Source organism: Orcinus orca, chromosome 11 (genome assembly GCF_937001465.1).
Source record: "Orcinus orca chromosome 11, mOrcOrc1.1, whole genome shotgun sequence".
Taxonomy (NCBI): domain Eukaryota; kingdom Metazoa; phylum Chordata; class Mammalia; order Artiodactyla; family Delphinidae; genus Orcinus; species Orcinus orca.
This window is the reverse complement of record NC_064569.1, coordinates 82767809-83005905: the sequence shown is the minus strand read 5'-3', so window position 1 is coordinate 83005905 and position 238097 is coordinate 82767809. Positions and strand designations below refer to the sequence as shown.

Below are 238097 nucleotides of genomic sequence, written 5' to 3'. Positions count from 1 at the left end.
TGTGTGTTAATCTTGTACCCCACTACTTGTCTGGATTCATTTATTAGCTATAGTGTGTGTGTGTGTGTGTGTTTTCTTTGGAATTTTCTATATACATGATTATGTCATCTGCAAAGAGAGATGGATTTTTGTTTTTAAATTAATTAATTTATTGATTGATTTTTTGCTGTGTTGGGTCTTCGTTGCTGCATGCGGGCTTTCTCTAGTTGCAGTGAGCAGGGGTTACTCTTCGTTGTAGTGCATGGGCTTCCCATTGCGGTGGCTTCTCTTGCTGCGGAGCACAGGCTCTAGGCCCACGGGCTTCAGTAAATATGGCTTGCGGGCTCTAGAGAGCAGGCTCAGTAGTTGTGGCACACGGGCTTATGTGCTCTGCGGCAGGTGGGATCTTCCCAGACCAGGGCTTGAACCCATGTCCCCTGTGTTGGCAGGCGGACTCCCAACCACTGCGCCACAAGGAAAGCCTCATTTTGGGGGTTTGTTTTGTTTTGCTTTGCCACACTGCTTGTGGGATCTTAGTTCCCTGACCAGGGGTCGAATCCAGGCCCTCAGCAGTGAAAGCACAGAGTCTTAACCACTGGACTGCCAGGGAATTCCCAAGAGATGTTTTTACTTCCTACTTTCCAACTTGGATGCCTTTTATTAGCTTTTCTTGCCTAATTGCTCTGGCTAGAACTCACAGTATAATGTTGAATAGCAGTACTGAGTGGGTATTCTTGTCTTATTCCTGATTTTAAGGGAAAAGCTTTTCCACTGAGTACGATGTAGCTGTGGGTTTTTCATGAATGCCCTTTATCATGCTGAGGAAGTTCCCTTCTATTCTTAGTTTTCTGAGAGTTTTTATCATGAAAGGGTGTTGGATTTTGCCAAATGCATTATCTACATCAATTAAGATGATCTTGTGAATTTTTTCCCTTCATTCTATTAATGTGTTATAACATTGATTAATTTTCTTATGTTGAGCCACCCTTGCATTGCTGGGACAAATCCCACTTGGTCATGGTGTACAGTCCTTTTAATATGCTGTTGGATTCAGTTTGCAACTATTCTGTGGGGATTTTGCACCTATATTCATGAGGGATATTGTTATGTAGTATTCTTGTGGTATCTTTGGCTTTGGTTTCAGGATAATACTGGCCTCAAAAAACTAGTTAAGAAGTGTTTCCTCTTCTATTTTTTGGAAGAGTTTGAGAAGGATTAGTGTTCATTTTTCATTGGATGTTTTGTAGAATTTACCAGAGAAGCCATCAGGTTCTGGTTCTAGGCTTTTCTTTGTTGAGAAGTTTTTATTATTTGTTTGTTTTTGCGGTACGTGGGCCTCTCACTGTTGTGGCCTCTCCCGTTGTGGAGCACAGGCTCCGGACGCGCAGGCTCAGCGGCCATGGCTCACGGGCCCAGCCGCTCCGCGGCATGTGGGATCCTCCCGGACCGGGGCACGAACCCGTGTCCCCTGCATCGGCAGGCGGACTCCCAACCACTGCGCCACTAGGGAAGCCCCTATGATCTAAATTTTAAAAAAATTATTGAGACTTATTTTCTGACCTAACGTTTGGTATACCCTGGAGAGTGCTCCATGTATACTTAAAAAGAACGTGGGGCTTCCCTGGTGGCGCAGTGGTTGAGAGTCCGCCTGCCGATGCAGGGGACACGGGTTCGTGCCCCGGTCCGGGAGGATCCCACATGCCGCGGAGCGGCTGGGCCCGTGAGCCATGGCCGCTGAGCCTGCGCGTCCGGAGCCTGTGCTCCACAACGAAAAAAAAAAAAGAACGTGCATTCTGCTATTGTTTAGTGGAGTGTTCTATAGATGTTTATTAGGTCTCGTTGGTTTATAGTGTTGTTAAAGTCCTCTATTTCTTTACTGCTCATCTGTCCAGATGTTCTATCCATTATTAAAAATGAGATATTGAAGTCCCCAACTATTGTTGTAGAACTGTATATTTCTCCCTTCAATCTGTCAATGTTTGCTTCAGATGTTTTGGGCCTCTGTTGTTTGGTGTGTGTATGTTTATACTTGTTGTCTCTTCTTAATGAATTGACCCTTTTATCAATATATAATGGACTTTGTCTTTTGTGACAATTTTTGAATTAAAATCTATTCTGTCTGATATAATCTTATTTATATGTCTTTAATGTATTATGGTGGGTACCCTATTACTATGACATTTTTATTCTATGGGAGATATTTAAAATAATGAGGTTACAGTTTTATTTTTAATGTCATCTTTTACAGAAGGCTGGGAATTACATTCTTTGAAATGATTTAAACTTATGATAGAAAATTTAAAATTTCAAGTTGAAAATGTGTAAAGATTAGTCAAAAAAATTTTTTGAAGGTGCATTAGTCAGCTCAGCCTGCCATAACAAAATGCCACAGACTGGGTGTCTTAACGGTAATTTATTTCTCACAGTTCTGAGGCTGGAAGTCTGAGATCAGAGTGCCAGCATGGTCAGGTTCTGGTGACAGCTCCTTTCCTGGTTTGTAGATGGCTGCTTTCTCATTATGTCCTCACATGACAGAGAGAGACAGAGAAAACTCTCTGGTGACTCTTCTTATAAGGGCACCAATCTCATTGTGAGCGTCCCACCCTCATGACCTCATCAAACCTAATTACATCCAAAAGGCCTCATCTCCAAATACTATCACATTGTGGGGTAGGGTTCAACACATGTATTGGGGGGAAGGGGTCACAATTCAGTCCATAGCAAAAGATATGTGAATAGCTAACGGGCTCTGTTTAGATGATCAATAAGTGATCAGGAGGAAGGGGCTTACGGATCTAAATGGCAGTAGATAGACCCTGCCTCTCCCCCTGCTTTCCCTGTTTTCCTTTGCCTGGGCCCTTGGCCAGAGGTGGAGGTGGGGGAACTTTGCCCAAGATTCTGCTCCTGGACCTCTCCCTCTCTGTATACATTCTCTCCCTGGGTGAGCTAGTCCCCTCTCACACCCTCAGATATTACTGTGTGAACAACTTTCAGAATCCACCTCTGACCTTGATCCTGAGCTCTACTTCTGAACCTACAATGTATAGTAAATATTAAAAATTTAAACAGTTAGAGATAAAAAATTGTTAAAATTGTAGTATTCTCTCCCAGTTTTTTCCTATGCATATTTTGTGAAGATTTCTGAGCTTAAACTAAGTCGTGAAGAGCAGAAGTCCAGGATCCACAATGAAATGAGTCAAAATACAAAAGGAAGCAGGTTACCAAGTGATTTAAAATTTGAAGCCTGATCCCACAGAATTGTTACTGACATTCTTAGGTCTACCAGTTCTCCCTGCCATAAACTGCCTCATTATATGTGAAACAAGAAGGAACAAGTGGCGAGGGTGGTGCAGGTTTTGTGAATTTGTAAAATTTTAGCAGAGCTTTACTAAGTGATTGCTAAGTAAATTCCCTCTCCCTCTCTCTTTCTCTCTCATTTCTCTATCTCTGCCTCTATCTCTGTGTGTGTCTCAAGTTTATTCTATGTGCACTTGCAGCTACCAGGACAGTGACGTTTCTACTCACAACATTATAAATTGATATCACGAATAACTGACATTTAAATTTAGCCCTTCAGTGAATGGGTGGTGATAAAATTGAAGCTGTTCTCCCAAATACTTATGGAAATCCATTCCATTTTTAAAAACTTTCTTGCACAAAATGTTCCTGGACTCACCATTCTTAAAATGAAAAAGAAAGAAACCCGCCTTCTTGACATTCCTTAGTGTGACTTTGAATTTTATCTCACACCAAGTACAAGTTCATACTGGAAGCTTTGCAGGCTATCAATAGAACTCTGCTCACCCGCCTTATTTTAAAGCTGAAGCATGTTAAGCCCTTTAAGCCTCTCCTCATAAGACATACCCTTCATCTCCCAAATTAGTCCTGGTGCCTTTGCTGGATCCTCTCCAAGATTCGGATATTCTTTTAAGCTTCATGTCCCTGTCATACACCATGCAGTAGTTTACAATCACTGAGAGTTCCATTGCCTTAAAATTTCATTTAATTTATGGACCCTAACAATTTTCAGCCTCCATGTCTTCTCCATGCTTACAGTGTTTATAGGAAAAACACATTTTCCTAATTCTGATGACTATAGGTTACATGTGCAATAAAGTTATTTTTCGTAAGAAACGAAAAAACAAACCAAAATGAAACAAATTAAAAAAACCAAAGTACAGTGTAACTCAGAGGTCCCCGACCCTGACCTATGATTTCCCATCTGCAGGTGTTGGCTCCTACTATCTCCTGCAGCTGAAACAGCATTCCTTCCCACCATAGTGTTTCCAAAGGTGATGCATTTTGGAAGGATAAACTCTAAGGTGACTTCCTTCCTCCACACAGTCTTCTCTAATGCCCCAGCTAGAAGGTATCTCTGACTTCACTGAATACTTTACATATATTCCTTGTATGGTAATTACAGTCTAACTCCTATTGTTCTTACTTATGTGTCTTATTGTTTAAACCAGAGAGCTTGACCTGGTAGCCTGTGAGCTAAACCCAGTCTGCAAGTGAATTTTGCCTGGCCGGCACACTTGTTTCATGTAAAAAATGTAAAAATCATTTAAATCATGAATTTCTGGCTTCTCTTGGAAATACTGGGTCCAGACAGAAACAATAGGCTGGGGCTGAGGAGGGGTCACCCCAGTTTGCTTCTTGGGCCACTTCACTCATTCGTGTTAAGTATGGAGCCCAAGTGGGCATTTGAATTTGCAATACTTAGTCAAAACTTTGGTATTCTTGAGGCAGCATCTTGTCTTAATTGTCTTTATAGCTTGCAACAGGCATGTAGTAATTTGTAGCTGAAAAAAATAAATGCCTATGGATAGACAGGTAAGTCTTTCTTCTTTTTTTATTTTTATTTTTTAGTAACTTTGAGGTAATGTCAATGGGATCCGACCAATTTCTCCCATTCCCCTATTTCATCATAACATCTTATCTATCAATAAGTATTTATTCACCTTCTACTAGGCATTGAAAGCTTGGAGATACAAAACAAGCAAGTGTGGCACCTTGCCCTGCCCCATGGGGGTACCGTTTGAGGCAACAAGAAATAAGCACATGAAATAATTTGTGAGCAAGATATCATTGTCATTTCAAGGCAGCACAGCAAAGTTTTAACAGATGAGACAGTGGAGTCAGACAGAGTTGGGTTTATATCTCGGCTCTGTACTTACAATCCTGCAATGTATGGTAAAGTATTTAACTTTCCGAGCATTAGTTTCCTCATCTGTTGCTGGTCCCCCATTTCAAGATTTAGACGGGGACAACAATCACATCTGCCCCGTAGAGATGCAGGAGGGTTAAATGAGCTGACACGTGTGAAGTCCTTGGCACAATGTCTGGACATGGTAAATGTCCTACAGATGGAAGGAGTTACTACTGGCAGCTAAACAGTCCAGAATCCTCTATAGAACGTATAAGAACATCTAATCAGTATGCAAAATTCACCGATCCCTATTTCCCATATACATAATCTGTATTATCAGTTAGTCTGCTATACTCTACTAAAAAGTGGCTGCTAAATATTCAGTTTACTCCTATGTGCGATTGCTGGCTTTGTGTGGGTGTGATGGAAAAGATCAGTTTGTCACCATGAGTCTTTTCACACTGTGGACATGTAAATACCAGCCCTCGGTCTGCAGCTGCAGCTGCTATTTGCAGCGCTGGGGCCTCTGAGATGGGATTCTGCAGCTCAGATTTATTTTCTGCCCGGTGCCTTTGTTTGAAAAGACTCTGGTCCTGCTCAGCTGCCCGGACCATTGCTGCTGTCACACAGCGCCCTCATTTTCCTCCCTGGTTGAAGGTGTGCTTCTTCCCTCATCTCACTCCCAGAAAACTCAGGGAAGTGACCATCATCATTTAGTAAACATTTCCAGTGTCCCAGGCATTCTGCTAAGCATTTTACATGCATTATCTCCTTTCATAGTGATAAAATGCTGCATTTCTATCTTCATTTTAAGATGAGGAAATTGAGGTACAAGGAGGTTAGATAATTTTCCATAGCTCACAGTTAGGAAGCGGTGGAGCCAGTATTTGAAAGAAGGTATGTTTACCAGAATCCAAGGTCTTAACCATTAACCTATATTTCCTCAAATAAATTTAGGTTGGGCTTCCCTGGTGGCGCAGTGGTTGAGAGTCCACCTGCCGATGCAGGGGACACGGGTTCATGCCCCGGTCTGGGAAGATCCCACATGCCGCAGAGCGGCTGGGCCCGTGAGCCATGGCCGCTGAGCCTGCGCGTCTGGAGCCTGTGCTCCACAACAGGAGAGACCACAGCAGTGAGAGGCCCGCGTACTGCAAAAAAAAAAAAAAAAAAAAAAAAAAAAATTTAGGTGAATATCTTCCCTTTGAAAACACATGTCTCCCAATCCTAAGATGTTCATTGATCCCTTAGCATGACAAGGAAGGTGGCAAAGATGTGTCCTGTCTAGGCTCAGTTCATAGATCTCCGTAGTGCCACCTGCAATGCTACTTTTTAAGGGCTCTGGGAAAATGAGGAAAATGCAGTGATCTGCAAAGGACCTTCAGTATGTCTATCTATTGATTATGAAGGGGAAAGTTCCAGAAAAAGGAGTTTCAGTGTCTTCATTTTGAGGGATGTATCAATAGAATGATTTCATGACTTAGGACCACAAGTCAGACAAAGTCATAAGCATCATATAAAATATTCCTGAAAGTTAGATTGGCCTTAGTTTCCATCAAGAAAAATAGAGAAACATTTTCATATCTTAGTATTTAGTCAAGTTCGAAGTCTTTTAAGTTAAAGGGAAAAAACATTTATGTATCTTCAAATCCTGTTAAGCCCAAAAATCTTTAGATATAACTGAGAAACCCAGGAGCATATCTTAAAAGCGGAAGAAACACAAAATGAAAGGAAGTGATCAGCTGGGTGTGGAGTTGGTCCAGAGTTTCAGATACTTGACAACAGACAGACAACTGGGTAATGCAGGTTAGAGGGCAACCGCCTTTCAAGTTTCAAGACCCAAAACACAATGACTGTAAGAAGAAGCTCAGGTTGACAGTGGAGTCAGGAGAAGAATCGCTAACTATCTCTGGGGTTCCAAGTCTCAAGTCTGGACCAAATCTCCAGTCCTAAAAGACCACCACTAACTGGAAGGTATCTATCTTTACTGTGAAAGGGCAACCTCAGTTAACGAGCACAGTAATCATCTTCATTAAGTGAGAATAATGAATTTTTTTTAAAACTGCAGGAAGATTTAGAACTAAGTGTAGCAAAGGTTGAGAGAATCAAAACCATGGTATTCTGTTAGGATGGCCATCAAGAAACAACAAGTGCCGGCACTTACTGGTGAAAAGGGAATCCTTATACACTATTGGTGGGACGTAAATTAGTCCAAACGCTATGGAAAATATGGAGGTTCCTCAAAAAATTAAAAATAGATCTACCATACCATCCAGCAATTCTGCTTCTGGGAATATACCCAAAGGCAAGTAAACAGGAATTTTTTTTTTTTTTTTTGCGGTACGCGGGCCTCTCACTGTTGTGGCCTCTCCCATTGCGGAGCACAGGCTCCGGACGCGCAGGCTCAGCGGCCATGGCTCACGGGCCCAGCCGCTCCGCTGCATGTGGGATCTTCCCGGACCAGGGGCACGAACCCGTGTCCCCTGCATCGGCAGGCGGACTCTCAACCACTGCGCCACCAGGGAAGCCCATAAACAGGAATTTGATGAAACATATATGCTCATTATTGTAAATACACTTATTGCAGCACTATTCACAATAGCCAAGAATGCCCATCAGTGGATGAACGAATAAAAAAGATGTAGAAAAGACTATATACACAATAAAATACTATTCAGCCATGAGAAAGGAGGATATCCTGCCATTTTCAACAACATGTAAGGACCTTGAGCACTTTATATCAAGTGAGATAAGCCAGCCAAAGACAAGTACTGTATGACATCACTTAAATGTGGAATCTAAAAAAATAAAACATATAAAAACAACAACAACAGAGAGCAAAATGATGGTTACCAGGGGATAGGGGGTGGCGGGATAAGATTAATAGTGTTTAAGGGTACAAACTTGTAACAAGTACTAAAACAGTGATAGGGATTTAATGTACAGTTTACTGAACATAGACAATAATACTGCACTATAAGTATGTAGTGTGATAAATAGCATAACAATGGCAACCATATTAAAAATATAATGTACCAAAGTAACATGATGTAAACCTTAAATTTATACAATGTTACATGTCAAATTTATCCAATAAAAAAGTTTTAAAAACCATGGTAATAATATCTTTATTTAGCACTTGGCATTTGTACTGTGCTATTCAGGAGACAGTCTTGTAATTCCAATTTAAATATGTAATTGAATAAATGATTTAGATTTGTGGTTTTAAGTTGAAATCTCACTGAGTTCATTAGCAGATCTCAGAGAATTTTATTTTACACATACACCCAGGGTTACTTAAGTATTTAAAGTTTTATTAAATTCATAAAAGTAAAATATTTAAAAATAAAACCAAATATAGTAAATTTACAAAATCTAGCCTATTAGAGTAATGTGCTGTTTAGAGAGATAATTTAGCGAACCAGATGTGTAAGTGGAACAATCTGATTATGCTATCTCCTTAAAAGTGATGGCTAAATTTTGCCAGAGGTAAAAATATAATCACTAGATTTGTAAGCTCAATTTAAAAGCTTAAAAAAAAAACCCCTAGGTTTATGAATGTGTGATTATAATCAATTTCATGCTGATTTTTTATTCCAAAGTCAACTCTGAATGATCTTTTCTGCATACAAAAGCTTCCAGCTCCACCCTAAACCTTCCATGCACAGGAAGCATCCTTTACCTGTCATTTAATTCAATTACAGTCTGGAAATAAACAAGACTCCTATGCCCAATCCTTAAAAGAGACCTGAATTCAATTTAGCTCAACGCCCATTTATGGAGCATGTCCTCTGGGCCTAGCACAGTGTTAGCACTGGGTATTCAACAATGAAAGGACCTAGCGTCTGCCCTCAAAGAGCCTATAGTTTGCTGGGGAGACAGACACCTTGCAGGTCACCACATTATCACACTCAAAGTAGTGCATGGGTTGAACATCTTTTCAATACCACCCAGTGGACTACAGCTCACTGTTGCTGATGCCATCTTGCCATTGTTGGTTAAGTATGGTTTGCTGGTAAAACTAAGAAACTATTTAAAAAGCTAGATATGACTTCTTTCACTGGTTACAGAATACGTTCCCAACATAAAGACTTCTTGGAGTCAGAGTTGCATTAGACACACAGCATGACTTGCTTCTCCTATATTCTTTATCAGGGTTAATAACTCCACCATTAACCCAATCATCTGAGCCAGAAAATTTAACTCCTCATTGACCCCACCATTCTCCAAGATCTACTAAGTCTATTTCCACCGTAACACCGTGGTCATTTCCCTTCTCAGCGACAAAGAGAGATTACCATAATTGCACACATAGATCAAGTCACCTGTTACATTCAAGTGTCTTTGCTTCTGTATAACTTGCCTCCTGGGACATACTCCCAAGTAGAAGATCAACAGAGTCACATCTCAAACTTATTTTACAAAAATAAATAAAATAAAAAGTGCTCCCGTAGCACTTTTTTTTTTAACATCTTTATTGGAGTATAACTGCTTTACAATAGTTTCTGCTGTATAACAAAGTTAATCAGTTATACATATACATATGTTTCCATATCTCTTCCCTCTTGCGTCTCCCTCCCTCCCACCCTCCCTGTCCCACCCCTCTAGGTGGTCACAAAGCACCAAGCTGATCTCCCTGTGCTATGCGGCTGCTTCCCACCGGCTATCTATTTTACATTTGGTAGTGTATATATGTCCATGCCACTCTCTCACTTCATCCCAGCTTACCCTTCCCCCTACCCATATCCTCAAGTCCATTCTCTAGTAGGTCTGCATCTTTATTCCCGTCTTACCCCTAGGTTCTTCATGACCTTTTTTTTTTCCTTAGATTCCATATATATGTGTTAGCATACGGTATTTGTTTTTCTCTTTCTGACTTACTTCACTCTGTATGACAGACTCTATCCAGTAGCACTTTTAAAATCCTACGGTTTGCATGTCATCCTGGGCCCTCCACAGAGTACACTGGCCATCTCCCATGAAGTTTGGATCTATTCTATAATCCCAATTAGGAAATTTAAAATTTTCTCCAGAAAGGTCTTAAAGAAGGAGGAGGTTCGATTATGCTATCCAAGAGCCTCTTAGATTAAGAACGTCACCACAAAATTTCTTCTGATCCTCATGTGCTGTCTGAATCCCCCAGGCTAACACCACGAAGCAAATATTTAAAAACTGAAACTAGGACAACCAACTTGGAAAAAATGCTTGGCACCATTTACAAAAGCTGAACATGACCTGGTAATTCCACTGCTAGCCACCCAATAGGAATATATTCTTATGCACACAAGATAACAGCAATATTCATAATATCAAAAAACTGGAAATAGTCCAATTGTTCACCAAGACTATAATGGATAAATTGTGATCTATTCACACAAAGGAATATTAGATAGGAATGAGAATAAATGATATGGATGAATCTCACAAACTAATGCTAAACAAAAGCTACTGGACACAGAAGATAACACACTATACACTTCCATCTTATGAAGAACAAAATAGGTAAAGCTAATAATCTATGCAGTTAAAAGTCGTAATATTCTGCTTTTCAGTCTAGATGCTGCCTACACAATCTAGTTGCTATTGAATCTAGATGACGGATCATTATACCTATAGAATGGGGGTACATTATAATACTCTTATGTTTAAAAATTTGGGTAGTAAAAACACAAAAACAGGAGAAAAAAAGCTTATCATCTATCTCATGCTAATTTTAACTGGCAAGAGGCTGCCCTGAAGGAACAAAATCACCTTTCCCACCTTTCTCCTATTGTGAAATCTTTGGAAAATTATTCAGTAAAAGCCCCTTTATCTGATATGACAAGATGGTGGGTTAATCAAAAGATCTGATAATTTTAAAAATGATAGGTACTAATATTTTAATGTAAATTCTATAAGTGTGCATTCAATCATCAACCTTTTGATGTAAGACCAAGTTGTTTTCCTTATTAGATACGCTGATTAGAGATTCTTATCATTATTACATAAAACATTCATATGACTGCCAATATTTGTTTTTCAAAAACAGAGCCAAAAGTTAAGGTCGTTTAAAAATCAAACTATGCCTTAAACTCTTCTAGATTTGTACCATTTTCTAAGTCTGTTATATTTAGTTATTTTACCACTCCTACTTTTTTTTTGGCAATTTGCATTTATTTATGCATTCAACCTAGTTTTCATAGAAACAACTCTCCACATTTGTATTTCATCAGTTTACTTAATATTTAATTAAATTCCAACAACAAGAATAACTGGCATTAACAAGTTTGGGAACAAATAATACTCTTGATAAGGCTATAATTCAACTGGTAGGAGAAGTAAGCCTACGTGCTTAAGAGTATTCCGGGGTGCTAGAGGCATCAGTCAGTATGTTTTTTAGAGGGAGTAAAGAGAGCTGGTTAATTCTGCCAGTCAGCTAAGTGGAGGTGGATAAAGACAATTGAGATAATAATATCTATTATTTCTTGACTACTAACTCTGAGTCAAACGCTATGTTGAATATTTTGCATCCATGATTTCATTTAATTCTTATATTCTGCATTCATTAATCCATTTAATTCTTATGATACCCCTGAAAATTAGTATCACCATCTCACAGATGAGGAAAACAAACTTCAGAGAAATTGAGTAATTTGTCCAAATATATAAATATTTAGCAAGTACAAGAGTCAGAATTTGAGGGCTTCCCTGGTGGCGCAGTGGTTAAGAATCCGTCTGCCAACGCAGGGGACACGGGTTTGAGCCCTGGTCTGGGAAGATCCCACATGCCACGGAGCAACTAAACCCGTGCACCCTGAGCCTGCACTCTAGAGCCCGCGAGCCACAACTACTGAGCCCACGTGCCACAACTACTGAAGCCCGAGCGCCTAGAGCCCGTGCTCTGCAACAAGAGAAGCCACTGCAATGAGAAGCCTGCGCACCGCGACGAAGAGGAGCCCCCGCTCGCCGCAACTAGAGAAAGCCCGCACACAGCAATGAAGACCCAACGCAGCCAAAAATAATAAATAAATAAAATAAATAAATTTATTTTTAAAAAAAGTCAGAATTTGAACCTGGGTGGGCTGTCTCCAATGCCCACCTTAACTCCCATGGTGCACTGCTTCTCATGCACACAAAAAGCTAGGAAGAAATGATAAGACGCTTTCCCATTACCTAAACTAGGAGGACTCCATTTGACCAGAAACGTCCTCCACTTGAAAGTTTCACAGGCTCAAGTCATCTTTAGGGCTTACTAAATGGGAGCTAGGACAAGATACTGGAGGAAGCCAACTAAACTGTCCAGCTTCATCCTTTCTTAGGAAACTGTCTCCGAAAGGAGAAAAAGATCTTGGCAAGCACGATATCATAAATAGTAGCCATGAGGCACCCTGAGCAAGAAAAGCTTACTTTCTTTAAACAATTTCTGTGGGTATCTTTGGACCTTTCCATAAGTCACATTCTGTTCTCTCCTCAACTGTCTTGGCTATATCATTAGCACAGTCCAGTTGCCCCCTTCTAAGGAAGAGAGGAAGAAACTTCAAATTCTAACCAGATGCTTGTAAGTTGCTCCAGGAATTTGCAATGGAGAATTTCTTTTAGGTTTAGATCGATAGTTTGCAACCCTTATACAGGTCAAATTCTCCTGGGGGACTTTGAAAGAGTACCCATACTAGGGCTTTCACTGCCTTATCCAGACCCACATTCAGATTTAATTGGGGTGGGTAGGACAGGGCTCAGCATAAGTATTTTTTTTTATGAATGTCCCCCCCCCCACCCAGGTGATTAAAATGTGCAGCCAGGTTTGTAACCACAGGTCTCAACAGTTTTAAGGACCAAATGGTGTAGTTGATTTGTCCAGAGGAAGGATTCCTACAGGCATAGCTGACTTTATACAATGGAAGTATTTTCGAAAGGTCACTGTATTAGAGCACCCCTTACTGACTAACTTTATAATTTCAAAAGGCCTATTTTTTCATTTGTGGTTGTTCATTGACACTTCAGCTTCTTTGTCATGTAGCTAATGACCTAGTAACTATCACTAAATCCACCAAGAAAGAGGATATAAAAGGAATCTTGTAGTGAACAGTTTTGTGATTATTTTTAGAAAGCTTAATACTGAGCTGAGTATAAAAGGTTATATTCTGCTCATAAGTCACATTAAAAAAAAAAAGTTTTCTTCCCCATTTCCTACCAAAGTTATCACTTACCTTTCCTTTAAAATCTCAAGTTAGGGGCTTCCCTGGTGGTGCAGTGGTTAAGAATCCGCCTGCCGGGCTTCCCTGGTGGTGCAGTGGTTGAGAGTCCGCCTGCCGATGCAGGGGACACGGGCTCGTGCCCCGGTCCGGGAAGATCCCACATGCCGCGGAGCGGCTGGGCCCGTGAGCCATGGCCGCTGAGCCTGCGCGTCCGCGGGAGAGGCCACAACAGTGAGAGGCCCGTGTACCGCAAAAAAAAGGATCTGCCTGCCGATGCAGGGGACACGGGCTCGTGCCCCGGTCCGGGAAGATCCCACATGCCACGGAGCAACTAAGCCCAAGTGCCACAACTACTGAAGCCCCCGTGCCTATAGCCCGTGCTCTGCAACGAGAAGCCACCGCAGTGAGCAGCCCGTGCACCACAACGAAGAGTGGCTCCTGCTTGCCGCAACTAGAGAAAGCCCACGCGCAGCACTGAAGACCCAATGCAGCCATAAATTAATTAGTTAATTAATTAAAAATTAAAAAAAAATAAAATCTCAAGTTAGGCTAAGATGGGATTTTGATGTATCAGACTTAAGCTGGACAAGAAGATTTAAAAACACAATGTTATAGCCAAAAAAGAATGTTGCATAAATATGGGAGCCAATAATTTTACATTTTATAACTTTTTAAGTTGAAAATTCCCCACTTATTTTTTTCCTCAATGTCGATATCATGATATTCTGGGGGGAGGGGTATCAACCTAATAATGTGTTCAGCTAACTTAGAACAAAACATGTTTTTGTATTTTACAGGGCCATATCGCCTAATCATTTATGAAATATTCTGTTAGAAAAGACACTAGCCTTACATTCTCTATCTGGATTTGAAAGGGAAAAGGGAGGAAGGGAGGAAGAAGATCTCGGTATTTTTTAAGGACTATACTTTTGCAAGTTATGGTGACGATAAGCAGATTCTGTGCATGACAGTGTAAAATGGTCCCCAGAGGGCCCAAAGTGGAATTTTCACAGCGCTCATGGCACAATTAGCCAAATGTATCATAATTGCTCTTTGTCTTCTCCTACCAAACCCAAAGCTCATCCTTCTTATCTATTCTGAGAAAAACCCAAGTGTTTGAATCATTATTTTAGGAGAGACAGGACCTGTGTCGAGACATTTCCATATTTATAGAAAAGGCAAATCATGAATTTCCAATTCTCTCCTGTATTTCTCTTAAAGGTTTATTCAAGGTCATACTGGGTGGGAGAAAATTTACAGTCACTCTGATGAAAACGTTTAAGAAGTAAAATTTTAAACATTTAGCCTGAGCTTTTCAGATATATTTATTTTAAAGAAAACTGACACCTACACAAAACAAAATGATGTGTCATCACATTTTTAAAAATTACAGTTTGTTCTTCCTTCCTCCCTGGCCGTTTTAAACATGTATATTTATAGGTTTGATGAAATGGATACTTTGTGTATATTTGAACCATCAACTCTATGTACTTAAGGAGATTTATAGGGTCATTTTCCTAAGCGTAATGGACTGAAATCGCTCTCAGCATGACCCCTCAACCTCTCTGCAACTCTGTGTTCCCCTCTATAGACTGAGAAAATCAGACCAACACATGAGTCTGATATTTTCTGAGAGAAAGACGCAATGCTGCAGATTTAGAAAATGTTTTCTCCTCCAGCATTTCCCAGTTTTTAAAGACGAAGAAATAGACGCTGGTTGAGAGGCCCTCCTATGGGGGAAGATTCTTCATCCCAAAATAAACACTTCCTGCTCAAGTTAGAGCCTCTGGCTTAAAGTCTCAGCGTCCTGGAACCAGAACAATACAAACATGGGATAAGTGGAATGAGACTGGGGCATTTGTATGTGATGCGATCATCGCTTTGTTAGTGCAGGTGTACTGACACGCCGGGAATGCACTAAATTTAGGGGGGATTTTAGTCAAGATAAAAGAAGACTAGGTGCCATCTACTGGTGAAGAAACTGAAAACTTTTCCATTTTTCCAACAAAATTGAGTGTCTTTTCGGACAATGCAGTGTGCAGGATACACAAGTCATCATCCCGTGGTCATGATAAGCTGACTGTCTAACCCATTCCCCAGCCTGATTTAGACACTTCCATTTCTATAAATTTAGTCTACAAAACTTTGTGTACAAGGATGGTAAAGATGACGTAAAAGGATGTTTACTGTGGCATTGTTTGCAATTACTAAGAAAATGAGCCAAGTGCCCAGTAATTGGAGTCTGATTAAATATATTATGAATATATATATATATATATATATATATATATATCTGCTACACAATGAAAAGGTACATACAAAGGAGCTTACAGCCATCAAAAAGAAAGGAGTGGCCCGTGAGCCATGGCCGCGGAGCCTGCATGTCCGGAGCCTGTGCTCTGCAACGGGAGAGGCCACAGCAGTGAGAGGCCCGCGTACCGAAAAAAAAAAAAAAAAAGGAGTTATATATATATTGACATGGACTGATATGTTAGAGACATGTCAGGAGAAATAAGCAAGTTGCAGAACAGTATTATAATATGATCCTGTTTTGTAAATAATAATAATATTGAGGACTGTTCACCAAAATAGTAACAGTTTTCAATTACTGTTACTGTTAACTGTTATAGTAATGTAGTAACACATGCCATTTGCAACCAGGATAAAAGGAAACCAACACAAATGATTTTTAAAGGAAAATGAAAAATTTGTAGGGTTTTAGCTTATGTAATGTTTTATTATTTAGATTTTATACATTTATAAATTAAAAATGGTTTATACCCTATTTTAAAAACTTTGGTTTGGGCTTCCCTGGTGGTGCAGTGGTTGAGAGTCCACCTGCCGATGCAGGGGACACAGGTTCGTGCCCCGGTCCGGGAAGATCCCGCATGCCGCAGAGCGGCTGGGCCCGTGAGCCGTGGCCGCCGAGCTTGCGCGTCCGGAGCCTGCGCTCCGCAACGGGAGAGGCCACAGCAGTGAGAGGCCCGCGTACCACACAAAAAAACAAAAAACAACAAAAAAGAACACTTTGGTTTATATATACACTTCCTTTCTTAGGAATTTATTCTACAAAAAACACCTGCACAAAATATCAAAGATTGTGTAAACTCATGTAGATATAGAGAAGATATAGAAAAGCTATAGAAATGAAGAGGGGAAAGATCCCATACTATATACAAAAGAAAAAAATAAATCACCTGCGATTCCATTTTCCAAGTATCTGATGTTAACTGGTATATTTCCTTCCTTTTGGTGTCAATTTCACACTGTTCTGTTCACATGTATATTTTATGCACGGCTTTTCTGCCGTCACATGACAAAAACTCTAGAAACTCCTAGTTTTAAAGACACTCTTTTTTTCATTTCCCAGCTGCAACTTGAGGTAATTTAAAACAAAATATTTGTAGCTTGACCCTCCCATCTCAACCCCTTCTTTTTGTCAATCTACTTAAGTATTGTTTTCATGCTGTCACCAAGGCTAAAACTCCAGCATCTTCCAAAATAGAGAGCAAAGAAATAAATGATCAGATTTCTTTAATGTCCAACTCAGCACAGCAACTTGCCTGATGGAATAAATACATGCTGAACAGTGACAAACACGGCCCCATGAATAAAGGGCTGGTTGAAAAGGTCACAATCCTTGCAAAATCTGACAAATTCAGAAAGTAAGATCTTTGGTAAAACGAAAGCAACTGGGAAGATGGACTTAACCTGATTCAAATCTGAGCGAAGAACAGTAATAAGCCACTAGGAAAACTTATTAGAAGAGAAGTGCTTGATAAGTCCAGCTTATGTACTCTTCTCTTTAACTGACAGGGAGACTCCTAGTGGATTTGGAAAAGCAAAAAGAGGGGGTTTATGCAACTCTGAGTGTTGACAGAAAATTTTATTCAAGTGCCTGGCTTGCCTAAGAAAGGAGCAAAGAACGATTGGGGTAACAAGCATGACAGGTCAAAGGCTTGAGGGTTTAGCTACGTGAGGCCCTGCTGTATTACACTCAAGTTATTTTGAGATGGTCGCAAGAGTACTTGAACCCTGAACAAAGAACTTCTCCTTGCCTTATCCTGTTGCAGACGGGAGCAAAGTGTTTTAAGTGCCCAGAATCTGAAGCAACTGTGAAACCCCAATCAAAAGGCTAGTGAATGGGAATCGTTTCCATTCTCTTGGTCTGCCTTTCGCCTAAAAAGCCATAGCATTCCCACACCTATGTTTAGCCCTGTTTTCCCCATAGCATTTATAACAGTCTGCTTAAAGGAACATTTGATAGGACTGATGAAACACAGAGTGGGCATCTGATATAGCTAGTGACAGGTACAGTAAAAAAAATCTTAGTAACTCTAGTTACACTTGGTTTTAGCCAACTTTGTCCTCATAGCACTGCACTGGGTGCTGGTGGAAGTTGAATTAGAAAAGGAAGACTAGCAAAACCAAGAATGTATGTTCAAAGTCAGTTTCCCTTGCAGATAAGCAGTTCAGGAATATTCAAGCCTTTAAGCCTCTCCCATGTCAGATACAGGAGAGTAAGTTTTAAATAATAATACAGACAAAAACACTTTAAAAAGAATAAACAAGTCACACTATGGTTAGTTGGATAATACTAACTTCCCTCCAAGTTCAGCTTCCCTCAGTATCTGCTCTGGAAAACAGCTCTGTGACAAGTGAAGGCATCGATCCCAAGCCCTGCGTTAGATTAGCACCAGCTAACTGAAGTCGTTCACCCCTTGCTTCCATTAGCCTGAACTTGACAAAGATGCCAAATGAGTCAGGATCTTTCATCTCAGCAACAGACTTCTAGGACAGTAATAAATATAGGCTCAAACTGCCTCACTCATGGGGTTAGGTTTTAACTTCTGATGTACAAAGTGTTAATGGTTTCCGTGAACACCTGGCCAAAACTCTGCAGTACTCTATTTGCTTGTGATATATTACAACTGTATTATCCAAGCTAATAACTACTCAGCCAAGAGAAAGTTTCTCCTAGCCTCTTTGCTTTCTTTCCTTATCCCATTTAGATTTAATTATAATGCTCAAGTTCTAGTTCATCAAAAGGTTTGATATAAGAAGAAAACTGGACTTCCCCGGTGGCACAGTGGTTGAGAATCCACCTATAAATTCAGGAGACATAGGTTTGTGCCCTGGTCCAGGAAGAGTCCCACATGCCAAGGAGCAACTAAGCCTGTGCACCACAACTACTGAGCCTGTGCTCTAGAGCCTGCATGCCACAACTACTGAAGCCCGCGCACCTAGAGCCTGTGCTCCGCTCCACAACAAGAGAGGCCACCGCGACGAGAAGCCTGCGCACCACAACAAAGAGTAGCCCCCACTCACCGCAACTAAAGAAAGCCTGAGTGCAGCAATGAAGACCCAATGCAGCCAAAACTAAAATCAATCAATCAATAAATTTATATTTAAAAAAAAGATGAAGAAAACCATTCACAACTCTCCATCTCAAGCGGGCTAGTGTAATATTACTGGTTACTATTCATCACAAACAACAATTGTATGTGGTAGGTAGTATTATTATCCTCATTTTATAGATGAAGACACTCACGAATAAAGGTTTCAATATTTTGCCCAAGGTTACACAGCTAGGAAGTGGTGGAGATGAGATCCGACTCTAGATTTTCAGGCTCCCAGCCCATATTCTGAAAACACAAGCTAAATGACACCCTCAGTCTCTCATTTTATCTTCCCCACTTAAAAATAAGCTTGTTCATATGTTTTGAGCAAAATCCAATGATGTGTTTGTTCTTGATTTGATCCTTCAATAATTCTCTGTCACACATGGCACGTAAAATTTAAGGAATAACATTTTCTCCAAAGACATCACATTACCTTATATCCATGGATAGAATCCATTCATCAACAGTCCAAATTCTACCACATTATTAACATCCAATATCAATAGAGTCAAAAGATATTTTAAGTTACAATCAGATGGTTGGGTCACTCCATCTGTCCATCCTGGCAAACCCACCTGTTGTTACTCCTGTCATGTGCCTTTCCACTCTCCTCTGACATTTGACTCTGACACATTCTTTCCTGCAGGTTGCCAAACATCCTAGTGATGAGACCAAAAAAAAAAAAAACCACATGTAAGAGTATCCACAACTTTCCTTTCCTCCCTCCCCTGCCAAAGAGAATTCTCCCTCTTCCCAAAGCGAGAGAATTCTTGCTTTGTGGAAGAAAAGCTAGGTCAATTCAAAGAGGAGGAAACTGTGGGTCAGAGAGATTGTTTTCCCCAAAGTTTATTCTACTCTTAAGTGACAGTACCAAGATTCTAAGTCTAAAAACTGCAGGAATTACATCTTATTAATGCTTGTACACCCGTATCATGATGCTAAGCAAACACTAGGTGCTTGGTCAAAATTTGTTGTATGAATGAAATGGATAGGAGAAGGAAAAAAGGAAGAGAGAAAGAAAAAAGGAAATTAACATCTAGTGGTATATATTACTATGTTTGATTTCACGGAAGGCAGAGATAAAATTAGGTGAAATTATTTTCATAGTTCTTTTCGCGCTTCCTGTAACTAGGACCCTCTGGGTGACATCTGAACATGACCCAGGTTTATACTTAATTCTGTGTTAGAGTTGGTTGTGTAATAGTAAGGTGCTGAATTAAATTGTCCTTGGATATCAGTGAATAAGCAATCTTCTTCCTGTGTTTTCATTCCCCATGTATTTTGTCAGCCAACAGGCTTGGATGCCTGTTATTTACCAGTGACAGTGCAGGGTGAAAGAGGAACAAAAAATGGGTAGGGATGCTTCTCTAGTTGAGGGTGTCACATGATAGAACCAAATAGTTAACAGTACAGGATGGTAGGTGCTCTGGTGGAGAAATGTATCCACTGCTGGGAACAGTGGATAGGGATTCCATCTTCTGCAGAAAAGGTGAAGAGGATGATCAGGAAATTTTTACAGAGGGAACCTGGAGGGTGTGAAGGACATTCCCAGCAGAAGAAATAGCTCAGACGAGGGCATGGAGGCATGCACGTCATGCCACGCTCAGGGACTGGCCAGAGGGCTGGTGGTACTGGAGCAAGGGCCCTGCCCAGTGCCAGGAGTGGAGACTAACAAGGAGGCTAAGCCAGATTCAGAGGGGCCTTATCTGCCCTGCTAAGGAACTTGGGCTGCTGCTTCTATTTAATTTTAATTTTTTTTTTTTTTTGGTGGCACTACACGGCGTGCGGGATCTTAGTTCCCCTACCAGGGATCAAACCTGCGCCCCCTGCAGAAGAACCACTGGACAGCTAGGAAAGTCCCTCTTCTTCTATTATTTTAAACCAGGCTTATATACTTTTCCTGACTAAGTACACAAAACCTGTGTGTTCCTTGCTCTCCAATCTCCGTCTGAGTGAATCTGCTCCAAATGTCTCTGCCAGCCTGGACCTTGGTCTTTCTGGTAAGACATCCTAGAAGACTCCATAGTTTGGTAAGACAGCAACGCCAGACACAAGTTCGATGAGCAGCCCAGGGACTCTGGGGATACCCTGGAATGTGTGTGTGTGAAGTAGTGTGGGGAGAGACGTAACAAACATTGGTCCCAAGCGCATTATTCTTATTGTCCAACAATAGCCTGCTAAGTAATTTTGTGTCTCAGATTTGCTTTCAGTATCATATACGTATTTAAGCTACTGCATAATTAACCAACTTTCAAGTTAGAGGTCAATACAATTAAAGAGGCAGATAATTCCACATTAAAATACCAACTACTGGGCTTCCCTGGTGGCGCAGTGGTTGAGAGTCCGCCTGCCGATGCAGGGGACACGGGTTCGTGCCCCGGTCCGGGAGGATCCCACATGCCGCGGAGCGGCTGGGCCCGTGAGCCATGGCCGCTGAGCCTGCGCGTCCGGAGCCTGTGCTCCGCAACGGGAGAGGCCACAGCAGTGAGAGGCCCGCGTACCGAAAAAAAAAAACAACCAACTACTAACATTTACAGATTTTTTGATGTTTTGATTTTAATCACTGTGTAAATAATTTTTACATAACATAAAGCACCCATGTCCCGTTCTACTTTCTCACTTAGCAGTGTCTCATATAGAGTTCTTCATTCATCTATTTACTCACTCATTCACTTTAGAAGTCATTAAGTAGTATTAGTAATCATATGTCATGCATATCTCATCTAATCTTCGAGGCAAACCTGAATTAGATACTATTGTTACCCCCATTTCAAGATGAAGGAACTAAAGCTCAAGGATGTTACGTGACATGCTTGAAGTCATACACCCAGCGAGCAACAGAGCCAGAACTCAAGCACAGGCCCAACAGATACTTAGTTCTGGCCTTTACCTCTTTATTAGTGCTTCCTTTAGGAAGATCTACTTTAAGCCAGTTATGCTGTGAACTGCTGGATATACTCTGGTGAACAAGACGCCTAGAGTCCCTCCCCACGTGAGCTTAGTCATATGGTTTTCCATTTTGCTTCTGTATTGGTTGACGAGTGTCAGCAAGTGCAGCCTGCAGAAAACAAATGCTGCAGAACTCAGCATCATCTATAAGGAGGTCTAATATCCAGACGGTGTTGGAATGAACTCAGAGGAACAAAACACTTGGAAGCTGCTCCTTTTCCTTTTCTTTGTTAGGAGTCTGGCATGAATGTGTCTAAACTGACATTTCCATAATCAATCCCAAGTGTTTACATTCCCTACCCCAGCCCTACCCCATTCCCTTCTCCCAGTTAGGAACCCAACCCTACTGATGTATAATTCTGAGTCACAGGAGATCTCAGAGTACAACGTTGATCTTGACGTCACATCCTGTTTGATGGATTGTAAGACCTCTCCTCTAAACACACACACACACACACACACACACACACACACACACACACACACACACTACCTCAATGGAGAGACAGAGTGCAAGCTTCAGAAAACTTCCCTTTGGATATGTGGGTTGCTATGGTGATGAGAGAGCCATGGAATCGAGAGGCACTTATAGAAATGACTGTAAATGACGCTTAAATAATATTCGAGAACATTTTCCTCTCGAAGTCAGTCTTGGACAAGAGCATTGCTGGGCTCCCTTGGCTTGTGGCAAACACGTTTCTATGCTCATTCACTGAGTGGCTTCAATGTGCCAGGTGACTGGTGTACATACAGTGGGGAACACAGACGCAGAATCTGCCTGCCAGGAGGTGATGGTGAAACAATGCACCTTCACTAGAAAGTAAACACATAAGTAGAAAAATGGTATCAAGAAAAGAACAGGGGCTATGAGAAGAATTATATTTTGTACTTGTTATTTATTTACATATTATATTTGTGATAACTTAAAAGGGGAAAACAGGGAACACCTACTTTGTTTTGGGGGCAGGAGGCTCTTTAAGCAAGTATTAGTAACCTGAGGTCAGAAGAACAAGTAAGAGTCTGAGCCATGCCTGAGCGTGGCAACGGAGAAGTGTTCCAGGCAGACCAACAGCACTGCAAAGGTCGTGGCACGGGAGAGACTGTGCTACATCCCAGTACTGAAAGCACAGTGAGAGTGGGGTGATGGGGGTGGAACTAGAAGTGGTGCCTGGTGGCTTCACACCTCATGTATTAACAGGTCTGTCCCTAGAAGGTCATTTTCTCACTCCTAGAAGAAGAGTCTCTTCCACTTGGCTTCTCTATGCCTCAACTTGCCTCTCTGAACTATGCAAGATTCAGAACTGAGTCACCTGTTTGGGTAAAGGTGCACCAACTTTTGGGTAGAGACAATTAATTACCAGGAAGGAATAAAAATGATGTGTATTTCAGGAATCCCATTAAACCTTGGGGAGTGTTTCCCTGTGTTGATACAAGACCGTCACTTGCCAGGGTCACCCACATAGATTTTCTGTGCTTCCTGAAACACTTCCCTCCTTTGGCTCCCATGACTCAAGCCTCTTCCATTTTCCTCCTACGTTTACATGGTCTCCTCTTTCTCCTTTGCAGGCTCATAACTGTCCACCAGGCTTTGGAATGATGGAGTCCCTCAAAGATCAGGTCTCATTTTTGCTAGTTAATGCTTAGTCATCCTTCAAATCTTATCTTAAGCATCACTTCCTTGGGGAAGTCTTTCCTGGTCTCCTTGACTAATCAAACCCCCTCGATAGGTACAAATGTTTGCATCCCCCCAGAATTCATATCTTGAAGCCCTCCCCTCCAATGCGATGGTATTTGGAGATGGGACCTTTGGGAGACAATTAGGTTTAGGTGAGGTCATGAGAGTGGAGCCCCCATGATGGGATTAGTGCCCTTATAAGAAGAGGAAGAGACACCAGAGCTCTCTCTGTCTGCCATGTGAGGACATGAAGAAGGAGGCCATCTGCAAACCAGGAGGAGAGCTCTCGCCAGAACCCGACCATGCTGACACCCTGATTTTGGCCTTCTAACCTCCAAACTGTGAGGAAATAAATCTGTTGTTGAAGCCACTCCTTCTACGGTGTTTTACTGTAGCAGTCTGAACTAAGATACTTGCTCTGACAGGCATTCATAGAACCATGCTCTTGTTCTTCAACAGTCCTTACAGAGCCATAATTTTAGATTAATTGGTGTGATTAAAGAATTTCTCCCCAGAAATTCAGCTCCATGAGCACAAAGTCTCTTGTTTCCTAAGGCTTTTTTCATGAGAACCAGCTTCATGTAGAGCAGTTGCACAGGGCCCCATGCACAGAAGGGCCCCATCCTTGCTTTAACACTCTGGTGTTGCCATGCTGAATCTTAATAATCTTTGAACAAGGGGCCCTGCATTTTTTTTTTATTTGCACAGGCCCCACAAATTATGTAGTCAGTCCTGCTTATCATTATATCCCAGCATATAGCACAGTTTCTGGCACATAGTAGAGCCTCAATAACTGTCAGTTGAATGACTGACTGACTGAATATAAAGTGCCCAGAGCTAAGAATGGTGGCTGGGTCTATCTGACCCCAAAGCTCACGCATTTACCGCCTCTCCATAGACCACTGTTTGCACTCAGATATGAGGCTGGGTTTGACTAAATCTGCTTAGGGACCTTCCTCTCTCACTCATTGCTCCAAATTATTCTGTCCTGGGGCATCTCTGGGGTAGTGTTGCAGGGGCAGCATTCTCTGGCATAAACAGCCCTCTGAGTCATAGAGCAATGCCATCGAGAGGGGCCTGGACAGCTGCAGCTGTCAGGCATCTGTGAGTTACTTTGAGATGGCATGAAAAATATCTCCCGATTGGTTAAATCTACCTTACGTCCTGCCCCCCAGAACTGTAGGATTGACATTTGTACAGAATACTTTTATACAACATATGAAAATATAACACCAGCTGCTGAAAAGAATGGGCCTCCTCAAATTCAGTTGCGATAATCTTGCACTTCAAAATTAAACTGAATTTTATCTGAAGCTCTTTGACCTTTCTCTAGTATAGTTAATTTACAGAAGTAATATGAAAGATTTGCCCTTGGAATCAGGAAGCTGGGACAGGAGTGGAGAATTGATTCAGTTTAGGTCAAGGGAATTGTGAATTTACATGCCTTCCTTAAGGCGAGAATCTATCTCTCTGGTTAAGGGGGCTGCAAGATAGATTTGCAAACTCCTGCCTTGAATCCACCATCATGGCTATAAAGCTGGGGCCGCCTTTGGTGCAGAGCCCACTGGGCAAACCTTTAGCTCTTTCAGCATTCCAGACAAGAGCTCTGTGCCCGTAAACCATCTTCAAATGGCAAGCTGGGGAAAGAGTCAGGCTCAAAGAGAATTAGCTGGTGTGCTTTCAGCCAGGCGTAAATCACACCCTGTGTGAGGGGTAAGGGGCAGGGGTTGCTGTGCAAATAGATCAGCCCTAGGAATAGAATGGCCCAACACTCTTTAAATAAAAAGCTGAGCAGGGCCTGTTTCGTGAAGACAGTACTTTGCCACACCAACCATTATCACAGTCACGGCACCTTTGCTTTAGTTTGTGTTATGGTTCTGGGGTGGATAAAAAATCCTGTCTCCTTTGGGCTCCTCATAAGGGTGAAGGGTATTATCTTCTGGATCTATAGGTTTAAATAACAAGTGGTTAGAATCTCAAGGAACCTTCTGCCTGCCTGGCAGCTCTAGATACCCTAGAAAATCTCAAGGGCAAAGTTTAAGGTCCACATGAGTCTCAGGTGGGTAAAGAAAGACACTGTAACACATTCATCCATCCTGGACAGTTCAAGACCCCTCAAGTACCACTTCATTCTCTTTCTGATATCATCCCAAGAGAATGCTGGGCCAGGAATATCTCCTACCAGCCACTCAGTTCTCATATAATTATAACATTGATAATAATAACAAAGTATCACTAACACTTTTTGAAACTATTCTAAGCATATAGACACTTTCCGTGTATAGACTGATTTTCTCCCTGCAACAACCCTCTGAAGTAGGTACTATTGTTACTCTCCTTTGAGAGATGAGGAAACTAAGACAGAGTTATTTAGGGTCACTCCATCTGGAGACAGGACTGCCTTTCTTATCCTAGTAACATTTTCAGGACTCTGTTTTAGGAGTTTGCAAAGGTGACTTGAAAAATATTTTTTAGTGAACTCAAAATGCTGGAGCTTAGAGGATGGGGATTTAAATAAAAGGAAGAAATCAATATGGTGGTGGTGGTGTTTTTTTAAGTGGGGGAGGGGCATGTATATTTTGAAAAAAGTCAGCTTGAAGCCTAGGGCCACTTTGGGAAATCATATTCCAGGAAGTTAACTTGACTTTTCACTTGGCATTATTGATGCCCCTGATAGAGATTCTCTTCTCTTTCAGGGGTATCAGGTTAGGGTGCAGGTCAACCTAAGTATATGTTAAATGTCAATTCAAGCCTCCTTTTCAAAAAATATGGACCAATGCACCATCTAACATTGTCCCTCATGGGACTTCCCTGGTGGCACAGTGGTTAAGAATCTATCTGCCAATGCAGGGGACATGGGTTCGATCCCTGGTCCGGGAAGATCCCACATGCCGTGGAGCAACTAAGCCCATGCACCACAACTACTGAGCCCATGTGCCACAGCTACTGAAGCCCGTGCACCTAGAGCCTGTGCTCTGCAACAAAAGAAGCCACCGCAATGAGAAGCCCACGCACCACAATGAAGAGTAGCCCCCGCTTGCTGCAAATAAGAAAGCCCGCACGCAGCAATGAAGACCAAATGCAGCCAAAAAAAAAAAAAACAAAAACATTGTCCCTCATGGAATCTCCCATTGAAGCAATAGCTGCAACTTTTACTTTTAAGCCATGAAGACACTTTCTTCAAAGTCATTTTCTGAGTTTGGTTAGCCTGGACTGCTTTGAAATCATGACCTTTTAGATGGAACTAGCATCTTTTTTCCCCCTCCAAATTATGACGACAGAATAATTAAGAGAAAAATTAATTAATCAAAGATATGCAGCGATAGAGGCTATCCAAATTCCCATCTCAAACTATTCTCCCTTTTATCTCTTCTTTTCATTTTCTGAACCTCTGTTAGATTCTTCCTCTCTTGAGTATAAGATTTTCCAGTAATACCCATGGACACTGCATAGGTGCATGGCAGAACTCAACCTTAATATAATATGAATGAGCAGAAGAAGGGAGGAGGAGTCATCATAGCAAGAGAGGCAACAATTGACAGATTTTAGAAAAGTATCTGTCTTAGTTCAGGCTGCTATAACAAAAATACCATAGACTGGGTTGCCTTAAACAACAAACATTTGGGACTTCCCTCGTGGTCCAGTGGTTAAGACTCTGTGCTCCCAATGCAGGGGGCCTGGGTTTGATCCCTGGTCAGGGAACTAAGATCCCACGTGCTGCAACTAAGATCCCGCATACTGCAACTAAACGATCTCACGTACCACAACTAAAGATACTGCACACCACAATGAAGATCTCGCATGCTGCAACTAAGACCTGGAGCAGCCAAACAAATAAATAAATATTTAAAACAAACAAACAAACAACAGCAACAAACTTTTATTTCTCACAGTTCTGGATGCTGAAAGTCCAAGATTAAGGCATCCACAGATTCAGTGTCTGATGAGAGATGGCATTTTGGTTCACAGACGGCTGCCTTCTCACTGTATCCTCATATGGTGGAAGGGACAAGGGAGCTCTCCAGGATCTCTTTTATAAGGACACTAATACTGTTCATGAGCCCCCTCCCCATGACCTAATCACCTCCCAAAGGCCCCACCCCCTAATACCACTGGGGATTAGGTTTTAGCCTATGAACCTTGGTGGGGACACAAACATTTAGCCTATAGCAGCACCAATCACCACTCAGGTTTGTGTGATCATTTTTATTTTATTTTTTTAATTAATTAATTAATTTTATTTATTTATTTTTGGCTGCATTGGTTCTTTGCTGCTGTGTGGGCTTTCTCTAGTTGTGGCCAGTGGGGGCTACTCTTCGCTGCGGTGCGCGGGCTTCTCATCGCGGTGGCTTCTCGTGTTGTGGAGCATGGGCTCCAGTCATGCAGGCTTCAGTAGTTGTGGCTCGCAGGATCTAGAGCGTAGGCTCAGCAGTTGTGGCGCCTGGGTTCGTTGCTCCCCAGCATGTGGGATCTTCCCAGACCAGGGCTTGAACCTGTGTCCCCTGCATTGGCAGGCGGACTCCCAACCACTGTTCGTGCCCCCGTCCGGGAAGATCCCACATGCCGCGGAGCGGCTGGGCCCGTGAGCTATGGCCGCTGAGCCTGCGCGTCCGGAGCCTGTGCTCCGCAACGGGAGAGGCCACAACAGTGAGAGGCCCGCGTACCGCAAAAAACAAAAAACAAAAAATTCCTCTATTGTCTGTTCTTCCAAACACCAAGAGAGAAACACAAAGATCGAGGCCCAGAATTGGTTGGCAAACTGAAGAAAAGCAGCTTAAAGGAGGACCAGAGGCAGGAGTTAATGTGGCTGTTGTTTTGGGTTGCACTTGGTAAGGAATAAGGGTCATGTGTAGCCCTTTGCCTGGTCTCTACGTCTTGGTGTCCTGAGATTTTAATTTCATCATAATTACAAAGAATCAGAGTGAGATTTGACCCAGCAAAGAAAAGCATCCCCGAGTTTTGGGGTCCCAATGACAACTGCCCAATGCTCTTCACATAAATAAAATCCTTAAAGATGTGGTATGTATGTGTGTGTGTACACACACACACAATTGACTATTACTCAGTCATAAAAAAGAACAAAACAATGTCATTTGCAGCAATATGGATAGAACTAGAGATTATCATACTAAGTGAAGTAACTCAGAGAAAGACAAATACCGTATGATACCACTTATAGGTGGAATCTGAAATACAACACAAATGAACCTATCTCTGAAACAGAAACAGACTCATAGACATAGAGAACAGACTTGTGGTTGCCAAGGAAGGGGGGGCGGGGGGGAGGGATGGATTGGGAGTTTGGGATTAGCAGGTGCAAACTATTATATACAGGATGGATAAACAACAAGGTCCTACTGTATAGCACAGGGAACTATGTTCAATATCCTGTGACAAACCATAATGGAAAAGAATATGAAAAAGAACGTATATATATATATATATATGTATATATGTATAAATGAATCACTTTGCTGTACAGCAGAAATTAACACAACATTGTAAATCAACTATACTTCAATAAAATTAAAAATATAAAATCCTTAATGTGGCCATAGGAACCTGCAATGTTTGGTTCTACCTACTTTTCCAGCTCAATCTCAGCCAGGCTACCCTCACTCTGTTTCAGGCTCACAGTCCTCTTTCCATTTCTCCCCTCACCACGTCCCTGCCACCTCAGGACTGCTGTTCATGCTGTTCCCTCCACCTGGAATGCAGTTCCCTCCCACCTCCACCTGGTTAACTCCCCCTACTCCTCCAGCTCTCAGCCCCATCAGCACCTCCTTGGGGAAGACTTCTCTGACCGAATCAAATTCCTTCCTAATAGACTCTCAAAGCAACTTTTCCTCTTCTTAATAGCAATCATGCCAGTTGGCAATTATATGTGCGTGATTATCTGATTAACATCTTTCTCGCCCCCGGATTGTAATTTTGCGGGGGCAGGGACTATATGTTCTGCTTACTGTCGACTCCTCAGTAACTAGCAAAACTTCTGGCCCATAGTAAGCCTTCAATGCATATTTGTTGAATAAACAAATAGTTGAACGAATGAATGAATGAGTGAATATATAAATAAATGAAAGAATTAGAGATCTGGAAACTTCTAAGATATATAGATGGCCCTCAACTTACGATGGCTAGATTTAGGATTTTTCTACTTTATGATGGTGCAAAAGCAATAGACGTTCAGTAGAAACTGTACTTTGAATTTTAAATTTTGATCTTTTCCCTGGTTAGCTTATGCAGTAGGATACTCTCTCACATACTCTTTCATGATGCTGGGCAGTGGGAGCCGGTGCAGCGGCCAGTCGGCCTGGCGATCACGTAGTTACTAATACATTTACAGCCATCCTGTACCCAGACAACCGTTCTGTTTTTCACTGCCAGTATGGTATTCAATGAATTACTTGAGATATTCAATACCTTATTATAACATAGGCTTTATGTTAGATAATTTTGCCCAACTGTAGGTCAATGTAAGTGTTCTTGAGCACTTACACTAAGGTAGGCTAGGCTAAGTGATGATATTCCCCAAGTCAGGTGTATTAAATGCATTTCTGACTTAAATATTTTCAACTTAATGCTGGGTGTATGGGGACGTAACCCCATCGTAAGTCGAGGAAGATCTGATTTTGAAAGTGGTCCAAAACAACTTCTGTAAAATTTCTCCATTGTTTATTCAAAAGCTGTCATAAAAGCGCCTCAGGTAACAATTTCTATATCATGGTGCTTAGGCCCTGAAATACATCCTGAGATATTAATAAGGATTTGTGGCTGTAAGCCATAGTTTCAAGAAGACAAGTACTGTCTTCTTACTGTAGTGAAACATGGTTTCAGTCTCTTAAGAGATCATCAAGGGACTTCCCTAGTGGTCCAGTGGTAAAGAATCCGCCTTGCAATGAAAGAGACGTGGGTTCGATCCCTGGTCACGGAACTAAGATCCCACATGCCGCAGGGCAACTAAGCCCGCGTGCCACAACTACTGAGCTCGAGCGCCTCAACTAGAGCCCACGTGCCGCAAACTACAGAGCCCACGTGCCCTGGAATCCTGCACGCCACAACTAGAGAAGAGAAGCCAGCGCGCCACAGTGAAGATCCTGCATGCCTCAACAAAGATCTCGCGTGCCACAACTAAGACCTGACGCAGCCAAAAATAAATTAACTAAATAAGTAAATAATAAATAAACCTTTAAAAAAATTAAAACGGCCCATCAGAGTGCTAAGCACAATGGATGAAAAAAATTTTTTAAAAAAAAGATCATCAAAAAGCAAGCTGGGTAACTTTATAGCTGTCAACCTAATTTTACCTCCTAATAAAAATATGATACTGCTTATTTGGAAAATTCAAAAGGACTCTAATTGCAGACGTTAATAGTATTAAAGAAGTTTGTTAAATTACAGGCTATCCAGCTTTGTGAAAGCACAGCTCAGGACCCAACTCTCCCTGAAAATCTTTGAAGTGAGACAGGAATTCTGAAGTGGCACATAATTTCATCATTGCAAGATATCAGACATACAGTCCCAATTTAGAAAGCCCAGAGTAAGACCATACTGAAAGACAGCTTTGATCATCATAAGGATGGTGGCAACACCATACATCTGAAGATCGTAAGAGCTAACATTTACTAATCACCAACTTTGTGTCAGGCAATGTTCTAAGTGTTCATTTAATCCTCATAAAATCTAATTCTAAATGAGGTAGGGACTAACACTTCCTCCAGTTTACAGATGAGGAAACTGAACACAGAGATTACGTTACTTTCCTAGGATTATACCCCTAGTATAATCCTAGTATAGGGTGCAGAGCCCACACTTGCACTGTCCAGTACGGTGTCCACTAGCCCACATGGCTGTTGAGCTGATGAAACGTCGCCAGTGGGAACTGAAATGCACTGTAAGTGTAAAATACACGATAGATTTTGAAGGCGCGTATACAAAATGTCTCTTTAACAATTTTTCTCATGATTACACATTAAAATGTTATTTTGGATACGCAGCGTTCAGTAAGACATGATCAAAATTAGTTTCATCTATTTTTTTCTTTTTTCATGTGGCTATGAGAAAATTTTCAAATATATCCATGGCTTTTATTCTATTTCTATTGGACAGCTCTGCTCCACACTCTTATACTACGTTATACGGTCTCTTCCTCTGGTAGCAAAGCCTTTCACTGCTAATGGTTGCATTTTTATGACTATCAGCAATGTAAATGAACTGTCAGCCTGAATGATGCAGTGAAGAATGTGGAAAGGAACAAAAGAAGAGAAGCAGAGATGTCATCTGAAATTACCAGCAGTGAAAGTCCAAAGCAGCAAGACCTGTTGGCTATTGTCTTCAGCACATATGGCTCTGTGATGCTATTCACTGTGTAGAATGTCTTCATTTCTCTGTCTTGGCTGAAACCTTTGATGGGCAGACACCAGCAACCAACGGACATCTTCCTTATTGCCTTCTAGACAATAGAAAAAAACACCCCTCTTGATGAGTTACCTTGGGGCCCATCAGCAGAACACACTTGCTGCCCATCAAAGGCTACCCTAGTGAATTTCATTCACTCATGGATTTGTTCTTTTATTCTCAAGTCAGACAAGATCCCTGCCCTTGATGTTCTGAGGAAATATGGGTTCCTTTTGCAGACCCTAAGGGGCAACGTCTGTGGGGCATGGGAGAGAGGAGGAAGGGAAGAAATAAGAAGAAAGAGTCTCCGTATGAAAAGGAGGGGACCATGGTTGTCAAGGCCCAGGGCACAGAAGAGGACGAACTCTTCTTGCTCTCTCTCCGTCCACTGGCTACTACCCTCCCCTTATCATAGTATGAGCTTTGCTCTCCCCACCCATGCTCCTCACTACTCTGATTCAGAAGCCTCTTTCAGGATTTAAGTTTTAGTTGTTTTCACCTGAACCTACAAAGGAGTAGAATAATTCGCCACGTTAGTCGTGCAGGAATAGAAGAGGGTGGACCACAAACAATATGGGTCCTGAGGACGCCAGAAAACTTTTTTTAAAACCTAAAGAAATGTGTCAGAGTCACAGATGAAATGGTGATGCCTGAAGACTCAGTAAAATCCGAGACGTGAACCTTGACTCCTGGACTTCGGATTCTCTGGTTTTGCACAGGATATTCCAAGGGACACAGTACTGGACAGTCCAGTTGATCCCCTAAGAGCATCACACCCCAGGCTATCAAGATCCTAAACACATAACTTAAGTATTTATTTTTCCTTTTGCCCCAGCAAGCCCCGTGTATTGGCTCAGCAGACAATGGGTATAAGGACAGACCTGCTTAAAAAAACAAAAATTAGGGCTTCCCTGGTGGCGCAGTGGTTGAGAGTCCGCCTGCCGATGCAGGGGACACGGGTTCGTGCCCCAGTCCAGGAAGATCCCACATGCCGTGGAGCGGCTGGGCCCGTGAGCCATGGCCGCTGATCCTGCGCGTCCGGAGCCTGTGCTCCGCAATGGGAGAGGCCACAACGGTGAGAGGCCCGCGTACCGCAAAAAAAAAAAAAAAAAAAAAAAAAAATTAGAAAATTCTCCCAACATAATGCAAAGGGGAAAACACAATAAGCAGCATATATAATGGTGTAAACAATATTAGCCTAATTATGTTTTTAAATTTGTATATATATTTTACTGAGTTTTCAAATATCATCCACTAGAATGTAAGCTCCATGACGGCAACTTTTTTTTTTTGGTCTATTTTGTTCACTGCTGTATTACCATCACCTAGAAAAGTGCCTGGCCCATAGCAGGCATTCATAAAATACTTATTAAATGAATGAATGAATACACACCCATACTCATAATTGGAAAGAAATGCCTCAAAATGTTAATGAGGGTGGGAATTCCCTGGCAGTCCAGTGGTTAAGACTCTGCACTTCCACTGCACGGGGCATGGGTTCAATCCCTGGTCAGAGAATTAAGATCCCACATGCTGTGCGGCATGGCCAAAGTTAAAAAAAAAAAAAAAAAGGTTAATGAGGGTTATCTCAGGTGGAGGGGTTGTGGGAGAATTAAATATTTTTTATATAATACCCTCCATTTTCCAATTTTTAAAATAAGTATGTGTTGTTCATAATTGTGACAAAATAAACATTATTTTTGGACAATAACTTTTTTATGCTCTAGGGGCTCCCCCTAAGAGGGCTGCACGGGTCCTTCATGGGCTAACCACGTGGGTGCGCATGTAGGCCCCGAGTCTGGTTGATCGCCAGGCCCTGCCTTGAGCGGAGGCTGCTTACCAGGGCCCGGTCACCAGGTGGCTGCTTGTGGAATCCTAGGGGGCCCCCGGGGCTAGTGCTGGCTCGCAGGTGGGCAGAGTCAGTGTTTCGCCTGCCCTCTTCCAGCCAGTCCTCTCCGTGGGCCCTGAAGCCTGCGCTGGTCCATCTTCTCCCTTGGTTCCTAAAACGTGCTTCCCCCTTCAGTGCCAACGCTAGGCAAAACATTTCAGAATGGGGAGAGCGGCCAAGATGGCAGAGTAGAAGGACCCTGAGCTCACCTCCTCTCACGAGCACACCAAAATCACAACGGTCTGCAGAACAACTGAAACCGAGAAGGACCCTGTGGGGCTCTTGGGCATGGAAGCCTTCTTTTTTTTTTGCGGCACGTGGGCCTCTCACTGTTGTGGCCTCTCCCGTTGCGGAGCATAGGCTCCGGACGCGCAGGCTCAGCGGCCATGGCTCACGGGCCCAGCCGCTCCGCGGCATGTGGGATCTTCCCAGACCGGGGCACGAGCCCGTGTCCCCTGCATCGGCAGGCGGACTCCCAACCACTGCGCCACCAGGGAAGCCCTGGAAGCCTTTTTTTGTCCGCCATTTCTTGTAGGCAAGACTCCAGCCTCCACGACCTTCCGTGAGTTCCAAAGCGCAGATTCCAACAGTTGCTAATCAAGGGAGGAACAGGCAAGAAACCACCTGAGGCGAGATTAAAGGCGCCAGACGCTGGTCCAGTGGTTAAGACTCCGCGTTTCTAGTGAAGGGGGTGGTGGTTCGATCCCTGGTTGGGGAACTAAGATCCCACATGCCATGCAGCACAGCCAAAAATTAAAAAAAAAAGGCGGTGGGGGGGGGCACCAGAGAAGCTCATCAAGATTGGGAGACTGACCATCTGAGATCCTGCACACACCCTAATCTTGTCACCAAGCCCACACTTGAACTATCACTATAAAACTCTTCATCAAATCCTCCTGGGTTGGGACACATAGTTTTCAAGGGCAGGACCCCACTGTGTCCCCCTTTTGCCTGGCAAAGCAATAAAGCTATTCTTTTCTACTTCACCCAAAACTCTGTCTCTCAGATTCAGTTCGGCATTGGGTGCAGAGAGGCCGAGCTTTCAGCATCACCACCATCGATGAAAAGACTGGAAACTACCAGGAAAGATCTTCTACAGCTAAAAACATAAGGAAGGAACCACAAGACGTGTAGGAGGCGCAGACTCACAACGTAACTAAATCCCATACACCCTGGGTTGGTGACCGACATACTGGAGAATAATTACATTGCAGAGGTTCTCCCACAGGCTCCCCAGGGCTCTGGAACCAGGAAGACAAGCCCCCAGGGCATTTGGCTTTGAAGGCCAGCAGGGCTTATTGGCAGGAGCCCCTAGGTACTGGGGGAAATAGAGACTTCACTCCTAAAGGGCGTGCATAAAATCTCACGTGCACCAGGACCCAGGGCAAAAGCAGTAATTTGATAGAAGCCTGAGCCAGACCTACCTGCTGGTCTTGGAAAGTCTCCTGGAGATGCCGGGGTGGCAGTGGTTCACCCTGGGAACACTGACACCGGTGTCAGACACACCGGGGAACATTCAGCCGCACGAACACGGTTGATTACAGGCGGCTGACATCTTGGCTTATTAGCTCTAAGACCCGGGCCCTCCCAGCAGCCTGCAGGGACGCCTCAGGCCAAACAACTAACTGGGCTGGGACACAGCCCCACCCATCAGCAGACAGGCTTTCTAAAGATTAAAGGGCCCACGCCTCCTCTGGGCTCACCCAGCCCACCGAAGGGCCGAGGCACGGGCCCCTCCCACCAGGAATCCTGCATAAGCGTCTAGACCAGCCGCATCCACCAGGGGGCAGACACCAGAAGCAAGAAACTACGATTCCCGGAACGCAGGCCAGATCCTATCCTGGGACCATCTGAGCCCTGGCCCTGCCCACTAGCAGAACAGAGCAACCTTCAGGACACTCAAGAACACATACCCAACTGTGTCAGGAACCAGCCCTCCCTCAACGATCTGAAACGAGCTCTGGGATCGCTGGGCCCTGAAGCCAGACTCCAGGAACCAGCTCTGCCTGCTCATAGACCGGCACTAAACCAACCCCAGGACCTGGCTTCACCTGCCAGGGGTGGGCATCAGCCTCAGAGTCTTCTCAGTCACTTTTCTTTTTGGCTGTGTTGTGTGCCTTGCAGGATCTTAGATCAGGATCAGGGATCGAACCCACACTCTCGGCAGTGAAGATGTGGAGTTTTTTTGTTTTGTTTTGTTTGGGTTTTTTGCGGTACGCGGGCTTCTCACTGTTGTGGCCTCTCCCGTTGCAGACCACAGGCTCCGGACGCGCAGGCTCAGCGGCCATGGCTCACGGCCCCAGCCGCTCCGCGGCATGTGGGATCCTCCCGGACCGGGGCACTAACCCGCGTCCCCTGCATCGGCAGGTGGACTCTCAACCACTGCGCCACCAGGGAAGCCCCAAGACGTGGAGTTTTAACCACTGGACTGCCAGGGAATTCCCTCAGTAAAATTTTAAAAGGAATATTGGTGTATTTAAAATAACATAGATATTTCCTCCTTTTTTACTACATGTCCTAGAGCCCTGATATACGCAGGCCAACTGAGAAGACGTTCTGTGTGGAGGCTGCATTTTAACTCAGGACCTACTGTGTGTTGGACACTGTGGACACAAAAGGCTGAAGAATCATAACCCTTAAAACAGGTCCTAGGGAAGAAAATCTGAAGAAGTGATATAAATCTTTAAGGAAATCCTTGCAGTTGTACTGCATTTATGGTTTTACATTAATGACCCCTCTAAAACACGCAGAGAATTCCTGAGGAATCAGGACAGGTGTTACTGTTCCCATTTTACAGATGGGATTGAGTTACTGGGAAGTTGAGCTGCCTGCTTAAGGGCAGCTGTCAGAAAGTGGCAGATCCGCGCACACCCAGGTCTTCACGCCACCCTGCCTTGTCAGCTTTCCAAAGAGCTGCCGCCACGATGGCTCTGCCCGGGTCTCGGGGAGGAATGCTAACTGGACATTTGTGCTTCTCTAGTCACGTGTGGCTACTTAAATTCAAATTAATTGAACTTGACATTAAACATTCAGCTCTTCAGCTGTGCTAGCCACATTTCCAGTGCTCTGTAGCCACGTGCAGCTAATGGCTGCCTAATTGGACAGCACCGAGGACACGTCCATAATCCCAGAAAGTTCTACTGGATAGCACTGGTATAAATTCATTTGAATTGGCTTTTATTTTCAAATAACAGTCAATGTGTATTGAACAATTACAAGGTGAAAGGCGTCATTTAAACCTCATAAAAACTTCTGGAGGTTGGGCTTCCCTGGTGGCGCAGTGGTTGAGAGCCCGCCTGCCGATGCAGGGGACACGGGTTCGTGCTCCCGTCCGGGAAGATCCCACATGCCGCGGAGCGGCTAAGGCCCGTGAGCCATGGCCGCTGAGCCTGCGCGTCCGGGGCCTATGTTCCGCAACGGGAGAGGCCACAACAGTGAGAGGCCCGCGTACCGCAAAAAAAAAAAAAAACTTCTAGAGGAAGGCTCTATTTTATCTCTATTTGCAGATGAAGGAACTGAGGCCAGAGAGATTAAGCAACTTGCTGGAGATCACATACCTAGTGAGGAGATGTACTTAGGACTTGAATGCAACCAGTCTGGCACCCAGAGTTGGTTGGTGTATTTAACCCCTGTCAGTCATTCTAAAAGTGTGGTCCCTGTATCAGCAGCATCAGCATCTCCTGGAAACTTGTTAGAAATGCAAATTCTCAGGCCCCACCAGACCTACTGAATCAGAAACTCATGGAGGGGCCCAGCTCTCTGTGGTTTAACCGGCCCTCGAGCTAACTCTAATGCACACTCAAGTATGAGAACCACTGCACCCTTATGTTGCACTCCCACTTTTTTTCTTGATGCTAGTGCCTCTCTCACCAGTGCATTCTTTTTTTTTTAATTCAAGTATAGTTGTGAACAATATTATATGTTACAGGTATACAGTATAGTGATACACAATTTTGAAAGGTTATGCTCCATTTATAGTTATTATAAAATATTGACTATATTCCTTGTGTCATACAATATATTCTGTAGCTTATTTTATACATAATAATGTGTACCTCCTAATCCCCTACACCTATACTGCCCCTCCCCCCTTTCTTCTCCCCACTGGTAACCACTAGTTTGTTCTCTGTATCTGTGAGTCTGCGTCTTTTATGTTATACTCACTAGTTTGTTGTATTTTTTAGATTCCACACATAAGTGATATCTTATAGCATTTGTCTTTCTCTGTCTGACTTATTTCACTTAGCATAATGCCCTCCAAGTCCATTCATGTTGCTGCAAATGGCAAAAATTTTCTTCTTTTTTATTGCTGAGTAGTATTCCATTGCGTGTGTGTGTGTGTGTGTGTGTGTGTGTGTGTGTACATACCACAACTTCTTTATCCATTCATCTGTTTATGGACACTTAGGTTGCTTCCATATCTTGGCAATTGTAAATAATGCTATGAACATTGGGGTACATGTATCTTTTCAAACTGTGTTTTCATTTTTGGGGGATATATACCAAGGAGTGGAATTGCTGGGTCAAATGGTAGTTCTATTTGTAGTTTTTTGAGAAACCTCCATACTGTTTTCCACAGTGACTGCACCAACTTACATCCCCACCAGTGAACTCCCACTTTTTAAGCATCTATGACACACCCAGCACTGTGCTAGGTCTTGGCTATTGGTGTCTTTTAAACTTGCAACGGTAAGCCTAAAAAAATCTTTTGGGTGGAATAAAAAGGATATTTAATTAACATGAACTGAGTGCTTACTCCGTAGAGGACTCAGGGGTCCATTTCTCACTCAAATGGACTCAGAGCCATTATCTAACTTGCCCGCGGTCACACAGCTAATAAATGGTAGGGCAGAGATGTGAATCCAGGCTCTTGGCGCCAAAGCCCATCCTCTTCACCATGAAGCCTTAACCTTACTTAGAGGACAGTGGAGAAGGAAGTCATTGTGTCCCTAAATACAAATGAGTTTTAAAATTCTTTGCTGCTGCAGTGTGTTCCACTCTTCTGTTCTCCTAGAGGAGACTGACTTTCCCTTCTCCTCTCCAGGTCACATTCTATCCATTTTTTAAACTTAGTCCAACATAAAAATAACTTTTCACATCAGAAGATATGAATCCTAGAATGTACCGACCTGAAGTTCAGAATTTCTATTCCTGGGAATTCCCTGGCAGTCCAGTGGTTAGGACTCTGTGCTTTCACTGCCGAGGGCATAGTTTCAATCCCTGGTTGGGGAACTAAGATCGTGCAAGCCGCATGGCGTGGCCAAAAAAATATTGTTTTTTTAATATTAAAAATTAAAATAAAAGAATTCCTATTCCTGGAGGTTATTGAGCAATAGAAATTCACTCATTCATTCTTTCGTACCCCATACTCTGTGGCAGGCACAGCCCTAGGCAAAGCTCCTGCCCTCATGGGGCTTATGGTCTAGTGGGAGAGAAAGACAATAAAAAGGTAAGCAAATAAATAAAAACAATAAATGAAGATTGCAAAAAGCAGTAAGAAGGAAATATACAAGATGCTGTGTGAAGGAATAAATAATGGTCATCAGGGACGACCTTCTCTGAAAAGGTGACCTTTGACTGAAACATGAAGCCTGTCAGCCAAAGAGCCGAGGAGATGGCATTTCAGACAGAAAGAACAGCATGGGCAAAGGCCTTGAGGGTGAAAAAAGCTTGACTGGTTCTAGGAACTGAGGCTGTGAAACATAGGGGCAGGGAGAGAGTGATGTGAGTGAGCTAAGCTGAGGCTGGAGATGTAGGAAGGGACCAGGTCATGCAGGGCCATGTGGGCCAAGGTAACACATTTGTATCTTATTCTAAATGGATGTGCTTTAACAAAGGGAAGGCACATTCTGGTTTATAGTCTTAAAAGATCACCTTGGATGTGAAGTGGTTTTAAAAAGTCAAGAATGGAAGCAGGGAGAAGAGTAAGGAACCTGTGGCTCTGGTCCATAGGATGATGACGATGGTGATGGAAGCAAGTAGATAGATACAAAAACAATATTTTGGAGGTAGATTGTGTGCTCTGTACCTGACTAACAAGTGGTGAATAAATAAGTGTTCAATGAATGAATGAATGAATGAATGAATGGATATTTCTAGGTTGCAGTCCTGGACAGTGTGTTATTCAACATGTTTTCCCCATACTTATCATGGTGCCTATTTGATAACTACTTGTTGAACAAATAAATCTGGTGAGAGGACTATAAAAAGGATTCTGGGGGGCTTCCCTGGTGGCGCAGTGGTTGAGAGTCCACCTGCCAATTCAGGGGACACCGGTTCGTGCCCCAGTCTGGGAAGATCCTACATGCCGTGGAGCGGCTGGGCCCGTGAGCCATGGCCGCTGGGCCTGTGCATCCGGAGCCGGTGCTCCGCAACGGGAGAGGCCACAGCAGTGAGAGGCCCGGGTACTGCAAAAAAAAAAAAAAAAGGATTCTGGGAAGAAAAGTTCTAATTTTTCTTCTGAGAATAATGAAGTACCAGCTGTAATTTATGGAGCATCTTTTATATGCCAATTGTGCATTCATCAAATTGTCCTCACAACAGCCCCATGAATTCGTACGATTATCATCCTCATTTTACAGCTGGGGAAACTGTTATTCACAGACATACATTCAACACGTTTATTTAATAAGTAATTGTTGAGTGCCTGAAGTATTGGTTCTCATGAACAATAAGTGGCAAATCTAGCCTTGAACTTAAGACTGTCTGATTTTGAAGCCCATGTTCTTTGACCAAGTTTTACTAGTGGAAATTAAAGAATTAAAGACTTGAAAAATCTATAATCCCCCTAAACCTGGTCTGTCATTTATAGGTAATAGCATGTACAAAGTGTGAGCTGCTTAGGCTGGGTTTTGGGCACACCATAAGCCTGTACCCCTTGACCTTTATCCCCAGCTCAGAATATTTCTATGCATAACGCCGGGATCTCTTGCCACGGGTGGAGACAGGGGACTGGCTGGCTCCACGCGTCTGCATTCCCACTTGCTCTCCCGAAGTTCCAACTGCCCACAGTTCCCCTGACATTATGCCCTGATTGCTAAGTCTGGTCTGTCACAAGGACTTGGAGACTCCAAGGCTGAGGAGTTGAGAATTCTTGCTGGCCGCTTTGGGAGGGCCAGATAACACAAGTAAGACCCTGGCATGCTAAACAGAGGGAGGGCTATTTTGAGACTCTGCTCAAGTAATGTTTCACAGTGGAAAAACGGTAGCACTCTGCACAGGATGTGACTTGACAGGAGTTTTGGCTCAGGTGTCAGTGCCCTGGGTTTCTATTTTTATTGTGAAAACTTGTAGTTTGAATCTAAAAAGGCCAGCCCCTAACGGTAGTTTGAACCTTAAAAGGCTGGCCCCTAACAAAGAGGTAAAAATTGGTGTGAAATCTGGAAACTTTTCTAACAAAATGTCATAGCTCAAGATTGAAGGGTCAGTCTATTAAATGCATCATGACATAGCTACATAAGGAATATCATGTAGCTATTAAAATGATAATATGAAGCTCCCTTTGGCCACAAAGAAATATGTTCATGCAGCATTTTTCTGTGCAGAAAGATTATTACAAGCAGAGTGTACACATATAGCACCATTTTGTAAAATGTGTGCATGGCTATAAATGTATAGAAAAAGTTTGGAAGGAGATATAAAAATAATAAAAGGTTGTTACTGTGCCTTTATATTGTTATCTTTTGAACTTATTACAAGAAGTATGGATTGTGTGTGTAAAACCAGAAAAAAAAAATGAAGCAATTTCCATTTTGAAGGGAAAAGACGGTGATCAAATTGGTCCTTGACCAAGTGGTTAAGGGAAATCCTGTACAATAAGGGTCCTTAGCTCAAACATTATTTCTAATATTCTCATGAAAGAAAGTTCTATTTCTAAAATTATCCCCCACTTGCTTATATATTGTGTTGAGTAGATGTGTAGATTTGGGTTCGAAGAACATCTGAAAAGTCAATGGAGGAAAAAGAAGAAATACTAACTAATCGGCATCATAGCCACACGTTTATAGTCAGTTCATAGGAACTAATTAACATTGAAATCTTTGGGGCAAGGACAGTTGTTTACATAGGAGTCTAGGAAAGGCATAGAACACTGGGAGAGGAGAAGATGAAACCTGCAAGGTAGGAGATGAAAGAGCTTCAGGCACCTTGACCATGAGAGTTAACATGGAGGACACATGGCGGAGGGGAAACAGAAAGCTTAGTGCTCCATGTGTCAGTGTCAAATTCAACCTCCATATTCAGTTTTCTTACCTCTTCAATTTAGAGAGAGGGTTTTTTCCCCTCAACTTTTTCCTCGACTGGATATTCTGCCCAAACGTTGATTCATTTAAACTGCATAACATTTTGAGCAAATATTTAATCTGAAAGAGGTTGTCTTTTTCATGAATACTTTGGAAGGTATAAGAACATATTCAACATTACACAATTGTGATATGTAGCACAGAGTTCTATGTGGGCATGCTATGGGTTGAATCATGTCTCTCCAAAATTCGTATGTTGAAGTTTTAACCCCCACTATCTCAGAATGTGACCTTTTGGAAATAGAATCTATGCAGATGTAATTCATTAGGATGAGGTCATACTGGAGTAGGGTGGCCTTTAATCCAATATGACTAGTGTCCTTATGAAAAGGGGAAATTTGGACACAGAGAGATGCATACAGAGAAGATAATGTGAAGAGATATGGGGAGAAGATGGCCATCTACAAGCCAAAAAAGAGAAGCCAAGAACACATCCTTCCCTCACAGCCCTCAGAGGAACCAACCCTGACAACATCTTTTCTTTTTTTTATTATTATTATTTTTTTAATTTTTATTGGAGTATAGTTGATTTACAATGTTGTGCAGATGAGCTTTTTTTAAAAATTTTATTTTATTTATTTTTTTATACAGCAGGTTCTTATTAGTTATCCATTTTATACATATTAGTGTATATATGTCAATCCCAATCTCCCAATTCATCACACCACCACCACCACCCCTGCCACTTTCCCCCCCTTGGTGTCCATATGTTTGTTCTCTACATCTGTGAACCCTGACAACATCTTGATTTCCAACTTTTAGTCTCCAGAACGGTAGGACAATGATTTTCTGTTGCTTAAGCCACCCAATTTGTTATACTTTGTTACAGCAGCTTTAGCAAACTAATACAAAGTGCAATATATCCTAAGGATATGTGTATGTTGAATTCTACCAATAGACATTTGAGTTGGGTCAGCATATTTTCCTCCGTTATGGGGGAATGTCACCAAAGGTCATAGGTAAATAGTTTGCCCAAGGTCAGTCAAGCCAGAAGTCATAACAAAATTACTATACTTAACATAGTCATTTAACTAATGTACACTCTAGAAGTTTATGTTTTCAAGTCACTTAAAACATTTTTTGAACATTGCATTGAGAAAATGAGAGATTAAGTTATATTGGGGCCACTTTTATTTATTTATTTATTTTTTGTGGTACGCGGGCCTTTCACTGTTGTGGCCTCTCCCATTGCGGAGCACAGGCTCCGGACGCGCAGGCCCAGCGGCCATGGCTCACGGGACCAGCCGCTCCGCGGCATGTGGGATCCTCCCGGATCAGGGCACGAACCCGTGTCCCCTGCATCGGCAGGCAGACTCTCAACCACTGCGCCACCAGGGAAGCCTGGGGCCACTCTTAAGTGGAGTGATTATCAGTATGTCATTTAGCCCTCAGGACAGCCTTGAGAGAGAGTAATATCTACATTATGACAATGAATAAATTGTGTCAAAAATTTTAAGTCACTGTCCAAACCTGAAGATTCAAACACAATCATTTCTACTCTAAGTCTGGTATACACTCACACTTATTTTTAAAAAGCATAACACTCCTATACCTTGTTATGTGAATGATATTTTCTATGCCATAAGCCTCATTGTAATGCTCTTTCACCTATTTAATTTATTTGTCATTTCCTTTCTCCTACAACTTCCCCCCCAGGTAGTCACAATTCCCCTATCAAAAGTCACATGCCAATCTAAGAAATAATTTTAAAAGTTCTCTCATTTACTGCAACCAAAATGAGTCGCTTTGTACTCCACAAAGTCAAATGATCTGATTAAGTTATTCAGTATGGAGGTAATAAGATAGCAAAAATATTTTTATGGGTTGGAATGACATATTCCTTCTGCCACTCAGGGGACATGATAGGATATTCCTGCTCTACAAAAATGTTTTTACATCATCATGATATCATGTGGCCCCTACATATAAATGCTTCTAAAAATACCCATTTAAAATGTTGGGTTGTTTTTGCCTCTGAAAAAAATTGCATAGGAAAACCTAGGAGAAATACAAATTTCTTGTGCTCAAATGCATAGAACTGATGGTTTTTCTTGTATTTTAAAGTGCCTTACGTATTTTAAAGTACAGCAATATAATTATTCCTTTTAGATAGCCTAAGGAATACTAATGTCTCTTATGTTGATTACCTAACCTCCTTGTATTAGATTAGGTTAATTTCCTAGTGATTTTAATAAAAGTGCGATACAAAATTAGTAAGTCATGTCACTGTCTTTGAAGAAAAACTCAAAATAAACTTACCCAAAAAAGACAATGACTAACATAATGGGATAGGTAGATAAAAATAGATATAGTTTATGCCTCCATCTACTTCCCAAAAAGTCTATAAAGCAGCAGATAATGAATACACATAAAGATGTATCTGATAAATAAAGATAAGGAAAAAAAACAGAAAGCAAATACAAATGAGAGTGATAATTAAATCAGAAATCATGAATGAGTGTTTAAATAAATGGATAACAAAATTAATGGGATTGCATATTACTGAATGTCTGGGATATGATGTTCTGAATTTCCTAGCCATTAGAGCAATAAAGAAGGAGGAAGAAGAAGATGAGATATAATCAGTGCTTCTCAAACATCCCCCCCTAAATTTCAAGGAGAATGACTCCTGGGATACATAAACTAAAACAATCCACCAGAAGTGAAAAATCATTTTATGATTTAGCATAAGAATTCATGGAAATACTGTATTCTACCATTAATACAATGAAATGTTTTCATGAAAAAATAATGACTTTTATTATTTCTATCTGTGAGTAAAATTTATTCTCCACAATTAAGTAGCATGTTAATCCTATACCTTAACACCAATTTCCAACATGTTACATTTCCTATTATTCCTAGAAAGTAAATATATAGGTTTGAAAAGTATATGTTTACAAAACTCTCATCTTATTTTTTAAAATCACACAACAGACTTTACTTTTTTTTTTTTTTTTTTTTTTTATTTTTGGCTATGTTGGGTCTTCATTGCTGACGCGAGCTTTCTGTAGTTGCAGTGAGCGGGAGCTACTCTTCGTTGCGGTGTGTGGGCTGATCATTGAGGTGGCTTCTCATTGAGGTAGCTTCTCTTGTTGCAGAGCATGGGCTCTAGGTGTGCAGGCTTCAGTAGTTGTGGCATGGGAGCTCAGTAGTTGTGGCTCGTGGGCTCTAGAGTGCAGGCTCTATAGTTGTGGCCCATGGGCTCAGTTGCTCCACGGCATGTGGGATCTTCCTGGACCAGCTCTTGAACCCGTGTCCCCTGCATTGGCAGGCGGATTCTTAACCACTAACCACAGGGAAGCCCCACACAACAGACTTTTTAACGTGAAATTTTTTTTTAATGTTTGAATTTTATTTTATTTACTTTTTTATACAGCAGGTTCTTACTGGTCATCAATTTTATACACATCAGTGTATACATGTCAATCCCAATTGCCCAATCCATCACACCACCACTACCACCCCCCGCCACTTTCCCCGCTTGGTGTCCATACGTTTGTTCTGTACATCGGTGTCTCAATTTCTGCCCTGCAAACCAGTTCATCTGTACCATTTTCCTAAGTTCCACATATAGGTGTTACTATACGATATTTGTTTTTCTCTTTCTGACTCACTTCACTCTGTATGACAGTCTCTAGATCTATCCACGTCTCAACAAATGACTCAATTTTGTTCCTTTTTTATGGCTGAGTAATATTCCATTGTATATATGTACCACCTCTTCTTTATCCATTCATCTGTCGATGGGCATTTAGGTTGCTTAAACCTGGCTATTGTAAATAGTGCTGCAATGTACACTGGGGTGCATGTGTCTTTTGGAATTATGGTTTTCTCTGTGTATATGCCCAGTAGTGGGATTGCTGAGTCATATGGTAATTCTATTTTTAATTTTTTAAGGAACCTCCATACTGGGTTCCCTTTTCTTCACACCCACTCCAGCATTTGTTGTTTGTAGATTTTCTGATGATGCCCATTCTAACTGGTGTCAGGTGATACCTCATTGTAGTTTTGATTTGCATTTCTCTAATAATTAGTGATGTTGAGCAGCTTTTCATGTGCTTCTTGGCCATCTGTATGTCTTCTTCGGAGAAATGTCTATTTAGGTCTTCTGCCCATTTTTTCATTGGGTTATTGGTTTCTTTAATATTGAGCTGCATGAGCTGTTTATATATTTTGGAGATTAATCCTTTTTCCGTTGATTCATTTGCAAATATTTTCTCCCATTCTGAGGGTTGTCTTTTTGTCTTGTTTATGGTTTCCTTTGCTGTGCAAAAGCTTTTAAGTTTCATTAGGTCCCATTTGTTTATTTTTGTTTCTATTTTCATTACTCTAGGAGGTGGATCAAAAAAGATCTTGCTGTGACTTATGTCAAAGAGTGTTCTTCCTATGTTTTTGTCTAAGAGTTTTATACTGTCTGGTCTTACATTTAGGTCTCTAATCCATTTTGAGTTTATTTTTGTGTATGGTGTTAGGGAGTGTTCTAATTTCATTCTTTTACATGTAGCTGTCCAGTTTTCCTAGCACCACTTATTGAAGAGACTGTGTTCTCTCCATTGTATATCCCTGCCTCCTTTGTGATAGATTAGTTGACCATAGGTGAGTGGGTTTATCTCTGGGCTTTCTATCTTGTTCCATTGATCTATGTTTCTGTTTTTGTGTCAGTACTATATTGTCTTAATTACTATAGCTTTGTAGTATAGTCTGAAGTCAGGGAGTCTGATTCCTCCAGCTCCGTTTTTTCCCCTCAAGACTGCTTTGGTTATTTGGGGTCTTTTGTGTCTCCATACAAATTTTAAGATTTTTTGTTCTAGTTCTGTAAAAAATGCCATTGGTAATTTGATAGGGATTGCATTGAATCTGTAGATTGCTTTCGGTAGTATAATCATTTTCACAATATTGATTCTTCCAGTCCAAGAACATGGTATATCTCTCCATCTGTTGGTATCATCTTTAATTTCTTTCATCAGTGTCATAGGTTTCTGCATACAGGTCTTTTCTCTCCCTAGGTAGGTTTATTCCTAGATATTTTATTCTTTCTCTTGCAGTGGCAAATGGAGTGTTTCCTTAATTTCTCTTTCAGATTTCTCCTCATTACTGTATAGGAATGCAAGAGATTTCTGTGCATTAATTTTGTAACCTGCAACTTTACCAAATTCATTGATTAGCTCTAGTAGTTTTCTGGTGGCATCTTTAGGATTCTCTATGTATAGTACCATGTCATCTGCAAACAGTGACAATTTTACTTATTCTTTTCCAATTTGTATTCCTTTTATTTCTTTTTCTTCTCTGATTGCTGTGGCTAGGACTTCCAAAACTGTGTTGAATAATAGTGGTGAGAGTGGACATCTTGTCTTGTTCCTGACCTTAGACAAAATGTATTCAGTTTTTCACCATTGAGAATAATGTTAGCTGTGGGTTTGTCGTGTATGGCCTTTATTATGTTTAGGTAGGTTCCCTCTATGCCCACTTTCTGGAGAGTTTTTATCATAAATTGGTGTTGAATTTTGTCAAGATGATCATATGGTTTTTATTCTTCAATTTGTTTATATGGTGTATCACATTGATTGATTTGTGTATATTGAAGAATCCTTGCATTCCTGGGATAAATCCCACTTGTTCTTGGTATATGATCCTTTTAATGTGTTGTTGGATTCTGTTTGCTAGTATTTTGTTGAGGATTTTTGCATCAATATTCATCAGTGATATTGGTCTGTAATTTTCTTTTTTTGTAGTATCTTTGTCTGGTTTTGGTATCAGGGTGATGGTTGCCTCATAGAATGAGTTTGGGAGTGTTCCTTCTTCTGCAATTTTTTGGAAGAGTTTGAGAAGGATGTGTGTTAGCTCTTCTCTAAATGTTTGATAGAATTCACCTGTGAAGACTTCTGGTCCTGGACTTTTGTTTGTTGGAAGATTTTTAATCACAGTTTCAATTCCATTACTTGTGATTGGTCTGTTCATATTTTCTATTTCTTCCTGGTTCAGTCTTGGAATGTTATATCTTTCTAAAAATTTGTCCATTTCTTCCAGGTTGTCCACTTAATTGGCATAGAGTTCCTTGTAGTAGTCTCTTAGGATGCTTTGTATTTCTGCGGTGTCTGTTGTAACTTCTCCTTTTTCATTTCTAATTTTATTCATTTGAGTCCTCTCCCTCTTTTTCTTGATGAGTCTGGATAATGTTTTACCAATTTTGTTTATCTTCTCAAAGAAACAGCTTTTAGTTTTATTGATCTTTGCTATTGTTTCCTTCATTTCTATTTCATTTATTTCTGCTCTGATCTTTATGACTTCTTTCCTTCTGCTAATTTTGGGTTTTGTTTGTTCTTCTTTCTCTAGTTCCTTTAGGTGTAAGGTTAGATTGTTTATTTGAGATTTTTCTTGTTTCTTGAGGTAGGCTTGTATAGCTATAAACTTCCCTCTTAGAACTGCTTTTGATGCATCCCATAGGTTTTGGATCGACATGTTTTCATTGTCATTTGTCTCTAGGTATTTTTTGATTTCCTCTTTGATTTCTTCAGTGATCTCTTGGTTATTTAGTAATGTATTGTTTAGCCTCCATATGTTTGTGTTTTTTACATTTTTTTCCCTGTAATTCATTTCTAATCTCATAGCATTGTGGTCAGAAAAGATGCTTGATATGATTTCAATTTTCTTAAATTTACTGAGGCTTGATTTGTGACCCCAGATGTGATCTAGCCTGGAGAATGTTCCGTGCACACTTGAGAAGAAAGTGTAACCTGCTGTTTTTGGATGGAATGCCCTATAAATATCAGTTAAAATATTGTGTCATTTAAAGCTTCTGTTTCTTTATTTATTTTCATTTTGGATGATCTGTCCATTGGTGTAAGTGAGGTGTTAAAGTTCCCCACTATTATTGTGTTACTGTCGATTTCCTCTTTTATAGCTGTTAGCAGTTGCCTTATGTATTGAGGTGCTCCTATGTTGGGTGCATTTATAATTGTTATATCTTCTACTTGAATTGATCCCTTGATCATTATGTACTTTCCTTCCTTGTCTCTTGTAACATTCTTTATTTTAAAGTCTATTTTATCTGATATGAGTATTGCTACTCCAGCTTTCTTTTTATTTCCATTTGCATGGAATATCTTTTTTCCATCCCCTCAGTTTCAGTTTGTATGTGTCCCTAGGTCTGAAGTGGGTCTCTTGTAGACAGCATATAGATGGGTCTTGTTTTTGTATCCATTCTGCAAGCCTGCGTCTTTTGGTTGGAGCATTTAATCCATTCACGCTTAAGGTAATTATTGATATGTATGTTCCTATGACCATTTTCTTAATTGTTATGGGTATGTTTTTGTAGGTCCTTTTCTTCTCTTGTGTTTCCCACTTAGAGAAGTTCCTTTAGCATTTGTTGTAGAGGTGGTTTGGTGGTGCTGAATTCTCTTAGCTTTTGTTTGTCTGTAAAGCTTTTGATTTCTCCATTGAATCTGAATGAGATCCTTGCCGGGTAGAGTAATCTTGGTTGTAGGTCCTTCCCTTTCATTACTTTAAGTATATCATTCCACTCCCTTCTGGCTTGTAGAGTTTCTGCTGAGAAATCAGCTGTTAACCTTATGGGAGTTCCCTTGTATGTTATTTGTCTTTTTTCCCTTGCTGCTTTCAATAATTTTTCTTTGTCTTCAATTATTGTCAATTTGATTACTATGTGTCTTGGCATATTTCTCCTTGGGTTTATCCTGTATGGGACTTGCTGTGCTTCCTGGACTTGGGTGGCTATTTCCTTTCTCATTTTAGGGAATTTTTAGACTACAATCTCCTCAAATATTTTCTCGGGTCGTGTCTCTCTGTCTTCTCCTTCTGGGACCCCTGTAATGTGAATGTTGTTGCGTTTAATGTTGTCCCATAGGTCTCTTAGGCTGTCTTCATTTCTTTTTATTCTTTTTTCTTTATTTTGTTCTGCAGCAGTGAATTCCACCATTTTGTCTTCCAGGTCACTTATTGGTTCTTCTGCCTCAGTTATTCTGCTATTGATTCATTCTAGTGTAGTTTTCACTTCAGTTATTGTATTGTTCATCTCTGTTTGTTTGCTCTTTAATTCTTCTAGGTCTTTGCTAAACATTTCTTGCAACTTCTCGATCTTTGCCTCCATTGTTTTTCCGAGGTCCTGGATCATCTTCACTATCATTATTCTGAATTCTTTTTCTGGAAGGTTGCCTATCTCCACTTCATTTAGTTGTTTTTCTGGGGTTTTATCTTGTTCCTTCATCTGGTACATAGCCCTCTGCCTTTTCAGCTTGTCTATCTTTCTGTGAATGTGGTTTTTGTTCCACAGGCTGCAGGATTGTAGTTCTTTTTGCTTCTGCTGTCTGCCCTCTGGTGGATGAGGCTATCTAAGAGGCTTGTGCAAGCTTCCTGTTGAGAGGGACTGGTGGTGGGTAGAGCTGGCTGTTGCTCTTGTGGGCAGAGCTCAGTAAAACTGTAATCTGCTTGACTGCTGTTGGGTGGGGCTGGGTTCTCTCACTGTTGGTTGTTTGGCCTGAGGCAACCCAACACTGGAGACTACCTGGGCTCTTTGATGGGGCTAATGACAGACTCTTGGAGGGCTCATTCCAAGGAATACTTCCCAGAACTTCTGCTGCCAGTGTCTTTGTCCCCACGGTGAGCCATAGCCACCCCCCGCCTCTGCAGGAGACCCTCCAACACTAGCAGGTAGGTCTGGTTCTCTCTCCCCTGGGGTCACTGCTCTTTGCCCTGGGTCCCGATGTGCACACTACTTTGTGTGTGCCCTCCAAGAGTGGAGTCTCTGTTTCCCCCAGTCCTGTCAAAGTCCTGCAATCAAATCCCACTAGACTTCAAAGTCTGATTTTCTAGGAATTCTTCCTCCTGTTCCTGGACTTCCAGGTGGGGAAGCCTGATGTGAGGCTCAGAAACTTCACTCCAGTGGGTGGACTTCTGTGGTGTAAGTGTTTTCCAGTCTGTGAGTCACCCTCCCAGCAGTTATGGGATTTGATTTTACTGTGATTGTGCCCCTCCTACCATCTCATTTTGGCTTCTCCTTTGTCTTTGGATGTGGGATATCTTTTTTAGTGAGATCCAGTGTCTTCCTGTCAATGATTGTCCAGCAACTAGTTGTGATTCTGGTGTTCTTGCAAGAGGGAGTGAGAGCACATCATTCTACTCCGCCATCTTGGTTCAGGGCCCTTAAAGTGAAATTTTAAGATTTAGGTATAACATATATGCAAGGCTATAATTTAGGAGATTGTATAAAAAATGTTATACCTTATAAAGACTGAAACCCAGTCTTGTATTAGTTCAGTCCCTGACTGAATTAAGGTGATCTGCTCCTAATCTATCTTCTAATCAAAGCTAACATAAATCCTTTCTGGTGGGAAATAATATCATGTAGAGTTTATAATTTTTCATATTCAGTGTCTGGCATTCAACTTAAAATTAGCAGACATACCGAGAAATGGAACCAACAGCAAAAACAGACGGTAGATACAGACTCACAAATGATCCAGTGGAGGGTTATTAACTGCCTTGGCCAAGAAGAGAAAGCTTCAATCCACATGTACACAGAAGAAGAAAGTTAAGAACCAAGTTGGTTTGCCTCTGCCTGAGAAGTTCAAAACTTGGAAGCACCAGGTATCATGGAAAGCAGTGAGCAACACTGAGTTGAAAATAGAGTGATTAGTTGAAAGTTTTTAAATGGGGAAGTTGCATCCCCAGGTCCTTTATCCAGAAAATAATTCTTCTATCTAATAGGAGGTAACAGATTTATTATGTAGAGAAATTGTATCAGAGTGGCTCCAACTTAGGTTGGAAAGTAGAGTTAAGTATGAAGCTGAAAACACTAATATTAAATGAACATCAGCTTACTGAATGGTGGGATCTCTAGACCCTTATTCAACCTGCTCTGAGAACCCCAGGAACTGGTTTTATGCCTTTTCAGTCTCCCTAGTAATATTCGTCTCAGAAAGAATCATTTGCTGGTGGTGATATTTGGGACCCCCAAAGAAATAGCCAGCTCCCAACCATAACATCTTGAAGTGAAGCCCACAGCCAGCAAGTTCCGTCCAAAAATGCTTTTTAGTGCCTTACACATTAGTGGAGAGATAAGAATCAACCATACATTTGCAGAAAGTCACAAACATAAAAAGCAAAGGGAAGCAAAGAACAAAAAGCAAATAGGAAAAATAAAGCGTGGGGGGGGTGCTTGGAAAGAAAGGAGATTATACTGGAAATGGAGAAAAACTTAAAGCTACATACATATATTTAATAACTTGAGAGAGAGAGGATAATGTGCCCATAGAATAAAAACAAGACGTAATGAAAATGAAAAGTCTGAAAACAAGATAAAACTTTTGATATTTAAAATATAATATCTAGGGCTTCCCTGGTGGCGCAGTGGTTGAGAGTCCGCCTGCCGATACAGGGGACACAGGTTCGTGCCCCGATCTGGGAAGATCCCACATGCTGCGGAGCAGCTGGGCCTGTGAGCCATGGCCGCTGAGCCTGCACGTCCAGACCCTGTGCTCCGCAACGGGAGAGGCCACAACGGTGAGAGGCCCGCGTACCGCAAAAAAAATTAAAAAAAAAAAAATATCTAAAATGAAATTTAGTTGAGGAGTTGGAATATGAAGTTAAGGAAGTTTCCCAGAAACTTGAAAAGAAATGAAAAATAGAAGAGAGAGAGAGAGAAAAAAAAAAAGAAAAATAGAAGAGAAACAAATGGGACCTAATCAAACTTAAAAGCTTTTGGACAGCAAAGAAAACCATCAACAAAATGAAAAGACAACTTACAGAATGGGAGAAAATATTTGTAAATGATGTAACTGACAAGGGGTTAATATCCAAAATATATAAACAGCTCATAAAACTCAGTATCAAAAAACAGCTCAATTAAAAAGTGGGCAGAAAAACTAAATAGACATTTTTCCAAAGAAGATATACAGATGGCCAACAGACACATGAAAAGATGCTCAGTATAGCTAATTATTAGAGAAATGCAAATCAAAACCACAATGAGGTATTGCCTCACACCGGTCAGAATGGATGTCATCAAAAAGTCTACAAATAAATACTGGAGAGGGTGTGGAGAAAAGGGAACTCTTGTACACTGTTGGTGGGAATGTAAATTGGTGTAGCCACTGTGGAAAATAGTATGGAGGTTCCTTAACAAAAAACTACAAATAAAGCTACCATATGATCCAGCAATCCTATTCCTGGGTATATATACAGGAAAAAAGAAAACTCTAATTTGAAAAGATACATGCACCCTGATGTACACAGCAGCATATTTACAATAGTAAAGACATGGAAACAATCCAAGTGCTCATCAACAGACAATTGGCTTAAGACACTGGAATATTATTCAGCCATAAAAAGGAATGAAATATTGCCATTTGCAGCAACATGGATGGATCTAGAGAATATTATGTTTAGTGAAATAAGTCAGAAAAAGAGAGACAATACTGTATGATATCACTTATATGTGGAATCTAAAAAATAATTCAAATGAATCTATATATAAAACAGACTCACAGACATAGAAAAAAAAATTATGGTTACCAGAGCAGGGGGAGGGACTAATTAGGAGGATGGGATTAACAAATACAAACTACTATACATAAAATAGGTAAGCAACAAGGGTTTACTGTACAGCACAGGGAATTATATCCAATATCTTATAGCAACCTATAATGGAATATAATCTGCAAAAAAAAAAAAAAACTGAATCACTATGCCATACACCTGAAAGGGAACTCTTTCAATATTGTAAATCAACTCTACTTCAATTAAAACAAGAAAGGAAAATTTATATTCTTACAATCTATAGGACCGATGTCCAAAAAGTGGGTCTCAGTGGGCTGAAATCAAGGTGTTGGCAGGAGTGCATTCCCTTCTGGAGGATCTAGAGGAGAATATTTTTTCTTGCATTTTCCAGCTTCTAGAGGCTGCCTACATTCATTTGCTCTTGGGCCCCTTCCATCTTCAAAGCGAGCAACCGCTGGTTGAGTCTTTCTCACATCTCATCACTCTAACATTGACTCTTCTGTCTCCCTCTTCTACCTTTAAGGATGCTTGTGAATGATTCCATTGGACCCACCTGGGTAATCAGGATAATCTCCCTATTTTAAGGTCAGCTAATCAACAACATTAATTGCATCTGCACCCTAAGTACTCCTTTGCCATGTAACAGAAGTTATTCACAGGTTCTGGAGATTAGGACATGGCCATCTCTGGCAGTTACTATACTACCTATATCACCATTCTAAGGTGATGTATTCTCTTAACCACAGTAGCTGCAGTAGAAATGTGTTGGGGGTGCCCACCCTAAGCATACCCTTTCTCAAATAATGTTTGCCCATCTTCACCAGTCACAGTTACATGGAACTAGGGTGAGCACCTAGCTGAAGAAGGAGCCCTTTTACAGATGAGCCAATAATTAATGACATCTGAAAACTAGTACCAAAGACAGGTTGCTCAAGTCAATTATATGTTTGGGGATTTGAATTTAGAGATAAAGGCAGAAGATACCAGCTATTTGTGGATTCAGGAGCTACAAGGTGATGCAGACTTGGAAGCTACAAGTCAGCAGCATTTTTTAGGATTTAATTTAATTAAGCTAAGGAAACATTGAGAAAGGGTGGTGGGTAATAGAAAAGGAGGTACTAAAAAACAAACAAAGCGGACTTCCCTGGTAGCGCAGTGGTTGAGAGTCCGCCTGCCGATGCAGGGGACACGGGTTCGTGCCCCGGTCCCGGAAGATCCCACGTGCCGCGGAGCGGCTGGGCCTGTGAGCCATGGCCGCTGAGCCTGTGCGTCCAGAGCTTGTGCTCCGCAACGAGAGAGGCCACAACAGTGAGAGGCCCGCGAACCGCAAAAAATAAAAAACCAAAAAAAAAACCCACCCCATGCCAGGGCAAAATCAAGAAATTTTAGAGCACCCAGGTTAAAAAGGAGATCCAAAAGCTTTCAGAGAAGGAAAGAAAAGGAACCACCATCTGAAGGGCATCTGATGTCTCGAAAAACAGTGAATGTGAGAAGGTGATGGAAAAAAATGCCTCCCAAATTCAGGGCACCTGATACCCAGTCAAACTAAAAATCAATATGAGAATAAAATGACGGTATTTTTACACCTACAGATGCTAAAAACATTAACCTGCTATGAAGTTATATTAAGAAGCTCTTTGGGACTTCCCCGGTGGCACAGCGGTTAAGAATCCGCCTGCCAATGTAGGCGACACGGGTTCGAGCCCTGGTCTGGGAAGATCCCACATGCCGCGGAGCAACTAAGCCCTTGCACCACAACTACTGAGCCTGCGCTCTGGAGTCCACGAGCCACAACTACTGAAGCCTGCGTGCCACAACTACTGAAGCCCGCACACCTAGAGCCCATGCTCCGCAACAAGAGAAGTCACCGCGATGAGAAGCCCGCACACCGCCACGAAGAGTAGCCCCCGCTCGCCGCAAGCAGAGAAAGCCCGCGCGCAGCAACGAAGATCCAAGGCAGCCAAAAATAAATAAATTAAATAAATAAACTTAAGAAAAAAAAAGAAGCTCTTTGAAGATGTGCCTTAGCAAAATGAGAGGAAGCCTGATATCCTATAAGTGGGGGCAGGTTGATAATGTCAATTGATAATATATAAAGTTGGGAAACCAAAAAAAAAAAAGCAGAAATGACATTTATTTAGACATGTGTCATAAATACAGAAGAAACAGCTAAAAGAAGAGGAAAGGGTTGGAGGAGGGTTCTGTTGTTTCCCATTATAAGCCTTTCAGAACTATTTGAAGTTTAAATTCTGTACATCAGAACCCTGATATAAATTAAAAATACTGTAATGTTTAGCTATGTGTTTTAAAACTCTGATTAATATCGTCACATTGTCCTCCAAAGATTGTACTAATATACACCCCCATCAACAGTGATGGAGGGCAGGTGGTGATTTTATATATGATTTTTGTTAATGGCATTTAATAAATTTAGCAAAGGCTTTTCTGCAAAATGATAGTGTTATGAAGATCTAGCACTGGCACAGGAGAGAACTTATATTCATGCATACTTAAGATGGTCTTGACATCAGCAGATGGTACGGCATAGTAGAAAGAATTAGATGGACCTGAGTTCAAATTCACAGTGGGACACTCATTAGCAGGGTGGCTTTAGAAAAGATACTTAAATTCTTCCAGCATCAGTTTTCCAATCTATCAAATGGGGCCGTTAACACCCAGTATGACTCATGGCATAGCCTGCCTGGAAGAGAGAGAGAGGAGACAGCAAACATACTAGTATTCCAGTAAGTTCTAACTGCTGGCCCACTGTTCTCATCCATAATTGATAAAACTGAGTGTCCTAAGTAATTTGATTCACTTAATGGATTGGGTTGGGTCCTCCCCTTCCTCCAGAGGCCAAAACTGAGACAAGAAGATGAATGTTAGTGGTTTGAGAGGTGGTTCCAGGAAACAGCATTAGGGGAATAGGAAAGTGTAAGAACACGTCTCAGCATTAGTCTAACTAAGAGGTCAAGAAACAGAGGTAAGTATCTACCAACCCCCAACCTTCATTGGTTGAGAGCTGGTCCCGAGACACCACTGAACTCTTAGCACTTTCAGTGTACTCCTCACATCCTCAAGGCCAGCTCTGGCAATCAGAAAAATGCTCTTGGGAAAAGAATATCAGTTAACTTTCATACTTGTAACTGGATTATATTAGTTTTAGCTTTTCGAACAATCTCAGTGAAACTAAATCATGAAACTGGAACATTATAAGAATTCCCTGAACAAAGGAAAATAGATATGAGTAAAGACTCCATAGTGTGAAAATTACCAATTATGGGATTTAATTTCTTCGATTAGCTTCAGTTCTAGAAATATGTTACAAGTTTACTTGATATCTAGAGAACTTAAATACTATGCTGAAATTGCCTTCTCAGAAAGATAAGGAAAATTTGTTTAGAAACTGTTTAAATTCCTGTGACCACAGAAGTACTAAGAACAAAGAGTATTTTTGGAGATTAGCCAGGTAGGGCAAAGGTCTTTAAAATTAAACTATACATGCTCTGATCCTTGTTATTGTAGTTTAAAATTCTAATGAACTTTTGTCATTCTTTTGGCTGCCCAGCATCTGAACCCCTTTCTATGTTTGGGGAATTCTTGAACTTATGAGTCTTGATAGGATGCAGAAACAGTCTCCCAGTATAAGAATTGAAAGTTCTAGATAGTCACTTTTCTAGCCTTCTTTGCAGCCAAGCATAAGCACATGACCAAGCCTCAGCCAATAAGAAATTGCCAGGGCTTCCCTGGTGGCACAGTGGTTGAGAATCCGCCTGCCAATGCAGGGGCCACGGGTTCAAGCCCTGGTCTGGGAAGATCCCACATGCCATGGAGCAACTAAGCCTGTGCACCACAGCTACTGAGCCTGTGCTCTAGAGCCCGCGAGCCACAACTACTGAGCCCGTGAGCCACAACTACTGTAGCCCGTGCCCCTAGAGCCTGTGCTCCACAACAAGAGAAGCCATGACAATGAGAAGCCCACGCACCACAACGAAGAGTGGCAACTGCTCACTGCAACTAGAGAAAGCCCACGTGCAGCAACAGAGACCCAATGTAGCCAAAAATAAATAAATTTATTTTTTTTTAAAAATGAAATTCCCTTCCCAGAATTTGAATGAGGATCTAGTGATGTACAGAAGCAAGGAGGGTAAAAAACCATCTCTGAATGCCATGGCAGTTGCAGCTAGATAGTTTCTGGGGCAGCAGTGATGCTATGCTAGCTCTGTTCAGTGACATGCAAGATGATGTAAAGTTGCGGCACTTAGTGACTGGTAACAATGATAGTGATGTCTTCACTTGGCCAGATCTTTGATGTGGTTTGGGGCTTTATGTCTGGCTGCTTGTTCTCCAGCCTTCTCAGAAATTCTGTAAGCAGTCTAATACCTTTCAATAAATCCCAGTGAATACTTCAGTGAGTCAAAGCTGATTTCAGTTAGCTACAACCAAGAAAGTTTACTGCTTCAAAATTCAGTACCAGCAAGTAGGGTGTTGTCAGTAGCAAATGTTTAAACCGGTTTGAGTCAGGATTTTTTGTTATTTGAAACCCAGAGCATCCCAACTGATCTCCCTGATTTTACTAAGAGTTAATGAGAAGAAACAAAGTGTTCCAAAAGATATCAGTCTGACTAAAATTTGTAAATGCGATATTTCATCACATGAACTTGTTATAATTTAATTGCTTATGTAAAACATACTTGTTAGGTAAAATTTTATTTGTTCACACAGATCATAAAAATGTTTATTCAGTTTGTTAACTTAAGCTGTTTATGAACTCACTGGCCTTTTGTTGGTTAATCCACCACTACAAATCCTGGATGGGTTTGCTTATCAAAGAGAATCTTCAGGGCTTCCCTGGTGGCGCAGTGGTTGAGAATCCGCCTGCCGATGCAGGGGACACGGGTTCATGCCCTGGTCCGGGAAGATCCCACATGCGGCTGGGCCCGTGAGCCATGGCCGCTAAGCCTGTGCGTCCCGAGCCTGTGCTCTGCAACGGGAGAGGCCACAACAGTGAGCGGCCCGCGTACCGCAAAAAAAAAAAAAAAAAAATGTTTTCATTAACATTCATCAACGTATGAAAAAGGAGTAAATTTTTAAAGCCTATTTTACATTAAAATCTTTGCTATCAGAATCCACACCATCAAAATACAAAATCAAATTCCACTTAGATTATATGAGTTGGAAAAAATATATGAACCAAAATATCTAAATATAAACTAAAGTGGTGGCTATATGAGTGTATAAAAGTCATTCCAGATCTTTGAAGGACAGGTATGGATGATGTTTGATAGTAAAGCGACACTATCCATGTGAGTATAGGAATAATCAGGGTCTATTTTATATTTATAAAGTCTGGAAATTAAAAGAAGTTTCAGGGCTGTAAAAAAAAAAATTGGTACTGTCCTTTAAAAGTCAGCAGTTGAAAAGCAATGAAAAAGAATAAACTTCTGATATACCCAGCAACATTGATAAACTCTGTAAATATTATATTGAGGAAAATAAAACCAGATGCAAAAGAGTATATGTTGTATAATTCGATTTATATGATGTTCAGAAGGTAAGCATAGATTGGGAAGAGAAGTGAGATAAACTTATGCGGTGCTAGAAATGTTTCTGTACCTTAATCTGGATGATGGTGATATAGGTATATGCATTAATCTGTACAGTTAAGTTTAGATATAATTAATGCTGTCATATTAATACACTTTACATACTTTACTACATATGTGTACCCAATTAATCAAGAAATTGCTCATCAGTCAGCCATTAAGTACATGTTGGTTATATAATAATAGAATTTATAAATCTTTGATTAAATATTGATAGAACTGAAGCTTCATAACAGAGGAAAAATATCTGTTTCACTTAGCACTGGATACCCAGAGCACAACATATTCTACCAGGCACAGGGTGATGGAAAGGAGGGAACAGAGAGAGAGAGAAAGAAAGGACTTTATTTTAGCTATTTTTCAGTTTATGTATTGTAATTAATGCTGCCATCCACTTTGTGTATTTGGTTTTTTCCTTAATTTAGTAAAGGAGATGGCTTTGAGCAAGGCTGCCCCATAGAATGTGTCCATAGAATGGCTGGGATGAGGAAAAAGAAAATATTCTCAGCCCTTACTTATGCCTTATGAATAGGAATAACTGAAGAGAGAAAAGAGGATAAACTAACCAGAACCATAAGCTCCAGGACCAGAGCCCAGAGGAGGATCCTGTGATTTAAAGGAAGGAAAGATTTCATGCTTAATACCTGGGCCAAAAGACCAAATAACGGGAAGCTGCCCATGGGATGCACTGTAACTGGATAGAGTTTGCTTCTTGGAACTCCTGCTCTCTAGAGAAGAGTTTAACTGATCTGTTCAACCGGATGAAAGTGACAAGACGGAGGATGGGATTTCATATACCAGAAAATGAGGGGCCATGAATAAAGGCTAAGAAGTCTCTCTTCCTTGTCCTTGGGTGGTGGCAGGGAGTAACATTTCCCATAATATATGGAGAGGGTTAGTCTTTGAGCAGCTAGTATGAGCATCTTTATAAGAACTTGCTTGTGAAAATGGGCTTTGATCAATGTATTTTAGGTAAAAGGCAGAGCCCAGATTTTTGCCCAAGAGGAAGCAACTCTGTAGAAAAGAGAGTTGATGCTGACTGGGGGCTTTGGGGAAAATTGTCAAGATGAACCCCTCAGGCTTGCATTGGGTATAGGAGGGACTATGGCATGAGGAAAAATGTTGATAGAATTTTATTAATTTGTTGGCTGAATGATTTCTGTTGTAAACCCTCTTCACCATTTCCTCTTTCAAATCTTTGGTAAAATTTATGTGCTTGATTAATATTCTATCAAGCCTATTTTCTTTGTGGGAGAATGAGTATAAAAGCTGAGTCTTACTTTGATTTTAGCACTGATTGAAACTTTCTTTGTCTGTCCGGGCTGGTCTAACAGAATACCATGGACCAAGTGGCTTATAAACAACAGAAATGTATTTCTCACGGTTTGGGAAGCTGGGAAGTCCAAGATCAAGGTGCTGGCAGATTCAGTGTCTGCTGAGGGCCCACTTCCTGGTTCATACAACCGTCTTCTTGTACCCTTACATGGTGGAAGGGGAAAGGGAGCTCTCTGTGATCTCTTATATGAGGACACTAAACCCATTCATTAGGGATCTACCTTCATGACTTAATCACCTCTCCAAAACCCCACCACCAAATAACATCACACTGGGGACTAGGTTTCAACATGAATTTTGGGAGGACACAAAGATTGCCTATAACAAACTCAGACTACGTGTGGATATGGCCAATATTGAGTTAGCCTCCATTTAGTCACTCTGGGTCTACCATGCTCTTTCTTAAGAGTCCCTGGGGAAGGAAGGGCACCAGGAGGGGACAAAAGAAAAGGGGAGACTGGGAATGCTGGACACAATGCAGAGTACTAACCATTATACGATCATGGCAGTGCTGCAAATCTTTTTTTAATTAATTAATTTTATTTTTGGCTGTGTTGGGTCTTTGTTGTTGCGCTTGGGCTTTCCCTAGTTGTGGCGAACAGGGGCTATACTTCATTGAGGTACATGGGCTCCTCCTTGCGGTGGCTTCTGTGGTTGCGGAGCATGGGCTCTAGGCACACAGGCTTCAGTAGTTTTGGCTCGCAAGCTCAGTAGTTGCAGCACAGGGGCTTAGTTGCTCCACGGCATGTGGGATCTTCCTGGACCAGGTCTTGAACCTGTGTCCCCTGCATTGGCAGGTGGATTCTTAACCACTACACCACTCAGCGAAGTCCCAGTGCTGAAAATCTAATAGGGCAAGCTCCAAGGAGCTCTTGACCTGCTGGCCAGGCCCACTTGGTCTGGACTGAAGATGGCCCATATAGTCCATGAAGCTCTCTTGTTTCATGGTATTACAGATGGCATATGCATAAACCTGCCAAGCAGCAAGTAAGAGACAAAGGGTTTCTTCCCAGGGTTTCTTATGGAATGTTAAGGATAAACCATAGCTCCCAAGAAAGACTGCCTAAATCCTGGCTCCTCTCTAGGGTTTATTATTTGCTAGCCTCCATCTTTTATCAAAGTCTTTCTTTTCTTTTTTTTTTTTTGCCTCCAACTGTTCCAATCTGGTTTAGCTGGGCTAGTTCAAGAAAAGAAGAGATCATGGCCGAAGTTTGGGCAGAGACGTAACAGTGCAGGAGCACCTCCCTGTGGCTGAGTGGCAGGAGAGCAAGAAACTTTAGCTCCTGGATCTACCCAAAGCAAGAGAGAAATGCAAGCAAATGATTTGTGGGAAGTGTAACTTTGGAGTTTATAAGTGGCATTTTCCCTAGACCATCGTGTCTTTAGCACCGCAGGGTTACAGACCATGAGGTCTGAAGTGCAGAAAAAAGATAGGTTCAGAATAGCCACTAAAGTATTTACTTTTTGATTTTTATGTATTTATTTTATAGAAATACAGTTGATTTACAATACCAGTTTCCGATGTACAATATTATATTAGTTTTAGGTGTACTACATAGTGATTCAATATTTTTCTAGATTATGCTCTATTCAAAGCTATTATAAAATATTGGCTATATTCCCTGTGCTGTACATTACATCCTTGTTATCTTATTTATTTTATACATAGTAGTCTGTACCTTTTAAAACTCCACCCCTATCTTGCCCCCTCCCTCCTTCCTTCCTGCCACTGATAACTAATTTGTTCTCTATATCTTTAAGTCTGTTTCTATTTTGTTATATTCGTTTCAATTTTTAGATTCCACATATAAATGACAACACACAGTATTTGTCTTTCTCTCCCTGACTTATTTCACTAAGCATAATACCCTCCAGGTCCATCCATGTTGTTGCAAATGACAAAATTTCACTCTTTTTTTATGGCTGTGTAGTACTCAATTGTGTTTATATACCACGTCTTCTTTATCCATTCATCTGTGGTGGACACTTAGGTTGCCTTCCATATCTTGGCTATTATAAACAATGCTGCTATGGGAGTTCCCTGGTAGTCTAGTGGTTAGGATTCTGCGCTTTCACTGCAGAGGCCTGGGTTCAATCCCTGGTCGGGGAACTGAGATCCCGCAAGCTGTGCAGTGTGGCCAAAAAAAAATGCAGCTGTGAACACTGGGGTGCATATATCTTTTCAAATTAGTGTTTTCATTTTCTTTGGATGTATACCCAGGAGTGGAATTGCTGGATCATACGGTAGTTCTAGTTTTAGTCACTGAAATTTTTAAAGCCATGAATGTAATTTAGCAGGAACACTATCACAGGCAATCATTTTTTGTTTTGTTGTAAAGCTGTTGGATACATGTTAGAATGATTTTTTTTTTTGTCTGAGTGTATGACAGGAAAATAATGTTTAAATCAATATGTAAATCAAAGCATCTCCACTAGCATTATTAATCTAGAAGGAAGTATTACATAGACAATAGTAAAAGGAAGGACATTTAGTCTATATTTTCAAATGGGACTTGATCTTTAAAGTTGTTCACTGGCAGAATTTTTCACCAAGTTAGTATAGATTATATGCTACTTCATAAAAGATAGCAATAATGAAGTTTGGGTTTTTTGTTTTGTTTTTCAGTATCTGTTTTCAGAGAAAAATCCTAAAACTTGTAGGGATTTCTGATGCCAGAAAATTTTGATATATAAGAGTATATTTAGCAATCAGGGTGACTTAGATCATGGTAAGTGGCATATGTATAATTATAATTTGCATTCCAGTTATTTAAACTGAGATATCCTTGATCAGGTTGAACACACTGTGAGTAGAAGATCTCTTCTTCCAAGAAATAAGATGGAGACAGTCTTTGGAGAATGGCCTCACTGAACTGGTAAGTTAACTTTCTCCGGATTTTGATGACTTCCCCAGTCCTTCCATAATTCCTTAGTGCTCTGGCCATTTTCTGGTAAGTCATGGTCTTCCGATTGCCTTTTCTTTTCCCCCAAAGTTGGGCAAGTTTTTCTTTGTTTTTTGATACAAACTGAAAGATGCCTTTGGTTTGATCTATCCATTGAATACAAGATGCCATCTCGGGATTACACAGGGATTCATGAAGGTATTCAAACAGTCGGAGCTTCTTCCTGCCTAAAATAGAGGAAAACAATGTCATACTTTACCATGGCTCTACACAAGGAACATCCTCGGGAAGGGTTTGTTGAGTGACTACAGAATTCAAAGTTGCATTGGGACTGGTTTTCTTCCTACTCACCCCTTAGAATGCATTTATGGTATCATTTTATGGGACTTGAAAATCAAGGGTCTATTTGGCCTACTGCGGTTTCAACTGAACCTTTCCTTGTTAGGGAAGTTGTCCAAAATTTTGTACCGTCCTTCACTGGAGAAGGGAAGCATGGCATCTCTCTACTCGAGTCTCCCATTTGTCACGTGGTCTTTTGTCACAGCTACATCTTGACTTCTAATTTTATGTTGTATGTTAAACCGTCTACAGAATAACAAGACTGAGCAAAATGGACTGCAAAGTTTAGTGGTTTTAAAGAGAAGTCTCAAAAGCCATTTGCAAAAGACAACTCATTTGAAGGGGCTTTATTCAAATAAGTTAAGTCAATGAGGTAAGGAAGGTGAATGTATTTTGCAAAATGTAAAACAGTGTGCAAATACAAATGAAATCAGTAACAGACATGTAAAAATGCTAACTCCGGTTCTGCATAACTACTCGAAAAAATAAAGAAGAGAAAAAAACCAGAGTCGAAATGCCAAAATATCTTCATGACATTTTGACATTATTAGTGAGCAATGACAGTGAGCGTTGTGGTATTTTTTCATTGCAGTGAAATAAGATGGTACTGCCAGAGTTTTTAATCTCTTTTAGGAGCACAGCCCTTTATATTTCAGAATAACTAGAAAGGAAACTTTGGGAAGATTTGTTGCTATGGTTTTTGCTTGTTTGGTGGATTGGAGAACAAAGGTGACAACCGGTTTTGTGACTTCTGAATTGGCCTGTAAACACCATGTCCCACCAGATCTGTCAGTAGCTAACAGCTCCACAGCCAAATTCCATTTTCCCCTTGAGAAAGTAGAATAGTGGATTCTCAAACTGCTTTAAACAGTCTCTGGGGTGTAATACTCATGCATCTGTCATCATTCATCCAAAAACCTCAAAGGTTTTTACAAAGATTATCTTTTGTGTTATATTATCTTGAGTTTATGAATTGGGAAATGAAAGGGACTTACCAAAAAATACATCATGAATTAAAGTCACAGCCTTAAAGAAGTTCTCTGGCTCTCACCCAGTGGTCAAATTAATTATAATGCATTCTCATCTTTAAAAGTTTGTTTTTCAATTTTGAAAAAAATGTTTAAGTTTTTACTTTTTGAAACTAAAAGTATTATATGATAAAAAATTCAAACAGAAGCACAAACGGAAAGTAAAAACTCCAATCTATCCTACATATTTCTAGAAAATAATTTGTTTTGCCTATATAAACATACGTGTATCCTTTAAAAATTAAAAATGGGGGCTTCCCTGGTGGCGCAGTGGTTGAGAGTCCGCCTGCCGATGCAGGGTACACGGGTTCGTGCCCCGGTCCGGGAAGATCCCACATGCCGCGGAGCGGCTGGGCCCGTGAGCCATGGCCGCTGAGCCTGCGCGTCCGGAGCCTGTGCTCCGCAACGGGAGAGGCCACAACAGTGAGAGGCCCGCGTATCGCAAAAAAAAAAAAAAACCAAAAAAAAAAATTAAAAATGGTATCACAGTATTTTGTACTTTTTCCAGTGAATAATATATCTTAAATAAAATCATAGAACAATACAGAGATTAGCTATAGATAGAGGAAATACTAAACTGTTGACAAAGGTTACTTGTGGGGCATAGCATGGGAAGAAAGAACATTTTTTCACTTGTTCTTTACATACTTCTGAATCAGTTGAATTCTTAATAATGAGCATTATTACTTTTGAATTATGGGATTAAAAAGGATTAAAACAAAAACCAAAATGTATTTAGAGCTCTTTCTGTTTCAATACTTAAAGTATGCCTTTTGCTCTTTAATAACTATATATGTTCTATTTTTATGCATGTACTATTTTTCTCTCAATAATGAATTCCCGAATTATTTTGAAATTTCATTGTTTTAAATGTATCACTATTTCAGGTGGTAAGTGGTAAATGATACATTCCCTAATGGCGAGATCCACAGCCGAAAACATCAGTGAAAAGATACAGGCGCCACACCCTGGATTTAGTAACTGGTTGGTTTGTTTGTTTAAAAAAAAAATAGGTGACAGAGGTAGAAGTGTTATTGGCCTCATATTAAATTACTACCATTATTTAATATTCAATAGTAATATTCAGTAGATTTACTTTACTTATGTGATTTTATACATTATTCCTTGCTGGATTAGAATATTACTGCACAGTTAGACTTTTACAATTCTAGGATACAGTATACTGTTTTATAAGAACAAAACTAGTTATCTCAAAAAATATTCAATTTAAAATAATTTTAAGTATGGACAGCTACATGTAAAAGAATGAAATTAGAAGATTTTTCCACACATTTACAAAAATAAACTCAAAATGGACTAAAGACCTAAATGTAAGACCAAAAACCATAAAACTCCTAGAAGGAAACAAAGCACTAGGCAGAACCTCTTTGACAAAAATTGTAGCAATATTTTTTTTGATCTGTCTCCTAAGGCAAAGGAAACAAGAGCAAAAATAAACAAATGGGACCTAATTAAACTTAAAAGCTTTTGCACAGCAAAGGAAACCATCAACAAGACAAAAGGGCAACCTACTGAATGGGAGAAAATATTTGCAAATGATATGACCAAAAAATGGTTAATATCAAAAATATGTAAATAGCTCGTGCAACTCAATATCAAAAAACAAACAACCCAATTAAAAAATTGGCAGAAGACCTGAATAGACATTTTCCCAAAGACATACAGATGACCAACAGGCACATGCAAATCTGTGCGATGTTTATGCTCAACATCGCTAAAGATTCAGAAATGCAAATTAAAACCACAATGAGATATCACCTCACACCTGTCAGAATGGCTATAATTTTTAAAAAAATCACAAATAACAAATGTTGGCAAGGATGTGGAGAAAAAGGAGCCCTTGTACACTGTTGATAGGAATATAAATTGATAGAGCCACTGTGGAAAACAGTGGGGAGATTCCTCAAAAACTAAAAATAGAGCTACCAGGGACCTCCCTGGCGGTCCAGTGGTTAAGACTCCGCGTTTCCAATGCAGGGGGCTTGGGTTCAATCCCTTGTTGGGGAGCTAAGATCCCACGTGCCGCATGGCACGGCCAAAAAAAACAAAAAAGAACTACCCTATGACCCAGCAATTCCACTCTTGGGTATATATCCAAAGAAAATGAAAACACTAATTTGAAAAGTTACATGCTTTCCAATGTTCATAGCAGCATTATTTATAATAGCCAAGATATGGATGCAACCTAAGTGTCCATAAACAGATGAATGGATAAAGAAGATGTATATATACATACAATGGAATATTATCCATTAAAAAAAGAATAAAATCTTGCCACTTACAACAAAGTGGATGGGCCTAGAAGGTATTATGCTAAGTGAAGTAAGTCAGAGAAAGACAAATACTGTATGTTATCTCTTATATGTGGAATCTAAAAAATAAACAAAAAAAAATTTAAAAATTAACAAATGAATGTAACAGAATAGAAACAGACCCACAGATATAGAGAACAAAGTAGTGGTTACCAGTGGGGAGAGGGAAGGAGGGAGGAGCAAGATTGGGGTACAAACTACTACGTATAAAAGAAATAAGTTACAAGGATATACTATGCAGCACAGGAAATATAGTCAATATTTTATAACAAAAATGCAGTACAAGCTATAAAAATTTTGAATCACTATGTTATAAACCTGGAACTAATAATATAAATCAACTATACCTCAATTAAAAAATAAAATAAAAATTAAAAAAAAATAATTTTAAGTAGCTATGATAAGGGATCATTTTTTAAATTACACTATAAAATTGGGATGCATCTTATATGTCTTTGTATATCGGAGGTAATTTACTATCACAAACAACATTGCAAGGAACATCCTAATACATATATATGCACACACATGCATCTAAGGTATTTGGGGAAATATCCATAGTGCCAGACTATGAGCCTAATGCTTTACATGGATCTTCTCACTTAATTTTTATAGCAACCTTACAATGTCTGTACAATTATTACTATTTGTTTGGTTGTTTTTGAATAAGGAGACTGTGGTACAGAAGGTTAAGTAAGTGATTTGGCCAGGGTCACATAATCAACCCAGAGTTCACACTCAACCACTAAGTGAGTTATATAGTCACTAAGAGTCAAAAGGTATGAACATTTAAAATTTTGGTAGGTATTGCTAAATTGCCTTCCAAAACTTTGTAAAAATTTATACTCTCTTTAATAATGCACGTGAATGTGTGTGGCCCACATCTTAGCCAACAGAGGCTATTATCCTACTTTAACACTTTTGCCTACCTGTTAGATGAGATCATCTTCATTTATGAAATCAAGATTTCAAATTTATGAAATAAAGTTATGATGGAACTTGGAAAACTTAATAGAGATGATTAAGTTTGTGGAGAACTTAATAGAGATGATTTCTATCCTGAGGGCTTCACAGTTGAAATAAGACTGCTAAAATAATTTACGGAAAAGTTCCCCCTTCTATACCTAAAATGTATATACCTTATTCCTTTTTTATTGAAGTATAGTTGATGTACAATATTATATAAGTTACAGGTTTACAAGAGAATGATTCACAATTTTTAAAGGTTATATGCCATTTAAAGCTATTCTAAAATAATGGCTATATTCTCTGTGTTGTAGAATACAGCCTTGTAGCTTATTTTATACATAATACCTCTTAATCCCCTACTCCTATACTGCCCCTCCCCGCAATGGTAATCACTCGTTTGTTCTCCATATCTTACACCTTATTCTTGAATACAGATTTATTTGACTGAAGTGACACTTTGCACCTTTACAACATCTCTATGAAGCTATAGGAAAGCTCACCCAAGATAAACAGCTTGGAGTAGTTTGTCTGTCAGAGTTAAATTACTCTCAACTGTGAGAAGAGAATATTTTGCAAATCAATTCCAAACTCAGATATGAAATTCCCTTAAAGCTGCTTTGATGAAGATTTGACTCTTTTACCTATGCGAGGAGTAATGGATCCACATACCTTTTCCTCCCTTTTGCTGGAGAAGAGTAGGTTGCACCAGCTGGTTTTCAGGGATGTTCTGCAGAGACTGATGAATATTTCCTTCAAAATAGAGGTCCGCAGCACTGTTCTATATAAATAATGTATCAGGATGTTAAGTGGGACTTCCCGTGTGGCCCCCAATTGGTGGCCAAAGTCAAAAGCTGAGGGCAAAAAGAGTGTTCAGCATCTCTCGAATTCTGAAAATCCCTACCTTCAACTGCTGTCTCCCAGGGCAGAGCTAGCATCAAACCCATATATGGAGAGGGCCAAGGGACAGAGGGTAATCTGAGGCTTTGTGAGGAGTTCTGTATCTTCCCCTCCCTATGAGAAAGGAGAGTGGGTTGCTTCCTCCTTTCCCCTAAAAATGCCCAGCAAGAAAGATCCAAAAGAATCATTAGTAGAAACTGAGGCGCCAGCAAAAAGGGAAGATGGGCTTCCATTCCTGAGCTGGATGCCCATCTGGCAAGAGAAGATAAGAGGAGAAAGATGGCAGCTGAGGGAGGACAGAGGCAAGAGAGGCAGGAAGAAGCAGCCTGAGTTCCTACCATTACATATGGCAAGGAAATGTGGGCCTCCATGGGTTAACTAGACATGGTGGTGGAAGGGGGTGGACTTGAGCCCTCCTTATACAGGAGGGCTGCCCAGCAGGTAAGGAGTCCCCACCACAAGAGGCTGTGCAGTGTATGCTGGGGATGGAAGCTGAAGTGGAAATAGGGTAGCCAGATCTAGCAAATAAAAATATTAGGCATCCTATATTTTATAGGTTGCCAGGTTACCTGGCAACCCTAAGGGGAGGTGAGAGAGGTTAAAGTAAAACCCAAACTCCCTCTTTAAAGAAATGTCTTGTTGGAGAGGCCCTGATAGTATAATTTACAGGGACAGAAAAAGGACATTTGACATACTATGGTTGAGGGTAATAACTGAAAAAAAAACTTTAATATTTATACTCTACCACATTAAGACTGCTTGATAAAAGGGACACATCAAGGAAACAATGCAGGTAATTTCCTGGCAGTCAAGTGGTTAGAACTCGGCACATCCACTGCAGGGGGCATGGGTTCCATCCCTGGTCAGGGAACTAAGATCCCACATGCCGCAACATGGCCAAAATAAATAAATAGATAAATAAGAAGAAGAAGAAAGAAAGAACGTAAACAATGTAAAAGAACACATGGAAGGAGAGGTAGATGGTGGGGACACTCCCGTTTGCAGAAGGCTACTAAAATAGAAATGAATTGGTCCAATACACATAGCTAGCTCTGAGCTTGGGAGGGGAAATAGAGCAGGTTAATACAAGATTGTGGGTAAAGCCAGTGCAGGGAACGTTTTAGGGGATCCATAACTTTCCTGCAGCTTTTCGGATGGACTGAGGAGAAGCATTGATGTGAGAACCCTAAAATACCTCCTCTATAGAAATCATTCAAACCCATCTGAAGTCAGATGAAGGACAATGATAAAGCGCAGTTTCCTTCTTGACAGCATTGATGGTCCCCCACACTGACCATCAAATTCACCAAGGGGAAGGCTGGGACAAATAGGAAATTTGCCTGTTACTGAGGGATGCTGGTCCCCTGGTAAAAGTACTCACTATTACTGTTCTCCAATTGTAGACAGGTTCCTCTGTGGGCAGCACACCATAGCTGTTGGAATTTCCTCTGACATGAGAACAGTGGTTGATGAAAGCCAGGTAATTTCTGTAATCTATTTAAAAACAGGGAAAGAAACTGACAAAGTCAAAGTTTATATTTGTGTGTGTGTGTGATGCTTATACATGTTTATATGCTTATATACGTGATTGCTCTTGGCATTTTTATATTGAGATGTTAAATTTATTTAGGATAAAGAACATAGGCAGATCTGTCTCCTAATGCAAAAGAAATAAAAGCAAATTAAACAAATGGGACCTAATTAAACTTAAAAGCTTTTGCACAGCAAAGGAAACCATTGACAAAACAAAGACAACCTATACAATGGGAGAAAATATTTGCAAATGATGTGACTCACAAGGGGGTTAATATCCAAAATATATAAAGAGCTCATATAACTCAATATCAAAAAAATAAACAACCCAATCAAAAAATGGGCAGAAGACCTGAATAGACATTTCTCCAAAGAAGACATACAGATGGCTAATAAGCACATGAAAAGATCCTCAACATTACTAATTATTAGAGAAATGCAAATCAAAACAACAATGAGAAATATCCTCACACAAGTCAAAATGGCTATCATCAAAAAGTCTACAAATAATAAATTCTGGAGAGGATGTGGAGAAAAGGGAACCCTTGTATGCTATTAGTGGGAATGTAAATCGGTGCAGCCACTATGGAAAACAGTATGAAGGGCCCTCAAAAACACAACTACCATATGATTCAGCAATTCCACTCCTGGATATATTCAATATACCTGAAGAAAATGAAAACTAATTCAAAAAGATACATGCATCCCAATGTTCATAGTAGCACTATTTACAGTAGCCAAGACATGGAAGCAACCCAAGTGCCCAATCAACAGACAAATGGATAAAGAGGATGTGGTATATATATACACAATGGAATATTACTCGGCTATATAAAAGAAATGAAATTCTGCAATTTGTGGCAACATGGATGTACTGAGAGAATGTTATGCTTAGCGAAGTAAGTCAGACAAAGACAAGTGCTGTATGATATCACTTATATGTGGAATCTAAAAAATAATACAAACAGAAACAGACTCTCAGATATAGATAACAAACTTGGGGGCGCTTCCCTGGTGGCGCAGTGGTTGAGAGTCCGCCTGCCGATGCAGGGGACACGGGTTCGTGCCCCAGTCCGGGAAGATCCCACATGCCACGGAGCGGCTGGGCCCGTGAGCCATGGTCGCTGAGCCTGCGCGTCCAGAGCCTGTGCTCCGCAATGGGAGAGGCCACAGCGGTGAGAGGCCCGCGTACCGCAAACAAACAAACAAACAAAAAAAGAGTCTGCCTGCCAACGGGTTCGAGCCCTGGTCTGGGAAGATCCCACATGCCTCAGAGCAACTAAGCCTGTGTGCCACAATTACTGAGCCTGTGCTCTAGAGCCCGCGAGCCACAACTAATGAGCCTGTGTGCTGCAACTACTGAAGCCCGCGTGCCTAGAGCCCGTGCTCCACAAGAAGAGAAGCCACCGCAATGAGAAGCCTGTGCACCACAACCGAGAGTAGCCCCTGCTCGACGCAATTAGAGAAAGCCCATGCACAGCAACAAAGACCCAAGGCAGCCAAAAAATATAAATAAATAAATTTAAACAAAACAAAAACAAACTTGGGGCTACAAAAGGGGAGAGGAAAGCAGAGAGGGACAATTTAGCAGTGTGGGATAAACAAATACAAACTACCAGCAGAAGGGGACTGACATCTTTACCTGAGGAGTACTGAAGATCACCAGTTGAATGTTGCCTCAGTACTTCAAAAGCATCTTCAAATGCTTGACCCAGCTTGTCTTGTTCAACACAAGCCTGTTAGAACAATTGCAGAACTCTGGAGTTAGGAAATTACCAGTAGAACTTAATTTTCCTGATATAAAGGAGGGTTTGTTTCTCAACCACAGCACTATTGACATTTTAGATTGATGAAGACTGTTGCAAAGGGGTTGCCCTGTGCATTGCACGGTGCTAAACGGCATCGCTGGTCTCTACCCACTAGATGCCAGTAGCACTCCCACAGTTGTGACAAACAAAAAATGTCTCAGACATAGCCAAATATACCCTGGGGAACAACATCAACCCTGGCTGAGATCCATTGCTCTGTAACATAGTATTTAGAGAGCAACCTCATTCTATAGTATAGTATTCAACATTTTATAAATTTTTAGCAAGGAGTTATATAGCAGGAGACTGATTTGGAAAAAGGGATCAGGGAAATATCTTTAATCAAACAGAATCTGAATCATTATTTAAAAATGAAATGCTCTTAATTTCAAAAGCATGCCTCCAAGACCTAAAATTGAACTGTTTTGCAAACCATTTCATACCCTTATTAATCTAGCCCATATATCTTGTTTTCAAAATGGAGGAAGAGTAAAGATTTTTAAATGCCAACTTACCATGCTTCATTAATAAATTGACAATTCTGAAAAAGATTAATATTTAAAAAACAAAATTAAATAGTGTTTCTATTTAATTTGCCTCTGAATTAAAAGACTTTACTTAAAATATTTTCTGAATATACCTTATATAAACCAAAAGTACCGTCTGAATTCTCTTTGATGAGTACAAATTTTCTTTCTACAGAAATTTCCTACAAAAATTTATTTTTGCTTTTCTGTCATCACAAAACTTTTTTTTTTAAATTAATTAATTTATTTATTTTGGCTGCATTGGGTCTTCGCTGCTGTGCGTGGGCTTTCTCTAGTTGCAGAGCACGGGCTCTAGGAGCACAGGCTTCGGTAGTTGTGGCTCGTGGGCTCTAGAGCGCAGGCTCAGTAGTTGTGGCACCATGTGCTTAGTTGCTCCATGGCATGTGGGATCTTCCTGGACCAGGGCTCGGACTCGTGTCCCCTGCATTGGCAGGCGGATTCTTAACCACTGTGCCACCAGGGATGTCCTACAAAACTTCTTAAATGTTAAATAGCTACATATGTATAACTGAATCATTTTGCTATACATTTGAAACTAACGCAACATTGTAAATTAACTATACTTCAATAAAAAGAGATTAAAAAATAAATAAAATAGCTAGAGTTAATTACACAAACTATTTATATTGATATGAAAATATAGAAATAATTCGAGTATGTTTAAATATTTTTAAATTCTTTTAAATATTAAAGTATTAAAAAGTTCTGGAAATCAAAATCTTTTTTACCTTAGCATGGCTCTCCATTTATAACAGTGATTTTTTTTTTTTTTTGTAAGTTTCTGGTGTCATATGGACTTCTGAGAATCTGGTGAAAGACATGCTTTTTCTCTCATGAAATGTGAATTTACATTACAAATAAAACGTACTCTATGAAAACTGTCGGTGGACTTTCTAAAATCCTAGATTAAGAACTCTGGTCTATAATTTTACATTATTTACATTCTTATCTCTGTAAGTAATGTAGATTTTGTTTTAAATAAACAATTATCATACTGACCCACATTAAATGTTTTCAAACTTTATGTTCTATAGAACTACACAAAACAAACAAATCCACGTAACAAGAAAGAGCGGGTGGTGGGTCCACATTGCTTACCATTTCATTTAGCACATGAAGCAACTCTGTTTATACAAGTTTTTAGCATTTATCCTGCAAACACAATGAGCTTACTCTTTAATATTTAATACTGCATAATATGATTAGATGATATAATCTAATGCTATTATTATACATATCCATAATGTAGCAATACAATATGTCAAACATCGAAATTCTATTCTGCTCTTTGAAATCACTATGTCATTTAAAAGAGAATATGAGAAGAAAAACCATAAAAAAAGGTAACTATGGGAGGTGATGAATGTGTTAACTAATTTTACTGTGGTAATCCTTTCTCAGTGTATATGTATGTCAAATCATCATGTTGTACACCTTAAACTTACACAATATGTCAATTATATCTCAAGAAAGCTGAAAAAAAATACAGCTTCTCAATGTGGGAGATGTTGAAGAATTTAGCAAAAACTTTAAAAAAAAGAAGAAAATCCATAAATCACATTTTGGGCTATAGTCCCTAATGAATATTATCAGTACATATGTTTTTAAAAGGCCATGTCAGTAACTTTCAATTAATTATGCCTCAGCTCATAAGCACTGAAGCAAATACATACTCAGGTGAGTGTTGTACTTTGAATTAAATACTTAAATGAGACTACTCCCTTTGACTAAAATACCCCACAAAACTATCATGACTCTTAAAAGTAGCAAACCCAAAGGGAAGAAAAAAGCTTGAAAACATTATTGATCACTTCAATTGCTTAATATTTCTAGTATTGGAACAGGCAGTCAATGAGAAACACTCATTAGGCCAGAGAAGAAAATTAACACTTATTACAAAGAGTTTTGAAAAGCATAAACTAAACACTTACCAGGAAGACACTTCAGCCCTTTACCAAGTTGTTTCATTAATATCAGAAATAAGACAGAACTGTCAAGAGCTCACTGGCAGAGTTTCATTAAGTAGCTGTTTTTAAGGAAGTGCTACAAAAGGGGATTTTTTTTAAAAGATACAGTGCCTTCATTATTTCTATTTCATGATATGGCCAGTGGACACCAGAGGCTATTATTTTGAAGAGGCACAGAATATTTGTATCCTATGGGCCAAAAGCATTAGAACAAATCCCATGAAACCCGCCTGCCACCGAGCATAATTTATGGCTCCTCCGGCCTACACAGCCCCACTGGGCACCTCTGACCTGTACAACCCTTGTCCACCTTTCTTTTTCTGTTACTCCTATTATTTCTCCCCTGATTCTGGAGCCTACATTGCTTTTCTTGCCTGAACTATTAACAGCCTTCACTCTGGTCTCTTTCCTCTCAAACCACTTTACTTCTAATGTCGTTCACTGATCGCCCTACTTAGAGATCTTAAAGGCGCAGACCCTTGCCCTGGCATTCGAGGCTCCTCATTCCAGCCTTAATCTTACTTACCACCATGCATTTAAGAGAAGGAAATGAATCCATGCTATGGTCTTCCCTTCTTACCTGGATCCAGTAACAACTCCAAAACAGGAGAAGCTTCTGGGTAGTGATCTGATTGGACATGCTTGAAGCTGCTGCACTTATAGACCAGGTCCAGTTCTCTTATTTAGCTTGAAGGTTGGGATGGTTTTTGCTGGCCCTGATGGAAATTATTGGGGACTTCCTCCACCTATAATGCTTCCTTCCCAGCCCATCCATCTGCCCATTTACCTATTTTATCTTACCTGTCCATCAGAGGCCAATCTAACATTTAGGTATAGTCCAGGTGGAAATAACTTTCCTCTCTGAAGCGCAGGTAGGCAACACCCTTAAGTAACTGTAACCTTCTGTCATTTTAATAGATGTCACATTTAGCCAGGGGGAAAACCACCTAAGAATTTTTTGTAAATGTTATGGGTGGGGAGAGAGATTTTCTGTTTTGCATAGTTGGAATCTGAGCTCACCTTTGATATGGGACTATTGTTCTACACCAATTACTTTTTTGACCGAGTTTTATTATGCAAATGTAAACACACATCCCCTCTTCTGAAATGTAGATGTTTAAGTAAAAAGTGTATAAAACCAAATCGCTAATGTTGATGAGTTTTTAATCTGTACCATCGCCAGTCTACGCCCTTTTCGTGCCACTTTATTTTGTTTGGTTCATTTAGTCAACAAATATATATAAATGAGCTCTTTGCCAGACACTGTCCTGAGTCCAGGGACCACAGCCCTGAACAAGTTCTGGTGAGGAAAAATGATTTTTTTTTTTACAGCAAACTAGAGAAGTGTTATTAACAATAAGTACTGAGAAAACAGTAAGAGAACAGTCATAGTAAGTGTATACTGTCATGGTGAATGGTCACGAAAATTCTAAGGGAGTGTGTGTGAGCTGAAATCCAAGGATAAGAAAGAGTGAGCAAAAGAAAAGCAGAAATGCAGCGAAGCACCTCTAGTCAGAAGAAACAACAGACGCCAAGAGCCTTAGGTGGAAATGAGTTTGGTTTATTCAAGGCACAAACAAGAAAGCCAGTGCAGCTGGAGCAAAATGAGTGTGGGGTCCAAGAGGCAAAGTTAGAGAGGAAGGAGGAAGGATCCAGATCAATCCACACATCAAGCCAAAAAATAATATAAAACTTTTTCAAAAGAATCTAAACATCACATATGATAGTAGTTACCTCCTTAGCTCCATTTCACAGATGAAGAATCTAAACCGAGGATCAAAGACATTTCATGATTTTTTTTCTAAGGTCCAATTGCTAGTGAGAAATGGGCTGGGCTGGGTCCAGATTTAGGCCCAAATGACTTCATGCACACGCTCTCAACCACGTTGGAGCCCTATGTCCGCAGATTAGGTTCCACTGGACTAGGGTTCTTAGTCCCGACGGCAGACTTCATAGCACCCGGCAGATTCTCATAGTAGTACAGGCTTGTTATGTATTTGAAATCAATGGAAAAAAGTCAATTTTCTAAGCCAACATTTTCCCCAACAGGTGTCTCCAAAGTTTTATTCTGCAAGATATAAATAAATGGACCCTGAAAAAGAGTTGAGCAAAACCAATGAGCACATGATGTTTTGGGGGCACAATTCTATATTACAGATGAAAAATAAAAATGCAGTTTTGAGTCCTTTGTAAAGATAAAGTATGAAAATGCTTTCAGCAACTTAAAAAAGAAATGATACACTGTCCTTTTAGCATTCTAGAGAGTAAGGCTCCTATTCCTTGAGAACCTGATGAAAGCTACGATGAGCTCTTTCTCCAGGAAAATGCCATCAGCACATTTTCAGGCAAACTCTCTCAGTCAGGCCAATAGAGCCCACTTTAGGAACTCCTACTGTATTGTAAATATTTTCAAAGCCTTCTTATCTAAGGACTGCTTCTTGAGACACTTGTACCCAATACACACACAAAGCATGTTTTTAGGGGTGGTCATTAGTGTTTCTGTTCACTCTAGAAATGAGCTGAGTAACAAGAGCTCTACAGAGAGGATCCCTGATCAACAGATTCTTTTTTGCAGAAGTTCATTGTCCTCAGTGGCAACTGATATTATTTTAGAAAATTGTAAGCAACAGATGTGGTGGAGTCTAAATCCTATGGTGCCAAGCTTCAGGTGGAAAATTGCTTTTTCTGAGGATAGAGAACTTCAGAACCCAAGAAAAGGAGACTAAATTCAAGCTCTTATCTTTCTTTGCAGTTTCTATTTAAATAATTCGATTCCGGGCTTCCCTGGTGGCGCAGTGGTTGGGAGTCTGCCTGCCAATGCAGGGGACGCGGGTTCGTGCCCCGGTCCGGGAAGATCCCACATGCCGCGGAGCGGCTGCGCCCGTGAGCCATGGCCGCTGAGACTGCGCGTCCGGAGCCTGTGCTCCGCAACGGGAGAGGGCACAGCAGTGAGAGGCCCGCGTACCGCAAAAAAAAAAAAAAAAAAAAAAAAAAAAAAAAAAAAAAAAAATTCGATTCCTTAGGGGACTTAAGAAGTGGGTCTTAATCTTAGTAAGACCTCTGAAAACCTAATAAACAAATAATTTTGCAAGACCGGGAAGAAGGTGCTAGAAAATTTGTTATGTCTCAGTAGAATTCATAGAACCGTAGGTTATGAGACAAATAGCTAATCTTCACCCTCATTTTAATAATAACTTCTACTAGATTACTCTTTGAAATTTATTGAGACTTGTTTTGTGGCCCAATATAGGGCCTATCTTGTTCCATTTGCACTTGAAAGAATATGTGTTTTATAGTTATTATATGTAGTGCTGGATAAATGTCAATTCGATCAAGTTGGTTGATAACATTATTCAAATCATCCATATCCTTACCGATTTTTTTCTCTGCATTTTCTTTTTTTTTTTTTTTTTTTTTTGGTACACGGGCCTCTCACTGTTGTGGAGCACAGGCTCCGGATGCGCAGGCTCAGCGGCCACGGCTCACGGGCTTAGCCGCTCCGCGGCATGTGGAATCTTCCCGGATCGGGGCACGAACACGTGTCCCCTGCATCGGCAGGTGGACTCTAAACCACTGCGCCACCAGGGAAGCCCTTCTCTGCATTTTCTATCGATTACAGAGATTACAAAGAGGAATGTCAAACTATAGTTGTGGATTTGTCTATTTCTCCCTTTAATTCTGTCAATTTTTGATTTCATGTATTTTGAAGCTCTATTATTAAATGCAGACTCATTTAGAACTGTTATGTGTTCCTGATGAATTGAGCCTTTTATCATTATAAAATTTCTCTTTCTTTTTTGCAATCCTTTCTGGTAGTCCTTGAAGTCTGCTTTGATAGTAACCACACTAGCTTTCTTATCCTTTTCACTTTCAACATGTTCTCTTTATCTGTCTTTATATTTAAAGTATGTCTCTTTAAAGCAGCATAGAGTTGGGTGCTGCTTTTTACCTAGTTTGATGATCTCTGCCTTTTTAGTGTTCAGTCCAATTTAGTAATTACTGATATAGTTAGGATTAAATCTACCATCTTGCTATTTGTTTTCTATTTGTTCTGTTTATTTTTTGTTCCTTTGTTCTTCCTTCCCTGCTTTCTTTTGGATTAAATAAGTATTTTATTATTTCATTATATTTCCTTCATTAGCTCTTTATAATGTCATGGTAAAATAACGGTATGACATACTTCTGTAATTTATCTTTAGCGGTTACAATATGCATTTTTCATTTATCAAGTCTACCACTATTATACCACGTCATGTATAAGAAACTGTTATACCACTTCATAAGGTAAGAAACTTACCACAGTATAATTCCATTTACATCCCCTCCTATCCTTTGTGCTACTCCTGTCACATATTTACTTCTACATAGGCCAGCATAATAGATTATTTAACCCTCACAATAATGCCCTGGGTTCCAACTGTGGCTCCATTGCACCTATCTGTGTAAACTTGGACAAGTTATTTAACCTCCCAGTTTCCTCTATAAAGTGTAGATAATGATTTTACTTACCACATAGAGTTATTGTGAAAATCTGAGTGAATTTATGTCATGTACTTTGGACAGTCCAAGCATTTAATAAATGTTGAACGAACGTTAGGTCCTGCTTTATAAGTATTGCAGATGAAGTAACAAAGCCTCAAGGGAAGTTAAATGACTTAAGATCACACAGTGAGTGATAGAAATGAAGGCTTTCAAACCAGTTCTATCTGACTCCAACCAAAGCCTTTTAACCATTCAACCAGAATTTGCTTCCTTATCTATGGAGTAAGACTGAGAACAAGCATGAGAACAAGAATTCGCTAATGGCCTTATGTCAAAGGGCTCTTGAGAGGTTTTACTGAGATAGCATAGGAACAGAGTAGTAAACACACCCGATGGTAGCTATTAATCACAAAACTGCTCCTATTTACCACACCTGGGACCCTCACCACACCTGGGACCTTCACCACACCTGAGACCTGCAGCCACCTGGCAAGTGGCAGAGCCAGGACTCAAACCCAGGTCTTTCCTGCCATGTCTGGTGCCTCTTCCCAACAACCAGGTTGTGTAAAAATTCTCCATAACAACATGGTAAATCAACTATACTCCAATAAAATTTTTTTTCAATAAAACTTCTTTAAAAATTAAAAAAAAATAGGCAAAGGCAAGAAAATGAATTCTCCATAGGCTCTAGTATTTACTGTAATTACTGTAATAGCTCCCACCACTGCTCACACCAATGGAGGAAACTCCTCTGACACAGGACTGGTAAAAAAAGCCACCCAGCTCCACAGAGAGGCGGGGAGCCAGCAGATTTACTCTCCTGCTTTCTGTGGAGGCGCAGAAGGAGTGCTGGTTTGTTAGTCCTGTGTTCAGAGCCATGACAGAGCCTGTGCAAGGGCTGTCTCTAGTCCTAAAACAGCTAAGTTCTGACAACCTACTGGTGTACCTGCTGCATTCTAGGCAGGCAGCGGTGAGCTAACCCATTGTGAAATTTGTATACATCTTTATCTGGAACCCCAAGAGCAAGAATGCCTCTCCACTTCAGCCCTTCCAGCCTCAGAAGCTTCTGAACCTAAACCATTCACTGGCCTGGGAAAGGGAAGAGGAATGTCTCCTCCCTCTTACTGGGGTCATCATGCATATTTTCACTTTCTAGTTCACTAAGAAGACAGGCTTGCAAGTGATTCTGCTTCATCTCCAGGCCCTTTTGGCTAGGATTTTTTTTTTTCCTAGCGATTTGTGAGTGGCAATTCCCTATGTTTTAACAAAATCGGTTAGCTGGGCAGATATCTTTCATTATGGAGAAGCGGCCTCCCATTCCCACAGAAGTTAACTGGGTAGGGAACTGATAGGGACGGGGTGGGGAGGGGATTCTCTGAGCTCAGAATAGTTTGGGAAACTGACACATTAATGGGATCCCAAGTTACAGCTGTGTGCCTATAACAGCCTAGACGTTTCTGGTTCCAGTTACTAATCGTCATGATATTTACAGCTTCTCTGTATTTAACTTTTATCAGATAACTACAATTAGCAATGAAAAGACTCACTAAAAGAGAAATCTGTAGAGTGCCTTTGGTATGGTTAGAAAAGAGAGAAACCTTTCAAAGACTTTCTTCAAGGGGTTCTCAGTACTGTTTTGCTCCAGTTTTTTACAACTTTCCTATAATCTTCATTATAACAACCACGATAATATAACCTTACACTTTCATAAGATTCTGTCATTTCCAGCATTATCTCTGCTATAGTACCGTGCCAACTTTGGGGGGCAGGTGGAGGGAGCAAATCTTACATGTCTTTTGCTTTCCCAAAGCAGGTGATAAAACACTATAACACAACATAGGGCTTCAGTGGAGGTTGGATGGGTGAATGAGTACATTGTATCACTGAACTCTCACAACCGCCCATAACGCTGGCAGGGCAGGTGTTATTCCCATTTTGCCGGTGAGGAAACTGATGCCCAGGGAGATCAGAGGTCACTCAGTGAGTGAGTGTTAGGTTTGGAATTGGGATTTCCTTGTTCTCAATTCAGCTTTTCAGATATCGTCTCTGGGGAACATTGGCAGATACCAACTAACTTTTTTTTTTTTTTTTTTTTCCCGGTACGCGGGCCTCTCACTGTTGTGGCCTCTCCCGTTGCGGAGCACAGGCTCCGGACGCGCAGGGTCAGCGGCCATGGCTCACGGGCCCAGCCGCTCCGCGGCATGTGGGATCTTCCCGGACCGGGGCACGAACCCGCGTCCCCTGCATCGGCAGGCGGACTCTCAACCACTGCGCCACCAGGGAAGCCCTGTGGTGGCTTCTCTTGTTGCGGAGCACGAGCTCTAGGCGTGCGGGCTTCAGTAGTTGTGGCTCGCAGGCTTAGTCGCTCCGTGGCATGTGGAATCTTCCTAGACCAGGGCTCGAACCCGTGTCCCCTGCACTGGCGGGCGGATTCTTAACCATTGCACCACCAGGGAAGCCCCACAAATCCATCAACTTTGACAGAAGGTTTTGTTCTGTTTTTAATGCTGTGGTTGAGATTAACAAAAATTAAGAAGTCTGACAATACTAACTAAATGAAGAAGATGTGAATCAGTGGGAATTCTTCACATTACTGGTAGGAGTCTAAATTGGGACAATCATTTAGGAAAATAACTAGTTATTAGGAGTATACACAAGAGATACTTTTGTACATGAATGCCAGGATATATGTAGAAAGATGTTAGCAGCCGTGTTAATAATGGAAAAGCTCTGCAAACAACTCATCTCTCTCTCTTTCTCTTTCTCTCTCTCTCTATATATATATACACACACACACAGGATAGATAAATAATACATAGATATATACATATATACACACTACAAGAGAATGAATAAATTGAGGTGTGTTCACATAATGGAATAATATACAAAAGTGAAAATGCAATAACACAGAAGAATCTTGAACACATAAAGTTCAGTGAAAAAATAAAACCCAGAAAAGCACTTAGAATATGACAGGATTTTTACAAGTTTCAAAAATAAACAACTAAACGATATATTTTTAATCAGCTTTTCTTTTCTTTGTTTCTATTTATCACCTATGTATCTATGTATCTTTCTATCTATCTTTATATGGTGTGTGTGTAAACCAAGTGAATAATAAACACAAACTTAAAGACAGTGAATACTCCCGGGAATAATAAACACAAACTTAAAGACAGTGAATACTCCCGGGACGGGGCAAGCAGGGAGATGGTCTAGGGAGTAACACACCATTTATTTAAAATGTTTTAGTTTTTGGACCAGGGGATGGTTCATTAAAGTAAAAGCATACATATGCTTTTATGTGTTTCAAATAACATACTAAAATAGTAAACAATAGACAAAGAGAACAAGGGATTACAGAAAGGTTATCTAACAAAGCAAATGAAATTCCAAAAAAGAAAATTCTAAGGAAACAATTTTGCTTCGGGCAATGAAAACACTCATCAGTCAGTGTTATAAAACTACATTTTTATTTTTTTAATTAAAAAATGTTTTTTAATTTTTAAAGTTTTTTGGCTGTGCTGCGTGGCTTCTGAGAGCTTAGTTCCCTAACCAGGGATCGAATTTGTGCCCCCTGCTTTGGAAGCGTGGAGTCTTAACCACTGGACCACCAGGGAATTTCCCCAAATTACATTTTTAATTCTATTAAAACTCCTGCATGATTTAAATATAATCTATAAATTTATGACAGAAATAAAGACGTATGGCAGTAATAAAGATGTATAAAATTTAGAAAACCAGTTCTGTCCTTTTCACCTCAGCCTCCAATCAATTCCTAGCGTTATTTCTTACTTGAAGCCCTAAACACAAATGGGAATAATTTTGCCATCAGATAACACAATACCTCACATATGAACCCCAGATTCATGTTTCTTGGCATGCTACTTTGGAAAAATATAAAAGCAGACCCACCTGGTTTTAAATACATTTAGTAAGGCATCTTATTTTGTTTAATGAGAAACCAAAGAGTTCGGTTATTTTTCTTTTGCGTTCATGGTGTGAATTCCCAAGGTTTCTGTGGAAAAGAGGAAGTTAAGATTCAGATTCTAGTTGTCAGATCTGCAGTACTAGATGCTACTGTGCCAGAATGTTCATGAATCTGAGAGGATCATTATCAGTTGAGGTCCAAGTGAGAGTCTCCAGGAACTTGGAAAAGGGAAAATCTTGCGCCCATTAGGTGAAAGAGCAAGAAGAATAAAACCAACCTCAAAGTCTCCTGAAAGAGAAGGGCAAGGAGGAATATCCAAAAGGAGAATGAGTCATTCAGACGGGAGGGCTGCTACTGAAGGAACAGCCTATTCTAGAACAATCCAAGACGTATCCAGAAGGAGAAGTAATCCGCTTCTGGGCAAAAGAATCGATATTGTGGTGATAGATGCAGGGCGTGGTAGCACATGAGTATTAGAATACTGCAGGAATCTCTAAGACCATCTTTATCGTGAGTGCAGAGCCAGATTAAGGGTGGGCCAGGCAGAACGACAACCTACAATATCTAAGTCTAAAATAAGACCACAAATATACAGAGGTAAGGGAAATGTTTTTGGTTTTATTTGTTTTTCTGGTTTTCAGCAAAATCTTTTATTTACCTCCTGTTCCCCAACTACGTCACATGAACACAGGTAGCCAGGTGCCTTTGTAAACGTAGAGCACTCAGTATGAATAGAAATCATGCACCTCAGTGATTTTTTAACAAGAAACTTAATGAGTAAAAAGACTTCAGGTGTGTTTGAAATGTCTGCCCTTTACTGTATTCCAATCACTGAATATTATCTGTGTCGAAATTTTACTCAAATGTAGACATGTTTTTTGTTTTTGGCCTCGCTGCGCAGCTTGCAGGATCTCAGTTCCTCAACCAGAGATTGAACCCGGGCCCCCAGCAATGAAAGCACACAGTCCTAACCACTGGACCACCAGGGAACTCCCTAGACACTTTTTCTTTGCACACTTGCTAGTAACTACCTAGTGTGTTTCAGATCGTGTTTACTTCTGACAGTTGTTCTTCCCAGAAGCTGCTGGTCTTCTTGAGGACGGGATTGTAAGTAGTTGGGAAAAAAGGTTTAATAAACTGTGGGCTAGAGGTGAGAAGTGAGACCTCTGAGACACACCCTCTTGTATCCATGGAGGTCTCAGAGCTGCCTTGATTTATTCCTTCAAATAGATGCTGTTCTAGATGCCAGGATACATCAGTGGACAAAGAAAAAATTCCTGTCTTTGTAGCATTTCTGCAGGGGGAGACAGATAATAAACATGGGCATGATGACTAAGTAAATTACATAGCATAGTAGACAATAAGTAGTTTATGAAAAAAGGAAAGCTGAGTAGAGTAAGGAGAAGCAGGAAGGGGAGAGGTTCCCCTTTTAAATAGGCTCATCAGCCATGCCATATTACGATGGTAGCATTTGTGTCAAGACTGGAGGGAGATGAGGAAGTGAACCGCTCAGCAGCCAGTGAGACAGCAGGTCAAGGGCTGAAAGACAGGTTAGGACCAAGGGCTTCTTGAAGGAGGGAGAGTCACACTTCATTACTGGGATTATATTGGTTGCTTGGGGACACTGAAGAAAGTCATCTTTATTCCACCTTTCTTGCACTCAGAACTCACTCCTAAATGTCACATTACTATTTCAGGCATATCGATTTGAGTGTGCACAAAATTGATATGCCTACTCAGGCTGCCCACATGTTTCTCTCTCTTCTGATGCCATTAAACATTCAGAGTGGCTTGCTGTGGTGGCGGAGGCATAAGTTTTCCCTCTAGCTTTGGATTGAGAGCTCGTAAGCTTCTACACTGCAATTGAGTCAAAATTGGAAGTGAAATTACACTGCTTGGAATTTTAGCCCAGTGTGTAGCTATCATTTTAATCCCCAAAATTGGATTTAGGGAATCTAAGTTGCAAATGCCCTGTGGCACTTTTAGATAGAAGATAACACAATGGCTTCTACATGGTTACTTCTACAGTGTTTCAAATATCATGCCCACAGGTATTAAAAAATCATTAAGCCCCTAAGGAGATTAGGCAATTTGAAGGGAAATAAGTAGTAACAACAGAAAATAGAGGTAGCCACACCCCGGGGCTTCTGATATTGGGGTTGTCAGCCACAGGCTTTAAAATAATTATGTTTGATAGTGTTTAAGGGGATAAAACACAAGACTGAAAATCTCAGCAGAGAACTGGAAATTATTATTTTTGTTAATAGCAGACGTTAGGGGCATGACAGATGTGAAGAAAAACCAAATAGAAATTCTAGAACTGAAAAATGCAATAACCTAAAATAAGAACTCAGTACATCCATTCATGTCTTCTATATTCTATAAAATACAACAAACCAAAATAATTTTGTTGACCTTTTCAAAAAAGTTTGACTTTGTTGATTCTATTGTATGCTGCTTTTCTTCTATTCATCCTCACCTTTATTATCTCCTTCCTTTCATTCTCTTTGGATTTATTCCACGTTCCTTTTCTAATCTCTTATTTGAGATACATGTCTTTAATGTTTGTTTGTTTGTGTTTGTTTTTTTAACTAATGTGAGCATATAAGGCTAAAAGTAGCATTTTTGCTCTATCCCACAAGTATTCTTTTTTCTTTTTTTTTTTGTTTTTGTTTCATTTTTTTTCTATTCTACAAGTTTTGATGCAGAGGGCTTTTACTATCATTCTGTTCCAATTATTTATTAACTTTTCATTATTATTTCTTTTTTACCCTGGAGTTAATGTTTTTGATTTCTAAATACAATATCTCAAGGGCTTTTAATTTTTTTTAAAAATAAATTTATTTATTTTTGGCTGTGTTGGGTCTTCATTGCTGCACGTGGCCTTTCTCTAGTTGCAGTGAACGGGGGCTACTCTTTGTTGTGGTCTGCTGGCTTCTCATTGTGGTGGCCTTTCTTGTTGCAGAGCATGGACTTTAGGCACATGGGCTTCAGTAGTTGTGGCACATGGGCTCAGTAGTTGCAGCACGCGGACTTAGTTGCTCCACGGCATGTAGGATCTTCCCAGACTGGGGGTCAAACCCACGTTCCCTGCATTGGCAGGTGGATTGTTAAACACTGCGCTACCAGGGAAGTCCTTTTAATATGTTTTTTGTTATTAATTTTTAACCCTGAGACCATGTTCTCTAATCATTCACTATTGAGTTAAAAATTAGTAACAAAAACAGAACCCGACAAACTTTCTCTGTAAAAGGCCAGGTAGTAAATATTTTAGGCTTTGCAAAACAATGTATAGTTTCTGTGGCATACCCTTTTTTTTTATTTTTTTTTGGCCACACTGAGCGGCTTGTGGGAATCTTAGTTCCCTGACCAAGGATCTAACCCCGGGCCTAACCACGGGATCACCAGGGAATTCCCTTCTGTGGTATATTTTTTTAATGGAATGTTATGTACCCATTACAATGACTCATTTTTAAAATATCAATATGGAACTCTAAGCTACATTATAAAATAAGAAATGCAAGATGCTAGTGTATATATGATAATTCAATTTATATTTTAAAGGCTATATTAAATATTATACGTACTTACATATGCATGGAATATCCTAGAAGGATACATAGGAAATTGTTAAAAATGAGCATCTCTGGGGAAAACTAGGGTTTGGGTACCAAAGATGGGAGACTTACTTTTCACTATATACTTTTTGGTATTCTGAATTTCTTTTTTACAATTTGTATTACCTAGTTAAAAAAGTATAAAACCTTTTAAAAATTATAGGCTGGCATTTTATCATACAACACTTTTTTTTTTTTTTTTTTTTTTTTGCGGTACGCTGGCCTCTCATCATTGTGGCCTCTCCCGTTGCAGAGCACAGGCTCCGGACGCGCAGGCTCAGCGGCCATGGCTCACGGGCCCAGCCGCTCCGCGGCATGTGGGATCTTCCCGTACCGGGGCACGAACCCGTGTCCCCTGCATCGGCAGGCGGATTCTCAACCACTGTGCCACCAGGGAAGCCCCTAGAACTTGAACTTTTAATATAGCAACTAGGATTGCTATTGTTCTTAGTTCATAGCTCAAGCTAGCCAGCTTTATTTATTTTTGCTCCTACATGCTATAGACTAGAAATATATTACCAGAAAGAAAAAAGAAAATTGTGTGCCAAAGTGGTTTAGAAGCCAAAAGTTAGAATTTAATCTCTACATTAAGCTGAATATTGGGGAGGTATACACTCAGAAATTAAATTGTGAAAACATTAAAACACACACACACACACACACACACACGCACATGATATTGACAATTTTCTAAAAAGATAAAAATTGCCTATACTGATAAAAAAAGTTTTTTAACCATTCTTAATAATTTCCCCTTATTTATTGTTCTATCCCTGTTATAGACAGCATCTTCAAACATTTCCTAAAGTTTATCACAAGTTAAATATTACGTTGACATTTTTAATATTAGTCTTCCTGTTCCACCATTATAATATTTTTGAAAATCTTCAATATTTTTATTTCACTTTTTCAATCATTTTCACACATCCCAATAACTTTCTTAATTTCAGTCATCACTGTTTCCATTTCTTTTATTATTTTTTTTCAGATCAAGATCTGTAATTCTTTTGCATCTGTGATTCAATGCCCATCCTACCATAAAAGGCCTCTTTAACTGTTCACTTCTGTGTTATATTCAGTTCAGTTTTTTAAAAAAATCAGTGTTATTGAGGTACACTAAAAGATAAACTGAGGCACATTAAAATTTACAAGAGTTTATTTGAGCAAACATCAATTTCCAACATGAAAGTGGTTAGAAAATTGTTAGGAGCACCCTACCAACAGGAGCTAAGGAAAGGTTCTTGTGGAGCAGACAAGGAAGCAAAGCAAGAAAGTTATTTGATTGGCTGTAGCTTAAGCATTTGCTTGTTTTGGGGGAGGCTAGTTGCCTGTTTGTGATTGGTTGTTCTTAAATCTTGTCTTCTTGGATATGAGAGCATTTCCAACTGATTCTGGCTTAAGTTTTGGTTTGCTTATGGAGGCTACCAAGGCATTAGAGCCACCTCAGCATAAAATAGTCTTTTTGTTTAGCTACTTTAACAGATATAATTTACGGTCAATAAAATTTACCCATTTCAATATATAGCTCTATTTAATATTGTACTAGAGGTCCTAACAATTGTAATAAGGCAAGAAAGAGGAATAAAAAAATGTATAGACTGAAAAGGAAGAAGTAAAATTGTCTTTATTTGAAGATGATATGATCAGGGAATTCCCTGGCAGTCCAGTGGTTAGGACTACTAGGTTAGCTTTTACTGCCTAGGGCCTGGGTTCAATCCCTGGTCAGAGAACTAAGATCCTGCAAGTTGTGCATCTCGGCCAAAAAAAAAATGAAGATGATATGATCAGCTATTTATACAATTCTAAGAAATCCACTAAAAAACTGCTGGTTCTAGGAAATGAATTTAGCAAGGTTGCAGAATATGAGATTAATATACAAAAATCAATTGTATTTCTATATATTGACAAGAAACTATTGGACATTAAAATTTTTTAAATATCATTAATAGGGACTTCCCTGGTGGCGCAGCGGTTAAGAATCCACCTGCCAGTGCAGGGGACACAGGTTCGAGCCCTGGTCCACAAAGATCCCACATGCCATGGAGCAACTAAGCCCGTGCACCGCAACTACTGAGCCTGTGCTCTAGAGCCTTGCTCCACAACAAGAGAAGCTACTGCAATGAGAAGCCCGCACACCAGAACAAAGAGTAGTCCCCACTCGCCTCAACTAGAGAAAGCTCGTGCGTGGCATCAAAGACCCAATGCAGCCAAAGTAAATAAATAAGTAGATTTATAATAAAAAATATCATTTATAATAGCATTTTAAAAACATAAAATACTTAAGGGTAAATATGTGTTAAGACCTAAATACTGAAGACATTCTTGAGAGAAATTAAAGAGGACCTAAATAAGTGGAGAGTTATACAACGTTCATCGATTAGAAGACAATATTGTTAAGGTATCAAATCTCTCAAATTTAATTATAGAGTCTAGACAATGCTAATCAAAATTTCAGCACATGACTTGTAGAAATTGACAAGCTGATTATAAAATTTATACGGAAGTCCAAAAAATCTAAAAGAAAACAATTTTTCAACAGAAGAACTTTTGTTAGAGGCATCATAAAACTACAGTAATCAATATCATAGTGTGATATTGGCATAAGAATAGGCACAGATCAATGGAACAGAATAGAGAGTCCAAAAACAGACTTACACTTGTATGGTTGATTATTTCTTTAAAAATGAAGCTGGGGGCTTCACTGGTGGCACACTGGTTGAGAGTCCGCCTGCCGATGCAGGGACACGGGTTCGTGTCCCGATCCGGGAAGATCCCACATGTCGCAGAGCCGCTGGGCCCGTGAGCCATGGCCGCTGAGCCTGCGCGTCCGGAGCCTTAAAAAAAAAAAAAAGTAAAAATGAAGCTGGAATAATTTGATATCCAGATGGGAAAAAAGTGAACCCTGATCTTTGCCTCATAACATATACAGAAATTAGTTGATTAGTTGATTCAAAGATTTTAAGAGGTAAAACTATAAAACTTCAATAAGAAAGCATAAGAGAAAAATTTAATGCCCTTGTGTTAGGCAAAACAAAAAAAAATTTTTTTTTGGCTGTGCCGTGTGGCATGCGGGATCTTCCCTAACCAGGGATCAAACCCACACCCCCTGCAGTGGAAGCACGGAGTCTTAACCACTGAACCACCAGGGAAGCCCCAAAATTTCTAAAATAGGACACAAAACACACAAAACCTAAAAGAATAAGAATTGATAAGTTGAACTTCATCAAAATTTAAACCTTGGCTCTTCAACACCCATGAATAAAATTAAAAGCCAAGCCACAAACTGGGAGAATACATATGCAAAACTTATTTCTGATAAAAGTCTTATAGCTAGAACATTAAAAAATTCTAAAACTCAATAATAAGACTAAAATCCAAGTTAAAAAGGGGACAAAATAAAATAAAATAAAATAAGGGGACAAAATTTTTGAACACACATTTCACTAAAGAAAATATATGAACGATAAACATGAAATGATGCTCACCAGCATCCTTGTCGTTGGAGAAATGCAAATTAAAACCACAATGAGCTACATCTACGTGTATACTAGAATGGCTATAATTAAAAGGATTGAAAATTACCAAATGTTAGCAATGATATGCAGCAATCGGAACTCTCATATATTGCTGGTGGGAATGTAAAATGGTATAGCCATTTGGAAAGTAATTTGTTAGTTTCTTATAAAGTTGAACATGCACCTCCTGTTATGACCCAACCATTCCACTCCTAGATATTTGCCTGAGAGAAATGAAAACATGTTCACACAAACACTTGTAAGAAAATGATCACTGCAGCTTTATTCATAATAGCCCCAAATCGGAAATAACCCAAATTTCTGTCACTCATGAATGAATAAACAAATTGCCGTAGAGCCATGCAATGGAATTTTACTCAGGAGAAAAAGGAACAAATTATTGATATACACACGTTCAACATGGATAAATCTCAAAAGCTTTATGCTAAGTGAAAGAATCCAGGCACAAAAGACTACAAACTTTAAGATTCAATTTATATGAAATTCCAGAACAGGCAAAACGATAGCGTCAGAGTCCAGATCAACAACTGTCTAGGGTTGGGGAGACTGGGAGAAGGGACTGGCTGCAAAGGAGCACAAGGAAAATTTGAGGGGAGGGGGGTTATGGAAATGTTCTATATTGTGATTGTGGTGATGGTTACATAACTGTATACATTTGAACCAATAATAATCAGAAGATATAATGAACTTTATGTCCATAATTTAAAATTTATATGAAATGGGCAAATTCTTTGAAAAACACAACTTACTGAGGTGACATCAATAGGAGGGTTTTTCTAAACTAAGTACCTTTGTGAAAAAGAAGTTAATGCTGGCAAACAAACCAGCGTCATACATGTCAGAAGTGTGAAGAGGGTACAATTAGGACTTTTTTTGTTGTTGCTGTTTTGTTTGTTTTGTTTTGAGCTAATATGTTGAAACCATATTTATCCCTGCATTTTTTTTCGTTTTTTGTTTTTTGGCCACACCGCACAGCTTGTGGGATCTCAGTTCCCTGACCAGGGATTGAACCCAGGCCATGGCAGTGAAAGTGCCGTATCCTAACCACTAGACCACTAGGGAACTCCCTATCCCTCCTTTTCTTAGGAACTTTATCAATGAATACTATATCGTTTTCAGAAAAAATTCAGCTATATTTCTATATTTGTTTACCAGAAACCGGGAGACATGTATTGTTCAAATTAATTATAAAAGCCCCCCAAAATTAATTATAAAAGCACAAAAGAAAAACAAATGATTAAATATATTAAGGACATATATAACTCAGTATGAAAATAAGTATATACCCAAGATATTAAAAAATTATGATAGAAAGAACAGTCTCAAAGAATTTTTTTTCTTTCATCCTGTCTTTGCAATTCCCAGTTTGGCTTTGGTAGAAAATCAAATCTTACTTAATATGTCTTTATGAACATCTGGTAGTGGGTAAGAGAGAAAGACAGGTCTCTGGACTGAATTTTTGGTTCCTTTAAACAGAAAACTATTAAAGAAATTATACCCCCCCTATTTTTCTTACACTTAAAAAAAGATAAAGCTAAAATTGAATCTGTGAATTATTGACCTTGCTTCTGTGTATCTGCACTCATTCAAACTCATTAACATACTATATTTCCTTCTGTAAGTCTTCTCATCTATTTTTGCTCTTTCTTTTTTCTCAACTTAAGAAATCAAGAAAAATCGTTAAGAGCTCAGACTCTTTTTATTTTTAAATTTTATTTAGTTTTGGCTGCATTGGGTCTTTGTTGCTCCACATGGGCTTTCTCTAGTTGTGGTGAGCGGGAGCTACTCTTCGTTGAGGTGCACGTGCTTCTCATTGCGGTGGCTTCTCTTGTTGCAGAGCAGGGCTCTAGGCGCACGGGTTTCAGTAGTTGTGGCATGCAGGCTCAGTAGTTGTGGCTTGCAGGCTCTAGAGCACAGGCTCAGTAGTTATGGCACATGGGCTTAGTTGCTCCGTGGCCTGTGGGATCTTTGCAGACCAGGGCTTGAACCCGTGTCCCCTGCATTGGCAGGCAGATTCTCATCCACTGAGCCACCAGGGAAGTCCAGAGCTCAGACTCTTAAGGTTGGGGACAGACTCCTTGGGTTGAAATCCTCGCTCTGCCATTTTCCAAAGTCAATTTTTCCTATGCCTAATATGAATAACAATAACAACATCACTGACATTATTTATTATATGGCCCAGAGGGGTTAAGTAACTTGGCCAAGGTCACATAGCACTATCTACCTGGAAAAAGCCTCACCTCTATGGAAATACTTTGCAGAGGCAAATTAATCCAGACCCTCCCTTTCAAATCCGGGAAAGCAAAACTACATTCAACCCACCAGTGTTGATTGCATGTGTAGAAACAGGACAAGACTTCTGCCCTTTGGACCTTGATAGTCTCAAGAGGAGGTGAATGAGGAAACAGTTCAACTAGTTACGCATGAGAAATGACATGGGAAAAAAGTTCGGGGAGCTTAGTTTTAAGCATGGATGTGGGGTGAGGGCCTGGAGTGAATCAGGAAAAGCCACAAAGAGGAGGAATATTGGAAAGGGAGCCTTAAAACACACTCTTCAGAATCATCTTGAACCAATGGACTCTGCCAATGTCTGCTAACACAATTTTTGTAGTAGCCCTTCCAAAGTGGATTGGCAAAGCTAGTCTGGTGTACATAGGGTGACCAGCTGTCCCTGTTTGCCTGGGACTGAAGCATCTCCCAGGATGTGGGACTTTCAGTTTTGAAACTGAAGAGTCAAAGCAACCCTGGGCAAACTGGAAGAGTTAGTCGCTGCTGCAGAAGTAAACTATAACAATGCTTGCTAACATCTGTTGATTACCCGTAATGCATTAGATGCACACTGTTCTAGGAATTTTCCACGTTTGCTCATTTAATTCTCCCAATAACCTCACCCCCATTTGAATACTATCATTAGCTCCATTATGCAATGAAGGAAATCAAGGCACACAAATTCTCAAGGTCATGCTTCTGGGAAGTGTTGGGACCAAACCCAGACATTGTCCTGCTACGGTTGACCTTTTTCACTATTGTTCTATCCTGGGCAAACATCAAAATAGCCAGCTGCTGAGGATCTTGGATCCCCCAGGAAAATGGGAAAGGTCAGACCTGAGAACCAAAGCATTAAAAATGTCTTTTAGTTTGATCCCAGCATCTCTAGACTCCCAAATCCATGACTCTCTAGGGCAAAATTCCTCCTGCATTGGATGAAGTTCTAGGTCCTTAGGACAGTTTGCAATGGGTTCTTACTTGTTCCCAGGCAACTATGGTTTAAATGGGACTCAATCTCAACACTGCTTAGCTAATATTTTTATCTCTTTAAAAAAATAATTATCATTAGTTGAGAATGTACTATGCACCTGGCATTGCTCTGAACGCCTTGCCTATATTAAATCATTTAATCCTTATTTCTTGCATTAGTCATATACATGCCTGCAGAAGAAGAGAAATTTGAAAGTTAGCTTTTCATCTTCTTTCAAAATTGGTGATGGCTAGTTGGATAAAATAAGTCCATGGGGAATGGAACATATATTGATGCTTCAATGAGTATTTCTCCTAGTATATAAGTGATTTTGTTTTCTCAGAACTAATCTCTGCTTTTGCAATATTCTGATTTATAACCTATTTGTGTCCCTTTTAAACACAACTTCATTCTCCCAGTCAAAGGTCTTCTATGGAAGTGTTCTTGGTGATTTAGAAACTCGTGATCTTGGTGTAAAGGAGCTTTGGAAATGTTGTTGATTGCTTGCTTGTTCTTAAAGTTTTTATCAGGCAGTTTATATGCCCTCCATGCTTTAGGGGAGAATGAGAAACCACCAGCATCTGTGGTCTTTGTTGAAAGATTGACTTAGAGCACTAATGCTTTGAGGGAGAATGGATTTGAATGGAAGGGGCATTTTTTCCTAATTCTCACCCATCCATCAGATCCTTGGATTTCTGTTGCCAGAATGCCCTTACTTTCAAATGGGATTTCCATTTCTCCTCAATTTTTATGTTGCCATAGGACAAACAGTCATAAAAATTCACGTCCCCTGCCAACCACCCCACTCAGAAACTTCATTATTTTCCTCCTTCAAAACTTCTAAGGAGGGAGAAACCATAACTTTCCTTTGAAAATCAAGCCCAGTGAATCAAAAACCTTTATGGTAAGGGAAGGCAATCGCAGCTTGGATTCTTCCAGTCAATCTCATCAACAGTAAATTATATTTATAGCATTCTGTACACATCATTGCCGAAAATGTACTGTTCTGTGTCCAGAGCAGTGCCTGGCACCAACCAATAAATGCTTCTTTTTGAAACCTTTGTATTTTAAAATAATTTTAAACTTTAAAGAGCTTCAAGAACAGTACAGCTTCAGCAATTGTTAATGATTTGCTACATTTGCTTATCTCACTTTCTATTTTTTATCCATACATAAATTTTTAATGAATCAACAAACATCATGCTCCTTTATGTCTAAATAGTTCAGTATCTATGTCCTTTAAACAAGGACATTCTCTGATATAGCTGTGAAATAACAGAAGACATATATTGGTCTCTGCCCCCAGTTCCTGATACAGAGCTACTGAAACCTTTGTAAATTCCTAAGTGATAAGACAGAGCACTAGGCACATCTTTTGTTCTATTGAGGTGACTCTGGGTGAGCTCCTGGATGGCTCCTAGAGGCAGGCTGGTCACGAGAAAGACCAAGCCACGATTAGAAGCTTGGAATTTTCAGCCGCACTCTCCATCCTGCAGGAAGAGGAGAGGGATTAGAAACGAAGTTAATAATTGATCATGCCTACGGGAGGAAGCCTCCATAAAATCCCAATAGCGGGACTTCCCTGGTGGTCCAGTGGTTAAGAATCCGCCTTCCAAGGCAGGGTATGCAAGTTCGATCCCTGGGGGACCTAAGATCCCACATGCCGCAGGGCAACTAAGTCCATGTGCTGCAACTACTGAGCCGTGCCACAGCTAGAGAGAAGCCTGCACACCACAATGAAAGATCCCGTGTGCTGCAGCTAAGACCCAACACAGACAAAAATAAATAAATAATAAATATATATTTTTTTAAGTTAAAAAAAAAATCCCGATAGTGTGGGATTTGGAGAGCATCCACGTAGGTGAACTCATCCACACTGGGAGGGTGACGCACCCCAACTCCATGGGGCCAGTAGCTCCCGCACTCAGGATCCTCCCGGACCTTGTTCTATGTTCTTCATTTGGCTGTTCATCTGTATCCATTATCATATCCTTTAATAAACTAATAAACACAAGTGTTTCCTTGAGTTCTATGAGCCACTCTTGCAAATTAATTGAACCCAAGGAGGGGGTCATTGGAACCTCCCATCTACAGCCAGTTGGTCAGAAGCACAGGTGATAAGCTGGGCTTGCAACTGGTGTCCGAAGTCAGTATGTCAGGTGAGGGCGTGGGGGGCAGTCTTGTGGAACTGAGCCCTTAAGCTGTGGAATCTGATGTTATCTTCAGATAAACAGTCTCAGAATTGAGTTAAATTACAGGACACCCGGCTGGTGTCACAGAGAATTGCTTGGTGTGGGGAAAAAAATCTCTTGGTGACCAGAAGCATCAGAAGTGAAGTGTTTTGTGTGAGTAGTAAAGGAGACTCACAGGGAAGAAACACACAGATGGAAAACTGAGTTTTTTCCTTTTTAATAACCATGGTGTAATTATAAGGTTTGGGAAATGTATTTCAGTTATAAGACTCACCTAACATATTGTTTATATTTGAATTTCATCAATTGCCCCCAGAATATCCTTTATAGCAATTTTGACCCCTCTTCCAGGATCCAATTCAAGATCACACATTGCACTTTGTGGCTGTTCTCTTTAGTCCCCTGTTAACTTAAAACAATAAAACGGCCATTATTTCACCAGCAAAATGAGTTTATTCAGGAGCAACAAGGACTGGCAATTCTGGAAATGCATCTGTGGTGAACCCACATACAAGTTCGGTAATGCAAAGAAGGGGAAACTATTTTGTAGAGGAGAAGGGGAAGTTGGGAGGGACTTTTATAAACAAAATGTTCACTGGAAGAAACTGGGAGTTAGAAGTATAGTGGCTTTTCATTGGCTGACTTATGATAGTCTCTCATTGGCTGAGCTCTTGCCAGACAACGACAAAATCTTTCTTCCTTCTGCTGGTGGTAGTAAAGTAGTCACTTCCTGACAGAGATGTAAGTTGTGTCTCTTCCTGTTGGAATCTGTATTGATGTGGAGTGGTACATGCAAGAGACGTCCCCCTTCTGGTCGCCTGACTCCATTTTAGTGAAATTTCTTCTTAGTTTTCATAGCTTTTATTAATTAATTTATTTAAATTTATTTTATTTATTTATTTGGCTGCATTGGGTCTTCGTTGCTGTGTGCGGGCTTTCCCTAGCTGTGGCGAGCGGGGGCTACTCTTCGTTGCAGTGCACACGTTTCTCATTGTGGTGGCTTCTCTCGTTGCAGAGCACGGGCTCTAGGCGTGTAGTTGTGGTACGTGGGCTCAGAAGTTGTGGCTTGCGGGCTCTAGAGCACAGGCTCAGTAGTTGTAGCACACGGGCTTAGTTGCTCTGCGGCATGTGGGATCTTCCCGGACCAGGGCTCGAACCCGTGTCCCCTGCATTGGCAGGCGGATTCTTAACCACTGTGCCACCAGGGAAGTCCCCTTTCATAGCTTTTAAATCTGCAGAAATTCCTCAGCTTTTCTTTGTCCTTCATGGCATTGACATTTTGAAGGCCAATTGTTTCATAGACTGTCCTTTCATTTGGTTTCCTCACAATTAGATTCAGATCATGCACTTTGGGCAGAAATGCTACACATATTGTGTTCTCAGTGTGTCCTATCAGGATGCAAATGACCTCAGTTTTCTCCACTATTGGCAGTATTAACAATACATGCTTCTTGAACTGAGTAGGTAACTTGAGGACACATAATCATATACATGGATTTTATAATTCTTTCTTATCCTCCATTTGTATTATTAAAAACCAATCTGTTCTTCAAAATCTTACTCTGATGAATCCCATAGGTGGGATTTAGTCAGAACGGCTGAGAGCACAGGCTTCAGCACCTGACACAGTGGTTCAAATCCCTGATTCCACTTAGCAATTGTGACCTTGAACAAATTGACCCCTTAGTTTCCTCATTTGGAAACTGATCATAATGAGAGTGTCTGCAGTTTGTTCATCTGTAATGAGGATTCAAGGAAGCAGTAAATGTAATAAGGCACTTAGCTCTTGGCTGGGCACAAAATAAGTGCTCAAAAAAATTAGTGATTGTTATTATTATAATTAACCCATACAATGGCAAGCAGAGACAGCTGGTTCTCCCTAAAAACTTCTTGACTTCTTTTGCCATTGGGAAGGGGCCATGTGATCAATTCAGGCCACAGGACTGTAGGTGAAGTGCCATGTGCCACTTCTGGGCTGAGGACCTTACAAGCTGGTGCTCTTCCCCTGCCACAGTGACCTTGAAGCCTGCATGTTCCAGATGGAGTAGCTACAAGGTGGAGATAGTTGCCTATTTAAACTGGTGTGGGAAAAAAATCTCTTGGTGACCAGAAGTGTCCTAAGTGTTCTGTGTGAATAGTAAAGGAGACTCACAGGGAAGAAACACATAGGTGGAAAACTGAATTTAAATAAGTAAGAAGTAAACCTTTTTGTCTTAAGCCATGGATATTATATTTTACTACAGTAGAATCTAACATTTCCTTGATTAATTTGAGTAGCATGTCCACATAATGTGTAAACAACGATTTGATAATTACGCAAAAGACTAAAATATACTGTTGATTCTATCCTTAATGACAGTTAACTCTGTGTTTTTACTGATACTTATTCAACAAATATTTCTTGAGCACTAACTGCATGCCTGATTGTCCTGGCAAGTGGCAGGAAAACCAGGCAGAGTTCCTGTAATCATGAGGGTGATAGTCTAGTCAGGGAGACAGGCCTTAATCAAACAATGGCATAGGCAAATGCATAAGTGTAACCAGTCTTAGGCTATGAAGAAGGGAGAGGACCACAGTGCTATGAGAGGCTGAAAGTGAGAAACAGATCTACCACTAGCAATGGGATCTTGGAACACTAGGCTTAATAGCCTAGTAGTTTCCCTGTAAAATGGGTACATTGGCCTAGCTGGTCCTGAAGGTCCCTTCCAGCTCGCATAGTCTATATTTTTGTGTGGATTCCTCTTTTTTCCTTGTGTGAGCATTTTTTAATTGAAAAAAAAAAAAAACTAATTTAGCAGAAACATTGGCTAGCACATGAGGCAATGTGACTTCTTTTCTTACTGCTAATTTAAATCCAGTAGTGTTAGGCAGCCTCCCTCAATGTTTTTGCTGAAACTTTGGAATAATGATTACTAATCATCTTCAGGGGAACTTTGTGAGCTATGAGTAAGCAAGTTTCATTGAGTGACAAAGGCAGGAGGCTTACATCCATTTAGCAAAGATGACCCTCTCCGGGGGTAGAATTTGAAAAGCCCCTGAAGAAATCTGAGGGTGGGGGAAATATTTCCCCCTCTAGCTACCTGAATTCCCATATTATTTGTAACTTCAGAAAATCCTGGAACAACAATGAAAGTTTTTACTTGGGAACAACACTGTTCTTTTTTTCTGATGCTTCAGTGTGAATGTCTTATGGTAGCTGGAAGTCACTGAGGGATAAGGAAGGGAAAGAACTCAGAAAGATCTGGAGCTTGAGGGACTTGGCCAGAAAACACAGATATGAGTCTGTGTGCAGAGGTCTTGTGCTCTAGGAAGGCCCTGGCTACCAGGCTGAAGAGACCACCCACAGTGAAGGATCCAGGGATAACAACTCTACCTCACAATGTTGCCAAGGGGCAACAATGAGTACCTGGCATGTTTATTACCAAGGAAGTTCACTACCTTGTACCAAGCACCATAATAATGTGAAATAGTAGTCTTATATAATCTAAAGAAAGAAACAAAGTACTTTTAAGTCAGAAAAATAAGGGGTATGATTTTTCCCCCCTGTAATGACTGGAGGTCTTTGCTATGAGTTTCATAACACTTGTATACCCTAGATAGGTGTCAAAGAGGCAAACGACAAAAAAATTAGCACAAGCTTCAATTCATGTGACTTTGATTCCCACGTTGATGCCAGCGAAAAAGCCAATACATAACTGCAAAATAACTTTAAGAAAAATTACATGACTAAGCAAAGCTGGTATTAAAAGGCCAGTTCTTCTTTTTGTAAAGGACTCGAAACTTGCTAACATAATAGGAGCAGTTTTCTCATGCCCATAGAACCATTTTCACATCCCACATCTTGCCAGTTTGGTATTTCCTTCCTTTATTGCTGAAAAGATTGTCAGACATTTTGAAAGGAGAGAAGTCAATTAAAATGCATTTAGACGGTTCTTTAAAAATGCTGATAGGACAAGGCAAATTTAAGATATCAGATACAATAAAATATGAGGGTTTTTTTTTTTTTTTTTTTTGAGAAGGCAAGGAATCTTAGTGTTCTGTATCCTTGAGGGAAAATGCTATATTTTGTTAAAAGTAAATATGTTGTTTTCATTCATTCAAGCAAAGTAATTTACTTTACTTCATATTATTGTTGAGTTGTCTCAAACATTATGTCCACATATAGCTTGTAAGTAACTCTTCAAGGAAAAAAGAAAAAAAAACCCACATTTCTCCATGATAATACACATATCTAGGATTCTGAGGGGACTTTGGGGACCCAGTGATTTTCACAGCTTTTTCTTTTTTAATCAGTGGAACTAGTTTCTATGTTACGACTCTCACGAGGAATGTCAATATATAAAACACATGAAAGTCGCCCTGGTGGGAGAGGGGATTGAGGACCCCAACCCAAACTCAATCCAGTATTCATTTCAAATAAACTTTGCTTCACTACTTTATCACCAGAGTCCATCGAAGTATCTGGCAGAAAGATTTGTTGAAGAAATATGTTATGCTGCCTCAGTCAATATCAAATAGAGATCATCACTTATAATACATATTAGAACATTTATAAAAATAAATAAAACCTAAGTATCCATCAACAGATAAATGGATAAAAAAGCTCTGGTATACATAAATACAATGGAATACTACTCAGCCATAAAAAAGATGGAATTTTGTCACTTGCAGCAACATGGATGGATTGGAGGGCATTATGCTAAGTGAAATAAGTCAGACAGAGAAAGACAAATACTTTGTCACTTATATCACTTATATGTGGAATCTAAAAAATACAATAAACTAGTGAATATAACAAAAAAGAAGCAGACTCGCAGATATAGAGAACAAAGTAGTGGTTTCCAGTGGGGAGAGGGAAGAGGGGAGGGGCAACATAGGGCTAGGGGCTTAAGAGATACAAACTATTAGGTATAAAATAAGCTACAAGGATATATTATACAACACGGGAAATATAGCCAATATTTTATAACTATAAATGGAGTATAACCTTTAAAAATTGTGGATCACTATATTGTACACCTGTAATTTATATAATATTGTACACCAAGTATACGTCACTAAAAGAAAAAAATAAATTAAAAAATAATGTAATAATGGAAACTATTTAGTGTATTATTTTCAATAATAGTAATTGGCCAGGTAACAGCCTTAAGACACATTTTAGTACTTGGCAAAGCAAAGTGAATTCGTTTTCATTTGAGAAGTATATTTTGAGTTGGAGGGACGGAAGACTTTAGTATCAATTAATATCAGTCCGCTGTTTGAACACCCCAGACCCGCTTCTTTCCATCTGTGGTACTTAACCTCACTTTCCTCAGCTGTAAAGGAGAACAATAACATCAATTTTGATGTCCATTAATAAAACCCCCTTTTTTCCATGCATACCAGTAGGGTTCACATGAGGTTAAGGGGACTCTATAGCAGTGCCTCATCGTGTGTGCTTACGGGATGGGAGGTACGGAGGGGGTGGGATGACCCATCTTGAGCCAATGAATAGAGTGTTATTAAATGGATTGAGACCCAACTGGGAATATTTGGACTTTAGCTGCAGAGGGTCTACCAGTTTGCATGAAAGACTCTGGAGCTTCCTAAAAAGGCTCTTATTCCAAGGGAATTATTTACTGGAGGAGAGAGCCAATTTCGAGTGTTGTGTGTTGTCTATCACTCAGATTTGAAGAATTTGTGCATCGTGTCAAAACCAAGAACTGGACAAGCTGTTTTGACACAAAAGTTTTAGTAGGACATCGTAGGGGAAGGAATGTCCTGTTGTTCTCTGTAGTGCAGTGATAGTGTTACCGAATCAGGTCCGGCTGCTCGCTGCTCAAAAATCAATACAGAGAGAGAGGGACAAATGTAGGTAGAAATGAAAGTTGCTTTTAAGCAGAATGCTGGCAATCTGGAGAGATGGTGGACTCAGTGTTCCCCAAAAACCATTTCCAAAGATTCTGCTCAGCCATGAAAGTTGTTAAAGGGAAAAAGGGAAGTAATCTCAGTTAAGCTTTGAGATAGGGGGTCAGAGTCGTCGCCATCCCCCACTGTGTGCAGGCTTGTGTGCGGGCTCGTCAGCCTGTGATTTTTCTTCAGATGCTATCTTGTTCACACAGTTTGTTTATGAGGTTACTGAAGGGGGAGCTAGGGAAGAGATCTGGTCATCTGTTAATCACTTGTTCTTCATTTCTACTTCTTTGATCTACAGAAAGAATCAACAGATTAAGCAAGGTACTGTGTGGATGAAAGATCTGAAAGGTGTGCTAGGGCTGGAGATGAGTAGAGCATAGGGTGCCTGGTTTAAGGTTAGTGACAGCACTAAACGTCCTCCTGCACCTCTTCCTGCCAAAACTAGCACAGTGTGAGCCTCCCTGTGTGATGGCACCAAAATGTCCACCTGTATCTGTCCCCATTACTTGGAGGCTGAGATGACATATCTGTGGGCTTTGTAGGGGGGCTAAGGATCTTCTAGTCACATCTAGAAGACAGAACCTAAGAAACGCTCTTTATTAGTGTTAATAAATTTCCACCTTTTCATTTCACTTTCTTCCCCCATGCCTCCCCAGCAGAACATTTTGCCAACGTTAAAAAGAATGAGGTAAATCTATGTGTATTGATATAGAATATCAATATTCTATATCAATATCAATATATAGATATCTATATCAATATATCAATATCAATATATAGATATCTATATCTATATCAATATCAATATATAGATATATTATTGTTAATTGTAAAAAGATACAGAACAATGTAAATATTATGCTTCCATTGATAATAAAGGAATTATACAGGTATATGCATGGAAGACATTGGAAGGATACACAAGACCATTTATAGTGATTAATTCTGAGAAGGTGATGGTGTGGAAATCTGGGGCAAGAGAGACTTCATTATTTACTCTTTTTGCATTATTTGAATTTCTTTTTTTGGACATATCTACATATATATGTTATTACATATCACATATATGTAACTTTTTAAAAACTATGCATTGCAAAAAATAAAATTTAAATTGACTAAGTTAGTCTGAACTTTCTCATATTGACTATTACTATCTATCCCAAATAAAAGGAAAAGAAGGACATACCATTTAGAAACTATGTAAATATTTTCAGTTTTCATATATATGAAAAATATTTTCATACATATATGAAATATATATATATATTAATAAGGAAGTTCCTTATTTTGGGTAGGCTGCTTTCTTTCCCAGAAGCAGAACACAGCAATAGTGCTTAAGAGGTCTGGTTCTGATGTCAAACAGCTTGGGATCCGATCTTAGCTCTGCCACTTACTAGCTATATGTCTTGGGTAACTTAACCTGTCTAAGCTTCAATTTCATTGCCTTTAAAATGTGGGAGAATAATAGTATCTACTTTTTAGGGTTATTTATGAAGAGTGAATTAAGTAGTGCAGTTGAAGCGATTACCATACTGGCTGACCCACGGTAAGCACTTGATAAATATTAGAAAATGCATTATGGTGAAAATAAAGGGCACACAACAGTGAGGATTCGTGGGAAGCCAATATTTGTTTCCCTTTTTGAAAAATGTGGACAGCCAGTGACAAATATGGATAATAAAACACATTTAGAGACGTTCCATTTGTGTAATTAACAATCTAGTAATTTCCAATCACTGGTTGAAGTTTAGGTCTCTCAGTGATGGCAGACCTTTGAGTGTTGAATGGGGTGTGGATAAAACGGCAGAGTTTCCCAGTCAGTTTAGAAGAGACTGTGTTACCTATGTTATCTACTTGTCTTTCTGGATGCTCTTACTGTTCTTAGTTTCCCCATGTGTCACTTAACAAGGTGGAAAGAACCATGGACTGAAGAGAAAGAGAATAATTTAAGCCTGATTCTATAACTAATGAGCTGGGTGACCTCAGGGCCATATTGCCCCTACTTGCAAAACAGGGAGACTGGCCCAGATGATCACCAAGTTTTTTCCAGATCTAACAATTCTACAAAAATGCCACGCCTGCTTAGCCCTTCTGGTCTCTACTGAGTCTATATCCTGTGTTGCTCCATTCTGATGAACTCAGGCTGCGAGGTGACAAGAGAGCTTTGCAAAGCCTGAACTAAAAATAACCTCCTCCATAAATATTTTATCAGAAGCTAGAGAGCTAAATAAAATAAAAGATAATTAAAATTCAGTATTAATGTCTGTATTCTGAGAATTTCACTTTGTTATTCATTTTGTGAACAGAAGTAAACAAAATTAAGAATGAAAATCCTTCGGAGTGTAAATGAAAGAAACAGATTTAAATTACTAAAATTTACTAAGAATAAGATTCATTTTGCTTTATGTCTCCCATTCAATTGATACGGTACTGTTAACAGGTGTACTCATTTAGCACATACTTTCCAGCATTTTGCAGAGATGTTATACCTTATGTGTAATAACGATTAAAGTGCTTTCCATTTGTGGAGCTGGTGTTTCATAGTTTACCAAGAGATTTTGTAGTTTAATAATTTACAACCAAAACGTCTATCTGGTCAGGAATTTGATAATATACAATACAGCTCTTTTCTCTTGTTAAAATGATAAATTGATATTTGAGTTAGAGTTTATTTTATAAAGCAAATATTGCAAGTTGGTAAAAAAATAAAAAACTGTTCAATGGAAATGCAAAATAGGGTGGTATGTTCTGGAATGCTTCTAACTTTTTTCCCACAATAGTGAGTTAGGCAATATTCAAAGAACTTCCTTATTTTAACTTTAAAACAACTTCTCTATATCAATAATAAAGATTGTTTTTCACCAGGCAGGGAAGTCACTTCAATATTTGATATGCAACATGGTATTTGGTATAAGGCGTGTTGTTTAACCAGGCTATTGAAATCGCACTATAATACCAGTTCATATGCTATAGGACCAACCTTTTATTCTCTATAATGTCAAAGTTCTCATGCAAACTATATTATTTGTTTTTGGTTTTGGAAGCTGGGGCAGAAACAGCAGTAGCAAATTTCATTGTTTCAGATACTGAAGAGAAAATTTTGAATTTTAATATAAACTCATTTTAGGTATTTTAATATCATTAATTTTTGAATAGATTGTTTAGATTGGACTGCCTCATTTGAGTAGACTGGGGAAATTCCATATTGCCTCTTCCCTCCATGTTCTGGGAAACGACAGTACAGAACAGTAAAGCATTTGATTTCTCTTTAGAATAATAATGCTGAAGTGAGTCATTCATTTATTAATTTATTCAACAACAATTTATTGAGTATTTACTATTGTGCTAAGCCTCACAGGAAAGAAAAAGAAGTATATAACTGGGTACTTGCATATACACAATGATAACCAATAATTGTAGATGGGTCAAACTCTAAGCACCAACAGTGGATACTTTAATAGCATAAAAAAAAAAACATTCTGGAGTAGGAGCACTAGAATAGCTAGGGAAGGCTTTGCGTGGGAGAAAGAGCCTGAAAAGATGGGTTGGATTCGAATAGGGGGAAATAAATGGAGAAAACATCCCAGGGAGGAGAAGCCATATATAAAACGTTACAGTATTAGTCAGGCAGAAGGCATGTCCTGAAGATAATATTGAAGAAATAGGGCACAGAGCATAGAACTCTAATTACTGAAGGGGTCTGTGGACAAGTAGCATTAGCATCCCCTGGGAACTTGTAGATATGCAGAACCAGAAACTAATTCCACATATTCAAGGTCTTTGGGTGCTTTGAAGATTGGATGTCTTCCCTGATGAAAATGCAAACTTCACTCTAGAACCAAAAGCTAGACATTCCTGGAAACAGTCAGTTTCCCCCCCAATTCCACAATGTTTGCCTAATCTGGAGAGAGGTAGTTAGGTAGATATGATTGTGGAAGTATTCGACTGCTGAGTTAAGTAGCTCAGGCCTCATCCACTCATGAATTCAATAAACATTTATTGAACTCCATTGTGGTAGCACTGGGGATGCAGAGAAAAATAAGCCCTCCTTAAGCCCTGCCCTTAAGGAGCTCACAGTCTTATGGAAAAGTAAGTAACCAACAATTATAAATATCTTTGTGCAAATGAGTTTTAAAGCGTTATAATTGAGAAATAAACATGACTTATTCTGTTAACATTTATTGAATATTTAGTACATGCAAAATGGTGGTGTTCAAGGGTATTTGGGGTTGGGGAGAAGCAGAGATGGATCAGTTAAGTGGCTACCATCTAAGAGTAGGAAGTAAAGGAAGAATAAATAGGGGTTGGTCATTGTGAATTCAACAGAAGGCCAGAGAAAGAAGCAAGTCTGCATTAACCCATAAGTGGTAAGGTAAAGTAGAATTTGGATCACTGAGCAGAGAAATAGGAAGTTGAGAGAGTGAACCATATTTGGGGAGTTTTGTTTGTTTTACTTTTTAGTTGGGGGAGAGATATGTTCAATTCTAGATATGTGGATCTTGAATGCATGTTCATAGAGAACGCTCTAGTAAGGAGGAGGAGGTTCAGGACTGCAGCTTAAGAGAAAAGCAGAGCTGAGGCAATGATTGATCAGATGCTTTTTCCTCCTAACAACCCATTTGAATCACCGGAAAGTAAATAGAATTGATTGTGCAGCTTGAAGTTGTCCATTGATAGTTAATTACATTTTGTTTATTTTTAAATAAAGCTCCAAACCTTTGCTTTCTTAGCTGCGAACAACACAAGCAATTTTAGTGATCTCAATCATGACTATTATGTTCACTAATATGACTTTATTTCCTTTTCCTGTTAGTGCAACAGTAACAGCAAAAAATGACAATAACAAAGTTTTTTTTTTTTTAATTCCATTTTCAAAGTCCTACTCTAGTACATTTTGTCTGTGTGTTCATTTTTTAAATATATTGGCTGGGACCTCTCTGGTGGCACAGTGGTTAAGAATCCACCTGCCAATGCAGGGGACACGCGTTCGAGCCCTGGTCCAGGAAGGTCCCACATGCCGCGGAGCAACTAAGCCCGTGCGCCACAGCTACTGAGCCTGAGCTCTAGAGCCCACGAGCCACAACTACTGAAGCCTGCACGCCTAGGGCCTGTGCTCCGCAACAACAGAAGCCACCGCAATGAGAAGCCCACACATCACAACAAAGAGTAGCCCCCGCTTGCCGCAGCTAGAGAAAGCCTGTGCACAACAACGAAGACCCAACGCAGACATAAATAAATAAATAAATGTATTGGTTAACTTCAAAAGCCACAGCTATCTTGTATCATACAAGATTTGAAAACTGTATAAATGGTCATTATAGTCAATGCATAGCTGAGTGGTTTAAATTCCTCAAAAGTTAATTGTGTAATTTAATTTTAACATGTAGACTTTGTGCTATATTTACCTATTATGCTCTTGCTCTCCCCCAGCTCCTGGCAAGATTTATTGACTATTCAAACTACCAGCTTCTGTAAGCTCCTCTATCTGGCATATCCACGTGTGGCATTATCTCTCATCTGGTAGGGACTGGATGAATCCTGCTGTGGTAGACTTGGTGGATGGAGTGTCCAGGGGTGATACCTGGGCACTAATGCCATTTCTCAGTGGTAGATCTCTCCTACATATCTGCGGTGTTGGCTCAGTTTATATAACAGGGCTTCATGTCGGTCTCCAAAGAGACCCTTGCAATCTAGACAAATACATTCACTTTCTAGGAGAGAAAACAGAGACTCCACAAGGAAAATTCAGAGTTATGGTTGATGGTGTGGGCTTTGGTGTTAGACTAGGGCTCAAATCCAGGCTCTGTCCCTTTTAACCAGATGACCTTGGGTAAGTAGAAACAAATAAGCAAAAAAAGCCAACTAGTTTACTTTTATTAAAAGAGTAATCCATGGTATAAAATTCAAACAGCACAAAGGGTATACAAGAAAAAGTGTCTCCCTGCACTTCAGATCTGCAGTCTACTCTGCAGAGTAACCATTCCTAAGGGTTTCTTGTACAAACGTTCAGAATTTCACGCATATGCATAGCATAATACAAATGTGGCTGTGTAAATGTGCAAGCACATCTATGTCAATTCCCGTAAGCGAAATTTTTGTCAGGGGTATATGTGCATTTAAAATTTTGTATGTAGATGCTGCCTAATGGTCATCCAAAAGATCGCACAGTGGATGAGAGCGACAATTTTCCCACGTGCCACTTCTTAAAAAATTTACCAGTTAGATAGGTGGAAATGTCATCCTAATGTGGTTTCTTCAAATGTTTTAAAAAATATAACACATAGAAAAACACACAAAATATAAATGTACTATTCAATGAATTATCAAAGAAGCAAAGAAGTCAGGTCAAAAAACAGAATATCAGAACATTCCAGAAACTTTCCTCATGCTTCCACCTACCCACTTTCTCCTTTCCAAAAATTTACATTATAGTTCAGTTTTGCCTGGTTTTGAACTTATATGCACGGAATCATACATAGTATGCTTTCTTTGGTGTCTGCTTCTTCTGTTCAATTATGTATTTATATTTCTCCAGTATACAACTGTACTTCTTTCATTTGCCTTGTTATATAGATGTCCATAATGTAAATACATTGCAATTTATGAATCCATTCTACTATGGACAGATATTTGGGTTGTTTACAGTTTTTTATTTTTATGAATAATGCTATGTAAACATTTTTAGACATGTCTCTTGGTACACAGGTGCATGCATTTCTGTTACGTCTATACCTAGGAGTATGGCACTGCCACAGCCATGTCAAGATCAGTCTAGCTTTTGTGAGGATGAAAGACCACATGGAGAGAGAGGCCAACCAAGTCAGCCAATGTACCAGCTGAATATAGCTGTGTGAATAACCTCCAGCAAGATCAGAAGAACTGCCTGGCCAATCCATATGATTGTGATAAATAATAATTACTGCTGGTTTAAGTCCCTACATTTTGAAGCAGTTTGTTACGCGGCAATAAACAACTGACATATAGAAATTGGTACTAGAGATGGGGTACACAGAAATTTAAAATACATGGCATTGACTTTGGAACCATACTGTGGGTGGAGGCTGGGAAAATGAAGAGGCTGTTAGTGAGAGCTGAAGGACTGGCGAAAATCTTTTAGGGTAAACAGCTGTGCAACAGTGGATAAAAATGTTCCCTGTAGTAACTTGAAATATAGATAACACAGTGAATGAACATGCCTAGCTGGCTGAGATATTTCCAGGCAGAATATTCAGCGTGTCATTTGGCTTCTCAGAGCTGAGTATAAGCAATGGGAAGAGAGAAAGACACTAGAGAACTGTTCAGTTTGTAAGAATAATTTGGAGGAGATACAGAGAGCCCAGGCTTCCTGGGTTAGAAAATAAAATGGTTCCTTATCCCAGGTTTCTCCAGCTGGCAAGAATTTCAAAATAAGAAATGCCCCCACCTTTCTATAATGAGATTTGAGAGGAAATAAAGCAATGAGAGAGAAACTCTCACTTCTGGTATAATAACTTCGATAGAGAGACAAGGCAGTCTTGCCCTCAGGAAAAAGAGGAAGGTGGGAGGAAGGGGCTGGGTTGGTCAAGAGGGTGGTTTATGAAAGATCTGAGACCATAGGCATTGGGCTACTGTGGTGTGTGTTATGTCCTCCCTAGTGAATGAGGTCCTGCTTCCTCAGCTCTCCAGGGCAGAAGACAATCACAGCAAGACATAGTTTAGGAAGAGCCATTAATACTGTACTTAATGCCAGCCACATCCACTCCAAGGGGACAAATACTGGTATTAGAAAATAACTGTGAATACCTAGTGTGTCCAGCTACTATAACTTCCCCCTTCCTGCACCCTTATTCATGCATATGGTACATATGAAAGCAAATATGATCCTCCAGTGGACACTGTTCCCCTAGCCACAGCTGACTGGTACAAGTGTGGACACCTGATTACAAAGAATTTAGTGAGTGGGTGCAAATGGTAGGGATGATTTTGGAACAAGAGTGGCTATGAAATATGGCCATAAACTGATGATTATTACAGATGGGTGTTAGGTACATGGGTGCTCATTGTTAACTATTCTCTCAAAAGAATATTATGAAATTTTGAAATTGTACCTCAAATGAGAATACGATGGAAGTGCCGACTAAGGGTTAAGAACCCTTAGTCTCAAAAAACTCAAAATATTCAGGAATTAGTTTAACCAAAGGTACAAGACCTGTACACTGAAAACTATAAAATGTTGTTGAAAACAAGTAAAGATGACCGTAATAAATGGAAAAACATCCCACATTCATGAATGGGGAAGACTCACTATTACAATGGCAATACTCCTCAAATTAATCTATGAAGTCAGTACAATCCTTATCAAAATTCCAACTGCCTTTCTTTGCATAAACAAACAAGCTGATCCTAAAATTCAATATGGAAATGCAAGGGATCCAGGATAGCCAAGACAATTTTTTTTAAATAAATTTATTTATTTTAATTTTGGCTGCATTGAGTCTTCGTTGCTGCATGCGGGCTTTCTCTAGTTGTGGAGATACCATATGACCCAGCGATTCCACTCCTAGGCATATAACTAAGAGAACTGAAGACGTGTATTTCCACAAAAACATGTACACAAATGTTTGTAGCATCATTATTCAAAGAGCCAAAAAATGGGAACTCAAATATCCATCAACTGATGAATGGATAAACAAAACATGGTATATCCATACAACAGAATATTACTCAGCAGTAAAAAGGAATGAAGTATTTCATACATGCCACAACATGGATTAACCTTGAAAACATTATGGTAAGTGAAATAAGCCAGACGCAAAAGGACAAATAGTGTATGATTTCACTTATATGAAATATCTAAAATAGGCAAATTCGTAGCTACAGAAAGGTTATCAGCAGCTAGGAGGGGAGCAATAGGGAGTTATTGCTTAATGGGTATAGAGTTTTTGTTTGGGGTGATGAAAACATTCTGGAATTAGACAGTGGTGACTGTTGCAAACCTTGCGGATATACTAAAAACCACTGAATTGGACACTTAAAAATGATATTATTGTATGTGAATTATTTCTCAATTAAAAGAAGACCCCTTAGTCTAAAGAGAAATTCTTTGACAAAGTACATGTTATTGAAAGGAAACATTTGAAATACAATACATAATTTGTGAAAATCACACACCTCGTAGTGAGAGAGTAGCATTGACATATATACACTACCAAATGTAAAATAGATAGCTAGTGGGAAGCAGCCGCATAGCACATGGAGATGTGCTCTGTGACCACCTGGAGGGGTGGGATAGGGAGGGTGGGAGGGACATACAAGAGGGAGGGGCTATGGGGATATATGTATGCATACGGCTGATTCACTTTGTTGTACAGCAGAAACTAAAACAACATTGTAAAGCAATTATACTCCAATAAAGATGTATGAAAAAAAATCACACACCTAGTTACGATTTCAAAACATTCCTTAGTTTAAAAAACAATTATAAATACACAGCATTAAGTCCTTCTGAAGCTTATATTTATTATACTTATCTATTTATACTTATTATATTTCATAGGTTTCTGCTTCATGGAATAAAATCTGAGCAAAAGAAAGTAACTTCCACTAGGTAATGTAACGCACAGAAATGTTTAAGTTTCTAACTTAGGAAACTACAGTATGGTCATGTGTTTGCAAATCCATTTACCAAATGTATAGATCACGGCTCAGTTACAGAAGGCATCATAATGCAGTTACTTCAGGCCTGGAAGTCAAATGATCAGAGTTGCTGTCCTGGCTCTATCACTTAGCTTGTTTCTACTTCTTCATGTGCAATTGAGATGTTTGGAATTGAGGTTCCTTCCAGCTTTAAAATTTTAAACTTATTTGATCGTATTGTGGCTTTATAGTCAAAAGAATTTTGAAATTGTTTTACTTGCTTGGACTGCATTTAAACATTCACGTTTTAAAATTTAATAAATTATTACTGGACCGTAAGATTTGAAAAGGATTGTCTACTCCACTTTTAATCAGTTAGACCAACTGATCTCATTCTGCTGAGAATTAGCCTGAAGCAATACCACCATCTGGTGGTTCCTCTTCAAATATAACAACTTTCTTGAAGAAGAGAGCTTGGCCTCTCCTATCAAATAGGACAGGTGGTTCAGATATGCCTAGTTTAGGAAACAAGTTTAATAATATTGCATAATATATGTTTAAGTTAACTGATGTTTATGTTATTGGCCTTAAAAACGTATAATTCAACACATTCTCTCAAATATTTGTTTAGTGCCCAACTACAAGAACAAAACAGTGAACAAAATAAACAAAAATACTTGCATTCATAGATGTTACATTCTAGTGAGAGGCAGTAAACAATAAATAAGCATAATAAGTAAATTATGTTTAGTGGTACCTTCTACTAAAAAATCAGGATAAGGGGGATGTAGAGTAGGTTGAAATTTTAAATATTAATAACATTTGAGCAAAGACTTTAAAGAGGTGAGGTCAATTCCAAATGTTTGTCTGAAGAATAAAATTCCAGACTTATAAACTAAATGTTTACCTTTAATTCTAGCACGCTGCTATACTTGTTTCCTCAAACGTTTCTTTTTGGTAAGCAGGAACTGTAAAACCAGATCAATAGTCACAGGAATGACCGCATTTTGAAAAACGATGTTGCCTTCAAAATACATACCTTTTCTATAGAGTAATGGCTGCCTTTAGCTAGCATCGGAGAAGGTACAGGTAGAAGAAAGGAGGGAGGGACGCTAACGCTGACCCTGCAGGCCACTGCGACGCCAAAAATCTCTTTGGCGGCCTCAGTTTAAGCGGCTCCGCATTGGTGGCGCGGGGCTCTTCCTATTATTATAAGGTAGCCCTCTTTCCTAGTCGGAGGAAGGAGCCAGTGGAAAATCGGATCAACGCCCGCAGGGCGCTTCAGGACAAGTCATTTCTGCGACGCCGCAAGCTGCGCCCGCTTCCAGTCAGGCTGCCGCATCGAGGCCCGACGCGCATTCCCGGTTGCGGATTCACCACTTCTTGGTGTCAGAATTTAAAATGAAAATTCGAACTTCCCTATTTCGGAAGCCTTTCCTGTCCAAGAAAACAGAAGCAGGGGAGACTTGGAGTCCTTGAATTTTTTTTTTTTTTTCCTTGCGGCTTCCGCAGTATCTACACCCTGCGCGCCGGGGACTTGCGTCGAAAGTGACGGCGCGGACGCTCAGCCGCCGTTCCCGGCGCGCAGTCGCGGCGGCCTCGCTCCCGCCCCCGCCGGGAGGTCCGACGTGGAAGTTGCTGGCTGACCAGGCTTCCAAGGAAACCCACTGGGAACCAGAGCCCGAGGCCGAGCCGGAGCCGGAGCCGGAGCGCAGGCCCAGGCGAGGGGAGGTGGCGGCGCCGAGGCTCGATTAGGAGTCGCTGCCGAGGCCGGGCCCAGTCTCCGCCGGTCGACGAGGGAGGACAGACAGTTCATCATGGGTGAGGGATCTGAGAAGGGAGCCTGGGCGCGCTGGGAGGCCGAGGCCGAGGGCTGGGGTCTGGAGGAGGAGGAGAGGGGCCGGCCTGGAAAGCCCACAGTAGCCAGCGTCTTAGGGCGCTGACTGCTGAGGACGTAACTCACCTTAGATTTTCACCTGTGTGCGTGGACCCTGCCTCGAACCTTCGCCCCCGTCTTATCCCGTTCTCCTTTCTCCCGGCGGGGTCAGAGGTGAGGGCAGCGCGGGTCGGTGAACTTTTCCGTCATCCCCTCGGACCCAGCGCCACTTGCTGGATGGAGCTGGTCTTGCGAAGCTTGGCAGCGTGTCAGTCGCAGGTTCGCTCAGGTTTCTTGGGTGAAGGATGAGCTTCTGGATTCTCTCTCCCTGGTCGCTGGGACTGCGTCAGTTTAAACCCCGAAAGAGGGTGGTGCTCGTAATGTTTTACGGCCAACTTGGCGTTTGTCTGCTTACCTGTATCTTTTCCTGTAGAGAAGGTGGAGAAGGAAATGGGCAGGGAGTGTATTACTAGTCAGCGATGACATTTTAATCTCAATTTTTGGAGTGCTGATTGAGGGAACTACATTGTCATCGCAAGCATCAGGTAGAGCTTCCCTCCCCGCTAGAGCCCAAATGAAGGTGCAGATTTCTTAACTTGTTTACAACCCTCCAAATGATGCAAATTCTTTGCCTTATTTAAATACCTCAGCGATTTTCTGGAGAGTTTACTTCTTGGTCTGGAACGTCAGAAGCGCTTTCTTGTCTTTTTGCATAACCTCTTCAGTTTTATTTTCTGTTTCTTTTTAACCTGTGAAAGGTAGAAAGGATTTTGTCACGTCTCACCCCTTGTGTTACAGATGTTCAAGGTTCTCTAACCCATAGTGGATTCATTTTTCCAGACTTGCAGCTCTTAATTTTGCCATTTCTTGGTAAAATAACCAGGTATTGTGTGTGGCATCAGTGATTGAAGGTACTTACTGTACAACAGCAATTGCTTTTCATGTTCAAGGACCTCATTGTCCCACTGTCATTCTGGTTTGCCCTTTGGTTTCTGGGGGTAGTGAGGAGATCATGCTAAGATATCCATATTCTCTCGATTAGAAAGTGAGCTCCATGAGGGCAGTGGTCCTGTTTCTCTTATTTTTGAGTGTATCTTCTGTGCCTGCCTGACACAGTATCCAGGACATGGTAACAATCAGTAATTACTAGTTTGATGTTGAATAATGTATTTCATTGGAAGCAAAAATAGGCACCTATGAATCGAGGAAAAGATTACAGTATTATTTAATTTGCTGTAGCTTTCAAAGGGTAAGATTAAATGTTTTGTGGGCCTAGTTCATGAAATGATTTTGAAATACATCTTTGTTATTTTTTAAGGTGGCTTTTTCTCAAGCATTTTTTCCAGTCTGTTTGGAACCCGGGAAATGAGGATTTTAATTTTGGGATTAGATGGAGCAGGAAAAACTACAATTTTGTACAGATTACAGGTTGGAGAAGTCGTTACTACTATTCCTAGTAAGTGTTGGTATGATAAACTAATTATAGGGGCTTTCTCTTTCCATCAAACATAACTTTATTTCTGAATAAATATATAATGTAATTGATAAGGTTCGTAAACTTCTACTATGAGCATAATATTTATAACACTTTTTTTCATAAATTTACAGACAGTTTGGTGTAATTTATGAACCCCTGTGCATTGCTGGGTTCTGCTGTTTAGGGCTGTTTTAAAAGTTGGGTAGAGTTAAGCCACCTAATCTCATTGAGAGCCAGTATCTTTGTTGATAAAATGAAGATAATAAATATACATTGGCTTTGAGGGGAAAATAAATCTAGTATATAAAATACTTTGTTAACCTGTGTAAAGAATTATATAGATATGAAGTGATATTATTACATGTGAAGTGGTTTTTTTTCTGTATTTGTTACTATTTGATTAAGATTAGTTTCTCTTTAGTAATTCTATTGATTATTTTTAAAGATCTGAGTTGAAGAGACTGAGTGTTGAATCTGGTACTTAAAAATATCAAGAAAAGAAACACCTTGACTTTAAATCAATTGATATCTTAGAAGAATATTCTCCAACAGTCTTAATTTACTACATAAGAAGACTGTTCTGTTACTTATGCTATTTTCATTTGATGCCCTGAATTTACTTAGATTAGTAAGATTAGTACATTTAAACTAATAGTTTGTAGAGTTTGCTCAAGAATATTTAAATTATGCCTTTAAAGTTACTCTGTCACTCAAGGTATTTCTATATTTAGTACTATTTAAATTTCCAGATTAAAAAAAAAGTGTAGCTTTTATGAAAGAAGAACTTTTCAAACCCTGTGTCATCTGTTACTTCTTTATGCCACCTTCAGTAAATTTCAGTTTCCTTGGTTTTTGCTTCTCAAAATCACCCAACTCAATCTGCTACAGTTGAGTCACCGTGGCCCCTGCAATACACATAGCCCAGTGGATTGCATTTCAGCAAATGTGGTTCATACCACGCCCTTGTCCTTTGCAAATAAACAACATTCCTAACTGAGGCTGAAGACAGTGATTACCCTGCTGCTTAATTCTAAGGGAGACATCATGAACTTGCTTTTCAGTTTTTCACTCAGGTTTGTTATAGTAATTTTTTTATACTTGCCATATACTCATAATCGTCATTTGCCAGTATAAACTTAAATCTAAAAAATTGTCCAGTTATAGCTGTTAAGTCATTTTTTACTTTGATTTTTTTTAAGTTTGTGAAATCTTAGTAATATTTGTATATGTAGCTCCTAAGTTTTTTTCAGTAACCTCTCCACCTCCTTCAGATTCCTTTCAATGGAAGATAGTAATATCTTGCCTTAGGCATGTGATGCGAGAGCTCCAACTAAGAAGGATGGCTGGGAAAAGGGATGGGACTCCTCCCCTTTGACCATCTCGCTATGACCTTATTACAAATGAGCTCTTGAGGAAGTCTTCAGAGGGTCTGTGAGATTGCCAGCCTTAGAGAACTCAGCTGCCATAAAGAGGTATACAGCCATTGCTGTGCCCTTACCTACTGAAGTTTAGAGTCTATCTAGGCTTTCTTGGTTTTGTTCCCTGTTTATTTGCAACCTACCAAAATTCCGTTTTTTGTAATACATCTGCAATTGTCCTTTCTAAATATAACTTTCTGAACACTTTTGTATGCCAGTACTGTATTTTGAAGGGAGTTTAACATAATAGGGTTTCCATTGAGCTAAGAATTATATAATTGCAGAGGTAGCTGGGGGTTCTTATATACCCTGAAAGTGGTGTTGATCTTGCTGATTGGTGTGCATATGTGTGCATGTGTAGCACAGCATACTGTCTTATCTTCAGTGGGATGATATTTGAACTAACAGTGTGATTCAGCAATTACCATTAATTGCTGAAAGTCAGATTGGATACTTTGAAGGCGGAATGTATTAGTCTACATACACTGCTAATTTGATTTCTTTTCCAGCCATTGGATTTAATGTTGAGACGGTAACATACAAGAACCTAAAATTCCAAGTCTGGGATTTAGGAGGACAGACAAGTATCAGGTATGATGCAAAGGGCAGATCATTTTGTAGTATTGAATCTTTCTTTATTGGCTCCTTTAGGGTTAACAGGAGTAAACCAAAATATGTCTTCTTTTGTAATTTAATGGGAGACACCTAGTTTAAAATGAGGTAAAACGGCCTTATTCTCTCAATTAAAATCTGAGAATTAAAAATTTTAACTGAAGAATTAAAATCTAAGGAAGCCAGTTTTTCAGATATCACTTCAATGAAAAATCTTTTCATGAAAATCTCAAGACCTAATTACTTCATTAGTTTTTTAAATAAAAAGGGTCCTCTAGTTAGTTCTTGTCAGTCCCTTCCTCTGTGAGACAGACTGTTTTGGATTTCATAAAAATACCTTTTGGGCCCACCATTTAGGACTAATGTGAACATAAATGCCCTCTGGAATTCAAGTCTCCTGCCCAGCATCCTGTGCTTGACATGGCAACTGCGAATGTTTAGTGACTGTCACTGCTCACTCACTAGGGTACTTACCATCTTAAAAGATCAGTAGTGCATTCCCCAGACATCCTGCTGCCCGGTAACTCATTTTATTTCTTGAACCACTTTTGAGTCAATTTCTTATTTTAGCCATTTCTACTTCGTGTCTTCAGTGATCAGTTTAATGTCTGTTACATAAAATCATATTAAAAATTTTTTTTAAAGAACTCATTCCTCTTAAGGAGTTTCTAGTTAAGATGTAACAATCAGGTCTGTGTGGAACTTTTTTTATTGGTACATTTAGTGATTTTATAGATTATAAATATATTCTCTCAGCCTAAAGTCTGAACTCATTCTGAAGCTCCTTGGTCCTGTGATTTATGTTCATCAATATTCTTTCCACCCCATCCCATCTGAGGGATATGATATATGTCCATCAGAAACAATGAATCATTATGGCATTGATTCTGGCATGGATGGGGAAGGATTGGCAAGTAATACCCCCCACCCCATCACTGCCAAGTCCTAGCATATGAATTAACATACCAGTTTCTTCTTCTTTCAAATAATAATGTATTCTCCCTTTCTGAATTTTCTTCAGGCCATACTGGAGATGTTATTATTCAAACACAGATGCAGTCATTTATGTAGTAGACAGTTGTGACCGAGACCGAATTGGCATTTCCAAATCAGAGTTAGTTGCCATGTTGGAGGTAAGAAAACTTTATTAAAATGTGGGTAAATCATTTGTATTTGCTTGCTGTTGGTTTTTTTTTTGTTTGTTTGTTTGTTTTTTTGCAGTACGCAGGCCTTTCACTGCTGTGGCCTCTCCTGTTGCGGAGCACAGACTCCGGACGCGCAGGCCCAGCAGCCATGGCTCACGGGCCCAGCCGCTCCGCGGCATGTGGGATCCTCCCAGACCGGGGCACGAACCCACATCCCCTGCATCGGCAGGCGGACTTCCAACCACTGCGCCACCAGGGAAGCCCCAGAAGTAACTTTTAATTGATGCAGTCAATTAATATTTATGTATTAGTGATATAAAGTACATGTGGAATATGAGTCAGGACTATTATATTAAAACTTACAGACACAAAATCAATTTGTTTTACTTTTGTACACAAAAATTCTAAACGGAGTAAAGAATTATGTAAAATGGAAGTCATTATAAGGGAATATGTTTAAAATTTCTGGATTAAGAAGGTCCTTCTAAATCCAAGAATTGGAAGGAATTACAAAAGAAAAGATAGATTTAATTATATTGATATTATACAAACAAACAAAAAAATCCACAAAGCTCAGATGCCAAACAATACAAGTTAGGGTAAAATGGGGAACCAAGACACAGTTTTACAGCCAGTGACTAAGGATTAGTGATCTTAATCGTATCAATACCTTTTGCAAATCAATAGAAAAGTGAGCAAAAGGCATGAACCTACAATTATAGGAGAAGAATTTATTGCTAATAACATTTGTATTTTTAATACCCTAATAATAAATAAGCATATAATGAAATGCTATGTTTGGAAAAATATATAGTTTCAGTTCTACCAAAGCTGCATTGGAGATGGGCACTGTCATACACTGTTCGTGGAGTTGAAATTGTTACAGGCTCTCTGGACAGCAGTTTATTAATACATGTAACAAGAACCTGAAAAAAATTTCATACTTTGATTCCATTTTTAGTGAATTGTGTTAAAGAAATAGAGATTCACACAAAGATTTCTGTATTATGATTCTGTCACTTTGGTTTCTCTAATAGTCGAGTGAAAAGAATCTAGGAAGAATCTAATACTGGAAAACAGTTATATAGTTTATGGTGCATGAATTCTTAGTGTAGAGTATAACCATTAAATTTTTTTTTTTACATCTTTATTGGAGTATAATTGCTTTACAATGGTGTGTTAGTTTCTGCTTTATAACAAAGTGAATCAGCTGTACATATAAATATGTTCCCAAATCTCTTCCCTCTTGCGTCTCCCTCCCTCCCACCCTCCCTATCCCACCCCTCCAGGCGGCCACAAAGCTCCGAGCTGATCTCCCTTTGCTATGTGGCTGCTTCCCACTAGCTATCTACCTTACGTTTGGTAGTGTATACATGTCCATGCCTCTCTCCCGCTTTGTCACAGCTTACCCTTCCCCCTCCCCATATCCTCAAGTCCATTCTCTAGTAGGTCTGTGTCTTTATTCCCGTCTTACCCCTAGGTTCTTCATGACATTTTTTTTTTCTTAAATTCCATATATATGTGTTAGCATATGGTATTTGTCTTTATCTTTCTGACTTACTTCACTCTGTATGACAGACTCTAGGTCTATCCACCTCATTACAAATAGCTCAATTTCGTTTCTTTTTATGGCTGAGTAATATTCCATTGTATATGTGTGCCACATCTTCTTTATCCATTCATCCAATGATGGACACTTAGGTTGTTTCCATCTCCGGGCTATTGTAAATAGAGCTGCAATGAACATTTTGGTACATGACTCTTTTTGAATTATGGTTTTCTCAGGGTATATGCCCAGTAGTGGGATTGCTGGGTCATATGGTAGCTCTATTTGTAGTTTTTTAAGGACCCTCCATACTGTTCGCCATAGTGGCTGTACCATTAATGTTTTAAAATTTTTTTTTGAGGGACTTCCGTGGTGGTGCAGTGGTTAAGAATCTGCCTGCTAATGTAGGGGACGTGGGTTCAAGCCCTGGTCCAGGTAGATCCCACATGCCACAGAGCAGCTAAGCCCGTGCACCACAAATACCGAGCCTGTGCTCTACAGCCTGTGAGCCACAACTACTGAGCCCGTGTGCCACAACTACTGAAGCCTGTGTGCCTAGGGCCCATGCTCCACAACAAGAGAAGCCACTGCAATGAGAAGCCCGGGCACCACAGTGAAGAGTAGCCCCTGCTCGGTACAACTAGAGAAAGGCCGCGCACAGCAATGAAGCCACAATGCAGCCAAAAATAAATAAATAAAATAAATTAATTAAAAAAATTTTTTTTTGATAGTTTGGAAAAACATCCACAATTTAATGTTTAGTTTATTTTTTAAAGCAGGGTATGGAACTGTATTTAAATGTGATCTTAAATGTATATATATACTAAATAAACTATAAGTATCTGAATTACAAAGCAGTAGAAAATACCCAAAATGTTAAACAGTGATCATGTTTAGGAGATAGGATTATGGGTGAAGTTTCTTTTCTTCATACTTCTCTATAATTTCAAATAATTTATAATGAACATTGTATATTAATAATTAGGAAATACGCTTTTAAAATAATGGATTCTTTTTTGGCATTTCTTCCCAAACTCAAGGGAGCAAATTGATTAGAAGAAATCAAACCTTTTCTATGTTATTTAGGAAGAAGAGCTGAGAAAAGCCATTTTAGTGGTGTTTGCAAATAAGCAGGACATGGAACAGGCCATGACTCCCTCGGAGATGGCAAATTCACTTGGGTTACCTGCCTTGAAGGACCGAAAATGGCAAATATTCAAAACTTCAGCAACCAAAGGCACTGGGCTTGATGAGGCAATGGAATGGTAAGTATGTTTCCAGAAGCCATCTGTGCATTTGTGTGTACATGCGCTGGGTACATACATGTGTCATTTCCCTTTGGTCTTAAGGATGAAATTCAGATTATTTATCAGTTTACCATATTGTTCCTCCACCCTTTTCTTCCACTGGTCTTCATGTACATCTGCTTTTATTTCAACCACACCTAATTATAGTTAGATAAGCCACCAGCTCTCTGCTGTATTTCTAGCTTTTTCCCCTACCTCACCGCACCCTCCAGTTCCTTATCCTTCAGGACTTAGGTTAAGGCTCTGTGTTTCTCAAGAGCCTTCCCTGACATAACTTCATGCCCACTGCCTTACCACACACATAGAGGTCCTTGTCACAGGTCAGTGATACAGTAGTACTTGTTACACTGTCTTGTAGTTGGTTTGTGCATCTGCTCATTAAATTGTCATCTCCTTGAAGACTGAGACTAGTTTTCATCTCTGAATTATCCACATCTGGCCTGGCTGTAGTAGTAGCAGCCTGGAAAGTGGATATCTGGTGTTTTTTGATTATTTGTTTATTATTTTTAAAAATATTTATTTATTTATTTTTGGCTGCATTGTATCTTCGTTGCTGCATGCAGGCTTTCTCTAGTTGTGGTGAGCGGGGGCTACTGTTTGTTGTAGTGCATGGGCTTCTCATTTGCAGTGGCTTCCCGTGGAGCACAGGCTCTAGGCGCATGGGCTTCAGTAGTTGCAGCACGCAGGCTCAGTAGTTGCGGTGCATGGGTTCAGTTGTTGCGGCGTGTGGGCTCTAGAGCGCAGGCTCAGTAGTTGTGGCTCACGGGCTTAGTTGCTCTGTGGCATGTGGGATCTTCCTGGACCAGGGATTGAACCTGTGTCCCCTGCACTGACAGGCACATTCTTAACCACTGCCCCACCAGGGAAGTCCCTGGTCTTTTTTGATTATTCATTCAAAGCATAGAGAAAGTGAAAGCTAAAAGACCCTCATGGCAATTGAGTCCATAACCTCATTCTTTTAATATAACTGTCTTAGCCTTCATCATTTAAAGTGCTTTGGAATCCACCTCCAGTATAAAATTTATATAATAAATGATCTATACCTGAAAGTTTGAAGTTAATCTTATGAAACTGTTCATTTTCTCTTCACAGGTTAGTTGAAACACTAAAGAGCAGACAGTAATTCAGTCACTTCTGCTCCTCTAAAACGAAGACCACATCACATATCCCTTTGGAAATAGTTAAAGTGTGCTTCACACTACTAAATGTTAAAACTGTATGATTGTCAGCATATACCAAACTGACTGCAACATTTGTAATAAGTATTAAAAATAAGTATTTGGTTGGAAGGGTAACTCATTGTGATTGAATCAACTGAATGTGTGTTCTGTATAATGTAAAATATTCCTTCCTTGTTATCTTGTGTTAAGGTATATATTCTATTTGTATGGAATTCTTATTCAGATACAGTCCTATTAAAGAATGTACTCTTATTGAGGAAAAAGCCCTCCAATTTTAAATTAGTGGTTGCAGCTTGTTTGTATTAACACTAAAAAATATCTTAACTCAGATTTTTTTCCCCCTAAAATGAATTAAGTTTTTCCAAAGATTAGGCTCAGTAGAGTAGGCTAGGAACCTAGCGTGGGTTAATTATAGTCTTCATTTGCTTAATGACCACTTTAAGCTGTTTCATTTAAAAGCTTTTGGTTATAGGTGTGAAGTTGAAGTAATTATTTTGGTGGCTATCTTCACTGACTTATCTGTAATTATCATTTTATAGTATTTATGGTTGTTGGGAAATTTTTACAGATTTGGGCCCTCCTAGTTAGTTTGTACAGGAACCCTGTGAGGTAGCTAGGACATCATTTTTACATCTTCATTTTTATGGACATGGACCCAAAATTCTGATAGACTGGCTTGACCAGCGTCACCTGCTAGGGAGGTGGGAAGAGGGCTTAAAGTGAGACTTCACAGGGTCAGAAGCTTGTCCCATAAACTATACCATAAATTCCTGAAAATGCCAACATTGACAACACAGCTTAACTCCTTATATAAAATTAAGCTAATTGAAGTAGACACATTACAATCAAAATAATGTCTATAAATTTATTTGTCCTTACTAGTAGAGGTAGTAAAAACAATCCCAAATGGTTATATTTGTTGGAGTTCACAACACATTAAAGAAAATTTCACATGAAAGGAAATTTTTTAAAAAGATCTATTTTAAGAAGCATTGTAAAAGATGTTTTTGCTGCCTTTGATTCCTTTTATCTACCTGTAATTGAACATGTAAATTTGATTGGTGAAAAGTCAAAATCTTATTGATTCTACAGGGAGAATTAAGTATTCGTTTAAAAATTAGGCTTACAGCTGCTAGGCTGTCAAAAACAATTATATTCTAAGGGACTTCTTAAAGGAACTTTTCAAACAACCCAGTCTACAGTATGACAGAAGTAAATAAGAGTCCTTAGTAGTTACTAAAATTGGGAGCAATTTTTTCATTTTTTTAGTTGGACAAGCAGCATTTAAAAAATTAGATGCCAGTAAAGAGAACTTAATACCATTGTGCCCCTCAGGTCTCAGGAAAGCTAGTGGTCATTCAGCTCACATGAATGTGACTTTCTTTTCTAATCTGTGGGACTTTTCTTGTTCTCTAGCACCCATTCCTAATTTGATTTCTTGGAAAGCTTTTGGAGACCTTCTTCCCAGGACAGGTGTTCCCAGTGCACCTAATATTACTAACTGAGCATATAACTAACATTGTTTCATAGTTTGCAAGGCACTCCTGATGGGCAGACTGTCTTTTTCATGTCTGTATCCCTAGCATCCAGTATGGTGCTTGGCACATTATGGCACCTCAGAATATGTTCATGGTTCAAATAGTAATGCTTTTATATTTGTCAGCTGGGAAATAGTACATCTGCAGTTCATACTTGGGTCTGGTCAGTGGCACATATCTACTGCTGGGCTTGTACCCAAGTGGCTAAATACTCCCCAGTGGTTCAGGAACACTGTGAAAGTAGAAGTCAGTGGAGGGGCGGCCCTGGCAGGCAAGTGCTGCCTGATGTGTAGCCCTGGTAGCAAAGGCCAGCACTTGGATGATCTTGAGCCCTCTGGTTTGTCACAAAGAATGGGATGGGGTAAATAGAGCATACACTTATTTTAATATGGTATGAATTATAAGGTCCTTATCTAGCAGGAAACAACTGTACAGGTATGTTACAGGAGTTCGAAAGTTCTCATTTATAAAAATCTACTGAGTATTGTTTTGTGAGAAGACTGAAAATGAAAAAAACACCAAACTTGAAATCAGAACACATGAGTTCTAGGCACAAAGGGCCACACTCCATCAGTTTTTGTTTGTTTGGTTTTTCTTTTTGAACAAATAACGTCAAAGTTTTCTTTTAGCTCTAACGTTCTATTTTATAATTCTGGTTGGTAGTTGTGCTGTGTCATGTGATTAAATTTTCAAAAATGAGAAATTGAGGTGGAATTCTATTACCAGAATACCTGAGATGCACTTTAAATTGTGGAAATGTAAGCTCCTTGAGGGCAGGGACCATACATCATCTACTGTTAGAATCCCTTGCATCTAGTATGGTGCACTTGGCACATACTAGGCACTCAATAAATATTTACTGATTAAAACAAAGCTGTGCTCAATATACTTGAGATACTTATTCTTCCTGATTTTTGCTTTAGTATTTTGTTTTCTGATTTAAAAATTTTTATAAAAGCAGTACATGCACTTTAAATCACTTAGAATTGAGTCTGCCTTCCAAGATGCCCTATGTTTATCCTTTTGGCGCATTACAAACACCTTAGAAGTGTGAGAACTCGTTTGATATATAAACTACATCAAAACACAAATTCTGAAGTTCATGAATGTTTGAACATTTGATTCCTATGCCTTATGCTATAATATTTCTAATCCCATAATTACAAATTACAAAGAGCATGGGCTTTCAATCCTGGGTTTGAATCTTAACTCTTGCCACCTACAACCTGTGTCACCCTTAGGTAGATTATTTAATCCGAGATGAGATTCCTCATCTGTAAAATAATGAGTTTTAGGAAGCTCTCAGGAAGACTATGAGAATTAAATAAAATGTAAAGCGTAGGATAGATTCTTTCTCCCCCCTCCCTTCCAAATATATTGGGCAGTAAAGAATATTGCTTCTACATCAAGTGTATAGAGAGGCAAAAGATATGGTTGAACAAGATAATGCCAAATTGTTTTCCAAAGTGGTTTATAAGAGTGCCCTTTCCTCCACCATGCTTGCCAACATTTGGTATTGTCAGCTTTATAAATCTGAAGGGTTCAAAATGGAATTTCATTCTGATGTTAATCTGCATTTTCCTAATTATTAATGAGGCTAAATACAGGAGGAGTGACTCAAAAAAAAATATTTAACAACTAGACATAGCTGATGCAGGAGGACCCCTACTAGTCCAGGTATTAGTCCTTTAATTTCTGGTATGGGGAGACATGGAGTCTAGGGACTCATATAGCCAGGGTGGCACTTGGGGTCTCAAGATAGTGACTACTTACTAACCGGTACATAAGTAATATTGGCATAGCCATATTTGCTAAATGTTGAGGTTTAAGGGCCATTTATATTTCCTCTGCAATGCCTATTTCTCTCTTTTGCCACTTTTCCTACTGTAGTATCTTTGTTGATTCATAGGTATTCATCATATAGCCTGGGTGCTACTAATCCTTTATCAGTATATGGTACATACTATGTCCAAGTTGTATCTTTTTGTAAGTAGACGGTCTTAATTTTAATGAAGTAGAATTTATCACATCGTCCCTCCACAGACAGCACTTTTGATCTTATTTTTCATATCTGAGAGGGCAAGCCCCTCACCCTACTCTCCTTTTTTAAAAGCATCATGGCTATTCTTGATTTACTATCTTCCATGTAAATTTTAGAATCAGCTTGTTGGGATAATATGAAGAACTCCTTTGGGATTTTGCTCAGATACACATTTACCCAGTGGGATCCAACTGGGGATGAACTAGCAACTTATGATACTGAATCTTCCTACTCATGAACATGGTTATACTTCTCCATTTGTGCAGATCTTTCTTAATGCCTTTTGATGAAGTTTTATAATTTCCTCCATACAGGTATTGCAAATCATTTGTTTGATTTATTCCTAACTTCTACATGTTGTCTTGCTATTTTAATGTGTATTTTTAAAAAGAAAAATACATTTTAAGTTCTTTATCACTAGTGTCAAATGCTTTTTAGACAGTGAAGATACAGTAGTGGTATGAAATATTTTAATTGAAAATAAGCATGAATTATATTAAACTGTATAATATACAACCTGTGCCAAAGTTTAAATTAAATAATAAAACCTATGATTTTGGACCAGCAGATACACTAGAAAGTTCATGTTTCGGGGTAAGCTGGGACACTGTATTAACACAGGGAGCACTTTACTCCACCATTGCTAAATCTTTCAGGCTGTGGCTCTTTTGTCTCTTGGCCTTATAGCCTGGACGCAGGAACTCGATCTTTCTCTTCTTTGCTTCCTTTTTATTTTTGTGTTTCTTCAGCTTTTTCTTGGCAGCGATATCAGGATTAGTTACAAACTTGAAAAAAGAATAGAAATGTTATACTACTTTTAAAGTGACTGTTAAACCAATAAAAATCAAATGCAGAAATGGACCATTTTGTTCACCTTAAAAACATCACAAATGCAATACATGCCCATTGAAGAAAATCTGGAGCCCCAGTTATAAAGTCCCACTTCTCAAATACATCCAACTCCTCTTTCCTCCCTGGGTAAGTCTGACACACATGCATGCACACACCCCTGGTTAAAAATAGTTAAGCCTAATGAACATGCCATTTCTTCAAAGAGCAGGCCTACCTCCAAAGCCTTCCTCTTTTTCCGGAGTGCCCTTTTCTCAGTAGCCTGTTTCTGTACAGAGGCAAACACTAAGGAGAAGCTCTCGAGCCCAACCAGCTTTTTCAGTAATTCTATGATTTCCTGGGATAGATTCTTCAGCGAAGGATCTAATCACGCACACAATAATAATCAGAAACACGTAGGAAAGGACACATTTGAATATGTAGAAAATTAACAACACACAAAATTTAAACTCCTGAGGCTTTATCACTTTTATCATTTCAACATTAAACACTGATCTGAAACTAGCCTCTTTGTTGCTGAGATGGGAGAACAAGCAGAAGTGCTGGACACAGCACTCTGAGCCACACCTCATCCAGGATGCAGCAAGAGATCAGAGACCATGAAGCAACTTCCCAAGGGAATCCGGGCTCAGAAGACATCAAAGTAATTTGAGAACTTGACAAATGTTTTGGGTTACCTTTATTAACCTGCTCAGCTCTCTGCAGATGGGGGCAAAGAAAGGTAATTGTGTTTCTCTAATTCCCGGGTCATAGAGGCTTGGCGCTGGCTGTAACCTCTTTTTGGATCAAAGACTCCTTTGAGAAGCTGACAAAAAGCCATATTCTCCCACCCTTCCCTGCCTCCTCTCTCCCAAATGCAAAGAGTCGAGGATTTCTGCATTCAATTTCAGGAAAGCTCATGACACCTACTGTAGATTGCAAGTTTCTTGAAGATGAGGATTGGGCCTTTTCCACCGCTGAACCCTTATTTAGGTGCTCAATAAATGTTGGCTGGGAACCACAGTCAACCTGACCTCTAAGAAGGAAACTCTCTCTCCAGGCTGTAGGACTAAAACAGCTTCTATTCTGACATTCACTTCATTTTTGTTTTTAAAATTCTTAACATCCACTTTACCGCCTCTCTTTCCAACCCCTAATTCCCACTTTTCCTAATATCATGTACCAAAGGTACCAAATGTACCAAATGTACCAGGCAAGAAAAAAAAATTGGAAAATTTAAAATATTTGAACTAAAAACTATTTCATATTTTTGCCTTGTAATTTTTGAGAATATAATGACATTTGTTCATTATTTTTCACAGCACTATGAGGTTTAGAACCACCCCAAGTTATTTTTCTTTGAATATCTAATCTATGCTTAGGAGTAAAACATCTTTTAGGAGAGAAACGTTCACTCTTAGACACAAGAAAGCATATAGGAGAGAAGACAGTTAAAAATAACACAAATATGCCTTATTTGCTTGCTGTTAATTGTCTTGATACCTAGCAAGTTTTCTTTCTTAAACTGTGGCAGAGAGGGAGGACAAAAAGGAAGAAGGAAGCATTCAGGAAAGAAGACAGGAATCCTAACATGCAAGTATTCAGAAGAGAGGCCGCAGAATTACCCTGGTCCGAATAGGTGCTGTTCAGTTCTCGGAACAAAGGAGCTATGATCACTGGGAGGTACGGCTTCACCTTGTCTATTCCAAGATCCATTGCTACAGCTCCGAGAAACTTAAAGATGCATGTTCTCTGAAAGTACAGATCATTTTTCTTTTATACTTGCAGCTACACAGAGTTAATTTAGAAAACAAGGTCTATTTCAGGGCAGATGTTATTGCTGCAGTTCTGGGTTCAAAAGTTCCTAGGGACTTAGGAGGATAACTAAAACCATTAAAATACTTTAAAAAAAAAAGACTACTTTCAGTCATTTTGCACATGCATCGCACCTTTAACGGGTTTCTAGGTGAATAAGCAGCTTCCAGTTTTGCGATCCGGGACAACTTCCGTATCAACCACAGCAGCGTGGCTGGCTCGCTCCGCTCTTCATTCTTGTCTGCACACACCTTGTGTTCTTCCACATCCTCTCTGGCCAGGCCATCACCTAAAACTTCCTGTTCTTCCATGTCTTCTTTTATGTTACCTTGCTTATCCCCAGAATCAGGTTCCAGTAAATATAAGACTTTGGCTACGAACAACAAATTCTTAACAACCTTAAAAAAAGGGGCAGAGGGGAAGGGTAAGAATTGGATTCTGATTGTGTAGAAGCTAAAATAGGTATCCTACAATTAGAAAACAGAAAACTGGGTATTGCACTGTCAAACTGACGATCAAGCCTTTTTTTGGATTATTCTTCAGTTTACCTCTTACAGTGTGTCCAAACCTATTTCCATGTAACTTTTATCCATTTGGCCTACTTCTATTCTTTAAGGTTCCACTGAGTAAATAATTTCATTCTGGATCATCCATTTACATTTTTCAAGAGAGCTTTGATCCTCATTCCATTAAATTCCTTCATCCATCCATTCTTCACCAAAATAACAGTTTCCCTTTACTGATCCATTTACTGAGCACTGACTAGTTACCTTGTATACAGCATTCCAATTCAACTTTAAAACATCCCTGTTAGGTACTATTATCAGGAGAGAAAACCAAGGCTCAGAGTTGGTAAATCTCAGCCAAAGACCAAGTGAGTGGTCAGTCAGGATTCAAAGGTCTTTAGAATTCCAGCCCAAGTTCTTAAACACTGAGCTCCTCTTTCCCGCATATACCATCTGGTCCAATTGCCCAGGGGTGATTTTTTAGTCTTATAATAATGGACCCATTTATTGAGTCCTAACTCTACAACATGCATGAAATCTCTGACGTGGGTATTTCACACCTGTTATGTGAAGGAGGAAACCAAGTTGAATTTTATTTCCTTCACCATCCGGGCAACTCTGCTAGAGGAGCTGTGTACCCAGAGTTCCCCCAAATGTGGTACTCAGAACACCACACTGTCCAAGGCTAGCCTGGCCATCAAGAGTTAATGCCAAGATTATCATTTCCTTCTGGAAGCTGGGCCTGCATGAGGACAGCACCAGATTTGGAGGCCTTTCCTCCTTGTGGCAGCCACTTCACACTGTTAACTCACTCTAAGATTAAGGTGAAGTAAAATCCATCATTTCTTTCAACCTGGGCTGGTACTAGTAAATCTCTTCCTACCTGTCCCAAGTTTGTATGGTTTGTCATCCTCTATTAAAACTCATATTGTGTAAGGCCCCACCCACTGTCCACCCTGGCATGATTTCTTTGGCCTCACTTTGCTGTCCATTGAATAGCTATCCATTCCCTCCCCAACCCTGCCACGTAAAAAAGTGAGAGAAGTATCAGTGTTCATGGCATGCCACCTGAGATCACTCTTCAGATACAACATTCACCTAGTTTCTACTGCCCCGTCCCTTAATCTGCATTGCTCCGTTGTTCATAATGGCTCACAAGAGACGTGGTCAAGTGCTTTGCTTATATCTAGATACCACATCCATGTCACTTCATCATCTACCAGCCCAACTGCTCTATCAAGAGGAAAAAATAAAATGGAGCAGTAGACCAACTATTCAAAAGCAATTCACATTTACTTAGAATTAAATTTTATATGAAACTACATAAAGCTTTTTAGTGATAGAATCATTTATCTGCCTTCTGTTAAGGACAGACAATTCTCAGACCACACTGCAGCATGAACATTATTGGTTTCTCTTTCACTTCCAGGGATAAGGGAAGGAAATTCAATATTACAGTTTAATATAAAAACAATCAATCAGGGACTTCCCTGGCGGCGCAGTGGTTAAGACCCCCCTGCCAATGCAGGGGACACAGGTTCGAGCCCTGGTCTGGGAAGATCCCACATGCTGCAGAGCAACTAAGCCCACAACTACTGAGCCTATGCTCTAGAGCCCGCGCGTCACAACTACTGAGCCCGCGTGCCTAGAGCCTGTGCTCTGCAACAAAGACAAGACACCACAATGAGAAGCCCGCGCACCACAATGAAGAGTAGCCCCCACTCGCCTCAACTAGAGAAAGCCCGCGCACAGCAAGAAGACCCAACGCAGGCAAAAATAAAATAAATAAATAAAAATAAATTAATTAATTAAAAGAACCACAAAAATCAATCATTGTCCTTCAAAGCTTCAGTTGCAACGTGGAGTAGATATGTTAAAACTGACGATGAAAAAGATAAACAGCCAGCTTCCCACTGTATCATCTTTATTGGGAATTCTAAACGGAGCCAGGAGTAATCCCAGTATGGACACCAGAGTCAATTAGATACATGTGCCTAACTGAACAGGTATTTAAGTGTTTGTTTATATTTCATTTAATTCCCCAAGCTTTAACTAGGGAAAACCAAACCAAACCAAACCAAAAACCAAACCTAAGCTTATTCCTATACTGTTGGTAGAATAGGTCCCTTCTATTTAACTGGGAGGATCACAATACTTACCTGCTCTCCTAGAGACTGATCCAAGAATTTGGAGTGCAACTGATGGCAAGAGGCTAGGGAGATACTTTTCATCTGTGAAAAGAAAATGGACATTGGCAGACACAATGCAGGGTATTTCTGACTGTTTTTAAAAACTCCAAGTAACTATAATGATACAACTAAGGTAGGAGATTTTGCTCTGAATGACCACCTGTGTAGATCTGGAGAGGGAAGGTTCATGACCAGAAATTGTGTAAATGTTCCCTTCTATTTGCCATAAGAATTTTAGCTCCAGGACATCGGGAGATATAGATCATAATCCTTTAGATTACTGGCAGACAACTTTACAACATTCAAATACTTTTCCCCCCCTGTTTTCTTCCCTTCCACTCTCTGCTCATTCAATGTTTATGGAGATCCCACTATAAGCCAGGCATTGTGCTAGGCACTACGAAATCGGAGACAGATAACACACGGTCCCTACCTAACATTTTCAGGAACATGATCTCATTAAGTCATCAACAAGGTTATGGAGGCAGGACAGACAGTATCTTATTTGCCAGTATTGATAAAGAACTTAAATATATAATGGAAGATAAATATGCTAAATAAGCAAATCAAAAGTCTGACTAGACCAACGGTCTAAAAATTATCTTTGAAAAGTCTTGGACTTGAGGGTGACCCCTCTCTAGTTACTAGCACTCCTATGGATCCACATGTGCATCAAGTTGTTGACTGTAAGAGTTTATCCCAAGGCCAAGCCCAAGACAGTTACAGGAACCAGAATGAACATCTCATGTAGATGAGGGAAGGAAAGAGTCTTAGAGAAAACTTACCTTTTGGTCAAGGTCACTTGTTAGGAAGCTGATTGCTACAGGTTCTGAGAGTTTCTTTTTAGTTTTTTTGACATTCCGTTTTCTGATAAGTTCCTCCGGTTGGCAAGAGGCAAAGAGCAATCCAAAAATCTGGGCTGCAGTGAGCCACACCCAGTTGTGCGGATGTCTCAGATGAGAGTGCACGTGACCTAAGGGAGCCAAAGCGCATCCTCAGACGTCAAGGTTTTCCTGACTCTGTGGTGGTGAGCATGACTAATTCAGGCATTTCTTATCTATTATGTGCTTGGATTTAGGAATCAAAGATGAACAAAATAGCCCCTGCTTCCCGGAAGTGACGTGGAGAGACTAGAAGCAACTAGAGAACCAATTCTACCATGGTAAATGATATGAGAGAGCTTTGAGTCAGCCTGAAAACAGACCAGTTTCATAAGAACTAGCTGAAGACTCAAGGAGATAAGGTAGCATTAACAACTACAATTTCTAAACTAAAATTAAGGTAAATATATACATGGGTACATATTCTTTTCTCATAACTATTGAAATCAGTGGCTCCAAGTAGCTGACTGGAAAGGTATCATTTATTGAGGTGTTCTATGTGCCAGGCATAGGCTAAACGTGTTACACATATTACCTGATTTAGACCTCACAACAGTTCTGTGAGGTTGGAACTGTCATTCCCATTTTATAGTTCCAGAGGGAGCTAAGTAACGTGCCAAGCTGTAACAGGCAGAACCAAGCCTGGGCCCCAGCTTAATCTGGCCCCAGAGCTCATATCCTTAAACATGACCCCTTAAACTATCTTAAGGATGAGCCGTTAAAGATCATACCCTTGGGGCTTCCCTGGTGGCGCAGTGGTTGGGAGTCCGCCTGCCGATGCAGGGGACATGGGTTCGTGGCCCGGTCCGGGAAGATCCCACATGCCATGGAGCGGCTAGGCCCGTGAGCCATGGCCGCTGAGCCTGCGCGTCTGGAGCCTGTGCTCCGCAATGGGAGAGGCCACAACAGCGAGAGGCCCGCGTACCACACAAAAAAAAAAAGATCATACTCTTATGCTACAGGGCCATTCTTCACATACCACACTTGGAAAGTACAGTAGAAAAGCCTTGTGGTAACAGACTGAAATTCTAAATGAGCCACCTCATATCTGAATTTTAGTCTCTGCTGCTTTATTCCATGAAGATGGTTTTACTTTGTTTTCTATATGAACCTTCGTAATTATCTCAGTGGAGCCATACCAGAGTAGGCCATATAGTAACTTAGTGACTGGATTATTTCTCATAAAATCATATGAGTTCTCTTAAAACAAGTGGGTATTTAAAACATTCATTGCAATGTCTATTTCCTACTGATTAATCAAAACTAAAACGTTAAATTAAAAATTCCAGGATCTTATTTTTCATTTAAAGAAATGAATTTTATTTTATTTTATTTCATTTAAATAATATATAACTTAAATATTCCCACAGAAGTGAAACGGTTTAGTAAATTATGGCACATTTATACTATGGATTATTTATAGCCATTTAAAAGGATATCTACTAAGTATGTTACAGTACTATAATATGCCTACTTAGGTATAAACAGGATATAAAAGTTTATATGGAATTATGCAACCTCAAAAAAAAACACCTATGGTTATTTGACAAAAGGAAGACTGGATGGAAATGTATAACAAATAATTATCAAGTAGCAAGGAGGACTTTGGGAAAATTTTTCCTTTCTTTTACTCGTCCATAATTAATATTCTTTCTTATTTATAAATGAAATATATTATTTATGAGGATACATATATACATGCATATATTATTTGTTTGTTTTTTCCCCCAGAAAAAAATATTTTCACTGTAATCAATCTGCAAGGGCCTTTTAAATCTTTTTATCATGGACTTTTCACCTGACATTATATATTTCTAAAGTGTTTAATTTTAGATTTAAATAAAAAGGAAATACTTGGGCTTCCCTGGTGGCGCAGTGGTTGAGAGTCTGCCTGCCGATGCAGGGGACACGGGTTCGTGCCCCAGTCCAGGAAGATCCCACGTGCCGCGGAGCGGCTGGGCCCGTGAGCCATGGCCGCTGAGCCTGCGCGTCCGGAGCCTGTGCTCCGCAATGGGAAAGGCCACAACAGTGAGAGGCCCGTGTAACGCAAAAAAAAAAAAAAAAGATTCAAAAAAAAAAAGGAAATACTTACTCCAGATTTTACTCAGAGTCTCAGAGGGCTTGATAAGCTGAATAATATTACATCCCTTGATGAGTTTACTTATCAGTGTAAGAAAACTAAACAGAAGGCGATCTGCAGCTTTTTCTTCAGTCTCTTCCATGATCTAAAATTAGGAGGGATGTTAAATCAATTAAGACAATAATTTCAAAGTATTTGATGGACATTTTTACTCCAGGATGTACATCTATACCTGGGTTTCTCAACCTAAACACTGCTGACATTTTGGGTCAAATAATTCTTTGCTTTGGCAGGCTACCCTGTGCACTAGAGGATGTTTAGCAACATTCCTGGCCTCTACACACTAGATGACAGTAGCATCCCTCTACCCTCCAGTTGTGACAACCAAAAATGCCTCCAGACATTGCTGTCTCCTGGGGGGCTTAAGAAACTTTGATCGACATATACTATGGAAGATAACTTACTTTAATCTTCACTTTAAAAAGAAGATAGAACTACACTGAGTTCTTGCTTTTATTAATAAAAAAATTTTTGAACTCAAATATTTAATCTATTAGCTATACCACCTCAAGTAAAACTATTAAAATAAGCAAGAGTTTTACTCCCTAGCAAATAACTTACATTTGTAAAGTTTTCAGGATCAATTTCCTTTTCAATCACACGGAGAACAGTTCCAAGTCTTCTCTCAAAAGTGACTCCTTCACTTTCCACAAACAAGCCACAGATCAGGGCAGCTAGCTGTCTATTTAAGCTCTATCGAAAATAAAACCATCACAAGACAGTATCAGCACAACTTGGGGAGCTGTTTCCAAAACTGTAAAATGAAGGTGGGCATGACTCTGTCCTCAGTAGTTCTTTATGATACCAGAAATCAACACAATGTGGATTTTTGGTTGCTAACATGAAAAATATAGAGAAATCTTCACCACCCAGAACAACATTAAAAAAAGTGGTATCCACTGAATAATACATTTTTTCTCGTTTTTAAATTAAAAAAAAAAAAGGAAGAAGTTTCAGCCCCCCGACCCCATTCTGATTTTAATACTTAAAGCCAATATTAAGTTATGACATGTGTTGTTTATATTCCACAAAGATGGGCCAGTGATGATGAGGGTAGAGTCAGCAAGTGGTTATAATTATTGGCAAAAGTTACATCCTATAAATTGTATAAGCAAAATTGGAAACAAAGATATTCATCAATGGGGATTGGTTAAGTAAATTATAATACATTCATGTAGAGTAACTGGGTGACATTGACCTTGTAGTGGGAATACAGGTGATTTCTGTTACTCTCTGTAACTTCTTATATTTTCTGAAATTTTACTGTAAGAATATATTATTAACATAATCCAGTAAAAACAATAAAGCTATTTGGGAAAAATTAACTCAACAATGTATAATATGTATTCTTATTTAAAGTATGAACACCAAAAGCTCAGACTCTTCTTTGCCATATGACTAAAAGCAACCCTAACCTTCTTTGCCCCAAACCAGGTGGTAACCATGTCGAAGAGCCAATCTTTTTTCTCAAGGCTGATTTTACTGAGTAAGGATTTGATTGCCATGGATGCCATCTTTTTACACATGGCAGAGTCATCGTTCACCATCATTAGACAAAGAGGAATAAAGAACATTCCACAGTTCTCGTGGAGCAGTCCCTGAAAGAAAACAGACACTTATGAGCACACTCAGACTGGAATTCTCACAGATGTCTCACAAACAGAGGACCCTGGGCTCCTGGGAGCCACAGCCTGTTAACAAACACAGAGTTTGTCTTTGTGATTCACGGTACCTGAGGGAATGTGTCAAAGAGATAAGCGATCATTTCCAAGGCGGACTCTCTCCCGGTCTCATGTTCATAACTAGGGTAAGAACATTAGAAGGACTTGTTAGTAACTTTAAAATTTACCAATAATTATTTTTAAGAATTTAAAATGTTGTCTCAAGGTGCCAGTCTATTTCTTACTAAGTGGAAAAAACCTCCATTTTCCCAATTTTAATACATGTACTTACCATGCTACTATGCAGTTGTAAATGTAATTTTGTTAGATTTTTACTGTTCTCCTAAGTGGACTCTAATGACAATCGATGGTCAGAGTGAACTGAAAAGCAGCTTGCAGAACTGCTATATGAAGCCATGCATAATGCTTGTCAGTCAAGTCAGTGATTCATAGGATAGCATCTCAAAGAATGTGCTATTACATTTCGGCTTTGTCCTTTTCAAGACAGTCCACACACTGAAAGGAGAGAAGAACCTACCCCACTGCCTTGTGTAGTTTATGGCTTCAACTTACTTCAGTTGAGCGAGCATGAATTCCAAGTTTGGTCGCAATTTGTCCCCCAGGGGATAGTCAAGAATATATTTCAGAAAAACCTAGGAACAGAAGTCACACAAGAGATTACTTGGATCCTGTCCCTCCAGGATTCCTCTTTCCTAAGCTGCTTTCTGGGACACACTGGTAGGCTACAAAGACCTTTCAGAAGGGTGATCAGTTACGTGAAGTCCATCTCTTGAGTCAATAACTGTGCCCCTCCTCTCTCCTCCCACTTCACTTCCTCAGGTCTTGCCTGATTAAGCGTCAAGTCCTGGCCCATCATTAGCATGGTTGTTCAGGGCTCCAAATCTCAGCTCACACACTGGCAGCTCATCTCTCTGATAGGAGGCTGTGGTGAACTGAGTATGGACTGTGGTTCAACCCTGTATTTCCCCTGAAATAAGAATAACAATAATAGTGATAATACTACTAACTTTTTTTTTTTTTTTTTTTTTTTGAGGTACGCTGGTCTCTCACTATTGTGGCCTCTCCCGTTGTGGAGCACAGGCTCCAGACGCACAGGCTCAGCAGCCATGGCTCATGGGCCCAGCCGCTCCGCGGCATGTGGGATCTTCCTGGACCAGGGCACGAACCTGTGTCCCCTGCATTGGCAGGCGGACGCTCAACCACTGCGCCACCAGGGAAGCCCCATGAGTTAACTTTTTCTAAAGATGGCCTCCGCAGCCCAAGCCCTCCTTTAACTCCGAGTTCATATTTCCAATTCAGACCCTTCCATTTCCCGGGTTGATATGCACTCATAAGGTCAGGACAAATGTATGAACACAAATCTGCTAGTGTCACTCCTCTGTCTACTGATTTCACTGGCTCTTTGTTATTCTTAGAACAAAGCCCTAAATCTTTAACAAGACCACAAGGCCTTGCCTGATCTGGCCCCCTCCCCTGTCATTCACCTTCAACAAGCTAAGCTCTTACCCACTTCAAGCCTTATCTTCCTTAGCCTGCAAGGCTAAGCCTTATTCTTCCTCCAAACTTTGCTTATATGCCAATCCCCAGGAAAGCTTTCCCCCACTATCACATTAGGGTGGTCCTCCACCATGTCATATGCTCTTATCATATGCTCTTCCATACTTTGTCAATTTTAAGAAGCACAGTTTTCCACATTTTAACATATCTGAAATTGGGATGTCTTACAATTGATGCCATCTTATCACTGTCATAGTTTTTTCCCCTTCCTTTGAGGTATGTAAGTAATGGTGTGTCTTGTAAGTGATGAAATACAACACTACTTTCTTCCTCCTGGCACTCAGGATGTCTGTAATTTAATAACTACTTGTGGGATTTCTGCTTTGTGCATCTCTGCTATAGGACAGACAGGGACTATAAAACTTGTTAACCACTCTTCCAGCAATACCAGGTACACAGTGATACACATTAAGTAGTCAGTGACTGGACCACTGGCTGGAAATCTTTGCTGCAGGTTATCATGCTGCAGAAGGAAAATGTGTTTCTTCATCCATCTGAAACATGCCACATGTGGGCTATATTCAAAATGCTCTTTATACTGAAAAATGGCCTTACACTTGGTATGTGAATGGGCTCCTGAGTCTTAGAATAAAGCAACAGTATGACACAAAGTCTTCAGAATTCAGTGTTGACATCTCTCTACCTAAAAACCGAACAGAGAAGGTAGGGCCCAGCCCTTGCCATGGGAATAAGCTCTCTCTACAAACCTGTCTGCACTGGACTCTGACAGGTTCGTTTTGTGCAGAAATCGCCAGCTTGGACACTTTGCGCATGACATCATTGATTTCTGGAACCAACAACTTTCTTGATAAAATGGCCTGAGATACAGAAGGAAAAGACATACTTATTTCATGTTTTACTGCAGATGGCCTGTTGTTTACTAAGCTGACCTGATGTTAAAAGCAGTCACAGGCAGTTTTCAAACATAATGAAAGTACCTCCACAAGAAAAAGAACATAAACTTAAAATGGTTAAAATGGTCAATTTTATGATACATACAAGGAGACTACATGCATTTGTACAGAATTCCCTGGAAGTTTAATAGAGAGCTCACGTTTAAACATTTTAATAAGCAGATGTGTTAGCTTATAATTAATCAACCAAATCATAATAATCTTTATAAATTAATTTCAGAACTATGTACAGCTAGTCAGAACACTATGTTCCATGTTATTCTAAATACCTGACATGAGGCTCATTCACTGCACAATCCAACATTCTGGTGACACCATACCTTCAGAAGACCAAATGCGGTGGCTTGTCTTGTAATATCATAAATGTCCTCCTCAGCATATGCTAGCAGAACTTGAAGCTGCTTTTCAGTTATCTGGTAAGACTTCACTTTCTTCACAAGTATGGTCACACACTGCAAGTTATAACACTGAGGTTAACAGCCAGGACATCCCACAAATCAGCATACGGTGGAATGATAAGGACTCAATACAACAGCAATGTTTTTTCACACAGGATACCAACACTCTGGCCTTAGCAAATTAATCTGGAAGAAATTTTGACCACGACCACAAAAGATGATGAGGAAAAGTAACTTTGATGTTAATCCCGGTCCTGGCTTTTCTAAGTGCAAGTGAAAACACCTCACCTTGAAACAATTTACCACCAGGTGGAAATTCTGGCCCCTGGCAGCCCCAAGTTTTGCATAGTCCTTCAGCAGAAGGAAAAGGTGCTTCATTAGCTGTTCCGCTTTTGTTTCTGTGGAAGGCAGGGGGAACCTCAAGATCCAGATCAGGCATTGTAAAGCGCCTGTGATCACCTGAAAAACAGACAAAGCCAATCAAGTGATGAAGTGACCGAACTCAACAATCCAGCACCTAAGGCTGTGTAGACACTGAGCGACCGAGGTGAAGGAACGAAGCGCTCTGCCAGGCCACTCAGGGAGAACTGTGCTAAAAGTGTAAGGAAATAGGGACGTTGCCTCTTCCCTGTTGTAGAACTTACTGCTTCTCCATAGCAAGTGAAGGTACATCCCAAGCAAGTGAGAAGAGGTGCTCATATTCTTAACCTATTATGGGTAAATGATTAGATGGGCTGGCTAATTTTAGCATTTTTTTTCCTGAAAAACACATTATAAATGCCTTTCCAATTTTCTAGAATGGTACTTCAATTTAATCCATTCTTATTAAGCTTGTATTATGTACACAAGGCACTCTACAGAGTGTTAGAAATACGATGATAAAAAGGATGCCTTTCCACATTTAAGGAGCAGATAGCTGAAATTAAGCATGGGAACTATGACCCATAATTTAATATAGTTAAGTGCAGTGCCAAAGGTATGAAAAAATGTGTTGGGACCAAGTGACTACAAAAGAATCCCTGAACCTCCAGGCCAAACGTTCTAGATTACCTAGACCAGCTTGTTCACCTCTACCTAATACACCCCTACACCCTGGGTGCTGGGATGGCCTTATCGGGCTGGATTAGACGAAGATAAAGCAAAGAGCTCAGGAGTCAAAAAGACCAGGGCTTAAAACCCAGCTCTGCAGCTTATTACCTGTTTGACCACAGAGCTGTTAAATACTTAACCTCTTGGCACCTTTCCTGTAAAACAGGCAATCTGAGAAAGTGGGAAAGGTGTGGGCTTCGGAGTCTGACAGACTGAGGCTTACATCCTAGATCTGTGATATGGGGCAAGTCACTTAGCCTAAGGCCTGGATTTCTCATCTATGAAAGAGACACATTAATAATATATGCTTCATGGGTTGTTATGAGGATTCACAGCAGCGAGCAGTAGCAACAAGGATGATGATGATGAGATGATGATTACTGCCATGGGGATAGCACCACTCACCCTTCATGAAGTTGTCGTGAGGATCAAATGAAGGGCTTTTACAACTGTTGAGCGCTACCTATTATTATTAAATTGCTGTTAAGGGAGCAATTTAATACAGAGAACAGAGGTGGTTCATGATGTTGTAAATCTCTTTAAAAACTCAACCATCTTGTGAAGCATGAGCCTAGAAACAAGTTCTAGGTATACGCACAACACAGCTCCCGTGAAGGAACAGGTGCTCACCTTCACGTCCATGGAACCCAGGCAGTCTATGAGGAGAGACATAAAAGGATCCAACATTTCCAGAACATGTTCACTTGAAGACTTGATCTTGGAAGTCTTCAGACTAAGATGCAACAGCTAGAAGATTTAAAAAGATACTTCACATCAGTTGCCCCTAAGACCAAATGAGTGAGGTAAAGGTGAAATGATTTTAAGAGACCAATGTGAAATGTTACGATGCTTCTATTTGAAATTATAAAAAGTGTGAAGAAAGGGGAACAACCTGGGAGACTCTCAGTATGTGAAGAAGGTGGGAGCTCACTGTGCAGCTGAGATTCGAAGTTCATTTACCAAATGGTTATTCCTCAGCGTCTGCTTTGATTCCAGGTACTGGTTTGGCATGAAGGACATGGCAGTAACCAAGATCAGCAGGGTCACTGCCCTCGTGGATCTTAGCCAGGATGACAGACTCTAGGGAACAATTCACTAGAAATGCAGGGTGCTTTGAGAGTTCTGGGGGGACCTGAGCAGAGGGAGGAGTAGATGGTGAGGTTCTGGGGTGGGAAAAGTGTGGTGACTTTAGAGAACTGAAGGGAAGCCACGTGTACAGGATGAGGCTATGCCCTTGTGGCCCAAATGAAGGACAGGGCTCTCTCCTGGGAACAAAGGGAGCCAATGAAGGATTAAAAAAATATATACAATAAAATGATCAAATTTGTGTTTTCAAAAAATTTAGAGTAGTTCAGAGTTGCACACTCATGGGCAAAGCAACAGTGAAAGCACTGTAAATATCAGGCCAGAATCATTAATTCTGAGAAAGTTATATCATGAAAGTACCAGCATTTCCAGCGGAAATAAGCAGTACTGGAAATTCAGTAGAGGATTAAAAGGCACAGACTCACTGTGTGCAGCAAGTCTCACTTTAAGGTTAATTCTTACCCGAAGTCCAGACTCAATAAATATGTGCATGTTGGTTTTCTTGCTTACAACAGCTTTCTGCCCGCCTCGAACTGGAGTTGGGGGGAGCAGAAGACAACTCTGGGGTGGCAGACGTGGATCTGGTGCAGGGGCTGCTGGATTTCTGTCAATCAAGTGGAATGAAAACTAGTAGAAAGCACACTGTATGCTGCATCCCTGGAAGCTACTATGGCCCCTTCTGGTGAGGTGAGTCCAGTACCAAATAATGTGCTCTTTGCTGTGGGTTTTTTTCCCCCTTAACCACAAGACACCAAAGAGATGATTAGGTTGTTGATCAAAGTTTCTAGAACCCCAGAAACAGAGGTCAGAGGGATGAACACACATTTAAATGAAGATGAACAGCAAGGGGACACTCCCTTCCTTTGATTTCTGAAAACAAATGCCAAGGAGTCTCTTTCAGACTACAGAAGCAAAATTCAAAGGAAGTCTACAAATAAGGTATTTAAAATCTTTGGAGGTCTAAATCTCTGATCAGAACAAGAAGTATATATTTTAAGTCTATCCCAACTTTGATTCAATAAATATCTAAAACAAAAGTGGTATTAAGTAAATGTCAAAATAATCGGTTGCCTTCACAGCTACCGCATTCAGCAGAAACAATCTTGTGTTGACATGTATTACCTGGAAGGACCTCAGCCCAAACACCACAAAGTAGTACCACCTTACAACTCAGATAAACATACCTTTTTTTCCCTACTAAAGCAAATTATTAAATGAACCCACTTAAGAGTAATTGAGTAATGAATGGCTTATTAGAAGTATGAACCTAAAAGATAGTTGTGTTTTTTTTTCCAAACTTACTTTTCCTTCTCTGTTAACAGGGGTAGATTTTCGCTGACCAAACCGTAACTAAGCAACAGAATGGATTCTGCCGTCATTTCCTGGTTTACAAGTAATCCTGCTATGATTCGACGTAAGGTTTCATGAACTTTCCGGGCCAGTTTTAAACTCGTGGTATTTTGCAAGATCTAAAGGCAGACATAAATGCACGCTGAGGTAACACAGAACTGCAGTTTGATTTGTTATAATAGTAGTTTTCTTTTATATATTTACTTTTTAAAATATGCTTTTTGCTAATTAAAAAAGAAACACATTCTTAATAAAATTTCAAACATAGATATAACATATAAAGTCAAATATACCCATGACCTCAGCCCCAGAGATAACCACTGCCAGCTGTGTATGCCACTGGATTTCTTGTGCCTCCGTGGCACTCTCTTTGTTGATGAGGTCTGGGCACAGGGCTGGAGATAGGATGTGACGCTTGGAAGATGTCAGCCTTCCAAGTGCATTAAATGGGGTGGTTTATAGGCAAGCACATACACATAACACAACATCAACAAAATGCAGTCACCGCTCACAGGAAACCATGCTAAGGAAGTGGTGTGACGGCCAGGCCTCAGGGTTGTACATTAGTTATTGGGCCAAATCAGAGGAACTTAATGGGACCCCAGCACCATCAACCCCAGTACAACCCTCAGCATGTCATAGCTATTCCCCTGCACAGGACATGGATTAGTAACTTTGATTACCTTGGAGGGACTTGATAATTTACATGGAAAATAAGTGTGCTTTGTCAACTCTTTTTCATCCTCAAAACATATCTAACATTCTTAGATCAGGCTCAGATACGCTAAATGCATTCTAGGAACAATTAGGGAGTTAATCTAGCACCAAACATGTGGAATTAGCACAGAGAACACTATGAAGGTAGGTAAATGACAGTCCCTGCCCAATAGGAAAGGCAGAATGAAAATGGTGGAAAGAATGTGAGATTTGGATCAGAAAGATCTGGAATTAAATCCTGACTTTTCTCCTTAGCCATGTTCCTTTCTTTCTTTCTAAGCCTGAATTTTCTCATCTGTAAGACGGAGGTACTGTCAATCTCAGGGGACGGTTGTGCAGATTAGAAGAGATAATGAAGCACAGTGCTAAGAACATGGGTATCTGTTCAATAAATGCCAATTCTCTTCCTCCTGGCAATCTGGGAGCAGCAGTCTGACTCCAAAGGCTATGTTCTTAGCTGCTGACGGGACCCAGCTCAATAATTCACCTGTAGTTCAATTCTTGTCGCCTTTCCTTTTGCATCTCATGGTTTATATCAGGGACTCTGATTCTTGGATCAGAATCCAAGAATCAGAATCAGCGGAACCAGAATCCACTGAGCTGCCAGCCACATGGTACTGGTGCCCTTAGCACCAAAGCAAATCATGATGCTCAAGGCTCTTTTCAAGAACTCATGATACTGTAAGGTGGGGATCCCCTTTAGTACATTCAAGTCCTTACCTCTTTTAGTGGAAGGATAAGTTTTGTAACCTGATCTTTTCCTACAAACTTGCCCAAGATTTCATAAGACTCATAACTCTTGCTTCTTCGTGCCTCCATGACCTTGGAGAGGATCTGCTTTACTTCCTTTTCTTCAGCAATGGCACCAAACAACTCATGGTTAAAAATCTTTAAAAGAAAAAAAGCCAAATGGCAATTATGTGCACTCAGCAACTTACGCCAACATAAGCAGTCTCTGAAAATGCGTGGTATGTCCAAGTCAAGGATTAAAATTAGACAATAGGAATTTCTATTAGATTTCACTTTTTTCAATGTAGTTTAGGGACCAATTACTAAAAAACAAATACAGAAACACTTCAAGGTTTACACCAATGGAAAACAAAAGAAAAATACCAGGTAGATTTACATATATAATTGTATAATATATAAACAGGCACTTCTTTGATATTATCAAAGAGTAGCTTAATTTCTCTTTAAGAAATTCTCATATTTGTAACTTAATTATCAAAATAATGCATTTAATTAAAAATGTAGTGTCTACATTTTTAATGAATAAACAAACGATTGTGTGCCACATTTAATGTCTTTCTAATCCTACCCCCCAAATTATATTATCTGATTTTAAATTGTTATTAATTTTTCACTATTCTAAATAAAGCTCTAATGAATATACTTTTATACAAACTCCAGACCACACCTCTGATTTTACCAGCTTGAGACCTACTAGCAACAGCAGAGTGCCCATCTCACATCACTTAAGTCTCAACTTTTTAAACCTCTGCTAGCCTAAGAGATGAGATAGTACATTATTTTCATATTTATAGGCTATTATTTCTTATTTTGTGAACTGATTTGTGTTCTTTGACCTCTTAAAAAAAAATTTAGAATTCCTTTCTCTAAATCTTACCTCAATCATTATATCCAAACAAGAGTCCAAATTCCCAACTTGCAGCTTGTTGGTGAGGCCTTGCAGCAACATGTAAACAGTGAAAGTTAGCACATGGACCTAAAACGAAATGTATAATAAGAATATGGATGGCCAAGAGCACCACAGTAGAAAAAACAAGATTTAGAAGTACGGCAGGTGCGCACTCAGATTATATATCTGTAATTATTGCAGGGAGAAGCTTTGACAAATGATACATACTTATATCACTGCCTAAAATCCTTTAACCAGATGGTCCCTTTGTAGAAAAGATGCTCAGAAACACATCACCATGCTTAGGTTCTATTATTGTGACTAAATCAGGCCAATGATTTATCAAGAAGAGCACAAGTCTTGAACTTTTAAAAACCAACCTGTGAATTACGGAGCCTGCCAACGCTGAATGCAGTCAAACCCGGTACAAAAAGTGTTATGAAGGAAACAAGTTTTTGCCCTTCACAGTGATCACAGCTAACATTCCTTAGAGCTTACTATGGGCTAGGCACTGTATTAATACCCCACATGTACTGAATCATTTAATCCTCATCCACTCTATCTATGGCATAGATGCTACATTATCAGCATTTTCAGATGAAGAAGCTGAGGCACAAAAAGGTCAATCAAACTTGCCCAAGGTTACATGAATAGGAAATGGTGGAGTCAGGATTTGAAACGAGATGATGCCAGAGTATACAGAGTCCACAAAAGGGTGTATTCGGCATACTGCTTCTGGTGCTGTAAACTATCAAGGTAAACATCAGATAATGATCATACACTAAGAAAATACACCTGGCTGTCAATATACAGATTGGATTTTAAAGGCATAATTTCATATGTACCTACTTATGATCTTTAAATACTTTTACATATATAAAATATTTGCTGAGGACTTTATATAATTTTTAAAAATCCTTTTGGGGGGGTGAAGAATGAAACTCGAAGAGTACAATTTTGGTTCTGTCTACATGATTAATACTAATACCCAAACTGCTGTTCTCTCATCCTTATTTTACTTACTTTAACGAATAATCAGACAGACTGGAAGAACAGGTGGTTAAAGAAAAATGGGCTACTTGTTTAAATACCTCAGGCACTCAATTAAATGTGTGAATGAATCCTCAAAGACAGCTGTACTGTATTCATCGTGGTATGCTCAGTGCCCAAGAGCACCTCACACAAAGTAGCCAAGAATTACAGGCTGGTTGAAAGAATAAACATGGAGACTGACAGGGGCTCCGGTTCCAGGTGAGATGGAGAAAGCACACTCTATCCTGTCTCTCCCACTGAGTGCAGCTATAAGCCCCAGACAGGATGCACAGAGCTGCAACTGGGGAAGAACACCAGAGTGCAAGTACCACCAAACTCCCAGTGCATTTACCCCCGTTTTCTATACAGTTATAGACTGCAGCAGCCACAACTCTGCTGGGAGACCTTCCTTTCCCATTGGGACTGCAGTTCTGAGAGGATGGGCCAGCTTTTCTCCTTCTCTGTCTTGCCACCACTTAGCCTCTGTGTGGGTACAGCTGTGGGAAGTACATGGCAAAGTGGGAGAAATAAAGCCCCAGCTTTCCAGCTGGAGGTGTGAAATAAGTGGAAAAATAATGTGTTAGCAAAGAATCAGAAGATATTAGGGACTAAATGGAAACTTTACAACTGAAAAAAACCAAACAGACCAATAATTGAAATAAGGAAATTTACTAGATGGGTCCAATAGCTGGATGGAGATTAAAGAGGAAGGGGTCAGTGAACTTGAAGATGAATCAATAGAAATCATGCTATCTAAACAGAAAGGAAGGAGACTGAAAAAGAAAATAAAAATGGAGCCTCAGGGATGGATGGGACCCCCCAAAAAAGTCGAACAGGAGTCCCAGGAGAGGAGAAAGAGTGCAGTGCAGAAAAAGTATTTGAGGAAATAATGGCTGAAAACTCCCCAATGTGCTTGAGAAGCTCAACAAACCTCAAACAGGGTAAACCCAAAGAAATCCACATTCATAATCTAACTGCTGAAAAATAAAGACAAAGTCTTTAAAGCTGCCAGAGAAAAATAATGCATTACTTAGAGGGGAAGAATAATTTAATTATTCATCAGAAAGGCCAGAGGAAGTCGCATGACAATTTTACAGTGCTGAAAGAAAAGAAATAACTGTCAATGCAAAAGTATATATCCAGTGACAACATCCTTCAGGAATGAAGGTGAAACAAAGACATTCACAGGGGGAGGAAAACGAAGAGCATCCATTGCCACCACACTTGCTCTATGAGCTTGCCTAGACCAAAGGGAAATGACACCAGGAAGAAATTCAGAAATGAAGGAAGAGCAGTAGAAATGATAAATATCTGGGCATATTTGAGGATTAAAAGCAAAAACTCTAACGCCGCTTGATAAGTTTTCAACATATAAGTTTTCAGCAAAGTAATACATAAACAACTTTTAAACAAAGGAAGGGTGAAGGGATCTATAGGGTAATAAGGTTTTTACATTCTACTTGAAGTGGTAAAATACTGATTCTAAATAGATTATTAAAAATTAAGTATGGATATGGTAACCTGGAGCAACCACTAAAACACTATACAAAGAGAGACAGTGACAATGAATACTGATATTTTTAGTGTGTTACTTATAACCTATAGAATAGGAACCTACCTATGAACAAATTAGGACTTGGAAGGTCAAGCTAACTACCAGAAGTCTTGGCTGGGTACTTGAGAAAAACAAGTTGCAGTGTTCCTCAAACTTTAGATCACTCAGGGATCTTATTAAGATGCAGATTCTGTAGGCCAGGTGCTGCTGATGCCACCTGTCCAGGGCCCACACTTGGAGTAGCAAGACCGCCAGGTAACTATTCAAACAGCTTTGTATTCCACCTGGTGTTCTTATTAATTTTATGACATGTCATACATTTCAACTCAAACAAATGTCTATGTTCTTTATTGTTCACATGTGTGGCTATACGTTCAATATACATTCAGTAAGAATTTTATTAAGAACTCAGAGAATACAAAACTTGATATCAAGTGATTTGAGAGAAAAACACAGGTTATGAAATGCAGGTCTATAAGGATCTTTTAAGAAATTAAATATAAGGGCTTCTTAAAAAACAGATTTTTAAAAATACTGATTAAAAATTTTTAAATATGCTTGCTTGCTCTCTCAGTAGATCAACTTTACAAAAGATAGACCCAAAGTATCATGACTTAGTGTTTAAAGTGCAACTATTTGAACCCCAACGCAATTTGAATATAAAGTACATGATGCAATTTACCTGATAGCCACGCACAAGGGTAGTCTGTAATTCTTTTAAAATATATTGTAGGTAATGCACACCCAGATCCTCTATTATTTTTGCCAGAGTGCTGCGAGCAATGTCTCTGATTTCCTGTGCTCTGTTCTTGAGGAGGGCACACACTTTCAGCAAAATACTAGAACGTGAGAAATTAATTGACTAATTAAAATAACAGAACCAAATAAAAATATAAATATCCTTTAGTTTCTGAATCACTCATAACCCAAATTATGCCGATTAGGATTCTAAATTACAGCAAATTGTGCCAGTGCTTCTCTTCCTGACAAAAGAGAAGAGAGAACCAATTTTTGAGTTTCACTGAACTTTTCTGATTTGTCACACAACATACCTAGGCAGATTGGCTTCCATAACTTCCTGTGGAAGGGACTGCATTAGTTTAACCATGGCAAAAGCTAAAGGAACTCGAACTACTTCCTCATCATTCACAACCTTTGATTTTATGAGTTTGTGTTCTTCTTCTCTTTTAGTCTGTAAGAAAAATTTAGGTTAAACTAAAACAAAAATAAATGGATTAGGGACCTACCAACACTACAACCTTGCAGTTGAAAGATAAGCTCTTTTGCTATATCTTATATCCATTTCTAAGTTTAATGTCTTAAAAAACAAACTCAATTATGCAATTTGATAACCCTCCAAAAATTATAAAAATAATATGAATAAGAATATTCTTTCCAAAGGAGCAATCAACCAATCAATCAATAAATAAAACCAAGTATTCACTGATGTGGGGTTAAGACTGTTGTGTAATATTTAAAAAGTCACATAAAATTTGTGTTAATTGGGACTTTCCGGTGTTTAACTGACATCGTTGGTACATAAAAAATATGGCACCTCAAATAAACTTTATTTACAAATATACAAAATGATGAAATCGGTATTTTACATCAGGGGTTGGAAAACTTTCTGTAAAGGGTCAGATAGTAAGTAATTTTGACTTTATGGCCGCTATTGAAGCTACTCACTTTTGCTATTGTAAGGCAAAAGCAGAATTAGACAATATGTAAATGAATGGGGTGTAACTGTGTTCCAAAAAAACTTTATTTACAAAAACAGGCTGCAAGCTAGATTCAGCCCATGGGCCACAGTTTGCCAGCTCAAGTTTTACACTGAGAAGGAAAGGCTCTGGCTTCATGAGAATGCACTCCTAAAATGTTACCCCTATTAAACAAGAAAAAGATGTACTTTTGTTTTCTTCCTTTTTTTTTAAAATTTTTTGGTCACACTGCGTGGCATGCGGGAATCTTAGTTCCCCGACCAGGGATCGAACCCACGCCCCCTGCACTGGAAGCATGGAGTCTTAACCACTGGAATGCCAGGGGAGTACTGAAAAAGATGTATTTTTGAATAGCAGAGAAGTGGCCAAGAAGTAGAAAAGGGAAACATACTCTAATTTTTAATAACCTTTTTTGGAAATGGGAGTCATCTTAATATCTACTTTGGAGATAGAAAAGCATATATCTACCAGTATCAGAATCATAATGAAGAAGAAACATTACTACCTTAGCTGTACGAGATGAACCTGAAGATGATGAGATAAGAGAAGGGAGGTGAACTGTGAAATGTAGAGATAAAAGAAAATCCAAAAGCTGACGTCAATCCACATAGTTAGGAGCCTCAGTCTGACAGGGCCCCACGGACACCCCACAGGGTCACACAGACCTGCTGGGCCCCAAACAGAATGATTACCGTAGATGCCAGACATTTATGGAGCCTGGGTAGGATGTCCCCAGTTATGGTTCCGTGGATATTTTTAATTGTTTTCTCCAATTCTTCCTTATTCCAAGGAAGGAAAGAGATGGACTTTGTGATACACTCGGATTCCTTAGCTGCTGTCCCTTCACAATCATCTGGGTCAGGGTTTTCTAGCTCTTCATTCTTGTCTGACAAAGTCTTAAATCCATCTTCCTTATCATCATCATCCGTATGCTCTAATTCCATGGCTTCATGCTCTGGCAACTCAATCTCTTCTATGGTGTCTATGTTTAGTAAACAACAAAAATCACCTTAAATTAAATAAGGAAACAACAGAGTTGTGTTAAGTAGTCTTTTCTACTAACATCTAATAAAAAATATCGCTGACTATAAGGGCAAGATAAGGGCTGAGGAAACAGCAGTAAATGAGAGTGTTACGGTCCTTCATTTTCTTACAGTTAGCCTAATGAGGAATAGAGACAAGTAAACTGATAATTATTAAAAAAAAAAGTGTGGAATAGTAAGCAAGTCCAGGGTACTTTGGGATCACATGGAGAGGCTGGGGGGAGGAGGGCTCTTAACCAAAAGAAAGCTTCCAAAGTACTGTGGTTGGAGGTTTCCAAAAGCAAAAACCTACATTCATGAACATGAAAATCCTAATGGCAGCCAACAAATCTCATGCAGAAACGTACCTTATTATAGGATTCAATTTATTAAAGAAACCTGGGCAGTATCGTAGAGAAAAGTCCAGACTTGGCTCTGCTAACAAGCCATGTGACTACAGTCAATTACCTTAACCCTCATGGGCTTTGGATTCTCACCAGTAAACTGCAGACGGCACCTACTTGCAAGGCTACTGTTAGGATTAAATGTGACAAAGCCTATACTGTGCCTAAAATATATTTCTGACACTTCATTGACTTTCAAAAAATGATAGCTATTAGTCTTCATTTTTTTTTACTGGCTGTGTAGCTTGGGGAAAGTTACTTTACTCTTGAATCTCAATTTCTCGTATCAAAAAAATGCAGTAACTAACACCTAAGGTTCTTGTAAGGTTCTTACGAGGACAAATGAGATAATGTCTATAAAAGCACATTTCACAGTAGATGCTCACTAACTGTTTCAAACTCCATTCACACCTAAGAAGAAAACAGTGAAGTGAATTAATATTTTAATTTTTTAATGTTTCTGTTTATGCAAAATTTCAAAATGCAGATTCAATTGACTGAAGATAAACTAAGGGGCTTTAGTACATTAATTATTTAAAACACAAATGGTTTCTACAAATTCAAAACAGTTTTTCTCTTCATCAGTGTGGCTCTTGAGTGATTTGATAATGAATCAAAGAATTAGAAAATTTTGAGTAGGAACACTGCAGTAATGCAAACTAAGGGCCAAGATATTTCAATGTCTTTAGCCAAAACAATTAGAATAAATACCTTGGCCTACTTAAGTGTTTATTCTTTTCCTTATTTTCCTGTGATGGCTAAATCCTGTAGAGTCTGGTGTTCAATAAAAGCAGTAGTAGTAGGTATCTTTACCTCATTCTGGTTTTAAAGCAAAGGCTTTTAATGTTTTACCATTGAGTATGATGTTTCATTAGGTTTTTGTTTTTTTTTTCTGGCCATGCCACACGGCATGCAAGATCTTAGTTCCCTGACCAGGGATGGAACTAGCGCCCCCTTAACCACTGGACCACCCGGGAAGTCCTATCATTTATTTGGTTGGTTGGTTATCTATCTATCTATCTATCTATCTATCTATCTATCTATCTATCTAGGGCTGCATCAGGTCTTAGTTGTGGCACGCGGGATCTTTAGTTGCGGCGTGCAGGCTTCTCTCTAGTTGTGGTGTGCAGGTTTTTTCCTCTCTCTAGTTGTGGTGTGGACTTCTCTCTAGTGTGGTGCACGGGTTTTTTCTCTCTCTAGTTGTGACGTGGGCTCCAGAGCGCGTGGGCTCTGCAGTTTGTGGCACACGGGCTCTCTTGTTGAGGCACACAAGCTCAGTAGGTGTGGCATGTGGGCTTAGTTGCCCCGTGGCATGTGAGATCCTAGTTCCCCAACCAGGGATCAAACCTGTGCAACCTGCATTGGAAGGTGGATTCTTTACCACTGGACCACCAGGGAAGTCCCCCATCATTAGGTTTTTAAAACACATCTTTTAACAGGTTAAGGAAATTTCTATCTATTCCTTGTTTGATAATTGCTTTTATTATGAATGGATATCGAATTTAATCAAATGTTCCCCCGTGTCTATATAGATGATCACATTTTTTTGTTTGCTAATGTGTTAAGTTCCATTAACCAATCACCAACTTCATGAGTTAGTGGGGGCTTCCTCTTTTTCAGTCACCTGAAATAGCTGATATAAGGTTGAAATGATCTATTCCTTGAGTGTTTGTAAAACTTGCCTATAAAACAGTCTGGACCTGGCATTTTCATCAGAAGAAAATTTTTAACTACAGATTCAATTTCTTTAATCATTAGAGATCTATTCAGATTTTCTATTTCTTCTAAAGTCAGTTTTTGTATTTTATTTTTCTAAGAATTTGAACATTTCACCCAAGTATTCAAATTTATAAGTGCAAAGATCACAATGTTATTTTACCTTTTTCATTTAATTGTGATCTTTTAAAATTCCCAGTATTTATTATGCCTTCTATTGTCATTGGTCAATCTTGTCAGAGGTTTGCCAATTTATGATCTTTTCAAAGACTGATTTTTATTTTTGATGATCCTTTCTGTTGTATCTACTTTATATTTCATTAACTGTTGCTCTAAGTTTTAATTCTTAGACTTTCTTTGCATTCACTGCTTAACATTCTTTCTACACATTAAGGTGATAGAATTGAATTTCTGTGTGAATAATCTACAGGTCAGATTTTTTTCACCCATACAATTTAGTCTGGACTTCTCTACTGTTAAATAAGTTTTTTACAAAAATACTCAAACCATTCATTTTAACTTCCTCCTGACTCATTCACTGGTCACTGCTACAAGAGCAGAAAAAGGGAGTAAATTGAATTTTGCTATCTTTAATTCATGATCATGAAGTATCCAAGGATAGGAAGGAAATCTAGTTTAAGAAAGTTTAAAAAACTTACTCTCTTCCCTCTGAAGTTTTCTCATTTGTTCTTCCAGAGTTTTGTGGTCAAAGTGGAATGCTTCTAACACTATCACTAGCAAACTGTTAAAAAAATTTTCACAGAAATGTTCATTTGATTAATAATATCACTTGACTATTAAAAAGAGAGGAAAGTTAAAGACTTATAAACATTAAATTATTTTTACCAGTCTTAGGTATTTTTTCAGTTTAACAAGTCTTAGTATCACCTCACTGATACAAGGTAAAAGTAAACTGAGATTGTACAAAGGTTGTTTCAGAAAATAATCCAAAATTTACATTTTAACAACAAAACAAAAATAAGCAGTTTGACCATACCTGACACCCAACTTTTGATTGATCTGTCCCGCCTGTAAGACACGAATGAAATGTTTCAAGTAATATATATATGCCGACCAAGAGAGATGTTTGCAAATAGCTCCAATAACCTCTGTGGCAGCAATGGTTATATTTTCATGCTGTAAAACAAATCAAGAGCATCAGTAAGCATTTGCAAATAAAGTACACAGCTAACTTGGTGCATTAAAAAGCTTAGACAGTAGGTGATCAGCAATTATAGAAAGGAAAGAATGCCCAAATTATACTCCATTGTTTTCCCCGAGCTCTAGGAAAAGATGCTGTCAATGAAAGGAATGACATCTTCCTCCCATTAAAGGATACTAACACATTTTGTTTTCTATTCCACTCAGACCTCCCTGATTGGTTCAAGCCTACAGACTGAATGAAGTAAATTCAATGTGTAAAAGTTGACAAATGTCAGAATCAACTACAGATTGCACTGCTGAGCATTCGTAAGTACGATGCAACGGAGAGAGCTCTTTCAGACCACAATGGAGAACAGGAGCTGGATGTACCCTCACACCTTAAACCAGAAAAGTAGACAAAAATATATGAAACAGTTTTCAGACTTTGGACATCAAATAGTGCAGGACAGTGACTCCTGAGAGAAAGGAAACAAATGAAATGAGCCGTATAGTTACCCCAATTCATTGTGTGGGGATAACTGTCAGGTCACAGCACATGAGAAGAAACCCAAAAAGGGCCCCATGTCTCCCTGAGTTAAGGGGGCAGAGTTGAGGCTGTGGAGCTAGAGTCCTCAGGGCAGAGAACCAGACAGAAGAGAGCTACACAGAGAAAAGCTGCCCAGAGAAAGAGCTGCTTAAGCTTCAGCTGAGAACTGATCAGTACACACGAGTAAGGAGGAGACAGGGAAAGAACCACCAAAAAGGAAAAGATGAAACACTCATCTAAGACCACACAGGGATGAGAATAGATCATGTTCCTATCAGCCAGAGTAAAAAAACCTCATGATACATGAAGCATTAGGTATTCAGGTACTCAGAAAGTTAGTGCCTCAGTGGTAGGTTCAAGTAAGCACCAGACTAAAGGCTGCTTGTGCCTAACAGAGCTTAAAAGCGAGCCTCAGAAGGACCAGACAGGACTTCCCTCGTGGCACAGTGGTTAAGAATCCGCCTGCCAATGCAGGGGACATGGGTTCGAGTCCTGGTCTGGGAAGATCTCACATGCCGTGGAGCAACTAAGCCTGTGCACCACAACTACTGAGCCTGCACTCTAAGAGAGCCCGTGAGCCACAACTACTGAGCCCACGTGCCACAACTACTGAAGCCCACTTGCCTAGAGCCCATGCTCCGCAACAGGAGAAGCCACCGTAATCATAAGCCAGCGCACCGCAACGAAGAGTAGCTCCTGCTCACCACAACTAGAGAAAGCCCGCATGCAGCAACAAAGACCCAACACAGCCAAAAATAAATAAATAAATAAATATAAAAAAGAAAAAGGACCAGACTACTCACAAGTAGCCCAACTGCATCTGAAAAAAATTCTCAGGAACACTTAAATACAAAAACATCCAGCACCCAGCAAAGTCACATTCACAATATCTGGCATCTGAAAGATGGCTACAAGGCATACAAAGAAGCAGAAAATAACTCTAATGAGAAGAAAAATCAACCCATCAAAATGGAAACAGAAATGACACAGATGATACAGACTTAATAGTAGACATAGATATTAAAACAACTGACATAATTATTGATATATTCCATTCGATCAAGAAGGGAAAGGAAAGCATGGGCATGTTAAGGAGAGACATGTAAGAAAAAGGCCCAAATTGAACTTTTAGAGATGGAAAAGACAATTCTGAGGAAAGATACACTGGATGGGATTAAAAGTAGATTAGACAGAGCAGAAGAAAAGATCAGTGAAGTTGAAGACATGGTAATAGAAAAATGAAACAAAATGAAACCCAGAAGGGAAAAAAGAAAGACTATTTAAAAAAAAAAAAAGAGTGTCAGTGAGTTATGGGACAACTTGGAATGGAATACAATGGAATCTCCAAAGTCAAGAACAGGAACCAAAAATATCTTTGAAGAAGTAATGGCCCAAAATTTCAAAGTTTGACAAACACTATAAATCTATAGATCCAAGAAGCTCAACAAACCCCAAGCACAAGACACTAAGGCACATCATAATTTAATGGCTTAAAGTCAGTAATGAAGAGAAAATTTTAAAGCCAGCCAGGAAAAGAAAAAGATATATTCCACTCAGAGGAACAAAGAATGACTTCCTTTAGAGACAATATAAACCAGAAATCAGTAGAGTAGTATCTTTAAAGTACTGGGAAAAACCTCAAAACCTGTGAAATTAGAATTCCATACCTAGAAACATTATCTTTCAAAAACAAAGATGAGAAAGGACAAACAAAAGCTGAAGGAATCCATTACCAGTAGACCTGCACTACAAAAAATTTAAAGAAAGTTTTCCTGTCAAAAGTAAAATGATACAGGATGAGTATTTGCATCTACACAAAGGAATGAAGAGCACTGGAAATTGCTGATCTAATATGGAAGCAAATACAAAAGATCTTTTCTTTAGTTTTAAGGATCTCTTTAAAAGATAATTGATGGTTTGAAGCCAAAACAACAACAGTGTATTGTGTGGTTTAAAACTAACATACAGGTAAAACTTATGAAAAAAAAATAGTACAAAGATAGCTAATAAGCCAATGGAGATAAAATAAAATCATTAAAGGATATCCAATTAATCCAATAGAAGAAGAAAAGGAGGAAAGGGAAAAAAAAAACAGAACAAATGCAGAATAAATAACAAGATCATAAATTTAAACCCAACCATATTAATAATCATATTAAATGCAAATGGTCTAAAACCAATTAAAAGGCAGAAACTGTCAGATTGGATTTAAAAAAGCAAGATTCAGCTATATGCTACCTACAAGAAACCAACTTTAAAAGTAAAATAACAAATAGGTTAAAAATAAAAGACTGTAGAAAGGTATACCATAACAATACCAATTAAAGCTAAATATAATTTATTTTTTTTGTCTACACCTCTTTCCTATTTTACTGCCATCTAACTCTGAGCTGCTTACTGGCTCTTCAAACTAGAATTTAGGGATGCATTCTTTTATTTTATTTATTTATTTAGGGATGCATATCTTTTATTTTAGAAATTCTTAAAAATTTTTTGAATATCCGGAAATAACAGAGGAAACCTATCCTTGAACAAGATCATATAATCAACAGTATAAATTCAAGTCACAAATCCTGATATTATCTCAGTTAGACTTAAATATTTATCAAGTCTTTACCATGTGCCAGGCAGTGTTCTTACGCACTATGAGGTATAAAAGTGAAGACGTTCTGAGTTCAAATACCAGTTCTGACTCTATATTTTTGAGAAAGTTCTATAACCTCACATATTCTCAGTTTACTCCCCTATAAAACAATAACAGTCCCTACCTCATAGGGTTGAGTTGTTGTGAGGATGAAATCAGATTACATATTAAAGTACTTAGTATTGTGTCTGTACCTGGTATAGAGCTAAAGAAAAGGCAGCTGTTGTTTTATTTCATTTCTTATGAGCCATTTGGGAAAACAATGAGAATTAAGGCCTATGATACAAAAATAATAGTATGCCATCTTAGTAATGTGATCATTTCTAAGCAAGCAAACATTTTGTGGTTGGCCTTTGTGAGCTAATAATAGCCACCATATTTAGAGCAAGTGCCAGGCACAATTTTAAGGGCTTTAGAACTATTCTAGGACTGTAATTATGGTGACAACATCAGTATGGATGCCACTAACCCCATCTACAGTTTGGAAAAGTGTGTCATGGTACAAGGAGAAGCTTACTGGTTTCTAGATCTAATGCCCTACCTTGATCATTTTCTCATCAAAAATTGGAGCCATGGCATAAGGCATGATGTAATTCTGAAGAGATTTAGAAGACAGCACAATTTTGCCTTCCATTAGTTGTTTTGCCAATTTCTTCAAGGCTCTTGCTCTTCTGTGGATCTACGAGTCAGATAAAATATGAATTAGTCACTGAATAATCTCACCTACAACCAGCTCCATTTCAGTATCATGTTCCTCTTCCATGAAAAGATTAAAAGAGTGAAATACAGTCCATGTGTTACATGAGCAACACTTGTGCCTTGATTTGCTTTCAGAGACATAATCCATAGTATTTCTTTACCAACGGATCCTAGAGCAACTTCTTAGGAAATGGCAGGGAAAGGTGACACTATTATTGTGGTTTGTGATACCACTGAGGAAATCAGACCCCAGGAAACAATCATCTCCTATGCAAATCTGATGATCACAAAGACCAAGGAATGAGAAGCTCAGAACTTTTTGGAAAATTAAAATATATCTTTTTCTTTTTTTTCCTTTTCCTTTTTTTTTTTTTTGCCGCACCTTGTGGCTTGTGGAGTCTTAGATCCCCGACCAGGGATTGAACCCCAGCCCTTGGCAGTGAAAGTGCGGAGTCCTAACCACCGGACAGCCGGGGAATTCCCTAAAATACATCTTTTTAAATGAGACAGAACAGTCTGAAACACTTGTTTATAGACAAGAAAAAGAAAGAAGAATTGTCTTCTACCTGAATGTGCTTCATATTCTCAAAGAAGTCCATTTCTGGATCATGGCAATCAGTTAGCTGTACCAAGTCTTTAAATTCCGGTTGATCTGGAAAGGTTTGAATTAAACAGGAAAGCAGCGTGGTATAATCTTGTTGAATACTCTGCAAACATCGAGTTGAGAAAAAAATTTTTTTTAATTTTAAAAAGAATTTGCTTCTTAGGTAATACAAAGAAACACCAAAAAAGTCATTACAATTTTTTATAAAGTAAAACATTCCCACTGAAACAACAAACTATATAAAATCAGAAGTGACTGCCCTCTTCTCCGTTCCTACTCCCCTGTTAAAAGTTTGCTGAATATTTATACAATCAAGTATTTTAATTAAGTGTACTAAGCCTGACTGCTTTTCTACACAACTACAGCAGAAGTAGGGAAAAACAAAAACAAAACCCACAGATAGTAGTACTTAATTGCAAACCCCAATACCTCTGTCTGGCTCTTCAATCCTTTCCTCAATTTCTCCAGGAGTGAACGATGAATGATTTCTCTATACTCTTTCTCTGTGACATTCAAAGCAGCAAGCCTTTTGATGATATTCATCAAGCACATGCTTGCATTATCACTTAAAGACATGTCTCCTAACTGGACACAGGAAAAAACCCAAATTATTCTGTATAATAACTATAATATTGAATATTATTTCCCAATGAAAGAGTTTGTAATATTTAGCCACTGTTCTGTATAAAACTCTCTACTAAGAAATGTCCCACAGGTACTTCATACTTAAGGAAGAACCAAACATAGGGTTGTGAAAAGTCATGCTTACTGAGAAGTGTCAGTAATTTCAGAAAATACTATGAGATGTACTATTTTTATATTACTGATTTTGCCTTTATTTAGAAATTTGGTATTTTATCCATCACAGATTTTTTTTTCTTTTTCTTTTTTTCATTTTTTATTGAAGTATAGTTGATGTAGAGACGTTAATTAGCTTTATTTCTCAAAGCAAACAGAACAAAAGGTTCACTAAAGCCAGTTTCAATATTCAAAATCAGGTGATCACTTACAGTGACACAGTTGGCTGGTATAATTCTGGTTAGCTGCTTCAGAGTTCCTGGTTTAAGGAATGCAGGTTGTGAGTGTAGAGAAAGTATTCCCAACTCAGCCAACCAGGCAGTGATTCAGGATCCCTCATGTTAAAATTTGATAAGATATATGAAGAATGAGCCCAAATGGGGAGATTACTTTTTCCTATATTACTTAATCCTTAATATCAGATGAACAACTATAAAATGCCACAAAAAGATTACTGATGTCACTACATAGTTAACTATTAACCAAGGGTTTCATTTTCCACATTTTTGAGTTTTAATTCATTTTAGCAACATGGCACTTAATATAGTTACAAACCCCTTTTATTTCTACTATATCAATAAAAGAGGGCAAACTTAAATAATATAGTTACATAACTTAAAACATTGATATTTAACTGACACACTATGAAATTCACCCTTTTATTGTACAATTCAATGGTTTTCAGTATATTCAGAAGGCTTTACAACCGTCACCACTATCTAATTTCAGAACATTTTCATCACCCCCAAAGGAAACCCATTAGAAGTCACTCTCTCCATTCTTCCCACCCCTCACAGCCCCTGGTAACCACTAATTTACTTTCCGTCTCTGTGGGTTTTCCTATTCTAACACACAGCTTTTCGACTTTTCACAGTGCTTCCACATATATTATTTCATTCAAAATGTCTGCCTTTCAAATCATGAGCATAACAGTATGGTCTTTGCCAAACAACATATTCTACAACTAAAAGAAATTTTATATTAAAAATCCCATCCCCCTCCAAACCAAATTAGGTCATTTAGTCATATTATCAAAACAATAAAAAAAAATTCATAAATTTTTGTTATAAAAACCTACCTCCATGTTATAGAAACAATTATGCATAACAGGAATTAGGTAGTTAACGTCCACGGTTTGCATCTCTTTAATATAAGAGGTGATGGTCTGGAACGCTGAGAAGCGAACATCAAAGTTGATATCATCAAGATGTCTTTGATCAAAGGCGTTAAGCTATGAGAAATGCCATTGAAACCATATAAATGAAGGTATATAAATTTTAAATAAGGAATAATAATACTTTGGAAGCAAAAGAGACATAAGATTTTCTTTCTTACCTTGACAACATCAGTAATATATTTTAATCCACTATCAAAATCAGAAAGACTCTAAAAGAAATGAAAGCAGTATATTATTAGTGAATAAAACCTTAACTTGTCTGCCTGCCTCCCTTTGACTCCCTGCCACACTCCAATATATATGGAAACGTCGTATCAGCACCAGGCAAGCTGCTAATATGCATTCCACATCATAGTTATCTTTTGAAAAAGGGGCGATTTTGGGGTAAAAATGAATATTACAGACCTGGAAAACTGTACAAAGCAACTGTCTTGACAACTTGTTCTTAATAACTGAGAAGAGTTTTGCTAGAGGCTTGAGGAAGCTCGTAGGCTCCAGACAATGTTTCAACAGGTTTTGTACTGTCACCAGAATATCAACCTCTGTATCCTTAAGAAAAAATATTGAGAGAAATCATATTTCAGTAATTTATAAAACTGGTCAAATTGGCTTTAATATATTATAGCACAGAAAACAAATAAGTATAAATAAGAAGTAAAAGTAGTAGTACTTAGAAAAGTTATTTCATAGTCTTTTAAAAGTTCTTAGCATTTTAACTTAACCAAAAACCTATAATAGTGTCCATTAACAGTTTCTTCCTTTAATTCTAATAGGAAATATGCATGGTTTTGAAAAATAATTTCTTCTATTTTCTAGCTAAAGAGCCAAGAAAAATGAACTTGCTGAGGAAAAATACACACTTCTGGTCGTTCACAAATCTGTGGTCTTCTAAACTGAATTACTATAGAGTAGGAGTCATTCAGTATAACTCCTAAGGCCTTATAAATGAGTGTGCAAAATGGGAAGACTCTTTTCATCAAGACTGAACTATGGTTTGAAAATCACATCAGAAACTCTAAACTATGCCTGAATATTAAAACAGTGACTTTTCATTCAGTTTGCCACTGTCACCATATTTAAGATCAATGCGTGTCTCAGGTTGCAGATTTGTTATTGATCAAAGTCAGAGAGGGGAAAAAATCCTGAAATGGATTAGAAGCTAAACAAAGGAAAATAAAGGGTTTGAGACTTTTACTGTAATGGTAGATGATGAGGTCTCCACCTTCTCGCCTGCCCCCATTCCTCTTTCTGTCCCCAGTTTTCTCCTCTGTTTTCAATTTTATGTTTCTGTATGAAGTCTTTTCACAAATACTCTGGGATAAATACATCACAGAATCTAACCAATAAAATTATTGTTTACAAATAAACCTAAAAATAAAGTGCCACTTCAAAGACAAATAAATGTGCTGTGAATTCATGCCTGAGCAATATTGCCACGGTGGAGGAAAGGCAGGAGCAGTGTAATGAGCAGAGAACTTTGTTCTTTTTCTTTCATAAACTTGCTGATCCTGGAGAAGGAAAAAAAAAATGGAATATGTAAGGAAGATATATAAGTTAAGAGTATTTCTCCAAGTTAAACTTTTCGTAAAAACAATTCAGTGATGAAAGACCCAGGTGGCTTTTAAGTATGTGTGTATATGTAAAAAGCTTAACTCAGTTATTTAGCAGTGCCCACTCTTATTTCCCTCCAACTTCAGGTTGGTGGCTACTATTCTATTGCTTTTGTAATATCTGATTGTGTAGGTGGGTTATAGTAAACTCCAATCCTATAATTAGTAATTGATAATTACTTATTTCACAAGGAAACAACATTTTAAGTGCTAAGACTTGTTTTAGGTTTTATATACATTTCCATATAACTCCCAAAACAGCCCTATAATGTAGGCATTATTAACCCCACATTGCCCAGAGAAAACTGTGGCTCAGAGAAGTTGATGTCACAGAGCAGGTCTTTCAAACCTAGTCTTTCTGGTGCCTAATCACTCATCATCTTCTCACTATCACGTAGCCTATGATAAAATTTAGTAAGTATATTTCCCATGGTTTCCCGTTCTGCAAAACTTAGAAATACACTAGTATAAATAAAACATTTAAAAGAAGTTCCTGGAAGATTCTACTATATCATTTTTTTATCGTTGCTGAAAGTAACAGAAAAAATAAACTTTCAACAACTAAGTCCTGTAACAATTTAGATTTTAAGATAGAATCATTTTGTGCACTCAGATTCACTAACCAGGCACTTTATAGAAATCACAATTGTATATTACCAGGTCTAGCAGTATAGAGAGAATCTTTAAAGAGAATCTTTAAAAACCCTTGCAAGATCTTCTTGACTCTTAAAAGAACAAATACAGCAACCTGCTCTTTTAAATTATTTTTATCAATCACACTTAAAAAAAAAAACACAACTATGTGATCTCACATAACTCGAAATTTTAATTGAACAAAATACGTAAAGGCTAATAAACAGGCAAATCTATTAGTCTACCTTAGAATTTTGAAAAGTCTGTTATCTTTTATAATTAAATAAAGGCAGATGTCATAAAAGGTTTATTCCAGCAGAGGAGAATTCTACATTAACTTAAAAATGGAGGACATTTAAAATACTGAAAACTTTTTTAGCTTATTACCTTGTTAAAACAAATGAAAAACCAAGCATGATTAAAAAAATTAAAACTACAGGTGGTAATGTTATCTTTTAAGGACCAAATGTATCACTTACTTTGAAAGAATGCCCAGTTCCTTACTGACTTGTGCTCTATTCTTCTTCTTTTTCACCTTTTCTGCACTTATTGTGGTTTTGCTGAGATACTGGAGAATTGCAGGTACACGAGGTAGAATTAATCGTCCTCCTATCGTGATAGACTCTGAAACAGTGATAAATGTACTGATTTTAATTAACTATGCTCTTAAAAGCTAACTGTACAATATCTTCCTAATGACAGAAAAGGAAAGCACTCAATTACCATGAAAATTTAATATATTTCAACTCTAAATATTAAATAACTTTCTTCTTAGTCAAAACATCTATATCAGTAGCTAAATTAAAATTTTATATGAGACCCTTGAGGATTTAAACCATTTTGGGTAGTAGTAAGAGAACTGTTAGGATAATTTGGTAAGAATTCAGAGACATGACAGTGGAAATCATCTGATAATGTCCTGAAGGATAGTTGAGCTTTCTGGAGCGTAAATAATCCGAATTTCTACCTACTGCAAAGAAAATTCAGCTTATATAAATTGGTATTAATTCCTAGAGACAAGAAACTCTTTTAATAGAGTAAGTTATAAAAAGAGATTCTATCAACTTTTCCATTCTGAGGGCACAAATGATACCTCAGAAGTATAAGAATTGTTTGCTCTGTACAGCTTACATACCATCTGCACTTTCTGTGTATACACATCCTGTCACAGGTAAGCTCAAAACTGTTTCTGTGGGTTCAAAATCTGGAAGGCTAAGAAGGTCATCAGCTATTTCCATCACAATACTAGCTGTGGCTTCAGAGAGGTTCTTTGCTGAGAGAATCGCAAAAACATTGGTCAGGATATCACATTCCGGGTGCCCAGGTTTCTGTTTAGCCAGGAAAGGGAAATATCTGCAAGAAAAAACACTAAAATAGTCATCTTCTTTTTCAATATGTTTATTTCTAAAAACACGTTCCATATGAATTTTCATAGAGTTTAATGAATATATATGTGTATGTGTGCATATGAATGTTAATAAGATTACTCAGAAGGGAAATTACTTTAAAATCTAAAATTTGATGGATAATAATTCCAGGCACCATACAACCATTATATTATCTACGCACTTTGTGTATATTTCTCATTTAACCCTCACAACATCTCTATGTTAAGGTGGTATCCTTATCTCCACATTACAGATGAAGAAATTGAGAACTGTCTAAAGCTAATGAGCTAATAAGTCATAGACCTGAGCTGTGAACTGCAGTCTAAGCCCTAGTTCTAAAAGAAATGTATTAAAGACAGGCTATTTTTCAATTATAAGCCTTCTAGAATATGAATGTTTATATGCTCACATAAAAACCATGTACTACAACGTGAAAATTAGGAGTACAGACCACAGACGAAACAAATATTTGCTGAATTAGGATATGCAACATTCAGATTAGGATAATTTGTCAAGGGAGGGAGATGAATCCATCCCTGGTAATGAAAGACTCACACAAATGATACCCAAAAAGGTAGAGAACACAAAAGCTTCCCAGCCACGGGCAAACTAGCAATTGTTTTACAGCCAGAGATGCAATCCCAACAATCAGTAGGAAGGCCAAACTGAAAAAATTCAAATAGTTTGGCTTTACCAATTCATCATCACTGGAAAAAGAGCTCAAGCACTTTAACACACTTAGTCCTGACAGACTGAAAGAAAAGTTCTAAGAGGTTGTACTCATACATCTTTGTCCAACAGATACTGGGGATAGTACGTGCAGGCACCAAGCAAGATACTTTACATATTGTATCTCCATTGTCAACGAGAGAGAACTTGTAGAAGAGAATGAGGTGGCATCCAACGATGTGATCTATACCCGAGTAAGGACCCAACTAATACCTAAACCAAGTCACTACTGTAAAGTCTTCTTGGATGAAAGTCCTTCATGGCTTATCTGTATAACAATGACACAACTATAAAATATTTCTCAAGTATGCCTATGAAGTGCTGCTTATAAATGTCCAGTGAAAAAACAAGATATGAAATTGCTTTCTCAAATTGGGAAATAAATGAAAAGAGCCTTTATGACAGTAAACATAAAACAGGCTTTCCTGAGGAAGCCAATGGCAAGGTATTGTTTTTGAAGACTATTTAATGACACGGGGAAACGTTCGTGACATAATTTACATGAAAAAAACAAAATCAAAAGCTAGCTATAAGGTATGATCCCAATTTTGTAAAAACTGATGCCAAGATTTTAACATCACTGAATCAATAATAAACACATTTTCTTTTATTCTATCTTTTATTCTTCAAAATAGACCAGGGCAAATTAAGTCTGTTTCCATTACTGAGATAAACAAAATAGGTTTCTCACATCCCCACTTTACTGAAAGTTCCCACATTCTTCAGCAAATATTCATTTGGTCTGTAACACAGCATCTCTGAACCATCAGTAGATGAAGGTTCTGTAAATGGCTCATAATGTCCACAAAAGGATACTGATTTGTGACCATTAGCACTGTATGCATATTTAGATGGAGTTTTACAAAGAACAGAAGACAATGACCTAAAAAATCCAAAAAGCTTGTGAAATTTTTAAGTGGGAACCGGGAAAATGACAGAATGCGAATTACAAATCAGCTTTTATTTTTAAGCAAACATGCAAAATTGTAATATTTGGGTGATGATATAACTACCTAGTGTGTTTCACATCTGTTTTTCCCTTTGCCAGGTCAAATCAAACTGCTGATACAATCACTACACATTGGAAGAACAGCCATATCAATCCCAATACTACTAATTTTCTTCTTTTTTAAAAAATTTATTTAGTTTTGGCTGCGCTGGGTCTTTGTTGCTGTGTGCAGGCTTTCTCTAGTTGCGGCGAGCGGGGGCTACTCTTCATTGCGGTGTGCGGGCTTCTCATTGTGGTGACTTCTGTTGTTGAGGAGCATGGGCTCTAGGCACACGGGCTTCAGTAGCTGCAGCGCGTGGGCTCAGTAGTTGTGGCTCACGGGCTCTAGGGCACAGGCTCAGTAGTTGTGGAGCATGGGCCCAGTTGCTCTGTGGCAGGACCAGAGATCGAACCCATGTCCCCTGCCAGTTGCTCTGGCAGGACCAGAGATCGAACCCATGTCCCCTGCTTTGGCAGGTGGATTCTTAACCACTGCACCACCAGGGAAGCCCCCCAATACTACTGATTTTCAATTTTCAATTCTTTTTTTTTTTGGCCATGCCACACAGCTTGAGGGATATTAGTTCCCCAACCAGGGATGGAAACTGGGCCCGCTGTAGTGGAAGCACAGAGTCCTAATCACTGGACCGCCAGGGAAATCCCTAATTTTCAAGTTTTAATGAAATTGTAAAAATAGCTAAAAATGTGTAAGTCTTGATATAATATACACTCTACAATTTTAATTTATATTAAATTGCAAAATGTTGCTTTATCTATTTTTTCCTTTTTTTATTGTTATAAGTAATTCAAACACTCCAAAGATATATCATGAAAAGTCTCCCTTCCCCACTCCAGCTCACCAAACCTCCACTTGCTACGGTGACATTGTTTCTCATGTAGCCTTGATCCATTTTCTATTTCATTTTGTATTTATACACACATACATACACATATAAAAGCATTTTTCCTGGAACACACTACACCTATTATTTAGCAACTTGTATTTTTCTTCAAACTATGTATTTTGAGATTCAACTGCCTTATTCTTTTTAACTGCACTGAAAGTAGGTCACTGTGTGGAAAGAGCATAAATTACATTACTAGTTCCCTTGACCAGTTAGTCTAAAACAAAGGCAAAAAAAAAAAAAAAAAGATTATACCTTGCATTTCTGCACCAGATACTAATTAGCTTCAGCAGAGGAGTAGGAGAATACTGACTCTCAGATCCAAGCCTGCTGATCTAGGACACAAAATAAAAACAGAATACAAAATAAGAACATACACAGAATTGTAGGAAAAACCAAACAACTGAAAAGCAGAACAAGAACAGAAATCACACCAGAGAAAAAAAGAGCCAAGAGATAAACATTTAAAGGACAAACTGAGTAGTGAGAAATCTTTCCTAAAATCAAGTCTCTCCTAGTCTTAGCTATAACTACACCAGTTATCATCACCAAGTGGGGACAACCAGAGAAATCAAACAAGGAAATAAGAAAAAACCCTGTGTATTTTCCCTCATGCTTGTCAAAACCCAGAGGCATACTATGTGAGGTGCTACAAAAGTTAGGTTACATTTGCTTAAGAGACAACAGTCATATTCAAATTAGCCTTAAGTATAAATGCTATGGTATTGGAGAAACTAGCTCTGGAGCTTTAGGTGGTAGTGGAGGCAAAGAAAAGTGTTCTAAAACTTGCAGAAGCAAAGAAAGGCTTGATGTGAAAGAAAAGACCCGGATTAGCATTCGTGGCTGGGTGCAGACTGTGCTGGTGAAGCAGTATTAAAGGAAAAAGCAGAAGGTATCCAGGCAGAACAGAGAAATCAAGCTTTACCTGGGGCCAAACTGCACCATGAAATACAGCATCAATTTCTTCTGTTCTGAACTGATAGGACTCCCAATCCAAAAAGATATCAGTTACCATTTTGATTCCAAGACGTCTTAAATTTTTCAGTGGGTTAATAAACCTCAGCTGTATCTGTAAAATAAAGATCTTCTATTAAAAAGATATCGCTTTTATTCTTGACTCCTCAGGGCGGCACTCCTGCTCAGGTGGTGAAGAATCAAGCTGGGATCCTGTATGAAGCTCTGATCCACGTGGCAACGCCAACTGAGTAAGTCATATTGCTTTTCTTATTGAACAAGAGGGAAAGCATACTTAAGAAAACCAAGTGGTGAGATGTGTTCTATTATCAGGCCCAGTAAAATCACACTGTGTCCTTAGGGAAAAACAAAGTCTCAGTGGGAACAGCTGTTTTGTATTCTACATTGTTTTACTTTTCTGAAACTGTACACTTTAAATTCAAGAGACTATGAACAAGGATGCCATTGCTTTGCTATGCAAAAGTCTGAGGAATCATGATAGTTCACATACCCATCAAGTTTCTAACATTCACTTTTAGCTAATTATCTCATTATACAAGTTACAAAGAGAGGAGACGACAGGCAAGCATAAGAAGGTGACACAATTACAAGTCATTCTGTTCTGCTTCAATTCTACTGGCAATATTTTCATTATCTGCTAGATCATGTTTGGTGAAAAATAGAAGCTATTATGGATATTTGAAAAAGCATGGTATCATGATCCCCCGGAGTAGTAAGAAACTAACCTTGGCAAACATGACACCAAATCAGACCCCGCCCTTTCCCCTATTCCCATCCAATCAAGTAGGATCTGCATGTACTCTTCTCTTCTGTAATCAGCTGCCCTGACTTCCCAGTAACTGTTGAGTAAACTGGAGAAAAATCCTGAAAATGAGCAACTGGCGGCTTTAATTCCTAGAGGAACAGTCCATGTGACTGAGTTTATGGACATTTACGAAGTACGTCATTGCTTAAATGTACAAAAACAAAACAAAACAAAAACAAACCCAAACCATAACGACCCTCAAGAACCCTCAAGACACCTATTTCAGTGTCAGTCAATGCCCTGGAGGATCTGAGAGATACAAAAAAGTAAATGTGTAACTTAGCTCAAACACACAAATGTAGAACTTTAACTCACTTGAGCATATTACCGTGCAATAATCCATTACAGAACCTCAAGGAATTCCTTGGACTTGTCCAAGAATTAAAAAAAAAAAAAAAGAACAGAACAGAAAAGAAAGCTCTACGTGTCTGGAAGGCTAGCACCTCACTGTCTAATGAACTGTGAAATTACATAAATGATCCTTTGAGTTACTGATTGTTGACTCAGGAGAAAGGCTGCATTCCTGAGTAACGTCTTCTAAGTTAACCAGAAAGTCAGAGGACTTACGGAGGGTTTATACAACGTGTAACGTTTCATGACTTAACATAGCCATGTATAGGTAGTCACTATCCCTCACTATAAGGTAAAAACTAAAATTCTCACACAATTCTCCCTATGGCCCTGAAGCTCTCATGTAACACAGACAGAAAAACTTCTAAGACCCCTTTTCAGCTTCCACTCCTGGCCCTACACAGCCTCTTTCCACCAAGCAAAGCGATAAGTTTTGGAACATCAAACTGACCTTATCATTCCCTTGCTTTCAAACCTCTCAGAGGTTTCCAAGCACACTTCAGAGTAAATCCAGCTCCTCGTCATAGCCTACGAGCCCCTACCCATCTTACACATCTCGCTCCTTGTGCTCTAGCCACCTCAGCCTCCTGTCTCTTCTCAGGATGTGTCAAGAATGTTCCACCTCAGGACTCTGTACTACTAGACATTTTCTCTGCCTGAAATGTTCTTCCATTGTCTGGGGAGGTATCAGCTCAAATATCACCTCTTTAGAGGTGGCCCTGAACACCCTAGTAAGAGCAGCACCCATCCACCTCCAGATGGGTCACTTCCTACCACACTCCCTCATTTTAAATTCTTTACAGCTTCATGTCTTTCCCTAACATGCTCATGCTTTCCTCTACTTCTGTGAATATATGGAGTGTATTTCTAACAGCTGTTTTAATGTCCTTGTCTGATTCTACTACCTGTGTCCTTTCTGGGTCTGCTTCTATCCATTGGTTTTTCTCTTCATTATGGGCAAAATCTTCCTTTCTTTGCATGCCTGGTAATACCTGACTAGATGTCAGACACTGTGAGTTCTAGTTTCATTTAAATCATCTAAAAGTTTCTGAACAGGGATGCAGTTAATTTATTAGGAAAATGTTTGATCTTCTTAAGCTTTGTTAGTGGTGTCATAGCAGCCTTTATGCTTGGGCTAACCTGGCTCCACTACTGAGGCAATCCCCTTCCAAGGACGCTCCCTGATGCCCCAGGTCTCATGAGGTTTCTGCTCTGGCTGTTGGGAACACGAGCTGTTCCCAGCCCTGTGTTAAGTCAGAGAACTGTTCTGCCTGCTCCTTTCGCGTGGTTTTACTGCTTCTAGTCAAGATGAAGCGACAGGGACCAGATTTTGTCCTCCCCTCTCAAGACACTAAAAAGCTGAATAGAATATATGAAACAATGATTTCTGGACACTGGACAGCAGGCAACAGAGGACAGTAATCCCCGAGAGAGGGGAAACAGATGAGATGAGTCCTACACAGTCCCTGGCTTCCTGCCTGCAGAGTTTCAGGCCTTGGTGTGGAAAGGAAGAGCCCAGGGAGAATCCAACAATCTTCTTAAAATGAGGAGACAGTTGTGTGACTTGGGGAGGCCAAAGTGGCTAGAAGTCACAGAGCAGAGTACTGGTGAAGAGACAGCGACACAGAGAAGGATTTTAAGAGATCTGCAGAGGAGCCTCCTGAGTTTATTTTCCTCTTAGAACTTACCATCTGGCATTATTCTGATTATCTTTGTATTTATCTATAATCTTCTCCCCAAGATACGGAGTCCTTACCATCTCGTTCTCCACCTACAACAATGTCTGGGAGATAGCAGGTGTGAAATAAGTATTTACTGTATAATTAAATGCACAGGAACTTTTGTTTGCTGCTTCATCCCAATGCTTAGTACAGTGCCTGACAAACAGCAGGGGCTCATTTAACATTTGTTGAAGGAATGAATGAAAGAATGATGAAAATAAAATAGTGCCTACCAAAATGGAAGGTATATTCTAAATCTGTAGATCTTGTTAACCAGAGAATATTATTTCATTACTAAAGCAGATTTATATCTATGCATAGCCTGAAAAAGCAGTGTAAAACTTTGGCTGTCAATTTTTAGTTATGTATTTGAGAGGCAGTTCATCAGGCATATCCCTAAAACAAATGAGATGAATTTTAGCCAATTAAAACTGTGCCTATTTGTCATTAACTGAGAATCGACAGCAGACATCTGAGTCTGGGTTTTCACTTCAAGTCCCATTTTCTCCAACAAGCCTTCAGTCAGTCCATAAAAACATTAAGTTTCCCTAAACTCCAATGTGTATACTTATGTCCACATACAACAAAACATAAATATATTGTCTTGAATATAATTCAGAAAACATTTCCTAAGCACCAACTCATGAAGCCTCCTGGCAGTTAGCCAGCTGACTTGTCTTGCCTGATCTTGCTACTTACCTTTATTTAAAACACTGCACTTACAATAGGCAAGCATTTACCTTTAAAAGAGGTTTGGGAAACTCTGTCTCAAAATAACAAGGACAGTGCTAACAGTATTCTATTCATTCTCCAACCACTTTGAATTAAATGAGAGTTAGAAGATGTCCTACACTTTTAGGTTCCTGAAATTAAGATCTAAGACACATCAGCTCAACTACCTCTGACTTTGTTCTGAGATGTATACAGAACTAACTCCCTCCCTACAATTTCACCTCCTTTTAAAATAGATGCTTGCTATAATCTGCATTTTCTAGCTATTCATAAATATTTATAACAGTGAAGATTCCCATTATAGGGAAGGCCATTTTAAAGAGATGCTTGGGCTTCCCTGGAGGTGCAGTGGTTAAGAATCCACCTGCCAATGCAGGGGACACGGGCTCGAGCCCTGGTCTGGGAAGATCCCACATGCCGCAGAACAACTAAGCCTGTGAGCCACAACTACTGAGCCTGCGCTCTAGAGCTCGTGAGGCACAACTACTGAGCCTGCACTCTAGAGCCCACGAGTCACAACTACTGAGCCCACGCGTCGCAACTACTGAAGCCCGCGCGTCTAGAGCCTGTGCTCCGCAACAAGAGAAACCACTGCAGTGAGAAGCCCACGCACTGCAATGAAGAGTAGCTCCCTCTCGCCGCAACTGGAGAAAGCCCACGCGCAGCAACGAGGACCCAACACAGCCAAAAATAAATAAATACAGCAATTAAATTAAATTTTAAAAAAGAAAGAAAAATACTTAAAAAAAAAAAAAATAAAGAGATACTTTACATAAGAAAGAATTAACCTAGAAGGATGTTAGATATTCAGGCCCCAACCAATTTCCCAAGTAAGACACAGACTTTTACCCAAGAAGAAAGCGTGTAAAGTGAATCTCTCTCACCTTTTCTCGTTGATCAAGGATGTGGGATACAGTTGCGGTCATGCAGAGCAGTATCTGCAAAATCTTTGGTAAGTATGCACTGATCAGATGACTAATGTTCTTTAATACTATCTCAAGGCTATTTAAGATACCGTGCTGACGACCCAAAGGAAGAACTTTAGACAAATCCAAATCTTCTACTGCTTGAATGACAGCAGAATGGCATTCTCCTAGTGAAACAGAGATAGCATGTGAAGGGAAATATTAGTTTGTTACTATTTATAATTATAGCTTCCTTTCACTTTCCCTCAATAATACAGCATTTTCTACTGTTACAATGATTTACAGATGATAATGTACTTTACTTGTATTTTTTCTCCTTTTGATTCTTACCCAACATTCAATGAGCTAGATGTGATAGCTTTTACTACTATCATTTTATAGATGAGGAAACTGAGGAGTAAAGGAAAGTAAGAAACTTGTGACAGAACTAAGCTTCTAAGCCCAATTCTCACCCTATTTATACTATTCCTCAAAACCTAAGGAATTCCGTTTTATTCCATCTATCAACTTTCCACACACTTTCTCCCTCTCAGCTTTCATGGACTATGCTATCTTCAGCAGTTTCAAGGAAAATGTCTTGTTACATTATAAGCTCCTTTAAGGCTGAGAATCAAGTGTTTTATTTCTCTTGCAGCCCCTGATAAATAAATAAAACAATGGTCCTTTATAAACAGGTACCATACTGATTTCATAATTTACTTAAAAGACTTGAATTGTTATTGCTTGAGCTTTACTTCAAACCAACTGGTATGAGATCATGAGCTTACTGATTCATACACCAAAACAGTCTATCCATAAGGGTATCATTAATAGCTACCCTCTTACAACAGAGGCTATTAACACTGAACAAAAACTCTTCTATTCATTACAGCCAGCTTCCTTTACAGGGCCATATTACACTGAATGAAAACCTTTTAACAGCTATATCTATTATCCCCTCCCCTCCCCCACCCCCCGAGGGTGTAGGGGGGGAAAGCAACACATTACCCTATAAATAAATATCTGTGTTTGCCCAAAACAAAGCAATTTTAAGACTGGAGCAGAGGTACTATGGTCAGGAAGATCTGTGTTCAAATACCAGGTTCACCGTGGGCAAAACACTTACCTCTCTAAGCCTCAGTTTCCTTATGTATAAAATGGGGACAACCAAGTACTGAAACCTAATGTGGCCGTTTTAACAGTCAACTGAGTTATACGTAAAGGGCCTGTCATAATGTCTGGCATGAAGTAGGAACTCAGTAAATGTTAGCCATTACTATCACTATTAATTACTAAGATCGCATACTGAAGAACATACCACAGAGCATCACAGCTCATTGTGTACACTTACTAATCCACTCTGTTTAGACCGTGAGGTTGAGAGCAGAGATTACAAATATTCATTTTTCTATATTCAACAGAGTGTCTGGGGTGCAGGAGGTATTCAACAAATCATTATGCAACAGATGAACGATTCAGTGAATGAATACATGCCAAGACAATTAAGATTAATTTTGCAGCATGCTTTAAGCTTCTAAGGAGAAACTTATTCATCGTCTATGGATAAGTATCATTTTTCAAATGGCCTAAATGTACAATAACAACAAGAAATACACATTTTGTAATCAGGGGCTTATTAGCACAGGGATGACGATAATCCCCAGGATCATTTGTTAGTTCCACCTAATTCAATCAAAGTTTTAAAAAAACTGCGTGTCAGCAAAAAGACCACCTTCGAGATTAGGAAGAGTGACCCCCTTAGAAAGATGCCCGAGAGCGTGGGAAACAGCCTGAGACAGCAGAGGTCTGAGCAGACAACACGCATGCAGAGCAGCAGCTAGTTGATAGCTACCATTCTTGAAGTGCTTCACAGGTTCAAACAGCAGGTCTAAGAATATCTGGATCTCTTCAGGCTGGCTCCCAGCGAGGAACCTCAGAATGATGGACATGCGGGTGCCAGAAGCAGATTTCCCCTGAGTTTTACTCCCAGTTTTATTCTTCATTCGGCCATACAAAATTCTAAAAAGCCCAAAGAATATTATTTGTTTGCACGTTCATCCTAAAACATTATTTATCTGCACATTAACCCTAAAACACAGTTGTTTCATTTTCCTGAAAGGCTACAATAGTAACTCAACAGATTTAAATGGATACATTCTAAAACAAGGAAGAATGAAAATAAAAATTAGATATTTAATATGGAAATTTAAAATAACAACAACAAACACAAGGCTAAGGGAAGCAGGAAGAAGGAAATAATAAAGACAATGGCTAGAAGGTGGTTCTTTGGAAGAGAAAAAAAGCAATAAACTAGGCAAGCCAGAGGTAAGTCTAATCAAGGAAAAATGAAAACAAGAATATATAGATTAAAAGGAAGTAAAATAAGAGCATAACTATAAGTAAAATAAGGAAACTGGAAAGATTTCAATTAAATGGGTAATTTTCTGGCAAAAACACACATATAAATAAGCAAAAGGAACTTAAGAAACCATGAATAAATCAGTAAACTTGGAGCTCACATAGTTTTACAGATGAATTTTTAAAACTTCCAAGGAAAAACAATCCCCGTGATATAGTTTCACAGCAGAGAGAAAGAAGGAAACAGTCCTTTTTCATTTATGAAGGTGGTATAGTTGTGATATCAAGATGGATTAAGGAAGAGAAATAAACTACATACCAATAATGCCTAAAAACAAAAAACACAACATTTCTAGCAAATCAAAACCACAATGAGGTATCACCTCACACCTGTCAGAATGGCCATCATCAAAGAGTCTACAAATAATAAATTCTGGAGAGGGTGTAGAGAAAAGGGAACCCTCCTACACTGCTGGTAGGAATGTAGATTGGTGCAGCCACTATGGAGAACAATATGGAGGTTCCTTAAAAACTAAAAATAGAGCTAACTTATGATCCAGCAATCCTATTCCTGGGCATATATCCAGAGAAAACTCTAATTTTTCTGAAAATACACATGCACCCCAATGTTGATAGCAGCACTATTTACAGTAGCCAAGGCATGGAAGCAACCTAAGTGTCCAGCGACAGATGACTGGTTTAAGAAAATGTGGTGTGTGTGTATATATAAACATATGTGTATATATATATATAGTGTGTGTGTGTGTATGTATATGTATATATATATATATATATATATATATATGAATATTACTCAGCCATAAAAAAGAATGAAATAATGCCACTGGCAGCAACATGGATGGGCCTAGAGATTATCATACCAAGTGAAGTAAGTCGGACAAAGACAAATATTAAATGATATCACTTATATGTGGAATCTAAAAAATAATACAAATGAATCTATATACAAAACAAACAGACTCACAGACATAGGAAACAAACTTACGATTACCAAAGGGGAAAGGGAGGGGGAGGAATATAAATTAGGAGTTGGGGATTAACAGATACAAACTACTATACATAAAATAGATAAGCAACAAGGATTTACTGTACAGCACAGGAAACTGTATAACTGAATCTCTTTGCTGTACATCTGAAACTAACACAATATTATAAATACTTCAGTAATAATAAATAAATAACTGGGGGAAAAACACCCCACAACATTTCTGAAAACAGTACCCAGTGCTGCATTAAAACGATATTAAAGCTGAATAAGGATTATCCCAGGAATGCAAGAAAGAATCATTAGTAAAATCTATTAGATTAATACAGATCAATAGCTCATAGAAAAAAGTTAATATGATCATTTTAATACATGGTTAATAGTCATTCTAATAAAATTCAACATCCATTTAGCAGAAATATAAATACCATAGTAATAAAAGCTACTTTCTTAGCATGATAAAACTACTGACTTAACATTCAAAATTTAAAGAGAATGGTTTTCAAACTCTTCAATATTAGGATCCCTTTTCAATTTTAAAAATTATTGGAGAGATTTTGTATACGTGAGTTTTATCTATTGATATTTATCATAGCACAGGTTAAAACAAGTTAGCAAAAGTAACATTTCTAATAAAAATTAGTTCTATATATTCCAAACCTGTCCCTCCTAAAATTAGTGAGACTAGAGGCATTGTTTTACTTTTTTTTTCCTCCGAATTTCTTTATTGCCTGGCTTATTAGAAGATAAATGAATTCTCATATCTGCTTCTGCATTCAATCTGTTACAACATATTGTGGTTGCAAAAAATCCAGCCTTACACAGATATGTAGTTGTAGAAGAGAAAAATGTTTTATAAACTTTCAGATAACTGTGGATATTCCACTTTGATACTACACCAAACCTCAACAGGAAGCAGTTTCTTAAAGGCTGGTTGCAAGGTGGGATCTGAAACCGTATCAGTGAACTCTGTGAACTCTGTTACATTAAAATCCATCTGCCTATCTTGCACTTTGAACAGATCTTTACCCATGAATGATCCTGTAACATGCATCAGTTACTTGGAAAACATGAAAAAAATTCCATGGGAACGAGTGAGCAGCAGAAGTGTCTTATGCATACCTCCCATTTTTCCATATAGAATAATAAAAAGACAAGTACTCAAGGCTCAAGATTCATCTAAGGGCATTGAATGAAACCAGCTTTTTATTTTATTTTTTTAAACTCCAGGTCTGTGGCAATGAAGAATGGCTAGCACAGTCGGGAGCCACTGTCCCGATTCATTCTAAGGCACCCGGAGTTTTACGCATCATTGCTTTTGCCTGGTGAGCACAAATGTTAGCACAATGGAAAAGGTAATGTCTTAGTAGTATTATGAAAAAAGTTTTAACCTCGTGGACCTCCTGAGAGCATCTCTGAGACAGCCCCCACCAAGAAGGAGCAGACCACACTTTAAGAACGACTGCTTTAGAAACATTACTGTTAAAGCCAGTAGCAAGACAAGGATAACCACAACCACTACTACCACAGTTAATTCTTCTAGGCTCTGTAAGGAATACGTAAATTAAAAAACAGAGAAAGAGGGATTTATATCATAAAAGAGAACACAAAATTCATTTGACCACTATTTACTAAGAGCCATGGAGTTTGCCTTCTAGCAGGGGAGATACACAATAAGAAAAGAGGCTATGCTGGATGACTAAGTATTGTGAAGAAAGGTTGTGCAATGGGCTCTGAGTGGGGTGGTAAATGGAAGAGGTTAGTTAGAGGTGGGTCTGGCCTAGGTCATACCAGGCCCTTAAAGGCGTAGTAAGGATTCCCTTTGCTACTCTCAGTATAATGGGGTCTCAAAGGGTATTGAAACAGGGGACTAACGATGACTGTTATTCACTATTATTTTTTGACCCAGAAAATCCAATGAAAACTATGAAAACTAGTAATAAAGTTTTGTAACGTGGATGGTTAAATAAAACAAATCAATAGTTTTTATATCTCATAATTAGTTACATACCAAACGAATGAATTATTTATACTATTTCTCAATAGCAAACGTTAGAGAAATATTGGATTTAATTTCAACAGTATTATTAAAATAACACCATGGCAAGATTCTTTCTCATGTTAGGGACAAAATATTTAAAATAAGTCTCTATAACAATTTGACTTCCCCAAAAGACCAATTTTAAAAGTAAATAATTAAATAAAAGTCAAAATGAAATATTCCATTACAATTGCTGAATCATAATACGATACAATTGTTTTTGTGATCAACTTTTAAAAAATCAGTTTTGAAAGTGTATAAATACCTCATCAGAACAGGAAACAGATCTGCTCGGTGGGCTGCTTTCACTACCGTATTATCTTCAGAAATGCTAAAATGCACTATCTCTTCCTTAAAGCTTCTGTCTTCAAGCAATCTTTGTAAGTTTTCCCTTTAAAAATAGAATTCAGCACAAATCATACTTAATCAATAATACTTTTTAAAAAAATATAATTAATAGAGTACTATACATATATAAATGAAATAGGTATTAAGAATAGTTTATACTGTAGTTGACATCCATAAAGGAAAGTCTTCACACAAATACCTTCCAAAATGGCAAGTTTTCAAATTTTAAAAGGTAAAAGGGATTATAAGGGGTTAGTCAATAATTCAGCTGTTTATAAAAGCATAATATGAAAGCTTTCTTCAGTTCTTAGGGTGTGATTATGATGACTCCCTAAGTAATCACCAAGGTTTTATGACATTGTATAAGCAAGAAGAAATGATATAGCCACCTCAACACATACTTTTCAATTAATATTCTCTCTCCTACCTTATTATCTATGGAGAAGCACTCTTAACAAACAAATATACTTCCAGTTTTCATTTCTTACCTGAAAATAGCATTATGATCACCTTAGAAAGGAGGGAATTTCCTAGGCCTTTATAAAATTACTTTATAAGAAGATGTCTGGTAGAAAGATTAAAAATCAGCCCCCAAGTATTTCTTTAGCTTCAAATAACTTACCTGTAAGGGAGGATATGTGGATGTTTATATGTCATTATGCAATCCAGTGTTATTTTTTGCACCATTTGATCTTGGTGTAGCAACAACTAGGAATGATATTTTATAGAATAAATTAATGAAGTTAGATATACACATACCATGGGATCATAATTTACTTGTACTAATTTGCTCAATTAAAATTCTTAGAATCTAAATTCTCAGACATGGGTTAAGGATGATTTCCTGATAATAGCTTTACATTTTCCTGGAGGTAAAGGAAGATGAACAGAATATATGCAAAGAACAAAACAGAAACACAACTCTGACACCTGCCTCCCACATGCCAGATTCTCAGGTCTATCTGTCTTTTGGCCAAGGCCAATTCCCTACATGAGTCTAGATTTACAGCAACTGGGCTGGTCCTGTGATGAGACAGAGCTCTTCTAATACCGTGAAGGTAAGAGCAGTCAGGAAGATGCCAGGAAAGAAGACCTGGCTCTGAAGCCTCTCTGATCAGTCAGTTCAGAATTTTGTTTCCTGTGGACAACTGAGAGTTTTGAGCTCTGGCTCTATAAACAAGTTATATCTGAATTACGGGCAAAACAAGGACAAATTCTGATGAAATAATATGTTTCATTTAAAAAACATCCAAATGAAAAGAGAAAATCTCGTTTCCCCAGATGGTTTAGAATGACATCCAATGCTTACTCTGCTTCTGACGTTAATTTTTTTCTGCAACGTTTTTTGGAATTCAAGGTCATATATTGTGATTTCCACAGACTATTATTCTATCTTTTTTCATTCAGTCGAAAAGATCCTGAAACCCTGGCGCTCCATAAGGCTAACTTGCCTAGCAGTGAAAAGTAGCAGCTCTCTTGGCACAAACCCTCACTCCCTTCTAAAAACGAATTCTCACAAGACAACTAACGCTTTGTCATACTCACTGTTAATACAGCCAATCAATGTTTAGTCACCCCAAATTTCTTTAAAAATCTGCTAAATTAGTACTGTCTAAAACTGTTTCTCAAGATACAGAAAATATCTGTTAATTAAAAAAAAATTAGACTTAAAGTGTAGATATGGGCCCTATTCCAACAATTATTGAAAACCTAAAAGTTATTTTGGCAAAGAAAAAGGGAGAGGAAAGTTCACAAGTAACTGTAGTGGCAAGAATTTATTTTACTTACCTGAAGATACAGCTCATATAATTTGGATTCCAGATATAAGGCTCGTGGATTCGAAAACTTAGAGAAAACTTGCAAATGAGCAATTAACTGCCTAAAAAACAAACAAAAAAACCCCGAGAAAAACAGAAAAAAACAGAATTAAAGAACAGACGTTATTTTCTTGAGATGATAGTACCCACTAATTTTAGTCTGTGACAGGTACTCTGAACACCTTGACTATAGTTTCATTGTTAATTACACAGACAAGTTTTAATTATTTGCATTTAGGAAATCATTCTCCAGGAATTCCAAATCTCAGGCAGGTCCTCCCCTGAAATTCAGGCTCCCCACCCCAGAAAATCATTCAGGATGTCCTCAGAATAAACCATAAATTAAACCAAATGTAGAAAGAAAGTAATCAAAATGGTAATACATTCCAAGATTGAACACAGATAATTTTTGGAACGATTCCTTATCTAGTTCCTATGCAGTAGACAGGAAAGTGGAAAAATACACACTTCTTCACTTTTATATAACATAAAAACTGATGTCAGGCAACAGAGGTCCAAGTTTGGGTAACCATGGCTCTTGCTTACCAAGAAGGAGGAAGGAAGAGCAATGCTCTGTGGTAAAAGTTAAATCTGAAGATGGGGTTGCCTCGAACAAACCACATCATCCACCGAGACAGAACGAGAAGAGCGCTTCTACTGCATTTGCATGCTCAACTTTTAATTCATAGACTCTACAAGGCTTTAAAAATACTTAAGCAGGGAGAAGTGAAGAGAGGTGGAAACCAGCTGCATGTGTGGTTCTGCCATTCTGAGCTGTTGACTTTGGGGAAAGTCACTGAATGTCTCAGAGTCTCAGGTTCCTCATCTCGACAAAGACAAGACCTCCCAGATTTTCTGCGAGGACTGAATGCAAGACCACAAGTTGTGGTGCTTCAGCTCCCAAGGGTTTAGCAAACAACACATTTCTCTGTTTTAGGCAAAAGAAAGCAAAACTGTGAAAGCCCTACTAGTTAATATAGAGAAAAATGGCTGGAAATTATGACCTCTTTAAGATATTGTAGAGAAATAGGGGTAAGGGAAGCACTATTATTTATATTTAGCTTAAATGCCTGTGATAATTAGTCTTATGTGTCAACCTAAGTTGCAGTACCCAGTTATGTAACAAAACACTAATCTAGGAGTTGCAATGAAAATATTTTGTACATGTTGTTAACATCTACAACTAGTGGACTTTAAATAAAGGAGATTACCTTCAATAATGTGGATGGGCCTCATCCAATCAATTGAAAGCTATAAGAGCAAAAACTGATGTTTCTCAGAAAAGGAATTCTGCCGTAAGACTGTCACACAGAAATCCTACCCTTCGAACTTCACATTCAAGACTACAAGCATCAAATCCTGCCTGAGTTTCCAACCTGCTGTCTGCCCAACAAATTCTGGACTTGCTGGCTCCTATAATCACGTGAGCCAATTCCTTAAAACAGATCTCTCCACACACACCCCCCCCCCCATATATATCTCCATTCTACTGGTTCTGTTTCTCTGGAAAGCTCTGACTGATACAATGTCTCTGTAATTACTTATCACTGAGCCTTTTCAGTTTTACAAATAAATTTTTAAAATCTATTGAAACATATACGCTTTCCCTCAACATTTATTATTTTTTATGTGCCATGTAGCCTTCAGGAGACAAAGAGAACAGGAGCTAATTTTCACGTTCTCATTAAACACTTGCCAGTGAGGAACGTGTTCCATGGATTATGACATTGGGCTATGAATATACTGAGATGGCCCCAAGAATGTGATTATCCATTTACTTACATTTTCAATGATGGGGAATGCTAGCAACATTCTAGGTTTGGCTACAGGGGGCAGGAAAATTAATTAAGACATGGAACTTATTTTTAAAGAGTTTTTAATTTACATAGATGATTTATAAAAAAATTAGTACCCAAGGCAAGGAGCAGCACCTGATTAGAGGTATGAACAGCTGTTATCAAAGCTTGACGGTGGGTAAGATAACTTCTAGTTTAAAAGACAGGAAGAGCTTCAGTGAAGAAGCAGAATGAGAACTGTGCCTTGAAGTACGACTAGAATTTCACTTGGCAGCAATGAGGCAAGGGGACTGCAAAAAGAAGGACATAGCAAAGGTCCAGGGGTGAGAATGGAAGAGGTATGAATGCATGAATAGCTTATTCGTTTATTCAACAAATAAACACAAGGACAAACCTTTGGATAGCTGTTATGCTGAAGGATACAAAGACGAAAAGAGCAATCTCTGTCTTAGAGGAAGTAGTAGGGGATAGAATGCTCAGAGTTGTGAGAAGGTAGGAGCAGAGAAGGAACTATGGTTCCATGAAGCTTAGCCATGATCTTAGTATGTAAACTCCTGTGCTTTATATACTATTTCCATTAGCTGGCAAGCCCTTCTGTGCTTGGCAAACTTTTGTCTTGCAGCTTCAAAGGTGCCCTCCCCTTTGTAAAAGTCTTCCCTTTGTGATAGAATTAAGTCATTTTTTTTTTTACTGTGCTCCTGTAACTCCTTTAAAAATACTTTGTTAAAATATTTCACCAGGCATTAGACTGAGCTTCTAGCTCTGCAGAAGCTAGGTACCATTCATCTCTGTTGCCCAGCACTTAGCAAAAGGACCTTGATACAGTTGCTGAATGATGAGCTAACAAATGGCTCATGGGAAAGACTCAACAAATATGCATATCAGATTGAGATGTAAAGTGTTAAAATAACACAGCAACGCCAGTCTGGTGGATCTCTGACACCCCAATTCAGACAATATTCAAGTAAGCTGGAGTACCTTCTGAAAGCAGAGTCACTTCTTTTTTCTAACGTTTCTAACAATTCAGGTAAATGAATAAACCAGAGAGTCAGAAAGAGAATGTAACAGCATGGAAAAAAAGAAAGCCAAAAGTAATCAGGAAAGAAGTCAAAAGGCAAAGTCAAGAGTGCTGATGCGCTTATTTATAAGGGAAAAGATGTTCCATTCTGTGTTGCCCCAGCACACGAACATAATGTCCCAATGCTATGAAAGTGAACGACAAAGGTCAAGGGCATTTAACTGCTCCAGGCCCCAGTGCTCTCATCTATAAAAAGGCGCTACAATCAGATGACTCCAAAGTCCCCAAACTCTTAACATTCTGTGGCTAAACAAGAAAAAATAAATAGTAAGCAAGCAAAGAAAAAACTCAGAACACTGGCAGTTTTCTTCAGGTTGTAAAAGAAAATCTCAGGAAGATTCAGCACTTTGGTAAATAATTATCTGAGTAATTCATCTTGTCCCAGACTATTTCACAGGAAGTCACAAGAGGTCTCTTCCCGCTCCTCCTGGATCCGTGGATCTGTAATCTTTCAGCAATGCTGAACTTACTTGGTCGCAGCTCTTCTTGTCTTTTTCTTTTGTGAGGGTTCATCTTGGGGCGCCAGCTCTTCCCGCAACTCTTCATCCTCTCCAGCAACAGGTTCCTCTTCTATTTCCTCTGCCCCCAGCCCTCTGCCTTTTCTTCGCAGATCCTGGGTTGGTGCAACTTGCAGATCTGCTGGGTAATACTCGTTGCTACAGTGGAAAGAGAGTAATATGAAACAGATGAAGCTAAATATCCTAAATGTTTATGACAGATGTATGTCCCCAGTTCACAGACTCACACACAGAAGAGACATCAGAGGCACCTTAGTCAAGCATCTTCTACAACATTTAAACTCAGCCCCTCTTAAATACCTAATTTGACAAGTCAATCACTAACTGCAGAAGACGGCCACTTCATTGTTACACTGTTGAAAATATTTGAAATGTCTACTTTGGACTAAGCTGATATCAGCCTCCCTGTCTCTGGAACCACAACTTGGGGAGGAGGGGATAGGGGTAGATTACATTATAGTATTCAGTCCTCCAGGTATGACCTGGTAAGACAGGTGGGACTATCAATTCATTGCTTTCGAGGGAAGTCACAACATGACACAGACTCAGACTAAATGTCCAGGCAATGAAAATCAGTCAGGCTTTATATTTTGGCTCCTCTAAACTAAGCTTGTGCAGTTGGTATTCACATTTGTTCTCACTGAATTCCATCCTTTTAATTTTGGTCCATTGCTGTAGGTAACTAATGCTATCTTGAAGGCTATCATTCAGTGCATTAGTTTTGTGTCACTTTGGTTCATTCATCCAACAATTATTACTTTGTTGTCTGTTTTGTGCATGACACTGGGCTATAGATATAAGGAAACTGATCAGATAGACTTTAAAGTCCTCACTCAAAAATACACTGATAGGGACTTTTCTGGTGGCACAGTGGTTAAGAATCCGCCAGCCAATGCAGGGGACATGGGTTTGAAACCTGGTCCGGGAAGATCCCACATGCCACGGAGCAACTAAGCCCGTGTGCCACAACTACTGAGCCTGCACCCTAGAGCTCGTGAGCCACAACTACTGAGCCGTCATGCTACAACTACTGAAGCCTGCGTGCCTAGAGCCCATGCTCCACAACGAGAAGCCACTGCAATGAGAAGCCTGAGCACCACAACAAAGAAGAGCCCCCGCACGCAGCAACTAAGACCCAACGCAGCCAAAAATAAATAAATAAATAAATAAATTTAAAAATACACTGATGCAATACATATTTGAGGATAGCATCCTACCAGCACACCTGGAAGAAATACACTATAGGTTAATACACAACACTAAACCTAGAAGGCTGAGACCCTACCATACTCAATGCTGTACTCTTAGCTAGCAGGATCTTACCCTTAATAAATAAAAAATAAATGAATGAATGAAATGAGCAAAGTTGTCCTTTAAAAACTGCACCATTATCCATTTAAAAACGTGTCTACTATACTCTCAGCCCTCAATTAACCACATGACATATTAACCTTTACCTCCATGCACAGCATGTTCACTCATTCATTTATTACATAATCCATACAAAGCACTTATAAGAGTGTCTAACACACAGCAAGTACTATTAAATGTCACCTATCACTGAGATACTGTTGCTATTGTTAGTCATTCATTTCTGATTCTGGTTTGGTTCTTCTCAGAGAATGTTTACAACGGATTCACAATTAGTCCTAATATCAAATTATATGAAACATATTTAGAAGTATAAATTTATAACCCCCCAAATTAAAAGCCCATAATATATTTCAAAGTCAGAATTAAAGGTGACCTTTGGGTTTTTCATTAGTTTGGATCATTTACAAAAGTATTAGTTATAGGTGATCAGTGCCAATTAATCTTCAACATTTTTAAAAAATTGTGTCTTTTCAGTCTTTAAGTTTTCTTAAACTCAGAGACTCACATCCTGTTACAGGCTCTGCCCTCCATCCACACCTCACAGCACCTTGTGCTACTAGAGGAAGGTCTTTACATTAAGCTAAGGAGTAATTTATTTCTTTGGGGAAAAACTTGAAAAATTAACATGATAGGAACTTCATATCCTACTAACACCTTTAATACCGGCTTGCATAGGTACAGCCCCTTGCAATTCACAAAACAACTGATAAGCACTACATGATCTTCAAAACAAGGCAAGGAAGCTGAACGTCACTGCTCTTGTTTAGACATAAAGCCCAAAGACCTATGTGAAAAAAAGAGAAAATCATTACTCTTCCACCACCATATCTACTGACCTGTGTGCATCTTTGCTTGTAACCTTTCCCAGAATGAATTATCCAGGCAAACCTCTTCACTTATGCACAGAATCCTGTCTCCTCCTGCCTATTCAAAGGCAGGGCTCTCGCGATTTTATCCCCTCTCTTGCATTACCCATTTCCCCTCCCTTATGGATCATTCATGCTAGCATCGCCTACACACAGGCTGTTTAAGCTCAGCGTCAACCCAGACAACAACGGCTCCCCTTCTGCTCCCACACCTCCTTCCACCTACGTCTACTTCCTTTTTTCAAGAACTGCCCACACTTGCTGTTTCCATTTTTCTTCTCCATCTTCTCTTAAGCCATTTTAATCAGAATGTCATCCCTATCAGGTCAACCAAAACAACTCTTGTTAAGGTCACTTCCAAAGCCAATGGTCAATACTTCTTTTTTTAATCTATCATGACAAGTGAGGTTTATTCCAACGATACAAGAAAGGTTTAACTTTCTAAAGTCAATCAGTATAGTTACTTACATTAAGAGAATAAAGAAGAAAAAAGTATACAACTAACTTATTAGATACAGGAAAAGAAGTGGAAAATTTTCTCACAAATTAATGATAACCATTTTTTTTTATACAGCAGCTTCTTATTAGTCATCAATTTATACACATTAGTGTATACATGTCAATCCCAATGGCCCAATTCATCACACCACCACTCCCACCCGCCTGCGGCTTTCCCCCATTGGTGTCCATACGTTTGTTCTCTACATCTGTGTCTCAATTTCTGCCCTGCAAACCGGTTCATCTATACCATTTTTCTAGTTTCCACATATATGCGTTAATATATGATATTCGTTTTTCTCTTTCTGACTTACTTCACTCTGTATGACAGTCTCTAGATTCATCCACGTCTCAACCAATGACCCAATTTCGTTCCTTTTTATGGCTGAGTAATATTCCATTGTATACATGTACCACATATTCTTTATCCATTCATCTGTTGATGGGCATTTAGGCTGCTTCCATGACCTGGCTATTGTAAATAGTGCTGCAATGAACATTGGGGTGCATGTGCCTTTTTGAATTATGGTTTTCTCTGGGTATATGCCCAGGAGTGGGATTGCTGGGTCATATTGTAATTCAATTTTTAGTTTTTTAAGGAACCTCCATACTGTTCTCCATAGTGGCTGTATCAATTTACATTCCCACCAACAGTGCAAGAGGGATCCCTTTTCTCCACACCCTCTCCAGCATTTGTTGTTTGTAGATTTTCTGATGCCCATTCTAACTGGTGTGAGGTGATACCTCATTGTAGTTTTGATTTGCATTTCTCTAATAATTAATGATGTTGACCAGCTTTTCATGTGTTTCTTGGCCATCTGTATGTCTTCTTTGGAGAAATGTCTATTTAGGTCTTCAGCCCATTTTTGGATTGGGCTGTTTGTTTTTTAATATTGAGCTGCATGAGCTGTTTATATATTTTGGAGATTAATCCTTTGTCCATTGATTCATTTGCAAATATTTTCTCCCATTAAGGGTTGTCTTTTCATTTTGTTTATGGTTTCCTTTGCTGTGCAAAAGCTTTTAAGTTTCATTAGGTCCCATTTGTTTATTTTTGGTTTTATTTCCATTACTCTAGGAGGTGTACCAAAAAAGATCTTGCTGTGATTATGTCAAAGAGTGTTCTTCCTATGTTTTCCTCTAAGAGTTTTATAGTATCCAGTCTTAATTTAGGTCTCTAATCCATTTTGAGTTTATTTTTGTGTATGGTGTTAGGGAGTGTTCTAATTTCATTCTTTTACATGTAGCTGTCCAGTTTTTCCCAGCACCACTTATTGAAGAGACCATCTTTTCTCCACTGTATATCCTTGCCTCCTTTGTCATAGATTAGTTGACCATAGGTGCGTGGGTTTACCTTGGGGCTTTCTACCTTGTTCCATTGATCTATGTTTCTGTTTTTGTGCCAGTACCATGTTGTCTTGATTACTGTAGCTTTGTAGTATAGTCTGAAGACAGGGAGTCTGATTTCTCAGCTCTGTTTTTTTCCCTCAAGACTGCTTTGGCTATTCGGGGTCTCTTCTGTCTCCAAACAAATTTTAAGAGTTTTTGTTCTAGTTCCGTAAAAAATGCCATTGGTAATTTGATAGGGATTGCATTGAATCTGTAGATTGCTTTGGGTAGTATATTCATTTTCACAATATTGATTCTTCCAATCCAACAACATGGTATATCTCTCCATCTGTGGGTATCATCTTTAATTTCTTTCATCAGTGTCTTATAGTTTTCTGCATACAGGTCTTTTGTCTCCCTAGGTAGGTTTATTCCTAGGTATTTTATTCTTTTTGTTGCAGTGGTAAATGGGAGTGTTTCCATAATTTCTCTTTCAGATTTTTCATCATTAGTGTATAGGAAAGCAAGAGATTTCTGTGTATTAATTTTGTACCTTGCAACTTTACCTAATTCATTGATTAGCTCTAGTAGTATTCTTGTGGCATCTTTAGGATTCTCTATGTATAGTATCATGTCATCTGCAAACAGTGACAGTTTTACTTCTTCTTTTCCAATTTGTATTCTTTTATTTCTTTTTCTTCTCTGATTGTCCAGGCTAGGACTTCCAAAACTATGTTGAATAACTGCGGTGAGAGTTGACATCCTTGTCTTGTTCCTGATCTTATAGGAAATGCTTTCAGTTTTTCACCATTGAGAATGACGTTTGCTGTGGGTTTGTCATATATGGCCTTTATTATGTTCAGGTAGGTTCCCTCTATGCGCACTTTCTGGAGAGTTTTTACCATAAATGGGTGTTGATTTTTGTCAAAAGCTTTTTCTGCATCTATTGAGATGATCATATGGTTTTTCTTCTTCAATTTGTTAATATGGTGTATCACATTGATTGATTTGCATATATTGGAGAAGCCTTGCATCCCTGGGATAAATCCCACTTGATCATGGTGTATGATCCTTTTAATGTGTTGTTGGATTCTGTTTGCTACTATTTTGTTGAGGATTTTTGAATCTATATTCATCAGTGATATTGGTCTGTAATTTTCTTTTTTTGTAGTATCTTTGTCTGGTTTTGGTATCAGGGTGATGGTAGCCTCATAGAATGAGTTTGGGAGTGTTCCTTCCTCTGCACTTTTTTGGAAGAGTTTGAGAAGGATGGGTGTTAGCTCTTCTCTAAATGTTTGATAGAATTCACCTGTGAAGCCATCTGGTCCTGGACTTTTGTTTGTTGGAAGATTTTTTTCTTTTTCTTTTTGTGGTACGCGGGCCTCTCACTGTTGTGGCCTCTCCCGTTGCGAAACACAGGCTCCTGCCGCGCAGGCTCAGTGGCCATGGCTCACAGGCCCAGCCGCTCCGCAGCATGTGGGATCTTCCCGGACCAGGGCACGAAGCTGTGTCCCCTGCATCAGCAGGCGGACTCTCAACCACTGCGCTACCAGGGAAGCCCTGTTGGAAGATTTTTAATCACAGTTTCAATTTCATTACTTGTGATTGTTCTGTTCATATTTTCTATTTCTTCCTGGTTCAGTCTTGGAAGTTTATACCTTTCTAAGAACATGTCCATTTCTTCCAGGTTGTCCATTTTATTGGCATAGAGTTGCTTGTAGTAGTCCCTTAGGATGCTTTGTATTTCTGCAGTGTCTGTTGTAACTTCTCCTTTTTCATTTCTAATTTTATTGAGTCCTCTCCCTCTTTTTCTTGATGAGTCTGGCTAATGGTTTATCAATTTTGTGTATCTTCTCAAAGAACCAGCTTTTAGTTTTATTGATCTTTCCTATTGTTTTCTTTGTTTCTATTTCATTTATTCCTGCTCTGATCTTTATTTCTTTCCTTCTGCTAACTTTGGGTTTTGTTTGTTTTCCCTTCTCTAGTTTCTTTAGGTGTAACGTTAGATTGCTTATTTGAGATTGCTCTTGTTTCTTAAGGTAAGCTTGTATTGCTACAAAATTCCCTCTTAGAACTGCTTTTGCTGCATCCCATAGGTTTTGGATTGTCTGTCGTGTTTTCATTGACATTTCTCTCTAGGTATTTTTTGATTTCCTCTTTGATTTCTTCAGTGATCACTTGGTTATTTAGTAACGTAGTGTTTAGCCTCCATGTATTTGTGTTTTTTATGTTTTTTCCCCTTTAATTGGTTTCTAATCTCATAGCACTGTGGTCAGAAAAGATGCTTGATATGATTTCAACCTTCTTAAAGTTACTGAGGCTTGATGTGTGACCCAAGATGTGATCTATCCTGGAGAATGTTCCATGCACACTCGAGAAGAAAGTGTAATCTGCTGTTTTTGGATGGAATGTCCTATAAATATCAATTAAATCTATCTGGTCTATTGTGTCATTTAAAGCTTGTGTTTCCCTATTAATCTGTCCATTGGTGTAAGTGAGGTGATAAAGTCCCCCACTATTATTGTTTCTGTCGATTTCCTCTTTTATAGCTGTTAGCAGTTGCCTCATGTATTGAGGTGCTCCTATGTTTGGTGCATATATATTTATAAGTGTTATATCTTCTTCTTGGATTGATCCCTTGATCATTATGTAGGGTCCTTCCTTGTCTCTTGTAACACTCTTTATTTTAAAGTCTATTTTATGTGATATGAGTATAGCTACTCCAGCTTTCTTTTGATTTCCATTTGCATGGAATATCTTGTTCCATCCCCTCACTTTCAGTCTGCATGTATCCCTAGGTCTGAAGTGGGTGACTTGTAGACAGCATATATATGGGTCTTGTTTTTGTATCCATTCAACAAGCCTGTGTCTTTTGGTTGGAGCATTTAATCCATTCACGTTTAAGGTAATTATCGATATGTATGTTCCTATGACCATTTTCTTAATTGTTTTGGGTTTGTATTTGTAGGTCCTTTTCTTCTCTTGTGTTTCCCACTTAGAGAAGTTCCTTTAGCATTTGTTGTAGAGCTGGTTTGGTGGTGCTGAATTCTCTTAGCTTTTGCTTGTCTGTAAAGCTTTTGATATCTCCATTGAATATTAATGAGATCCTTGCGGGGTAGAGTAATCTTGGTTGTAGGTTCTTCCCTTTCATCACTTTAAGTATATCATGCCACTCCCTTCTGGTTTGTAGAGTTTCTGCTGAGAAATCAGCTGTCAACCTTATGGGAGTTCCCTTGTATGTTATTTGTTGTTTTTCCCTTGCTGCTTTCAGTAATTTTTGTCTTTAATTTTTGTCAATTTGATTACTATGTGTCTTGGTGTGTTTCTCCTTGGGTTTATCCTGTATGGGACTCGCTGTGCTTCCTGGACTTGGGTGGCTATTTCCTCTCCCATGTTAGGGAAGTTTTCAACTATAATCTCTTCAAATATTTTCCCTGGTCCTGTCTCTCTGTCTTCTCCTTCTGGGACCCCTATAGTGAGAATGTTGTTGTGTTTAATGTTGTCCCAGAGGTCTCTTAGGCTGTCTTCATTTCTTTTCATTCTTTTCTCTTTATTCTGTTCCGCAGCAGTGAATTCCACCATTCTGTCTTCCAGGTCACTTATCTGTTCTTCTGCCTCAGTTATTCTGCTATTGATTCCTTCTAGTGTAGTTTTCATTTCAGTTATTGTATTGGTCATCTCTGTTTGTTTGTTCTTTAATTCTTCTAGGTCTTTGTTAAACATTTCTTGCATCTTCTCGATCTTTGCCTCCATTGTTTTTCCGAGGTTGGATCATCTTCACTATCATTATTCTGAATTCTTTTTCTGGAAGGTTGCCTATCTCTACTTCATTTAGTTGTTTTTCTGGGGTTTTATCTTGTTCCTTCATCTGGCACACAGCCCTCTGCCTTTTCATCCTGTCTATCTTTCTGTGTCAGTTAATTCTTATTCTTCATCTGACTGATGTCTCAGACACATTTGATTCCACTGTTTACTCCCTCCTTGAAATACTTCCTTCAGGGATACTAAGTGGTCTTGGTTCTTCTATCACTCTTTCCTGGCATCCTTGGCTGATTCCTTATCTTCCAACCTCTGAATATTGCTGTTAGTCCTTGGAAATTTTCCCTCTCTACATTTTAACCCCCAGGTATGACTTCATTCCCTGTCTCATAATTTTAAAAACCATCCATATACTGATGAGTCTGAAATTTACTATCTTTAAACCAAACCTTTCCCCTGAACTTTAAACTCTACACTCAACTGCCTACTTGAGATCTGTGCCTAGATGTCTGTTCAGCATCCTAAACTTAACATGTTTTAAATAATGAACTCTTGATCTTCCTCACAAGTCAGCAAACTTCTGCATTTCTGTCAATCTCAGTAAATGGTAACTCTGTTCTTCCAGTTGCTCAGGCCAAAACCTTACAGACATCTTTGATTCCTCCCCTTCCTCCTTCGTGCACCCCCCAAACCCCCATCCCACGAGTGATCTGTTGGTAAGTCCCACAGGCTAATCTAGTTGCAATTCTTCAAAAACATATATTTTTGAATTGAAATCCTTCAAAAGTTGTCAAGGATTCAACTACCTCTCATCATCTACACTATTCCCACCTTGGTCACCATCACTTCTTGCCCAGATTTTTGCAATCTCCTCCCAACTCTACTCTGCAGTCCCTCTGCTCTCACCACTGCTGTCCCACAGTCCATTCTCAACATGGCAGCCAGAAAAATCCTCAAGAAAACTTAAGTCATGTCATCCTTCTGCTTAAACCTCCCAATGGCTTTCCATTTCACTGACAGTAAAAAACTTAAAGGCCCTACACATATTCAGTCTCCTGTTAAATTTTTGCCCTCACCTCCAACTACTTTCTTCCTGGATCACCCTGCTGTAGCCACAAGACTCCCTAGCTGTTCCTTGAACTAGCCTGGCTGGCTGTGGTCTGTAGCCTGCCTAACCTAACCCTATAGCATTTTCCCATGTAATGAAATGTTTCCAGAAAACATAACTTTTATTGATTGACTAGTACTGTTCTATATACTGCATCCCTTATCTTTAGAGTTTTAAAGCAATCTGACTCTCACACAGCATACCTAGTCAAAATAAAACAGTGCTCCAGAAAGTTCTTGTTATTCTTTGAGAGCACATTCCTCGGCATCATGGGAAACAGTCAAGAGGTTCAAAACAGAGTGGCTGAGGTTGAGTTACTGGAAAGTAATTTTAAGCCCCAGGCAGGCAAGAAAACAACAATAGGGCAAGAAATAGCAAGGCCATTGTACTGTGATCTAACTCGGTACGGCCTTTCTTACTTTGAAATCTGCAATTTTTTATTAATAGCATTTGTGGGCTGGTTAAATTTTGGTTTATGTAAGATTAAGTGGTAAACAAAAGTTGTTTAGTTGTTATCTGATGGAGCCAGTGCTTTAGAGAGGTGCCAATGATTTGAAAAGATGACAGATTTAAGAAAAGAACTCAGCCAATCTGGGAATTTAATACTTTGCACCTTCTCTTCCTCACACCCTACCAGAGACATATTCCTAGGCAAGAACACTTACTTGATAAATCTCAAGAAAAGCGGGCAAAGCTCCCTGGACCGTGGCTCTACCCTTTCTGGGAATTTTGCCAGAGCTCGCCAGAGCAAAAACCGAAAATTGGTATGGTCCAGTCTTTCCTGAAGGTCGGTTTTCAATGCGAACTGCTCATGATAAAGAGTTCCAACGTTTCCTTCCTGAGTCTGCTCCCAACTTGCATCTCCAATGGACCTCTCCTCATCTCTTGTGTCATTTTGCAGCTCTTTCTCTGAAAGAAAAAAGGTCATCATAACCACTAGAGAAATGTTAACAACTACCCTATGTGTTTCTGCCAGTAATGGCATTGCTTTCTCTAGTAATACAAGCAAATGATAACAGTATCCAAAGGTTATCAAAGATAATACATTTCTCATTTCTGCTTTCCAATTTTATGTGTAATTAAGCAATAGAAATTAAACAGTTAAACAACCATTTCCTCCCACAGCCCCCTCCTTCATATCCCTTTACATACCAGCATGTGTAGCTGCTTTTTCTAGATGTTCATAGTAGACTTTCCAAAATTGCTTATTTTCCATTTCACGTGCATGAGAACTAAGAGTAAAGATCATAAAATAAAACCCGTGGTATGGACCCTATTTTGAGATATCTCATACAAAAAAAGAATGAAAGGATATAACTAAAATACTAATTAAGTTATCCCTGAATGTGGGGTCGTAAACAACTTTTGTACTTTATTTTTCAAAATGCCTGTTCTGCTAAGGTCTAATATTTAGGGTTTTGAGAGGCCACACATAATATATTTCCAATCTGACAAAAAGCTAGAGTAGGCCCTCTGAAGACAAACGCCTGCAGAAGGACAGATTTCTATAAATGAGGCACAACATACGTATTTTTTATGTGATTATGAACGTCCTTTTTAGAGCTAAAGGGTTTTGGATACTAGACAGCAAGGGATTTAAATTAAATTTTTAATTTTTAAATTAAAGTTTGGCTCAATGACTCAATATATATAAATAAAAGCATACAATTATTATACAGTACTTATTACTGTAAAAAAAATTCAATAATACAGGTGTATAATATAAAGTAAAAAGAGAAAGTTCTCCAAAGTTATTTCAAAGTACAGAGAAACATACACAAAACAACTGAATTGTCAAAAACTTGGCATCAGATAGAGTAAGTAATGTTTACTTTTTCTTCACCTTGTCCCACAAAGGCTTTAAGGTAGCTATAAATACCATACACACCCATTCACTTAAATCACACCCCAGAGTATAATACTGGCTCCATCATCATTCTGCAGTAGTGAAAGCACAACAGCTTCATCCATTTCACCCAGGCTTACCTTATGAGTTCAATAACAGGATCCCAGAGAGCACTGAAGTTAACATATAACATGCCTAACAGATAACGAAGTGGCACCTGCAAGCATAGGAAATTAGTTTAGATCAGCACCAAAATGCAAGGATCCTGACTTGGACAACCTGAGGTTTGGGAAGAAGCTTCTGCTTTAAGAAAAAACTTGCTGGTGCCAATCCAAAATTCAGGTACAGTAATTTTCCTCCTCTTCCCAAAATGTCACTCACTATTTAACAGAGAAGAATCACTTAAGAAAACATAGTATTCAAACTCACTCCAGATGTTCACGAATAAAGGATATATTTGAATAAACAGGTTTGACTCATGATTAAATTCATTCCTAACAAATACTGCCATCACCTGACAAGACAAAACTTGAACAGTAATCAGTAAAGCACAGGTGCCAAAGAACCCAGCAAAGCACTATGTGAACGGCAGCTGAGGCTTTATGAGCAGATGTGTGAGTTCTCAAAACTAGGCATTAAGAGTTCAGTTCAGAGGGTCTGAACTTTTCACAGTCTCCTTTTGGAACGACAGTCACTGTTACTAGCATCCCTGTGCACTCAGGAAACATCATGTAAAGTGGTAGTTCTATTATTATTTGGGGGTGGGGTGCTTGTGTCTACCTTAGCAGCAGAGTCCCTTTCCAAATGGAACATAACACAGGACGCTAATATACAGAACAGGTTAAGAACAGAACTGCTCTGCTTGAAAGGGGAATGCCTCCACTTGGCCTTCGTCCCAAAGGGATAGTGATGTATCCTCAAGGGTCATGGACGGAAAATCCCTGATACAAAAGGTAGAGGGCTGACGTCCTGCAGCAGTGAACAAATCTGGAGAAGAGTATCAGGCTGTCAACTTGACCTTGTTCCTCCTGCTGCCACCTACTACCTACCCTCACATACTACACACATACTCAGGAGAAGGGAGGATAGTAAATTATTTCTACTGTTGAAAAGGCTGTAGAGCCATTTAACTCAAAGCATTGAACAGAACTGGGTATTTACTTAGTTTTAAATTCTTTTTTTATAATTCTTGCTTTTAAAAATTCTTTCTCTCTCTCTTTTTTTAAATTTTTTGGTGACTATTTAGTATGCTTCTCTTTTCTCAAATGCCAGCTAAACAGATCTTAAAGTATAAACTGAGTTAAAAAAAAAAAACCCCAAACACTGTTTTTACCTCCTGTAATGGCCCATCAGGGACTGCAGTCTGTACCACATCATGTCTTAGTTTTCTCAAATGAAGAAGCTTCTCTCTGTAATCATTCACAGTTGCTGGCACAAGTTCTGCCTGGCGTAATATAGCAAAGACAAACTGACGCTCTGAGAGCTCGTCATCCTGAACAACCAGAGGAAACCAGGAGGCAGGTCAGTATTTTGATTTTCCAAAAAGAACATTAAATGTGAACAGAAGTCTAAAAAAGAAAAACTGGCATATGTTAATGTTTTAAATTAAATAAGCAACACATTTTTTTAGTAAATGATTCATTCTTCCTCACATCATTTACTTTTTGGTAGATAATTTAGATTTAGTGTCTAGCAGAGACATGACAAGTAAAAAACAGGAAAGTAATTCTCAAAATCACTCAAGTTGACTGGCAATATTTTTTGAAATACAGAAAATGTACATATACTTTCACTGTACAATTCTACTTCTAAGTACAAGTAATTTCTACTTCTGGAAGCAGTCATTTGCATTATTGAAATGTTTCCCTGAACAAAGGTATCTGTGTAAGGGTGTTCGCGGCAGTATTATTAGAAATGCTGCAAAACTACCAACAACCCACCTAAGCGTCCATCAAGAGGGAACTGGTTAAATACAATATTTTAAACTGTGGGGCACTATTCAAACTTCACAAGAAATGAGGTAGGGCTAGAGGTACGGATATGGAAAAACTTGCATGACACCATTTGTTTAAATTATGTGTGTATATACAAAAAGTCTGAAAGAATAGTCACCAACTAACTATGGATTTTCAGTGGTGGCCTTGCTGAGGGGATGGGAATAAGAATGGCAAAAAGTTTTTTTCAAACTTCGTGATGGATATTTACACGGTATTTGAATTTTTTGCAAAATTATCATTTTGGAAAACAATATGTCAAGTTACATTTTTTAAAAGTTACCCAAAATGAACAGTTAAAATACCTCCATTAATTCTGGAAGCCGAACCTCAAAGTGGTTTAGGATCCTTATTGTCAAAAGCCGAATCTAGAGAAATTAAAAGGCATGTTTCAAACTCCAACTATTTAAACATAAGAAACTGATTAAGAGTCAGTGAGACCTAAGTTTCATGGAATTATGAAAGATATACCACTTGTCAGAGTAATACGTGTTTATTCTATTCCTTATTTCATATTCAACACCAACCAACACCTTATTCAAATGGTACTTGGAACAATTAATGACCAGACTAGACTGAGAAGATAAGGTTGCTCATAAAACGGTGCTGCTTCTTTGAACTATAACACTATAGGCATCTCTGTAAATAAGCGCAAAGAATCTGATTAAGCTTACAATTCCACTGAAATTAATGATTTTTATTTCTAAATAACATGTTCAGGTATTTCTATACACCTGAATGAGCAGCAGAATCACCTACAGAGCTTTGAAAAATCATGCAGATATGTCACTTCCACCCTATGCCTGCAGAATCAGAATTTGGGGGTGTTGGGACCCAGAATTTATATTTTTAGTAAGCGCCCCAATTAATCCTGCTGCAATCAGTTTGTAGGTCAGTGTTTAGGAATCACTGCTTTAAATAGAAACCATCCCAAAGCAGCATTTTCTGATTAAGGAGCTCTGACAACCACTGGCATTACACGCATAAAACAAAAGATGAGAGGCAGAGAACACACCACAAAACCGTAGTACCTTGGATATGCCAGTTGAAATGTTTGCTCGTAACTTGGGAAATAATTCCATTAGAGCTTCCTCTGAAAGTGGCCCCCTGCAGCCACATAAGGATAATCTCTGATAATAGAGATCAGCCAACAGCAACACAGACGGCTCCAAAGGAAACGCTCTGCAACGAGATATTTATTAGATCCAAACCGTACCATACACCACAGAGAACTCAGGCTATACTAGAAACCACAGAAGATTATCACTGATGAAAGAAATGTACGAGGGAACAGGTGCAAGTTTTACGTGGACATGTAGCATCACTTGAGACATGAAGAATCTGAGGTCCACCAACAGTGAGCCACACGCTCGAGTACAGACACACAGCCAGAGGCAGAGGCAGGATTATAATATGGTGTTTTGACTGAAGTCAAATGCTGTCTTTGCAATCCACATACTCATAAGTGACAGTGACATAAGGGGGGATATATACTATTCACTGAGTGTTTTCTATGTGCCGGGTACTGAGCTATGAGGGAAGCAGTACAGAGCAGGGGGCCGGCACATCAGCTCTGGGGTAGGCAGCCCAGGCTTGAAGCCAGCCCATCATCATCATCACCCACGTAACCCTGGACAAGCCACTTAACCACGATGTGCTATCCTCCAACAAATATCTGCTGAGTATCTACCATGTACCAGTGACTTTTCTAGATACTGGCTAAGCAGGAAACCAAGGAAAAAGTCCCTATCCTCCTGGAGCTTATATTCTAATAGGGGAAGGTCACCTCAGGAAAAGGAGGCTGGACTGAGAGACTGGTGCGTGGGGGAGAGGGCGAGGGGGTGAAGAGGAGTGCTGTCTGATATGGGGGTGGTCACGGAAGGCACAGACTGAAGGAAGTCAAGAAGAGAGCCAAAAGGCACCTGGAAGAAAAGCATTCCCGGCAGAGGGAGCAGTGACGCCAAGTCCCAGAGAGGTGTGCTTGCCTATGTGAGGAGAATCGAGGAGACCAGTGCAGCTGGAACAGAGTGAACAAGGAGGAGTGGCTGGGGACGAGGTCAGAAGCCAGGGCCTAGATTACACAGAGCCCCGAGGAACATGATGAGGACTGCGGGTTTTATCCCGAGTAGGCTGGGTACCACGAGAGCAGGGTTTCTCAGCAGTGGCTCTGCTCACGCGGGCCAGGTGACTCTTTGTTGTGAGGCCATCCAGTGTACAGCAGGGCGCTCCTTACCCACCACACCCCAGTAGCAGTCCCCAGCTGTGATGACCAAAAACGTCTCCAGAATGGCCCGTGGTCGAAAATCACTATTTCCGAGGGTTGTTGGCAAAAGAGTGACATGCTCTCTTTCACGGAAAAGAATCATCCTTGTTGTTGGGTACAAAACAGACAGCAGCAGGGCAAGGATGGAGGCAAGGAAACTCGTTAGGAGGCTACTGCAGTCATCCAGGTGAGAGATGGAGGTTGAGACCAGACTGGCAGCGGGTGCAGAGCAGCTGGGGTTCTGGATTTATTTAAGAATTCGAGTTCCCCCTTCTACAATGTTAACAGTACCTATACCTCAGGGAATTGTTGTGAGGATTACAACAATAATGTAATAATAATGTACGGAAAGTACTCAGAAGAGTGACCGGCACATAATAAAAATTCAATAAATGCAATTTGTGTATTGTTAACGCATAGTCTAATTCAATCTCCATGAGGGAAGTACTGCTACTCCCTTTTGAGAGAGAATAAAGTTGAGATTAACTAACTTACTCAAGGCTATCTAGCTAGTGAGTGATGAAGACAAGGTTCAAATCCAGATTGTCTTGGCTGTGAAACCTCTGGCGTAACCAGTAGCTAGCGCAGCACCCAGCACTGAGGCCTGCATCTACAACTTTCACGAATGAAAACTTGCACTGCCACCCTCCAAGCCGATTCGCTCCTATTAGAGGTTTCTGGGCCTCCTAGGTTAAAAGCACCTGCCCGGGAGGCCAGCTGGCCTTCCACAAGGGACAGACAAATCCCACTCTGTTATGCGTGCTTTTCTGTTTTAAAACCTCCACAGATGCCTTAAATTGTTCCCACCAAAGCATACAGTGTGAGAAGTTTAAATAGAATGACTTAAAAAAAAAAAGGGGGCTTCCCTGGTGGTGCAGTGGTTGAGAGTCCGCCTGCCGATGCAGGGGACACGGGTTCGTGCCCCAGTCCAGGAGGATCCCACATGCCGCGGAGCGGCTGGGCCCGTGAGCCATGGCCGCTGAGCCTGCGCGTCTGGAGCCTGTGCTCCGCAACGGGAGAGGCCACAACAGTGAGAGGCCTGCGTACCGCAAAAAAAAAAAAAAAAAAAAAAAAAAAGGGAACACATATGGAATATGGTTAAGTAGGAAGACAACAAAGAAAAACTCCTCCTTAAAAAAATTTAAAACAATTCAATTAACAATAGACAGACAGTAGCCTTGACCAGATTGGGGAATGTACAGAGATTCTAGATTACTGCACTAAGTCTCTTAACTGGTCTCCTTTATCCTCCTTGTCTCTTCTCGATATAGCAGCTTAAGTGACCCTACTTTGGCCTACGCCACTCTCCTGCCAAAAACACCTCCTGTGGCTTCCCCTTTCACTCACGGTAAAAGCCAAGGCCCTACAATGGCCAAGGGTCAAACACTGCCTGCCACCACGCCCCCCATATCCTCCTCTCCTACTACCCTCTCCTCGCTCTACTCAGCTACAATAGCTCCTTGCTGCTCAAGCAAGGCACCCACACAGAGCCTCGGCACTCATACCTTCCCTGGGTTTGGGACAGAGCGCCCCAGGTCCCAGATAGCCCATCCCCAGGGCTTACTTCCTTGCTGCTTCTGGGTTTCTGCTCAAGTATCTCCTTGGTGAGGCCTTCCCTAGTTAAAACTCCTATTTGTCCCCAGCCTCCAGACTCTCCCTGTCCCGACTTTACTACTGTCTAACATGCCATGTATTTTACTTGTTTATTTTGTTTAGTATATCTTCTTGCTGGTGTGTTAGCTCCCTGAAGGCAGGGAATTGTGTGTTTCATTTACTGTGTCCCCCAGTGCCAAGAATAGGGCCTGGTACATGAGAAAAGCAATGAATACTTATTGAATGAAGTAAATGAGCAAATCTGTTGTGAAAAGCATGTAAATAAAACGGACTAGACTCCAGAAACAGAAGCAAACTACTTTACAAGATTTTTAAAACGCCTGACCTTTAGAAAGGGTGCCAAGCCGAGCAATGAATGGCTCTCAGTAACGCCCTGTGCTATGGTCCAAATCAAAATAAACTTAAGAAAACCCAAAACTGGATTGTTTTGGTATGTAGTAAAAGGACCACAGGAAAGTCTTCTGAAGGGCTAAGTGTGTCAAGCCGAGAAACACTGTGAAAGCAGAAACGTGTATGTTGGAGCCACGGTGCCATGTCATGTGACCAGCATTATACACCCACTTCACTCTGCAACACTCATTTACATACACAGTAAAATACCCTTTCACAAAGATGAATCTGTATTTAAAGACTGTATCCAAAAATGTTCTTATTTTAACTGGAGGATTTAAATCAATAATAAATTTCCTACGGGAATACAACTCAGCTAAAAAATAGATCCAAGATTTTGCCAACACAGAAGCCTTTATATTTCATTCATTATTAAGCTGAATGTAAGATATGTTTACTCACAATACTAAATTCTTCACACGTTCCACAGAAACCAGATGAAGAAGTTCAGAAGATTCTTCCAAACTTAGCAGAGTATTTACAGCTTGACAAAGAACAAATAAGTTTCCTTAAGGCAGAAAAACAGGAGAAAACACATTATTTCTTTGACACAATAACTATAGACATCTCATTTTACCTACCACTTGGTATTTATACAGAGTTCTTAAAGTGAATCTGTACCTTCTAAAGGATTATCTGTCAAATGTCAGAATATAACAGAAAGGAACTGAAAAGAGGTTCCAAGTCTTATATTTTAACTTTCTTAAGAGAAAAATATATTCAGAAATAGAGAATAAAAATGTATGTTCCCTTCAACTGAGATGAGGAGAAAATTCAATGGTTCTACCAACTGGTATTATCAAAATCAGAACTTTTGAGAATAGACTTAGACTTTTCAAAAGCTAAGAAATTATCTTTGCGTAAAACTCATGTTGATTTTATGACTCCAATTTATAAGAAATCACATATCCAATGGCTACTACGTATAACGGACTCAATTTATATTAATTAGATAATCATTTATTCCTAGACCAGAGGTTGGCAAACTATGGCCCACAAACTTGCGGGTAGTCTGTTTTTATATGGCCGGCAAACTAAGAATGCTTTTCACATTTTTAAAGGGTTGTTTAAAACAACAAACAAACAAACAGAATATGCCACAAAGACTGAATGTGGCCCACAAAAGCTAAAATATTTACTGTATTGTCCTTTACACAAATATTTTGCCAACACCTGCTCTAGTTAGAAAAGGGCTATCCAGCAGAACTTCCTTTCTGCAGTGGTAGAAAGGCCCTATACTTCTGCCAAATGTCCTCACAATCCAATATGGTAGCCATTCGCCACATGTGGCTACTGAGCACTGGAAATAGGGCAGGTCTACTTTATTCTCTAACATGTCTGCTTGGTATCTAACACAGAACCTAGCAATTAATATTTAAATGAATGACTACTATACACATGTGTTAGGAAAAAAAATACCATGCTAGAATAAAACAAAATACCTACTATTATTTTATTTTTGTAGCAAAATTTTTTTATTAATCTTATTTTGATCAAAATACCTACTTTTAAATTGCTGTTCTCAGCTAGTTGGGGGAGTTGGACAAGTATACAACAGGAAATGGTGTTTGGGGCAGGGCAGTCTACGTCTGCCTGGATGAGTCATAAAGACCTTTCTCGAGGTACTGTGTTTGAGCTGAGTTGTTTTTTTTTTTTAATTTTATTTATTTTTGGCTGCACTGGGTCTTTGTTGCTGCGCGCGGGCTTTCTCTAGTTGCAGCGAGCGAGGGCTACTCTCTGTTGCAGTGCGCAGGCTTCTCATTGTGGTGGCTATTGCGGAGCATGGGCTCTAGGCACGCAGGCTTCAGTAGTTGTGGCTCGTGGGCTCTAGAGCACAGGCTCAGTAGTTGTGGCGCACAGGCTTAGTTGCTCCGCGGCGTGTGGGATCTTCCTGGACCAGGGCTCGAACCCGTGTCCCCTGCATTGGCAGGCGGATTCTTAACCACTGCACCACCAGGGAAGCCCTGAGCTGAGCTTTGAAAACTAAGTATGAGTTCACCAAATGATGAAAGACCTAGAAAGGACTCCAGGCAGAAGGGACACATGTGTAATGGTAGCCAGAGCGACATACAAGAAAGTGTCTTGCTCTAGGTAAGCAAATGCCTGGAGCACAAGTGTATACCAGGGCTAGACTGGGCATGGAAGACAGGAACAAGACACAAGCTGGGACTTGAAGTTGAGTCTGATTTCTTTGACCATGGCAGCCTTCTACTACTACACCTTTGGACTCAGCAAATGTTCAAGCTGTCCTGACTTTGCCACCACATTATGAGGTACAAGGGTAACGCCTCCATCTCAGCCTCTTTCTTCCCTATTTACATACAGGGGATTCTGCCAGAACACAACACAACGGCAGTACTATTCTCTGGTATCCATGTGTCTGCAGTTACTCTGGGTGTGCCAGAAAAGACAGACAAGAGAACAAATGGTGACTGTAACTGACCTTTTCCAAAGCTCCCTCTGTCAACAGTCATGAAGAGTGACTCTATGAAGCAGGTGACTAGGGGTATCACCTTCTCTTTCTCCAGGGGTCTGTCCAAGAAGTGGGGAGAAAAAGGGAAATGCTCAAACTAGCATTCAATGGCTTTTTCATGAAATGGCAAAAAATGGCTAATAAATGTTTTCATCAGCTTGCTAAAACACCTTTCACAATCAAACACAGTTGATTTTCTCACCTAATATGAGGTAACACGACAAGGGCCGCCCAAGAGCATGAAAGGTAAGTACTCTCCTTATTTGGGGGTAACTGAATTATAGATAAAAGATGATCTAATACTGAGATCTGTTCCTTTCCTCCCTTGGATCTGGTCTTCTTCTGCCTTATACTGGATCTGAAGGAAGAAAAGATAAACAAATATTTAAAATGAGAGAGGATATAATCACTCTAGCCCTCTGAAGTTTGAAATAAAATTGGTTCCTTTCCATGCATGGAGCATTAGTGGGAAGGAAGGAACTGGTGGTGACAGTTGAATACAAATAACTAAACAAAAGTGACTCATTTACTGATTTTTCAGTGACAGATTTTTTTCAACCCCATTGGTTCTATTTTCTTCTATTTTTTATTTTAACTTGCTTCATAACTTAAAGCAACTCTCTTCCAGTTTTAGGTATTATTTCTGAATTTTGTGCTGATGGACATGTGTTTAAGAACTGGAGAGGTAATTTATTGGCATGAACTGACTTCCTCCATCCCCCCTTTCCTTTCTGACATGAATTTTACTGCTTCACAAATGTGTAGAATGATGTTGCAAAGGAATCACAGTGAATTTGACAAATGTCACTAAAATGATTATGACTTAGAAGTAACTTTTGGACTTCCCTGGGGGTCCAGTTGTTAAGACTCCACTCTTCCACTGTAGGGAGCGCGGGTTCGATCCCTGGTTGGGGAACTAAGATCCCGCATGCCATGTGGCCAAAAAAAAAGCAAGAAGTAACTTTCTCTGAGGCTTTAATCTGATAAGTGGTTACCCAACATTATTTTCTAATATGACAGTCAGTTTTAGGTATCTGTTACTTTGGCGGTATTCTTGTTTGCCTCTATTTTTGCCAATGAACTATACCTCAGTCCTATTTAAAAGACAGAAATTCAGTGGAAAGAAAAGTCACAGAAACAATAAGTAAATTGATCTGTTTTTATAATTAATCCTCCATGTCCAGTTTGGTTAACTTATTACAGAATAGAAGTAGAATATCAGGTTTTTATTCCTATACCTGTTAATCATTAAAGTTAACCAAAAAAGTTGCATTCTCTTTTGTTTCATACTTATCAGGATACTGAATGCTTGGAAATTATGAGAGATAACTAAGTGAATTTTACTGGTAATTTCTAAAAGTCACTGTACCTTGATATACAGTCTTTCTAGTATTAACCATGACTCAATAATCGGAAAAAAATCTTACAAATAAAATATTGAGATGCTTTAAAAAGATGAGTCATTAGTTGCCATGTCATTCCCCTGCTTCGTCACACCTGCCAATGAGGTCCTCCAATAAAATCCATACTCACCTCATCCTGTAAGGCCTTGGGTGATACGACCCTCTCCTCCTTCACTCACTTCCTCCCTCCTCCTTACTCAATGCTCTTTACCCACACAGGCTTTCCTTTTGTTCCTCAAACACACTGGGCTTATTCCCATCCCAGAGCCTTTGCAGGAACGCTTCCCTCTGCCTGGAAAGCCTTTCACCCAGCCTTTCTTTGCCAGGTTGGATCCTTCCACCATTACAATCGGACCAAAGGTCCCCTTTCTAGACAGGAGTAGAAAGAGAGAAATAGGAGTAGAAATCTACTCTGTCTCAAAGCCCTGTTTTATTTTTCTTTTTATCACAATCTAAAATTAACTTGTTTGTTTATCTGCCTCACATGCCTGTCCCCCCAAGACTGTCATCTCCCCCAAAGAAGAAACCTTTTTCTTTATTATAGCCCAGTGCCTAGAACAGTGTCTGATACAATAAATATCTGTCAAATGACAGAATAAATTTATCTTCCCAAGAGTCTTTTCACATCTATTATCTCCTTTTATTCTCATAATAAATCTGTGAGATGAGTGGATGGAGTGTGATCAGGAATATTCAGACAAAGGTGACCATTCACGTATTATTCTACAGGGTGATGGAAGTTTTCTTAGACAAAGAAATACAGAACCTGTGGCACTCGCCTTAAGTTAATATGCTTACATTTATTAGGAATGATAAGGGAACTGGTTTCCTGATCTATAATTTCTAGAGGCACACCCACTCAACTATTTGAAAGATAGTAAGCAGAATCCTCTCAAATATTTACATAAACTTTGTTTCGACTTCCAAAGAGTATGTACTGTTTTTAATGAAATTGAGAAAGTAATCCATAGACCTTTTAACAATTCAAACCATGCAAAGGTTTATAATCTAAAAGCTAATAGTCACTTCTTTCTTCTCTTTACCATCCTCGTCATAAACAAAGATAACAGTTTTGTGTCTCTTTAGGGGGTTGTCAATTCTCCCCAAATTGACCTAGACTTAATGCAATTCAAAACAAATCCCAGCAAGGTTGTTTTTTTTTGTAGATATAGACAAGTTTCTTCTAAAATTTATACAAAAGGGCAAAGGACCAGGAATAGACGAAACAATCTTGAAAAAGAAGAATACAGTGAAAGGATTTTTTTTTAAGATTTCCAGATTTATTTTACGCTATAGTAACAAGATTGTGGCATTAGAGGAGGACAGACACATAGATCAATGAAACAGAATAGAGAGCTAGAAACAGTCCCATACATTTATGCCCAGCTGATTTTTGACACAAAAGCAAAAGCAGCTCAATGAGGAAGAACAGCCTTTTCAACAAATGTTGCCACAGCAGTGGACATTCAGAGGCAAAAAAGGAAACTTGACCCAAACTTCACACCTTATATAAAAATTAACTCAAAATGGATCATGGACTTAAATGTAAAACATAAAATGATAAAACTTAAAAAAAATAGGAGAAAATACTTGGGACCTATAGTTAGGCAAACAGTTCTTAGACTTGACATCAAAAGCATTATCCATAAGAGGAAAAGTTGATACATTGGATCTCATCAAAATTTAAAAATCTGATCAGTGAAAAATCTTGTTAAGCAAAGGAAGACAAGCTACAGACTGGGAGAAAATATTTGCACCATCACGAAGCAGACAAAAGGACTTGTATTAGAATATATAAAGCACTCTCAAAACTCAACAGCAAAGAAACAATCAAATTAGAAAATGGGCCAAGGAAATGAACAGGTATTTCAGTAAAGATGATATGCAGATGGAAAATAAGCACATGAAAAGATGTTCAACATCCTTAGCCATTAGGAAAATGCAAATTAAAACCACAGTGAGATAGATATCACTATATCCTATCAGACCGGCAAAAACAAAATACTGAAAATAACAAATACTGGTGAGGATGCAGAGAAACTGGATCACTCATGCTGCTGCTGGGAACGTAAAAGGGCACAGTCACTCTGGAAAACCATCTGGCAGTTTCTTATAAAACTGAACATGAAAAATAAAACGAAGCAACAAACAAAACTACAACAACAACAAAAAACTCCAAAACAAAAACAAAAACCCCAAAACTGAACATGCCCTTACCCTATAACCCAATAAGTCCACTTTGGGGCATTTATCTCAGAGAAATGGAAAGCTGTGTACATGAATGTTTATAACAGCTTTATTCATAATAGCCAAAAACTAGGAATGATCTAGTTATTCCTTTCAACAAGTGTATGTTTAAACAGACTGCTACATCCATTACCATGGAATACTACTCGGGAATAGCACACAAAGACGCTCAACATAAAAAGGAATGGATAACTGATGCACACAACAACTTAGATGGGTCTCAAGGGAACTGTGTTGAGTGAAAAAGCCAATCTCAAAAGCTGTACTGCATAATTTATATAATATTCTTGAAATGACAAAATTGTAAAAATGGAGAATAAGATTAGTGGTTGCCAGGAGTTAGGGATGGAGTGGGGAGTGGCAGGGTGAGTGTGGCTATTAAAAAGTAGCACAAGAGATCCTTGCAGTGATGGTACAGCTCTGTATCTTGACTTTGGTGGTAGTTGTGAATAGACATGAGATAAAATTGCACAGAACTATATATCCATATACATGCAAACACAGAGATGAGTGATGTAAAACTGGTAAATCTGAATAAGGTTGGTGGATTGTACCAATGTCACTTATCTGGTTGTGATATTGCACTAAGCTTTTGTATTGGGCTGGCCAAAAAGTTCATTCAGGTTTTTCCGTAATCATGCGGAAAAACCCGAACGAACTTTTTGGCCAAGCCAAATAAGATGTTGCCACTGGGGGAAACTAAGTGAAACATATATGGAAACTCTCTGTCCTATTTCTTATAACCACACATGAATATACAATTGTTTTAAAATAAAAGGTTAAGAAAATTAATAGTGACTTCTTTCTTTCACTTACCACGCTCTTGAAGTTAAATAACCTGTTTCTGTATCCTTTCACACGTGTTCCTATGCTTATATATACTTTTGGTTTTAACTTTGCAAAATGGGATCATGTACTCTTCTACAACTTGGTTTATTTATTTTTTTAAATTTATTTATCTATCTATCTTTGGCTGCATTGGGTCTTTGTTGCCGCGTGCAGGCTTTCTCTAGCTGCGGCAAGCAGGGGCTACTCTTCGTTGCGGTTTGCAGGCTTCTCTTGTTGCAGAGCGCGGGCTCTAGGCATGCGGGCTTCAGTAGTTGTGGCATGTGGGCTCAGTAGATGTGGCTTGCGAGCTCTAGAGAGCAGGCTCAGTAGTTGTGGTGCACGGGCTTAGTTGTTCCACGGCATGTGGGATCTTCCCGGACCAGGGCTCGAACCTGTGTCCCCTGCATTGGCAGGCGGATTCTTAACCACTGTGCCACCAGGGAAGCCCTACAACTTGCTTTTTTCACATAACAATGTATCACGGACATCTTTCCAGTTAATGCATGTAGATCTTCAGTTTTTACAGTATTCTGAATGCATTATTTTTAAATGGGTAATCCTACCAAGAATACACAGAATAAAGACTTAGAACTTACCCCACTGTCTGTTCTGAGAAAAGCAGAGGGTACTTCTCAATCGCCATGGAGCCAGTGGTGGGAGGTGCTGCTTTGTTCAGAATGAGTTTGGCCAAAATGGCCAGAGCTTCATCTTTGACTGCAGCGTCATCAGTCAGGAAGCAATTCTCAATATACAAGAGAAAGCTGGGTAGAAAAAGCTAAAAATAAGAAAGAAAATCACACTTATTAACAACAGATATAAATTTCAGAACACCTAATGAAGAGAAGATTCTAACACTTCCACAGAGAAAAAAGAGATCATAAATAAAGGCTCAGGAATCGTAATGACATCAGACCTCTGCAAAGGAACGGTGGAGGCCAGAAGACAATGGAGCAATGCCTGAAAAACTGAGGGAAAACGACAGCATCTAGAATGCTGTACCCAGCGTACTGGTGATGTAGTTTGAGGAGAGAATAAAGACACTTACAGATGCACTAAATCTCAAAATTTTACTTCCATTCACCCTTTCTCAGGAACCTCTGGAGAATGTGTTTCATCAAAATAAGAGGGGAAACTACAATAAGAGAAAGACACGGGACCCAGGAAACAGGAGAGAGGCAAGTCCTAGTATGACATCTGTACAGTGGGCAGAGAAAGCAACTTGTTCAGACTTGAAAGGCTCTAGGAGGAACGTCTCCTAAAAAGAAAAGAGAAAAGCAAAGAGCTGCCAAAATTCTGCCAGTTTGCCACGTGAAAGGCATTCCGTGATGCTGCTGGCAGACCCACCAGCAACTTCAAGTTTCTAAAGAATGAGGCAATTGGTAACTTCAGGAAAAATGAAAGGGTATACAAAAATGGAAATGTAATTATAAAATACTCCTTGATTATAGGGATTAAGTGTTTGATGAATATGAATTCAACCAAAATTTATAATGTAACTCTGTTGAGCAGATGAGAAGCGTAAAAGAACTAGAAATCCACCTACCCAGGAGGAAGCCTACAGATGAGGACTAAAACTAATGAGTCAAGGAAAAGCAGTATGTTCAGATGATTTAAAAATATAAAGTAAATACTAGGAAAAAATAGCTAAAAATCATTAGATGTGCTTGTTCCTGGTGAGGAAGATGGGAGTGGGAATGAAATGAGTGCCTTTTAGCCCCATGCAACATTTTAAACAACATACATAGAGTACTCTGATAAAAATAAGTTTTTTAAAAAAAGACCACAGGGAACAGGGGAGACGGAAAAGAGGCAGCTGCTAAGAAAACCTGGGAGAAATAAAGAGCCCTCACTGGGCAGGAAGCAACAGGGCTAGGACATGTATAAAGAAGTATTTTTCTGAGACAAATGAAAATATATATTATTAAAGACTAAAGGGAAAAATGAGAGAAGAGATACAGAGATTTCCATGAAGTGTACTGTAGAATCACCAGTTGGAAGGAGTGGCAAATGTTTGATGAGGGTGAGGGGCAAGGATAAAATAAACTCAGGATTTGATGAGAAAGATTTCTACCTCATTCTATCAGGTAGCAATTCATTCTGTAGCAATGAAATAAATTCATAACCCTCCTCCTATGCAAACTGTTTCAGAAACTATTTTCTATGCTTCAAATTCACAGTTTAAGTTCCTTAAGCCATTTTTTTTCAAATTTATCACACTGTTCTATAACTTCCTAAAAGATTATTAGAAAAACAAATTGGTTACCTAGTATCATTTAAAATGCTTAGCATGTGGAATAAAGTTTCACATATGACCTAGAACTGGAATATAATTGCTTTAAAAAAAAATACATGAACTAAAACATCAAATACTTATTCTATTCCTTTCAAAAAACAAAATCACAGGATTTTTAAATTGATTATTTTATCGTGACAGATTTAAAACAAAACAAATCCAAGACTTAATATCTCACTCACCTGCTCAAACTGCTTCATAGCAAACATGACTTCCGAAAAACCCAAAATTAAGCATCTTTCAAATCTGCTCTCAAAAATCTGTGGACCACAGGCAAAGAATAGTAATGTAAATACAAAGAGAGTACTTTCCCATTCCTGAAAATAAAAAACATCCGAAACCTTCAAGATCCTCTAACTTGCAAGCAGGAAGTGTAGGATGCTTAATACAAGTTAAAATAGTCATGGAAGGCAAAAAGAACTGGATTGTTGAATTTGCCACTGTGCAGATGGACACACCAGGTGTGAGACACAGGCACTGGGCCTTCCTCCTCGGGAAAGAAGCTACTAGAGTAAAGGTACGGTGGGCACACTTCAACCAGTATTCTAAGTGCTCGGTCTTCTCCAAAGGGACTTAAAAATGCGAAGGGCTGTGTTTCTAGTGATTACCCAGGGCTTTGCCTAAGAGCTGCTCCATTCTTTCCCAGCTACAGAGAATTACAAAAGGGCAAGTAGCACGACTTTACACCTTCCTCTAAACTTTATACTGTTGCGCTACACGAAGCTAGGAAGAACCTAACTGATCTATTTTCAATTCCACTTCCCTCCAATTCATCTTCTAAACTCACTAAAATGCCAATCTCATTAAATCATTTCCCTGCTTAACATTTTTCCAGGGCCCTCCACTACTTGGAGGATAAAATCCAACCTAACTTTTCAAAGCCAAGCAAAGCCTTGCTGATATACATCACACTTCATGTGTCCATGTGCCCAGCAACATAGATTTTTGAACACATTTTTGCCATTCTCTCTCCTAGAGTTTTTAACACCTTCTCTGACTGGCAGACTGCTATTTAACCTTCAACGACTATCCAAAATATTAGTCCTTTGAAAAGCTTTCTCTGTCCCTCAACCCCAGACAGAATTAACCTTTATGTTTCGACGTGACATAAATAGATTGATTCAACAGATTTTAACTACATACTCCCAGGGCCCCACTTCCCTAACAATAAAAAATCACAGGCAGGACTTCCCTGGTGGTGTGGTGGTTAAGAATCCGCCTGCCAATGCAGGGGACATGGGTTCAAACCCTGGTCTGGGAAGATCCCATGTGCTGCAGAGCAACTAAGCCCGTGCGCCACAACTACTGAGCCTGAGCTCTAGAGCCCGTGAGCCTCAACTACTGAAGCCCGCGTGCCTAGAGCCCGTGCTCAGCAACGGGAGAAGCCACTGCAATGAGAAGCCCGCGCACCACAACGAAGAGTAGTCCCCGCTCGCCATAACTAGAGAAAGCCTGCGCACCATAACGAAGACCCAACGCAGGCAAAAATAAAAATAAATAAATTTTTTAAAAATATTAATTAAGGGCTTCCCTGGTGGCGCAGTGGTTGGGAGTCCGCCTGCCGATGCAGGGGACGCGGGTTCGTGCCCCGGTCCGGGAGGATCCCACGTGCCGCATAGCGGCTGGGCCCGTGAGCCACGGCCGCTGGGCCTGCGCGTCCGGAGCCTGTGCTCCGCGGCGGGAGAGGCCACAGCGGTGAGAGGCCCGCGTACCGCAAAAACAAACAAAAAAACAAACAAACAAACAAACAAAAAAATATTAATTAAAAAAAAAATCACAGGCAAAAATAAATAAATAAATAAAAGTGTCCACTCTACAATATCTAGTCCATAGCCTGAACTTGGTTAAGTAAATATTTGTTTGGTGAATATTTGCTGAACAGATTTAGCTTTTATCACATTTTGTTTTGCTTATTTCCATTAAAGCACGCGATTCACATCTCCTTAACAAGATTATAAATTCCCTGAAGACAGAGCCTTTCCCAAGCTTCATTTATATTCCCCAGAAGGCTTACTCAACGCTAAACATAGTATTAACTACTCAGTTAATATTTGCAAAAGTAAATTACTTTTTCTATGGTTTCTTTGATGAGTGTCACTGGCAAGGAAATATTTTCACCTAGGATCAAAGCAGAAATTACATCCAAGAGGGTCGCCCGGCAAGATCTGGAGAGATGGGCTATTTGTAATGTTTGAGACAACACCTGTAAAATAAAAGGAAAAACAATGCACACTTAGCAATCAGCTTCTAATGAATAGGCTCTAAGCAAATTAAGTGGGGAACTCACTTTACAAACGTCAACAGGGTTGGTTATCTTTGATCCATTTCCATGTTTTACGAGTATCAGATATGTTTCTAACAACCTTTTAAACTGTTCAGAACTTTCCCCACAGTTAGTCTTGGTTACTTTTGTATGTAGATCCAGGAGTGATGCCTGCAAATGAAGAATTTACAAGAAAGAATAACTACCAAAGATCAAACTCATCTGTTAATTTAATAATGAAAATATTGTGTGAAGCAGTTCAAATTCTCACATTCTTTTTCTGTGAAAGAAATAGACACATTTACTGGGAGTCACTAATGATAACCACTAACATTTCTGAACGCACTGTTGTAAGTTCTTTACGAGTATTTCGTCATAATCCTCACTGGCAGGGAATACTATTATCCCCATTTCCCAGATGAAAAAACTGAGGACCAGAGGCTTACATTTTCCCAAGGCACACTAGCAGTAAGTGACAAAGCCAGGATTCAAACAGAGGACTCTGGCTCCAAAGCCTGTGCTCTTAACCACTATGCTCTACTGCATCTCAAGATATCAAAGCAAGTAAAAATAGTACAGGGGATAGAGGTAAGGAAAATCCTAGTAAGTATATAAAAATATGATGACAACAATTATAAAATATAATATCCAGGTGTGATCTGCTTAATTAAGAACAACAATTAACTCTTAGACTCCTAATTACATACAAATACTTAAAAATCAGAACTCACTTGCAAACATTCAAAAAATATACCAAAATGTTCCTTGTAGATGTAGAACGCTGTGGATTTGACCATGTTTTTGAGTGTTTCTCCAACTAAAGTCCATGGAAGTTGAGTTTCTGTTTCAGTAACTGGTCCTAGCTTTTGCAAAATTAGCTTCACTGCCTGTGGGAATCCAAGAATCATGAAAATGAACATGCACACTCTTATTCTCTAGTATTACATTGGTATTTCCCTCTCTGATTATTCCCCACTCTGCTCAAGCTACCTTAAAATCCGATCCAGGATAATCAAGGATATGGCAGCTCTGGTGGTTAACTACATGTCCCAAAAGAATTTCCAAACTAGGATGGGGAATTTTATCACACAATATCCCCCGCCCCCCATCGATCAATTTATGTCACCTCCTAGCACCCAGGATGAAGAGAGCAGTGATTTTTTAAATTTTTTGATTGACGGATTGATTTTTTGGCTGTGCTGCATGGCAAGTGAGATCTTAGTTCCCCAACCAGGGATTAAACCCGTGCCCCCTGCGGTGGAAGCTCAGAGTCTTAACCACTGGACCACCACGGAAGCCCCAGCAGTGATTGTTTTTTAAATGAAAAATACCTAATGACCCAGGGCCTACAGTAGGTAAGCACTGTTTTTTAAAGCCCTAATGTGCCCCATTGAATGTTTTCTATTTATTCTAGGCAATCCTCTCTCCATGCTATCTGTGTAAATCTTATCTATTTTCTTTTAATCCCTTTCATATAGATTCAAGGAACTCCTCCCAGTTACTTACTGTCTCTGTACAGGAGTGAAACATATTTCTAACTCCTTTGCACATTTCAAAGAGCAACTGTCCAACTCCTTCTACTTTTTCCGGATGTTCATCAAGATCAAGAAACATTAAATTGAAAAGTGCATTTTTATCAGAAACCTAAAACACAAAATGCAAATGGAAAACTGTATTTACAACATAAACATATCCTAATGAATAATTATTATTTGCTATTCTAAAGATTCATATTTAAACATAATTAGGATAAAAATTCTAAAAGGAATAGTGACACTTGCAATGATTTCAAACTGCTGCAAGAGTATATTATCACTTGTAATGTCACACACAAGAGTGATTAATTCATTGGTATAATATGAAGGTATGTACCAAGAAAAACTACCTAAGGCAACATTCTATCTTTTAAAGTAAATAGTATGCTTATATTTTATGAGTATAAAAGAAATTTAATAGCAATGTTTTTGTTTTATTACAAAAACTCTACTAAAAACAAACACAAATGACACTATACAATCAGTCCCTTCCAGGAAATTTTTATAAAAATTTCTGTTAATCTCACTGTTCATGCATAGACTGACTTGAATTAGAGAATATATATATACACTAAGTAAGAATAAAAGAGTAACCCCAATTATTTCACATTAGTGAGCAAAAACCACCTTATGGTGAGATAAACTCAAAACAGTAACAGGTTTCTCTTTATATAAAAAATATTAGTCCATAATAACTAACTATACTATAAAAGATATCTGCTTCCGTTCATCAGATTCTTGAGGATTAATGAGCAATAAACACATAAATGATCAAACTAACCTTTCTCATCAAAAAAGTAAAGCTTTCAGCAGCAAAATTTCTTATATGTAGTTTTCTATGAGCCAGGAGTGTACTATACATGCTATAAATGAGAAAATAAGACATGTTTAATTAATCATCATTTTAATAAAGATGTACTACATGTTAACTATATGCCCAACACTGTGCAAGGTATGCAAGAAAGATGTAGCAGGTATAATAACATTAGCAGTTTAAAATCTCATTCGATTACCATGACACCCACATGTCAAACAGAAGACTGAAGATCACAGACATTAAGAACCCTAGGATTGGTGGCACTGGTCATATAAGAAAGACTATGAAAAGATGAAACTTGTAGTGATCCCTGAATGACAGGAAGAATCCAGGTGGGGAATGGAGTGCATATTGCCAGAGATCAAAGCAAGAGCAAACACAGGGTGGGCAGAAGTGATCACAGTCAAGGGATAACAGAGAGGGACTTCCCTGGTGGCGCAGTGGTTAAGAATCCACCTGCCAATGCAGGGGACACGGGTTCGAGCCCTGGTCCGGGAAGATCCCACATTCCACGAAGCAACTAAGCCCGTGCACTACAACTACTGAGCCTGCGCTCTAGAGCCCACAAGCCTCAACTACTGAGCCCGCGTGCCACAACTACTCAGACCCACGCCTAGAGCCCGAGCTCTGCAACAAGAGAAGCATGGCAAGGAAAAGCCCAGGCACCACACTGAAGAGTAGCCCCCGCCCGCTGCAACTAGAGAAAGCTCATTGCACGGCAACGAAGACCCAACACAGCCAAAAATAAATAAATAAATAAATAAAAAAGAGAGAGAGATATCAGAGAGGCTGTCTGTCTAAAGGAAGAAGGATGATATGGGTAGGGAAGGCAGCTCCAGATAAAGCTATTCAAGTCAACAGGTGGCTCTGAACACTAAGCAAAGGAGTGGGGACTCCAGCTTACATTTAAGTAAGCACTTACTATGTTACTTCATCTAATCAGCACAACGACTCTGTGGTGTAGGAACTATTATCCCCATCCTATAGATAACGAAATAGGGGCAGAAAGGCTACGCAACATACTCATACAGCCATGCAGCTATAACTAAATAATGACTCACATAATCACATTGTTTAAACTGGTTTCCCAAATGAAAGAAGAGCATGGAATATATCTCTCCTATTTCTGCCATATCTCCAGCACCTAATTGTTCCTTGGTCATAGCAGGTACTAATAAGTGTTGGCTGAATAAGAAATGAATAGTTTCAGAAAGAGAAATTGGGCACCAGTATAGGGTGATATAAAGGAAGAAAGAAGAGGCTGGCAGTCCAACTAAGAAGTTAGTCAAGTCATAAAAGTTTGGGCAAACAAGGGCATGAAAGAGGGCCAGTGGCAGAAGGAAATGGCAATGGATGAACCCAAGAGACATTTCAAGAGTCCCTGCAATGAAACCAAAGATCTTATAGTATCCACAAGGCCCTTTATGGTCAGGTCCCCTACTACCACATCTCTGACATCACCTGATTACTCTCCCCCTATAAACGCTGCTGCACCACCCAGGCTTCCACACTGTTCCTCGCTCATGCCAGCCCCATGCCCAAGATGTTCTCCCCCTGATAAAATGTAAACTTCATAAGAGGGGTTTTTATCTGGTTTATTTGTGAGTGCATCTCAAGCCTGATACACAGTGTACAATAAGTAGTCACTGGATTGAGTACGTGAATAGCAGAATCAAAAAGATGTAAAGTCCTTGAAGACAACTGGATCAAAGATGCCTCTAAGTGGCCAAATCTCGGTGATGGGAAGAATGATGGTATCACCGTGAGAAACTGGGCAAACAAACAAAGCCTGGCATTGAGTACATATTTACTGAACACACAAATGAATGAGAAGAGCTGGCTTGAACAGGAATGTGTAGACTTTGATTTCAACAACAGTCAAGTGAAAATATCCAGGCTGTTGAAGATGTCATACAGAAAGCGAATAAATTTATAACTGGAGAGCCTGACTCAGGAGATATAAAAGTAACAGCAGAAGTCATGAGACCAAATAAACTATATATACCCCAAGATCTTGCTGGTCTTTAATGAAGTAATCTCGGTTTCTAATACGTTTTACCAAAATCTTCACAGAGAACTAGTAAAGGTCAGAAAAATATTTCTTTCTCATTCCGTGTTCAAAGGAGGGTAGAGTGAAGGGAGGTGGTACAAAAACAAAATGGACAGTCCTATCCCATATCCATACTTATACTGGGTTGGGGTAAAAGGTTAATCTTACGTGTTCTTGTGCCAACTGAAGTATGTAGAAGTAATCAGGACACCAAGTAGAAATTCCATTAAGTCCCAGATTGAAATAGATTACAAACAATCTTTGCCTTACTTTAAACAAAAAGCTGGTACAGAATTCATTCTCTTTCCCTGTCCACAGTTACTTACAAATACTGAGTGTCTCTTTTGTCTTAATCAGTACTTTAGGAGCTAGGAAAATTCAAATATTTAAGATGGGGTTCTTGAAGAGTTTATAGGTTTGTAGAGACACCATTACATTAGAAGAAACGATTATAACAGAAGTTGTGTGACATAAGTGGTATGGGATGCCAGACGTGTTCAGAGTACAAAGCTCTGATTTCTGGACAAGGTGCCCGGGCACGTATGTGGAAGCTATGGATTCAAGTCAGGCTTTGATGGTGGGGGGTCTGATTTCAATAGCTGGAGATAAGAGGAGGTCAGGTCAATGCAGACTGATGGAACAGACTACAGACCACTTTGGCTGGAGAACCAACGTTTTATAAGAAAATAATTAGAGACTGAGATGGAAAGGAAGTTTGGCGTCAGACTGAAGACAGGGAAAAGGCCAATTAAAGAACATATTAAAGTTAGGTAGCCACGTCAGCAGGTGCAAGTGACAGGTATTATACATGTTTTCATTAAATACAGATGGGAGTCAGAAAGTATCTGCTTGTTGTCAGTATCCATAAAAACTGCCCTTGACCGAAAAATAAAAAATTTAAAAATTAAATGCTAGAAAATATCATTGTAGAAGAGGATCATTCTCCTTAGGGGCTTCAAGCACACAGGTGTTTCCCCAGAGGAAATCCTGACTATTCGATATATGTATATTGCTTTTGCTTTCAAAACTGATGCAGACGGGGAGCAGAACTGACTGCAAAAGGGCATGAGAAATCTCTTGGAGATGATGGAAACGTTCTTCAACTGGATTGTGGTGATGGTTGCATAACTATAAATTTACTAAATAGCACTGAATCATATATAAAATTTTAAAGCAAAAAAAAAAGAAGAAGAAGAAGAAAAGAAAAACCCATGTGAGAGGGAGAAATGGTCACCTGTATATATTGGACATGTCCTTCACCATCAGTCTCCACAGGTACTTGTACAGATAGGACAGTGAGGTGAAAGCCCATTCTAACAACTCCGTGTCCTGAGTCTCCAGGATTGAAGTGATAGTCAGGAAAAAGTCCTGAAAATGGGGATAGAAGTCCGTCTGCAGATCTCGTGCCAACTGTACAACTAAACTGGATGAAAAAAATAAGGAAAGGTAACTGATTCTGATACATGTAGATCAAAAACCAAATACTACAAATCTGCTTCACAAATGATAACCTATCGCCTATGATGAAAGGATTAATTAAAGCTACTAAACCAAGTCTCAAGAGAGGTATAAAATTTTTCACGTTTTAAGAGTTGAGCAAAGAAATCAGGCTAGAGCTTGTACCTTCCATCACAAGTTATATTCAGTCATTCCTATAGGGTCAAAGAAAAATCAGGTTCTTGTAAAAGTATAAAAAGCAAAAAAGTATACCCCTAAGATTCTGCTTTACAGTAATGTACTAATATTTTCATCTAACAAAAAAAGGTAAATTCTTATTTCTAAATTACAAACACCAGATCTAAAGCATATGTAGCTATAAAACAACCTTTCTTAAAATTCAGATAAATGTTGTTGCCTTTCTTTCAACATGCTACTTACTCCAAAAGGGGCTGATAGGCATAACTGTTCTTGACTTGCAGGTGAGTCTTCAAACTCTGAACTATCTCATTTTGATGATAGACTAGCTGATTGAAAGACTGGCATTTGTCAATAACTTCTTTGTAAAATTTCCCTGGGTAAGGGAAAAAAAAAAAAAAAGAATAAGTTCTGCTTTTCCATCACACCAATATTTAGCTGTTTTGACCATATATAGTACAAATGATGGGTGAATAAAATAGAAACAAAATAGAAAATACCAAAGTGCTCCGTAAGGTTCAGTTCTCTCCACTTCAGTAGACCCTCAAAAAAGTAGGTTTCAACTTCCTGCCAAGATTAAAGCAGTCCATTAATCAGACAACTCAAAGAAAAACTATAATCAAAGTAAATAAGAATAATGATATATTAATACGTTAAGACAGTGATGATAGTCAAGAGTTGAAAAACTCCTCTTAGTTTTTTTTTAAACAGGGCATTAACTAACACACCTAAAAAAGCAATCAGGTATAAAATATGGGCAGAAGAAAAACTAAGTAATAGTCACGCTAAAAAAAAATTTTTTTCTGTTTTTCACAATTTTACGCCAAGAAAAATGTTGACTCTTACAGTTCTTTCATCCTGCTTTTGGAAATATGAATTGCTACAACCTTATAGAGAAGTAATCTGGCATTTCTATTAACATTAAAAACAGGTATGTCCTTTGATCCAGCAATTCCCTTTTTGGAGATATTTCTTAGAAAATTTGTAAATATACAAGTATAAAGACATTCATTCAGCTTTATTGTAGTGGGGGGGGAAACATAAAAAAGCCTAAATATCCAACAAAAGGAAAATGGTTGGTATATATATTATGGTCTGTACATAATAAGGTATATTATGTTGCTATTAAAAAGAATTATATCTATTATTAAATTAGAAGGATGTTGATAGTATACTTTCAAAGTGAGAAAAGCAAGTTTCAAAGTGAAGTATATGGTAGGAACCAATTTTTCTTTAAAAAAAAAAAAAGACCTCTATAAGTGTTTGTACATATTTATATGAGAGAAAAGTTCTTACTTAGATGACTACCGAATCATCACAACTGGTTACCCTGACTCCAGAGCAACTGGTTGTTCTTTCCTCCACAATAAAGCCAGAGAGATCTAAAATTTACAACTGATCATGTCACACATTCCCCTGCCTTATAATCCTAGAATGACTTCCCATAGCTTCAGGATAAATCCAAACTTAGCTTGACATATGAAGCCCTTCATGGTCCTTGATTATCTCTTCAGCTTTATCTCTCACCAGCTACCCCCTTCACCCATCTGCAGTCACCATCAACATAAACAAACATCCCACAGGCAATTATAAGCATACTGAAATGCTTGGGAGTTTCTTGAATGTGACATGCTCTCTTTAGCCTCTGTTCCTTTATAAAGGCTTCTTCCTCAGCCTGAAACAGCCTTTCCTGTTCTCTTTGCCATGCTAAAACCTATACAAACAAGACTCAATTCAGGTATCACCTAGTCCACTTCACCTTTTTTGACCTCACCTTACACCCTCACAGAATCTAGGTTAGGATCACTTCACGGTGAGTTCTCAAAGCATTATGTGCCTACCTAGATAACATAATTAGCACACTGAATTCACATATTGGAGACAAGGCATTCAAAGAGATAGTGAGCGGAGTCTGACTAGAGTCAAGTGAAAAACAGTAAAAACTGACATTGAATCCCTAATTTAAAGGCACGTTATACAGGACCTTAAAAGGCTGTCAGAGAAATAATGACTTGATGCAGCGAAAACAAGATTTTTGAGTAGAGGTGTGACTGAGTTACAGCATGGTTAGAACTGGAAAAAATTATGTGGTTTAGCTCCCCCATGTTTATTAATAAAGGAGGAAACTGAGCCCCAGGAAAGTGACTTGCTCAAAACCTCTTTAAAATTGTAGTTTCAGGAACATGGATCTGTAGCAGTGCTCGGAATGCACATGGGAAGGGAGTGGCTGGAATCAGAAGCCACCTGAGAATCAAGTAAATTTTCTAACACCACATCACCCGATAGAACTTTCAGCAATGATGGAAAACGTTCCATATCCGCACTTGGTCAGTATGGTAGCAACTAGCCACATATGGCTACTGAGCATTAGAATTTTTAATTTATTTTATATCTAATTTGTTATGTGTGGCTACTGTTTGAGACAGCACAGGTCTAATGCATTTCATGTTCATAAAAGAATGGCTTGAGAAATTCACTTCAAAGAGAATCTAAAAAACCAACTATGAATACTTGAAGATCAGCTCATTTAACATTCTCTTACCTCATCATAGCTTGCAGTTCTATCAATCCGGTGAATAATATCGATATTCACATTTCCCAATCGTTCAGCAAACGTAAGAAACTGCAGGGGAGAAGTATATTTACAACACATCCACATTTTATACTTATCACAATCATATGTGGACAATTTCCTCGTGGAAGTATAAAGTTTAAAGGTTCAATGTGCCTCCTTACGTTCTATCATTAGAAATAATGTTACGCTTCGCTTTCAATTTCAGAGTTGTATTTTCAATCAATCATAAAATGTATAACTGAGTTTTACAACTAGAAGTAGACATCACTGACAAATCACAGAAGATAACTTTAAAAACAAACTGAAAGACAAATGCACTGCACTACTGTACGAAGATAATGAAATATTTCTATGGATATATTTGCAAAATATCATTTCCAACAAAATTTCCGTGCTAGAGTGGTGGATTGACCTAGGTAAAAGCTAGCAACGTGGCCTCGCCAGATCTACTGCTAGGTTTCATACCCTGCTGCAAGTACAGGATCTGGCTAAGTCGTGGCAACAACAGTGTTTTTAAACATATACAGACCTACGGCTGTAGAGTAACAAAGAAACCCTCAAGAAGCAAACCGGGAAAGTGGTGTAGTAGCCAGTAGCTGGAATCACTCACCTCCTCCCACCGGCCCGCCCCCCATTCGGTCTTCAAGGATAAAAGAGCAGGAAAGAATTCCTAAGCAGTTCGTTTGTGACACTGAATTTAACTCTGGCCTGAAGAGAAGTCTCAGCCAGGCCAGACGCCGCAATACATGGGCGAAATCTGCAGTTGAAGCTTCCTCCCCCATCCCATATTTACTACACCCGGAGAGAGAGAGGCTCTTTTGCTAGAGCCTCCGGACAAATGACTTTCGCTCGGTCCAGAGCACTGTAGCCTCGGGAGCTCCGCTGAGAACTAGTCCCACGGCCGAGTTTCTTCACTCACCCGGTAAGTGTTCTCGATCTTGTGGGAAACTGGCTTTGGCTTCATGGCTGCAGAGCGGCGGCGGCCCGCGAGGATCTCGGGAAGGGTTGAAGGGATGCTACTGACTGTAGACAAGGGAAACTGGCTCCCACACTTGCACTCCCACGTACTCAGACTTTCTCACGTGCGGCTTGAGCCCCTGGGCGCCGCCATGTTGGAGACGGGTAGCCGGCGGAGCGAGTCACGTGGGCGGAAGAAGCGGACGGAGCAGGCGCGCCCGCGCCCTGCAGCCGGCTGGAGACTGGGAGGCTCTGGCTGAGTGGGTATGTGGGGGCGGAGTATTTTGAACTCTCTTCAGTAAAGGTTTATAAGAAAAATGTGTATTTTTATCATAAAAGAAAACATGCCTGTCATCATTAACAGCCAGTAACTACTACCTCTCACTATGTATACTGCATCAGGCAAAGCTCTTTACATTCATAATTTCACAGTAAAGCGCATTGTGAACGTTGCATGACTACAGATGAGGTACGTATTTCTAAGTCCCTTTGGCATATGGAGAAAGCAAGGATGTGCAGCCGGTAAGTGGCAGTCTGGCAGAGGGCACTGAGTTCCAATGTCTGATATTCTTTTTTTTTTAACATCTTTATTGGAGTATAATTGCTTTACAATGGTGTGTTAGTTTCTGCTTTATAACAAAGTGAATCAGTTATACGTATACATATGTTCCCATATCTCTTGCCTGTTGCGTCTCCCTCCCTCCCACCCTCCCTATCCCACCCCAGCAATGCCTGATATCCTTTTTTTTTTTTTTTTTTTTTGCTGTACGCGGGCCTCTCACTCTTGTGGCCTCTCCCGTTGTGGAGCACAGGCTCCGGACGCGCAAGCTCAGCGGCCATGGCTCACGGGCCCAGCCGCTCCGCGGCATGTGGGATCTTCCCGGACCGGGGCACAAACCCGCGTCCCCTGCATCGGCAGGCGGACTCTCAACCACTGCGCCACCTGGGAAGCCCAATGTCTGATATTCTTAACCACTATTTTTCCATTTAAAATTGGAAAGGACTTTTAAAGAAAACTCATGGTTTCGTGCACAACCAGTTAACGTTTTGGTATTTTCCTACCATTCTTACGTCCTGTTGTTAAACGTAATTATACAAACAGGTGTGTGTGTGTGTGTGTATGTTTTTTCACTTACTCATTAAACAAATGTTTCTTGACAGTCTGCTATGGGCCATGCTCTGTTATGTGAGCTGAAAAAGAGACTGATAATATTAATAATAATTTGTTTGGAAATGTTTAGTCTGAGGTGCTTACATCTTAGATAGCCAAGAAGAGATATTCAGTAGACAAATTGAATATATTCCTGCCTAGAGCTCAGTGTAGAGGTCAGGGCTGGAGGTGTGACTTAAATACACTTTACAGAAAGTGTGAAGTTATTTAAAGCCATGGAACTGGATGAGATGTTTTAGGGAGAGAGCGATGAAAAGGAGGACAAAGAAAAGAAGAGGACCCAAGTTGAACGTTGGAATGCTCCACCATTTAGCAGTGACCAGAAAGGTGACTGGGAAAGAGAGCCAGTGAGGTAGAAACAGACTAGTCCTGGCCTGGAAGCAGAGCCAGTGGCCAGCTATAGTGAAAACTGAGGAGAGAGAAGTAGCTGCTGAACCTGACAAGGTGATGGTCACTGATGACCTTGACAAGTATGGTCCGGTGTAGAGGAAAGGAAGCGAAATATGTATGGATTGAGGAGGCAATCAGGTGAAGAAGTAAAGTAGATAAAACACTTTCGTATTGTTATTGGCATTACGACATCAATGTTTTTATGTTGTCACAGGGTTGCTGTAAATATTTTTAATGGATTCATAGCATTTATGGATTTTATTTTTTAATAATAAAATATAGAAATGCCCAATGTTTGACTGGCTTCCAGTAAGCTAATTGGCTTTTTTTTTTTTTCTTTAGGTGGTTCTTCACCTTGTTGGGTCACAGAGCCTTCAAGGAGTCTAAGAAAGCTGTAGACCTTCTCTTCAGAAAAATACTAATAAGCTCATTCACACTAAAATGTATAGATGATTTCAAAGAGAAGTCTGCAGTTACCTGAGGGTAAGAGCCCCTACTCTAAGCAATGTTCCCAACCTATTGCTAAAATTACCCCCAGATAATTGTGTCCTTTTGCTTCTCTGTCATTTATTTTTGGTAATGGAGTTAATGGGACAATAAGGAGTAGAGAAAAACATGAAAATCAAAAAACTGACACAAGTTATATATTGCATTGTTACTCATTATATGATCCGTATAATATTGACAGCTCTGGTTGAACAATTTATCAATACAACATGGTGGTTAAGAGCATAGATGCTAGAACCAGATTGCCTGGGTTTGAATCCTACCTCTGCCATTTATTACTGGTGTAGTCTTGGGGAAGTTACTTACCCTCTCTGAGCCTCAATTCCTTTTCTGTAAAACGGAGCTAATGAAAGCACCTACCTTATAGGGCGTTGTTGTGCAGAGTAAAGAAGCTAATGGATGAAAGGTGCCAGGTACCATAACTGCACAACCTTTGACAAGTTACCTAACCTTTCTGAGACCCAACTTCCTGATCTATTAAAAGAAGTGATAATAATACCAGTTTTTCAAGGAATTGTATTGGCGCACAGAGAATGGTATAAATGTTTGCTGAATGAATAAGCAGTCTACTGTCTGGCTACCTGACAAGTTCCTTAAGGGCAGAAACCATGTACTTTTTCAATTTTGTATCACCAGCGTATCCCGTGAACTTAAGAGTTTAATGAATGTTTGTTGAATTAACAAAGCGTACAGTACTTTGTTTAACCCTGACAAACTCAAGACTAATGTAACTCCTGCACTGGATGAGGGTTGTGCCACAGGATTGTTAAGGTTTCTTCCAAAGCTGTTTCTGAGGTTCTGTGGAATATCCAAAGCAGCCACGAAGAACACCACTGTTTACTTATGAATCTTCTTGCCCCCCAGCTTTTGCCCTCCATGCCAAGGCCTTAAATACCCCTTGCAATCTTCTGTTTCTTTTTACTGCAATGGTTCTGCCTGCCCCATCCATTCCAGCTAGTTCACTTAGACACATAATTCTTTCTTTCCTTCCTTCTTAAGCTTGATTGGGAAGTTTTGCTTTTTAATCTTTGTTTCCTTAGTGCACACTCTAATTTAAAGCCCAAGGGACTACAAGAACACATGAGAAGTTTGCCTAGCCTAGACATGGAAGGCTTCTAGCTGGAGGTGACATATAAGCTGAGATCTGGAAGATGGATAGAAGAAAACCAGGCAAGGGAGGAGCATGGACACAAATGGTGTTATCTAGGTAGAGGGAACAAGGGAAGGAGCAGTATATGCAAGGGTTCAAAGTAGTCAAATACAAATTTTTTTTTTTTTTTGCGGTATGCGGGCCTCTCACTGTTGTGGCCTCTCCCGTTGCGGAGCAAGGCTCCGGACGCGCAGGCTCAGTGGCCATGGCTCACGGGCCCAGCCGCTCCGTGGCATGTGGGATCTTCCCGGACCAGGGCATGAACCCGTATCCCCTGCATGGGCAGGTGGACTCTCAACCACTGTGCCACCAGGGAAGCCCAATTTGGTTGTTTTTAGCTCTTAATCCAAAGCCACATCCTCTCAAGTTAGCACTGGGCACTGGTATCACCCTTAGTATCCTTGGGCTAATAAAAAGTAAAACAAAGAACAGGGTGAAACTCAGAGGTAGGGAGAGCCTCAGTTTCCTTAAGCATAAAGTGGGGACAACAGTAATCCAAGGCTCTTGAAAGATTAGTAAGATATTGTACGTGATGTCAGGAAGGGGGCAGGTCTGCATGGTGGGGCTCAAAAGTTGCAATATATCAAACGGGAAATGGTTCTGACTCAGAACAAGGGACCAAGGAAGTGAGATCTCAAACCGATAGAGGGGAGTGAAGGGAAAAGAAGAAAGCCAAGGAAGATATTTTAGTAACTCTTAATTACGGTAGTTAAGAGAAGCTGACCCAAAGATCGTTCCCTTCTTGTGAGAACCATGTTCACTGTTGTATATAAATCGGGAGACAGCAAGAGCATGGAGTTTGGATTCAGAAGAACATTTGGATCCCAGTTCTAGGATTTTCCATGTATTAGCTGATGATTGGACCAGTGACTTAATCTCTCAGCCTCAGTTTCCTCACCTTTAAGTAATAACCAAGTCTGCCTTTTTACTTGCTGGTTAGTAAGGAGATCCTTTGACATAAAGCAGGTCAAAGTCTCTTGTAACTTACACATGCCTATATGAACAGTCTTTCTTATTTTTATTGTTTCTTTTTCAACCATATGATCGCTTTTTAGCACTGAGACCATTGAGCTTCTATTCTCCTTTCCTGGTCTAATGCCTCAGGCATCAGAGACATTAGACCAGAAATTGCAAAGTGGTAGGCTTCACCAGCCCAGTGTAGCACACAGATATATTTGGCTCACCAAAAATGTTCTTGAAATATTTTAATTTGTAAAAAATCTGGAGATTTCAAGTGAAAATCCAGATTTCTAGCTTCTCTTGAAAAATTAAAAAAATCCACAACACTGGGCCCACATTTGGAAGAGCAGCAATCACTCCCTGTAGTCCAAGCCCTGACCCCCTCGCTGGTTTATGTCTGAGGTACCCACCTGGCCCCCTCAGGCATTTCATTGTGCAGCATCTGCTCAAGAAGAAGGCTGTTGTCTTCGGTTTTGAATATGTCTCTTCCAGAGAGCAGATCATTGACGCTGCTGCCATTTTTACTGTTTAATACAGTGAGTGACTCAGCATTTTACAGGGGAGCTGGTGCAGTCTTTCCGTCGGTGTTAAAATATTTGGAACACCCTTCCCCACCTCCTGAAACACACATACAGACATGCACACACGCTACTGCCTTCTGTGTTCAGCTTGTTTTCCTTCCCCACTTTCACTCACCGTTGGCATTTCTGTCGTGAACCTTAAATTCCTTATTTTCTTTTAAGAGATGTCAGAGGATAACCTAAATTAACCTGCTTTTTGAACAATTTAAACACCTACATATTTTTACATACCCACTTTCATGATTTCTACTCTCTATTTTTATCCTTAACTTGACATCTTCTGTAGGAAGGATAAGGGTCTCAGTTTGGATTTATCTCCCCTTCTCCATTTTCCCACCCTCCCCTTGGTTATATCTTTGCATGCGAATTGGCTTTTGTCCTATTACATCTTAGTTGCTTCTTTTTTTTTTTTTTTTTTTTAATTTATTTTTTTTTTAGTTGCTTCTTTGAAGGAGAGGAGAGCTTGGACTCTGCTACCAGGTGTCCCAGGCTCACACCCTTGTCACTGCTATGTGAACCTCAGTTTACTCACCACCAAATTAGGGGTAATACTGGTGCCCCTCATGGAGCTGTTCCAAAGAGTCACTAACCTAATACTTTGGTTATCAAAGTGTGGTCCCCAAGCAGCAGCAGCAGCACCCAAGGGGAACTTGTTAGACATGTGAATTCTCAGGCTTCACCCCAAGCCTGTTGAATCAGAAACTCTGGGGATGGGGCCCAGTAATCCGTACTTTCACAAGCCTTCCAGGTGATTCTGCTGCAGGCTCAAGTTTGGGAATCACTGACCTCCTGTATGTTAAAGCACTTAGAACGTTGTCTGGCACATCCCATGTGCTATAGAATGTGTTTACTATTATTACTGTTTAGTCTTTTATAAGTATTTGCTATTATCATTATTTTGTTCTCCTATCCACATTTGCAAGGTAGGTTGTATTATCCTCACTTTAAAGACAAGGGATCTGAAGATCGGAGAACTTCTAAGTGGTGGAAGGACTAGAATTCAGGTCTTCTAATTTCAGTTTGCCTTTTTGCCACCCCACAGCTTAAGAGTGTGAACTAGAAGGGCCAGGTTTAGAGAAATAAATGCTTGGATGTTATGGTAGACATTTGTTGATTTCTTGACAGTGTTTGTTCTCTCTTCCTCTGGAAGCAGCATCCTTATTTTCCTTTGAGGAATCACTCTTCCCTCATTCTTAGTGTCTGAAGTTCAGACTAGACACCTAGGAGGGCCTGTGTCCTAAGTTGTATTTCTTTGGCCAACTAACTGGTTCAGAGGTAAGCATGTGTCCCAAGCTGGGCCAGGGACCCTATCTGGAAGTTTTGTGAGAGCTATTGGGAAAGAGATGCTTCTTTTTCTTGAAGTTTTGCAAGATGATAGGAACCTGAAGCTGTTGGTGGCCATTGTGTCACTTCATGGAGAGGTCTGCCTGTGAATGAACTCTGTGCAAAGTAGATGAGAGACAGGGAGGGAGAGAGATTGATTGAGATGAGCTTATGTGAGCCAATGGATCCATCCACCCAGTCCTTGGACTTTTCAGTCACCTTAGTTCACTAATTCCACTTTTATATGCTTAAGCCAATTTTAATTGGGTTCTTTCACTTTCATCCAAAATAATACTTACACAGCTGACTTAATATTTTTGTGTTGGGGCTTTCCTAGTGGCGCAGTGGTTAAGAATCCGCCTGCCAATGAAGGGGATACGGGTTTGAGCCCTGGTCCAGGAAGATCCCACATGCCATGGAGCAGGTAAGCCTGTGCACCACAACTACTGAGCCTGCATTCTAGAGCCTGTGAGCCACAGCTGCTGAGCCCATGTGCCACAGCTACTGAAATCCATGCACCTACGGCTCATGCTCCACAACAAGAGAAGCCACCACAATGAGAAGTCCGCACAATGCAACGAAGAGTAGCCCCCACTGGCCGCAACTAGAGAAAGCCTGCACGCAGCAATGAAGACCCAACGCAGCCAAAAATAAAAATAAAACAAAATAAATAAATTTATTTAAAAAAAGATACATCTTAAGAGAATGGAAAGAAGCCACAGACTGGGAAAGATACTTGCAAAACACATATCTGATAAAAGATGTGTATCCAAAACGTGCAAAGAACTCTTAAAATTCAACGATAAAAAGAACTCAATTTAAAAAGGGCAAAAGATCTGAACAGACACCTCACCAAAGAGGATATACAGATGGCAAATGAGCATATGAAAGATGCTCAACATTGTATGTCATTAGAGAGTTGCAAATTGAAAAACATTAAGATACCACTACATACATGTTAGAATGGCTAAGCTCTAAAATACTGACAACACTAAATGCTGGAGAGGATGTGGAACAACAGGAACTCTCATTCATTGCTGGTGGGAATGCAAAATGGTACAGCCACTTTGGAAGACAGTTACCTATTTCTCATAAAGTGAAACATTGGCTTATCATATGAGCCACCTGTCACTCTCCGAGGTATTTATCTAAATGAATTGAAAACTTATGTCCACACAAAAACCTGCACATGGATGTTTATAACAGCTTTACTCATAATTGCCAAAACTTGGAAGCAACCAGGATGTCCTTCAATAGGTGAATGGATAAACTATGGTACATCCATACAATAGAATGTTATTCATTGATAACATGAAATTAATCTGAAAAAGAATGGTTGTTTGTATATGTATAACTGAACCACTTTGCTGTACACCTGAAACTAACACAATGTTGTAAATCAACTATACCCCAATATAAAATAAAAATTAAATTAAAAAAAGTGAAATGCGCTATCAAGTTTCAGAAAAACATAGAAGAAGCTTAAATGCATATCACTAAGTGAAAGAAGCCCATCTGAAAAAGCTACATACTGTAGACTCCAACTTTATGACATTTTGGAAAAGGCAAAACTATGGAGACAACAAAAAGATCAGTGGTTGCCAGGGGCTGGGAGGAGGGGACAAATAGGTGAAGCACAGGGGGTTTTTAGGGCAGTGAAACTATTCTGTGTGATAGTTTGTGTAATGGTGGATACGTGATTTTATGCATTTGTCAGTACTTATAAAACAGGGGCTTCTCTGGTGGCGCAGTGGTTGAGAGTCTGCCTGCCGATGCAGGGGACACGGGTTTGTGCCCCGGTCCGGGAGGATCCCACATGCCGTGGGGCGGCTGGGCACGTGGGCCATGGCCGCTGGGCTTGCGCGTCTGGAGCCTGTGCTCCGCAACGGGAGAGGCTGCAACAGTGAGAGGCCCACGTACCACAAAAAAAAAAAAAAGAAAGAAAACAGTACAACACAAAGAGTAAACCCTAATTTAAACACAGACCTTAGTTAGTAATAATGTATCAACATTGGTCTATCCATTGTAACAAGTATACCACAGTAATGCAAGATATTAATAATGGGGGAAATTGTATGGGAAGGGGAAGGGGGTATACAGGAATTCACTATACTTTCTGTTCAATTCTTCTGTAAACTTAAAACTGCTCCAAAAATAAAGCCTATTAATTTTTTAAAATTACATCTCCTCCTAACTCCTTCTCCTTGTAAACCCAAAAGTTCTTTGGAGAAGATCATGGCTACTTGAGATGGGATCTAGAAAGACAACACCCTGCTCTTGAATCCTGGGAGCTCCAAGAGGAAGTAGGACCAGAATCTCATTAACACTAGAAACCAAGAAAATTTGGACCTGTGTGATTCAGAGTGAATCAGAAAGAGAAGTGAGTGACTCAGAACAGCAGCTAGGAAGAAAAAAGATGTATTTACATACTCAATGAATTTTTATTGAGTGACTACTGTGTGTCAGGCACTGATCTAAAGGCTTAAGAGACAACAGTAAACAAATGAATTCCCTGCCTTCATGGGGCTCATATTCCAGTGTGGGGAAACAAAAAATAAATATGTAAATCTCTAGTAGACCATCAGATGGCAATAAGTGCTATGGAGATAAATACAGCAGGTAGATAGAGAGTGTGACAGAAGCTTAATTATTCCACAGAATTCATTCCCCTTTTCATTTTTTAGAAAAAGAACCCCTATCTCAACTGCTTATACAAGTCAACATCAAAAAAATAAACAACACACACACACACACACACACACACACACACACACACACACACACACACACACAGTGGAATACTACTCAGCCATAAAAAAGAATGAAATTTTGCCATCTGCAGCAATATGGTTGGACTTGGAGGGCATTATGCTAAGTGAAATAAGTCAGACACAGAAAGACAAATACTGTATCATATCACTTAATAAAAAATGCAACAAACTAGCAAATATAACAAAAAAGAAGCAGAATCACAAATATAGAGAACAGACTAGTGGTTACCAGTGAGGAGAGGCAGGGAGAGGTAACATTGGAGGGGAAGTGGTAGGTACAAACAATTGGGTGTAATATAGATTATGAGGATGTATTGTACAACACAGGGAATATAGCCAATATTTTGTAATAACTGTAAATGGAGCGTAACCTTTAAAAATTGTGTAAAAATTTTTTTTAGAAAGAACCCCTATCTCAACTTTTAGCTGGTAACATGACCATGCATTAGAGACTACATTTCCCTCCCACCCTCCATTTTGCACCTGGATATAGTGTTGTGACCAAGTTCAGTCCAAGGGGATATGAGTGGAAATGTTTTGTGTAACTTTCAGTCAGGTCATTAGCAGAAGGATAAAGCCACTTGCTTTGTACCCTTTCTTTCTCCTTCCAACTGGCTAAGAGATGGCATTGACTGGAGCATCCTTGGAAGCCAAGTGTGGAAGATGACAGAGCCCCCAGCTTTGGACTGCTCAATTCTTGACAGTTACACAAGAGGGAAATAAACGTCTATCTAGTATAAGCCACTTTGGGTTTGGATTTCTTTATTATTGCAGCTTAGCTGGTACTTAATTCAGGGAGCACCAGAGCAAAGTGAGAAGGGTTTGCTATGTTATATAAGGTAATCAGGGAAGCAGAAACATGAAGGAAGGGAGGGAGGGACCTCTGGAGATGAAGATAATTCCAGGCAGAAGAACAGCAAGTGCAAAGGTCCTGAGGCAGGATTGAGCTTCAGTCTGGTCCAGGAATAGCCAGGAGCCCAGCATATCAGGAACACAGCAAGTAGGAGGGGAAGTCAGAGGGCTGGGGAGCAGATCACATAGGGCTTAATAGACCATACTAGGAAATTGCTGAAACAGCCTCTTAGAAAGAGCTGCTGTGGTCCCAAGGCAAGGACAGTGGAAGAAGGTCCATGGAAGAGGACATCACCAGATGCCTTGTGGGACCAGAGACAGGAAGATTGCGATCCTCTTCTTGGTCATCTGTAAGATGATTTTTGCTTATATTCATGGGAAATTCTAGAGACAAAGACATTGTCATTTCAACATATACTCTTGGATGTATTCTCTTAAGCAAATACTGTATTTGTAATGAAATACTGTCTGGGCAGATGTGTTTTCCAGAATTTCAGTGGGGATTTAACCTAAGTTATGAGTAATCCTCCTCCAAGAATGACCACATCCCAATGCCCAGGAACATCTCTGTCACAAGAGCTATGCAGTCACAACATTATAAGCATTCCCCATTTTACAGACTAGGGAAACCCAGAGAAATCAATTGACTCACTTGAGATAGCACAATAAATTAACAGCAGAATTGGGAACTAGAATCCAGGTGTCCTGACCACCAATTTAATACCCTTTACATTACAATGAACTTTACTTCAGGCTAGGTATAAAAGGTGATGGTGAATATTAAGTCACAAAACAATCCCAAAGGACATTTGCACCGGGTTTGGTTGGGGTATCCATTATTTGTCAGCAGCAGGGTTTTTTCCCTAATGATTCTTTGCGCAAAGCAGTGCGGGATGAAAAACTGCACTTATTGCACACAGATAATCTAGATGGAGGTAATTAGTGTTAATAAGGCCTTTTATTTATAAAGGACTTGGAGGTTTCTAAAGGATTTAGCACCCGTCAACTCCTCTGATCCTTATGGCATCCCTGCAAGGTAAGCAGGGTAGATATAATTTCCGTCACATTATAGATAAAGTAATCCCAGAGGCAAGAAGTGACTCCGCTGGGGTCACGCACCTTTGATTGATGGTGCCAGACTTTCTTACTCCAGGTTCAAAAGACTTGTTGCCACACGTGTCTGCCCAGATGATTAATAGCTGACACTTTATAGCTCTTACTATGTACCGGATACTGTTCTAAGTGCTTTGCATATGATGACTCATTTACTCTTTCTACAAGGTAAATTCTGTTATTATCCCCATTTACTGATGGGAAAACTGAGACTGAGTTACCCAAAGTCACATAGTTTCATTAAGCAGTCAGAGCTGGAACCCAGATATCCATAGACTGTATCCAGAACCTGTGCTTTTGGCCACTGCACTATGCTACCTCTCCAGTTAGGACTTGCAAGCAATTTTACGATTCATGGGCACACATCAAGAGTCTTTGAGATCAAGTTCAGATGCCTCATGATTCTAATGACTATCTAAGACCTTCCTTAATGCGTATGGGCACTTGATATTATCTACTTACATGATAGAGAGATGTGATCAAGATTTGATTTTTAGACATTCATCTGGTGGGGTGGAAGAAAATTGTGCATAACAATAGTTACTTTGGCGTGAATGTTGAAAAGTTTTTACAGGTAACAGTGAACAGCCTACTGTTCTGCGGAAGAATCAGTGCTGAGAAGTCATTGCTTCACTCTCTTTTTCTTTAATTCATTAGTGATATGGAGGAGTATAGAAGACATGCGTAGTTTCCATATATTCTTTTGGTAGCACTAATTTTATTTTCTTTTAGGGAATCCCCTCTTTATTTATTCTCAGTGCATGTGGTTTTAATTCCAACCCATCTCCTATCTCCAGGGTTGGATGCATGATCCAGACCCAGGCCCAGTGTATCTCCCTGAAAAAACAAAGTGATTGGTTTGGGGATAGGTCTGTGATCCTAGTCAGTCCAGTGAATGTCATCACTAGGACTTTTTTTTTTTTTGCGCTACGCGGGCCTCTCACTGTTGTGGCCTCTCCCGTTGCGGAGCACAGGCTCCGGACGCGCAGGCTCAGCGGCCATGGCTCACGGGCCCAGCCGCTCCGCGGCATGTGGGATCTTCCCGGACCGGGGCACGAACCCGTGTCCCCTGCATCGGCAGGTGGACTCTCAACCACTGCGCCACCAGGGAAGCCTCTCCCTAGGACTTTTACTTGAACTGTTGGGAGACAGAAACCCTCTTTCTGTTTAATGGTTAAATACAATAGAGCATAAACTGGAGGCTACTGGTGGCTATCTTGACCTGTGAGGGAATATTTGCATTAGAATGAAGCTAAGACAGATAAAAATAGAATGAAGAGATAGAATCAGGTTCCTAATGATAAATTTGGAGCATCTAAATCTAGCTGTGTCTACCCTTGGACTTTTCAATAATATGAACCAATACATTCCCTTGTGTGTTTAAGCAAATCTGAGTCCGATTTCTGTTGCTTGCAACCTAATTTTCCTGATTGCTTAATTAATTGTTCTGATTAATACAGGTATAATTCATACGCCAGACTTTCTGCTTTGCCTGAAAGTGAACTGTATCAGTTATCACCACAATAAAGCTGCATAAAAAACAACCACAGTGATGTGCAAGAAGTCTGTGGCTGGCTGGTTCTGATGTTCTGGGTTTGTCTTGCTTGATCTTGCTGGGCTTGCTGGCATCTGTGATTTGCTGACCAAGTGGTTGGGGGCTGGCTAATCTCGCGTGGCCTTGGCTTGGATTACTTGGCTACGTAGCTCTGCTTTGTGTGGTCTCTCATCATCCAGCAGGCTAGCCTGAGCTTTTCTCATGGACAGGTAGAGGCCTGAGACAGCCTGGAAGAGTGCAAGACCTAGGCTCAGGACGGTCACACACCACTTTGACCTTATTCTATTTGGCAAAGCAAGTTACAAGAATAGCCCCTATTCAGTGGGTGGGGAAATGGTCTCCATCTCTTGATGGGAAGAGCTGCCAGTTCTCATTGCAAAGGGCATAACTAAAGGGAGGAGTGGAGAATTAGAACCATTTTTGTAATCAGTCCACCACACTCCTCCTTGTTACATTTATAAAACAGTGGTGGTAAAGAGATAAAATAAGCAAATGGATACTGGAAATTACCAGTTGCTTACCAAAGGTGGCACGTTCCTTCAGTGCAGGATATGATGCTTACCTGTCCTTATTTCACCCATTTGACATGTGTGATTTTTCTTTAAGTTGGAAAGAGTTATAGAAACTCTGTTCCAAAAAGAGACTTTGAAGGTCATCTGGCCCAACCGCCACATTTTTCAGAAGAAGAGACCAGACCCCAAAGTTAGGGAACTTTCCCAGGGCCATGCAGAGGTGGATCTGGACCCTTACCTGGTGACAGCGGGCTTTCCATCATCTTGTGCTGTTCCCTTCCCACGCCAAGGCAGTACATGCTTGAACTTTGGAGTCAGTCAGCCTGGGTTCTAGTCCAGGCCTTATCACTTATGAGCTATGAGACTTTGGACAAATTATTTAACCCCTCTCTGGATGATGACAGTAGCACTTATCACATAGGGTTGTTGTGAGGGTTCAATGAGAGAAGGTAAATAAAGCACGTAGTAAGTGTTCAATAAATTTTGCCTGTCATTGTTTCTTAAAACACAGCATTTTTCTGTTTGGCTTACTCCTGTCTACATTTAGTCTGGGTTTAGGAGTTTAGGGGAACTGAACATATCACAACTCCTAAAACTTAGATATCAGGGAGTAAATTAATCTTTTAAAATTATACTAGATTACAATTCCACATTTTCTTATAAGAAGAGATGCTTGTAGCCTAGTTCATCTGCTTATTTACTAACGAACATTTCCTGAAGGTGTACTCAGAGTCAGGCATTGTATTCGTTTGCTATTGCTGCAACATATTACCACAGACTAGTGCCTTAAAGCAGTATGGTAAAGCAATTCAGTCCTGGAGGTCACAAGGACCTCCAGGCTGCATTCTTTCTGGAGGCTCTAGGGACAATCTGTTACCTTGCCTTTTCCAGTTTCTTGAGGCTCCCAGCATTCCTTGGCTCGTGGCCCGCACCACTCCACCCTCTGCTTCTATCATCACATCTCCTTCTGTCCCTCTGCTTCCATTGTCTCATTGCCTTCTCTGAACCTCCTGCCTCCCCTTCAGACCTCTCCATGTGGCTTGTGCTTCCATACAGCATGGTAGCCTGGAGTAGACAAGAGTTCTTACATGGCAGCTCTGAGCTCCTAGATGAGTGTTCTCAACAAGCAAGACAGAATCTTCAAGGCCACTTATGAGCTAACCTTAGAAGTCACATAGCTTCATTTCGCCATGCTCCTTTGGTTGAAGTAGTCAGAGGCTTACCTAGACTCAAGGGAAGGGATCACATGCCTTGGTGGAAAGAATTTCAAAGAATTTGTAGTTACATTCTTAAAAATAGACTGGACTTCCCAAACAGGAGTTTTTTTCGGTAGCCACTGCGTTTCACCTGCCTTGGACTGTGGAGGCCTCTGAAGTTGGCAATGGTTTCCTGCACACTGCTGAGTCGGATGGCAGCAGATCTCTGGCTCAGAGGCAATGAAGCTGAAATCTAGTGGGGGTCCCCCTGAATTTTGCTTCTCAGGTCTTTCTACCAGTTCTGTGAGCACCTAATTTCCTGTATTAAATACCCTTCTACTTGAAATACCTAGAGTGATATCTGTTTTCCCTATAGGAATCTGACTGATACACACTTCAAAATCTTCTCTCTTAACTGCTGTCTCTCACATTATTAACCTTCACCGCTTTTCTTATGCTCCCAGCCTGCTCCCCAACAGCCCACCCACATGCCCACACACCCAGCATGCCCCTAGGAAGACGATTCTGCTGCTTATTGCTCAGAAAAAAGAATACGTTGGGTATGACCTCCCTCAGCTATCCTCTCTACCCAACTGGAGCTATAGCTACCCTTTTTGTTTCCTTCTGCTCCACCTTAAAAGAATTCTTCTGTACTTCTAGAAAAAAAAGAAGATAAGACTTTTTTATGTGGTACATGACACCTTTTATTTACCTTTTCAACCTAATTTTCTGCCACTTCCTCATATGTTCCTGTACTAATTACAGTAAACTAACTTCCTTGATAAATAAAAAAGGTGGAAATGTTGCTGTAACAAAAAACCCAAAAATCTATGGTGGCTCAAACACAATCAAAGTTTATTTCTTGCTCAAAGAACAGTGCTGGACAGGTGAATAATCAATGGGGCAAGCCCTCCTCTTTTTAGGTACCCAGATTGATGGAGACCCAACCGTTTTCAACATGTGCTTTCCAAGCTCACCTTTCCAGACATCCAGGAGGGGTAAAGCATATGGGGGATATACATAGAGGGTTTTTATGGGGCAGGCCTAGAAATGTCTTTTCTGCTCCCATTCGTTAGCTAGAATTCAGTCACATGGCTACATCTAACTGCAAAGGAGGTTGGGAAATGTAGTCTAGCTATGTGCCCAGGAGGAAGGAAAAAAATGGGTTTTGGTGAATATCAGTCTGTGCCGATGTGCCTTAAACCTTGGAAAACTTAATTATTCAACAGTTTAGCTTTGTCACTTCTAAATTAAGGATAATAATAGCACCTCCTTAGGGCTGTTATAAAGATTAAATGGACTGTACTATAAACCAGCCTTAGAACATGGCCTGGCACATAATCAGCCTCCATCCATAACCGTCAAAGTTATCTGTTGTTGTTGTTATTATCATTACATCATCATCATCATCCTTAGAGACTCAGCTTAAGTATTACTTCCTATGTAAAGCCTCGGTTCTCCCTTTCCCCTCCTGCCCATTTCTCTCCCAGAGTTATATTGTATTACAACTGTTGTAGGATTGGTCCCTCCTCTACATGCTACTTGAGGGCAAGGAGTGGGTTTAATTATTTTTGTATCTCAAGTACCTAGCATAGTCCCTGGGATATGATAGATGTTCACTAAATATTTATTGAAGGAGGAAAAAGGGAAGTTATGGAGGAAAGAAGGGGACTTCCCTGGTGGTCCAGTGGTTAAGACTCCACGCTTCCAACGCAGGGGGCGTGGGTTCGATCCCTGGTCGGGGAAGTTCTGCATGTCATTAAAAAAAAAAAATCTATGGAGGAAAGAAGGAAGGGAAGAAAGGAAGGAGGGAGGGAGGAAGGAAAACCATGTAAGGGTCAACATCTTGTCATGGGTAGATTCATGAAAGGGCCACCTGGTAAACTTCATAGTGGCTTCAGTCATCGCCATACCCCAGCTCCCAGGGGGTCTGAGCTCCTCCCAGCTCAGGGACCAAGGCTGTTTGCGTGCCCTTCACACCCTGCATTGGCTGCCCTTGTGCACCGCCTCACATCCTCTCAGCCTAGCTTTACTCCAGCCATTGCTGCAGCCTCTGGCTGCCAGAGGTGTGAGGCTACGGTCCCTCACCTCAGGGGCCCGCGTCTCATTCTGCCCTGGGGCTGCTCTCACTCCACTTCTTTGGGCACCTGCAGAAATGTGTTTTGACTTTCACATATGCAAACACGAGAGTTCAAGGAGTTGGCATCTTGTGGGGCGACTGAACCAGTGAAGGACAGGAGTTAGTGGATAAAAGTTCCTTTTTTCCAGCTCTTGGGTAGATGATTCTGGTAGGGTGACCAACCCATCCTGGTTTTCCTGGGACTTTCCTGGTCTTTACGCCGAGAGTCCCACATTGCAGGAACCCCCTAAATTCTGAAAGGCATTCTACAAGACTTCTCATGAGGTTCCAGTGGGGGTCAAGTCCCAGATGCCCAGAGCTTAATAACACACCAGGATTGCCTTTCCCTACCTAATTCCACGCAAGCCCCTGTCTCAAGCTCCGCTTTCTGTTGGTCTTTGAATTGGGAAGCTCTGAGCTTCCCTGTGCAGTGATGAGTGTTTCCAGCTCTAGAAAACTAAAAAACGCAGAGGCAGGGGAAATGAGTCAGGGCCCCAAATAGCCAAATTATCACTTTCCTGATGTTGCTACAAAATTAATCTGGAAGATATGGTATCATTTAAAGGTATTATCAGGAAATGTATCCACAGTACCAACTAGACAAGATTTTAGGGCCAAGAAGATTTGCCTTTAACTTTTAAGAAAGATCTTCATAAAACTGAAGAACTTGAAGCCATGACATGACAGCCAGTGGCGTGCTAGAGCACCTTGTGCCTGCTTGTGAGAGCTGATTGCTAAATATTCAGGAATTTTGCAAGCCAAACAACCATTGGTAGCTTGAAACCAGCCTTAGGAAGAGTACTGACAACATAGAAATTGGAAAACGCTGAAATTGGGGCTCCCTCTACCGCCGGAGCTGGTTTACCAGCCCATCACTACATCCAGCTTTGATCACTGGTAGCTTCTTATCCAGGACTGTGGCTAAATTAAGTATGTGTGTCTTAAAAAGAATTTTTTTTTCTCCCCTGCTTTTTAGATTGTGGACACAACAATCAGTCATTAAAACCTGTCTTTCTGTCTCCCTCCACAGAGGTTTTCTTTACAGATTCTATGAATCTGAAAGATGCAAATTCCTGTAGAGGTCTTTGGCAGGATTACACACCCCCAAGTCCTGCAGGTCCTGCCAGGGGCTGGGCCCTGCCCAGAAGCTCTCAGAACCACATCAAGGTGTCACGCTGCTGTTTCAAGGGAGTTTGTCCTCATGAATTGCCTCTCTGGGGACTTTGGGCAATTCTGGAAGGATTTTGGAAGCCTGGTTGGAATCCTTGCTGTGGCACTTGGTAGCTCTGTCACTGGGCAAGTCACCTAACCTCACTGAGCTTCCTTATATGTAGACTGAATAATACCTACTTGAGTTTAACTTCTGGGTTTAACCAGAAGCTAAGGAAATTTAAGCGTTAAGGCACCTCACTTGTATGAGCCCCTCATGGCCGGGGAGGGGGGCTTAGGCATGTTTCATTTCTAATCTTATAATCTAAACTTCACCCCTCACCCCCACCACAAAGTATATAATCTTCAGAGACTCAGACAACTCGAATCAGCTCCTGCTTGTGGGAATGAATCATAACACATGCAAAACGCTTAGCCTGGGGTCTGACCCATTGTAAGAGCTTCATAAATAGTCCCTGTTGTAATGCAGGTAATTTCCCTCCCTCACCACAGGTCCCACATCGTTTTCCTCCACTCTCTAAGTGTCAGCACTTGTCCATGTTCTGTTCATAGTTTGCTTCTCCTCCACCTACCACACTGGCTTCTTGCCAATCACTTGCCACTTGAACAAATTTATTCCAAGAGGTGCAGCACGCAGTGCCTCATGCCTTGATTTTAATGATGGGAAAACAGTGTTTAGCAATTATGATCTTCATCTCCTTGTGATGTGACAG

At 39.5% G+C, this 238097-nt stretch overlaps 3 protein-coding genes and 1 long non-coding RNA gene across 10 annotated transcripts; 2 read left to right on the top strand and 2 right to left on the bottom strand.

Moving 5' to 3' along the window:
- Window positions 1-61821: 61821 nt before the first annotated feature.
- Window positions 61822-113636, bottom strand: SPIC (Spi-C transcription factor). 6 transcript variants are annotated; one of them, XM_049694735.1, is made up of 9 exons: window positions 113166-113636; window positions 89379-89557; window positions 83091-83193; window positions 76425-76758; window positions 72691-72716; window positions 72010-72103; window positions 70216-70328; window positions 68607-68715; window positions 61822-63495 (listed from the first exon to the last, which is right to left on the bottom strand). In XM_049694735.1, exons 5-9 carry the CDS (start codon window positions 72691-72693, stop codon window positions 63068-63070), a joined length of 747 nt encoding a protein of 248 aa, XP_049550692.1. In that variant the 5' UTR covers window positions 72694-72716; window positions 76425-76758; window positions 83091-83193; window positions 89379-89557; window positions 113166-113636; the 3' UTR covers window positions 61822-63067. The 6 variants fall into 6 exon arrangements, with proteins under 6 accessions (XP_049550692.1, XP_033283527.1, XP_033283528.1 ...); XM_033427636.2 differs by lacking the exon at window positions 113166-113636 and adding an exon at window positions 112242-112538 and having other exon boundaries at window positions 76425-76782; XM_033427637.2 differs by lacking the exon at window positions 113166-113636 and adding an exon at window positions 112242-112538.
- Window positions 112731-124175, top strand: ARL1 (ADP ribosylation factor like GTPase 1). Of its 2 annotated transcripts, XM_012532901.3 has the most exons (6): window positions 112731-113023; window positions 114397-114534; window positions 116483-116564; window positions 117607-117718; window positions 120363-120541; window positions 121676-124175. In XM_012532901.3, the coding sequence occupies exons 1-6, from the start codon at window positions 113020-113022 to the stop codon at window positions 121704-121706; spliced, it is 546 nt and encodes a 181-aa protein (XP_012388355.1). In that variant the 5' UTR covers window positions 112731-113019; the 3' UTR covers window positions 121707-124175. The 2 variants fall into 2 exon arrangements, with proteins under 2 accessions (XP_012388355.1, XP_049550699.1); XM_049694742.1 differs by lacking the exons at window positions 120363-120541; window positions 121676-124175 and adding an exon at window positions 117807-118025 and having other exon boundaries at window positions 112809-113023.
- A 1624-nt stretch (window positions 124176-125799) lies between these two features.
- UTP20 (UTP20 small subunit processome component) lies at window positions 125800-220188 on the bottom strand. The gene is made up of 62 exons (XM_033427634.2): window positions 219977-220188; window positions 219025-219105; window positions 216983-217049; window positions 216726-216858; window positions 216082-216270; window positions 212762-212843; window positions 211952-212089; window positions 211177-211332; window positions 210470-210616; window positions 210251-210385; window positions 208365-208442; window positions 206486-206664; window positions 201614-201769; window positions 201382-201470; window positions 199341-199446; window positions 195703-195853; window positions 194977-195039; window positions 194011-194169; window positions 192818-192894; window positions 191984-192063; window positions 191497-191740; window positions 181850-182035; window positions 178477-178567; window positions 177311-177396; window positions 176606-176731; window positions 172788-172954; window positions 170915-171123; window positions 166372-166515; window positions 165702-165781; window positions 162572-162789; window positions 161916-162060; window positions 160614-160701; window positions 159599-159742; window positions 159352-159402; window positions 159095-159247; window positions 157648-157803; window positions 157181-157321; window positions 156457-156594; window positions 152579-152718; window positions 152241-152323; window positions 149132-149421; window positions 147774-147913; window positions 147404-147560; window positions 144123-144221; window positions 143216-143383; window positions 141731-141897; window positions 140891-141032; window positions 139973-140089; window positions 138542-138712; window positions 138176-138307; window positions 137649-137759; window positions 135937-136016; window positions 135435-135504; window positions 135118-135300; window positions 134264-134395; window positions 133655-133787; window positions 131467-131654; window positions 130652-130723; window positions 128121-128384; window positions 127797-127923; window positions 126410-126555; window positions 125800-126128 (listed from the first exon to the last, which is right to left on the bottom strand). The coding sequence occupies exons 1-62, from the start codon at window positions 220019-220021 to the stop codon at window positions 125973-125975; spliced, it is 8346 nt and encodes a 2781-aa protein (XP_033283525.2). The 5' UTR covers window positions 220022-220188; the 3' UTR covers window positions 125800-125972.
- Window positions 220189-220285: 97 nt separating this feature from the next.
- LOC117201148 (uncharacterized) lies at window positions 220286-228063 on the top strand. The gene is made up of 3 exons (XR_004483111.2): window positions 220286-220536; window positions 221918-222058; window positions 226434-228063. It is a non-coding gene; the product is annotated as an uncharacterized LOC117201148 (long non-coding RNA).
- The last annotated feature ends 10034 nt before the right edge of the window (window positions 228064-238097 follow it).

Bases quoted from the DNA above. Each gene is read 5' to 3' on its own strand.
- SPIC (XM_049694735.1), bottom strand. The intron at 70,329-72,009 runs GTAAAGATGTCA...GTTTTTAAATAG, and splicing joins TGATCTTCAGTACTCCTCAG to ATTACAGAAATTACCTGGCT. The intron at 63,496-68,606 runs GTATGTGGATCC...CCTCTATTTTAG, and splicing joins CCAGCAAAAGGGAGGAAAAG to GCAGGAAGAAGCTCCGACTG.
- ARL1 (XM_012532901.3), top strand. The intron at 114,535-116,482 runs GTAAGTGTTGGT...TTTCTTTTCCAG, and splicing joins AGTCGTTACTACTATTCCTA to CCATTGGATTTAATGTTGAG. The intron at 117,719-120,362 runs GTAAGAAAACTT...TATGTTATTTAG, and splicing joins AGTTAGTTGCCATGTTGGAG to GAAGAAGAGCTGAGAAAAGC.
- UTP20 (XM_033427634.2), bottom strand. From the start codon at position 220,021: ATGAAGCCAAAGCCAGTTTCCCACAAGATCGAGAACACTTACCGG. The intron at 165,782-166,371 runs GTAAAGCTTGAT...TTTGTGTCCTAG, and splicing joins ATGGTGCAGTTTGGCCCCAG to ATCAGCAGGCTTGGATCTGA. The intron at 135,505-135,936 runs GTAAGTTGAAGC...TTCTTACCCTAG, and splicing joins TTCATGCTCGCTCAACTGAA to TTATGAACATGAGACCGGGA.